Below are 288,358 nucleotides of genomic sequence, written 5' to 3'. Positions count from 1 at the left end.
TCTGCATCAGAGAAGCAGGTGGCTGGTCTCCTCACTTACCTGGCCAGATCACTGCCTTGCTTTGCATCCCGTACTCTGATAAGCCACAACAGCACAGCAGGGGTGATGTGTTTTCTAGCCACTCATTTACAGGGCTTCAGATGGAGAGGGGGGGATATGTATTCACGCTCCTTTCAACCCCTTCCCCCGAAAAGCACAAGCCTAGAACCACACAAATGACAGCCAGTGTTTTTCCACGTTTCCCTTTTCATTCCTTATATCATCTTGAATTGGTTGTCCGAATCTTAAGGGTAATCTTAAGGATAGTCTGCGTATTTACTCCCCCCACAGAACCCAAGCCAGTGCTCTGTGTCGCGAGCACCATCCAGCCTCATGAAATTCGTGGAAACCGGCGAGTGCCTGGCAGGTTCTAATCTGCACAGCATTCTCCCCCTGCCCCTGGCCAACTCTCACTGTGTCTTGCTGAGCCTGGAGCAAGAAATGGAAGCCCCGGAGGGAGGGCTGACTGGGCCTGCATCACAGAGGGTGAGCAACAGAGACGGAACTGGAACTCGGGTTCTACGTTTGCTCAGATTTGTACTGTGCCTGAGATGGTGGGTTTCCGAGACGCAGATGTGGTGAGAAGGAGGAGCTGAGAGAGGGATTGAGCTAAGAAGTTCCTCGAAGACTTAGTGGGCTCTGAAAGTGTCTGAATCATCATGTCAAAATCAAAATAGAGAAAGGAAGACACATGTTCAAAATGACCTGTCTGATCCATCGATTTCTTAATGCCAACGGGAAAGGCGAACTGCTCGGACGTCTTGACTGACTTTCTGAGGATGATAAAAAACGAACATGTCGAAACGGGATGCTCTCATTTGCACATGACACCTGACTCAGGGTAGTTCTTGCATGAATGTCCCACATGAATTAATTAATGTCATAGGAAATCAACAAATTGCCACTTCACTAATCCTGCGAGGAGCATCTGATATATAGAACAAGCACTCTTACTGTAAAGCCATATTAGAGAATTTAATTAAAGTGTTAGTCTCCCATTTCCTGACAGAATGAACTTCCACAAGGGGTGTGATAAAGATTCTGACCAAGCCCTGGCTGGTGTAGCTCAGTGGATTGAGCACGGGCCTGGGAACCACACGATTGAGGTTCGATTCCCAGTCAGGGCACATGCCTGGGTTGCAGGCCAGTTCCCAGCAGGGGACTCATGAGAGGCAACCATACATTGATATTTCTCTCCTTCCCTTCCCCTCTAAAGATAAATAAATAAATAAATAAATAAATAAATAAATCTTTTTAAAAAAAGATTCTTGACCAAATTCCAGCCAGGCTCCTCGAAGCCCTCTTCCAACTGGGCCTCAACCTTGTCCCGTAGAGATGTGAAGGAACACTGACATCGTGGCTAACAGCCCAGGGGCACATCCCTAGGATGGACCTGGACCCCCCTAGAGGGCCTGCCTGAGAAACTCAAGTCCGCCCAAAGAAGGTACTGTTTGTTCCAGCCGGCACCTGAAGTCAGGGCCCGTCTCCGAGCCTCTGTGACAGGGTAGGAGTCTTACTTTGATAAACACCAGGTAACAAACCCAGATGGGTGTCACGTGGTCCCACCTCCCGCTTTGCGTCATCTTCTACTTCCATGACTTACTGCCCCCCCACCCCCTTCCCTCTCTACCCTGCGTTCTCCTTTGCAGACATCCAGCACCTCTTTAAGGTCTAAGCCGATTTCGGTTCAGAACGGACTCTTTTCCTTATGGCAATAGTTATTGCCTAGTAAAACCTGCCCTCCCCTTTTACCTGGCGGCCAGCTTTGTTTACCTTTGACGGAAGGGACGCCTCTGCCGTGCCGCCTGTGTATTTCCAGTGTTCATGCAGTGTTTGCTCATGGCCCCTGCTCGATGGGGATTTGTTAAAGAAATGAATGAACACTTAGCGTGATTTTCCCTGCGGAGCCTTCATTGAGAGCTCAGTCCGCAATGCGTGTTTGCCTCATCCACGGGCTTCGGGGCTCCATACCGGTCCCATGTGGGCACATGCGTACACGACTTCAGAATTCCTTTCTGGCCACTGCATGGGCCGACTTCTGCCCCTGCTGACCAGACCCTTGGACATATCTGGACGGGCCCTAAGAATTCTTTCCTTCCCCAAAGCACGTGCTTCTCTAGCATGTCTGTCCTCCGCCCAGCCTGTCCTCTGAGTGAGTTTGCAGGAGAATGGATTTTACCAGGCATTATAACTCCCTCAAGGTTGTGGGTTCCAAATTTGAAGCTGTACTTGAGGTACTCTCGGTTCAAGTTGCAGTGAGCACCGGCCAAAATGTGACCTCCTAGTTCAAGAATAAAGGCCCCTGGGGTTTCTCAGCTATCAGGTTGCCCTTACAAAAGATTCTGTTGAGTCCAGTGTAAAAGAATCAGAGTCTAAGGGATTTAATTTCTCTTGAAATATCTGATGGTTTCTTGGTGAAGGGACATTTATTTAGCAATAGGTGTGTGGAGTCCCACTCATCACAAAATGTTTGGAAAAGAAATGAAGGTATTTCTCCAATACCACAATCTAGCTCCTCCTTTTCCCTCCTGAACAGAGTCTGAAAACTCACACTAAATATTCCTAGAAACCAACATTATCCCAGATAAGATTTATTCAAGACATAGCAAGGAACCAGAACTTAAGTTCGAATCTCATTACTTAAAAAAAGAAAAGACAAGGGAAAATTAAAATTACACAAATTCGTTAGCTGTGCTGGCATTTAGCCCCCTAAAACATGGGCCTCATTAGACCTTAGAATAAGTGTAATTTCTTTTTAGTAATATTTGTTGAAAAATGTTTTGCCTCTAGCCATACAAGGTCTGTCAGGAAAAAGTCCAGCCAATGTTAATATAAGAAGAATGCTTTGTGTGACATCGACGTAATCTAGCAGCCAAGGAGAGTGGACTGGATTGCATGAATGGTGACAACTTCACTGTGCTAGTCAGGGGGCAGTAGATGACATTGCGTGGCATGTGTACTGTGTGGCTGTGGTATTCGGAAGGATTGAGTGAGTAGAGCAACAAATCTGCATCAAATGTCATGTTAAGCTGAACATTCCTCCGTGGAAACTATTCAGATGATTCAGAAGACTTTCAGGGATGATGCAACGAGTGCAGTGCAAATAAAAGTGTGGTACAAACACTTCAAAGACGATCAGGAATCTGTTGAAAGCAATCCACATTCTGGAAGACCTGCAATGAGCAGAACGGCTGAGAACACTGAATGTGTACAGGTTGTGATCAACAAGGATTGGCAACCCCGGTGACTTTGGTCCCCTACATCCCAGCTTTGGCTCCCTGCAACCTCTGGCTTTTCCCAAAACTAAAGTCACCTTTCAAAGGGAAGAGATTTCAGACTGTGGAAGAGATTCAGGAAAATACAATGGGGTAGACAATGGCAATTGCAGCAAAGGATTTTGCAGAGCTCTTGACGTTCCAGAGGCCCCTGGCCTTTCTGACCAAAGATGGGATCCTTCTGGGTTCAGAGCTAGAATTTGCCTTTACACTTTTACTACCTAGAGCATCGTCAGCATGCGAGGCAGCAGGCCCTCTCCAAGCTCTGCTGTGCCTCCCTGTTCCCAACAATTAAGAAATACAAACTTATTAGATGATTTCTCTACACTTCAGAGGGAGCTAGGAAACACAGAAGAGAGAGAAAGAGTCTCTGCCCACAAGAAGTTTATGAACTGGGATCGGAGACAAGACGCACACAGAGGAGAGCTTTTGTAAGCAAGACAACAATACTACTACTACTATCAATAGCTAGTATTTATCACATATTCACTAGCAGAAGAAACTGTTCTAAGACTTTATGTGTATGATATTACCTTATTCTGAAAACTTACGAGACAGATGCTAGTTTCATCCCCAGTCACACCACAGAAGACTCGAGTAAGGCAGTCTTAAGACCTTGCCCAACACCACACAGCCGGGGAAGGATAAACCTCGATCTACCCAGAGCCTGAATGCCAGAACTCAACCACCCACTGCCTTCAATAATGCACTCCCGTGTAGAAGTTAAAGCACATGCGTGTGCACACAGAATATCCACATGACCAGTCCACACTGAGAGCAGTTTGCCAGATGGCCTGAACAGAGCCTTTCCTTCAATATCTTCCCTGCATTTGCATCTGAATTTGATTCAAACATATGTATTAGGCCCTTGGTGGAGGCACGTGAAGGAGAGGTAAGGCATGATCCCTGTCTACAGCGGGATGAGAGAGACCCAAAGGAACCTGCTCTCAAAGTGAAAGGAAGGAGATTGTCACACGCTGCTGGGGACATGAAGGTTCTCCTACAAGACAGAGGAATGGAGCCGGGCTGCGATTTCACGGAGATGGGAGTTTAGGACAGTGAAATGGCATTGTTTGTGGATGTTTCCCTATCGTAGGAGAGAAACCACCTCCATACCCCAATTTTGTCACTTTCCCCTTGCATCTTATTTTTCTGTACGTCATCCCAGCTGGCTCCTCCACCTGACCCAGACCTCATTCACCGACATGGAAAAGGCTGTGGGGGTCAGGACAAAAGGGCAGAAAGGCCTTCATCCCAAACGGATGCTGGAACAGTTGAGAGAACAGCAGGAGTGTCAGACGTGGGCAAATTCAAGGCCACGGCTTCCACAAAATCAGCATCAGGTTCATAATTATTTCACAGCGTTGACCAGCTTCTCTGTTCGATGCCTCTGCTCCTGCCCCCCGGCCTCCTCTCCCCCTGCACACCCTGCAAGTTGGAACGTTCCCTTTATTCGAGCAGTTCCTGCAATCTCATTCCTTCCAAACAATCCTTTCCCGATGTGAGAACGTCGGCAAACTCCCCTTTGCCTCTCCCTCTCTAACCATAAAGCTTGCAAAACAACCTCCTGTCAGGTCATCCAATTTTTAAAGCCATTCCCCCCCCATCCAAATACATTCTAACATAATATCAGAACAACAGAGAGAGCTTCTAAAGAGATAAAAGCAAAAACTAGCAATCATAATAGATTTTACTAAAAGCCAAATCTAAACAAGCCAGGCGAACCCATCGGAGACATGAAAAGCCAGTGTTTGTATTGTTCTCAAGCCCAACTCCCTCACACGAACCACCGTATTCATGTTTGAGCTCTAAAGCCCTTCCTCTCTCTCCTCCACCCACAAACACACACTCCTCCTGAGACACAGACTCTGCACGCTCAGCGTGCACCTTCACTACTCTTCCAGCTGGTCACGCTTCCGCCACCTCTCTAACTGCGCGACCCTCAATGTTAAATTTTGCTTCCAACACTATGTGTCTCTCTACTCAGCTCTCTTGGCACCCTGTACGTTAAAGGCCCCTTTCCTTCTTTGATGGGGCCCGGGTCAGCTTGTGTAATAAAAGAGGAAGGCTAATAGAAACATCATAAAAGCAGAAGAGGTTATTAAAAATGTTCTTTCACTAAGTAGATACACACCCAAAACACACACAGGGAAGATAAATAAGTGTGTGCCTCTGGAAGAGGAAATGAAACAAATGCGGAGGTTGCAGGACATCAAAGAAAAACTCACTCTCCTGCAGAGGATGGGAGGGCGGTGCACGAAGTCTCCAACAGCAGAAGAAGGCGGGGACTCCTTCAGAATTCCTCTCCAATCGGAATCCTGTACCTCTGGGCACCTGACGCATGACGAGGACATTTGCATTGCAGCAATGGGTGAGTAAACATACCTGGCTTCTTTTAATACACAAAGACCCAATCGGACTCACCTGTATTGAGCTGTGCCAGGAGCTCTGCTAGGCCTGGATGACTGGGGGAAGTACACATACAATGACCAGTGAAGGCACAATCATGTTTTGACTATATTCTGATTCTCTGGTGCCTCCAATCAGAAACCACTTGATAAATAGTGGAGGGTGAGCTCTGAGCAAGTCCATGATCCGGCAGCAAGTTGTGAAGAAGGGATTGTGTCCACCCTCCTCTTAAGAAAGAAAAATGGAGAACGTAAGCACGGACGTTCGTATGGCCCAAACAATGGCAGGCAGAAAGCAAGAAAACGAATGGTCCCAGTTCAGGAAATGTTTGACCACTTTTATCTGAATGACAACCTTTATCTGATAACTGCCATGAAAAGAGATGGAAGCGAGCTTTAGTGAAAATAAGATCATGAAAGCAAAAGTTATGTAAACCCCACTCCGGGTAGTAGTGGGGTAGTAGCAAGGAAAGAAAGTAAGTATTTTATTTACATGTCGGAGCTTAGTTTTCTGTCTTTACTAGAGCAAAAAAATGCTGAAATTAATTATTATTTAATTATTTACAAACTGATTATTATAAATAAGTAGGAAGAAATAGGGAAGGGTTGGTTAAAAAACTCATCATTTGGTAAAGAATTATGTTTGCGTAGGACAAATACAAATGACTATGCTACGTTGCGTTAAGTTCTGGTTCCTAAATGACACTGAAAAAATGCTGAAGAGCTAGGAAGAGGTGCAGGGATTCAAAAAGCATAATTGGCAGCTACGAAATAGACGGGGGGAGGTCAAGAACAGTATAGGAAATGGAGAAGCCAAAGAACTTACATGCACGAGCCATGGACATGAACTAAGGGGGGGACTACTGGAGGAAAGTGGGGTACAAGGCAGAGGGGAGAAGGGGGAAAAATGGGACCACTATAATAGCATAATCAATAAAATACACTAAAAGAAAAGAGACCTAGGCAGTAATAACCATGGACCAGATGACAACAGGCACCAGAAAGGAAAAAGGATCCCAGCCAACGAGCTATGTCATGTCTTTAGGGCTAAGCTTTTGTTTCTCTACCATTTTATTAACTGAACTCTTCACTGATGTATCCACTTAATACACTGTCTTACCATGTCACTGGGGCACAAGAATGTTTCTTGAAATAACTTGGGTTTTTAAGCTGACTGGATTCTAATGAGAGATCTGCCATCTTCTTACCTAATGACCTTGAGAAATGTATGTAACCTCACCATCCCCCATATGCAAAGCAGAGAGAACTAAGACCTTGAAAGTGCCTTTGAAGGTTCCAGCAGGGCACCTGGAGCCATGGGGGAAGAAGGGGACACCCGCACAGCCACCCAAACAAGCTGAATCAACCCTGGAGAACAATGGGATGGCAGATGTCACGTACGTGTACAAACTTGCAGCTCGTAGATAAGTACATGCTTGAGTTCTAACGCACAGCGTGCTGATTATAGTCAACAAGGCTATATTATGAACTTCTAAGTTGCTAAGAGACCGCATCTTAATTGTTCTCATCACACAAAAAAATTACAATCCTATGTCATGATAGAGGCGTTAGCTAATGCCAAGATGGCAGTCAGACTGCAATATACAAATGTATATATCAAATCAACCTGCGCATTTTAAATATATTAAATGTTATAGGTCAATTACATCTCAATAGAATTGAAAATAATTAGTTCGTTTTTCTTTCCATTATCTTTGCATGCTAAACGCTATGTTGTAAGCATGGACCTGATTTCAGCTTGAGAGGAAATTAGGAACATGCCTAATTTGCCCTCAGTAGCAAATGAATCTGCCCATAAAATAGCCACACAGGGGCCCCAGAGCCCCAGAATTTGGTTCACTTACTAAACACTTATAGTATCTTTTCCTTTCCCTTGGTTTGAAGAAATTAGCCAGAGTGACAAATAGGACCTCCATGGAGCCAAAAGCAAACCACACAGTAAACGAAGTAAATAAAATGAAAACAAAACATTAAACCAGCTTCAGAGGGGAAAAGCCTGTGTATGTGGTAATCAAGAGTAGCCAGGTGATGCATGCACAAAAGCATGCACAAGATTTACTCTTGTGAGTGGGCTGCTTAGAAAATGACTTGACTGGATCGTCTAACTGTTAAACTGATGTATCTTTGAGATATTCCCCCCCGACTGTTTGTTGTGATGGAGACGCCACTATAAACTCCAAGTCCCAAAGGCCAACAGTGACTGCTTTCATCCCCAGCTGGCCCCAAACTGCACACCCTGTCCTTTAGGATGAAGTCCTCACCTCTCTGGTTCACCCTGGTCATCCCTCTGGCCTGGGAAGTGTCAGTTCTAATGAGCAGGAGGAGAAGGACTGGGGCTCTTGAGCCTGGAAGAATGGAGGGGCGCCTGCTAAATGCCGTTCACAGCTCCAAACAGCCGTTCAGATTAGTGGCCGGGGCTCCTAAACGCCGGCCCCAAACTGATGTGTGTGCAGACCCCTTTCAAGGTCAGTGATCCATGCAGCTCGAGTGGTAATGGGATCTGACCCTGACTGTCAAAACCTGGACCTGTTAGGCTCCAAACAATGGGTCCTTCTGAAGTCAGCCACTGCAACTTGCTCTTTTCCAGATCAGTGAAGAGAATATCCCATTTCTCTTGGAACTTGGTGACTACTACGCAAAATACTTTGACCGCTATAAGCAAAAGATCACACAAGCCGTGAAAATGATGCTATTACAGATGTAACACCACAGACCTGCCAGCCTCACATTTTGAGAATAAAGTCTTCCTTCCAGTTCAGCAGACTGCAAATTAAACTCACATAAATGACTCGGAAAAAGAGCATAAATGCCTGTATGTACACATGAGAGGGGGAGGGGAGAAGTGCTAATTAATTATGTGTGGAGAGCACATTGACTCGTGATTAGAAGTGCTGAGTCCCACTCTCATGGTGGCTGTGTGACTTTGGTAAGTCAAGTCACGCACGCTTCCCCATGGGCTGGAGAGAATTTTGACCTCAGAGCATCGTCAGAGCTCAAGAAATGGGCTTTCCTCTGCTTTGCTTTCAGTTTCATAATCTACTAGGGCTTTGAATTAAAGAATTCCTAAGGTTTCTTCTCGTTCTAAAATTCTATTATTTTATTTAATTCTTTGCTTTAAATTATTCTGTGATTCAGTATAGTCTGAATAGGTCAAGCCTCACACTTCCTACTTCTCAGCAGAATTGCACTAATATAGTATACCACTGATTAAAATGTATATCAAGTAGTCACTTGAATTAGTATTTCCTAATTTTTCCAAAATGGGTATTGGTTATTTGTGTCATTTTTAATTGGCTGGAGAAGCCACCAGTTTCAACCATCTTAACCCAAGGTATATAAACAGAATAATCCTGTGATAGTCATTTTTAGGAATGAAGATTACATACCCTCTCTTCACACCATTAGTTTATAGTCACATTCCAACATTGGCTGATTCTTCACAATCCCCACTCCCTTTTCCTACATTTCCCAGCCTCCCTTGCAATCGGGCACGGCCATGTGACTTAGTTTTGGCCAATAGGATGGGGGTGAGAGTAATGTATGCCACTCCTAGTTCTGGCCCATGCAATCCTCCCACACATAATTCTCCACTTTCTCATCTGCCTGTTTAATGGAGAAGATTCCAAAGTTTTTAAGGAGGTGCGGCCATGAGATCAAGGTTCCTGTGTCCCCGGGGTCAGCTTTGAGAAGAGCTACCCAGGAAAGCCATCTGACAAGAAACATCCATGTTGGATTATTGTTGCTAGTTATAACCAGAGTAAGTAACCTTTATTAATATTATTATGTCGAAGATTACTTCAATGCAATGGTAACCTCCGAGTATACTTCCAGGCATAGCACCTCAGAGGTCAGAGAGCAAGCTGAAATGTGCCAATCACGTGGTCTGTTGAAATGACTTAAAATACACAGGGAGAAGTGGGACGAAAAGAGAGGCCGTAAATGAAGGTCTGGGGCTGTACTGACTAACCCCGGGCTCCACGAAGTTCATCTGCCCTGCTGCTTTCTCTACTTCATCAGCTTCTCTGCTCTGCGTGGTCACGAGGACCAGTGTTGGGGTTCAGACGACACAGAGGCTCCAGGATGTCATGAACCCTGTCCTGACCCCGCAGTCGGCCCTGAGGTAGCCCTTTGATTCCTGGTCCTCTGGAAGCCAACCAGAGGAAACACCGAGGCCCCAGCCTTGCCACCCCACAACTGGGAGATGAAAGGAGCAAAGGCAACACGAGGGTCCCTCATCATTTCCACCATTCCTCCCAGTCCTCCCAGTCCTGAAGAAGGGGTCCAGAGGACGCACACAGCATGCAGTCCTTTTGCCAATAGCGAACGTCCCACCAGACAAGGAGGCAGCCCCTTCCTGTCATGAACCAGGAGCTCCGATTTACTACCGTGTTAGTGGCATTGTGAAAGCCTCCAGGAATTCTTCTGTCCTCCGTAGCCACTGTCTTCCAGACAAATCAAACTGTAATAAATGGTGCTGGGTACATTGACAGGACAATGGCGATTCCCAAAATATCCCTCTTCCCAATTGTTCTAAATTAGCCTAATTATATTCCTTATTAAGACGGGAGATTTATAATAAATCATCACCTCACTCTGAGAGTATGTTGAGGAACTTAAACTCATATCGTCGGGATGGCCTTCTTTAGGAAAAACTATATTTTTAAAAGATCTCACTTTTGCAAGTTTAACACAACTTCGCGACCGCGTGAACACACTGCAGGCCCTTTGTCACCTGGAAAGCAGCCGATGAGCGTGAGGAGCCAGAAGCTTACGCGTGGTTTGCTCCAGGTAAATCCACCGCTGACCACGGGCATGCTTGAGTTGCAGGTTTGCTTTAGAAGTGTTTGCGGTCTGCTTGTTTCTGTAAAGAAAGCTGAAGAGCACATGCCAGGAAAAGATAGAGTCTGGAAATTTAGAAACGGGATTTCCACACTTCCAAGCAATTAAATCAAAGCTGAAAAGGGATGTTTCAATACCATGCTGTTCTTAGCTGTGTAAAGAATAATAGCTATTCTTTATGCCTCAGAAAGATCCAGATAACCAGGGTGTTTTTTTTGCCTTAAGCAAAAAATGTGTTGGGGTGGTGGTGGAAGGTTGACAGCTGATCCCCAACTACTAGCAAGCAGCCTAGTGTTCTGCTATTTATGACACTGAGGTATCGCTTTCTCTCTCTCTCTCTCACACACACATAGGTCCATCATGCTCACGAATTAGCCCGAGAGGAAAATGTCCGGCCTGCAAAGATACCCACGCTTCTCAGCATCACTTCTTCCTAAGCCTGCCTTCCCTCGTTCCAGGTCACTCACAAACAGCAGGGATGTGGGAAGGGGGCCAGGCACACGGGGACCAGGTCGCTGTCCTGGTGTTTTTTTTTTTGTCCCTGGCTTTCATTGCCTGGGATCCCACCGAGTCAGCATAATTAGGGTAAGCTGAGCTCGTGTGGGCACAAAGAGCCAACTTAGTCCACTCCATGCAAGGCTTTCCGTCTCCTTCTGTGCCCCGGACGTGGACGGCGGGAGAAGCCGGGAGACAAGCACGGGACAGCAAACTTGGGTGCCTTTGCCTTTTGGCCTCTATCAGTTCTTCCCATCAAAAGGCACACGGGGTGAAAGGACAGACCGCTTCCTCCAGAGCAATCAGACGGCAAATGTGACGTTTAGCCCAGCGATGGCTTTGCCTTCCCGTTGGCAGACGTCAATGCGGGGGGAAACACCTGGAGAGCTGGCTGGGTCGGTTTTGAACCAGATGTCGGACATCACGTGGACATGGCCTCTACCACCATCCTGCATTTCTGCCTCCAACTGTTTACCTGATCCTTTCGAGAGACTTTGGCCAAGAGTCCTTGGTCCCCGGTGGAGCGTGGGGAGGTGAGACGCACCGTGATGGCTCCTCCCGACCTGAGCCTGGCACTGGGCTGCCCTGCACAACGGTCTCTGTTCATCCAAAGGGCCCTCTAAAAGCAACAGTGTTCCACTTTCTGGCTGAGCATCAGCCCACCACGAGGAGATCTGCTGTCAGGACGACTCGGCCCCTTCAAAGCCTGCGGTTCCTTCCCCTGAGCGCGGCTTTGTCCCTGTGAACTCCGGGTCACACAAGGGTGGCAGGCACATTCAGGGACGCGCTGGCTGCCCGCCCCTGACGCAGGGAAACCGGGCTGTGCTTTAGAGCCAGAGGAACACAATTGCCTCCTTCTCCATTTTTAAACAGCCTCTTCCCTTGCAAATCTCTGCTAATAAGCACAGCTTATCTTTATTTACCAGGGAGCTCCTTTCTCTTCTGAGAGACTAGGAGGCCTCACAAAGGGAAGCAGAGAGAGAAGCATTTTCTACCAAATGACAAGGAGACGGCACTTTTCTGTCTACAAATACACAGATGCCCTTCTCCTTCACGGAGGCTGACTTGTTATAGATAGCGAACAGCTTTGAAAAAATTCTTAAGAGCACTCAGTGTGGCCCACAGTGGTGGGAGTTCCCATTCAACTGTTCTGGGTTCTGTTCCACCTTCCACCAAATGAGCTACACAGCATAACGCAAAAGAAACTTGAAGGCCAAATGGCCTACCCGGTCTCTGAGCTGAGTCACACTTCACCATTCAAAATCCTGAGATTAAAGGTGACTAATAAGCTGTCCTGTTTTGTTTGTTTTTCTTTGCTTTTCCTTTCCCATAAACCCGCAGTAAAGGCCCTTATTCAGACACTCAGGAGTTCCTTTCTCTGGAGCTCACTTCTTGAATCCATGCTACTTGGATGCTAAAAGTGCTCCTTCCCTGTTGCGGCGGTTCCGACGCAGCGCACCAGCAGCTCGGTCCCACGCTAGGCCACGGAACTTTAGAATACCCGGGAATACGCAAGCCACAGCTGTGCGTAAGTGCATGTCAAAGGATACGGCAAGCAGGGACTCCTAAACGCTAAAGCTGGCTGTCGCATCCTTATAAAGCCCGAGGAAGGTAAGTTCCGGTCCTGCAAAAACCGGCAGACCTAGTAAAGACTGGAACCTCTACGCCCACCCCTGTCCTGGGGCCTCCCAGGAAGCGCCCTCCCGAAGTGGGTGGAGCTACGTGAGGGTAAACGGCCTCCTCTAGGTCAACTCGTTGCAGATTTCCCAGGCAGAAATCTTTCTCTTTTTAGAAAAAATAGGTTATAGTCTGCCTGGACCCCTATGAAAGGCTTCGGAAATCAGAAATGGTCCCAGGACCTACTGGACTGAGGTGCTAGAATGCAAAAAATAGAAAATAAATAAAAATTCCTAATCCCAGGGATGGAGACCGGTGGTGGTGGTTGTGCTGGTGATGATGATGGTGGTGAAGGCGATGTGATGACCCAGCCCTAACTTACTCAGCACTTCCAATGCGCCAGGGAGGTTGCCACATCTTCGTGTGTCAATTCATCTATTCCTCACAGCAACTTATGGGGCAGCTAGTGTTAAAACCCCTATTCAGTGAATGAAAAAACGCAGTAACTCATGTGCTGGGACAGGTTACAGAACGTCAGCAGTGGGGGTCAGATTGGGGGTCAGAGTCTGTTATGTGAGAGGACTTGACACGGGAGGCAACGCTCCACTTTTCCTGCCACACCTCAGGGCTGCTACCGCATCACTGCTAGTATGTACAACTTCTGCTGGCTCAGCCCTCAGTGTCCCATGTGGCATCCGTGGCTATGATGTCCTTGGGGGCGCCAGGCCAATTGCTCTAGCAACCCCAGCTTCCAGAGGCACCAGGGGTGTCCGACCTGCGACCTGTGGGCCGCACGCAGCCCAAGATGGCTGTGAATGTGGCCCAACACAAAACTGTAAATCTACCTAAAACGTGATGAGATTTTTTGTGTGTGATAACATATTGCAGTGTATTTAATGTGTGGCCCAAGACAACACTTCTTCCAGTGTGGCCCAGGGATGCTAAAGGCTGGACACCCCTGCTAGGGCCTCCCCCTGTCCTAACACTGGCTGTGCTGCCTCCACTTCTGGGGTGAGGGTGTTCTCCACTGCCTCTCCAGGCTGCCTCGTTTCACTGCTTTACAAGCCTGCGGTAGGGCGTCTGGCTAAAGGGAAGAATGTTTCTTTGAACTCCGACTGTAAAGAGGTACCATTTTTACTCTCCGCGGGGGTCCTCTCCTTGGGGTCATGAGCAACCAGTGGCTGGGGGTGTGGGAAAGGGTTACCTTCCCTCGATACCTGGACACACTGTTTGGAAGAATACAAGGAAGAACTGAAATAGAGATAGATTCCTTGGTCAAAAATCACCTAAAAGCTTATGTCTGAAAATCACCTAAAGGTCTACCTGAAAAATGTTTTAGCTGCGTTCTCCAGGCACCTCCACGAAGTACACTGAAAGAACAAACCGAGTTCAAATCAACCCCCCACAAAGTGACTGTTACATATGTATGTGCAGTTGGCTTTCCACTCACTTATAAGCCAGAGGACGGGGACTACATCTTCCCTATGTTCCTAGCACTCTGTGTGGCCCACCAGTAGGGGCTCAACAAGCCTTTGTCAGATGAATATTGAAAGTCACCAGAGAGGCCCGTTTGGCCTACATTGGAAGTCAGGTATAAGAGGGTAATGGAGGACAGCGGTCCAGGGATGCCACGGGGTCCCGGCTTTCTGCGGAGCTAGGCCTCTGCCCCAGATGAATACACAGCAACGTGGTTGTTCTAATGGGGTTCTCTGGCTCTTTGACAATGACAAGTGAATTTTGGAAATAACTATTTTAACATCTAGGCCCAAAGCACTAATCTCCTGAGCACAGGGGAGACTGACAACCGTGAAGGGACAGCAGAAACAAGGAACTGTGAGAGGGCCGCTCAGTGAAAACTGGGTGAGGCGGGGAAGACCGGAGACCAGCTTCAGACAAAGCCGTTTCTCGTCCCATGTGTGCTGAGGCTGAGCCTCTCTCCCCTTCATTCGCCTTCGCGGACATTCTTGGCCTGGCAAGGTCCTCAGCTCTAGCATTCCATTTCCTGTGAGCAGGTCTCTCAATTCTTCATCCACGGAGTGGGGACTACTTACGTCTGCCCTACCTGACTCGGGATGCCTGGGGGGGGAATCAAATGACATCACGCATTCTTCCTTCCAACAACCATTTATTGGGTAGTTGCTAAATAACGTCGTCACGTTGCTAGAAAGACTGTGGGAGACACGATGATGAATGAGACTAGCTCTTTCCCTCGGGTACGTGGGCAATGTACCCAGCAAGACAGGGCTATGCCCCGAGATGAAGGTCATTAGTCCAAAGGAGGCCTATGCAGAGCTCGGAGGGAAGATGGATTGTTCCAGAAGGAGTTCTCAAGGAAGCCTCCAGAAAAGAAGCTGCTGCTTTTGACCTGGGTCTCGAGAGTGAAAATGGAAGCAGTTTGGAAACAAAATGACTGTACAAATGTTGCACATAAGTTAGAAACAATAACTGATTTATGAAATGAACTGCATTCTTAACTAATGCCTGCCTCAACTCTTAGGCAGACTTCAAGCAAGGGATAGATGACTCTTATCCAGTGCCTGGGAGGTGCCAGAGACTGTGTGCTTTACATTTGAGGATCCATGTCACACGAGCCGAAACCCTCGGAGGCAAGATTTAGTATTATCCCCCCCGGCCCATATGAGGGGATGGAAACTCCAAGGAGCTGAGCTTCTTGCCCACAGTCACACTGACGATCATAGAGCCAATATTTATATTCAAGCGATCAGAATTCAAATCCTGCTTCACAGACAAAAGAGCAAGAATAATACAGTGATTCCTCAGATAATTCAATCCCTTCAGAACTGCGATCTTGAGAGAAATCAATTTTGTATCCTGATGAATCCCGGCACCGCCTACCCCGGGGAAATTACATTCCAGATTGAGAAGGTGCAGGGATCCTTCCTCACAGGACTCATCTCAAGTGACTCAGGAGTAATTTGCGCCATGGCCGGTAGATGGCAGAAAGGGACAAGGAAAGGCCTGGGAACCACAGCAGGGCACCCAGCCCACTCCCAGTGTGCGAGACAAAAAGCATGTTGCATCCAATACGGTTTGTTTAAAGGAACAAATCCTTTCTCAGAGCAAGCTAGCTCCAAGTAGAAACTGCCGTTGTTTGAAGTTCTCCAGTCCCCAAGTCCTAGTACCAGGAGGAGGACCAGCTCCAGCTGCGTCTGCAAGGTGTTTCCTCTATAAAACTGTCATCAGGCCCCGGCCAGTGCCGACCAAGCCACCCACCCCTCCCCAGCCTCTCTTTCTACTGCAGGAAACCTTGGGCCTGAGCAGATAATGCCTGGAAAGTACTTGGCAAAGTCGGAAGACCTCTACCCCTACTGAGTTAAGACAAAAGCTAGCAATATATTCTTTCAACAAAAGGTGTGTTAAGCACCTATTGTGTACCAGGCTGGGCTCCACCAAAAGCTTACAACCTGCTGTTATCTGCTCCTGGTTTCCCAGCAGCTCGCTGTTGCCAGCTGAGCTAGGAAAGAAGTTAGTTCTGTGGACTCATTTCCTGAGTAGCTCTACGGTGAACATAGAAGAAACCAGCGGTAAATTCTTTGTAAAAAGAATTACCAAAACCCCCCTGTGAGCATCTGATTGTCCTGTTAGATTATAAAAGAACTTTCAAAGTATTAAAGAAAACTCAGAACCAATAAAAGATCATATATTATCAAATTTTATGACATTTAAGTTTTCTGAACTGCAAAAAGCACTTTAAAAACAAAACTAAAAATTGCAAACTATAATGACCAAGGACCAATATTCTTAAATGCAAAGACTCTAAGACCTCTTACAAGTTAACACAATCTGTACATCAATAACTCTTCTAAAACCAGTAAGATGGGCAAGATGAGCAGGCAGTTCTCAGGACTTTGGGCAACCTGGCCACTCGGGTAGCGTACTCACCTGCAGTGCTCTTTCTGTCTGTAATGAAACATGTAAGGGATACACACATAACGATTATCTCTACGTCTGGAAAACTAACAAGTGCCACAAGTACTTTCTGAGCCATAAAATAAAATGGTGTGAGAACAGCCCCTATGCAGTAGTATCCCCAAAGGGTAGTGCACGTGAAATACCACGCCCTCCAGTCACCAGTTTTACTGCACCTCTCCCGTAGCAAAGGTGGAGGCGACAAAGGCTGTAAGGAGAAGGCCACACTTCTGTGGCCAAGTCCCCGTGACCTAAGGAGGGGATCTCTACAAGTAAAACAGACTCGCGTGTATGAGAGTCGGGGTTCTGCAGGCCCTTCTGGAGCAGAATCTACTGGAACAGCAGCCAAGGGAGGAGAGGAGAGGCAGACGGGGACCCAGTGGCAACACGATCTCCCTCCCTAGGCAGTGTCCCAGGTCCAGGCTCCGAGGACTCTCCCTGCAAGAGCTGTGTCCACACGGAAACCGTACATGGTCCTAATTATCCACTTCCCCGGGTTTGTCGGGTGGGCCTCCATCCATTCGTGCCTTGCAGGTCACTGCCGTTCACCTTCTTTACTCCTTTCATGGGAAGCCAATCCAGTGCCAGGCCCAGAGCGAATGTCCCCAAAGCCACCTGTAGATTTGGGGAACAAAACCAATGGACTTGAACAAAAATTCTATAGAGCTCCCTTGAACCAGAAAATTCTAGAGCTCTGCTCCGTGTTTCCTCCACACTAGTTTGTGCTCAAGAAAGACAAAGAAAGGAGGACAGGCCGGCAGCGAGGCTGCCGTGTTGCTAATATGTGTGGAAGGGAACTGAGTGAAGCTAGGAAGGCTGCTGAGACCCGCTGGGGTCCCATAATGGCCGCTGGGGTGGCTTCTGGAAAAGCAGGAGGCGGACCACGAAAAGTTGCTACTGGGTTGCCCATTTTTGATGACTCTTCGGGATTAACTTAATCAGCTATTGCTCCTTATGGGGTATCTTTTCTACCTTTGGTTTAAAGCCAACCAAATCTCACAAAACGTTGGTTTTGTTTTAAATCTTTGCCCTCTTTTTGGGGAGCTGAATCTAAGTAATTAATCTAAGACCCTATCACCTCATATTAGGAGTTGCCCTAAAAGACAGTGGGTAAAAGGTTTGTGCTTGCTGAAAACTCAACTGTAAGAAAATAAAGCACCTGATTAAAAGAGATGCATGGATTTGGTGTTTACCTTCACCAAAGAAAATATATAGGTGGCAAAGAAGTGTCTGAAAAAATGCTCCACATCATACGTCATCAGGACACACAAATTAACAAAACAATGAGGTACCACAACACACTGATTGCGAGTGGCCAAATTCCAGAATGCTGATTCTGCCCGCCCAACGCTGACGAAAATGTGGAGCAACCGAACTCTCATTCATTGCTGGGGGGGTGCAGCCACTTTGGAGGTCAGCCTGACAGTTTCTTGCATAAATAAACCTATTCCACCACGTGACCCAGCAATCACACTCCTTGATATTTACCCAAAGGAGGTAAAACACTTACGTCCACACAAAAACCTGCAGATGGTTGTTTATAGAAACTTGATTCGTAATTGCCAAAACCTGGAAGCAACCAAGATGTCCTTCAGTGGGTGAGGAGATAAACTGGTACATTCACACAATGAAATATTTATTACTCAGCACGCAAAAGAAATGAGCTCTCAAGCCATGAAAAGACATAGAGAAAACTTAAGTGTACAATGCTAAGAGAACAAAGTCAAAGAAGCTGCATAGTCTGTGAGTCCAACTATATGGCGTTCTGGAAAAGGCAAAGCTAGAGAACACTCATAAGATCTGTGGTTCCCAGGCAGGGGGATGAGATACGACACGCCGAGCACAGGATGTTTAGGGCATTGAAACTTCTCTGTGTGATACCCTATTGATGGACCCATGTCATTATACATTTGTCCAAACCCGTAGAATGCACACCACCAACAGTGAATCCTAATGTAAACTAAGGAGACTTCAGGGGGTGATGATGTGTGGCTGTGGGCTCTCTAGTCGTAACAAACGCACTGCTCTTGTGAGCGACTCGCGGAATGGGAGCAGCTGTGCCTGTGTTGGGCTGGGAGGCAGGTGGGAACGCTCCAAACCTTCTGTTTAATTTTGATGTAAACGTAAACTACTCTAAAGAAATAAGTTTTATTTTTTTTAAGTTTATGGTTGGGGAAGTTCCCCCAAGGAGAGAGGGAATGGGAGTCACGCCCACGGCTGGCTTGTTGGACAGTAATGAATACTTTTCCAGTCAGAGCCTGCTGTTCATTTGCAGAAATGTGTGCCCAACTCTCCGAATTTTTCAGAAACACTTCTGTTCAGCTCCACCCAGATGTCTTGCTGATTGTAACTAAAATTAAGCGCAGGATTTGGGGGGTGAGAATGCTATTTCTTTTCATTTTTTAAGGGAGATATTTGAACATTCTTCTCTGCAACCATAAATCTTTCAAACTTCGGTCTTGAGTAAAAAGATAAACTACCATGAAAAAAAAAAGCATCCCAAAGGATTTCCACTTAAATTCAGCAATTCCTGCCCTTACCCTCCATTCCTCTGGGCTTTTCCGACAGGTTTGCACATCTTTTCCGGCCCCGCCCTCAGCCCCAGTCTTTCCCAGCCATCAGTCTGTGCCTTAGCACGCAGTTCTTCCTAAGGGCAGGTCAGGCAGGAAAAGCTTCCATCAGCTCAGCAGGAAACTGATAGACTCCCGTCCCACCTCCTTCCTTGACCACCACTCTCCCCCAGCCCCCAGCATGGAAAATCCAGCCTCATTGTGGGAAGAGATAAGGATGAGGTAGCCGAGAAACACTTCAAGGGAAAGCAGTGGAAAATTTGGGAGTGCTCAGACCAGCCGTTAGCCAGTCATTCCGAAACCTGGCTTGATTGAACTTTTCAGAAGGAAGGAGGGGTCACCGGTGGAGCCAGACACTCCATATTCACGTGGCTTTGCTGAGAAATGTGAGAAGTATGGTCATAAATATCAATCCTTACACAAACTTTGCAAGAAGCTCACCTCGGTTGTGCTCAGCTTACTAACAAGCATTGAGCACCATTTAAGCCAACGCCCAGGGTTACTGCTCAGGCGCTGGCAATGTAACCACGGATTTAAACAAACACAGTTTTTTTTTACCCATGGCAACTAAGAGTCCCCAGCCCACCATTCTGAGAAACATTCTCTCACAGGGGAAATTATCATAAAAATAATTTAGAAAATTCCCCACAATTGAAGGACAAGAGTTTTCCACATGAAGAGCCACAAGGTACTTAGGGCCGTGGAAGGAATTAAACCAACATAAGGCACACCCTGGGGCTAGGAGAAGATCCTAAAAGCTTCTAGAGGTAAAGCAAGTCAGAGTATGTATTTATTTTAAAGGATCAGGAAACAGACTAACCTTGTAAGTCAATGGGATTAAATGCTTCCTAATTCAGGGGTGGAGGGGGGAATAATTCCAATGCAAAATTCTCTACCTAGTGAGAGTATCAAACAGACAGGGAGGTAAAAATAAAGACATGTTTAGACATTCAAGGCCTCAAACTTTTCTTTCCATGCACTCTTTCTCAGGAAATTTCTACATCAAGGAAAGGAAAGACAACAGATCCATGAAAACGGGGCTTTAACTCCAGAGATGATGGGAATCCCCACGATGTTGGTGAAAAACAAATTCAGGCTGACAGCTCAGCGCAGCCCGGGATGGAACAGGTCAGAGGCCTCAAGCACGGCCTCCGGAACTAAGGAAGAGAAGCTCTGGTGTGTTTGAAGGAGCGCTAAGCTGGTCAGAGGGCACTTGTTATTACCAGATCTTGATCTTCGCCCACAGAAGCCAAAATCTAGATTTTTGTGTAACTCTCCAGATGTTGAAACAATAGCTATATATATATATATATATATATATATATATATATATATATATATAGTACTCAAGTCAATCAAAACTCATTTACTGACCAAATGCGGACCATAAATCATGAGATTTAGTCTGGCTCTTTCTGAGCTAGAAAGTAACATAAGGAAAGAAAGCAAAAGGAGAGTACATATTGTGTTGAGTACTGAACATAATGACTTTGAATTAACCCCACAATCCTAAGGAGAAGGTATTATTGCTTCTTTTTCTAATGCACGAGAAAACAGACTTAGATAGCGCGGACCACACTCAAGGTAACTTGCCGGTCAATGGCAAAACCAGGTTCAAAGTCCCTGCACCTGCACGCCACCAGTCCACCTTCTATGTTAGCTGTTCTCAACCCTGGTTGGCACACAGAAATCACCTGGGGGAGATTTTAAAACTCTCCACACCCAGGTCACACCCAGACCACTTAAACCTGAACCTTGGGTGCGGGGTTCCAGGGGTCAGCATTCTTTCAGACCTCGCTGGGTGACTCACAGGGGACCATGACGCAACAGCAGCAACGGTGTCACCTGGGGTCCCACTCCAAACCCCCTCCATCAGAATCTGCATTTAGCAAGATCTCCATGCAACCCGAGTGCCCATTAAGGTGGGGGAGCGTTGATGGAGAAGGAATAAAGGCCTAAACTACGCTTCAGAAGTCTGCCTTCATCTTCAAACTTTTGCATTTATTAACTATCCAAATTTGGGGACTCGGGGAGAGAGGAGTGATAAGGGGAGAAATGGAGAGACAAAAGGAGGAATTTCCAATGCTGCAGAGTAAAGCACACCCTTGGATTTGAACTCTGCACGTCCAGTGATTTTGGTGGGGGGCAGGTTGCCTCATTTCAGTTCATTTGTTTTTGCACCTTTCCCAGATTATTAGAAGATAAAATTATTCTGTCAAAGAAAAAAATATTCATGGTATTAAAACAGGCAGATTTCATCAGGGAACAATTGGGATCGACATTGGGATTTTGCAATAGGTTTTGCATCAAGGTTTTATAGTAGGATTCACAATGCAACAAGGAAAAGTGGGGGTGTTACAGCCAGTAAGAAGGGTGTGCGTGGTAGGAGAAGAGGGGGTAGGGGCTAGTGATCTGTGGATAGAAAATCACAAAGTGGAAACATCAGGGACAAGGGGGATTCTGGCTAAGTCAGCCTAATGAGATGCTAGCTGAAGGCAGACCAGGGTGATCGGGTATCACTGGCCGGGCGGGGGGAGGTGGGGGGGAGTTGGGGCGGATGTTGAGGGTGATCAGCTAGCAAGGGTGGGAGACTTCTGCTCAACCAATCTGACAGAATTCTTGCAAAAGCTGAGTGCTGCAAGGACAGACGTGGCAACCCAGAAGTTGAGGCCTGGTTGGGAAGAGAATTCAGCGTGATTCAGGTTCCGTCGAGCAGAGACTGTCACTTCCCAACTTCAGACTGTGTCTTGAGAAGAAGGAAGCAGAGAAATGACCACCAGTTAAGACTCAACTATAAGTGTGGACTTAACTTCCGACAAACAGCTGGCATGCACTAACGTTCACTGCTCTCTTTGGGCCAAACAACTGTCTGGGAGGCAAGTAAAAAGAGAAAGGAACAGTGGCCTGTCCAGGGTGGGCGCTGTGGCCCCTCAACCCTTCAATCTCCCTACGTCTCCCATGTTGTCACGGAGTAAAGCAAGTCTGCAGACAAATGCAGTTCAGCGTGCTCTCAGACACAGGCCCCTCCGCAGGCCTTATCACCTGCTCCCTCCGCCCGCCAGCTCCCTCTCGTCCTCATCCTCCTAGCTACGCCTGGCTCCGGGAGGCACCGGCATGGTGAGTTTTATAGCTCTTTAATTCTGCCTTATTATCCTCTGTTCTTCCAACCAAGGTCTTTGCTGCTTTCATTGTGTCGCCAGGTTTCCCTTTGATGGCTAAATGAATACTAAGGAGAAGCCCCGTCAGCTGTTTCTCCCAGTTGAATATTCCTCCACGGGAGCTGTGCACTCACTGGAGAGCCCTTCCTGGGATCCACTTTAGAGAAGTCTGAGTGTCTTACGCAAGACCTGCTGCTCCAGAACTGGGTAAGTCGAGGCTGGCGGGGGGGTGGGAGTGGGGGGGAATAGGAAAGGAAATTGCACCCAAATCTGACTGCTTAGCCATCTGGATGTGAAACCAAGGGTCCTTGTGACTTTGATTAAATTTAGCTTTAAAACTTTGCTCTAGATATTATCTCTCTGTTTCCCTCCATGCCCCCTCAGAGACCAGCCTTTCCATCAGATAACCGCCACCCTGAGGCAGCTGGAGTCAGTAGCCCAGCCCTGAGTCACGGTCACGAGGTCGGACCTCTGCCGGCAAAAGGTAACCTCTTGACCTAAGTTATGTTTCAGTTCCTGCACCCTAATGGGGAGTGACCCCTGGCTACTTCCCCATGAGCTCAGGACAGAGGTACACGGGGAACAGACCTCAGAGCTGTGCGCAAGACCAAGAAAAATGGTTTCTTACCCTCATCTTGCCTCCAACCAGTTAGCTTCCATCATGAACCCAAACCTCTGACCCACAGTGGTTCGTCCTACATAATCTATAACCTACATGCTATCCGGGAGACCAGGCTTTTGAGTCTTAGCTTCCCATTTCCTGGGTGGCACCATTTATGATGAAATAGTCTTACTCCATTGCAATGCTTGGTGTGTAGCGTTTGGCTCTGCCAACACTGGGGGGCGCCCTCTTCCAGTTTGATCGCAGACGCCACCAGAACTGCAGGGGGAGGGTTCAGCGCCTTTGTCACGTGGGCTGAATGAGTCTGTCTTTCCAACTTGCCGGTGTTTCATATGTGATCATTCTTCTAGGGGCCAGTCCCTGTCATTGGAGGAACATGCGAGAGGTTCTGCTGACCCCCAATACTTTCTTTCATAGCCTGATCATTCCCTAAAATCTCACTTTTTTAGAAGTAGTTCTTTTAGGGGGGTTTCCCCACTGGATTTGAACCAAGCGAATGAGCACAGACAGCTTTGGGAGGGTTCACGTATGAAAGCAATGACGAGTGTCCGTTTGGACTGGGGACTCTGTCGACAGACAGAGCAGGGTGAAGAAGGAGCTCCCTGGTCCTGAGGTGGGAGTCGATGAACAGCTGGGTGGGCGGAAGCAAGGCGCACGGGTCGACTCGGCCTGGAAGCCGCCAAGCTGCGGTTCTAAGGAGGAATAGTAGCCACTCCGATCCCCCAAGAGCATTTCTCATCGTGTCCTTTCCTCCTGGAGCAGCTCGAGTTCAGCAGACACTGGTCAGGGAGCCGAAGGTCTGGCCGGAGTGCAAAGAGAAAGNTTCCCCACTGGATTTGAACCAAGCGAATGAGCACAGACAGCTTTGGGAGGGTTCACGTATGAAAGCAATGACGAGTGTCCGTTTGGACTGGGGACTCTGTCGACAGACAGAGCAGGGTGAAGAAGGAGCTCCCTGGTCCTGAGGTGGGAGTCGATGAACAGCTGGGTGGGCAGAAGCAAGGCGCACGGGTCGACTCGGCCTGGAAGCCGCCAAGCTGCGGTTCTAAGAAGAAATAGTAGCCACTCCGATCCCCCAAGAGCATTTCTCATCGTGTCCTTTCCTCCTGGAGCAGCTCAAATTCAGCAGATTCTGGTCAGGGAGCCGAAGGTCTGGCCGGAGTGCAAAGAGAAAGAAATAAAACTAAAAACCAAGTGTTAGCCAGTCACCAAAATTAAATACCTCTAGCCACCACTGAATACAAACATAGAGATCCTGCCTTTAAACCTACAATTTAAGATAGATGGTGCTCCGACCAGTTGAGCTTTAGCCAGGGCAGGGACAACATATTCACACACAGCAATACAAACTGTATGTGTGTGCATATATACATATATATATGTATACATATATATACACACATACGCACATGCACACATATATATTTCTCCCCAATGTGTCTCTCTATACCTTAGACTATAAATATATACGCATACATACAATGTTCAACATATAGAAGGAAGTTGAATTAATAACCCCTTCCTCATTACTGACCTGACAAAGCCTGAATCCCCTGTGCCAGGCAAACTGCCTGTCCCCCATGGTCCCCTCTTAGATTTCTCTAGCAGCCTCAACTCAGCCCAAATCTCTCCTATTCTTTGTTTCACTGTGATTCTCCTCTATCTCGTCCGTTTCCTCCTCCTTATACGCCCCCTGAGCGCATGTTGACCACCCAGGGTCTATTTTTCAAGTCTCTTATCTTGTCCCTTGTAATTTTCTTTCTCTTCAGGGGGAGGGTGGTGGTGAGTTGGGTTGGGTTTTTTTTCTTTGAGATTTTTTTCTTCCACTTGGTCTTCCGAAGTATTCATTTGAATCTCGTGTTCATCCCTTCCTTCAAATTGTGTACTGAGTATTTTAGTTGACAAAGAGTTTTTCATGCGAAAGTCTTTCATTTATTTTTTTTAATCAACCATGGATTCCCTTAAGTAGGCAGCAAATATCTCCCGGGCTTCTCTGCTTGACTGTTCTGTTTGACCTTCGCCTGTTTGTCTGCGTGTGCCCTCACACATGTTATCCTCCATTCTGTTCTCTTTGGAGCCTCTCCCGGTTGTTGGAATTCCCATGGGGCCTGAGGCCTTACTTGCTCTGAGCTGCCTGCCTGTCCCGCAGCAGCTTGGGTCAGGACTGACAGCCACGCTTGGAGTCGGGAATGATGGGGCAGTGGGATCAAGTCACCTGGCCATCGGGCCCAAATACCCTAGAAATCTCTGGGAACTGAGCCTTGAAACCACAGCCCTCTGTATTTTCAGAATCCCAGGCAGGGTCAATCATCTGGACTTGAATCTGGGGTGTTCTTCACCATCTGAGCGACCTTGAACATGTCCTTGAGAACACAGGGCTCCCTTCCTCATGTGTACGATGGGAACGGCCACCTGCCCGACTCGCCTTCCAGGTGGTGATGTGAGCATGGAGTACAGCAGTCACTCCCAACTGCAGACGCGGAGATGTCTTCGTGGGCACTGGCATTCCTGATCCTGGCTCTTTTTCCTTCTTTAACTAAAGTAGTAGGGATGGAAGAGGAAATCACTTGAAAACAGTTACACAATATGTCCGGCTTCTAGATCCTTACAAAAAAGCAATCAGCACACAGTTTTTCAGAAAAGTACTCATTTATCTGTTCATCACACTGGACAGGGCGCAGGCAGGAGAAACGCGGCTGCCAACACACACTGGTGCCTGCTCCTTCCCTGCGTACACCCTGGGAGGGAGGGTGGGGAGGGGGGAGCAATTCGGGGATCCTAGGAAAGGCAGCTCGCCAGTTCCCACCGACTTGACCTTGGGAAAGCTATTTTATCTCTCTGAACTTACTCTCTGATCTCTAAAGTGGGCCAATAATGTACTAGCTTTGTAACGGGGGTTTAGGGAAGATAAAGTGGGATAATAACACATCCTACACAAAATCAGTGACAGGTGTAATAAATACTCAATAAATGGGATTAAAATGTATATGTATTTCCCTTTTCCGACTACGTATACTTCATCCATTTGATTTTTACAGAGGGACTGGTCTTTTCTCCGGTTTCTCATTTTCACCCCCAAGCCCGTTACTTGCAGTCTAAGGCGGGAATCCTTCCTTTCTGGAATTATAAAATGACAACCCTTCATCAGAGGTCACAATTAATGAGTGTTTCCTCTGTCAAGAACGAAAATAAAGTAAAATGAACATTCCCATCAGCTGAACCAGGGCCCCAGAGAGACTCTCATCTGTCACCATGTCATCGTGGGACTCACTGACAAGCAGGGACACCGAGTGCCTGGTGCAACACTGTGTCTAATTACGGAATCTTGAATTCACTATCTTCTTTTTGGCAGGGAAGGCCCCCAGCAGAGGTTCATGTGGACAAATAAAGCTTCTGCATCTTAGCACTTGGCTTCACGGCCAAGAAAGCTTGCCCAACACCTGCCCGGCGCTAAGCACCAAGCATTAAAGGACTCAGAAGAAATTAAAAGGGGGGATCCCTGACCTTCAAGAGCTTGTGGTCTGCACCATCACACTCCTTTTACACCCCTGCCTTAAAATATATACATATTCATACAACTTCTATTTTGCAGACACCTTATTTTAAAAACTTGAAATTAGCTTTTCAAACTTCATCTCCAACTTCCTCCTCTTCATTTCAGAGTTTAGGGGACTCTGCGGTCTGGAGAGTTTGTGTGACTTGCTCGTGCAAAAATTCTATTTTTTAAGGGACTAGAATAACTAAAAGGTGGTTTCCAAGTACAGACCTAACGAAATTCTAAAAATGTCCTATTAGCTTCCTTTAAGTGTCTCAAGCATGCTGAATGGGAAATGTGACCCAGTTTTTGGTCACATCTTTTTCTTCCTTTTCACCAACACACAGATATGGCAGGTGTGGGGGGGGGGGCTTCGGCGGGAGGCCGTGGACTGGCTTACCTGGAGAAAGAAGCCTTCAAGAGAGCAGGCTGAGGGGGACAGCCAGCACAGTGCGGGGGAATGTGCGGACCCTTGGGGTGCCAGCCAGCTGCCCAGAGCGGTCCCTGAAAGAGCGTGGGTGGGAGGACAAGCCCCTTGATGGGGGATCAATTTGAGGAAATTTGGGGGCTGAGAAATTAGGAAAAGGTGATATTCTTGCAGCAAATCATCCAAGGCCTTCAACAGGTTTTATTTCATTGAATCCAACTGCCCATCCTCAGGACTCTCCACAGCGCCCCGCCCTGGGGCTATGATGAAGTACATCGTATGGAAGTACATCATATGGTCAAAGCAATGAATGGTTCTTGCAGTTGGTCAGATGTGGGTTCTCATGCCCGTTTCCACACTAATTGGTTCTGTTCTTTGGATAGATCACTGAACTACCCCCGACCCCCACACCAAGGTTTCCTTGTCTGTTAAGTCAGGATCCCAGTTCCTCCTTGGGGAATGGGAAGTCGCTGTTCAGGAGTAAAGGAGACAACCAGGGAATGGCATGCCGCTTCTGGGACAGGTGTTCCAGGTGACCCTCCATCTGGTGACCTCCTCTGAAAGAGGTTCAGCTCTGAGCTTCTTAATAGAAGTGTGTGGAGAAGCCAGGGAAACCTCTCCGTCCTCTGACATCGGGAGCAAAAACTACCACCTGCATATTCACATTGCAGGGAGTGGGGAGCCATGAAATTATTCCATTTCGGGCCACAGAGGGAACGTTTAAAATCACTTACATTAGCAAAAAGGGAGGCCAAATAGTACTGCAAGGTCTTGCCATTTTTGTGTAGAAGAAGGAAAAAGTACAACTGAGTAATCTATTTTTTCCCATTAATTTAAATGACACATGAAAGGTCCATTCTGACATTCAAAAGTGAAAAATAATTTTTTTGCTCTATATTTCCTGGTGTATTTCCAGTGAGGATGTAAAATCTTGGAAATAACATTTTGGTTTTCCCAAGTGTTCACCTCCTTCAAAGCAGATGAGTCAGAGAATCACAACCTGCATAAATCCGTCATTGCCGGGGTCTGGGGATCTCAGAACAGCACTCTGCTGAATCCTGAGATAAGTCTTTATGCCAGAAATCCTATTATGTAGAAGTACAGCAAAAATAACAATCGGAGATGACATCAGGAAGATGAGCACAGCGCGTGGTTCTTCCTCGCGATCAGAAGAAGCTAACATCCGCTCGTCCCTGGCTGAAGCGACAACACCGGAGCCTGGGAAACGGCTGGTTGGCTCCAGCATCCCTAATCTTCTGTCCTCCGGGGAAAAGTCTCTACTCCACGGCTTCAGAAAGCGCATTGGCAAGGGCACGCAAACGCCTCCAGGAGATGGCAGGGACGTATCATTCAGGGAGTTGAGAATAGATAAGGACGTGTTTGCACACTTGTGGATAAGTAGATACTGCTCGGATGTATCGAACCCCTCTGCCAACAGGCCCTTTCTCAGGTCTTCGCCTCTGGCTTGTTTCGAGACAGGACACAGAGCATTGGTCAGGGGTGGGGGAAGGGTGCCGTTCGGTAGAAGAAATTGGCAAGAGTGCAAGACAGATAAAAATGAAGAGATGCGGCGAGGCGAGAGGAAGCATCTGTAGCACCTGGCAGGAGTCCTCTCAGGCTCTTTGCCTGAAGTAGCTCCCCCTTGACCCTTCTCCATGGCGGGCCACAGTCTGGTTTTTCCTGCTGTTGCAGATTTCTCCAAAAAACAAGTAGGAGGGGTAGAAAACATGGCCATTTGCTTTTAAGACTAACACGATGTCCTCTCAAATCACACATGAGTATTCTACTCCCACCGTTCACACCTAGTCGTGGGTTTTAAGTAAACTGCGCCTGATACGTTCCAGGGAAACCGGTCAGGGTCTTCCTGAGTCATGCAAACCTGGTCACAGGTCTCAGGCAACACCCTCAGCTATGGGCCTCGGGCTGAGCAGGCGGCATGCCTTTTCTTTCTAGGAGACAGTACAGGTATTTGGAATGTTCAGTGAAAGGAGTATTTTATAAAAACATTTACTTTATGGTGGTAAGAACACTCTTCCTCCTTATCAAATGTTTGCAAGTATAGTATGTATTGTTAACTATAGATACAGTGTTTCACAGCAGATTTCTAGAATTCACTGTTCTCGCTTACCTAAAATTGGACACCCTTGGATTAGCAACGCTCCGATTTCCCTCACTCCAGGCCTTGGCTCCCATCATTCCTCTCTTTGACTCTATGAATGTAACTATTTCATGGTTGCTCATCTAAATAGAATCCTGTGTGATGGATTCTAGTCATGATGGTGACTCCAGTCATAGATGGTGTATTTCACTGAGCGAAATGTCCTCATCCATGTGACTTGGAATATGGGTGTTCCGGTCGGTAGAATCCAGTGAGATTCATTTGATAGTGAAGCCCTCTGAACGCAGGTAGATCTCTGAGCCGGCAGGTGCTCCCAAGTCTTGCAGAGCGAAAGGTTCCAATGTTAAGCCTCGGTTTCCACAGCATATGGAGAAAAAGTTTCAGATGTCTTTGTCTTGTTTTTGTTCATTTTAACCTTCTCAAAAAGGGAAAATTTAGATGCTTTTGTGACCCCTGTCTCTTCCCTTCAATTCGGTTTTTATGGACATGTCAGTTCTAATATGTCACTCCTAAGAGATATAAACAATAGCTCTTTGGTGACCAAATTAATGAAGTGGACACCTTATTAACAGCAAGAATAAGATAAAAGAGTTCACGGGGATTTCAATTACAGATATTATTTTTTAGGATTATTTATTTATTTTTAGAGGGGAAGGGAGGGAGAAAGAGAGGGAGAGAAACGTCAACGTGTGGTTGCCTCTTACACACCCCCTACTGGGGAACTGGCCTGGGAATCGAATGTGCACTGCCTGAGAATCGAATCGGTGACCATTTGCTTCACAGGCCAGCACTCAATCCACTGAGCAACACCAGCCAGGGCTGACTACAAATATTATTGCATTACACTTAATTATACATAGAACCAAGATAAAATTTATAGCTATACATCTCTTCCATATATTTCAAGGCATTTCCTTGCAAAATATACACTATAGCACAATGGCTATTCATAGATTATTGAATCAAATCTCAGCAAATTCCCAACTCTACTTCATCAGAAGGTTAGCACATAAAAGAAGCCTGAAATAAGTTATATTAGCTTACACTTGAAAATCTGTTTTGGAGATCGGAGATACTAACTTTAGTCGTATTTGTAGCTCTTGAGCTGAGTTTTTCCTTTGTACAAATACTACCTTTATGGCATAGATCATTCTGTGCAAATATATTTTAGTGGTGAATGAAAATTAAGTGATATCAATGAAATATGTCATTCTTCCTCTTTAATCAATAAAATGCTCAGATATTATAAAAGTATTAAGTAACTGTTCTGTTATCTTCTTTCTCTGTCAGTCAGTCATTTTAGAAAACTGGCATTTTTATGAAAACAGTATTACTTTATTCAGAAATGGGTGGCCATTGTGGGGATAGAAGAGCAGGCTGATAGGCCCCCCATTAGGACTGGTCGTTATCTGGGTACAGATCATCTCTGCTCCGCTATGGAATTATGCTAATGAGCTAGGGCTTCTCAGTCAGATACAATCCCATTTGATAACAGCCACCAAGTATTGAAGGCTTACCTGGAAGTACGCAATAGTATCATTATACATCATTTCCTTAAATACTAACACTAAACCTACATACACACTGTTATACACATTTTAAGATGCGAAAACTGCCCTGGCTGATGTGGCTCAGTGGACTGAGTGCTGGCTTGCAAACCAAAGGGTCTCTGGTTCAATTCCCAGTCAGAGAACATGCCTGGGTTGCAGCCTGGTCCCCAGTAGGGGGCGCATGAACGGCAACCACACATTGATGTATCCCTCTGTCTCTTTCTCTGTCTCTTCCTCTGTCTCTAAAAATAAATAAATAAAATCATTTTTTTAAAAAATGAGAAAACTGAATCCTGGTGACCCTCAGTAACTTGGCCAATTAGTCGGTGACAGAGCCAGAATGTGCACCTCAGCAGCAGAGGGTCTTGCTGCAGCAGCGGACACGGCCAAGGCCAGGCCAGCCTTCAGGACGCACGGCTTCCTTCACTGTCACTCTCTCACCCGTGCGCAGTCGAGTGTTCTGGGAGGGGCACTCTGTGTGCTGATGGCAGCGCCGAGGGCAGTAGCCTGTGGGTTTGTGCATTCTCGTCTTTAAACAGTTTAGGAATTTTAATTTACGACACTTGTTTGTGGAACTAACCCACATAAACAAAAGGTCTTCTGGGTCCTCAACAACTTTTAAGAGTGTGCAAAGCAGTTCTGATGCCAGAGTCTGAGAAACAAAGCCTGTTACTGTACCCCCTTCCCCAGAAAACTTCAGATTTCAACTAGCCCAGTAAAAAAAAAAAAAAAGATTATCAAACAAAGGAAGTCTTATTTAAAAAAAAAAAAACAAGCACAAAAAACCCCCAAACAAAACCACAAGAGTTTTTCTGGTATTTTATGGGGTGGGAGTTTTTTCACTCTAAGACTGAAGAGAAATGGTGGTTTGGTTCCCGGATATAGTTCCAGTGCAGATCTTCCTTGAGTCCTGGAGACCTCGGCAGGAGTTACCCTCATGAGGGTAACTGCCACCTGGGGCGTCTCCTTGATGTCAAATAGCCAATTCCCCTCCTCCATGGGACCTACTACAACACTGATCCCTCCGAGTCTGGTTAGGGATCCGGAGTCAGATTGCCCAGCTTCGAATTCTGGCTTACCCACCATGAAACCCTACGTAAGTTATACTCACCCGGTCTGAGCCTATTTCCTGATCTACAACATACTATTTTAATAATATATGTTCTAAGTTTACTGGGAGGACTAAATGAGATCATGCTTTTTGAAAGTAAAGGAAAGAAAAATCATTTAAAGTACTTAGCATTTAGCAAACAAACATTTCAGTGATCATCACCATTCTTGGGGGTTATTTCATAGCTTTGCAGACCCCTCAGTGTGATGTTCCCCCCTAAACTCCGCTCAGGCTTCAGTGAACTGTTGGTTCTTTCTATGACCAGGGATGAATTCTTTCTCTTCTACCACATTTGTAGCAACCAGGTGCCTTCAAATAATCAGGAAAAATTTCAAGACACAACTCAGCTGTTTGCTTGGCCCTTTCAAAGACCGCCTGTCAAGACGGTGACTGTGGAGAAGACAAAGGACCTTGTACCGAGGCCATCTCTGCGGAGAGCCGTGGGAGTGTCCTGAGCAGCAGAGTCCAGCCCCCTCTGAGCCTGGTTTCCCCCTGCTCTAGAGAAGGGAAGGGGTTTCTCTACAAAGTTGTGGAAGTTCATTGTAACCGTGTCCTTCCGTGATGAAATATTTTCAGATGTGAGAATTATTCCCACCCTGAAAAAAGCAATAGAATATCCAATGTATTCACAGCATGATTCTATGATACTATATTTAAATACAATTGAGTAAATTTTGCAAATAAGAATTACAAGTAAAATATCACCAAAATGTATTGTTCTTTATAATTTTCCAGATTAAAATATATATATATACTATATATATCAACCGATGTTTATATGTACATGGTATTTTATTCCTTTTCTTGAGAAGTTTTAATTTGTCATAGGAATAAAATCTAATCTAGACTGATTTCCTGAAAGGATTAGTCCACATTTATTTTAATGCCTTTTAAATCTTTGGGTTCATAAAATCTTAACATCTCTCAATTGGAATCAAATCTCAATTTCCTGGAAATCCTGGCTAATGTCAACAATCCCTTGAGTCCATAAAGAGTAGCTGATAACTGGTGGAAATTTGAAGCAGATTAATTTTTAGTGATCCTGGCTTCCCCATGCAGAAAACCATATATTTTCAGCTTTGTTTATCACACACTTTAATGAGGAAACAAAAACAAAATTCTCAGTCGGTCATCAAATATTTATTGAGCACTTTCTGTTTTATGATGCTATGATATTAATAGGCTGATTTATTCAACTCGCCTAGTCCCTTGAGTCTAAATGGTGTGAATTACTTCTTTGTGTTTTCCTGCAGACCACATTATTTACAGAAATTGCATTTATACTCATTCATTCATAAATACTCTTCAGCACATTTCTACTCCAGCTTCCTCTCAAGCTGTCCAAACATGTAAGGGTGAATTGCATATATTCACGTATGTAGTATTTGGTATAGATAGTATTATTAAATATAAAATATAGTGTGTATATTATATACTCATATATAAACATATATAGTCATATATATGTATATATATACACACACACAATTACCTACCAGTTGTACCATAAGCTTAAAATCAGCAAGTACTGTATTGTCTTACATTTCATGTATCACTTGCTTCCTTCCATCTGTAATACAATAATGTTCTGTACATTGACAGAGGAATAACCATCACTGACTTATTGCAGCTATTTTGGACAGGAGAGGACCAATGCCAAAGAACTGAGCCCAATCTATAACACTTGCTACAAATAAACACTTAACCATTGTCACCATCAGCAGCAGCAGCAGCGTCGTCACCCCCTGAGTACAGTGAACTGAGAACTCCCTGGATGGACCCCTCCACGGTGACATGCGGGTCTGTTTCATCCATCCGTGTTCCTCTGTTCAGGGAGGAAGAACGGGGAGAGGATCACGCAGAAGGAAACAGCCCCGTAGGCCTTTTCTCCATGGTTTACAGAAATGTCCTCTAAAGCTCTTCCTTTGAAAATCCGTAAAAGCCTGGGAGGTGAGGAGAAAGTAAAAAACATATAAAACTTCAGAAGAGAATTTTCAAATCAGAATCAGGTCATTTGGTCAAGAGACTCCTAAAGGGAGGTCAGTGGGAGGCAGGGCAAGGAAGAGCATGGAAGGAAACTTGGAAAGATGTGCTCTGAATGCGGATCAGTGGCTGCCTGAGAGTGAGTGAACGGACGTGGTCAGCCACACAGGTCACCTTCCCGTGTCTGAACGCCAGTGTCGACCGACTTATTCAAAGTGAGAGTTCTGTGGTACAATTGCAACCCCGTACCTTCTGAAATCTCATTTTATACCTCTAAACTGTCTTAGATGGACTCAAATAATTTTAAACAGAAACTGAGTCTAAAATCAGCTCTTCTGGGTGAGTTTGCCACGAGAGGTCTCAACACTTGGAAAAACATTGCAGATGTGCCCCGGCGTATTTTCTTAACGTCCCACCCTGTCTTAATGTTTGCCGCATCCTATGAAACTGAACCCTAGAAATCAAAATCTCTACCACAGACACTACAGCCTCATGTCAATTGTAGAGAAAGTGTGCATGCACGTGTGTGTGTGCAGAGATTGGTGCAGAAGATGAACTATTTGGAGTCTCTTCAACTTGGTGTCTACCTGACTTTGAGTTTGGACTGCTCTCTGTCTGCCTCCGGTGTCATGGAATGGAAAACACCCTTCCCGAGGCAGCAGCTCCGTGTGAGGGGAAGCGGACCACTGATGTCCAGGGATGGATCCCGATAGTCATTCAAAGAGAGGTCCCAGGGGAGGGATTGGGACTATTTTTGTTTCCTGAAAGTAAGCAAGCTGATCATTTACATTCAGAAAGATGGGTTTTTCTGAGGACAGCATAGGAGAGAAATGTTTCTGTAGAAACCACTCGCTGTGTTCCTTCAGTTCATGCAGACCCAACTCCTATGCCCTCTGAGGAAGCGTGCAAGGAGTGGGCTGTGGACAGGTGTGTTTGGGCCTCAGCATCTGTCTCGAGGCTTTGAGGGGTCAAGGCGGGGCACTCACTGGGGAGAAGCAGCTCATGCTGGTGCCCAGGTGGAAGAGAACGAAGGAACTCCTTGCTGGTGCACAGTAGGTTCTCAATCAATACTTGCTAAATAAACTACGTACGTATCTGCCGACACTTTGGTTGTTAAGGCTCTTTTTATTTTTTATTTATTGATATTTTTTTTAGAGAAAGAGAAAGGAAGGAAGAGAAAGAGAGAGAGAGAGATCGATTTCCTGTCATTGGTTGATTCTTGCGTGTGCCCTGACCGGGGATCAAATCTGCAACCTGAGTACATCGGGACAGGCTCTAACCAACTGAGCTACCTGGCCAAGGCGTACGTTCTTTTCTTTTTTCTTTTGTAAGAATTTAACGTGTTTAAATCTATGCACACACACACACACACACACACACACAAAGGAAATGAGAAAATTTTATACCACTCTACATTTCCCCTTTTTTGTTAGTATAGATGTAGGTATTTTTATATGGTTGTAACTGTGTACGTGCTAATTACAACTCAAACGTTGTCTCGTGGAGGAGTTTCTCCTCCAACAATGTTCTTCCAGGAACAACATTCCCCTCCACACCCCGTGCAGTCATGGCTGCCTCTCTCCCCTCCAGGGGGCTCGTCTCCCTCCCACGGCTCACGGCTCTCAGAAGGCTTCTCAATGAAAACCACATCTCCGAGAATGAAAATGGCTTATTTCAGTTGCCATGGGGCTTCCTGGCTGAGAGTTTTTCTTGGGTGCGTTTAGCCAAAATGATTTTATAGCCCTTCCTCCTCCTTTGAAGCCAAGCAAATGTGATCACTCTCTCTCCTCAATCCCCCTCCTGCCCCCCAAATACACACTCACACACCTTTGTCAACTAAGACAACATCCAACTGATTGTCACTGGGAATAGCCCCTCAAGTCTCCATCTTTCCCTCAGAAGCATTCTCACCCCACTTTGCCATCAGTGACATAAAAACTAAGCTTCTCGTCTTTTTGGCTCTGACTCCTTTCTAGTCTTTATTTTTTTATTCAATGTGGTCTTAAGTCCAAAATGGTCCACATTACATTTGTTTGAAAAAAGAAAGGAAACAGTAACATTTCCATTTTAGATTCATTTAAGTTCTTCATTAATTATTCCCCTCCCGAGTGACTCTATCAGATCCTGTCCCAAATCCTACCCTACAGCTATCAACTGCCCCGAAGGCCCAGCAGTGTTCATGTGGTGCAAACAACCTGAGGTGACTCCAAATTTGCCTGTTTAAAAAGGACAGAAGTCACCATGTAATTACCAACCGGGGCAAGAGAGAAACCGTGTAAGCGTGGCTCGTCCGAAGAAGACAGACAACCACAGCTTCCTAAATTGCAATTAGCTAGCTGACTAACAACGCAAATGTCCCATAATGACAAACAGGGTCAAACATGCTGTCTCCTATTGTTCTTCGCTCTCAGTGTTCTTACCCCCTTCCTTCTCTTCTCTCTGACCTGTCAGTGTGGGTCTCTGAAGACAAATGTAATGGCGTTGTCAGGGGAGGGAACAGGGGGGCAGCGGTGATTATCACAAGATAATGAGATGAAGTCATTGACAACACACCACATAAACACAAGGGTTTACAACAATACACACAGGTTCTCTGGAAAGTGTATAAAACAGTATTATAAATTAAGCACGCTTTTTTTCTTTGTGCCTTACATGCAAACCATTTCAAGATGCATTGTCTTTACCTCGTACAAGCAATGTCTTAAAACCGCCCTGTCCTTACTTAGCTATTTGTCAGCGAGTTAATAAGAAATAAACACTTCAAATACTCAGGAGCCTTTTATTTCAAAGAACCTGAAAGATGGAAGGGTCTGCAGAGTACATCTAGTTTATCTGTCCTCAACTTGCTTTTCCTGGACCCACAACCAGAGATTCTGCGGGGCAGGAGCCTGAGAATGCGTTCACGGAGAAAGCCCATAGTGGTTTTGATATCCAGCTAACGTGGACAAATCTAGTCCAAACATCTTATTTCTTACATGAGAAACAGAGAAATTCAACAGATTATTGGGACATTTAAATCTCTTTTGAAACTAAATAGATGTTTTTATTATTCAGCACGCACTGATCACGGGCTCTGCTCCGTGTTAGGCAACGAGGACAGACGAGACGGGAACTTTGCCTTCCATCGCCTTACCTAGTCAAAACGGTGATCGCCCTCTGAGAATTAAACGAGTTAACACATGTTAACAGCATTGGCGAACTATGAATGTTATAGAGACATAACGTGTAATTAGGACGTTATGGATCCTGGCATTCTACGCAAAATAAATCCCCTTACACTGGTTTTTCTTTTCCGGAAACTGTGGGAAGTGTCTTAACATGTGAGGGAGTGACCTGAGGATGCCACACCACCAGCTGGGGAAGACTGAGAAATAACTGGTGTATACTGGCCGAACTAACCACGTGAAACCTCTGCTGTCCTTCCTCAGCCAACCATTGTCTATATGCTTGCTCCTTAAGGTACAGGGGGGCAAATGGAGAGACTGCTACTACCCCAGACTGCCCTGCCCCACCCGCAGAAGGCGGAAGGTAACAACCACCTTTGTGTGTTGATACTCCAAACGTGCATTTCCTGCCCAACGACAAGGCAGCGCCCTGGGTGAGGGCATTGATTGCCCATTTCCACAAACCCCGCCTTCTGCCGGTGACCCAGGCTCCGCAGTGGAAAATGCGCTGCCCTGGGTATTGAAGTGCACAGCGCCGACTTCCTTTTCCATTCCCATGCCAGTGTGGGCCATTTACTCTATGACAGAGTGCTCTGCAAGATTAGGAAGGGTGCTCATTTTCCACTTTCTACACACACAGCCGACTCAGGGGCTTGCTGACGCCTCAGGCAGTTCTATTCTAGTTGGCTTCTTGGTCTTTTCTTCCATTTGGCATGGTGTCTCAACTCTGCAGGAAACTAACTTTTGAGTCTTTTTAATTTACATTTTGATTGCCTCGTTCCCCGTTTGGGGCAGAATTTTAATAAATGCTTAAAAAGCAGCTCCACAGTTACGAGTGATTTCTCATTTCTAAGAATGAACATTGACCAGTTGGTCAATGTTATATGAGTAGACCCTTGACTGGCTTGGGGAAAATGCATTTTATTTTTAAGAACAAATGAGCCCTGGCTGGTGTAGCTCAGTGGATTGAGCACGGGCCTGTGAACCAAAGGGTCTCAGTTCGATTCCCAGTCAGGGCACATGCCTGGGTTGCAGGCCAGTTTCCAGCAGGGGATGCATGAGAGGCAACCACACATTGATATTTCTCTCCTTCTCTCCTTCCCTTCCCCTCTAAAGATAAATAAATAAAAATCTTTTCAAAAAAGAACAAATGATAGAAGGAAAATGGCCAGTGTCGGCTGAGCTATAATGCCCAATAATGAAGCATTAGGGATACCACGGTTGGAGTGTATCACTCATGTTTTGAGAACAGCACAGCATCCTAAAGGATGAGGATCATCCTCTTCAAGGAATTATCATTCTGTCCTAATTTCTGGGAAAATTCCTGAGATTGATGGACCATAAATCCCACTTAAAATTGCTTCTGAGGTGGTTGTTTATGCGAAAGAACCTAGATACAAACGCACACATGAGGCCCCGCTGAGGTCCCCTGCTCCTACAGTTGACCTTACTCCTTCCTTTATTCCCGTCTGTATCCAGGATGAATTCAACATAAACGAAAGGAGCCCAGGCTAGAGCGTGGTGGAAACTTCAGTCTCACGACAAGGAATCCTTTTCACAGCATTTCAGTCATGCACTTCCTCTTGGAGACTGGCTGTGGAGAGAGGCGATCTTCCTCCGGGACGATGCCTCCGTTCCACCAGCCTCTCAGGGTGAAAGTCTTATCTCAGATTCACTCTCCAACACCATGCACCACGCATCCGGGGCCATCTTTCAAGCCCTTTTCCTGTTTATTGCCTTAAAACTGGGAGACCGCTCACGGAACAAAGGCAGTTCCCCCGGGCCAAGCAGTGTGCGGCACGCTAATAAATATTCAAACCGGTGTCTTTCAAATGTTATTGTGAATCACCTTCCCCTCCTTCCTTCCCATGGTTCAGTCATCTTGCTGGCTCTGAATTTTCGCCCTTTGTCTCAGGCCTCAGCTGCCTTCGGTTAGCTGCCTATGACTGCAATTGTTTTGTCTCCTTATCCGCTCCGCCGTGTCTCATTTTCCTGAAGTATCTGGCACCCACTTTTCCACAACATTGTCCCTTTGTTCCAGGAAAAAAAAATGATGTGGGGAGGCAGCAGAGTCACAGTTCCAAAGGCCACAGGGTGACATCCTCTCTCACCCGATCTGTATTCATCTCTGGGTTTTAATTGCATTTTTCCCCATTTCTCAAGCACCGAACACCCCCGCTTTCTCCCTGACAGGAAGGAGCATTTTATTTCTCCTTCAAAATGCTTTCCTACTGATCTCTATTCTTCAGAAGCTCCAGAGGCCCCTTATTACCTGTTGGTTTTTCTCCTGTTGGTTGATCTGTTGGCCTTGCTGGAGTTTATTACCTTTTCAACCTCCCCCCCTTCCCAAACTTAGGCCAGAACTTACAACCTGCTGTCTTTTCTCATCTTCACTATCATTATCTTCAGACCGAGTCTTCCCAAAATGGATTTTTTTTTTTTACACCAACCCCGTGCTCTTTAAAGAAACAAAGAGAATTATGTGATGGTTTCCACCGTCGGAGCGTCTGTGACTGTTTGAGCAAGAGCTTCAAATCCAAAGCTAAACCTTGACTTAACACACAAACTCAATTGACGAGAGGAGTACCACCAATCGGCCGAGGACACAATCACAGGGTTATTGGCAGGTATCTTCTTATCTCCCTGGTGCACTGACAAAACTCAATTCATTAAAATAATAAAAAAAGATCTCGGTCCCTCATGTGAGCGGCATGTGATTTTCCATGAACGTTCGGCTCAGAAGGCATCGTGCCTATTATACATTCCATTTATAAATCAAACGTCCCCCGTCCTGCGGCTGCACGCTGACATGTCAGCGAGGTGTGGGTCAGCCGCACACTCTTCCACGTGAACAGTAGATTAAGGCAAAGAGACAGGATAGCGGCTCTTTTTTCCCCCCCTTTTCCACCAGTAATAGGCAGCTTGAATGTTCAAATTGGGCTGAGACTCCAAAACCAAAGTCCCATGAACCATAGAAGCAAAGAGACTTGAGATAAAAGACAGGATCTGTCTGTTCTTTAGGAGCCTTTACCTATCTTTCTCTCCCCTTCATCACGTTCGTTGCAAAGGAAAGTAGGTGCATGTGTGCGCATGAAAGAATATACCTAGGAAAGGACGGGGTAAAATCTCACCCAAGAAAGACGTTGGTTTCTGAAGCCTGTGAAGGTGGTTTGGGGCCCGGGCGTCTGGGGCTCTGTGCAGGCAAGTGCAAACAGTAAGAAGACTCGCAGGACGCCGATGGGAGGCCCCCAGGGGGCCCTGCTGAGTAGCTCCTCCATGAAGGCAGCGCATTCTGAGTCAGCCCGGCCCCGTTTCAAAGTCCCCTTGCGGTTCCTCACTGCGTGGGGGGCTGGTTCCATGCATAACCTCCCATCTGTGTCAAACCCGAGTGATTCACCGTGACTGGGGGGAGGCGATTTTGTTGAGACTACGTCCTGCTGGACCAGGTATGTCAGAGCGTCCCAATCTTTGCTCCCCGGGTCCTCACTCCCATCACTGGGACCTGTATTATCTTTTGTCAATAGTAACAGAAAACAAAACTGGAGGGGAGGCAAAGACGAAGAAATCTATTTGTGACTTGTATTTCCTTTGGACTTTTTTACCTACTGTACTAGGTAAGAACCAGAAGGAACTGAGGTGAGGGGGTCTAAAAAATGAATTTTTATCCTTTGTCTACAAAATATTGTGAGGTTCTGAAATTGCATTATCTTTGGAAAAGGGCCACATATTATGGATATCAATCCCACTAATGAGGGAAAGTCAAAGAGGGAAATGAAATATTGAAAAGTGGTGGTAACATAATGTATTACCTATTTTTTTCAAATGTCATGTTTTAAGATTTGTAGGTCCCCCTGCTCCTCATACTTTGAGGAATATGGAATAAATAATTCAGCAAAACCTCCTTTAAAAAGAAAAATAATAAAGATGCTTACAATAGATACTACTGGTTACTTTCCTTGAATGAAATGTTATAGAAACCAGCAGGCGGCATGCTCAGCTACCAGGGTGTATCACTAAGATTTCCATCCCAAAGACCATAAAGTAATGGTCTGAGATTCAGGCAGCTTTTAAGATAAATGGGTTGTGTCAGAAATGTTTTACTAAAGGGTTTAAGAGTCATAATGGCAAGTTTTTTAAACAGTCTCTGACATTAGAATCAGCATTTAGTGTAACGTTCAAACATATATAGATTATAGACAGATTGGGCCAAATTTCAAAGGATGGAGTCCAGATCCATGAATCGGGGAAAAACATACTCAGATCATTGGAAACCATTGGAGTAGTGACCTGTCCAATGTGTGGCCTTTAAATAATGAATAGTGTGCAATTGCTTGAACACCGAGTTGGCATTCCATGTGAGTTTTCCCGGTGATAGGAATGGAACTCTGTCGTCTGTCTGGTTCCCCGTATGGCACGTGTGCCCAGACGTGGCGGAAGTGAGAAAGCGCAAGTAAGTTGTCCTCCAGCTGTAGGTCCACTCCCCTGGGAGCGGCAAGATCACGCTGCCTGGACCAACACACACACGAGCCCAGGGAGCACACCTGGTCCTTCACGGCCCTCTCGATCGCACGTAACTCTTAGTACAGGCAGTGCTTCCTGCTGTTTCCATTCAGTACAGAAACTGAGCGGAGGGTACTTTCCTAGATGGCGCATCATGTGCATCTATGGAGTGTTTTTGTTATAGTCTGATATTGTTTTCAGGAGAGTTTCTAATGTTTTCATGAATGGGGCATAGATGACATGTTTTCAAAGTAGTCATTCATCCGATTTTTGCTAAGTCAGCTTCTGCCTTAGCTGAGGACATGACAGCGTGCATAAAACAAACAGTGATAGTTGAAACAGGACAAAAGCCAATCGATTAATACTTGAAGTAGTTAATCTGCCTAGAAGCAATATTTAGACAAATAGAATACAGGCCCCATAGTCACTCGCAACGCATTGCTTCACCTAGTTCAGAAGCCTTTGTCCCTAGACCATCACCTGCATGTTCATTACCAGTATGGAATGTAACATTAATACTGTTTTTTACTTTAAAAAGTTGTGTGTGCTCTTTACCCAGCTCTTTTCTTTGTCCAGTAACTTAAGTCCCTCTTTTTCTTTTTAAGGCCTCATTTGTCAATCTATCACACACACTGAGGTTCAGAGCTTTATCAGAAAAACCACAATTAGTTTATACTGTGATTTAATCTGATCATGAAACATTTAGGTAAATACATATGCCCAGAATCATACAAAAGTATACGTGTAAGATGCCTGAGAGAGCTCCTGTCCTAAACCTTTCCATTGACAAGTGGGAACCAACGTACAAGAGGTGAGACTCTCAGGTAACCCAGCGTGGGTGAGAATCCCGTCTCCTGCTCCAGGGCGCTTCACAGTAAATCCTATCACCCAGATGGACGAATCAGAGGGTTCAGATTAATTATGAAATGAGAGATACTGCCTCTTGACTAAGAAATCTGACCCGCCAGCTTACAACCAACCTCAGATGTGAGGTCGATGGGCAAACTTGATGAAGGAGGACCCTTGGGACGGGCTAAAGGCCCAGCCAGGCATGATTGCCAACGTGCAGAGAAGCGGAAAGAATAGTAACTACAAATGCCAACTGTTAAGAAGACATTTAGAGAGAGAAAGTTTTTCGTGATTACATATTTGGGTAAGATGATATCTGAAGGAAAATATAAAAATTCACTTTCAGTAACAACACAAATCTCTCTTGGTTCAGTGTGACTAATCACCGAACAACAGCCATCGATCTAGGATGTGCTTTATGCCCTATCAGCTGTATTGTGTCTCCTGCTAGAAAATGATTTCAGAAGTTTTGAAAATGTCAGCTAAGTCTTACAAACTACAGTATAGTTTGCTAAGGATGGATAATTATGTGAACAACTTTTGCATTGCCATGGACTTATTTCAAATGTATATGTTATATTTATCTAAGTTGTATAGGCATAGCCTAAAATTTCAAATAGCTCAAAACCTTATTTTAAAAAAAAAGAGAGTCCTCTGGCCTTAGAACTGTTATTCAGAGACGACCTCTCTCAATTCTTTTAGCTGTTTAATATATGCATATGCTAACACGATCTTTCAAAAGCATGCTTACTTGTACACCATGAATTTTCAAAATTAGGTGTTAACTATTGCCCTCTCACTGCAAAAAGTAAGGATTTAGCTTTTATTCAACACTGCTGCACCCAGCACCATCATACATATGGTCATATGTATTTTTTAAACTATTTATTTATTTTTAGACAGAGGGGAACGGTGGGAGAAAGAGATGGAGAGAAATATCAATGTGTGGTTGCGTCTTGCACACCCCCAACCAGCCACCCCGGCCCGCAAACCAAGCATGTGCCCTGACTGGGACTCAAACCAGCGACCCCTTGGTTGGCAGGCTGGCACTCAACCCACTGAGCCACACAAGCCAGGGCTTATTGTCATATATTAATACATACACTTTCCCTCTCCATTCCTCTAATATAGTTTTATCTTAACGTAAGTAGTTCATATTCAGTGTTTAGATTATTATTACCATGTTTATGCCAATCATAGATGAGCTACTTCATTAAGTAATTATTTTTTCTCATATTTTAACATCTCTTCAATCTGGGTGTGCTTTTCGATTGTGGTTGGCCAGACAGCTGTTTCAATATTGTTGTCATTGTATGTGCATAACTTTGGTTAAAGCTATTGAGTATGTCACCACTTCAGTTGAATTCATACATGATAAGCACCATACATGCTGAGTGTGACTTCCATACAAAACATCTCCAGAAAGACTACACTGTGAATTGGCATAAAAACAAATCGTTGTCATGCATATAGAAAGACAAACAAACCTCGAGTAAATATTTGTCATTGGAGGAATGACAGCAATTCACTCTTTTCTTGCAAAGCACAACCAAATGCTTGTTGTGAGATCTAAGAGAAAAGACCCTGGAGTAGGGAAACTGTGTTGTGTTGGATAATGAGATTATGGAAAGGATTCCTTACTACAGCAATGCAACGGAAGACCAGAAAATGTGCAAAATCCCTCACTAAAAAGCAGAGAGTCTCAGAGCAACAGGGACTGATGTGACTGACTCACACACACATCACACAGAACTCCCATTAAGTACATGGGTCATCACTTGGTTGCAGAGATGTTTCTTTCTTAGTTGTACATAAAATAATGGCTCATTTGATCATTGATAGCATCTTAAAGTCAACAAAACGTGGATGTGATATGTTACGCTTATATTTACTTTTTACATCCTATGACCCTCCTTCGTGAGCATCCTAGGAAATTTCTTTCTCCCTGGGTCTGTGTCCTAGACACCATGTCATTCCCCTTGATTGATTGCCTTGTTTTGAGCTACTAGTTATATTTTCTAGTTAGTTCTGGTAAAGGGTTCATAACAGTCATATTTTCTGATGCCTCACATGTCAGAAAATATCTTTACTCTGAATGATAGTTTGGCAGGATATAAAATTCCAGGTTGGAAATCATTTACCCTCAGAATTTTTTTTAAAGTTTTAGTTATTTAATTTAATATATTTTGTTGACTATGCTATTACAGTTGTCCCATTTCCTTCCCCCTTTATTCCCCTCTGCCCTGCACACCCTCTCCCATCTACATGTTCACCCCTTTAGTTCATGTCCATGGGTCACACCTATAAGTTCCTTGGCTTCTATGTTTTCTATACTATTCTTAATCTCCTCCTGTCTATCTTCTACCTACCATTTATGCTACTTACTCTCTGTACCTTTCCCCTCTCTCCCCCTCACACTCCCTTGCTGACAACCCTCCATGTGATCTCCATTTCTGTGATTCTCTTCCTCCTCTATTTGTTTGCTTAGTTTGTTTTTATTTTTGTTTTAGGTGTGATTGTTAATAACTGTGCATTTGCTGTCATTTTGCTGTTCATATATTTTTATCTTTTCTTCCTCAGATAAATCCCTTTAACATTTCATATAATAAGGGCTTGGTGATGATGAACTCCTTTAACTTGTCCTTATCTGAGAAGCACTTTATCTGCCCTTCCATTCTAAATGAAAGCTTTGCTGGATACAGTAATCTTGGATGTAGGTCCTTGCCTTTCATGACTTGGAATACTTCTTTCTAGCCCCTTCTTGCCTGCAAGGTCTCTTCTGAGAAATCAGCAGACAGTCTGATGGGAGCTCCTTTATAAGTAACTGTCTCCTTTTCTCTTTCAGCTTCTCAGATTCTCTCCTCATCTTCAGTCTTGGCTAATGTGATTATGATGTGCCTTGGTGTGTTCCTCCTTGGATCCAACTTCTTTGGGACTCTCTGAGCTTCCTGGATTTTCTGGAAGTCTATTTCCTTTGCCAGATTGGGGAGGTTCTTCTTCATTATTTGTTCAAATAAGTTTTCAATTTGTTGCTCTTCCTCTTCTTCTTCTGGCACCCCTATAATTCGGATGTTGGAACGTTTAAAGATGTCCTGGAAGTTCTTAAGCCTCTTCTCATTTTTTTGAATTCTTGTTTCTTCATTCTTTTCTTGTTGAATGTTTCTTTCTTCCTTCTTGTCCACACCATCTTTTTCCTTCATTTTTAAAATTTTTAAGCTCTGGCTGGTGTAGCTCAGTGGACTGAGTGCGGGCCTGCGAACAACACAATCACAATTCAATTCCCAGTCAGGGCACATGCCTGGGTTGCAGGCCAGTTCCCAGCAGGGGACACACCAGAGGCAACCATACATTGATATTCCTCTCTCTCTCCTTCTTTTCCCCTCTAAAAATAAATAAATAAAATCTAAAATAAAATAAAATAAAATAAAAGTTTTAAATTGTACGTTAATTTTGAGTGGTTTTTTAATAATCTCCAGACATTCTTATTTATAGCATCATGATTTGAGTCCCAGTTTCCTTCCCATCATTATTGGTTCCCTGTACATTTTCCTTTATTTCACTTAGCATAGCCTTCATTTTTTCATCTAATTTGTGACAAAATTCAACCAATTCTGTGAGCATCCTGATCACCAGTGCTTTGAACTGTGCATCTGATAGGTTGGCTATCTCTTTGTCACTTAGTTGTATTTTTTCTGGAGCTTTGATCTGTTCTTTCATGTGGGCCATTTTGTTGTTGTTGTTGTTTTGATGAGCCTGTTACGTAGTGAGGGGCAGAGCCTTAGGTGTTCACCAGGGTGGGGCAACCCACATCACTGCATTGTGATGCTGTTTGTTGGGGAGGGGTCCGAGAGGGAACAGTGGTGCTTGCTCTGCTCTCTGCTGGTTTTCAGTCACTTCTCCCACTTCCCACAAGCAAATTGGGCCTTTCTGGTGCAAATTCCCGGTGAGTGGGCTTGTGTATGTTCTAGGACCCTGTGGGTCTCTCCAATGAACTATCCTGTGAGGCTAGGAGTTTCTCCCACTGCGGCCTTAAGCCTCACAGGTGTTTTCATTCAGAGGTTTGAGGCTTTATTTCCCCGTGCTGGAGCCCTGGGTTGAATGGTCTGTCTCACTCCCCAGTTGTTCCTCCCGGTTTATCTGCATGAGAATGTAGGACCGCCCACTCCACCAGCACCCACCTTGCTGGGTCCACTAGCCTCTGCCTTGTCACAAGTCTTCTCTGCCTGGCTGCCCATCTCCTCCCCTCCTTCTGGTCTGGATGAATGTTTCTTCTTTAACTCCTTGGTGGTTGGACTTTCATACAGTTTGATTTTCTATCAGTTCTGGTTGCTTTTTGTTTTTAAATTGTTGTTATCCTTCTTTTGATTGTTCAAGGAGGCACAGTGTGTCTGTACCTTCATCTTGGCAGGAAGCCCCTACCCTCAGAATTTTTAAGACATTATTCTTATCTAACTTCCTGGGTTGTTACTGCTAACATTCTGACATTCTATGTTAGTGACTTGTCTCAACAGCCCTTTCCCTGGAAGCTTTATGTTTTTTTCTTTATCTCTAGTGTGTTAAAATTCTACTGTGATTTCTCATAGATCTGTCTTTATCCATTATGCTATGCTACTGGTGTGTTCATTTAAGTCATAATGAGGAAATTTTCATAAATTGTTTCTCTGGTGGCAATTTCTATCCCTTGTGTTCATTTTCTGTTTCTGGAACTTTAAATATGGGAATTTCAAGATTGATTCTCTAAATTTTTAAAACCTATTTAGCCTGTTTTTAAATTAATTTAATCCATTTTCTATCTTGTCCAATTGTTCTACTTCATTGACATTTTTTACTATTTCATTTTTTTCCTTCATTTTTAAAATTTTTAAATTGTACTTTAATTTTGAGTGTTTTTTATAATCTCCAGACATTCTTATTTATAGCATCATATTCTTGTTAAACAGATACAATAACTTTTCTTATGTTTCTAAAGGTAGTTTTTTCTCTGCACACAGTTTCTATTTCTTCCATTTTTTTCCTGTTGTTTGGTCTGTTTTCTTATTAGAGGTTTCCCTCAAATACGTAGTAATCTACTCACCCTTTAAAACGGAGAACTGAAAAGCAGATTGGGAGTTGTGAGGGATGGTGTTTCAGGAGTGATGGACATCATTTTAAGGTGATTTCTCTCAGCCACTTCATCAGCGGATCCCTGACTGCCGGTACTTAACACTCCCCAGTCTTGGACTTGTCCGATTTCTCAGAGAAGGGACATCCAAGCTCCTGCCTGGCTTCCGGCACTCTGGGAGCCCAGTGAGGAACTAGTGTGGAGGCTCTCCCCTTTTATTATGATCATTCTGGTCACCCTGTGTTTAGGATATTACCTCCACCCTCAGCTGTGTGGGGGTCTTCCAGTCCAGAGGTCTTCTGGTTCACCTCTCCAGAAAAGAAATCTCCTCTTTTTAAAATTACAGTGTGGAGGAATGATTGCCCACCTTCACAGCACGAGACTACCTGTCTGGGACTTAACCGATTCTGCAACAGCCTACCAATGTCTGTTCTCAGCCCATCTACACCATCGCTGTCAAAGGTACCTGGTGCTGCCTGTTCCAGAGCCCATGGAGGTTTAGAGGTTCAACTAGGTTGCTTCTGTGCTTTCTTCACTGTAAGTTTTCCATGTGCACAGCCTGGTACTTGTCTATGGCCCTTCCAACTCCCAACATTTTGTTCTTACCTCCTCTCACGTGAGTCTCATCCCTGAGGATTTATGCCCATGCAAACCTCTTTGCTTTCATTTTAGTGTGATTTTAGGGGGAAGCTGTAGCACTAGCAAGTGTTTTAGTCATCAGTCAGTTGAAACCCTCCCTCATTAACCTATGATGTGAATGCAATCAATGTCTTGTTTAGAATCACACATATGATGGACATTGAAAGTGTTAGAAACAAGCTTCTATCATAAAAATTTGATCAAACAACATCAGTGACAGAGGAGCGCTGATAAAAATGATGTTTATGTACATTTTGTTCTCTATTTGCTCCAGTCAAAAAAGACATTCTCTAGAGATGCAACAAGGCATTAACTTTAATATCCACTAATAGTTTAAAAAGGTAAATGTTTTTCTCTTGTCCACATCTCCCTAGCTTCATTTAGATTTTTTTCCTAACTAGATATGGGTGGTTTTCTGTCACTACCCAATGAAGAAAGGCCCGGAGAGAAATACAGCCAAGGCTAGGAAACCGAGTCTCAACAATAAATTGGACTGGGGGTCAACTGAGCTGGACCATCTGGATGAGTCGGGCCCCTGGAGTACCTGTGATAACCATCTCTCTCCCGACAACCACGCCGCCCCACGCCTGCTGTGCAGCCGCCACGGGCCTCGAAGGCCATGAGCCCACGGACATCTACAAAGATGTAGCAAGTCGGGCAGGTCCCGTGCCCTCTGTCACGGGGATCAAGTGACTGAGGGCCTATAACCATCAGCACCTGGGATTCTACTGGCCACGGCGGTTGGCACTGTGCTCAGAGATTTGCCTCACGATGAGGAAGGCATTCCGTCTCCTGGGTAATTTTCAAGAAAGCAGAGAGCCCAGCTACTCTGGGCAGCCCCTCTCGGCCTGTGAAGAGAGCCAGCTTTGGGTTGAAGACAACACATCGGACAGCAGAGCAGAGAGACAGGAAAAAGAACACTAGATTCTTGCTAAACAGACCCAGAAGCCTGACTATCTCTGTATTGTCCATTATGTGAGTCAAGGAACACCTTTATTTTTAAAGCAGGATCAGATTGGGTTTTTCTTTACTGACAAATCTTATCACATGGCTATATGATCTAGATTGCCTATCACAATCATATAACCCATTATGAAAAAACGCTCCTGAACTTGTCCACATTTACCCAATTCACTATAAAAGAGTGTTAAAATGGATCTGAGATTAACATTCAAATCTTATTGATAAAATGCATTTATGACATGGGTTTATTTGCTGTTGAATGAACTCCTTATCTTCACCAATGGTCTTTATTAGGTAAAATAACAAATATATCTACATGTCTTTGCCTAGAGACAGCACTCTCTCCTCTCTCACCCTGATTTGTAGTTCTGTGGGCACACTTTTAAAGTTGTCATTTACTAGAACACCAAAGGAATAAAGGAAAGAACAATCATATTCCAGTAGAACATTACTTTAATTCTAAAAATAAATACAGATGAGGATTGCCCCGCCTAAAGTTCAAAAATTACTCAAAAGTCTTTTTGAACTTTACTGTCCTAAAGGCTAACATATTAAATAACACCCGGAGGAAGCAGATAAAATTGTAGCTGTTCTAGTGTCTAAATAATGCGGACATTTGTAGAACAATCAAATCAGATAATTGAGAAAAATTAATACACTTTATAAATGTATTTAATAAGTAATCTTCAGAGCATTGTCAAGTTTTATTTTACTTTGTGCAGTGTAACCATTTTTCAAAACAAAATGAGAAACATAAACATAATAAACATTAAACAGAGCAGTACCGAAGGCACAGTTCTATGTTCTTTTTCCTTTGTCCACCCTCACTGTCTCGGTGATCCTACCCAGGTTCACGGTTTGAAATACCACCCAGACACCAAGTATCACCAGTTTTCAATATTCCAGACCTGACCTCTCTTTAGTCTTGACTTCCATACCAAACTCCCTTCACGACATCTCCCTCTGAATGTCCAACAAACAGACAGTTCAGAGTCAGCATGTCCAAGACTCACCTCTTGGCATTTCCCCTCACAGTCTGCTTTCTCCGATTTTCCCTGACTGAATGGAAGGCAGCTTCCATCTCCCAGTTGCTCAGGACAATACATCAAGTCACCCTTGATGCATCTCTTTTTCTCAACCACAACCAATTGATCAGTAAGGCCTTCCTCCTGGCTCTCCGATCAAAACACTTCCAGAGCGTGACCACATCTCTCTGCCAACTATTCTACTGACATTTGCTCAGTCGCTGTCATCTCTTGCTTGAATTATTGCAATAGCCTGACCAGAGACCCTGCTCCCAGCTTTCCCCCCTCTAAAATATCAATCTTTTTAAATATCGTCAGGTCATGTCACTCTTCTACTCAAAAATCATCAACAGCTTCCTATTCTCACTCAACATAAAAACCAGCACCTTCGTAGTAACCTCCACGAACTGGTTGTCTGTGTTCCCTCTGACTTCCTATGCTCCACTCTTCGCCATGGATCACTCGGCTCCAGCCACACCGGGCATGCCCTCACCTCAGGGACTTCCTCCGCTGATGGCTTCCACTTCCCTTCCGGGTGGCATGACCTCGCAGCTGAACAAAGCCTATGGGGATGCCATTTAAAATTGCAACCCGCTTCTCCATCACCACCTGTCCCAAACCCCTGCCACGCTGCTCTATTTTTCTACTTTTCCTTGGCCGTGACCACTTTCTAACCTTCTCTGCACTTGTCACGTTTACTGTCTCCTCTCCCACCAGGAGATGAGCACCATGCTTTCGGGGCTCTTGGTGTGTTTACCTGTGTATCTCAAACACCTTGATTCGTGCCTGGGACATTGATTTCCTGAATCAAGGAATAGGAAAAGTTGACTGCTCTATATGCCTTATGTGTTGAAGCCAAAAATGGGGTAACTCTAAGACTGAAATTAAACCTGTTTAAGTTTTACAAAGGGCTTTATCATTTGCTTTATTTGTTTTCCACTGGGTGGAAATGTGGGTATTTTTTGAAAATTCACACTGATGCATGTAACACCTATTACTATGGAAAAGCCTTAATAACTAGGCTTCAACAGCTCATACACCTACAGAGAACACGTGTCTACAGGTTTCAGATCTTGCCTATGGCCTCCAGCCCGAGCTCCCTTCTCTCCCTCGTCCCTCCCCGGGCAGTCTAGGCAGACACATTGGCTACATCCTTGTCTGGCTCTCGCTTTGAGAAGGAGTTTATTTCCCCTCTAATCTCTACTCTAACAATTTCAACCCTGCAAAAATCTGGTGAAATGGGATCATGAACAGCATATAACTGTACCTTGTGTTGCCGATCTTTAATGTTTTGCTCTACCTCCTTTCTTTCTTTCTTTTTCATGTATATATTTTGTTTTTTCCTGATACTATATCGCTGATACCATGACATTTCACCCCATAATATTCCATCAAGTATCACTTAAGAATGACATACTCCTATATCATTGCAATAAAAGGATCACACTCAAGAAATTTAACATTACTATATTATTATCCAATAGAGCCCATATTCAAATTTCCTCAGTTTCCCAATAATGTTGTTTATAGTCGTGGCTTTTATATTTAGCTATGCCCATGGCCCATGCATCATATTCTGTTGCCATGCCTCTAAAATGGTGCCTTCTTCCTCTCACCTTCCACCTTTTCCTCCTCCTTTTTCTCTCCTCTTTCTCCTTTTCTGTCTGTCATGTCATGTAAAGTGTCCAGGCCAATTATTTCCTCTAGAGTCAGGTTAATTTTTAAAGCAAAACGTCTACCTTAAAATTAGACTTCTGATGCATGCTTTAACAGCTACAAAAGACACACAGTACAGTGAAGTGGTTACAGGTCTAGTCCACACGGCCAGAGATACCCGGGTTCCAATCCAGCTCTGTCAATTCATATACGGTGAGAAATATTTAATAATTTTTTGCCTCTGCTACCCTATTTGTAAGATGGAGATTGTACTACATTTGTAAGATGATTGTACTACACATCTCACAGGACTGTCATTTATTTATTTTAAGGATTTTATTTATTGATTTGTCCAGGGAGGGGATAGGAAGGAAAAACAGAGGGAGAGAGACATCAGTCAGTTGCTCCTCCTAAGTGTGAACCCAGGGGATGAAACCCGCAACTCAGGCATGCTCCCCGACAGGGAATTGAACCCACGACCTTCAGCTTTGTGGGGTGATGCCCAACCAACTGAGCCACAAGTCAGGGCAGGGCCTACATTAAATAGGTTAATATATGGATTGTGGCTGATGCCCTGTGTTAACTCTATAGTTTTACAACAACCTTGACTAATGTCTGTCTACTGTCTGAGATTGGGGGGAGGGGCCAAGAAACACAGGACAGAAGCTTTGTATTTTCCCTGAGGGCAGAGTAACTACCACGGGCCTGGCTTAGAATTTTAATGAAGCCCCATTATTGGCCTTGGAAGTTCGGAGTGTTCTCACCTCCTCATCTTTTAACAGATGGTATTTATTGGAGATTCAAAACGGAGAGTAAGGGCGGCACCTCCAGGCCCTCCACAGGGAAGGTTCAGAGATGAGCTGCCTTTGTCTGGCACGCCTCTAGAGGGCAGCAGAGGCACTAGCTGCTCTCAGGGCTCCTTTTCAAGGGCGTGAACTCCGCCTGCCCGCCCACCCACTCACCCCACCCCTAGTCCGGTCCACAAACCGTAAACTGGGTAGGCTTTACTCAACAGAATAAATAGGTGTGCAGTTGTTTCTTTGGGAACATGAAGCAAGTAACACAAGTAATACCGACATAACACTATGTTTTGCTAAGAGAGCTCATCTTAAATTTAAGTGTTTTTGAAGACTAAATATATCACAGTAATTGCACACCTCCTCCAAACCATGGTAACATGAAGCTCCCTAGATCTGGTTCCAGCAGTCCATTTCTTAGCCAGCAGCTGAGTGTTGAGAGGGACTTTGTGACATCACTGCTGCTGGAGGCAGCTCCGCACACTTAGAACACCATCTTCTCCAAACAGAAGGGAGGGTGCAAATGCCCTGTGGCCACCTCGCTTCAAGTGTCTGAACATGTATGTGGATTTCTCTGCCTCGTATCAACTTGAAGACCTTCTTGGTGCTTCTAACTTTCCGAAGTCAAGCCTTCCTATAGCTTAGCTACTATGCGGTGTGGCTATAGATGACTCAAAAATTGCAAAGCACTCAGAAGTAGATTAAACTACAAATAAATAATTAGTAGTCACCCGATGAGCTCCTTCTCTACATTTTCTATGGGAGAGACCGAGTAACGGGCAGGAGCATGGAGTGTGAAGCAGGTACCCCGAACCCCCATCCCAGCTTCACAACTACCTGGCTGTGTGATGGTGAACAAGTTATTTCATCTTTCTGTGCCTCGGTTTCCTCTCCTGTAAAATGGAGGTCATACAAGACCTACCCCATAGGGTTAGTAGGAGAATTTAAGAAGTTCATAGATGTACGTTTTTAGAACAGTCCCTTGCATTTGATAAGCACCACAGAAGGGTTCATTTTTATCACCTGGACTCTCCGAATCCTTTGCAGGCACTCCAGCCTCCCCGTCCTTCTCCCCTTCTCGGCAGTCCCGCTGTCATAGCAGAGACTGGGATCCAACAGACCTAGAGAGCATCACCCTCGTTAGGTAGCTGAAAAGAAGTGGAGCATTCTCCCCTTCACCCAAACATATAGACGACAACTGCACAGCTCCTTCACTCCCCGGGCCTCCCCTTGCAAGTGCCCTTGCTCTGCCTAGTCCTTTTCTGTACCTTTGCGGCATCTTCTCTGGACACACAAGGCTCTAGCTGATTTCCCTGGTGCAGGTTGGGCTGGCATCTGTTTCTCTCCTGGTCGTCGGCTCCAGCACGGCCATTCTCAGCCTCTTGAGGTCACTTCACTGGTCACCCACCGCCATGCACACACATTTTCTGTTTTCACCCAGTGGGAAGGGGTACACGAGTGTTAGAGATTTTAAAACCAAAACAGAAAGAGAATCCATTTAGGAAAAAATTGAGTGACCTCCTTTAAAGTTTAAAAAATCTTTCAGAAACCCCACGGTGTTACACCGAAACCAAACCAAGAAGATCATGTTAGTGGCTTGGAAAATAATCTCTGATTGAAAATATAGGAGATTAGGGGGGAATGATGAGTGTACAGAAAACTGGGTTGGCGTTTCACACGGCCATTATCACAACGTTAAAACAGGTCTGTGTGAATACGCCTCGCTGAGAAAGACTTGAGGACCTATTTTTTACACAGGTCTATGAGAAGTGGGCAGTGCCCACCCGTTAGGTGCTTTGGGACGCGTAAAGTCTACAAAGCACACTGACTGTCTAACATTTTAGTTGGTTCTGTGAGCTTACCTTGGGGCCTTGGGTAGCTGAAGCTTAGTTTAACAAAGATTTAAAGGACTGCTCCTCCGACTACTTTCAGCATTTTTGGAAACCCAGTCAAATTAAAATAGTTTGTGCTGTACTTACCAGCTCTGAGATCGTGGGCGAGACTCAGTGGCCTCCACTGTCACATGGAGATCACTGTGCCTACCTGTAGCAGACAATGTAGGTGTTTCTGTCCCACTTTTTTCAGTGAGTACCTGGTACTCTTCATAGATTCCCCCAACCCCTCCACCCCACCCCCACATACCTTGCTCCCCCTGTTTTGTTAACCAATGACTCTGCAGCTGCATGGAAGTCAAACCCCTTCTCCTAGCCTATATATAGCCCCGAGCCACCCTGTGGGATGGGTAGGAGGATTTTGCCTGCGATGCACCACTGGCCTGCTTCTCCCACTCCGTGCTGGTTTCCCCTAGGACCACCTCAGAGATAAACCCTTTGTGTTTGAATCTCAGTTCAGCATTTGGCTTCTGGGGACCTACAACTTCCCATTTAACCACCATAGAATGTTGAAAAAACTGGACGAAGATAATGCAGCCAGAGCACCTAAAACAGTGCCTGGCGTATAGGAAGTGCTATATACGTATCTGCTATCGCTCCTATCTGAGATCTGACCGACAGAGCCAAGGTGAACCGAGAGAAATACACGGGGGCTTCAAACAAACACACACCCACACACAGACAAACCCTGGAGGAGTGTTAAGGGAACTGAATAATCCACATAATTGCTTCCTTTCGCATCGCCCTCTGCACCCGCGGCCTTAGTGACAAGGGAATGAACGCTTCTGGCTGAGTTGCGATACAAAGAGGCTGCTACCATGTGCTCCCATCAGACCCACCGCGGGCATTTGATTCAGTTACTAAGTATGGATACTGGAAGACTTAAATGTTCCCTCTCCCAGGTGATTTATATATGTGTATATATTTCCTATACACATGAAAACTCTTCAGTTTGTCCTTTAACCAGGTGTCATGGAGTAGTTCCAAGGCTTGCTTGAAAGGAAGCAGCAGGAGTCTTAAGAACTTAATTTTAAGAAATTCAAAGAGCAAAAAATACACTTTGTTCTTTGAGTTTCTTAAACCTATATCTCATATCCTTTCATAATAATTTGTCTTTTATGGAGAGAATATACACAAACCACTGAGGAAAAAAGGGGTCTGCGGTGACCTTGGACGACCAAGTCCTCCTGTTTTTAAATTCCATGCACAGAGCATATTATTAAGATTTCTCTGTGGCAGCATTTCCAGCACAGCTCAGAAAGAGAATTTGCCACTTCTTTATCATTCGGTTCAAATATAAGGGCAGAGAAACTTACAGGATTTCTTTTCTTTTCTTTTTTTTTTAAGGTTTTCATTTATCGCCTCCTAGAAAAAAAACTGGTACAGGCAAAATCCCAACATGATAAAACCCAAACGAAAGTAACAGTGGAACCTCTAAGTGAATTATTATGCTCCTAGGTCCTAAAAAAAATTTATTCTTCTCTGGCTCTCTCATCTGACCCCACTTCAGACTAGCTTTTGTCCACTTCACAGCACTTGTGCCATTAATGATCCCCTCCAGGACACACGGAACGTTCTCTCGTCTCCCTGCATACGCTTTAATCCACGTGTGGCCTTTGTGAGACTCCCCCGCGATCTTCCTCCTCCTCCATAAGCCTTTCTTCTCCTAATTTTGTCTGATCCTTTAGTATTTCTCTTTTTTCAGTTTTTATTATATATTTTTAAAATAAAAATGAAAGCCACAATTAGAGATGAAGGGGGAAAAGCCCCGAAACCCAGACACTATTATTTTGTAGGATTTATTGGGTCCTCCCTCCCACCCAATTTTTTTCTTACTGGTTTTTACGTATTATAAATGAGATTTGATGTCCTTCTTTTTCTACCAAATATTTTACGTTAATTATTTCACTCATTGCTATATAATCTTCATAAACTCCTTCCTTAATTCCTTTTGATAATCTCAGCTCTCTCTTTTCAATTTTCTCCTCCTCAGTGTATTCTATATCTCCATGCAAATCCACTCATCTCCCCCAGCAAATCCACACAAAAGCTAAAAACTCTATCCTACATTCTCCTTTTACTTTCAAGTACCCATTTTGTTCTAATAATATGAATACTATTTTTTTTAAAGCAAAATAAAATTCCACTGTCCCACCAAAACATTCATACCAAAAGTCTACTTACTCAGGACGTTAATCTGGCAATTTAGATCAAAGATGTATTCTTCTGAAATGTCTAAAATATATCTTTCCTCTAAATAATTCCCAAGATGTTTCCAGAGTTCCTATAAAGTAATAGGTCCATATAGGCACTTAATTAGTGGTTTTCAAGAAGACTGACCCGAGTAGCGTTTCCCAAACTCTGTTCTGAGTAAGACAAATGCAATACTCGGAGACATTCTATTTCAAAAAAAGGAAGGGAGATTTCCATGACCAAAAATAAAAATAGAATAAAAGTTAGGAAAACCTTCAATTTAAAAAAAAAGGTAAAAGATTTTGCCCTGGCTGGTGTGACTCAGTTGCTTGGAGCATTGTCCGGTAACCGAAAGGTTGCGAGTTCAATTCCGGGTCAGGACACACACCTAGGTTGCAGTTCAGTCCTGAGTTGGGGAGCATGAGCAATGACAAAGCAATGGATGAATTCGAAAAACAACCACAAAGGGGATTCTGTTCATGGTCTGATTATCTGCTTAATTATCTTTGTTACATATAAAACTTCAAAGAAGCTGAAGTTACCTGTGCTTCCTATTGTCAATTTCATTTTTTTTTTTTTACAATTCTCATAGGGTTCGATACTCTACCTTGTGCTATCATTCACTGAACAACTAACTGTTCATTGAGGAGCTACCTTGCTTCAGGCATCTCCTGGAGCAGAACAGACAAATCTCCTTGGCTTCAGGAGGCTTCTTACATCCTAGCACATTTTTATGGCTTGCTAAGTACCTGTCGAGTTTCTTCTAGCACATTCTCACTTCTGGGAGCACCAAATCCGGGTCTAGGGGCTCCTGCTCCACAACTTCGAGCTGTGTACATTTCCCAAAACAGTTCAAAATAATTGTTTGGTTCTTAAATGCACTGTAGTTAAAGATAACATCTTATAAAAAAAGTATTTCTTATCAAGCAGTCACAACTTCTCTTTTTCCAGCTTAAGAAAAGATATTGCATTTACCTTAAATTGTAATGATTTCCCCCAAAGCAAACTTTTAATGTTACTAATCTTTAACTTTTATTAGGGAAAAAAAACAAACCAAAGATATATTTTAAGTGTTGCACTAACTCACAGTTACAATGATGACAGTTGACCTCTTTCAGGTTTTGTAGAAATTCTTCTTCTACTGTTTTCTCTCTCCTGTATCTTTCTTCCTTCTTTTTTTAAAATTTTAAAAAGATTTTATTTATTTATCTTTAGAGAGGAAGGGAAGGAGAGAAGAAGAGAAACATCAATGTATGGTTGCCTCTCGTGAGTCCCCTGCTGAGGACTGGCCTGCAACCCAGGCATGTGCCCTGACTGGGAATCGAACCGTGATCGTGTGGTTCACAGGCCCATGCTCAATCCACTGGGCTACACCAGCCAGGGCCCTCTTTCTTCCTTCTTATAAAAGAAATAAACCACAGGGATACAGTTACATTTTATGTAAAGATTAAACCTACGAAACAGGTGGACTACGGCTTTGCCGCTTTAAATGTCATGCTTCATCTCTTCTTATGGAACGCTTCAGCTTTCACTAAAAGTCAGAGGGGATTTTAGGGGGAGCATAAAGCACCCAAAATCTGGCCCTGGTGAGTCGCTCAAGTCACGAGCCTTTGGTGACAGACTCGAGTTCTATGCCCATCCTTCCTGGCCCAGCTAGTTCATAATGCTGCCTCCATCAAAACAGAAAATTGCTAACAGTTCTCAGTAAAATAGAGATAAGCACAACTTCTATAGTTTGTTACATTTAGTACCTTTTTTTTTTAATGGAGGAAAAGACAGTAAGACTTCTCAGAGATTAAAAAAAAAAGCTTCCAAGTCTAAATGAAAACCAAATATGCCAGTAATGGGGCCTTCTGTTTTTGACCCACCTTGTAATCCAATTTTTTGCATCTAGTCAGAACTACTATCTTTCCTGAATGCTAAGGACAAACCCCGCTTAAGTTTTGTTTCTTAATCTCTCTCTTCTTCCCTCTCAGGACGAGAGAACGCCACTGGTAGTTCAAGAATTGATTGATGGGACTCTCACACAGCTAGTTACGCCCCCTTCTCTGGCTTTCGCAGTGCTCCGACCCACAAAAACAGTCTCCTTTGCTACGATAACTCTGCCTCTAGTGAAAACGCTGCTCTTCGGCCAAGAGACTCACGTCAAGTCTGTAAATCATGTGTTAGGGACGCTCCTGCTGCACTTCAGCTTGAAAGCAGAGGTTTATTTCTGTTCAGGTCCACACCTCGGCTTGCCAGTGAGAGAGCGCCGCTTTCCTTGGCCACCTGGATTCATAAGTGTTGCAAGCCAGCACCTGCGATTCCATGATCCAGAAAGTGACGATACACCCCCCTCGAAACAACAGCAACACTTATCTCTTTCATAACGCTTTTAAACTATTTCCGAATAAGAGTCTGATCTCAAACTCTGCACAGATCCACCACCTGGTATTGGTTGTTCACTCCTGGGTTGCGGTGCAAGACAGGAGCTAGGTCAAACAGTGCCAGTAAAACATACTCTTCATATGGCTCAGAGCCATATCACCTCCTCCATATTACTCCGCATATGGCTCAGCCATAAAATGCGCTGTATTTTTTATGGCTCACATTTCCCCTCCTCCTTTCTCTGGGTGCACGCTAATCCCAGGGCTTGGTCACGGAGAGTTCTCAAATCCACACCCCTTCTCTCCGTCACCACTGTCGGCCGCCCTTGCTCCAACCAGCAACGCCCCTCTTCCGGACGGTCTAATGCATTTGACTCCTTGCTTCCCTATCCCTGCATCCTCCCTCCTGTAATTTACCTTTGTGAAAAGGACCACAATTGTATCACATCTGCCGAATTTCTTCTCTGGCTTCATAGTGCCCACACACGGCACCTAACCCTATGCCCAGAGCCGGTCAGAGCCCTTCTCCATGGGGCCCCTTTCGCTGCCCCAGCCTCCCCCGAGATCCCTTATCCAGGGCCGTAGTGCAGTCAGCAAGGTGCTGCGGTCCAGGGCATGAACTCAGCCACACAGCCTGCTTCCGGTCCTCCTCCCACAATTCTCATGGACGAATGACTTAACTAGAGCGATTCAGTGTATTCATCTACAAAATGTTAGGAGGATAAAGAATATATTTAAAGTGCAGCGGGTACATAGTAAGAGCTAGGGAGATGTTTATTAAATATAAGCAAAAATAATTCTCTGGACTGCCACATCCTCTCCTCCCCTGTGAATTTATACCTTCAGGTTTGTAAGTCCTCTTGGGTGGGGCCTCTTTCCCTTGGTCACTCATTTACCTTTCTTCTGGATGGAGCTAAATTGTCAGGTCCTCTGTGAAGCCTGTCTACGATGCTGTGTTCTTTCCCCTATTAAGATTTCATTGTGTTATCATTTGTGTCAGTTTCCTCTAGCTGCTGTGACAAGTTCCGGAAGCCTGGGTGGCTTAAAACCACAGACACGTGTCATCCCATGCAGCTGGAGGCTAGATGTCTAAAATCGGGATCACGGGGCTGGAACCCGGGTCCGCACGCCTTCCAGAGGCTCTTAGGGGAAAGCCTGTTCCTTGCCTCCTCCGGCTTCCGACGGCCGTCGCATTCCTGTGTTTGTAGCAAACCACTCTGATCTCTGCCTCTGTGATAACACTGCGGCCTCCTCTTCCGGCTGTGTCCCCTCTCTTGTAAGGACACTTGTGATTGAGCTGAGGGCCCAAGCTGATAATCCAGGATCCTCAGGCCACCTCCAGTTCCTCAACTGGACACATCTGCAAGACCCTTGGAAACCATATCAAGTGACATGTACAGGTCCCAGGGATTCACGCTGGGTATCTCTGGATGACATTTTTCAGCTACTGCATAGCTCTTTGCAGGTAGGTTGGTCTGTTCGCCTTTGAACGGCAAGGGTCTGCCTACCTCAGTGGAAGCACATGATGAGTAATCAAAAACTGAAACGCATGTAGCGGTACACCGGCACAGGGTACAGCTCCATTGCCCACGTGCACCCATATTCTATCTTTGCTAAGGCTTGATTTCCCTAGGCCAGAGCTGTCTCTTTGTGCACGGATTTGGGGTGGGAAGGAAATTTCACTCACGACTTGGATCAATTTCTAGGTCAGAGATACTGAGCCAAGGGGACCTTCATCTTTGCACCGCCTCCTCGGAGCTCCAGTGAGGCGACGTGACTGAGAACTCACTCAGTTCCTTCCCGCCGTGGGGCAGAGGCAGTGGAAAAGACAGAGGAGCCCTGGCCGCCAGAAGGTGACTTTCACGGAATGTGAGAATGCCGAGTGGTGAAGTGACAAGCGTGAACTGCAATAAGAGGTCTGTCATCGGTTTGCCCTTGCTGGTTTGCTGCCATTCCTTGACTGTGTATTTTAAACAGTGTTCTTCATAACTTAAGTTCCTCAGTTCATGGCTGTTGCTTAGCTATTTTCCCATCTTGAGTCACTCTGTGCTCAGCACAGGCATTTTTCTGAGAGGAGTCTTGTTCCTTTTCCAGTGTTAAGTCACAGTCACCTTCACTCGCCAGAATAAGTTGCTCGAGCCACCCAGTTACCTGGAAAGACAACCCAGTGGCTATGCCACTGTTTCTCTTAGCTAGTGGAAACCTTTCTCCATGAATGAGGAAAAAAACACACACTTGCAATACAAAAACCAGTAAGTCGATTATTTTGCACAGTTAATCCTGGAAATGGTAAACTGTTGGCTGTTTATAACTGCTTACTTCTATGTCATCTTATCACTTTTGTGCTGGTTAGAGGCCCCAGAAATCAGAGTTAAAAAAAACTACTAGCCCTGAAATTTATCCAAGATTTGCCTGTGTACACATGTATTCTAAAACTTCTAGGATTTGAGAAATTTCTCTCAGTAACACGTAATACCCATCTGTAATCAAACACAAATGTTAGAATCAGTTCAGGTCGTGTGAATGGCCCAAAGCTCCGCTAACCCAGTAGTCGGGCACCTGTCGGAGGCTGGTTTGACTCCCCTAGCCTGTCCCACAGAACCATTTACCTCCTACAATCACCCGGAGCGACGCTTTCCTTCCAGCACTGCTCTGGTCACTGTCTTTCCTACAGGTCATGCTTCTCCCTACCCAAGGGACTTTGCACGCCCTGTTCCCTCTGCGCAGAATGCTTGTCCCTCCTCTTCTTGACTAAATTCTATTCGTCCTTTGCATTTAGTCCAGGCATGGCTCTCCCTGAAAAGCTTCCCCAGACGACGATAGAGTCACCTAAGCCCTGGAGACCACTGGCAGTGTTCATTGCACTTGTCTGATGACGGGATTGAAGTCCGCTTCCCCCACCAGAACGTACAAAGCTTGGCGAGGGCAGCAGTAAGTCAGCTTTTGTTACCACTACATCGCCAGCCCGCATCACTGCTCCTGGAACACAGGAAGCACGTGATGAATATTTAAATGTTAAACGCATGGGGGGGGGCATCTCCTGCTAGCTCTACCTGCTGCTGGATTTATTAGGCAAGTTACTTAACTTTACACGGCCTCTCTTTCCTCAGTGTAAAAAGGCCTTTTCTGGTCCCCCAATTCTAGGATATTTATGATTCCTGTCTTCAGCCTATAAGATTGATTAGACTCCAGCTAGAAAGCCGACACTATCTATTATCTGCTTGCCGTATATCTCCCCACGTGGAGAAACCTTACGCCAAGGAAGACATTGGAACTACCCTTAAACATCTTTGCTTCTTTCCCCAATGCCACTCACTGTCTCCTTCCGGCTTCCTCCGCCTGTCGTTTAAAATACTGCAAATGGCCCCTTCACTGGTTGGCGGTTTTGTGTTCAGTCCTCTCCCCTCCCAGTCTGCCTGCAGAGCTGCCGGTAGAACTCGGTCCCCAACGCCAGCCTGGCGATGGCACCCCTTTGCTTGAACACTTCCAGGGACTCCCACATCATATCTGCGAAGCTGCCCTCCCCCTGTTTCTGCATCACCCCTGTCCCCTCCTGGAGAACTTACACTCCACTGGCCATTCAGGGGGTCCAACTGCACACTGTTCTCTCAAGTCCCTGGTCTTTGCAGTAGTTCTGGCCTGGAAAACTGTTCTCTGCTCCTGTCCTTGCAAAGTCCTGTGCATCCTTTAGGTTCAGTTGAAGGGGGCACCTGCCTTGACTAAACCCCCACTTTTCTGGCTGAGTTTGTCACTCACTGCCTGTGTTCTACAGAACACTTAGTCCAAGCCACTACAATAACGCTAAGTGAGCTGTATTTGTTCCCACAGATACTTGGGGTAAGAACATGGGCCTGAATTTCAGACAAACCTCAAGTGGAAACCCAAGTCCACAATTTACTGTGTACACTTGGAAATTATTCTGCGTATTAGTTACCCAATATTGGAAATGGGAGACATCACACCTAACTCATTGGGCTCTTGTAATTGTGGATTAAATGAGATACTGTGATTAATGCACTTAGTATAATACCTGGCCAATAACGCTCAGTAACTCATGGTAATTGTTATTAGATTGTAAATGTGTTGATTGCAAAGACCCAAATCTATGTCCGTCTTTCTACCCCAGTGTCGGGCACATAATGGATGCTCTCAGTGAAGGTTTCTTAAAATGTGTGAGATAGTATTCCTGATGTATTTCTTTATAGGAAGGATAGAGGCTTATTTATTTTAGGAATTTCATCGAAGCGTCGAAAATTCTCCTGATCTCATGACAGATTCCAAATCACATTTGCCTTCCCTTTTGCTAAACTAGTCTTGAATGTGCACGGGTATCATAGTTTGGGAACAAACTTGAGTTTTAAGCATTAGCATTTTCTGCAAAATTCTCATTCTCTTTTCACACTTTTAGTCTCCACTGTATGCACATCAGTTTCGGCCTTTACATAATCCCTCCTGCACACAGGTCACATCCTTCTTTCTAATGCCAGTGAGGCCAATAGCTGCACGTGCATAGGACCAAGGCTAAGTACTGTCCTGAGTGCTTTAGGTGTTTTAAGTCCTCTAGGTGACTCATAACCTGACTGGTTAAAACCATGGCAAACTCTAGCTTAGGGCGCTGCCCACACCAAGGCACTGCCCCTACCAAGAGCCTAATTCCTGGGAGGCAGGTTTTTGTCGGCTTCCTCTGCACCACCCAGTGTCCGCAGTCTCCGTGAGCTCCGCGGCCCAGTGCACTTCCGCCGCGGTCCACACATTTACCTCCCCCTTGGGGGGCACAGGGGAGACTAAGGTCACACCCAACACGCCCCGAGACCCCCTGGGAGATTCAAAGCCTCACAAGCCTCAGCACATCAAACTTTTCTACGTAATTTCTCTTCCGTGTTCCCCGATGACTCACTCCTTCTAGGGTCTAAGCACGTAGGGCCGAGAAACGTCTCTGCTCCCTGTAAGTTAGCGAGGGCAAGTCACCCTCTGGGACTAGCCAAACGTCCGGGGGTGGCCTCGGATGCTTGTCCCCGTAGGCGACCGCATCCCGCCCACGAGGGGACAGCGTTCTGTCCGCGGAGAGGCCGCGGGGGCGCAGACGTCTCACGCCCTCCTTCCAGGAGCCGCCAGGGCTGCAGCTCTCTGTCGCGGCCACACCGGAAACCGCCCCGATTGATCGCGGGGCGCTCGCCGAGGGTCCCACGCTCGGGGCGGGGCCGCGGGGCCAGTCCTCCTCCCCCCGGGAGCGCGCGAGGACCGGGCGGGGCCGCCGTCCCTTCCGGGGAGCGGTGGCCACCGCCGCGTCTGCCGGGAGGCTTCCCACCCCGCCCCCCGCGGCTCCGGGTGACGCTTCTCCAATAACAGCTCGCGGGGAGCCGCAGCCCGAGCTCCGCCGGCGCCGGGCGCCCCTCGGTGCCAGCCCGCCCGCCCCGCCGCCACCATGAGGGCTGAGGGGGACGGCGGCCTGGAGCGCTTCTGCAGCCCGGGCAAGGGCCGGGGGCTGCGGGCCCTGCGGCCCTTCCAGGTGGGCGACTTGCTCTTCTCCTGCCCGGCCTACGCCTTCGTGCTCACGGTCAACGAGCGGGGCAACCACTGCGAGCACTGCTTCGCCAGGTAGGCGGTGGGCGGGCGGGAGCAGGGGGCGCCGCGCGGCGGCTCCCACCAGGGCGGGAGGAAGTGAGCGCGGCGCGCGGGGTCCTAGCGCCGGCCTCTCGGGCGGTGGCCCCACTCCGGGCCGAGCCACGTGCGGTAGAAAGCTAGGGCCACGTTGGCGCCGCACACCCTTCACCAGTACATTTTCAGAGTTGCTCACGCGGGATGTGCCAAGCTGGGAGGGCAGGGTACTGCCCTCAAACGTGGGCTCGGAGCCAGCCTTGTTCCACGTATGGTCATGCGCTGCCCTCTAGGTGCACTGCCAGCGAGGCCCCAGGTCCGGGCAGCCATAGTCTGTCACCTTTAACTTGTGCTTCTTGCGGTGCGTTCTGTTCCCCACAGCCCAGCCCTGCTGCAGACTTGCCATTTCCTCCGAGGAACTTAATGACACTATACCCGGCCCCTCTTCCTTCTCAATCTCTGCACTTCGTGATTGGGGAGGAGCTAGAGGGGCACTGATCACACCCCTGGGATTCCGAGGGACTGCACTGATGAGATGCATGCAGCCGTGGTTTGAGACTGGGAAGAAGACATGGTCACTGGGAGGGATGAGGCAAAACGTGTGGTTGACAATGGCATTTAATTGTAGCATGTCGTATGTACACATATTCACATACACCAGCACATCGTTATATTCTCAAGCCTTATGATAATTTCAGGCCAGAAAGGCACCTTAGAAATCACCAATACAACACCTTCTCACGCCTGTAAAATACAGGTGAGGAAGCTACTGCCCTGAAAGGAAGTGTGGCTATGTGTAGATTGTCACACCTATACTTAAGGGAATGAAATCTGTTCTCTTCGGTTCTGCCCATTCCCTCCCTGGATGGGTGCTCAGGAAAATTAGCGAGGCAGGAAGTGGTTTAGGAGTTAAATCTGTGCCTGGCCTTCCACTACTCCTTGAGAAATGGGCCCTGTTGTCCTTTCTTTGAACCGCAGTTTCTTTATCTTTTTTAAAGATTTTATTTATTTACTTTTAGGAAATGGGGAAAAGAGGTAGAGAAACATCAATGTGTGAGAGAGAGACACATCTATCAGTTGCCTCTTGTGTGCCCCCAACTAGGGGCCTGGCTGCAACCCAGGCATGTGCCCTGACTGGGAATCGAACAAGCGACCTATCATTGCGCAGTACTCAATCCACACCAGCCAGGGCTCTTCATCTTTGAAGTGGAGATTCTTGGGAGCGATTAAGCAAACCTGAGTTACAGCAGGTCCCCTTCGAGTTCAGGTCTCAAGTCCAGCATTTATTGAAGTACTCAATCTCTGAGACCCGTGCACCTTATTCCACATTAAGACGTAGTAAAAGAAGGGACAAAAGCTAAATAGTATAATAATCTTGGCCCGACTCCCTACCAGAGCTGTCTTCCGCGTGGGGGACCCTGGAAAGAGCTAGACGCAGAATCATGCCGTGGGCAGCTTAAGGGCTGTATGTGATGTATCTCTTTGAATTGGTGAGCCAAGAGCTAAAGGGTCATGGTACCACTTTGCGACGTTTGAGTGAAGTGAGCCCTGGGTTTTCCCAAAGTTAAAAAGGCTGCTGTGACGGGTCCCCTTGATCTTCTGAGCCTTGCTGTGGCTCAGAGTCTGCAGCAGTGTGGGTGTCTGGAGTGGCGGGAGCAAAGCGTGGTCATCCGCCACGGAAGGCGCCTCCCTTGCTTTCATCAGGGATCCTGGTGGCCCACAGTGTGAGAGAAGACTGGGGTGCTAGGCACATAGTAGGTACTCAGCTGGCAGTTACCAGTCCACTACCAGTCCTCGAATGAATTAAAGATCAAATCCCTCTAGGTTCAGAGGGGAGAAGCAGAGCTGAGAGATGCTTTTCTTTATTTGCGAGTCTCCTAACCGCATCTGCTCCCCACCCCCCCAACCTTTAGAACAGTTGTATACATTCAATTGCAAATTTGCACATATGACAAAGCTTGCTTCCCCCACCCCCATTTTCTGAATGACACCTGTCAGTGTCACCTGGGCTGCCACATGCATTAGGGTGGTTCTGGGCACCTCTCCCACCTGCTCTGTTGCCTTAGGAGAACTGTCAACAGCCACAGGTCACGTCCTCTCATTCGACGTCAACTGAAATAACACTCAAGAAATCACGACGCCGATGACATTAGGAATACCTCCATAATCCACTCTATGAGTTCTGTTAAGTCTGATTAGGTCCGAGTGGGTGATTAGCTCCTTCTCGTAGATTTAACACCATTTCCTCTGTCAGCTGTTCCTGTGTGACTGGGGACAAATCAGTCTGTCTGCCTGTCCTAGGGGAGTGTGTGTCATGTCTTCACTGTGCGTGTGAGGGGTCGGAGCAGAAGTCTCAAATATCGGAGCATGCAGGACATGATCCACTCCCCCCCCGAAAACTGCTCCTTATCCTGTCTTGTGCCAGAAGTTCAACGTCAACAATGTCGCTCAGATCAATGAGGCACTAGAGATTTTCCCTGTCGTATTCATTGTACGAGGGTTTAACTTACTTTGAAGGAAAATAAGTGATTTCTTCAGGGATAATTATGTTTCGTGGTTGAAAAAAAAGGGGAAGTTGCTTAGGTTAGCGTGGAGTAGAGTTGTTACGGTCAGGACAATTCAGACAAAGGTGTGTTTCTGAGAGTTTTAAATTTGTATCACATGTCCTCAGATTTGGTAGGTGACACTTGGGAAGATGTGTGTCTTACCTCAGCAGCCGGAAGGCAGCTTCTAAAAATGTGTCTTCGCAGTGGGAGCTCTCCTTATCTGACCTCGAGGATACACTTTGGGTGCGTACACGCTCGGGCACAAACACATGCTCTTGGCCTTAGGCCAGCTTTCTGTGCAGGTTTGATTATGTCATAGTTCAGACTTAGTATTTGACACATTTTAACACCTGACATTGTCTGTCTCAGAAGGAAAAATTCGCTGCAATGGAGTGTTCCATTGGAATATTTGTTCTGTGAGCAGAACTGCCCTCCTGGGGGCAAATGCTCCCCTCTTGATCTTTTATTCTTTGGCTCATGGGGCACTTCAGAGCAAGAATATTGTCTTTTTTTTTTCATTTATTTATTTTTAGAGAGAGGAAGGGAGGGAGAAAGAGAGGGAGAGAAGCATCAATGTGTGGTTGCCTTGTGCGTGCTCCCCACTGAGGACCTCATGGCCTGCAACCCAGACGTGTGCCCTAGATTGGGAATCCAACCAGTGACCCTCTGGTTCGTAGGCTGGTGCTAAGTCCACTGAGCCACACCAGCCAGGGCGAGAATATTATCTGTTTGTCAGTTTGTTTGGAGTGAGGAGGGAAAGTAGGAAGGCCCACTTAGCTTCCTTGGAATAGAGTTGTTGGAGCCCAGCTTCAAGGAGTTTATATTATGTCCCGCTCACTCAGAGTGGCGGCTTTAACTTAAAATGTTTGCATGGTTAACACATTCTGACGGAGACGTCTCATTTCAGCAGTTAGAAAGACGAAAGTTCCCCAGATTGGTTTGGGGGCAGTATTCACCTCCTCTTCCCCACTGTTTGACCAAAAGGCCAGCTGGAGCCATCTCAGTTGCCCCGCCCATCAGAAGGGGCTCCTCCCCAGGGCTGCTGTGGTTCTGCTTGTTCCCCGAACATTTTCTGAGAGCCAGAGAGTCTCAAAGGGGAGAAATGGCTTCCCATGGGCTCAGATTATCTTGCTTTCTGAGTGGAAATTGGACACTGGCTCTGATAGAGGATTCCCCACTTCTTTTCACATGTATTTTTGTAAACATAGCACGATTGAAAAATCAGACCAAAAAAATATAGACGTCAGAATTCTTCTGAAAATTTACTGTTAATGAATACAAAACCCAGCCATCTGTGTGTCAAAGGAGGTATTGTGTTGTCACTTTCAACATTTCGATATTCCAAATTTTTCACTTATTTAGAGACTGCAAAGAAGGGACTTTGGTTTGAATCCTGGCTTCCTCCCTGCCTGGTGGCTTGGTCGGGCTTTTAGCAAATTAGTTACCCTCCCTGAACTCCCAGGTTCCTCCATCTGTACAACCTGCATGTTAACACCCGCCTCCTGAGCTAGCCCTGAGACGGTGGAAGTCAGGTGCTCAGCACAGCCCTCACCCACAGTAAACTGTCATAATTGGCCTGGCGTCTGGCTTGTACTGGTTGGGTGAGCTCCGCTGGCTAAATGTGAACTAGTGTGATAAAATATTGTAAGGCCGGGGACTTCGTTAGGGTGGTGGGGTTGGGGCGGGGGGACACTGGGGAGGTAACAACAGGAATGGCTGGCCAGTGGAGTCTTTGGTCAGGTGACACATCAACCCAGGGCCAAAAGCAGCAGGTCTCCTCCTTGGGTCACCCCCAGAAAAATGATGGGTGTCCAGGGTCGGTTTTCAGTATTTTTCAAAACCTAATAGGAATGATGTAACAAACCTATACAGGTAAAACTTTTTTTTTAAAGAGCCTTTTCTAGCTTCAAAGTGCTTAGGCACTTGAACACTCTTTTACTGTGACATTAAACAAATATTTGAAAAGAGACACGGAGGAAAACAGAATTTTCTCCATAGCAAAGATACCAAGGCTCCTCTCTGCTGTCTCCGCTAAGACTTCAGAGTGCTGAGCTCTGTTCCACGGGTGGATTTCACATGCAGGAAACATCGCTTCTGTTACAGCTTACAGGGGGGCTCAGCGGCCACGCTGCCCATTTGGAAACCAGTTGAGATGAAAGAGACAGGGCAACAGTGGGGTATCTTGATGTGAAATGCAAACCCTGGCGAGTTAAAACCACCATCTCACACCTTTCCCTACGCAAAGCAATGGCACATAACCCTCACAATCAAAAAAATCCGAAGATCCTTGTACAATGACATCCCTTTACATCGCGTTGCTCTTTGCAGCCGATAAAGTACCTCCGGACCCATTCTGATTCTGATTCTCTCCAGAATGGCTGGGAGAGAGAGGGCCTGATGTCGTTTTATAGGGGAAGAAACAGTGTGGGCACGCGGAGTTGTGTTGCGGAACCTCACTGGTCTTGTCTCCTTAGGCGTCTTCTAAGGAGCCTTCCAATGCTTTTTCTAAGAGCGTTAGTGGGTGGAGCCCTGTCTTCCCACCTGGAGTGTGAGCTGCCTCCTCCCTCTGCCCACTTTGCCTGAATCTCCTGTGCATTTCATTTCACACCAGGTCACCAGGACTTAATTCGCCTGCAGTTTCTCCTGGAATGAAATGCAGTTGTTATCACTTCCTTTCTTTTGCTTCCTCCTCCCTCAATAGGTGGTTCAACAAACGAATGCATTATTTTTTAAAAGTTTAGCAAATGAATTGATTCAGCGGTCTTGGACCTACGAGACGTCTTATATCTGATGCTGTTTTGAGTTGAGAGATGTGTTCATTCCAATGCTTTGAAATTTGCCTAAGAGCTACAGAGATTCTTTTGCCTGTGCTGAGTATTGCATGATAAAATGCAGCAAGAACACTGGGCCGTGGACCTTCTGTGTCTGTCATCCTAGTTTGCAGACCCACATGCTGAGTTTGTTTCTGCGCTCGTTGGCAGGGCAGCATCGGAGTGGGGTTCTTTGCTTTTTCTCGAACATAGGCATTTCCCCAAAACCTTGCTCTGTGCAAACTTAATCAGTGAGCTTAGGAAATAGAATTTATGACACAGCTATTCTAGGAGTTCCCTGGCTGGTGTTTTTGTGGGAAGAGCAGTTTGCACACTATCTCTTGGGAGGTTCTTTAAAGATGCTAAGACATGTCTTAAATTTCTTTGGAAAGGTCTGGAGTTCAGGGCTATAGTTTGGCAGCGACGGGGTTTCAGGAGAGGTCAGAGTTGGGGAGAACCTGGGGCAGCAAAGTTGTCTGCTTTAGAACTTCAAACAGAATAGCAAAGGCAATTTCTACTTACTTCGGTGTTTCAGGCTTATCTCTTTTGCCTTGGGTTAATAATCTCCCCTTTCTTTTCCTTGGCAATATGAAGAAACTATGAAATCATCACAGTTTCATGCCACTTTATTTCTGCTTCCCAAGAAGGCAATCAGTAATGATAAATATTTATATTCCTGGAGTCATTAATAACTGAAGTCACTTCCCCCACCGTGCACGTGCATGCGCGCGCGCACACACAGACACACAGACACACACAGACACACACACACCCCTCTTTTGTGGACCTCAGGTGTAGGGTGAGTGAAGTGTTCATATTTTTTTAGTCAAGGCATGCTTTTACCTGGTCTGTGCAAGGCCAATTTGATTGAAGAGAATTGCTCCTGTTGCTGATTCCTTATTGCTACTCCCTGTCTCTCTCACAGACAGCCCCTTGCTGGGCTTGCCTGCATGTCTCCTAATGTGAGTGCATGTCTCAGTCATCACCAGGGAACGGAGCAGGCCTGGACCAGGGTACCTTGTTTGTACTTGGTTGATTCAGGCTTTGAGCCTTCCTCTGGTCAGCCTGGCGGCTCCGTGGCTTTCTGTAGTAGTTCCTAGAACGGAAGCCACTCTGCCCCTGGCCCCTTACCCCTGGAGAGTGGCCTGTTCTGGGACCAAGGGTCCCTGTCCCCTCTCAAGGGCCTTGCGTTATCAGTCTGTGTACATCACCATCCCCTCCCCCCCCCACATTCCCAACCACCCTCTCATCTTTGGACTTCTTGCAAATCTGTGGTAGTTTAGGGTGCAGTCCTCCAGCAGGGAATTGACTGAAATTCTCTTTTCAGGGGTCAGACCCACAACCTTGGCCTCACTAGCACATTCACTCAGACCAGTCACAAAGCCCCTCACCTCACTTTGTGTAACTTCTGGAGACTCTGCTCCTCCCACCCTCAGTGGCCGCCTTTTCAATGGCAGAGGCGTCCCCACTGACACAGTAGGATGGAAGGGAATCGGGTCTTGTCAAGACTTCTCTGAAGGACAGAAATATGCAACTTAGCAGGAAAATAATGCCCCGAAGTCCTGAGAGCTCAGGAAACTGCTTATCTTTCTAGTTCATGCGTTTGCTGAGAAATCCAGCCATGCCTCTTGGATTCTTCTTCAACCAGAAATTTAAAAATAGCATGGAACTCCCTCATGTGTGCCAGTTTATTAACGCAACCTCTGGTGACTCTTATACAGGAAGTGGAAGGTTTAAGGGATTAGGTGGCAATATTGATGGATATTATTAAGATGGATTAGGTTAGCTTTTACCGGAAGGAGTGGATCTGAGAACGCATTATCATTGGTACGGTTTCTAGTCCCTAGAAACTGAAACTCTCCATGATAGCTGAGACACTAGTGTGTGTCCACATGTGCACTAGGGTGTACAGGAAGGTCAGTGCCCACGGGACCCATCTAGAAGAAAGAAGGACCATTCACCCAAGAAGCCAATTTCACACCAGAAGGAAGGAGGTGGCGAGAAACTGTGGCTGACCAACAAGATGTAGTTTTTCGTCTTAGCCCAATAAAAATCTCAAGGACTTGAGGTCCTGGCTCTTGCGAGGAGCTGTACTGCAATCTGTGACAAAGTGAAAAGACCTTGAACTTTTCACTTCCATCTGTGAGTACCAGAAGGTACTCTTCAGAGATGTGGGTCCTGGGCTCATATTCTGTTGGTTTTCCCTCACCGTGGCAATGTTTGTGCAGGAAACACATGCCCTGTACCGTGTGCAGAATCCCTTCTCTGCCAGTCACACACAAATACGTACTAGAGTTGTAACCGTACAACCAGCTCAACCGTAGAACTGTCCCAGGGGTCCCCAACCTCCGGGCCACCGACCAGTACTGGTCTGGGCCTGTTAGGAACCTGGCTGGGCGGCAGGGGACCTTGAATGTAATGCGCTTGAATCATCCTGAAAACATCCCCCGACCCCTGGTCCATAGAAAAATTGTCTTCCACAAAACCTGTCTGTGGTGCCCCCAAAATTGGGTACTCCTGTTGTATTCTGCTTGAGGAGACACTTAATTTCTTTGCAGATACAACAGGGCATTCGGTGAACGCTTGCACAAGAGGAGGGAACTTTGACCTCTCGCTGGACCCGGCTGGAACCAAAGTCTAGCCCCCGCCCCCGGGACCAAAAGTCTGGGACAGAAGCAGGACTTGAGCACTGGAACGCTGCTGGGGGGATGCCCCTCTACCATAAATAGCCAAGTTCCAAGGTCCTCCAGAGAAAGCTTGCCCTGCCGGCACTTCTGCAAACCTGTCCCCCACCCCTAAAAACCCCTAAGTCTAGTCCAGCGGGCAAGACGGGTCTGCGGCTCCATTATGTCACCCATCTGCTCTGTTGGCACCTTCTCGGCCGACACACCTTTCCATGCTCCGAACCCTGACATTACAACCTTTGCCCTTTCGGAGTGCCGGGCACACAAACTTTGCTTCATTGACAGAGTGCCGATTGCTGTTCACAGTGGTGGCCTCAGATGTTCCCCAAACCTCACAATAAGACATTTACTTACGAGCCAATGGTCAGCTTCCTGAGAGTAGAAATTTGGGGTGTGTGTGTGTGTGTGTGTGTGTGTTTGGATGTATGCAGCCAGTGTTGATATGTACGGAGCCCTTGCAGGGTTCTAAATCCCTGGGAGACAGCTGTGCAGAGAGGACACAAATCCGGACACTTCAGAGCTAATATCCCGGTAGGTTTTCTTCCCCTTTATTTGACTCGCAGCGCCTTGAACTTGGTATGGTTTCGGCAGGTGGCGTCTTGAAGGCAGTAAGGGTTGGGCTTGAGCATTTTATTTTGTGGAAGCCCGGTAGTCCATGCATGTCATAAAGAAAATTCTGTCGACCAGAATGTTTCCCCACACACCCTAGTTCACGACTTGCAAAGAAAGGGAGAACTCTGAGTGGTGAATATTTAGGTCTCCTGAACCCACAAGAGCCCTGCATTGTAGTGAAAGACCAGCAGTTTAAGGTAGACATTTTTTAGGGGTTAATGAAATGTACTCTCCACGTATACCTGAGAAAATATTTCTAAATGTCACTCTTAAAGACCTTAAGGGTTTTTTTACCTTAGAAACTTTAATGCTCACAAGCGCATAGGGATTTAGAAACGCTCTACTTGTTTCATTCACTGTTTTATTGATCTGGGCACATGTTCAGCCCTGCCAAGACACCTAGCTGCTAAATCTTTTCTCGGTACAGGAAGAGGAGGAAGAAGTCCGGCCCCCCCTTCTCTTCCTGTGGACCTCCAGAGACGGCCTTGACAGAGAACTGTGGGGTCAGGGCTGCCCGACGGGGGCCCCCAGGACTGGGCAGTGATGTTTTTACTTGCTCTGCAGGATTGATTTTACTCCATCAGTCCTGAGTGGCACGCAGACACACGTGCACGCACACATGCATCTCGCCAAGTCCCTGCTTTATCCCTTTTTGCCCAGATGGCTCTCAGGTGCTGAGAAGCCCGTCCTGATCTCTGCAGGCTGTTTCGACTCCCTTCGCCTTCACTCCCGTAGCTCCTTGTACACCCAGCCTTCCTCACTCTTGCTCCCTGAGTACAGGAACCACTCTTACCTCATCTTTGTAGCCCGGGCACTTAGCCCTGGTCCTGGCATTCTCTGACCTGAGTAAATATGGATTCATTGAATAGTCTCATTGGTGTAACTTATTTTACTAGTGACTCTCTGGGCAGGCTTCGCCATCTACCTACATAGACAACTCTGTTCATTCTTGAAATCGAATCCTCCTGACTACTTGCAGAACCCTTCCCTGATTCCTGTTTTCTGCAGGACAGAATCTTGACTGCTCAAGTCCTCCCTACTCAGTGCCCTTCCCAGCCCTCCCTGCCATTTACTTAGACCCCCAACATCACCTGGGTGCAAACACTGTCTTGCAGTGTCCCACAGAGCTCTTTGCCGTTCTTCATTCCTCTTGTCCACCTTAACCTACACGGCTTTCCTCTGCATTATTCCCTTCCTCAGCCCCCTCCCAGGGAAGGCCTGATACCCCACGTCTGCGCATCCTCAAGAGACATCCAGCTCAACTTACGTCTCTATCACGAAGCTTCTCCTCAAGTAGTTCAGCCCACACATCACTTTACTCAGCTACTACTTTCTCTCTGCAGGAGTTCACTGCAGAAAGCAGTTACTTTCTGTACACATCTGCAGCCGTTGACTATTTTATTTGTGTTTATTGGACACAGTGCTGTCCCAGGCACTGTGTTCTAGCCTGGGGGTCCAGAGAGGACCGGGACGACACTCTCTGAAAGTGCCCTCTGTCTGTGTCTTGAACGAGCCAGCTCAGTCCTAGAGCGGCGTCCTTCTCTCGGTTCAGTGTCTTCTGGAAGCGGAATCATCTTGCCTGATGTTTATGTTGATCACTGTCACAAAGGTAGGGCTTATTTCCTCAAAAAGCCTGATTTTGATAAAAATATCGTTCCTCCCGAGACTGACACAATACTTCACACACAGAAAACAATGCTCTTGGAACAGAAACTGCTTGGCTAAGGTAGATAGACCTACTTCTTCCCTGCCTCGTGTGCAAGTATAAAACGCAGTCTTTATTCAGAAATGCAAATGAAATCATTGGGATTGAAAGACAAACGTCTGCTTTTTCACAACGGGTTGGCTGCCAGAACACAGGTGTCGTGAAACCCTGCAGCTCAAAGCCAAAATGGGAAAAGAGAGACTCACATCAACATCGTCGTTATTGGACATGTAGATTCTGCCAAGCCTCCCATGCTGGCCATCTGATGTACCTGTGCAGTGGGATCAACAAAAGAACCATCGGGAAGTTCGAGGAGGCTGCTGAGGTGGGGGAGGGCTCCGGCACATGTGCCTGGGGCTCGGATAAGCTGGAAGCTGAATGTGAGTGTGGTGTCACCATTGATACCTCCCTGTGGACATTTGAGACCAGCAAGTATTATGTGACCATCATTGATGCCCCAGGACACAGAGACTTTAGCAAAAAACACAATGACAGGCACATGTCAAGATGACTGTGCTGTCCTGATTGTTGCTGCTGGTGCTGGTGAATTCAGAGCAGGCGTCTCCAAGAATGGGTAGACCCACGTGCATGCCCTTCTGGCTGACACACTGGGTGTGAAACAGCCGATTGTTGGTGCTATGGATTCCACCGAGCCGCCCTACAGCCTGAAGAGATACGAGGAAAATGTTAATGAAGTCAGCACCTACAGTAAGAAAAGCGTCTCCAACCCTGACACAGTGGCATTTGTGCCAATTTCTGGTTGAAATGGCAACGACATGCTGGACCTGAGTGCTAACGTGTCTTGGTTCAAGGGATGGAAAGTCACTCGGGAAGACGGCAATGCCAGTGGAGCCACGCTGCTTGAAGCTCTGGATTGCATCCTGCCACCAATTCCTGCCCCCGGCAAGCTCCTGCGTCTGAGGATGTCTACAAAATTGATGGTGTGAGTGCTGTCCCTGTGGGCCCAGTGGAGACTGGTATCGTCAGACCAGGCGTGGTGGTCGCCTTCGCTCCAGTCAACATTACAACTGGAGTCAAGTCTGTTGAAATGCACCACACAGCTTTGAGTGAAGCTCTTCCCGTGGGTGACATGGGCTTCAATGTCAAGAACGTGTCTGTCAAAGGTGTTCGTCGTGGCAGTGTGGCTGGGGACAGCAAACACGCCCCACCAATGGAAGCAGCTGGCCTCACAGCTCAGGTGGTTATCCCGAACCATCCAGGCCACGTCAGTGCGGGACATGCACCTGTGCCAGGTTGTCACACGCTCACGTTGCTGCAGATTTGCTGAGATGAAGCCGAGGATTGATTGTTGTTCTGGGGAAAAGCTGGGAGGTGGCCCCGAGGGTCTGAAACCTGCGATGCCACTGTCGTCGGTGTGGTTCCTGGCCTCAGAAAGCCCAGAAGGCTGAACGGACTATAGCCCCAGTGCCTGACACCCAAATCTTAATCGGTGGTGGAAGAACGGACTCTGAACTGTTTGTCTCGATTGCCCATTTAATAGTAAAACACTGGTTAATGATTACAGGAGGAAAGGAGAGAGTTTTGTGGACCATTTCAGGTTTTTCTGGATGTGGTAGTTTTAAAGTTATTAGTTGTTAAAATCAGTGCTGTTTAATGAAAACAGCTTGACCAAAAATCTGTCACCGAATTTTGAGACTGTTATTTAGGACAGATTGCCTGTTTCTTGGGCAAAGAGTTAATACTCATGTTTGGCTGCAGAATGACCATATTCTAGGACTCACACTTCACATTAGGTTATAGAAGGTATTTTTACCTATTTTTCCTGCTTTGTGGTCAGAGTCTTGAAGCCAGGAGTATTATTAGGGGCATTTTAAGTTTTTAAATAGTTAAATTTACATGACTTTGGTTTTGTCCTTTTCCTTGTGACTTAATCACCAGGGTGTTAGAGAAGTTAGGGCAATGGTGGTCACAGGGGAACCTAATATTATCGGTATTTGTTTCAAAGTACAGGTGACAATGTTTCCATGTGTGGCACCTTTAGAAGTAGTGGTGGGTGGCACTTACTGCCTGTTCCTTTATGAGAAAACTGGGTTTAGGAGAAAGGCATTCACTCTTTCTCTCCTTTCGACGTTCCAATCAGGAGGCATCAGAGAAGTAGAAAATAAAGTAGCAAGGAAGTGTCCTTCTGATTTCGCACAAAAATTAAGGAGGAAAGTGTTTCCAGAGGCAAATGTTAAATTTTAAAGAGCACACGCCCAATCTTCGGTCAGGCTTGAGACGTCCGGGTTTCACCGGGCCCACAAGACGGCGTGTGGAGGCAGGTGTCTCCGGTGGCTGAAGGCGTAATTCAGCGGTCACTGGAGGCCATCCGTGTTTCTCCTCTGCTTTTGAGCTTCGTGGATTTTCTCTGTAAGGCGAAGGTGAACTCCACGTCAACCAGAGCCTGTGTTAAAAACAAATCCTGAATCAGTGTCGTCATTCTTTTTCCGTTTCTGACCTTGACTCAACTCGTGAGGTGTGGAGTCATACATATGATATTTTTCATGTGGATGGAGAATTAATTGACAAATACAATTGCATCCATTTAGGGTATACAGTGCGGTGGTTTTATATTCATATGCGTGGTGGGACGATGACTGAGATCAAGGTAATTAACGCAGCACCACGCAGAGTTAACTTTTCCGTGTGTATGGGGAGAAAGCTTAAGATCTAACCCCAGCATCTTTCAAATACACAACACTTTGTTATGAACTATAGTCACCATGCTGTACGTTAAAACCTCAGGATTTATAACTAAAAATGTGTACCTTTGACCTACATCCCTCCCGCCCCCCCGCCCCCACCCCCTGGTTTTATCATTTTGCAGCAAGGCCAACCATTCATTGCCCGGACCACCAAGGCCAGCTTTCTCCTTGTAAATCTCGCTTCTATTCCAATAGTTGGAGAAACCTATTATTTGCTCCCTGGCTGCCCTAAATATTTCCTGCCTCCCCTAGAGGCCCCAGGACGCTAACGTTTAACAAGCCTGAGAACAAAGGCAGGTGGGAAGGGGAGGGTTCAGCCAGGCTCTGGGAAGAGTCCCCCCCTGCCCACGGGTCCCGGTTCACTGCTACATTGTGGATTAAAGTGATACGGGGCATCTTTCACGGTCACACAAAAACCCAGAGCCTTCGTATTATCCTTGTCCCCTGACTAGGGTTATAATAGGGTTCCATCACAATTCCTCCAATTTCTGTTTCCCTCAAATAAAAATTTGCTGGCGTAACCACTCTCTCTGGGTGGGAGGCTAACTTTGTTTCTGATTGTCTTATTTCAACCCACGGCGAAGTGATATTGCGCCGCTGGACTTTTTTCCCTTTTCTCTCTGCCGCCTGGCCAGGGCTCTGCTCGGCGGCGCGCACACTTGCCACTTCTTCTGTCGGCCGTTAGTTAAAAGTAATTGTTATTGCGAACCCCCTCCGCGCCGGAATCATTTTCTTTCATGGTGAAACCCACCAAGCATTCGCTTCAGTAGCAGAAAGTGGGGAGCTCACAGGATCAAACCCTTTTTATCTAGACCAACTGCACCCCCTGTCCCCCCGGCAACGCAGCAACTAGCAGGAGTTGTTAATTACATCTCTGACTTGTTGATGTTCGTGGCTTCCGAATTTTAAAAGCAAGAAAATTAATCACGGCGTGTGTCTCCGCCCGTAAGAAATGACAGGCGCGTGTCTTCTAAGTTCTGTTCCCGTCAGTAATAATCAAATCCTTGCATGTTCCCGGAGCATTTCTTTCTTCCCTTTGTGAATGGAGCCATTTCTTAAGTTCAAAGAGCCCTTCCGGTCACAGCAGGGTAAATGTTTGCCCATAAAACAAAGGCTTTGGAAACATAAATCCTCTAAATATGAGTCTGGGGGAGGACACGCTGAAGATATTTCCTTAGCTGACCTCACTTTAAAAAAGAAAAAAAAGCGAAGGCTCATTAAAAGTCTAGTCCCAGTCAATGTCAACTTGTATTTTCTCATTTAATTTTCGTAACAGACCTGTGAGGCAGAGACTCCGCCTTTACAGTGGAGGGAACAGGTTCAGAAAGGATTAGCAGTTTTCCCAAGACCACATGGAGCCCCAAGCACCTGAAGGGAAAAAGGATTTGCCAAGGGAGGTGGGATTCAGCTTGAATTGTGAAGTGGGTACCCGAGGGAGGTGGACAGAAGGCCAAGGCTGTCTTTTCAAAATTCCTTTCTGGCTTCTACAATACGATCTTGCCGTGGTTCAAAAACATGGGGTCTGCCACTCTGTTCTCCTGAACAGCCACCGCCAAGGTAGCCAAACAGCATAATACTCCACCCGATGTCTGTCATTCATTGCCGAGACAGGTGACATTGTAAAAACAAAAAAAAATCTGCATTGCAGGGAAGGGTGCTTCCACATGTCAAGAAATTCTGCCCTCGAAAAGCACTCCGGCCCTGGGGATGACGATGGGCCCAGGCACTCTGAAAGCACATTGGAATCTCGTGGGGAGCTTTCTAAAGATCCCCACACAGACCAGTCAGATGGGAACGGCGGGGCCCCACCCCAGCCCTGAAGGGTGAGGGCTGCCAAGGTTGAGACATCCTGAGAGGTTACTAGAGACTCACCCTTCACTGTCTTTGAGTTCCGTTCCTTTGGGGTTGTTTCACATTTCAGTTCATTCCTGCCAGTGACCTTTATGGATCTTTCCTTTGAGGAGAATTTTATTTTCTTTGTTCTGCCGTCTTTCCCCAGACCTAGACAATTCTGATCAAGTTACAGGGCAAATGAAAGATTTACGGCTGTGTCTTCTGTAGGAACAGAGTTTATGCCAAATGCCTTGTATACACCTCCAGTGAAAGCGGATACCCGGTGTGAAGTTTCTCTCCGGCTGAACTCTTCAGTGAGCAATAGTCAAACACAGGGTCTCTTTCTCTCTCCTCCTTTCTCGCCCCGGCCCATGCACACGCAATGCAGGTACCAGCTCAGCAAATTTTAGTTTGAGTCTCAACCTAAAAGCAGACTTACGCAAAGTTGACATCTTTCCCTGACTGTGAAAAGGGCCAAAGCACACGTCGGGATAGTTTCAACAGCAATCCTCCCCCACCCCCCTTGACCTGGAATCTCACATACCAGAGCCGATCAGAGTAAACCCTTTTGCTGTCCACAATCAGTAACTGGTTACTTTTTCTCCTTCTGTACTCGGGAGGCAGCTCTGGCTCCTGGGGATATAAGAACGTTCACAGATAACCAGGTAGCTGACTCCAGAAGCAAACATACAGTGAGGTCAGCCTGACGGCGTCAGTGCTCCATCGCCCGGTTCTCGGGGGCCGTGATCTGGTGTGGACTCGCCCAGTGGCTGTCTGAGGAGCACTTAGATGCACCCACACATACGGAGTGACAAGCAGGGACCTTCTTTGCACGAACTACAGAATCAGTCCGTATTTTATTCCAACCCATGCCAAGTGAAATCCCTTCCCGTGTCACAGGTGAGGGACCCTCTTTGTGGAAGTGTTCCCTCCCCAAATCTCATTTTGAAAAGTGATTCTGGATCCTTCCCTTTGCATCTTCAAAGTAACATGAGTGGGATACCATTGGAGCTGGGGCGTAATGCAGACCAGAGTAAAGGATGCCTTTACTTACGCTTTGTTGCTGCTGCTGGTTCATCCAAACACATAGATTGATTTTGCTTTGTGTAGTATGTGCTCCTGGATAATTGTCTGACTTCTCAAGGAAAGATATTTGTGCATGATGAAGACACAAAATGCACCTAGATGGGTGAATTCAGATTCTGCTACTTACTCGTGAATGACCGCATTGGGGTGGGTGTTTCTTCAACTTTGGGATCCTCATTATCTTCGTTTGAACAATAGGAATCTTCTTCATGGAGCTGATGGAATTATTAAGATGGCTCAGCTATTTTCAGACTTTTTGGTCTTAGATCCCTCTCTGTACTCTTAAAATTTGAGTGTGCCAAAGAGCTTTTGCTCACATGGGTTACATTTATCATATAACCCATATTTGAAATGGAACTGTAAAAATTATGCCCTTCATTTAGGCAACAACCATTACTGTTGACATTTTTTTAGAACTATTTTCCAAAACAAAAGAATTAGTGAATAATGGTATTGTTTTACAGTTTTGCAAATCTCTTTAATGTCTGGATTTCCATGAGACAGCTGGATTCGCAAATATGTTTCTGAATGCAGTCTGGGGCATTACGTAATTTGATCTGAAGTATATGGAGACAGTCCGCCCTCAGTGAGATACGTAATTGGAAAGGGAGGGGTATTTTAATAGCCTTATCAGTTAATTGTGGATATTCCTTGATTCAGCACTAAAACTCTGTAAGTGATATTATCTTAAAGGTTCGTTGTCATGTGCAACCTGAAGCCGTGTCTGTGACCTGCATGTACTCCGCCACATTAAAATCCCCTGGTCTGTCAAAGGTTTAATCTCCAAAATATACAAAGAACTCACTCAACTCCACTCAAAGAAGACGAGCAACCCAATTAAAAAAGGGGCAAAGGATTTGAACAGACATTTCTCCAAGGAGGACGTACAGAGGATCCAGAGACACATGAAAAGATGCTCGATATTGCTAGCTGTCAGAGAGATGCAAATTAAAACCACAGTGAGATACCACTTTACACCAGTCAGAATGGCTATCATAAACAAAGAAACAAACAACAAGTGCTGGAGAGGTTGTGGGGAAAGGGGTACCCTAGTTCACTGTTGGTGGGATTGCAGACTGGTACAACCACTATGGAAAACAGTATGGAACTTTCTAAGAAAACTAAAAATAAACGTGCCTTTTCACCCAGCAATTCCACTATTAGGAGCATATCCTAAGAACCCGGAAACACCAATCCAAAAGAACCTATGCACCCCGATGTTCATAGCAGCACAATTCACGATAGCCAAGAGTTGGAAGCAACCTAGATGCCCATCAGTAAATGACTGGATCAAAAAGCTATGGTACATTTACACAATGGAATTCTATGCTGCAGAAAGGAAGAAGGCGCTCCTACCTTTTGCAACATCATGGATGGAACTGGAGAACATTATGTTGAGCGAAATAAGCCAGGCGGTGAAAGACAAATACCATATGATCTCACCTTTAACAGGAATCTAAACAACAAAACAAACAAGCAAGCAAAATATGACCAATGACACTCAAATACGGAACAGGCTGACAGGGTCCAGAGAGGAGAGGGGAGAGAATCATAGGGGGAAAAGGGAAGGGACTCACATGAATAAGTATAAAGGACACATGGACAATAATTAAGGTGGGGGGCGGAAATGGGAGGGAAGTGGGGAGCACTGGGAGGACAGGGAAAGGAATATAAAACAGAAAACTGTACTTGAATAAGAATTAAATAAAAATAAATAAATAAAATAAAATCTTTCAAAGAAAAAATCCTCTGGTCTGTCTGCTACTTTGAATGACTGTTTTGGCCCAGACACTGGACATTTGGAAAATATTGGTTCAAGAAAGTAGACGGCCCTTCTAAAAGCTGAGTCACTTCGTACAACCAGATGAAAACAATCACGGCTGTAATCTGCTCAGATCAGAGACCGCCAAGCTCAGGATGGCAGACACGCGTCTTCCAAAATTCTAGTTTTTGCTGGAACGCCCCGTTTTTACCATCGGCAACAAATACTGCCCATCGTCTTCCTCAAAGTGATAGGCTCACTTCATTCATTTAAATCACACATCTTCCAGATACTCAAGGTTGAGTAATCACAGTTGGCCTAAAGTTGCTCTGTCGAGTAAAAATGCAAGAAAAAGCGGCGATTCAGTTGGCGACTCCAGGGACCCTAAAGGCTGTTCCCTGAGGCAGCCATCATGCGTGCATCCCGCTCCTTCCCTCATGGCAAGTCGTGAAGATAATACAGGGAACAGCCCGAGATGTGATACAATTCATATTGTTACAGCTTCCTCCGGGGACATCCTGAGGGAAGCTGGCTTCCCCCCTTTGCCCCGAGAGCGTGGAAGTGGGGACCACAGTGACCCCTGGGGCAGCAGTTCGGTGCCACTGGTTCAATTTGTACTGAGACCCAGGTCAAAACCATAGTATTATTTCGAAAATGGTTTTGACCTCCCCAGCTCCCTGAAAGGGTGTTCAGGTCCCCAGTGGTCTGCCGACCACAACTGGAGGAGCGTTGGGACCCATAGTGGACATGACATCACACATTGCCAACACCTCAAAGTTAGCCTTTTTCTCCGTGGTGTGTGGCTGTGGACATGGTGACTGGCCGTGCTGAGAAGCCTGGCCTTTGGGAGAGTCATGATTTCGGTGGCGTCCCGTGGAACCCCTCCCTAGGTCGCCGGGGCCCGAGTGCTTTCCCCTCCCTGGGGTGGTTGGTACCTGGAAGCTGCAAACAAGGCCCTGTTTCATGTTGACGTCACTGCCGGCCCCTGTAAAACCTGAGTAATCCTTGATTTTCTGTGTGGAGTAGAGTTGATAAAGATATTTTTGTGATAATTTCCCAATCTTTTCTTTCAGGGCGTTTTCAGAGGCTTTTCTGCGGCTCTGGGTTCATGAGCCCTTGAAATTTGACAGAATTTTCCGTTGTTTTTCGGGGGTGAGGAGAAGGTGGGTTGGTGGGAAGAGTGACTAGCTTCGGTCAAACTTGCAGAGATTCTGGGACCCCATCCTGGCATAAACAAACACGAACAAATGACCTCAGCCATTTTTACGGGGTGGCATCGACCCACCCCTTATCCATTTGCAAACACACTTTTTTTTTTGGAAAGAACTTTGAAATCTTCCCCCCTGGCTTTGCCCATCTGTACTCTCCCTCCCCTCGGCGTTTTGTCAGGGCCCTCATCACCAAGCCCTTGCTTACACGTCACTTTGGGGTTGTTTTTGAGGGCACCTCTGTCCTTTTTTCCTAGTTAGGGCAAGGGAGCAAGGACCATGCGTCTCATTGGTTTTATATTCCCAGAAGCAAAGTCAGAGTGTGAAGCACTTGAGTTAGCGCTTTGGAGGTATTTCAGGCCAGAAAACGCACATGCTCTGCATCCGTGGGTGGGTTCCTTCGTGAACTATTGAGATGTGCAAACCTGGAACGTTTATTTATGCCTCAGCTGCAAGATGTGCTTTCCTCCCACTCGTTCTTCGGGCAGCTCCTTGGAATCCAAGTGCTGTCAAGAAAACGGCGAGGCAGCCAGTTCCGTTCCAACAGTAGCATTTTTGGCACGCGTTCTGGATTCCGTGGGAGTTGTGTGGGGACTGCCACTGGCTGACAAGGACCAGAGGAGGCTTCTGCAGTGTGATTCTGTGCACACGCTAAAACACCAGCTCCTCCAGGGGCTGCTGGAGGGGGAGACAAGGTGACTCCGCTCAGCGCCGCTCCCCTGGCCATGGCAGAAGGCCCGCATGGTGTCGGCAGAGCCACGGGTCAGCAAGCTGCCTTCAGGGCCGTGCCTGAGAATTCCACAGGACAAGCCACAGACAGTGGTCTGATTGAAACAATGTGGTCATTCCCCACCTCCAAACAATCTTTTAAGAGTTCTGTTGTGTGTGGTTTCATTCAGCAGCTTCACAGTGTTTTAAAAAGCTGTGGCTTAGCTACCACCACCGACACACGCACGCATGGTGGTCAGAAAGCTACACTATGCCTGTCCTCTGTGGGAAGCGAATGAGATGACGGGGTGCGGGGAGTGTCGCCCTAATTAGGAGGAGGCAGAAGAATCGCTCAGAAGCACATTGAGAAAGTGGGCGTATGGACCAGTCACATCCAATCACGTTTTGTTCAAGGGCACGTCTCCACTGCTGGGTCGCATTAGTCTCAAACTTAGCTTTCTGGACGTTTGAATTACTGACATGCTCAATTTTATCTCCTGTTTTACTGGTGTCTCTGAATAATGAAGCTGCCACTCACGTTGCAGTTTCTGACTTAACCCCGTCCTCTGTCTTTATCAAGTGAGGCCTCCGAAGTGGTTTTATGTCTGTCCCTCGTCAGCAGGTGAGGACATCAGGACCTTTGGGACTTTGACTTGCCCCAGACGACTGAGTAATAGTGCAGGTGATCTTGACAGCTGTGTGTCCCAAGCCAGGCGCACGAGTTCAAGGGCACGCCGCTCTCTGTTTTGGAGGGTGCCCTTCACGCTGTTAGGGCCGGGGAATGGCGGAGTGTGTGCTGTCGGACCAGCTCACTCCTCCTCAAGGGCTGAACCTGGTCAAAACCTCCTTTGGGAAAATGCCACTCGCCAGTGGGGGAGGAAGGTGAGAGGGATCCTGGCTCTGCTTCCCGACCAGGTAGCTTCGATTGTCGCGCGATAAAAATGTGCAGCTTCACGTGTCTGTGCCTCTCGCCACTACAGTGCCCTTTCTGTTTTTAAGGAAAGAAGGATTGTCCAAATGTGGAAGATGCAAGCAGGCATTTTACTGCGATGTGGAGTGTCAGGTAGGTGCCGGGCCAACTGGCAGGGAGGGCCCTGTCTCCTGTGACAATCGAGACCCTAGCGTCCTTCTCTTCCTTGTCACGGCTTCCCCCGTGTCCTCCTGCAGCCAGAGCCGGAAAGCTCTGCTGAGGTGGAGGAGATGGCTGGACACCCCTGGGTGCTGGCCCAGGACCAGGGCCCACACACGCTTAGGACCGAAAAAAGGAGCAGGAGGCGAAGTGGGGAAGACCCAGGGAGAGCCGCGGTGGGCACGGGCAGGTGTGTTTCCAAGGTCAACAGTCCATCTGCAAGGTCACCAGCAACTGATGGAATGTGCAGAAAGGACAGATGAGCAGCGTTAAAAATGCTGTCTTTAATTTTTTTTTAAATTTTTACCCCGTAGGTCTGTCTTTTTATAAATCCCTCCAGCAGGCCACACGTCACCCTTGGGCTGTTTGAGCCCCGCCTGATTCCAGCTAGACTTGGGTGAGCCCTGGCACTGCCTTTGACCAGCCAGAGGGTGGCTGCTCCAAACTTGGACTTGGAGCTGGGGCTGAGCAGGTTCAGGAGGCTGGCTGCGGGCAGAGCACGGGCTATCTGGTTCGGTGGATGAGTCTCAGGGGTTCCTGTGCCACGGGGATGGGAAGCTTAAGGAGGAGCTTGGAGGAAGTCAGACTCGTTGAGGGACTAGCAGTGGTGTCTTCCGAACTTCCCGGCTACATACTGCTTCCCCAATATTCATAGTACTGCACAGAAAAAGCATCCCAAGTTCTGACGACCTGAATTTGGGGAGACCATGACCTTAGACCTCTGCATACTCTCTCTGGTCTATTTTTTTTATAAAGGGAAATGTATTAATACACCTTGGGAAATGCTGGTGCTGTTATACAGTGTCTCCCACTGACAGGGAGTGACTTGGAGTCATTCCCTTCCCACCCCCCACCCATCTACTCGGATTACCCACTATTTTATCTGATTCCTTCTTCTCTCCCCGTGCAGTTGGCCCCCGAATGTCGCCAAAGAGCATCGTGTGGCAATGGGAGAGGTTGCTAAGCCCTTATGTCATCTGACTGTGGCCCTTGCCAGAATGCAGCACACGCTGTGCTATTGGCAAGGGAGTGTCTCCCTGGGCCCGGAAGGCCACACGCACAGCCTGCCTCCCGGGGTGTCCCGAGGCAGGCTTCCGGAGGTGGTCGGCGAGGGGCGGGGGCGGCAGTGAGAATGGAAATGGGCTTGTCGTTGAGTTTTCGGGGAGCGCACCTTTTCTGAGGAGGGGCGATCAGGCCTGGCCCCCACCCAGCGTGGCTGGGATGCCCTGTGGTTGGACAGCTGCAGCGTGGAGACTCCACGCTGTGATTCCAGGCCTGACAAGTTGGCAGTTTCTATATTTAAGTGAAACGGGTCCTTACGTTCTGGTTCTTTAGAGAAGCAAGGTAGTAAATCGCGTACAGGTCGGATGATATAACACAGACGAGCAGGAGGGCGTGGGCCCTGTTCTGCAATTCACTAACTCCGTGAACTTGCCAACGCCAAGGACGTCCCTCCATCTCAGTTCCTTCCAATGTAAACCAGGACAGCAGTGCCCATCATAACGAATTGTAAGGACCCAGTGATATGATAGATGTGAAAGTTCTGTATACACTCACCGTGTGCAGGTGTGAGGGCTTTTGGAAAATAATGTTGCAATAATTCAGGCGGGACCAAAGCTGAGGTTTAATGCAGTGGATAAAGTGTACGGCATACTTTAGAGGGAAGGGGGCTTTTTTTTTTTTTTTTTTTAGCGAAGAGAAGGAATGGATTGTAAGACCTTGAGAACACTGATGGCATGCACTGTATTGCTGCTGCTTATCGCAATACAAAAGGAGTCTTCACTTCTGGAAGCTCTGCATTAATAGGGAACCTCAGGATGCGAGAGGTGCCGAGCTCCCTCTGGGTGCCTTGAGTGTGCTGCTAAGCTCTCTTCCTCACTGAATTTAATAATGCCTCACTCGATGGCATTATTCTAGTGAATCAGTATGGTCCATGCTGGGGGTTTTGAGGTGGCCACGTGCTTTCCCCCGTCTGGGAGTCAGGACCTGGTCTCCAAGATTTGCAGGCTCAGAACCTCACGTAAGAGCACACGGCGAGGGGCGCCCTCTCTTGGGACCAAACACTCCAACCTGTGTGCCTGTTTACTACTCAACAACAGCCGGATGATAATCTGCACATTCTCCTCCTGTAGTCAGATTGTACCGGGGATTAAACCATAGTGCGATTGCTTGGTGAGCAAGGGACCCCCTGGACGGAGGATACGGTATGGTGACTCTAAGTCCCATTCAAAGGCCTTGGGCCAGGACAGCTTACTGTGCTCAGCCTCACGATGTGTGGAGTCTCCCGGGCCCCTAGCCCAGTCCCTGGGCCAGGACACCCTCCGCCCTGGAGAGTGCGTCTACACTTCCGTTTTCCTGTGCTCCCGTTAGGTGTCTAGTGCCCAAAGGACCCTCTTAGATGACAGGTGATAACGCAGCTCCCGAAGCCCCTTCTTTCTAGGGGTGCTAGGCTGGACTTGACCTGTAGGTTTCATTTTGGCTTCGTCTGCTTCCTGTGGTTGAAGGAGGAGGCTGGTGGTCTCTAACGGTCTCCACTCTGTAGTGCGGAGGAACTGAGTACACGTAGGGCGGTGTAGTGTGAGGAGACTGGAGTGGTCCTAAGGATTAAATAACAGGAAGTGCCTGGAAATGAAGGGCATGAAAGGGCTTTGCTTCTTTGCTTGTAGGTACAGCCCTTAGGGAGGAATCTGAGACGTTTGCTACAGATAAAGAAACCAGCCTCAGGATTCTGCCTGAAGGAATGCTTGGGTGGGGCCCACGCAGAGGCTGTGCCGCAGGACAAAGGTGCAGCTGCGGGAAACCAGAGCAGAGGTGACGGTGAGGAAGGTGCTTGAGGGATTCTCCGCCTAAGAAAGCCTCACCCTGGTCCCTACTCACTTCCCGGGGCCTTCTTCACTGGGAGGCCCCACCCACCGGCAGTCCTCTGGGGCTCAGTACCTCCCAGCAGAGGCTGGGACAGGAATGAAGATTCTCCGGTCCAGCCTGTCCGTAGATAAGAAAACTGTGTCCACCGTGGCTGGGGGACCTGCCTGAGGCCACACAGTGGCAGCATGAGGACCAGCCTTGCACTGCCCGAGGAGCCTGTCACCCCTTTCCAACACTGTGTGGGGACCCTCAGCGCCCCCTCAGAGGAGAAGCTCGTGGGAGTGGGTCAAAGAGAGAGAAGTGGCCTTTAATGGAGCAGACCCTTCCAGTGTTTGCTTTGCCAGAATTCTCCCTGAGAGTGCCAGCCACACATTCCTCCCAGGGCAGGAAGGCCTCCTTCCAGGGAATGCGGGATCTTAGGAGATCCCGGGCATGATGTTCCTTCTCCCCAGACCCTTCTTGTGAACATCAGTGCTTTAGGACCTTGCTGTATTTGATACGGTGTGGCTGTGTCCTGTCCCATTTACTTCCTCCTCTTCATTCACTTCACTCAGTGTGAAGGAAAGGTTTTAATTGGTGATGCATAAAAGGGTAATGGGGGGTATGAATGAAACAGAAATCCCTTTGTAGCTTGTTTTGTGATCTGTGTGTGCTTTAATGAACTGTATTTATTTTTATGGGTATGCCTAGGAAGCTAAGTGTGTTATTAACTCACTTAGACTTCATTAAATGGTACCATGACATATTTAGGAGAATAGTTTTAGAAAGCCAATAGTGTTAGAGGAATCACTGGGGAGTAGAACTTTCTAGTGTGTTATTTCTTAACATTAACAAATGGAAAAAACTGTTTTATTAATGGAGGTGATGGAGGTATGGGTGCTTTTGAAAGGAGGAGGCAGGGGCATGCCATGGCTGGGATTAAAGAGAGAAAAAAAAGCACAAGTGAGGCACATGTGGCTAAAGATGTGAGAACGCCCTTGACGTTTATCACCCAGAAAAAAAAAACGGAAGTGCAGATGATGTCTCAGAAGTGGTGACATGACCCTGCCATGGGCATGGGTGACGAGTGAATGGGGCCAGCATCACAGGCTCCATCTTGGTTCAATTCACTTTGGTCTCGCAAACACAAGAAGCATCTTAAACGGTGCTACTCATTTTCAAATAATGTTTGGAAGCATTTTTGCGTGTCTTAGAGTAGGAAAAAAATGTATGAATGACTGAGCGCACCCCATCACTCTCATGGGGAACATGAGCCAAAGCATGTGTCCTTGTGAGGAGGGTTCCGCATCATCGGTCGGCGTGGGAGCCGGTCGGTGCGCACCTGCTTCTGTTTGCGCTCCACCTCTTGAAGGCAGTGGCACTGGGAAGCCGAAATCGTATGGCATTTTCTCACTCGTCCACGTGTTAGGGAAGCCCATAGACCTGTATGTATACCTGGGGGCTGTGCCTGATTTGAAGGCACCATGAGAACCAGAGAGATAATCCAATGCTGCTGGAATTAGAGAAGGGGACTTGGCAGTAAAAACCCAGTGGCCTGAGCCAGAAAGACATTGTGTCCTTTGCTCTGCAGGCAGCTGAGTGACATAACAATCACTCTTTTCTTCCAGGGTTGGAAGTTTGGTGCCCCACGTGACAATTTTGTAACTCTTTATGCATCTTTACGCTTTTTTTGTCCATGCACAGAAAGGAACGTCATACAGAGCCGTTAATTCATTGGCTGAAAATGAATTAGAAGTTTCAAGGTACAAGAAGAATCCATATCTTACTTTCACATAAAGTTACTTGTTTAAGTTTATTGCACAAATAATCGGTGCTTGTTATAAAAGATTCAGACAGTATGGACTGCAAAAACAGAAAGAGCACTCATAATGTAACCTTTCCAGAGAAAGTCGTGAGTAAAGCTTCCATGTACATCTCTCGGAATTTTTCCTGGGCGCTTCTTTGTGTATTGTTTTTTTGGAAAATTGGATCCTAGCTTACATAAAATTTTATAAAGAGTGCAATCAGGGTAGGAGGAATAGCTTGAAGTTTGAAGAAAAATAGGATAAAAAGTTTCAGAAAAACGGACAAATGTTTTAAAAAGCATAAAGGGTTACAAAATCACTCTGTGTATAAAGAAAGTGCTAATATGATATGTATATTTAAAAAGGCTAGTCTACTTTTTCCTATTTTGTCCACTCTGATTGTTTATCGTATCTTATGTGTAAAACTAGGGCACATCACCTCTGTCGGGTTCTCTAAGCTAATGTGGGCCATCAGTATCCAATGGAGGGTGAAAACTCACCACTATTCTCGTAAGTTCCCTTGAGGAGACTTACACGTGATGCTGCACTTCCTGCAAGTTACCCAGCTCTCTGATTTAATGGCTGTGTGGGATTGTATCCCATTGTGGGCGCTCTTGCTTCTACCTCGTGCTCTCTTAAAGGCATCAACTACACAAAGGCAAAGATCCCATCTCCCATCCCTGCCTCTAGGGTCAGTGGCACAGATTATTGAATGAATGAATGAATGAGTGAATGAATGAACGAATGCATGAACAAACGAACGAACAGACTTGTCACCGAGCAGTTACCACCATCCCCCAAGGGGGCCCCATGTGTGCCAGGCACTGTCCTAAGTGCTCCTTGTGCACGAGCGGATTTGATCCTCACAGGTCCCTTTACGATGACCCAAAGGCCTGATTGTCCTCTGAAGGTCCCGTATTTCTTGGTAGTCTTCAAGCTTTGAATCTGATTATCACTGTTGGAAGGTGTAAGATCGCAGGCTCAGAACTCTGGTCCTGCTAAGTAGCTTAGGGATCATGTTATTTACAGGCATGGACTTGGACGCAAGGGAACTGAGAGGCCTGTGTTGTGGGCGTACGAATGCAGGTTTCCCGACCCTGGACCAGTGTCCTTCCTGCCTGACAGCACTTGGCCTCCCCTCCCAGAGCAGCTGGGGTCCCCTCCGTTAGAGTACGTTCATTTCAGTAAATGTCAACATGGTGTGTTATTTATAGCAATGCTAATTTTGTATGAAGCATATTGATATATAATGAATAAATCACATTGAGAAACATTAAGATTAAACTTCTTTTTCCCGGGGGGCTCATTGTTGTTTAACACCAGAGACCTCACCTATAGTTCAGGAAATCAACATCTTTTTTTAAAGATTTTATTATTTTTAGAGAGAGGGGAAGGAGGGAGAGAGGGACACAAACCTCAAGGTGTGGTTGCCTCTCATACAGCCCCTACTGGGGACCTGGCCTGCAACCCAGGCATGGGTCCTCACTGGGAATTGAACCAGCAACCCTTTGGTTCACAGGTACTCGCTCACTCCACTGAGCCTCACCAGCCAGGGCAGAAAAACAGCATCTTCAAGGCCCTGCAAAGAAGGCCTTTGCTTGGAGATCCCGGGGTCATAGTGGGCACTTGTTCACAGGTGTTAATTACCCATCTGTCCCCAACTGGTGTGTTCCCCATATTCCTCGGTATCCTGAGGCTGGAAGCCTTCTCTCTCTCTCTCTGCTTTGCATCTGAGGAGGGAGCTGGTTTGCCTGCAGGGAGCTGGGCCTGCCTGTTCCTACCTCATCATTGTGCTCCTATTTTAGGCTTTCACTAGAAACAGACCCTCTTCTGCCTTGCGCTTGTCTTGTTGTTTCTTTCTCTGCCTGCCTTTAGGTGTATTTGGCACGGCATTATTTAACTCTGCAGAGCATGTTGGCACAGAACTTGAGCCGAGGGTCTGTGTCACGTACGGCATTAAATCATTGACTGACATTGTGTCCTTCCTTCATGGGAGGGGGGTGGAGGGGAGGGGTGGGGAGACATCCTCATTCATTCAGCGTCTTTATTTCGTGCCTGGGAAGTGTCAGGCACTGTTCTAGGTCCCAGGGTTACAGGCATGAACGAAAGAGACAAAGTTCCTTTACTTCAGTGGGGGGAAGAATACTAAGGCAGAAACTAATACATATGTGGTCTCTCAGGTGGTGAGGGGTTCTAAGGGGAAACTTAAAGTGCTGTTTTGGGCCGGGTGTTCGTGGCAGGTGTCTTGAACAGGTGCCCTTGGAGCAGAGACATGGAGTGAGGGAGCGGGGTGCAGGTGTCTAGGAGAAGAAGGTTTCAGCTGGGACATGCAGCACGTGTGAGAAGTCTTGAGGCAGGACCACGCTTGGTTTGCTCCAGGGACTACGAGGAGAGTGGGGCCCGCGTGGTCAGGAGCCGGTAGGAGTTGGGGCGGCAGGGGGGTGGTGATTCCCTTCACATGTGGCCTCCCAGGTCCTCTCCGACTTTGCCTTTTGCTCTGAGATGAGACACCATGAGAAGGCTCTGCACTCAGAGCTGGCAAGAGCGAAGTTTCCGTGAGCAGGCAGAGGGCGCTGGCTGTGCCGTTGGCCACCCTCAGTGGGGGTGCGGGGTTGAAGGCCAGGTTAGTCGTTGCAGGGAGGGGTGGGGGTTCAACAGGGTGTTGAATGCAGGGTGTGAGGGAGACCCAGGGAGGACTCTAGGTGCCTGGCCCGGCATCTGAAAGAACGGACTCGCCATTTTCTGGGGAGGAAAGCCTGAGGGAAGAACGGACGGTGTCCACCTCCACTAGGAGGAGGAGCACCTGAAGACTGCCGTCTGCACACAAACATGCTCTGATGTTTCCCGAATAAAAAACGGCCCCTCCACCCTGCGCCCCGCAAAGCCCCCATGTCTCCTCGTTTCCACGTCTCCCTCCCTCTCTCTCTCTGAGTCCACTGCCAGCAGCCTGTCCCCCCTCACTCTGCCACACCTGGTTTTTGTCAGAGTTGGCGATGACCTCCACAGTGTCAGTTCTCAGTCACCCCACACGGACCCTGTCACCGGTGCCGCTCTGGTCACGTCCTCCCTGCTCCTCACGTTCTCCCATGGTGTCCACAGCATCTTGTGTCCTTGACATCCCCTGGTCTTCCGGACCCCCTGGCCTCTCCACCCTTCTGCCCTGAGTGTGTACCTTCCACCCTCAACCAGGATATAGAAGCTTCAAGACATGGGAGAGAAAGGAAAACCATTTTCCCGTCTTACCAAGTGAGTTTTTAGGCAGTCTGTAGGCCCAAATATTCCTTGTAGGTGTCCCCGACAGGCTCCCCAAGGGCCCTTCACGAGGCCCTCCCTTATGTTTTGGTTCTGTCCCTATCAGAGGGGACAAGTCGCTGGGCACGTCAAGCCCGCCCATGTGCCCCGACGTGAGACCAGAGCCAGAACAGAGGGCCGCATCCATGGCTCGGACCCAGAGCCCTCGCCTGGGCTCTTCCACAGCGTCCACAGGCGACAGAGAGACGGGCGTGTTGTCCAGAATGACGAGAGGCTGCAGGAAGACATGAGACCCTCGTGAAAAAACAGGGAGCGCATTTTCTCATCCTGGCGACCTTGGCCAGGCCTGAGTCCATGTTGTGCAAGCCTGTCTACCTTAAAGGATGTTTATTTTATCTCCAGCCGTTGTGAGCACCGTCCTGTTTTCCAAAAGGAAACACATTTCACTTGACCTCAGCTGGGGGGACTCGTTGCATCCTCTCTTCTCAAACTCCATTCCAGTGTGTGTGTGTGTGTGTGTGTGTGTGTGTGTGTGTGTGTGTTCAGTCATTTTTTTAACCTTCCCAGAGAGAAGACTGGCCTATGCACAAGCTGGAATGCTCTCCCATGGTTGTTTTTGGGGAAAACTGGAACCCCTCCGAGACTGTAAGGCTCACGGCAAGGATCCTGGCCAAACAGGTGAGGGCACAGGATGCCGTTCCAGCGCATATTATTTTGTGTGTGTGTGTTTCCTTCAAAGTCAGAGGGATGAGTAACTGGCTTGTGGTGATCATTTCTTGCTGAACCTTCTTGGACGCCATTCCCCGTCACATCTGTGTGGACAGGGCTGGGAACAGAGCCCCAGGTGCAAGCTGGTTTGTCACTTGCCCTCTGCAGTAGGATGTCGCTTACCCCAGGCCTAGGAGTGGGGCCACAGCTATTAAACCATCCACTTTTTTTATGAGATAGGATTATGTGGAAAAATACTGCTTTTTCGAGGCATGAACCCCGGATTAAAAACAATGAGTGCATCTTAGGGAACCAGAGGGGCCTGTGAAGCACTGGGTTTTCCCTCTCTCCCTCCTGACTCAGAGAGGGCCCCCGGCGTCCCCACCCTGTACAGGGTTCCACCCTTCCTGTCTCCTTACCTGCCCCGTGCCCCGCCTAGGCAGGTGAGGGGTGGGACGGAGCACCAGGGGAGCATAGGCAAAGGAGAAGAGAAAGGAACTGGCAAGGAGAAGCTGAGGGAACACAGTGTTTGACAACGGTTTCCTCCGAAGATGCTGCTAGGCCCGGGCATTTCTCCTTATTCGCTCAGTCCTTACTGATTACATGTTAGTGAGACACCTGATCTCCAGAGGACTGAGCTAAAAGGAGGGGACAGAACCACCCGGGACCTGTCCTTGTGACGCAGTGACATAGGCCACAGGGGGCTTAGAAGGTGTTTTTGTGCATGGAGCTGTTTGCTAATAAGCCGTTGGTGGCAGTGCCTATGTACTGTAAATATTTTTAAAACGTTATCTTTAGAGAGAGGGGAAGGGAGGGAGAAAGGGAGAGAAGCATCAGTGTGCGAGAAATACATTGACCAGATGCCTCTTGCTCACCCTCAACGGGGGGCCCGGCCTGCAACCCAGGCTTGTGCCTTGCCTGGGAATTGAACCAGTGACCTTTCAGCTCACAGGCCAGTGCTCAATCCACTGAGCCACACCAGCCAGAGCTAAATCTTTTAAAGCTGAAATTTCATCCACCTCTTCTCTATGCACCCCACCCCCCCTTTTATAACTTTTTTTAAAATCTAAGCCAAATGTGGTCTTAATGACTAGCACATACCTGACCCCAGACTAAGTTGGGATCCTGGGCTGCGTAAACAGAAGTAGGTCATTTCCGAGCTCTGAGCTCACCGTTCCGTTATGTCCAGCTGGGGTCAGGTGCTTGTTGAAAGGCCACTGTGCCTGCTTGGGGGAACCGGAGGCACTCAGGGCGCCTGCAGCACGAGGTGGAGTAATCAGACTTGTTTTCCCTGGAGGAGGTTACCTTTGGGATCCTAACAATTGTCTTCAGATACACGCAGAGTTCTCGGTCAGAAGGGAAGGGTAGGGGGAACTGGCGTGACTGGAGGAGGTGTCCGGGTAAATAAGCCATCAGATTAGATCCGTGAGCACCCAGGGAAGATTGGCTGGCCAAGCTGCTCGCTGCCCCCACCCCCCACCCCCCCACCACGTGATGTTATTTATAGTGTTGCGGTTAAGAATTCAGAAGAAGCTGGTGTACTTTCCTGAATGAAAAGCTTTCCCAGGCAAAATGAACAACTAATCTTACAGAAACATACCCCGTGAATGGAAGATTTTTGCTCCCAAAAGGAACTATGGAAACGTCCCTGTGCCAGGAGGCTCCTCAGAATGCTACGATGAGTTTATACCCGCTTCATTCAACTTTTATTATAATTACTGCGACTACTAATAGTCTATTAAATGAAAAGTTACCTGGCCACATTTTCATCTCTCTGGGACGTGATGATTAAAAAAACAGACCATTTGTATTCCAGTAGCTTGCAAAGGATTAGGGGAGACAGGCCACCCAACTACCAGGGGGAAGCTTAACATGTTAACTAGAGAGGTGAGGGCGCCCTGCTAGACAACCTGTATCCCCAAATTGAATAGCCAGATGACAAAGACGTGCCTCGGGCCAGCTCTTGAGCTCTGCTTTTGAACTCTTGTCAACACCAAGTTTATTCATGTCCTCAAAGCCTGGCGGGTTTACTATTGTTAGCTCCTCTCGGGATGTCTAGAACAAAGGCGGCAACACATTTAAAGCGAATCTGGGCTCACAGACACAACCCAAAGTGTTCTCTTTGAAACTCAGAATCGGAGATCATTTTAGCTTATGCTTAAAGAAAGTGTAAAATGGATGGGGGGTTTGATTTTGTTCCTTTTCAGAAGCAGAAATAATCAATAGGACGGTTCATCTGTAGGCTCGGTCCTTTTCAAGTCGGGGCCCTAAAAAGTTGTTTTCTAGCCACGGTTCTTTCCCATAACAAGCATTTCTGAGCCTACTGTGTGCATAGCATTATCCGGGTGTTGGGAACCCAGCAGATGCTTTAACAAGCTTTTCAAAGGGGTCTTTGGGGTTTGGGCCTTGGGCAAACACTCCCAGAGCCCCGGCGGTGGGTTCTTGCAGGGCTTTCTCCACTCCACGGAGAACTGTTGCTTTTCCTTCATGTCGATGTGAAAGTGAAGGCGCATTTTGCCCTGGTCGCTAAAATCTGTACCTGTGTGATTTCTTCCCCGATTACTAGAAGAGCCACCCAGAGAGGACACCTTCAGAGAAACTGTTAGCCGTGAAGGAGTTTGAATCCCGTAAGTTTCTGTGACCGGCTGAGGAGTCGTTTTATCTCCACCTTTAACGCGGATGAGGCAGGAATGGATATGAGAGGGGACCGTTTGTCTTTGTGCTGCTGGTGGTTTTATAATCAATCGCTTTTATTTGGACTTACGTGCTCGTTTGAAAAAGGACTAACTTTTTCATCTGAGTTGACGGAATCCCTAGGAAGTAATTCAGGGGAAGTAGGAGCTCTCGGAACGAACGATTGCACCCCGAGCTCTCTCCTGTGTGCCCTCCTGGCGTGCAGAGTATTTTTGGATCTTTGCTGAATTGCAGCCCTGCAAACAGCTGATGTCCTTATGAAAGACTTTAAACCAGGAGCTCTCCATCTTCTTGAGCATGACACAGATTTGCAGGGCCAGCATGGGGGTGGTGGCGGGGGGGCTTGAGTGGGGCTTGAGAGGCAGGGGGCTGAAGCTCCTTCTCCGTCGTCACCACGCATCTCCAACCTCATTGCTAATTTCTTGTCCCGGGTGACTTCCGGTTGTCAGAGGAAGAGAAGAAAGAAGCGGCACGCTTCTCTTCCCCTCGGGTTCATCAATTAGACCAGGTGATGGGCAAGAATATTTTTGGGGGAGTCCACATATTTTTTCCTCTCCCCCTGCCATTTATAGTGAGAGAAGGGTATTGCCAGAAATGCAGAGTTTTCTCCCTGGTGAACAGTGGTTTGTCTCTCCGCAGATCTGGATAAACTAGACAATGAGAAGAAGGATTTGATTCAGAGTGACATTTCTGCTCTCCATCGATTTTACTCCAAGCACCTTGAGTTCCCCGACAACAAGAGCCTGGTGACACTCTTCGCACAGGTAAGGACACAGCCTCGGGTGACATCGGGTGTAGCTTTTCCCCTGCCCGAGTGCCTGTTCCCAACGCACACTCAGTGAAGGGGAGCAGAAACAGAGGGATGGCCTCTGTGAAGAGGAGATTCTGGGCCTGCTGGACCCTGTCTCGCATGGCCTTGCTAGGTGACCTTGAGCATATCAGGATGGGCTGTCGAGTTGATTCGGGGAGCTCAGGAAGTTGACCCTCCCTCTGCCTCTTGTCACGGGAAGAGTTGGTGGGAACAGACGTGTGGCCAGCGCCCCAGCACCCTGGCACACAGTAGGCTCTTTGAAAAGACCACTTGCGGGCCCTATGTGAATCTTTACTTTTCTTCTCTTAAACCTTCCACTCTGAAAGCAGGGTTTTCTATTCCGGCCAGCACTGTCCTGATAAAGCAGAGGCCAACACAGATGTCCTCAAGGCAGAGGCCCCCTCTGATAGACCTGGGAAGCACCCCAGTGGGCCTGGGCCCCAGGAGCCTTGTCAGAAATCTCCGGAGAAGCCTACGTTTACCAAAACCGAATTTAATACAGAATTAGAGAAGTTTGTAGACGAGAGCAACTTCTAAGCCATCGAAGAACTGAAAAGCAGCCAGGCAAAGGCTGCTTCATTTAGAACAGGTACGACCAGGTTCCTCTAGAACAGAGAAGCAAATGCAGCCGGTACCCACAGCTTCCTGAGAGACATGAGGGTGGCCCTTCCCGGCACACCTGCTACGTGGGATTTCTCTCCCTAATACACTTGGGTTTTCGCCGGCAAGCTGCGCATGTCTCTGAAGGTGACCTTCCCAGAGAGAGAAGCACTGGAATATACTGCTCCAGGGTGACTCCTCGTCTCTAGATACGTGAAAGAGCTTGGGTAGAAACCCACACATGGTTCTTAGACAAGAATAAGCGTCGCCCGTGCACCCCTTAACCCACTGATTACATTTCCAGGAATGCGTCCCAAGGAAGCAATACGAGACTGTGGGCTCAGGGGGGCCTGCCATTTTTTCCTGTTTTCTTTAAGACCAAAAAAAAAAAGAAGAAGAAAAGAAAAAGGAAATATTATAAATGGCCACTGGTAGGGGTCTGGTGAATGAATTATGGCCTAGACTGTAAGTTATATTTTAAAGAACGTATGAAGACATGGAAAATTATCGATGCTATAACATTAAGTGTAAAAGCAAGATAAAAATGTGTACGGTCTGAGAATAGGCGTATGTGAGAAAGTATTAAGTGGAAGTTCACAGTTGGTCATCTCCCGAGTTGTGGAAAATCTATGCTTTTTTCGCTGGGTGATTTACTAGATTTCCTACAATGTGCATGTGTGGCTTAAGAAAACACTAAAAAGATGAAAAAGCACCCACCATTCTCCCTCTTTAAAAATTTTGCACCGGAAAGCAGAAGGGAGTCCTCAAGCCCCGGGAGTACGATTGTTAATAGTGTGAGGGCTTCCTTGGCAAACAGGTGTGTTTCCGTTGTGTGACTGTCCGTGAGAAAACAAAGCTGTTACTCAGTCATACAGTGCAAAATGGGTTCAAATTATGATTGTGAAAGTAGTAATAATGAAAACCTTCCTGTTTTTTAATATTATCCTGATTTACAACACACTGATACTTTTCCAAGCATCCTTAAACAGTGGATTTGGGGGCCAATGGGAAGTTGAGGTATTGACTTCCCTTACATTTTTTTTAAATACAAGAGGTGAAATAAATAAAAGTATCTCCTCCTTACTTCTAGTTGTGGGAAAAAAGAGAACTTTTCCCCCAAGACAGCAGTGCATGCCGACGGGACTTCTCAGTGGTGACATAATAGGTATGGGGCCATGTTTTCATAACCAAAACTCGAGGCGCTTGATCCCATAAGCTGAAGAATATTCGTGGTGAAAATGACCCAGAGTCTCTGACTTTTGAACTGACTCAGAAAAATCTAGGAGGCAGATATAAATATATGTGCATACACACACACAACCATAGGTAATTAATTCCTTTATAGACCTCATATTCATCCAATTGTAATATCCATCCTGAGATTGTGTGTACGCACAAACACACACATATATCTTTTTCATATGTAAATTTGGAAAGGGGCATTCAGTAACCCCCAAAGAAAAGTGTAAAGCAAAAATAACAGGTGCTGTCCCAGCCCCACACCACGCTCCGGCCCCACCTCTCAGCCCCCAGCTGCATGGCCGCTGTCCCAGCCTCTGAGCCCGCCGTTCCTCTCCAGGTCCTACCTGGTGGCCCAGCCACAGCTGGTAGTGGAAGGTGCTGCACTCCGTCCACAGCACGGAGTTGCGTTCTACTCATGGGGAACACGGGCATGGTCGGCGGGAAGTGTATTTTTGGTGTGCAGCCTACGTCTGGTCTGCATGCTGATTATGAAAATAGCTTCGGCAAGGCATTTACGCCTGATTTGACTTGAAAAAGGGACTATGGCCCATGCATCTTTCTTAACACCCCAGTTCACGTTTCTCCTCCTGGGATATTTCAGAAGGCAGGGAAAGCTGACGGGAAAATCACTGAGCAATTTGGCTTAAACACCATCACCGCCTCCAAGGAAGGAGCGGTGAGGACTGTGCTTCTGGGAGCCTTCGCTCAGGAAGAAGCACGCTCTGGCACGGCGAGCGGGGGAGGGCAGAGGGAGCAAAGCGCCCCGTGGTCAGAGAGCCTTCGAGCCCGAGGGCATTTGGAGGCCTGGACTGGTCCCGTGGAGCTCCACGCGGAGGAGGAGACTGAGAGGCAAAGGAACAAATTTCCCAGCCCTCCAAGTTATCTGTTGCTGGGTCAGTTTTGAAAACTGCCGCTCCATTGTCTCATTCATTGTGCAAACATTTACTGTCGTCTTGTGGGTACCAGACTCCACCGAGGCGTAGCCTCCCTGTCCGAGGCTGCATACATCAGTAGATCATTCAGTACTTACTTAGGTGTTCCATGCACTGTATGTAGTTCATGCTCCAGGACACTTCGTTGAATGAATGAAAATCCTAATGAAACTCTTTACCTAATGTTGATTGATGGCCATTGCTTAACGGTAGTTGGTTAATGTCCCGATGACAGAATAGGTGAGGATATTGAAGTTGGCACAAAAAACAATGGCCTGCCAAGTCACCTACATAGAAATGCCCCGTACCTTTACTCTTTTCATGTTGAAAATGGTAAGTACTGATTGTAAATATGTTGAATTGTAAACACTAAATCAAAGCCATCATAGCCTTTACTTCTCTGTGTATCAAGATCCCCAAGCCTTTGACAATTTTTAAGGTAAAATTACCACATTAGCCTTCATGGATCAGAACGATTTTCTGAGAAACTGGGTATAGTGTAAAGAAACACATGTGTTTCCCACAACTTCGTGGTCAGAGTGTCTAGTTGGAATTCTGACTCCTTGTTTTCCCCACTTGTTACATATGTGGCTTTGAACGAGTTACTGAATCACTCACTGACCTCCCTGAGCCTCAGTTTCCACATCCGTGAAATGGGTTTTGCCAGAGTAGCACTGCGGATGTAAGAGGGGGTAAATATGCAACACCCAGCACAGGGCCTGGCCCAGAGTAAGTTCCAAGGGTGCCAGTTCTCAAAAGCCCATTCATTGGCCTGAGATATACCAGTGTGGTGTCTCCCATGGTGGGGAGCCCAGTTCCCCCCTCTCCCCGGGTGAAATCCTTCCATAGGTGCTCCTCCCATACAGCCTTGCTAGTGGCTTGGGAGGGGTAGGGCTCTCCGCTTTAGGTGCTGGCTTTGGGCAAGTCGCTGCTCCTCCCCGACCTCAGTCTCACTGTCTGAAAAGTAAAGAGTCTGAGGCCCCTTCCAGCTCTGAAACTTTACATACAAATGAGAGCACCCCCACACTGTCTCCCGACAGACTGGGGGTTTCTTGAGGGCGCAGATTTGGGCATGTTCAGCCTTTGTGCGTCGTGCCCAGCCCATAAAAGTTCTTGATGAGCTCGTGGGAAAAAAGTATTTATGGAATAACATAAAATCGGGGGTGTATATTCCTGCTAAGCACTACGGAAGATTTCCAGAATGGTGAGGGCTGCCCTTGATTTTTTTCAGTGTAACGTCTTGTTTCAAGGGTGGGCAAGGGGCCTGTGGTAGGTTGGGCTGGCCTTGAAGGAAGGCCTCAGCTCCTTAGTGCCGGGCCTCTCCACCTCTCCAGGGGTGGACAGTTACATCGGCCGTATTAAGGGCTTTCCTGTTTACCACTTCCCCGGAGGAGATGGGTACCGCACTAAGTGGCTTCTTTTTTGACAGGAGCAAATTGAGGACCCAGGACTCAGAGAGAGGCTCAAGATCACACTGCAGATCTGGGGCACGATGGGATTGGGCTCCGGGAATACTAACACCGTTCAGATGTGCAGACTTCAGTCCTTGGTCCATAGTGGTCAGCCGTTGGGGGAATGGCGGGGAGAACCAGGTATAGGTAGGTAGGATGCCAGGCTAAGGAGGCTTCTCCTGCCAGTCCCGCTTTTATTTGCTTATACAAGAGCCTGATGGGTAAGTTTTGTTTGAACAAAGGATACTTGGCCCAAAGAAAAGTTTTAAAGTCACGGAACCAGAACTTCTTCCTCGTTCATTTGTTCAAGGTCAGAAATGAACAAAATGAAATCGATCCAGACAAAATTACACTCGTTTTTCCTCTCCCCTTCTCACCATAGGTCAACTGCAATGGCTTCACCATTGAAGATGAAGAACTTTCTCATTTGGGATCAGCAATATTTCCTGAGTAGGCTGAGTTTGACTTCTCTCCTTTTTACTTACTTCACACTCATTTGATTTTTTTAAAGAAACTAACCTAACTGCCTGTGTCAAACATGAAACTGTAAGTGAATTAAGAGCCCTTTTTAATTCTGCCAGATGTCAGAATGCTTCCCCTACATTTAAAGATTCAAAGGTAGTTGTTAAGAGAACAGTTACTTGTTAAGTCCTGCTAGGTCGACAGCTGTTATTAAAGAATATTTTAGAGTGTGCCCTGCTGAGAAATGTGCTTTTTTGCATACCCCTAGTTATGGAAATCTCTGGGTTTCTTGCACGCAAAATGAAACATTAATTGCCAGCCAACAATTGGCCACAGGCTTCCGTGAAGAACACAAGAGCTTTTTTCTGCGTCTGTCCCGTGTGGACGTACCCGTGTAGATGCGTCGCAGCCTGGAGAGACAGCGCAGGAGGCAGTTTCAGAGCCCCGTGGTTTTCCTTACTTCGGGAACACCGAAGTAACTCAAGAGAGGCTAGCCAGTTGACAAATGGAGATCTTTACAGCTCTGACTTGAGTGGCTCTCCGAGAATGGCTCTGCCATTGGTTTTTGGATGCAGTGAGTACTTTCAAAATGCCTCCGTGCCCCGAAGTCAAGCCCTGGCTTCTCAGATGGAGCGAAGGAGCCTTCCTGCATCCTCTGTCTGAACTCATCCACGCGGGACATGAGCTCTGCCTAAAGCGACATTGCTTAATATTTATTTATTACAGGGGCCTCGGGCTTTGGGTTAAGCAGTTGCAGGACACCTGACACCCCTACGTGTGCACGGGTGACATGTGGGCTCCTGGGGTGTCTGGCTGGTGTCACCCAGCTCTGTGCTTCGCACAGGTCCGAAGGACAAAGAATCCGCACAAGTCCGCATCTCCTGAGCAGCTGTCCCGGGCTTCCCCGAAGCCCAGAAACAAAACGTTTACTCCCACAGTAACAAACAGTGTCGCGGGCGATTTTCTGAAGTCCAACGGGGAGGAAAGCGTGTTTTGGGAAGAAGCTTTTTTGGACTTCTGCCCTTGGGGAAAGGAAGGAGGAAAAGAGAAAGGCCATGAGACCCTCTTCAGGGGGCTGGTGTTGACACCGTCAGACCCCAAATGAACTTGAATGGCTCTTCTTCCAGCTTCTTGAATAAGACTAGAAGCAGGTGCGGAGCGGTACTGTCTGGGGTTTCAGCGTTTCCAGTGATTGCCAAGAAAGTGATGAGAGCAAGAGCAAGAGTTGTTTTAGGTTCTTTAGTGCACACCCCCCCCCTTCATTAAAAAGATGTCGAGCAGTCTGTCTTAAACAGGAACACTTGATGCTTCTTCTGCAGGATGGTCCTAGGAGTCTGCTCTGCCGTCACTAATGACTTTGGGTGCACTTGTCGGTCAGATTTCCTGGGCCCCCATTCCCCGTGGAGCACTTGCCAGCGAGCAGGACGGGCTGTAATGTGTGGTGCGGGTGCCCTGCCCCAAGGCCAAGACAGGGAGGTTGCTGCATGCTGTCCCAGGTTCAAGGCGAGCCACAGACTTCACTCAGCCCTTTAAGTGGAGGAGAGCTGCCCCCCACCGCCCCCGTCCTCGGCAGGTCTCACAACCCTTGTGCCTTTTTCAAGTTTTGGGGCAAACAGGAGAGGGGTGTTGGTGGCTGAGGGTGCAGGCAAGTGACAGTGGCCACCAGAGCAGTGGTACGTGTGGACGTGAGTGCCCACATGAGCCCCAGTTTCCAGGCCGATTTAATTGGGGGAAAAAATCCCTTTGGACTGAAATCAGTTCGGCATTGTGATTTCAAAGGCAGCATTTTCAGAGATGAAGCATTTTCCCCCTGTAGTTTAGAAATTTCTGTTCTCAGAACTTTGACCTTGATATAATCAGAAAGCTCAAAGCCCCTCGCACAGGCGAGTCTCTCGGTCCCCGCCGTCCCTGAAAAGCAGACAGCGAGCAGCAGGTGCAGCCCTGTCCCAATTTTCCAGATGAGCAAATTGAGGTGCCGAGACGCCAGTGGGTTCCTCCAGGGCTCTCGGGGGGATCACAAGCCCTCACTTAGGCAGCTGGCACCTCCCCCAGGGGCAGTTTCTCCACATCTGAAGAAAACAGGTTAGGAATCATCCACTAACATAAAAAGCGGCTTGGAGATGACCACCCGTTCGCCCTGCACACGGTACAGTGGGTAGCGGTTCCTGTGGGTGTCGGATTGTGAGTCCTCCGCCGAACGGGGAGGAATTTCTGAGGGATTGGTTGTTGCCGGTTTTGTTGTGGGGTGTTTTTTGTTTTTCGGCTTAGGTATCATTATTTTGAATGGCACATTTCACTTTTCAGTATTGTGACCATTGAAGATGATGATGCATCTGGAAAAACCCTGTAGAACACGACGGCCAACTAGCAGGGGGGGTTTGCTCATGTCCTGCAACGGGGCTGTGAGTTAGCGAGTGAGCAGCCCGGGATTTGCCTGGACTGTGTCACTGAGTAAATGGGGGTTTCTCTTCTGCTTGACAGCGTCGCACTGATGAACCACAGCTGTTGTCCCAATGTCATTGTGACTTACAAGGGGACCCTGGCAGAGGTCAGAGCCGTGCAGGCGATCGGCCCAGGAGCGGAGGTGAGTGCGCGGCCCGGGTGGACGGGGCCGTGTGCTTCAGGCGGCTGTTTTCAGAGGCAGGACGGGCTGGGGGGTGGCCCGGCAGTCGCGCCCTGTCCCATCCTCTGGCCTCCCTGGGCCACTGTTCACATCTGTGACGCACGACTGGGTGTCCCACACGTTTGGCTTCCATTTGGTGCTCACCACTTCCATCCCAGAAAAAAACAGGACAGAATGAACTGGAGCGAAACTCCTCGCAGAGATTTACAGAGAGAAAGGGATGGGCCAACACAGCCAGGGCAAAATTTTAGATTGCCAAGCGATGGAGTTTGAGCTTTTTTTTTTTTAATTAGTGAATTTTGGCCTGTTTTTCTCCTGCCTCCCCCAAAGGTCAAAAGCGCTGTAACTGAAAAGCAAAAAAGCAGCCCAGCAGTTGCTGCCGCGTTGCAGCCGCAAAGGCTGTGTCAGCACTTCGAGTCCTCGAGCGTCCACGCCTGGACTTGGGAGAGTTTGCTTTTTAGGGACGTAGTTCGGGTGGCCGTTGCAGACACCCTGCCAGGGCCAGGGGAGGCCACCTGTGGCCAGGAGGCCTCAGGAGCTCCCCTCCCAACACAGGGATGCGGAGAGAACCGTGTGCCCGGTCACTGCTCAGAGCCCCCTTGTCCCTTCCCACGCTGTGACTCTGTGACCGCCTGGCAGATCGCTTAGGTAGGCTCTGTGTTCTTATATACATAGTACAAAATAAAATGAATGCATTCTTGGAGATAGTAGTAACACACTTTCGGTTATTACATTGCAGTTTAGTAATCTTTAATAATACCATGCTGGGGTGTGTGTCTGGGATTTCAATGTGAAAGGCAGTGGGTCAGAGCGCTCAGTGAGGGAGGCCTCGGCCCCTCGGAGGCTGTCAGCTGACCCTCTGCTGAACCGAGATTTCCTCCTGTTTGCTAAACTTAGCACAACAAGGGGATTGTGCTCGGGCTGGAGCGTCTTGGTTTCCGAATGTCTGGTGGAGACCACCCAAGGTGCCTTTTGGGTGAGAGCAAACGTGTGCATTGTTAAGTGACCGGGCCCCAATGCTCCCTAGGCTGACTGGAGACCAGAGCCCTGTGTGTCACCCAGACTGGCTCTCTGAGCCTGCAGCAGGGACACTGGGTGGCCTTTGTCGCCATCTTCTGGGCTTATCTGTTTGTTGCATGATGTGACCATAGTCATTTCACAGAAGGGAGGCAAGAGGTTCCTGCCACACACCTGGCAGGGCTTGCTCCTGTGGGTGTGCCCTGGTGTGCCCTCCGTGTGTCCTCATGCACTCTCACAAATCTGAAGTGCAGCAGCCTCCTTTGGGGGAAGGCGCTGCTTTGGGAGAGATTCACCCTTCAGTGAGGAAGAAACCCACTGCCCAGGGCATCGAGGAGCTGTGAGGCCTCTGCTCCTGCCCTATGGGCTGGAGAGAGCTCGGAGGCCCCTGCAGGTGCCCCCGCCGGCCTGCCTGCCATGCCTGAGGTTCCTGGCACGCTGACGGCTTTGTGACATCCATCCGTGCAGTCAGACAGTGGCCTGATGGTGTGGGACGCCCAGCGAAGCCGTCCCAGTGAGTGGATAATGGACAGTTGAATGTCGGGCTCGTCCTTGGGCTCCAAGCCTCAGTTGCAGACCTGGGTAGAAAACGCGGAGGAGCCAGGGTGGGAGACCCCGAGGAGCCCACGGGGAGACTTTTCCTAGTTCTCTGGCCCAGCTGGGTGAGGTGGCAGTGCGCCCGCGTCCTCGGCGTCCTCAGAGCCGTGCCCTCCTCTGCCACTGGCCCCAGCCTGCCCAGCCGAGCTTCTTGCTGCACTGCCAGCAGGCGAAGGAGAAAGGGACGCGTGTCAGTAATGCGTCTGAGCCGTCCCGCTCGCTCGTTCGCTCGCTCCTGCAATAGGTGCAGGCAGGCAGAGCCAGCCCTGGGGCCAGTGCCCGGATGAGCAGGGCCTCTGCCCAGGGTTCTCTGCTTCTGTCCGGGAGACGCATCCCAGCTTGCTCTCTTTGGGGAGGGAGAGGGCGGGATTGCTTCCAGTGTTCCAGTTTCCTGTGTCAGGGACTCCCTGATTCTGTGGGAGGTGGGGCGAGGAGCCCTTTGTCCCTGCCACAAGGAGGAGGACAGCACTAGGGGGTCGCTGCGTGCCAGCGTGCTCGTCCTGCACTGTGGCGTCCTCTGTGTCTGTCCCTGCAAGGGCACGGCCCGCAGGTGTGTGCAGAGCCGCAGGAAGGGGAAGGAGGCAGCTGACCTGGAGCAGACGGCAACACCCACTGTTTGGGCCCCCCAGGTTTTTACCAGCTACATCGACCTCCTGTATCCCACGGAAGATAGAAATGACCGGCTAAGAGATTCTTATTTCTTCACCTGCGAGTGCCAGGAGTGCACCACCAAGGACAAGGTAGGCTCCCCGAGCACGCTTACGGCAAAGGTGCTGGCCATCCGCTGTGTCTCAGGGCCTCTCTGCCCAACCGCCATCCCTGTGTGACTCCGGATGTCTCCGCCCCCCCCCCCCCACCGTTTTTGACAGTGGGTGGGCAACACCTCTGCCTGGCAGAATGTACCATTTGAGAGGCTTCTTCGTCCTCCGCGTGGGTTCCCGGAGAGGTAACGCCATGCGTTTGTGCACCCTCCCCTCAGGATAAGGCCAAGGTGAAAATCCGGAAGCTTGAGGATCCCCCAAAGGCAGACGCCGTCCGGGACATGGTCAGATACGCCCGCAACGTCATCGAGGAGTTCCGGAGGGCCAAGCACTACAAATATATCCTTTGCTGCTGGTGGGGTGTTTTCTGCCACGCGGTGCTGGGAAGTCACCCAGAGGGAGCCGGAGGGTGGGCTTCGGCTGCTGGGTGTCGGAGAAATCGGGTCTCCTGGTAGGTAAATGAGGGAAGCTGTACTGCCCACCCATGACTTGGAGTCGACCGCGTCAGCTTGTGATGTTGGTGCCTTTCTCCTTGTTTGGCCACTGGTCAAGAGCGTAATGTGGTGGAAGAGTTGTATCATCTAAAACTACGGAGGACAGTTCCTTGAAGGCGCTCATTTTGCAGGGGGGTCTTTTACTTTGGGGACGGTGTCGAGGGCTTTGCTTATATTGTCTTACCTGACTCTTACAAGGACAGGCCCCAGGTCATTGCCCCACAGTAGATGGAAACGGAGTCTTGGATACCAGATAATTTGCCTGAAGGACACAGCTCCCCATGGCAGATCCAGAGACCCACGTCTCCGGCCACCGCTGTCCACATTCCTACCAACTGTGCTGAGGCATCTTGTCGGGTGTCGAAAAGGCAGTAGGTTTATGCCAAGGGAAGAACTGAAACCAGTAGAGGAAACTGGAGGAAGGCACATTTACTTCTCAGTGTGAGAAAGAACTTACCCACGGTGGGGACGTCACCCTTAACAATGCTTCAGCTCGCCTTAGGTGAGGGTTGAAATGTACCGTGTTTCTCATCAACATTGTTTACAGCTGAACTGAGGGGCTGCGGCCTGTGGCTAAAATTGTTTTGTTGTGTTTACTGACCAGTTGAGGTCTTCAGATGTCCCTCTTTGCTTCTTGGAGAAAAAATGTGATTCCTTTTTCTTTTGGCTGACCTTCTGTAATTTACTTTTCCAGAGGGTGAGGGTCTGGGTGGAGTGGACAAAATAACTCCTTGAACCCAGCCTGCCTGGGGAAGTTTCCTAGCCCCGTGGGCTGGCCGGTCATTTCCTTGACTCCAGGGCACCCCCTAGCGAGCTGCTGGAGATTTGCGAGCTCAGCCAGGAGAAGATGAGCTCCGTGTTTGAGGACAGTAACGTGTACATGTTGCACATGATGTACCAGGCCATGGGCGTCTGCTTGTACATGCAGGACTGGGAAGGAGCCCTGCGCTACGGACAGAAGATCATCAAGCCCTACAGGTGATTGCCATGGCCCCTCTGATCGTCCTAGCCCCCAATGACCCCTGGTGATTTGGAATGTGCACCTAGGCAGTTTTGTCTTCTCCCTGTCCTGTGCTGGAAGGTGCCTCGACCAGCTTTCTCTTCTCGGCACCCGCGTCCGGAGGTGCAGGTGCAGGGCGCTGTTCCAGGGAGCCCTGCCTCCTCCCTCCGCCATCCAGAAGAGACACCCAGCGTGGAAGGGTGAGGTGGTGCAGGGGTAGCCGGGGCCGGATCCGTCCGGGGACCTGCTCAGCTGCTGTACCCGCTGTGGTTAATTCAGACCGGCACGAAAAAGCTGCCCGTTGGTTTCTTTTCCATCATTATTCGCACTGTCCCCTTGTGATTTTCTGAACTGCAGCCCAGTCTGCAAATGAGGGAACTCTGGGGCCGCTGGGTCGGCTGGCTGTGGTTATTCCGTACCCCACCCAGGTCCCACTGAAACAAGCTACAGTACAGCCGTGGCGACTGGCAGCCTTGGGGAGGTTTCCTGCTGAGGGGGTTGTTAACCCTGACAGTGCGTTACAGGTGGAGGTCGTGGCGTGGCCCTCTGGTTCTGCGTAGGCACCTCGGGGTGGGGATGGCCTATCAGATTGCTGGGGTGCTAGCCAAGCACACCCACACTGTGCCTGGACAGGGCCTCCTCCAGACCGAGGGGGTCAGAATCTTGGCATCGGACCTGAAACCCCTGTGTTCCAGAAGCACCCCAGGTGTTTCTCAGGAATTTGAGAAGCCCTCTGTTTATGTTCTAAGACGAGGGACTGTTAAAGTTATGTCTGCTTCGGATGTCCACCGCCAAGTTGGCCCTGTGCTTACCCCACACTGCCCTGATTGGCCAGAAGGGGGAGCTCAAGGGGGAGCAGCTTTTAAAATTTGCTCTTAGAAACAGAATTTGCTGCCTGGGGGATCATCTCAAAGCCTGTCCTTCTTCCCGAGGTGGGTAAGAAGGTCCTGCAGTCTCCTGCACACCTCTGTGAGATCTGGAGGGAGGAAGAGAGGGAGGGAAGATGAGCCAGCCTGTAAATAAACACCTCTTACACACACACACACACCCCTCAATGCACACACGCTGGCCCATGAGCCACCTCCTGGTCTCTGTCCCCAGGGAAAGGTCCCCTTCCCAGGCCAGCCACATCCGTTTCTCAGTGGTCAGTTAAAACCAGACATCCAGTACCCACTGTATGTGTGATAAAGCTCGCCGCTGAACAATACAGAAAGAATGTCTAGAAGGAACAGAAGGCATTCTCCCGACTCTGGGGAGCTGATACTCTTGCTAAACTACCTGGTATCGTAGAGTGTGATGGAAAGCTGGGGTCTTGAAACGTATTAGTGTGTGCATATTTTTAAGTAACTGTCTTTTTAAAATGAGGGGAGAGGCCCAGCGTCCTCGTGGTAGGGAATTTACCCCCAAAGACAGTCTCCCAGTCCTCTGCTTTGGGGGCACCTAAAACAAAAATCTGGGACTGGGATCAAATCCTGTGTTTTTGAGTAGGATTTCCCCTGCCATGTTTATGGAGCTTTTTCAGAAACACTCTGTGCGTAAAATGGGGTGCATCTATGGTGCTTAAACAGGACCGACCCACCCCCACTCTCTACCCAGACCCGCCAGGGTTGGGAGAAGCCTGGTTGCCATGGAGACTGTGGGTTCCTGCCCCAGCCCGGCCTGTGGGCTGCCCCGAAGCCACTGACCAGGCTGCCCGCTGTCTTTTCTCTCCTCCCAGTAAGCATTATCCACTGTACTCCCTCAACGTGGCCTCCATGTGGCTGAAGCTGGGAAGACTGTACATGGGCCTGGAGAACAGAGTGGCCGGGGAGAAAGCCCTGCAGAAGGTATGTCTGTGATGTGGGGAACACAGGCTTTCAGTGCCTGGGTGGCCTCCTTGCCATCGTTTTTTCTTCCCACAGGAGGCTCCAAGGCCTGCTTTTTGACCCCCTCTGTCCATACAAGTGGAAGGGGGTGGGTCGGCAGGTGGGGGTGGCATCATCGAGCCTGTGCCAAGTTGGGGTCCAAGCCCATCTATAAGGAGAGGGGTGTGCAGGTTTCGAGGGGCCGGCTGACTGCAGGCTCAGCCCACAGCCCGGGGACCCCACTGATGGGCCCTGGTGAAGCTGTGCTTATGGACAGAGGCCACCGGGGGCGCCGGGAGCCCATGGTGAGGCCATCTGCCATCTGTCTGCCCTTTAGGCTCACAGAGCCATGATGCCCTGTGGTGGGCGAGTCAAGGCAGTAAGACATGGAGCGTTTCTAAAGTGAACGTAATCATTGGCATCGCTGTTTGTTGAGTACCAATTACATGCCAGGACCCCAGCGTGTGGTTTTTAGTTCTTACCAAAATGAGATAGATTTTCCTGGTGAGGAAATCGAGAGGCACATAGGTGAAGTAATTGGCCTTGGGTACATAGTAGGCTCTTTTTTTTTTAAGATTTTATTTATTTATATATCTTTAGAGGGGAAGGAGAAAGGGAGAGAAACATCAATGTATGGTTCCCTTTTGTGCATCCCCTGCTGGTAGTTAGCCTGCAAGGAACCGGCCTGCAACCCAGGCATGTGCCCTGACTGGGAATCGAACCTCGATTGTCTGGTTCGCAGGCCCGCGCTCAATCCACTGAGCTACGCCAGCCAGGGCCATTTTCCATTTTTAAACCAGGGAGTTTGTCTTCCACAATAACAGAGTCATTGCCTTAGTGACTTGGGGGAGAAATTAACCAGTTAAGTCTCAACTGAAAAGTGCTGGGAGGTAATGAAACACAAGATCAAAGACGGGTAGAGAGCCCCGGCCCGTGTGGTTCAGTTTGTTGGAGCGTTGTCCAGTACACCAAAAGGTTGGGGGTTCAATTCCCAGTCAGGGCACATACCTAGGTTGCAGATTTGATGCCCCTTTGGGGCAGGTATGAGAGGCAGCCGATCGACGTCTCTTCCTCACATGGATGTTTTCTCTCTCTCCCTCTCTCTCTTTCTCTCTCGCTTCCCTCTCTCTCTAAAATCAATAAGCACATTAAGAGAAAAGAAAAAGAAGGGTAGAGTAGATCTGAGCAAGGACCGTGAGTCCGGAAATGAAGGCAGAAGGTGAAGGAAGGTGTTTAACAGGTGATTCCTGAAAAACAACCCAACAGGCGATTTCTGAAGACCCCCACTCACTGTTCCTTGGCCTGTCTCCTCTTGCTTTGGGATCTGGGAAGAGAATGGTACAATAGAAAGGAACGCTGTCCTAGCCACAGCCATCAGAAATTCCCCCTTGGGGAAAACACGAGCAATTTCTGTTTTTCTATCCGTGAGTAATATGGTTGAATACAAAGGAGCAAAATAAATTCTTATGGGTGACATTGGATATATACTTGCTATATGCTGTGCACTGTTCTAAACATTTTATGTGCATTAACAATTCTGAGAGGTTGGCATCATTCCTATTTTACCGATGAGGACATTGGAGCACAGAGTGGTGAAGTCAGTTGCTAAGGGCACACAGCTAGGACATGATGGAGCTACTGGGGTCGCTCTCACTTTATAGCCCCTCACTATAAAGAATTCTTATTAAATATGTTCTCTCAGTAGCATCCTCAAGTGCATCCTGCACCTCGATTTTTTAGCTTCATTTCTTTTAAGAGTAGGTATGACGAGGAAAGCGTGCACTTTTTAAAAGGGGGAAACAATGTAGTTGTTTCTCATAGGTTAGTAATGGAACCCTCAAGTCAAAACAGGTTTGATGGGAAGTTCACAGGCGACTTCCCTGTTCCAGGCTTGACTGTGTACTTGCTCGAGCACAGCCAGGTAATTCTGTCCCTGAAGTCAGTTTTTACTGAAATCTCTAGAAGAGAGGGGCAGAAGTCTCATGCAATCAATTTCTCCGTATCATCTCTTCAGCTCTTACAGAATGTTTCACTCAGCGGTAGAAACTGGGTGACTCTCTGTTTCCTAAATAATCTTACCCTCTTTTCTCTCTCCTTTGAAGCCAGACACCGGAGGAGAGCACAGGTTCTGAAAGCCAGGTTGCACCCTGGGCGTTCACGCAGGGAAGCCCACCTTGCACGCCCAGCAGCCCTGGTAGAGGTGTGTGGGCCCTGGCTTCTGAAGGCTCTGAACCCTTGCCATGTCTCGCTCTCTCCTAGGCCATGGCGATCATGGAAGTGGCCCACGGCAAAGATCACCCGTACGTCTCTGAGATCCAACAGGAAATCGAACGCCGCTGAGCCCGTGCCGACGTGGCGCTTTCACGTGCGTGTGCAGAAGCCCTCCAGGATTTGAGGATTTCAAATCCCGAGCATCACTCCGGCATTTCTGCAAACCCGTTACGGTGAGAACACCATCTGCACTTAAGCCTTACACAGCTCCCTCGGCATTGGTTTTAATCTTTAGCCTTAAGATCACATTCATTTTTGAATGCTTTTTTCCCTAGGAGAGAATGGCATGGTGTCATGTATTATACTTTGGACAGGTTGAGTTTGAAAAAAATGTTACTGTTTTTCCCTTCATGCCTATTATTATGATGTTCTGAACAAACCTGAATGATGACAGAGAATAAAAAAGGTAATAGTGGTCGAAGTTTGTGTTTCCTTCTGTCTGTGGGGAGGACTTCGAACGGGCTTCGGTGGGAGCCCCACTGCGAAGTGGAGGACATGTCACCTGTCCTGCGTCCGTCAGTGAGCCCAGCGCTCCCCCGGAAGGGGGTCAGGGGGCCTCTTTAGGCGGAATTTGCTTTTGGAATACGATGCCTGTGGAGGAAGAAAGAAGATGTGAGATGGAAAAAAACGCGCCCGTGAAAAAGGTGACGGGAGGAAGAAATACAAATGGGTGGTTACAAAATAGTCACCGGGAGGTAAGGCTCCTCCCTTGACTGCTGGGTTGTCCTTCCTTCCTCATGGCTACACACCCACACTCCTCTCACACACAGTCCGCAGCACACAGCTGGCCCTGGCAGGCAGGATACCTCCTCTCGTCCAGTCAAGTGTGATAAAACATTCATTGAGCACCTACTATGCAAAACAGTCCATAACGCTCCCAGTGCAGCCTAGGAAATATAGTCGATAATATCGCAGTGACTACGTGCGGTGCCAGGTCTATGTCTAACCACTATGCTGTGTACCTGAAACTCATACATAATGTGGAATGTCAACTGTAATTGAAAAAAAATAAAATATGTTCAAGAGTGGTGGGCGGGAGTTTACATGTTGGGGAGAACAAGCAAGTGCCCTGGGTGCCCCGAACACCGGCAGGAGTATGTGTCCCTATTGGTTCTTCCGACTGTTGCCTGGTGTCCCTTCAATGCACGTGGGTGCTTCACCCATGCCTCGCCTCCTTGGCCATTTCCTCATCTGTCTGCAGGCAGACTTTCCATCTCTCCTTCTGTTGACTGGCCTTTGCGGTCCTCTCCTTGTCTGGAAACTCTGCAGGCCAAGCTTGATAAGGAGAAAAGGCAATGCCCTTCCCAACTCAGTGTTGTTGAGCAAACACCGGTCTCTCCCCACGCTGCGGAGAGCAGGAATCCAGCTTCCCCCCAGCCCGGCAGGGAGTGCCCTGGGGACTGACTGTTTGTTAGCTGCAGAGACGCGGGGCCCAGGACCAGGCGGGCTCCAGGCACAGGGATGTTTCTCGTAATCCGGAGAGAGGAACTTCCCCATTAGGTAATAATCAAAGCCTGAAGGAGTTCATAGCCAAGCTCTTTTCTGCATGATACGCAAACAGCTTGAAGGGCCATAAATCTGCTATGTTATCTTTGCTTCTTCATCTCCACACACCCGTACACGTCTCACACCAGTTCACCGAGCACAGTTGAACCCGGCAAGGAGGATGCCTTCTCTCATCCAGTCAAGTGTGGTAAGACCTTTACTGAACACCTACTATGCGAAACAATCTGTATAGCTCTCTGAGGGCAGAGAGAGGAGCAAGGCAGGGACCTGGCTCTCGGGACCTTTGTGCGTTATGAAGCTAATTTACTCAGTAGCCTTGAATACACTTAGCCTACCACCTATCTGCATTTTATGAAAGCTGAAAAGTTTTTCAATAAATTTAAAACCACACAAACATAGCAGTAAAAAGTGAGCTAGTCCCTCTCCCCCAGAGGAAGCCGCTGTAACTGTTTGCACACGTGGTCCCGGTTTTTTCCATAGCTAAATAAATAGATTTAGGAAAGCAAAGGCGGCATGGTGCCAACATAGTCTGTGACCATCCCAGCCTTCGCAGATTTGCTTCCTTCTCTTTGGCGGCAGAACATCGCCCTCAGTGCTGCCGCGGACTCCGCTGTTCTCGTTACGCACCTGCGGCTTTCCCAGCTTGCTCGTACTCTAAAGTAAGCCTCCCTGGGTGACCCTAGACACGTAACTTCGCTGGCGTGTGGCAGCATTTGGGGGGATGTAGATTCCCAGAAGTGGGCTTCCAGGATCAAATAGTGGACACATTTTTTAATATGAATAAATATGGCCACCTTTCCTTTTTTAAAAGTGGCATCAGGAACCAGTAGGATGTAATACTATCTGTAGTATTTGTTTTCCTCTGCCCTCGTAACAGTACTATTAAAATTTTTTTTTTGCTTGTGTGAAATATTCATTTGTTAATGAGGCTGGGCACTTTGTTTTATATGCATTTATTAATGAGACTGGGTACTTTTTTCATATACCCAGGAATTGTGTTTCTTCTCTGAGTTGTTATCCGTAGCAGTTTTTGCTACTTTGCAATTCATGCCTTTCATAACAATTTCTAAGAGCTCAATGTATATTGGGATATTAGCTCTTGGTCCTGTATGGAAAACAACTCAGAGAAGTTAATGGACAACTCGACCGGGTTGTCCATTAACTTTATTTTTCATGATACTTCCTGTCCCCAAGCAGACTGATTTCATCTTAAAATGAAGAAAATAAATAAAACCATTTTTATAGAAGTCCTTGATCTATCTGGAGTTGTTTTATTTAAGAGAAATAGATCTGGTTGTATCTTTAAAAAACTTTAATTTTCACAATTCCTAGCCCCGTATGCCAGCATCATTTATTAAATGATTTATTCCCCCTGTCTGAAATGTCCCCATTTTCATTCACGTAAGGCATGAGTCTATTTCTGCACTGTTTCTTTCATTGATTTTCCAGGAAATACTCCTTTAATTATTGTTGCATTGCAAAACTTTTAGTATCCATGAGCGCGCATCTGCTGTGTTCTTTTGAATTTTTCTGATCATTTTGCCATGGTTAACCCTCCAAAGTACCTGAGAGTCATTTGGCCAAGTCCTCTCCTTGACCCCTCCTTACCTCCACACCCCCCTGACCACAAAAATACCGTTGTGGTATCTATGAGAATTGCCTGGAGTCAGGGCTACACGGAGAGCTGACCTCTTCACAGTGACGAGTCTTTCTATCCAAGAATGTGGTTTTTCAACTGGCCTACATTTTGTCTGGAAAGGGCTTAGTTATGTTTACACTGGTCCCACACATTCACCCTAACTCATAGGTTGCATGTGTCCACAGCTGCTACGAACGAGGTTTCCTTCCATTGTTCCTGGCTGGTTAAGTCTGATGAGTTCTCCCCATTTCTTTTTATTAAAGAAGATAAAATGTAAAATCACGGAACAGGCATGTTTGACCCGGTTTTTGTCATTTTACTGCATATTTACTTGCATTTTTTTAATATTCATCTTTTGTTTTCTTACAAGTTTCTTTCCCAGCTCCATTTGGAGTTCAAAAACATCTACTAATGTTTGTTAGTGTTTTCTCTTTCAATTGAATAAAGCCACTTTTTCTCTGTATCAACCAAAGAAAACAAAATGAGTCTATTTACTCAGTCCCTGAAAGATAAAAACAAATTAGTATATGTACCTCTTCTCTTGCCACAGGACTGGACGTCTCTCCATTTTCATTGGCATTTTAGCTCATCATCTTTTTAAAATACTATGTGGCTTTTCTTTCAAGAGCTGTAACTGTTCTGTTGTCAGAGTGAACACACACCCAGGATTATTTGTATGTTTAGGGAGACACTCGCCACTTCCTGGCACCAGGCGTATGGTGTTCTCACTTTCACGACGGGAACACGCTGGGCCCTGCAGTAGGTGAAGGACTCCTGGTCCGGTGACAAGGTTGGAAAGAGGCTACTTGCAGGCGCAGTGCTACTGCCCTGTCACCCAGCCAAGATAGAGTGTCCACCGTCCTCACCAGGGGCTCAGCGTGTATGTCGCTGGCCATCGATGGGCTGGGAAAAACAAGGGCTGGGGCAGCCACGTCTAGCGCTACAGATGAGTTGGGCTGTGGATGAACGTTGAAAGGCAAAAACTAAAATCTGGGGCTTCTCTAGTAGCCTGGTGCCTGGCTTTTTCCAGGTCCACAGTGTGGCATCTGAGTGAATGACAGTTGGGGGAAGGGACCTGGTGCTTCTTGAGGGTCTTCACCGTGACCGTGAGAAGTGCCCATTTCTGGGGCATCTTCCCTCCATCTGCCTGGCATGCACCCCATTGAGATACAGTTCGAACAATGGCAACTTTGCAAAGTCCAACTAAGTATTTAGTATGATCAAGTTAGAATAAAAAGTGGGTAGAGATAAATGGGCTTTAAAAAACCAAAACGCAGATGTTCCCAGGCACTTGTGCCTAGGAAAATAATCCTAAAAGTGATTCATTGCAATACTTTCAACCAATAACAAACATACATAGTACAGAAGACAGAACATTCAACTTTTTTTTTTTCTGGGAAAAAAAAAGGTTTATTGCATATGTTAAATCAATAGACATCTTTTATAAAAAAAGGTTAGATTAGAGATCTCACCTTTGTAAAGGCACATATGAAACATTTCACAGCCGTATCATGGCAGTGAGAACAGATACGCAACTTCGTAACAGTATCTAAATAAGACGTTATAAAAACAGAAAGGAAACAGTGCAAAAAATACTGTCAAAAGTCAGCTTTACACACCTCGTAACTGTGTACAAAACTGCCAAGCACAAGCTTATTAACTGATATAAAAAAAAGCATATAGAATAGCATGCATAGTTTTATTTAAGGCTTTTAATATTATTAAATTTAGAGGGAGCCTATAACAAAGTCGAGTTGGCATGAATATCGGTAAACACTTCCCAACTTAGGGAATGTCTTACAAACTCCTCGCTCCCTCTCTCCCCTTACAAGTTGGTAGTAAAGAGAGGAGACCTCCATCTGCAAGGTAGCAACTCAGGAGCCCAAGCCCCAACCTGGAATGCATTTCTCACCGCAACAGCCTGGCAGGTGGTTCGACTTCCAGGTCAGCCCACAGCAATAGCCAGCAGGCTCTGGCTGACACAGCCCGAAATCTCAGCTCTGCTGGGAGTCAGGAGGTTCCTGTGGGCCAATCCGAGAACATCACGAACAAACTGGTTTCTAAACTGGGAGCTTGTCTCTGTATCGTTTAGAAATGAAAGCTGATAATGTCAATTGTATTTGAATGATGATGCCGCAATTTGCAACGTCTTATAAAACACAGAGAAGGAAAGCATCAAGATACTGAATTAAGTAGCATAGTAGTCGTCCAGTGAAATAAACTAGTTATTTGATGTAGCACAGATTATACGTAAGGTTACATATTTAATAGTCATCTGCATATGTAAAACTTTCTTTTCCCATTTCTGACTCCTCAAGCAAGTTAGTGGACCGTTAAAGGGACAAAGGACACACCCAGGGAGTCATCTCTGATGAAGAGGAACCTTAGTTCAGAAAGGGTAAGGTTACTAGATATTTAAGGTCCCGAAGACCAGCAAGAAAGCTCCGTGGAAGGCAACTGTGGTAACATTTTACAGTGTTCAAGTTGAACACAAAAGGCCTCTGAATTACAGCTTTCAGTCCCAGGGTGAAGGTGATTTATCAGGTGACACTGCAGTGGAGGGGGTCGGAGGCCCCTGGGAAACACCTAGGACTCCGGGCACCCCCGCTGACCCCCCACTGATGCTAAACGGGAAGCAGGATTCCTGAGATTTTTAGCAAGACAGTTCCACCGCAGGGCACACCAAGCCCAGACCCAATCCTTTGAGCTCTCTCCCTGAAACTTTCTGTGAGAAGGTATTTATTTGCCTTTCCCGGGAGCGGGAGATGGGGAAGGAGGGACGGGCAAGCTACAAACAGAGTGGATCGACAACTCACCCTGCCCCCGCCTCGCCAGATGACAGAATTGACCATAACACAAATTGTCAAAGGTCTGGGGAGCCCAGGAACAAATTAACCAGATTACAGACGCCACTCTGCCCAGTGCGGCCGCTGGGAATCCATGCATGTTCACCTTGGGATAAACAGCAGGTGCTGCCATCCTCAGTCATCGTTGGAAGAAGGGCGGTCCATCAAAGCCACCCTTGCTTCCCTCTCCACTGGTACTGAGCAAGGGGCTGTCACCGAGGGAACGCGTGGGTGGGTCGGGGCAGTGTCCAGGCTCTTTCTATTCTGCTTAGTCCCATTTGCCAGATCTTATCTTACTCCTCAAAACTAAACAGCTTTTAGAAATTAAAACCGTATTTCCTGATTACGCAGTTTGGAGAGGTTCAAGAGTTTAATACAGATTCCTAATCTGGTCACAGATTAAACTGTTGTGTAGGGACTGCCCTCACAAGATAGGGAGGGAGAAGAAAGTGGGCTGATGAGAGCCGGTCGTTGTGCAAGTGGAGAACAATCAGAGGTCGGTGGGTGGGCACAGCCCCTGGCGAATGAGGTGTCTCGGGATGAAGAGGGGGACCGCACAGCACAGTCCCGCCGCGCCCCCTAGCGAGACAGGCAACAACTGCAACTGCTGTCCTGACGCGCTCCCCGAGCTGGGACCCTGATTTCAAACATGACTTGCCATAAGGGAAAATGCTCTGCAGGCCTCTGGGACAGCAGGAAAGAAGAACCAAGGCACAGGGGGGCCGTGATTCCGACCGGGAGTCACGGAGGTCGATGCGCAGAACCCGCCGCTGAAACCGCTGCAGAGAAAGGAAGGGCCACCAGCAAACCCAGGCGGCCACCAGACGCCACGGCATCATCGCGCTCTGCACCACAGTGAGAACATGGGTTAAAGTGCGAGCGAGGGTGAAACAGCCCCCCACACGGCAGTGCGGTCTCTCGAGAGGTCCATTGCCCAGCCTCTGGCCTCACAGCAAGGGGGGTAGGAGCGTGAGTGACATTCTAGGGTCCAGGAACTTGTTTGTGAATCCATGAATGTTTTCATAGCAACCTCAGGGTTGATCTAAAACCCTCCCTCCTCCTCTCCCCAGTCATAAGTCCTCCCTGGACAAGCTTATGGAACTTTCTGGAAAGAAGGGTCCGGACGGCCCAAGTGTGGCGGAAGAAACAGAGACTTTCCATGTGGACACTTGTCATGTTCAGGGTGTACATCAACTCCGGCCCTCCTGTCTTACAATGACATGGCCTTGGATTTCCTGTTAAGATCGGAGGGCCGGTCAAAGCTCTGAACAGCAGGAACGGATGCTATTCCTCCCCTTGACGGCCCCAAACCACAGAAAACCATCGGTCCTACAAAATCAACTGACACCAGACACTCAATGCCAAGTTCACGGACACCTGAGCAGAGAACCTTTTAGTCTGGCCTTGAGGAACAGATGCAGATGCATTAAGCTAGAAAAGATAAGCAAAGTAATCTTATCTGGATAAGGACGCTCACCCGCCCAAGTGCATGGGCTGAATTTCCCTGGATAAACCTCAGTTTCTCCCAGGCGTGTTGCTGCGACTGGCAACAGATGCACCACTAAGGTCTTTTGCCCCCGAAAGTCTTAGAAACTGAGGCAACGACCAGAACCATCCTGCTTTATCGCTCAGAGTTCAAGGGAAGTGTCAAACACAACTCAGCATCTTAGAGACGTCCACCCTACAGGGCCAACTGGTTTGTCACCTACGAAGGAAGCTGTGGGCCGCTGGGCAGTGTGTGCAGTGTCCGCGGAAAACCCACATTTCTGCCTTTGGAAGTTGTGCTAGATGGGCTGTTATTTGGCGCACCAAAAGAAATCACTGCGTAAGAGCACAAGCGGCGTCTGCTGAAAACCAGAGGCAACAACCGAACACAGCAGCAGAAGACTCTGTGGTGAGACAAGAAAGAGAAAGCTGAATTCCCACAAAGGGCCATGGAAGAGCCCACCAGGGGTTCCTTACTGGGGTTTCTGGGAATTTCTGACACCAGGAGCCCAACTATCCCTGACACGGAGGCGGAATGGAGGGCAGAGGACCACTGACATGGGTCTGGCCCAGTCCCCCCTTGCATCTAAGCTCCCTGGCACATGCCCGAGAAGGCCCCTGCCCCTGCCCCCCACCCCGAGTGACTGACATATCTCCCACAAAAACAAAAAACAGTAAGTATGCCCGCTTTCCCCATGAAACATGCACGAGGAGTTGGAGAGAGATTGGAAAGCACCTTCTTCTCTCTTATAGGACACCCTCGGGGTCCACACATCACGTCCCCTAAACACCGGGCTGAGGTCAGCTAACACAGACGGCACAACCAGAAGGGACGGCAGCTGGACACCCCACAGTACTGTGCCTGGTGGCCAGCCCCACCTGGCAGACTGAACAGGGTGCTAACGCCTCTGCAGAGTGACCTCCAGGCCCACCAACGGCCTGCGCCCGATGAGGCAGGCCTCACTGCAGCCAGGCAGCCCGCACACAGAGCGCCACGCGGGCTTCCGTGTCCCTGAGCTCTCGTCTGAAGAAATGACATGCCACGGCGTGCTGGGATCTGCGCTACCTCGGGGGAAGAAACACGCTCTATGTATGAGGTCGCTCCATGTGGGTTTTCTGTTATTGTAAGTAAAATAGGGTCCAACTCCTGCAAATTTCATGTGGGTCAGCTCTAGGAAGCCGGAAAAGATAAGAAAAGCAGGCAGCGGGATGAAGGTGCTGCCCAACTGCACCCACTGGACTTGATGACCGAACTGCAGAAGCTGAGAGCAGACAGGATAAAGGTGCAGGGGCGCTGGGCGGGCCAGTAGTTGAGGCCCACGGCACAGCCCACAGAGCTGCTCCGTCCAGGCTGCCCGAGGCAGGGGCCGAGATGGCCAAGGACAGGCACCCAGGCAAACAGCAGCATTGATTACAGTTAAAACACTCGTTTCTCTTCTCAATCTAGGACCACGAAGCTTCTAGAAGTGAAATCCTCTGTATTCAGGCTTTCCCCAAAAGCCTATCACCCCGTCTTCCATGCGGAGAAGCGTCCACTGTCCCTGATCTTCCCGTTCCCCTCCAACCAAGGACAGGAGTTCAATCCTCTTTGCCCTCCTGTGACAAATCCGTGTTTGATGTCCCTCTCTATTGCAGACAGATCGCCCTCTACGCCCGTGTGGGCAGAGAGGCAGTGCCCACGGAAACGCTGCCAGACATTCTTACCGAGAGGTGGTACCTCCTTAGAGCCCAGGAAACCACCAAGCTCCAGGCTCGGCTTGGCTCGGCTCTGGGATAAAGACGTCGTCACACCTCGTCCCGCGATCCAGTGACCATATTCAACAAGGCCAAACACGGGGTCGATGCACCCCAATGACAGCGGATGAAAGAAAGATGTCTCAACCAGACAGCTTCCACACCAAAAGCCTGAAAATGTTTGAAGTCTTTGTGGTGGGGTATTTCCCCTCCGCCTCCATTTTTAATTCTCTCCTGTCACACTCAAACTGCAGCGACAGAGTCCAACTTCAGACTTGGTCCATCATCAGGAACTCACTCCAAACGCGCTAACTAGATAACTGATTTAATACACTGTGCTTCAAGGTTTATTCCTTGGCTGGCTTCCCAGATATAAAGCATCTCTGGGCAATGATTATGCAGATGCCACTGAACGAAGTTTAAATGGCACTGCTCGGGGAACAGGAGAGAGGCTGGCACGCGCTGGAGATGGGAAACGGAGGCAAAATGTGCTGAAGGAACCAAGGCCTTTGTTTTTCAAAGCGAAAGATGCGGAATAACTTCCCAGTGGTTTTTTTTTTTCCCCTTTTGGGTTTCCATATAAACTTTGGCTGGGAGGTTGGACATTAAACCTGGTTCTTTCCTGCATACCGTGCATTCAGGAACACTCCTGCAGCACCAGGTGGTAACACTGGGTGGGATGAGGGGGGGCCCACGAGCGATGAGCTCAGAGACAGCAGATCATCAACACGTCGTCCTGGGGAGACGCATCCACGGTGCCCACGGTGGGGCCCACGAGAGGAAGGCGGAAGGCTGGTGCCGTTCATCAGACACTAAAGCGGTGATCTGTGGACCGCCCGTTCGGCCACCCCTCGCCGCCGACTACCCCGAGGACCGAAGTCTCTGAGGAGGGGAAACAAACACCTCTTTGCTCATCGACCCAAGTTCTGAGCGTCTCAGAGGGCGGGCTGTTAGCTCTATTCCACTGAAAGTACACGTCTCGCTAAAGGTTTTCTTTTTCAGAATATGCACCAAAATGCCAGAATCTACAGAGCTCGGCTGGAGTTATTACACTCCTTGACTGATTCTTTAGGCCTTGGAGTATAAGAGAGATACTTACACTCTGCCCTCTGACACCAGATCCTCTGAGTCTAAACAAGAGAAAGATCATCAGACCATCCGGCGAGATGGGACCCTGAGTTGATTCACAGGCCAAAGCCGTTCACGGGGAACTGAGTCTACACCCATCTGTCGGTCTCTGGTGACCGGAAGCCACAAAGGCACACTCTTCTCTTCTTTCTGGTTGATTTGATGCCATTCTTTCTTTGTATGTTTGCCTTTTCAGCTCAGAAGACGACAAAAAGGAAAAGGAAAGCAGGCAACAGTGGAATGAATAAGGCATGGCGCAACACCACGGAGATGAATTGTGACAACAACACCACAATTTAAAAGTTGTGTTCAAGGAAAACTAGAGAAGAGGGGACAATCCCCCCAAATTCAGCAAGACGGAAAATGCCAGGAACACCTGTGTCCTAACCTAAGACATTCTGAAGGGCAGTGACCAATGAGGGCCCAGGAAGGGGCAAAGGGAGAACTGAACGTCACAGAAGTTGGCCTTAACAGCACAGATGACCAGAGTGGGCTGTATGGAGAGACGGAGACCCCCACGGGACTTTGTGCGAGATGAACACCACCATGTTTCATCACGTGGGCCAAGGTTTCGACTCCAGGACCAGAGTGGGCTTAGTTCTGCTCCCACAGACCAAGGCCTGGAGATGGTACCAGCACAGTGGGGTCCCCCTCGGGGTGGCTGCTAGCCAGGGCCCCTGCTGAGTGTCAAGCAGCCCCCATAGACCACCTTTCTCAACTGTTTCCTTTATAACCCATCCCCAACTTGGTAACTGATGGACCGACAGAACACCCCCAGCACCTTGACCTTCAGGCCCCTGCCCAAGACAACGCATCATAAACCAATAGAGTATCCAGGGCCTTCCTGTCTCCCCTCTCTTCTCACTCTGGTCCATCATCTTCTTTCAGTCAGGCAAGAGGCCCAGCTGCACAGATGGCCTCACCTGGGGCCTCAAAGGCCACCAGCCTGGCACCCACTGAGCAAATGAGGAGAGGCCGCAAATGCAGAGGGTGCAGCCCCCGGCAAGGAAACACGGGCTCCAGGGCCCCGATTACGGGGTGGTCGTTAGAGACACAAACGGAGCTCTGAGTTCAGCCAGGGCAACAGCACTGCTGCACAGTAGGGCAGGATTGCCTCCAGCTGCTGCACCTTTCGCTTGTGGTTGGAGGTGGGGGCCAGGCAAAGACTCCTGAGGGTGAAGACAGAAAGGAAGAAGGGAGGGATGTGCCCACCAAGGATCATCAGCCCCCAATACCAGGGAATGGTATTGCTTTTCCTTCAGAAAAGGGCCTTGGCCCTGATCTTTATATTTTAGGAAGAAATCGTTTTCTTGCCACCTTCGATTCGGACAGGAGAAGTTAAGCTGAATCACAGGGCTGGTCCCCCGTCTGGCTGCGACTTCACCAGAGATGCGTTCCCCTGGGGCTCCGTCCCCCAAACGGTCCACCAGGCCACCTTCCCTACCAACGTGTTACAATGCAGATCAGTCAAACTGTGGTTCACATGAAAAGTACTGCATTACAATGATTCCAAAAAAGTTATTCCAAAGGGGAAAAATAAATTATCTCATATAACATAATACATGGTGTTTACGAATAATCTCGGCTCCGGTCCTCAGGGAGCCTGTGTCCTGTCCGCCCCAGCCATCCGTGCCCGGCAGGGGATGCAGACACCGTCTGGAGGTGCCTCCCCCGCTGCAAGACGGCTCCGGGTCCCTCTTCCAGGAGCTGGGTCTGGGGCTTAAATGAGTCTGGAGTTTTGGAGGAACTGAATGAGGACTTGGTAGACAAACTTGTACTGAGCGATGGTCTGGATCATGAACATCCTTTGCTCCCTGAGGAGCCTCAGCATCATGGGCACTTCCACCTTCTGCAAAAAAAAGAGAAGAAGCACAAGGTCCTGAGAGCTTCCCACGGGTCGTTCCTCGTTCCTTCATCCGAGAAGCACCCGCTCACTGTCCCCATGCAGGGACAGGAGACAGCCAAGGACTCGGCCCCCTCTGAGTCGCCCCCCGTCGAAGACTTTATACCAGCAGCTGGAGGACCCGGGTGGCATGTACCCTGGATGTTCTATTTGAAATACAGGCCAGTGTGGAAGGGGAATCACAGAGGCTAGAAGTAAACCTGGACTGGTCCTCTCAACTCTCTCACGGCCCAACAACAGGACCTGTGACGTCCCCTGGCCTCAGCTTCTTCCCCTGTGAATAAAGACCATGGTGCTTTCCTCCAACAGCAGTGTGGCCCTGCCCAAGTCAGTGACGTTTCCGGAGCAAGGACGTGGGGTGTAAATAGTACCCGCCTCCCAGGACCCCGTAAAGAAGTCCATGTGCAGCTCTCAGCACCGTGTCTGGCACACAGCGAGTTCTCACCGAAGGGCGCTCCTTACTGTTGTATCCACGTTACTGGAGCAAGAACAAGCACCTGCCACCCCTCGCTCTGCCGCTCCGTGGGTGTGGGGGGTGGACACGTCCCTTCATCTACCTGTGCCTCGGTTTCTCTGTGCTGTGCAAGGCACCGAATAAGACCCTTCTCACAGAGTTAACAGTGAAGGCTTCCTGAGCTATACAGTTCTTATACTAGTCCTGGCACACGGTGAACACTAAATACCGGTTAGCTGTTGTTACTGTAATATTTTCATTTTTGTCATCGTCATCACTACCCCTCCCCCCACTCCTCCCCCCCAACCCCCTCCCCCACCCCCACTCCTGTCTCCATCATCACCACCACCACCACCACCACCATCACAAGCCTGCAAGACTCAGCCCCAAGCACAGATGAGATTTTCTGATGAGGTTTGGAGACAAGACAAAGAAGGTTCTCCTGGTCCTCGAGGGAAGGGTCCCAGCTGCCTTGGAGACTGACGCCCACTGGTGTCCACTGTTCCTAACCCAAGGAATCCTGAGGCAGGGGATGCTTGCCCAGTCTTGCCGAGAGGCCATTTTCTCCTCCCTCCTCCATGAAGGGGGGACAATGATCCGGAAAAGCAGCCAGACCAAGGCATTCTGCTGCCTGGCTAGGGGGAACCTGGTCCCTTGTAAGTAGCTAATCTGGGACACATAGCTAAATCCAGGGAGCCGAGAGAGGATATTGCAAACCATCATATACTGCTGCTTTCTGAAGAAAATGTAGGGGCATTGAAGTGGTACAGATAACATTCAGCGACCAACAGCAACGGGCCACAACATGAAAACTGCGTGGATAACGGAGCAAAACATAAAGTGGGTTAATGCAGAAGCCATGGAACGAAGGCAGGAAAGTTCGATAACTTGTCAAAATCTTTGCTGAAAAAACACACGAACACACTCAACACGTTCTGCTCCTTTCCCAAAATAAGGCTTGAAGCTTACTCGCCAGGCCTGGAGCAGGATGAAGTACAGAACTTTTCTCTCCGTCACCATCTACCCACAGCGGTTATGGGAAATGGGCCGGGCAAGGCCGGCTATATTTGTGCTGGGGAAGGGAAGCGAAACATATGAGTCATCCAGCTATCTTTGAATATCAATGGGAACAGAAGTCCTTTTTGGACTGACCACGTTGCGACAAAGAATGTTCTGGCGTGCAACTGGGCATTGAGGAAGTCTGCTATGTTTGTACACACCAGGGAGATGAGGCCCCCTGAGCCCTGGTCAAGCCTGTGCAAGGCCCCAGGGGCCGGCCCCTCTCTCCGGGCTAGGCTGGCTCTGATGCGGGCTGTTTATGTTCTACTGGGCCAGTGACAACTGGTGATCAGTGAGCCTTCACGTCACTGCATCAGAGACACCCGGCCTTTGTTGGGTCTCCAAAAAGCCCAAGAGAACCATCTTTCAGGTCAGACAAGAGAGAGAAAACAGCTTCTCCAGGTGAAAATGAGGGAGGGAAGAGGAGAGGGGGCATGCACAGGGAATGAAGAAAAAAAGAATTTGAGGAAGAAAGTGAGACGAGAGGGGAGGCAGTGACACGTAAGGGGGGAGGGGACAACAAGGCCCTTCATCCTCCCCTGGAGCCCACGGAACCCCCAGGGGAGCCCACGGTATGCTTGAGTTACGGGTCTCCTGTTCTACCTCATCTCATCCCGACTCCCAGCGCGGCGTGCATCGGGGACTAAGTGACAAGCTATTCACTCTGCTAGAGACTTACGCAGACTTCTAAGGGCCATGGGGAAGCAAACAAGCAAGAACTCCGATGGGAAACAGCAGGGTGAAAACTCGAAGAAGATGATGGAACCTCCCTTACATCGTCTCGACTGTTAGTTTTTGTTTTTGTTTTTTTTTTTCAATGACAGGCCACATCATACCAAACTCCCATCCTATGTTTCGGCCGCACAAACCTTTATCCGTACAGACTAAAAGTTTCCAGAGTTAACTCTTTATAAGCAGGGAGTTTAAAAACCCTTTGAGCACGTCTAAATGTAGCATTTATTGTTTTCCTGGAAACTATAATATAACAGATTTTGAGGAGTCATAATTAATCCAATTTCTGAACTGCTGATGCTATTGAGTAAGTGCGCAGCTTATCACATAAATCCCTTCACAGAATATGCGTTGTAACACTCCCTAAAAACTACCAAACCACTTCAAAAGTTTCCCTGGATTCGCTAAGCTGTGTAATTTAGAAAATGAACAAGAACCAAATGACACTTGGGTTTGGAGGTGAAGTGGAGACTGGCAGGAACCGGGGGCCGGGGTAGAGGGTCTCCTTTCTCACGGAGGCATTGCTGCCTCAGAGCCACGTGGCAATGTGGACGAGTCCCTAGACAGTTTCTGGGCCTCAGTTTCCCCACCTGCAGAGCAGGGTAATAGACATGTGGCCAGTTCCTCCACACAGCTGCTGTGAGGACCCCAACTAAGAAAAACAAGGGCAGATGTTCTCTGGCCTTGACTTCTGAGTGTTTCATCCTGATGAACTCTGAAGCCCCTCAGAGTAACTCCCTGATCTACAGCAATAAGGGGGATCCACGGCCGTGCAGCCAGCCCAGCCATGGCCCCTGCTCCAGGGAGAAGAGCTGGGTGTGACCTTGGCAAAGACACGCAGACGGTGGACCCGCTCAGCGCATCCATACCGCAGCCGGCCTAGACAAGAGCCAACAATAACCCCCTCTCAAGAAACCCCCTCTCAAGAATGAAAGCCAGTTTTACACTCCACACGTTTCACATAGGATCCAGGCCAAAACACATCTCAGACTCGCCAGACGCATCTAAACTACACCTGACCCGCCAGGGAAAATTACCCACAATAAAACCAGACTGTCTACAAAACATGGTCGACTTCCGGAAGGACGTGTTGACTAAGATGGGACTTTCTCAACAGCTCCTATCTCATGCTCCGATCTCCTCTGCTGTGTGCTGTGGGTGTCTGCAGGGCGCAGGGAGAGACAACAGATAAGGAGGCAGGGAGGGTCACCGTCCCGGCAGGGACCACGGGTCTGGACGGCCCTGGTCAGCACAGAGGAAATCAGGCCCTGGACAATAAGGGCACGGGCGAAGGGGTGGCTGTGGGCAGATGTGTCTGTCCCCCAGGTGGCATGTTCAGGAAGCCTCGAGTGACTCACTTCATTATGCTCCAGGCAGTAGATCATCAGCTCGGAGAGGATGACCACGCCGGTCCTTCCCACCCCGGCACTGCAGTGGACGACGATGGGGGGGTGCTGGTTCTTGGTGCCTTCCAGCATGCTGTTGGTGTGACGGCGGACCGACTGGATCTCCTCCAAGTAGGCTGCAAGACGGAATGCAAACCTGGTCACCAAAGTCCTGCGTGGCTTTGCATACAAGTGAAGGGGGTGGGGGGTGCGGAAACTGATGGTGACTCTTTTTTTTTTAAAGTAACAATAATTTACAGTTCTTACAAGACACTAATTATTTGGCTGGTACTCACTGTACAAGCCCCGGAGCCAGAAAGGACCAGCTGGGAGTCAATTAGTCCATGGGAGAATTTGTCCTTTAAATTAAATAGTCCTTTTTTAAAAATTAAATTCTGTTTTCCCCTCTGCAAATCCCAAAATCCCCCAAGCAGATGAGCCTCGACATTACTTACAGCAATTCCTGCTATCAGCAGACTGGGATCAGGGGACCGCTAGGGCCTTTTGCATTGCCCGCCTGTCAGAGCCAATTTCTGGTGGGAAGAGCATCCATCTGCCCCTCTCCCTTCTCCTCCCTGAAGGAGTGAATGTCAACCGAGGCTTGACTTCATTTCCAGATTTTAAAGTAAGACTTGACGGAACCTGCCTCTGGGCCTGGATTCCAAGGGTTCAATGAGTAGCTCACAATAAGCCACCCACAGCCCCATTTCTGGAGGTGACGTGTTGGGACCGGGGGTCTCGCCACCTCCCCTGTCCCATCCGACAGCCGCTGAGCTCAGCAGGGCTGCGCAGGGCTCTGCTCATCACCCCACGGGGGGCACAAGTCAAAAGTCACGGCAACCATGGCCTTCGTGATCATCAAAAATAATAAATAAAGAAGGGGTAGACCAGTAGTTCTCCAACAGGCCGAAAACTGGAAAAAGTCCCTCAGTAACTGAGAGTTTGCAGTAGCTGGCTCGGGGATTTGGAGGTTCTCCGCCCTCAGGAAAATCCCATCCGAACGCAGCAGGGTGCGGGGGACGAGGGGAGACGCCCACGGGGGTGAGAGAAGGAGGGGCCTGCAAACCAGTCTCGTCCCCTGAAAAGCACCTGTTTCCATACGGTGAATAAAAACTGGTGCTTTCCTTTATAAGCTGATCGAATTACAAAGTAATCTGAGGTTCATTTACCAAAATAAGCAACGATCGCTACCAGGGCCACCGGCAAGCACGGAAAATGAGACAGGACAGAACAAGGGGGACAACAGCCTGGGCTGACCAGACGGAGGGGTGGCCGCTGGGTGCTGCCGCGAGCTGCGCACGGAAGGAAGTCTCCAACCCATTTTTCTGCAGCGGGCAAACGGCACTGGGTGCTGCCATCTGACAAAAGGCAACGCTGCCCAAAAGAGACCGGGGTTTTCTTATGCTAAATTTATTGTTTAAGATCTTTATTTATTATTTATTTATCTTTAGAGGGGAAGGGAAGGAGAAAGGGAGAGACACGTCAATGTATGGTTGCCTCTCGTGCGTCCCCTGCTGGGGACTGGCCTGCAAACCCAGGCATGTGCCCTGACTGGGAATGGAACCGGGATCCTTTGGTTTGCAGGCCTGCGCTCAATGCACTGAGCTGCGCCAGCCAGGGCTCTTATGCTAAATTTAAAAAGTCAAAGAAATACTGATCAGTGAGGCAGGTGCCTCATCGAATGCAGTGTCAGAAAGCAGGGAGGAGATGGGATTAAGTGGGCACTTCCTCTAGCCATTGCATTAATAAAGCTGTCACTCAATCAAGACTTCTGGGGGCTGGAAAGAGTTTGGCCTTAGTGCAGACACGCAATCTGAGCTAAAGCCTGGAGGGCCAACGTTTCTAAGACCCCACTCAGCACCCATGTCCTGAGTTTCTCAGGAATGGAAATGAGCAAATTTGTATTATTTAAAAATATTTTCTCAGTAATTCAGATGGGCTTTCCTGCCATTGGTTCGGATTTAAAGGATCTGGCTTTAACTTTAACCACCTTATATATAGGCTTAATCTTTTATCAGCGTTGTTAGTTAATCATCACTCTGATCTACTTTTACTGTTTCCACAGTCTGCATCTAGGAGAAAATCCTAATCAATCAATTAGTAAAAACTCGCCAGAAGGAAATAAAAAGAATGTTATGGTGAGGAAAGAAAGCTCTGCGGAGGTCATTGACCTGCTTCTTAGGATCTGAGCTGCAGGTGACGGTTCGACCTCAGGCAGATCGCTAAACCCTTCTAGTTCACGCTCTAGACCCTGTGGTTCCAATCACCTTTCTCTTCTCTCCTTACAGCCTCCACTTCCTGTGGTACCATCATTACTTGAATGAGAAATGAAAGACCCTTATCAACACAATAAGTCTGCATCCAAGTCTTTCTCGTAGAGTTTATGAAGGGTGCTTAAAAACCTGTCTCCTCTCTGTCTTCCCCACCTCCCTCCCGCCTCCCATTCTGAAGGAATAACAGAGCAAACTCAGGGTGTGGGCCTGATCCAGTGTCCAGAGGACGGTCGCCTTGCACTGGCCACAGGTATCCCACCAGCTGGGGAGGCAACCACACAGCAGGTACGGCATTAAACCGGCAGAGAGCCCTAGGGCCTCCTTCCTGGGGGTCAGGAAGGAGTGAGCTTTCCCCTCAAGGGCAAGACATTTAGGCAAGGAAGAAAGGGGAAACTCTGCAGCCATCATCAAAAAGCAGGTGCCCTGTGAGCGCCAGTCCGAGCTCCAAGAGGTCACCAGTCCGATTGCCGGGAGGGGCACATGCCTGGGTCGGAGGCCAGGTTCCCAGCTGGGGGCGTGTGAGAGGCAATCCCCATTGACGTTTCTCTAGCACATCAATGTTTCTCTCCCTCTTTCTCCCTCCTTTACTCTCTCTCTAAAAAATAAATGAAACCTTAAAAAAAAAGGCAGACGACAGTACTGCTGTCACCCCTGGACGGTAATCGCTGGCCTGCCTGTCTCACAAGACCGCGAGCATCTTTAACACAAAGATGGCTGCATCTCTGCGTCCTGACAGTCCAAGCCGCACTGGCCACGTGGTGGGCACACACCCAGCTGTGGCCTTTCAAATACAGTACTGTGTGTAATCTGGGTGCGAGTGTGCTTCTAAGGTAAAGCGTAGCCTGAAAAGGTATGTAAATGAATGACTCTAAAAATTACAGCTTCAAGCCTGCAAGTGGATTTCAATAATTCCTAGGATCTTAATCACAGGTCCCGATTGAAATTTACTGCTATCGGGAAATACAGGGCTTGTGAGAGCAAAAAAATAAATGTCCTAATTTTATTGTCTTGTGGGGTTTTTTAAAAATTGTGGTAAAATATATACAACATAAAATTTATCATGTAAATCATTTCTATGCATACAATTCAGTGGCATTGAGCATTTTCACAACCTTGTCCAAACATCACCACCATCTGTTCTATAGAGAGCTTTCTTACTGTTCCAAACAAACCGTGGACCAGTCAAATAATAACTCCTGTTCCCTTACTCCCTAACCCCAGGTAACCTCTATTATACCTTCTACTTCTACGAAGCTATGCATTCTGGGTACCTCATATAAATGGCGTCATACAGTATTTGTCGTTTCGAGTCTGGTTTGTTTTGCTTAGCACAATGTTTTCAAGGTTTAGACAGGGAGCAGGCATCAGAAGAATTATTAATGAGAAGCTAAAGTGGCAAATCAAGGAAGAATCATTAGTTTGCCACAATTCTGGCTTATTTGCATCACAAGTAGAGAGAATATGGAAAGTGACATGACTCATCTTCTCTGTTCCGCATATACTAGGTGAAGGGTCACATACATCAATGTGACGGCATTTTCGCCCCTTAAGGAAAAGCATCCTCTTTCCATTTCACCTCCGACAGATACGACCACTTGGTTCAGGCAGTAAAACCATGACTGGGAAGGGAAAACTTACACAAAAATCCTTGGACATCCTCTGGGCAGCCGTGGTCTGGCCAGTCAGTGTATTGCAAATGCCACACGGTCCTTTCCTGCCCAGACAAAAGGTGCTTCACCTTTAAGCCTGTGGTTGCATAGCAACCAGAATCTGTTCGGAACTTTGTGGTGACCTTGAACTTGCCATAGGTGGCTGAGCTGTGCTTGGAACCCAGTTTGGGCCAGTATCGGTGGCTCTTGGTTCGTCCGCCCTCCTGAATCACACACAAAAGCAAAATTGGAAATAAGTCAGGGGAAGAAAGCTCTTCTCCTCTTAATCTTAAAATCTGAGGACAGAGAAAAACGTAAATAGCTTCTAAGTCACTAACTCAGTAGCACCGTGCAGTGTCTATCAGAGAGTAGGTCCTATAAAGCTGAGCTAAGACCCATAAGACGACGTACAATGGCACTTACATCGATGGAGAATGTAAGAGATTCACAACTGAGCTGTGGTTGAATGTTACAGACACGAGCTAATGCAAAGTCTGGAGGCGGAAACCAGCGCGGGGTGTCGAAGAGACAGAGGGGTCTGCTGAGTAGCTGCAGTTTGGCAGGCATGGGGGAGGGTGGTCGAGAGGAGGCCAGACAGGCGTCTTGGTCCAGGGCAGGGGGTTTGTATGTCATGCCCCAGACAGTGGGAAGCCATCCGAAGGTGATGGAGCGACCGTAGGCAGCGGAGTGACGGACTCCAGCAGTCGTTCTAAGTCACGTTCTGCATTTCTGATGTCCAGCCCCGGGCTCTGCTCTCTCTATGAGATGCACTGATGACGGACACAGCCTCTACCCCCTAGTGTGTGCCCCACCTTTTCCCCAGCCTGACCCATTTGTTTCAGTTCAATCGACCCCTGAACGAGAGAACAGTGGGGCATTCCACCTTGCTCTCTCCATTCCCCGGGCAATATTTTCTGAGAATGTGCCTTCTCAACCATTTATTTTTAAACTTTCTGTACAGTTCTGAAATCATTGGAGGGGATGACGGACGAGATGGGGGCTCAGAAGGGGACCTAGGGCAGGGAGTGGGTACAGACAGCGGAGAGACGCTGCGTGGTGGGAGTGAGCAGCCAGCGCGGGGAGACTTGCTCCTTACACACGCCCTGATGCCCCGTCCACCTACAGAACAGCACATCTCTGGGTAACCCAGAGAAGCTCCCCCTCATTTATTTGACTGTAGCGAAGTCTTCTTACGTTCGAAGCCGCCTGCCTCTTTTATTACTCTGAGGCCTTGAATTTATGTTGCTGCTGAGCATCTAAACTCAGTTACAAGTTTTGGACGCTGCCTCACAAGATCCCTGGACGTCGTGTTGGTGAGGCTGGCTTCTTCTGTCACTCAGGCTTCAGCTCAAATTCCATCCCCTCAGCAGGGGCTGCCCGTCTAAAGAAGCCCCCAGTCACTCTCTCCCCCGTTACCTGTTTGCTTTTTCTCCGGGGCACTTGCCACTGTCTGAACTTAGTTGACTTGCTCAGTTCTTACCCTTCCCACCGCTCCCTCTAGGATGTGAGCTCTCTGGGGACAGTGATTGTGCCCCCCTTACTAGGCACCGTGGCCCTCGGGTTAGCACGGATGGTGCACTGCGTTAAGTTGAATGCCATCCTCCCAACTATATCTCATGCAATTCCAAAAGATACAACTGTCCTAGGGATTTTAGGAGAATTAACTCTGTGGGAAGGTCAAATCGAAGGTCAGAGAAGGACAAGTGGCTTTAAAGAGGTGAAGTTCCTTTAACCACCAGCTTGGGGCCATTCTGCAAAGTAACTGCATGGAACAGTCAATGAAGGACGTGCCTGGCCCCCCCCCCCCCCCCCCCGCATTCTCTCTGTTCCTTACCTTTTAAAAATTAGCAAAGGGTGTGTAGCACTATATATGGTAAAAACCACATGAAACCAGTCCCTTAAATGACTTCAAAACATAGGTTAAAATTTAATGAAAAGAAGGAAAGGAAGTGGTCAAGAATTTTCTTTAAGCTTGAAATGTGACAAGAAAAGAAACAAACAAACAAAAAAGTCTCCCTCCACAGACAGCAAGCTCCTGGGGCCCATTTCCATACTGTCATGTAGAGTTCTCTATTTATGACAGTGGAACTGTTTGACTTGGCAAAGGAAGAAGAAAAATCTTTTTCTCTCCCTAGAGAATAAAGACCTCCACAGGAACAACCACTTCTGGTCTCTTTCCCGCCGATAAGCAGGAGGGCAGGCCAGCGGGCCATGCCTGGGCTGGGAATCGGTGCCTACTGACCCGGAGCAGCCCAGGTCCGCGAATTCCAAAAGGAAAGACCATGGCTTTGTTCAGCACACAAGGGTGAGCAGGTTCTTTGTGTGTGCGTTTGACTTTAAGTTCATGGCCAGGCAGGGAAAGGAGTTTAAAAGCTGGTGAAAATGGGATGCAATACATCGTCTTTGGAAAGCAAAACTAATTCCTGTGGACGTCAGAAGAGAAAACACGTGCACGCCAAAGAGAAAAGGATTTGCAGAGCCCCCCGTGCTGCCGGAAGAGGTCTGGAACAGCCCCTCTCTGGCCAGCGCCACCCTCCCCTGCCCCGCCAGGAACAGACAGCTGTCCCCTTACCTCTTCTGCGGTGACCATGGCGATCACGTTGGCTCCCTGCTCCCACACCATCTGCCAGAAGTCATGGCACGTGTGCGGCAGGGGCCCCTGCGTGGCTATGTAGTGCCATTCTGCCCCACCAACCACCACCTGCAAACCAAGGACAGCATTGGTGAAGCGACCCCAAGTCTAGGACCTGCTGACCCAGGGCAGGCCACATGGGTCAGTGCCATTACCAAACACCCTGAGGCCATGCGGGCCGCAGGCAAATGCTGTTAACATCCATTTTTGTCTGCAACCCACAGTAATGTACGAACCAGTGCATTTCAAACACACACACACACACATACACACAAGGAACGTATGTGTGTATAACCCAACAGAATTTGTTTCCGGAACAACAGCTGTGCTTACTATGTGAAATGCACTTTGATAATTTCCATTCTTTCCTCGACTCTAGTCTATTTAAAAACCAAGCTGGTCCTGACTCCTGAATGACTGTATGCCCCATACCACACTGTGACCCACAGTTGGAGACTCAGTGCTCTGTGGCACCCTGTCAAACAACGGAGAAGGCCGCCGTGGACGGAGAGCCTTCGGGAGCGAGGTCCTTCTGCGGCTCACTCGGTGAGCGGCGTGTTGTAAACCTCGGCGGTGCCCGGCCCTCCGCTGTGCCACCCACGGTACAGGCGTCACAGAGGCACTTAAGTCGACAGCACACGCTCTTCCGTCATTAACTCCCCCTTGTGCCGTCGTCCCACAGCGTCCAACCGAACTTTGGAGCCATGAGACGGTTTCGGAAAATAAAATCACTACCCTGTGCGGCTCAGAGTGATCTCGGGAGAAGAATTCTGCATCTACACATTTCAGCAGCAGCAGAAAAGTCATGAATGAGAAGCTGCGTCCAGAGGGGCTGAAGGCCACAGTGTCTGGCTGAACGGGTGGTCCTTTGGCAAGGACTCTTTCTGTGTCCCTTTCCGTGCCTGGGCCTTGGTGTCACAAAGCCAGGCCTCTCACATGCCTGTCACGGCAGATTTCTAGAGAGTTCTAGGAGCAATGAAGGGATCGTTGTTTGAAACTTTTCCCCTCCCTTACTTTATGAAACTCGAGACTAACTCGATTCAAACAACAACAATGTCAGTTACTGTCTGATTACACAAGGCATGTTTAGGTCAAAGCTGGCAAGCGAAATCTGTTTTCCAAGTACTGGTGGGAGGCAACATCCATATAGTTGCTGGCTGGCTAGGAGCTGGGTTATCAGTGGAGCTGGGATTGTCAACATCAGCCTTCCTGGCACCCAACATATAGGAGCCATAAATACTTCCAGAGGATGCTGCTGCCCGGGGCCTTCCAGCAAGTTCCAAGTATTGACAGGAGGGCATTAAAAACGGCATTAAAAAAGCAACAACCCATGCTACTAGGTGGATTTCACAGATGTGATTTCACCTCTGGAGCAGATAAATCTCTGTTCTGTGTTAACGGCCGCTGGGAACCCAGGGAGAAAACACTGGCAAGATAGACGACGCTAGTCCAAAAACATGGACAAGTTCTTGCAGGCTCCATGGGTCTATTAAACGCACCCATGTCTAACCCGGATGCACGGATGAAATGTAGGCCCCGGAGAACACCGGGAAGGGACAGCTCCTGTTAAGGACACCCAGTGGGCCCAGCTGATGCCGACTGACAGCTTTTTCCAGACAGCAGATGGAAAATGGGAGAGGAGACTTGGCCAAAAGAACAACACAGTATAATATCGCCATGCGAGCTTTCCATAGGCATTCTATCAAGAAGCAGCTGTGTGAGTTGCCTCTTTGTTTGGCTGCATTACTCTGGCCATTGTCTCGTGATCGAAACGAAGCCCATGTGTTACGCTGTGGTCAGTCTACTTAAGGGTTTCCTGGGTGCGTTTTGTATTGTTTTTGTTCTCACTCAAAAATAAGAGTGAAATGTGCAATCTGACCCACGATGTTTCTCTTTCATATTTCCTTTGGACAGTACTTCCAGATACTTAAAAAAATATATATATGGTTATCTATGCTCTGTGTGCAAACGCAGTATGCCCCACCTGAGTACGCTCGTCATATTTTGTATCAAAACTTTAATAACGGATCCATGGGCCAGACATCTGGCTGCACGGTGGAGGATTTGGCTACAGTTGCAAAGTCCAATGAAGAAAGGCAGTAACTCCTGGCAAAGCCAGAAACAGGTTTCTGAGGTTATTCACCAGAGCAGACTAATCAGGAGGACCTGACACTGTTTAAAAACATCCTGGAACAACTGCTTTAACATTTGCTCATGAATACATTCGTCTTCTCCAGAGGGCAGAGCAAAGGGTGACGTGCCAAACAAGTGTGTGCTGTCATTAGAGACACCGACGAAGGGGAGCTATTTGGAGGCATTTAACTCTACGGACACAAGTATCCACAACTCTGAATTCTATTGGGGGTCAAACAGAGCTAATTTTAAAAATCTATGAAGTACTGAGATAAAAAGGTCTGAAGTCATTGGAATATGAACAAAAGGGAAAGACACTAACATACTGAATGATGCGGCTAATCTCGCAAGACTCGCTATTGAGCGCACCTTCGGGGTTCATGTTTAAATTAGTCCACTCTTCTAAATACGAGGCGATTTGGGGTCTTCAGGTGTCAAAGGCCTCACCTGTAGCACTACCTGGGGCAATGGGTAAGTTGCGCTGCCCTTGCACAGCCCCAAAACTTCCATGCAGTAAGACAATGCCCGTGACTTCCAAAGTCTCCCCCATCTGCTAATGACAAACTGAAAACTCAAGGTTTTTATATGCTGTGGGGGGAGAGTTATAACCTGAGAGAGAGAAAAATTAAACCCTCTGTACCAAGCAAGCTTCGGAAGGAGCTGACCTGAAGTTTTCCCCGTGGCCTCTAGGCTTCCTTCCTTCTGCAAACACAGGCATGCCCTTTCAGTTGACTAAGAAAAGCCCAGACGTCCAAAAACATTCCCTCGGGGTCTGGGGACAAGCCAAGGTGCACAGGGCAGCCAGTCGGACATTTTCTCCCCCTGCATTTTTACCTCTAACCCAGCCATCTTTTTTAAACCTTCCCAGCAGGCTCCCTGCCTCACCTTGATGTGGGAGGCATTAATGTAGCCCGTGTTATTTTCTTTGGTCGGTATCAGCTCTACTCGATTCTCCTCATAGGGGACGACTTCGCGGATCCGGCTGCGCTCCGCATTTTCGGGCAGAGCCGCTGTGCTGAAAACGCCGTTCGCCTTTTTCTTTGGGATTTGCTCATATTCCGTGAACACCATGCCCTCTTCGAGCTTCTTCTTCAGGGTTCTGAACTGCAACAGAAAGGAATCTTCAGCTCACTGAACTATTTTAACCAAACCCCCCAACAAAACAACCAGATTTCTTTAAACATTGATAGTGATGGCGTTAATAAGTAGTTTCAAGATGGCCAACGGAAGCTGAATGATTTGGTCTCATCATTAACCACGTTGCTAGTTCCCATAACCAATCTCCTTTGCACTTATACCTCCAAGAGGACAAATCTTGGCAAGACCAGGCAAGAGCTGAGATTCACAACGGCTATTTTTGTTATTAACACCTCTGTTTAAAGTCTTAATGTAAGGACATTTTTTTGGTCTTAATTATCCAAACATCCTTTTCTTCACATACACAGCTCCTTTTACTGGGCTGAATTTTAACATGTTACTGGTGCACAGTCCTGCCGTTCTGAGGACTAAAATAAAAGGACCTCTCTTTTTTTCTTTTGGCCAAACTACTACTTATAATAATAGGTATTCATTGGATTAAATAATTCTCCTGAAGTCCCTTCTGCTTTAAAAACATCCTAATACTTCACATATACTGACAGGAATCTAAAACCCTCACGGTATTAGCACCCTACACCTGTTTTTTAACAGCAATTTCAGGAACCAAAGGAACCCTTTTCTCTACTCTAAAATACTAGCATGCAATTTAAGCAGCATATTAAGAGAATTCTATAAATGCTTGGGTAAAACACTCACTTTCTAAATAATAGTGATCTTTCATAAAAATCATCGACATGGAGAGTCACGGCAATTGTTTAACTTTCTCCCTTCGCAAAAAGGGGAAGAGGCCGGAAGACGCTGAGTGACTTGACCTAGGCCCCATGGTCAAGGGGCTGGTCTCTCCAGGCAGCCATCACTGTGCCAACTTCACAAAGAAACGTGAGATGCTCGGAACAGACCCACTTATTACAACACAGCTAGACTACGTCTCGCTAACCTCAAATAGAAGAATTAATTCATCAAATAAACCCTCGTGCTGGCATGTTTGGGCAAGGAGAGGGCTTTGGAATCCTCAGAGCACAGGGAGTGGGTCACATGCCTGACAAGCCCGGTGCTTACCCTCTCGTCCATGGGAATCCGGGTACTGTCAGCTCGACTGTCTTCCCGCCCCGAGACCCGGGCAACGGAGAGCCCGTTCAACGCTGCCAACATCAGCGGCCTCTTCTGCGCCTCCAGGCCTGCCATCTTCTGCTTCTCTAGATTCTTGTGGCAAGAAAAGGCATGTTCTCATTGTTTATAATACCAGTCCAGTTCTGGAATGCGTTTTAATCTCCCCAAATCTGTGACTCCCCAGCCAAGGAATGCAGACAACTCACCATTAGCAGGGCAAATCCGAACGCAGCCTACCCATCCATTCCCACTGTGCCGAGAAAGCCCGTTCCTACAGAGCTCTCGTTTTAAAATAGATGAATCCGTGAACAAACAATGAGCAAACAGGAGCAAGGACTCCATACAAATGCATCCTGCAACGGGGCTCACCCACAGCAATGAAAAAAACAAACAAACAAAAAAAACCCTAGTGTATAAGCAAGGTACTAAATACACCCTGCGACAGAGGCTCACAAAAAAATAATAAATCAAAAAAATAAATAAATAACAAACCCACAAAAAACACACACTGTGTGATGCATTGTTTAGAGATCTGAATACACAAATTGTAAAAAAAACAAAACACCCACACACAAAACACCAAAACCTGCTCAAGTTTCCATTCGGAGGGGCTAACTGGAAGGATGTTAATCCTGTACTGAACCTCCAATCCTTGAAATGTCACCCCCAGGAGGAGAGCTGATGTGACTTAGCTCCCACCAAAGCCTGGGGCCAGCTAGGACAACGCCCCAGGCAGTCCCTTCCTGAAGGACGGAGTGGACGCCCTGGCTCCCGATGACTGTGGTGGGACCCCACTGACGAGACCCAGCTGTGAGAACACGGAGTTGGGGGCTGAGCAGACCACGTAGGGAAAGGTTGGAGGTGGACACCTGGCCCTCGGTGGCTTTCGCATGGCTCTTGGTCCTCACCTGCACTGCGCTCTGAGGCTGGCCCGGTCCGGGCCCTGGTGCCAGGCCCCCTGCTGTGCTGCCTCGTGTCCTCTCAGGTGGGCGAGGCACAAAACACCTCCTTTTACTCACTTCAGGCAACCCACATAGGGCATGTCCCCAAAACCATTTTGTCGTACAATCGGAAGAACGGAGGGACTTCATAAAGCGCGGGGATATTTGGAGCCAGATGGAAGTGAAACCAGTTTGCAGAGCCCCCCTTGGCTGCCGCACATGAAGGGGTCCTCTTATCCCTGGTTTCTTTTCGAGTCTTTTGGTGGATTTGCTTAGTCCATCGTTTGCAAATTTACTCCCCGGAAAGAGGCATCTTGATGGGACCATGATGCTGGCAGATGGCACAGCGTGAGAGGGTTATTCTGACAATGGCGAGGGGATGGCGCCTCACCCATTTCCTGGGTTCTGCCTGCACCCAGAACAGCCCAGCATCGAGAGCGACACAGCCACCCGTACTCGGAATGGGCATTTGTGAGTGGCATTGACCTTGAGATACAGTGCCTCCTCTGGATACAGAAAGCGAGTGATCCATGCTTCCCTTCTCCCACCCCCTCTCTCCTGTCTCTCTAGAATCAATAAACATATCCTCGGGTGAGAATTTTAAAAAAAATTAGTGACCCTACAAAAAAATTGGTTTTTCCAGCCCAGGAAGACTTAGAAAAATCTGAATTTACATGTTTGGGTTTTTTTGTTTGTTTGCTTACATGTTTGTTTTTGTGAGAGAGAATCCCCCCCTCCCCCCACCAATGATCTCTTCAGCCGAGAATCGGTTTCCCAACTCTGCGAAGTTTTGAGAGCAGTAATTTTGGGGAAATGGGCCTCCAATAGTCCCACCTGCAGCGCAGGTGCCTCTCACGGCCCCTAAGGCAACAAGTCAGGAACGCGCCCGGCGGGAAAGGAGAGCCCGGGGATAAACTCTCTCTCTCAGCTCCTTCTCACGTACCCGATCAGCTTGTTACCAGAGATAAAAAAGGAAAAAGAAAATAAAGATCTGATTTGGCCTTTTCTCTCCCTGGCAGCACATTTCAGGCCGGGGGCTAAAGGTGGTCAGGCAGCAGCAGAAGCCAGAAAGAGCCGAGACCCAGATGGCAGGCCCCGGCCATCCGTTCAACAGACGGGCAGCTCCTCCTGAGCTGCGGAGAGCTGGCCGCCAGGCGAGTTCTCACCACCCTGGCCCCTCCAGTTCCCCTCAGGCTGAAGTTTCTCACCGTTCTCCTACCCTGAGAGGCCCAGCCTTCTTTTCTTATCTGTTTCTAACAAGCCAGGCCAAAGCTGCCGGTTGGTGGGGAGGGTGGAGGAGCATCGGGCATGTGGAGAGGAGGCTGGGGTGAGCTTCTTCCTCAAAAACCAGATGGAGAACCACACAGCACTGTGCCCGTCACGCCTGGCACACTGGCTTGCTGAGGAACCTCCCGACCCTGCTCGGAGGTCCAGACACCAGCCCCGGGGGCAGCCCCGGGGCTCCCAAGTGTGTAGGATTTGGGCGAAATTTCGAGGGAGAGAGTGCAGTAGGGATGGGGCAACAACGCTCCTGAACTACAAGTTAAAGGTGAAGTCAGCTATTCACTATCACCCATCTGGACAGGACAGGACAGCACTCGGGACGTGCAGGGGAAGCCCCTTGCTGCCTGGTGATTATGCATGAAGCTCTATGTAGCGAATCCACGCCATGAGACTGGCTAGTCTTCTGTTTAGTATGGGTAGCAAGAGAAGCGGAGGGACCTGATTAAAATGAGCCCATAGAACCATCAATAAACATCGAGCTGGCGAAGTTGCTGAGCTCTGTTAAAGGAGGGCCTCCAGAGCCAGCCAGTGCCGAAAACCCCCTTCTACCATAAATTACACAGCCTCCCGCAAGGCACCCAGCTCAAATTCCAACCTCCAGCCAGGAGGTTGGGTCACCAGAGGCACGAGCGCATCAGTCAAAATGTTCCCTCCAGGTTTGCAAGCAGTGGAAAAAGTTACACCTGCCCCAAATGCTTAGCCCCAGCCCACGGATGGCCAGAACTGTGAGGCCGAGAGTTCTTAAGGTGTGACTAAAATAACAGAGTTGTTCCGAATTAGACCCTGAACCTCAGAACTTGGCTTCCTTAAAACACTGGCCTCTGACTGTTCTTTGCAGGTTGATTCCCACTGGAGACTTGGGGAGACTAATGAAGTCTAAGAAATGGCATTCAGAGCAAATTTTAAGTCACAACAGTTCCGGAGTTCCTAAGCTATGCCAGGGCCCCTGACGGGATGTGTGTGGTGCTTGCACAGGGGAAGTCAATCTGGGTTTGATTCGTTGTCATGAAATGATTTTTTGTTTTTAAAGGAGTGAAAATTTCCAGGACCAGCAGTAATGGCGTTCTGGAGTCTTTTCTAAAGTAGCAGCGACCACGTAGCAATTTTCTCTCCTGTAGGGAGAACCTGCTCTGCCGTTCCACGGGTGCACCTGGCACTGCACACTCGCCCTGTGCTGGCACCACGTGGGCCTGCCGGGTGGTGCGTTTCTGACGAAGGGTTTCTTAGGTCTAACAGTAGGCCTGTTCCAACGTGTGTGCATGGGTGTACATATGTACATATGTGTACATGTGAATCCACATACGTGAATCTGAATTCTTGACAGACTAAGGTTAACGGGAGTTGAAGCTCAATGGTAAACTTCCAAGTTCATGGTAATGTTCTTGGCTTTGTGTTTCACATCTATGGAACAAAGACCCGAAAACCAAGCTGGACACACCATGCTCCAGTCAACATTGGTGAGCCACCCTGACATACAGATCAACACAGAAAGCTCCTAAGAGATGTTGCTCTTTTAATATCTAACTGGGAGAAAATGCTTTCTTCTGGGAAAACCCTCCAAAATGACAACAGGTGTAGGAAGGTGAGCTCCTCACAGCTCACACGATAAGTCTTGATCCTGAGCAAACAGCAAAAAGCTGGCCTAGACCCCAATCCCAGTGCCACCGACCTGTAACATCCCAGCTCCGAAACTGCTCTTTGTACCAAGAATGGGAGAGCTATTTGAAGGGACAAAAACAAGGTTTTGTGGAATAAAATAGCACCTGTTTAATTGCGGTGAGTCTCTGAACCCCTAACGCTTTCTCCGAATGAGCCTCACCCCTTCTTCGGTGTCGAAGGTGAGTGCACTTTCCTGATAAACTATTCCAGGGACAAGGGCCCGAGGGGCTTGTGTAACCGCCCCCCCAGCATGCCCTGGGCAGGGACGACACTTACCCTGATCATCATCTCTCTTTCTATAATGCTGTCCTCCAGGGAAAACATCTCCGACACGGGCCTCTCCTTCACGGGCTCCTTTTTGACCCGCTCCTTTACACTTGTCAGGTCAGGTTCTGAGATGGATGGACCGAGGGAGGCCCCGTTGACGGCCAGCTGGTCGGCTCGGGAGATACCAACAGCCTTGGCTGGCCCGTGCCTGAGCACCCTGGCTCTGGCGACGGCAGGAGGAAGGCTAACCTGGTCTTGCCTCAGCGCCCCGTTGCTGACGCTCTTCCTCGGGCCCGGGTACTCGGGAGGGGGTTTGTTGGGGATGCGGGCTAAGGCCGCCTGCAGCTGGGCGCTGTACTCCATGTTCTCCCGGAGCCCTGGGATCCGGGCCACCGATTCCGCCGCCTCCTCCTCCTCCTCGCTCTCACTGCTGTGGATCAGCATCGTGGCATCCGAGAACGTCTTCTTGTGGTGGTACTGGGGCAGCGGGGGGACCTCGTGGCCCCCGGGCACCTCCTTGGGGGGCCCCTGCTCCCGCAGGGTGTTGCGGCGAGCCATGGGGATGTTGAGGGACTTGAGCGTCATGGCTTCCATGCCTCGCACCATGCTGCTCATGACCTCCAGGCTATGGCGCTTGTTCACCGTGCCGTGGTGCTTGGTGGACGTGAGGGGCTCGCTCACCTCCTGCAGCGACTGGTGCACCACCGGAGCGCTGTCCTCTTGGAAGGTCTTCACTGACAACTGCACTTTGCGGGTCACCAGGTCGGGGCTGCTGCCGCTGACATACTTGTGGCGGTGACTGGCCAGGTCCGGGGTGCTGGTGGCGGGGCGGGGCCGTGGGTAGGGGGGAGGCGGTCTGAAGAGATAGTTTTTGAGCACGTGGGCCGTGTTGTGGCTATGGGACCCCTGGAGCTGCATGTTGGCCAGCTCCGGGGTGCTCACCGTGTGGGAGATGGCAATCGCCCCCGGCTTGCTGGGCACCGAGCTATTCTTTGGGTTTATCTGGTCAGACGGACCGACAAGTTTGTTACTATAGGCCCCCTGCGGCCCGTAAGGGACAGTGTAGGGGTGCCTCTCCCGCATCTCGGGCTGGCTGTACACCAGGTCCTCCGGCTGGTTGTAGGCATGGGTGTTGATGATGTTGAGATTTCGCAGGGACTGGCTCTGGCTGTCTGCGTGCATGAGTCCCCTCTTCATCTGGCGCATGACCGTGTCGTAGTCCGGGGTCGGCCGGTACGACGGCACGATGATTGCGCTGTGCCGGTGGCTGGGGATGTAGTCGGCACGCATGATGTCGCTGCCGGGGATACTGAGGTTGGAAGAGACGGGAGACGCCTGGATGAAGCTCTGGGAGCAGTTCAGGGAGTTGACGCTGTGCACGCTACACACGCTGCCATTGGCCAGGGTGCCGTTTAAGTAATTCAAGTCCAGGCTGTTGTGAGAGTTGCAGTAGAAGGCATCTTCGTTCCCGTGGAAAATGCTGTCTACGAGAGGCCAGACAAAGGCACATGAACCTCCACTTCATCGTGCTTCAATTAAATTCATCCTTACACTCACGGGGGGGGGGTGACTTTTAATCTAAAGAAGTCAGAAAAAGTGCTAAGCCATGGGCTCCACCCACACATTCCCCAGAAACCTGAACATTTTCCGGATGAGATGGCAACCGACAGAAGGGAACATTTCAAAGCATACCAAAAAGGAAAAGGGAATCTAAACAAAGAAAGCACTGAATATTTGGACTAGGTACCCCCTTGGTAAATTCTTGATTGTGCCCCGAGGTGTGAAGTCAGGCAGCCTGCGTGGCCTCCACGCTGGGAGACCTCTTCTCCTTCCTGCTCAGGGCCCCGCAACAGGACAGGCTCCTTGGACTGGGCGGCCAAGAGCTTTCACAGGGCAATAGACTCGACGTTACTGTGTGCTTGGGGCCGATCTATAGTGCAGAAGGTCCCTCTACCAGAGGGACTGCTAAGTGATCATAAAGACACGAGACAGATGATAGAGCCAGAAGGTCAGCAAGCATGGCTAACCCCTTCTCATCAGCAACCAGTGGAGGGCAAAATAAAAATCAGGAGTTCTTTTAGCCGCTGCCTAAAATTCAGGGAGGCCAAGCCACGTCAAAATTAATCGTAGTTTACAGAGGTGCCTAAAGAGATAACAACAACAACAACAATAACAAAACAGATTCATAAAGTCAGGCCTGTGTGAGGTGCCCAGTGTTCCTTCAACACACACACATACACCCCTCAACCTCCTACCAAAACACTTTTCGGTGAGCAAACTCCATGCATTTCTCACTTTGCAGATTTAATCCTAAGCAAAGCAGAGGGAGAGACGAAGGCAGAAAAGATGGCAAACAGAAGAGGTGACTGTAAACCCTCCTGAGGAGGAGGGGTGCGGTCACGGACCAGAGGAGATGAGTGGTCCAGCGACCCCAGGGGACCACAGAGCCAAAGGCTGCCCTGACCCGCCTCTGCAGTTTGCTGGGGGCCGGTGCCCTCCCGCAGAGGCAGGCGAACTCCGCTAGTCTGCTCATGAACGGCAGGGTCGCGTTAAATGCAGTAGCCTCGGTTATCTTAGTTTTCATGCTCACACGGACAGAGCAGAGAGATTCAACGCAGCAGCATACGATAACACAGAAAGACACTTCCCACTGGACACGGTCCATGTTCTACATTTAACACGCTTCCCTGTCTGAGGTGTGGGTGGTGTCCCAATCGAGAGCCCTGGCTGGCGGCGGAGACGCCGGTCGGTCTGCACATACAAACTCCCCCCATGCCCTCTCTGTATCTCAACTCTGTACGCGTAGACTGGAAATAGTAGCAGCACCTACCCCACAAGTTTATTCTGAGGGTTAAAAGAGGTGATACCTTGCAAGTGCGAAGGAAGTGCCGAAGGAGAGGGATTTCTCTATAAATGTTACTTATCACTAGAATAATTATTGTTTTGGAATGGTTTTTGCACACAGTTTGCACAGGAGTTTAAAAACAGGAACGTCACACATTTTCTTTGCAAGTGCTGGGGGAAAGGGGCTGGTGGGAGAGATGGGGGCAATAGCTAATGTGAAGGGTGGACATCGTTTGTGTATTTTTTCAGTTATCCCGGGGGCCTGTGTCCCCTGTCACCACGAAAACAACGCTGACTGTTACTGGCAGTGAGGGTGAAAGGTACTCTGGGGGTGGGGGGGCGTTGATGACACCTCTCTTCTCTAAGCCCACTTACGAGAGGGAGGAGGAAAGAACCTTGCTTGTGGCCTCTTCCCAACCCCCTTGGCAGCCAATTCTCGGGACATTTTTCTCTCAGGGATAAACGATATTCTACGCTTCTCACACACTGAAGCTGCTGCCTGGGGCCATCCAGACAATGAGAAGATTAAAAATGAAAGTGTCGCTGTCATCTAAAAAAAAAATACAACAAAGTCCTCGTTCCTGCTCTCCCGTAATCAACCGTTCGTCCTAAGGAGGGAAAATGGCAAGCCAGAGTTACCTTGCGAAGTGTGTGTTTCCGAGTAGTGTTCGCCACACTGGACGTGCATGGGCGGCAGGATGTATGGCTGCTGCCGGGGCTGAAACAGAGAGCACAGCACAGGGGGGTGTCACAGCACTGACGGCCATCTGCTGCCCTGGACGTCCATCGGAGCACAGGACCATCTCCGGCACTCGCCCACGTCTGCGGGGGCGGCGCACCAGGCCCCTCTGCCGCCCGCCCTGGACCCAATACTCCTCTCCTCATCCGTACCCAGCCCTCTGCACCTCACCACCAAGTCAGGGCTGCAGAAACAAGACAGGAGAAATAAGGAGGCTGGCTCAAGGTGAGCCAAAGATCATAGGACAAAGAGCCTATGATCAACGTGAACACACCTATTTATAATCCATTTTCCGATACACTGGCAAAGCTCCCGCTGCCTTGTTTGTAGAACGAAAATGCACACATTAGTAGGATACATGAACAATGGCTAGGATGCGCTGGATTGCTCGGAGACACGTTAGTGCGACCCAAGAACCCCACCATCTCCAAGAAACACATTGCTTTTTCTCTCTAAGTACACGAGACAACGCTAACCTAAAACGGACAATGCCATTGTTGTTCCCTCAATTTTGTTTTTCAATTACAATTCACACGGGATGTTATTTTGTATTAGTTTCAGGTGCACAGCACAATGCTTAGACGATCACGTCGGGGAGCACTTTGTAAAGTATACGACTGTCTACCCAGTGCCTTTTGAAAAGGAGTAACAGGACACACATGTTATGAAGTTGCACGTTAGAGTAATGAGAATAAGGGGGCACCCTGCCGCATTCGGTTCAAAACCGGCTCCCTCCTGGAGCCCCGGGCACGTGCACACCCTCACAGCTGTACCTAGGACCCCAGTTCACAGCACCCCATCACCCTCCAACAGGGCGGCAGTCTTAGGCTGGGTCCCACTTGCAAATTTACATGCCTCCAGTTCACAAGAGCACATATTGGCCCTCCCATCGCAGACTCAGAGGTGGAAAGGTCCTGCCTGCTGAGAATCCAGGTCAACTGACTGCCCCTCCCGTGAAGAGTCTTTTCCACAAGGCTGTCAACAATGGCCATTTAGTCTCAGTCTACTTCCTGCTGCGGGGGAAGGCAGAACTTGTGAAGAACAAAATGATGCTTAGGTAACTTCCATATTCGGTGAGCCGACAAAGGAGATGTGATTAGTCGCTGATGTGACCCCCAGCTACTCATTTAACCTCAGTAGGTCTCAGCTTCCTGTCAATCAAACCAAGTCTCGCCCCTCCCCTTCTTCAAACATGGTCCATTATATTTACATATTGGGGTTCAAGGTGAGACTTTGTTTGCAGAAAGAGTGTTGATGCTAAAAAATTTTGAACTTTAAAGTTGTAAACTACCAAGCAGAATGACCTCTTACATTTCCACTTGATTATTTTAAAATTAGCCTTATAGATATTCATTGAAATGTGGCTGCTTTAGCCCTGGCTGGCGTAGCTCAGTGGATTGAGCGCGGGCCTGCGAACCAGATGATCGCGGTTCGATTCCCGGTCGGGGCACATGCCTGGGTTGCAGGCCAGTTCCTTGCAGGCTAACTACCAGCAGGGGACGCACAAAAGGCAGCCATATATTGATGTTTCTCTCCCTTTCTCCTTCCCCTCTAAAAATAAATAAATAAAATCTAAAAATGTGGCTGCTTTAGGAGAAAAACTGAGATGGCACCAGAAAACAGGCCAAAGCCAGCAGGGGTCACACTTTCTCAGCATCTCTCAAAAGAGGATGAGCACTCCCCAAAGTTCTGGGTAAATAACTTATCGGCTACGAATAATGCTTCAGCATCAAAGAGGGGGAGAAAAAGGCAAGGGATGCAAAAATGTTAAAAATCTGGGAAGAAGAAATAAAGAATTGAAATGAATGTAAGAAAGTTCAGGGTAGCAAAGAAAAAGCGTTGTATCAGCTCTCCTAAATATTTCCAAATCTCCTTTGGCAGGTTTTTAGTTGCAATTTAAAAATATTTTTCCAATTCTTAGTACTACATACACCAACTCAATTTTTCCAGGGTAGGACAACCAGTTTGGAGGATTAAAAAAAAATGAGGGGGAGGAATTCATACAAGGGGATGGAGATGCAGGCAATGGTGGCTCACGCTGCCTTCTCTCGCTCTCATTAAAAAAAAACAACAACAAACAAACTCCCAGAAACTGTTTATGAACTGGCATAAGTATACAGGCAAAGTATACAGACAATACTAAGTAATCCCCTGACACCATTTCAGGATTACATTATTTATTTCACCTTTTCCATCTGCTAATATATTATTCTATTTCTTTCCGGACCTGCTAATAGAAAAACCAGTGACATGCCACAAAATAGGCAGCAGAAGGGCAGGGGAGAGGGCAATCGGGCCTCCTGGGCACCAGCAAGGAAACCAAAGGAAAAGATGTTATCTGGTTTGAGTCTTAATCCTAGGAGCCCCTGGTGAAGTGGTCCAATCCTGAGGAGCAGAGGAAAGAAAGAAGCCAGGACTCTGGCTTCCTGTAGACTGTCTTCCTCCAAATCCGAGAGGAAAGCCTCTCCATCTTCTCCAGATAATTAGAATGAGATTAGATCACAAGACAGGCGGAAAACACTTTGTTCCTTGGACGGATAGGAAAACTTACCTCACTAATAAAAACATGTGGAGTCTAAAGAAGGGAAAATAAAAATCGTATTCACAAAGGAGAAGAATAAAGACACCAGTGCTATAAAGAAAGCTCCCTGGTCCTCCAGGAGAAGGGTTCCAAGCGACCCCTGGATCCCTGAAGCAAGCACACTTGGCAGACAGTGTGTGTCAAGAATGCCAAGATGCATGGCATTCACACGGATGCTCAGGAATTAGTGTGTGATGATATAAGTCTAAAATTCTAGGAGGTCGTGTCTATGCATTTCCTATACAAAAAAAAAATTCCTCAAAACTCTCCTTTGAAAAGACAAGTTAAACATATATAATTCTTGTATACCCTATATACATTATCTATAGAAATTTTCTATTGTGTTTATCTTTGAACTCCAAGGAACTATTTATTTAGAATAATCAACAGGTAGCATGTTTAACTATGTACAAAAAAACCATAACCTAAAATACAGAATTACGAATTAAAACAAGTAGAGAACTTTAAAGAAAATCAATTCTTCGATACCTTTCTATTATATTACCCTTAAGGAATCCTCAGAATAAAACACAGCCTAAGACAAAACACGTGTATTGAAATTAGAGTTGTGTTTCTTTATTCCCATGATGAGGAGAGCAGTTTAAATTGAAAAAACAAAAGCTAATGTTAGGTAGAAAAGTGGATGCATTCAGATCTTGTTGCCCGTAAAAGCACATTTTAATCTTCCCCATTGAGTACCTGACCTGAGAACATCAGCTAGGCTCATTCAATTTCAGCCCATCTAAAAAGCACTTTCTGATAGGTTAACTAAGCTCTATCCGTGGCAGTGAACACAAAAGAATCTGTGGAGCTTTTATCTGATGGCATGTCCACACATTTCAACCAGAAAGAGTTTATTGAAACAACAGATGAAAACAAGTTGATAGAAACAGGAGGTTACAGGTTGCAGGGCCTCATTGCCCTGGAATAAGACTTCCTCCCGGGGGTGAACCTCGCCCCGAGCCACGCCGAGAGAAGCAATGGGCGGGATGGGCACAGTGGGACGGCACCGATGCACGTCGCACCTATTTGGCAGACTGATGCCCTTGTGTGTTCTCGCCAGATCTCACCTGGTCACGATGCCCTAGTCCCCTCTCCTCTCAAATCAGCAACGAAAGGACACTCCATCCCAACAGACGGACTACTTGATTACTGACGATCGTATACATACCAGGGAATTTCGGCTCCAGGTGGGCTGGCGTCTGATGGGGGGTGGAGAATTGGACTGTCTACATAAAAAGTTGAAAAATAACAATGGTTATTATTTACTAGATAGAAGACAGACAAGATGGTAAGCTTAACAGTGAACCATAAACATTATTTCTGTGTGAGTAAAGCTAAGAACAGTTCCGATTTCTCCTTTTATTCTTTTCTTTATTTTTAAAAGGTTTGGAACATATGGTACTTTTACAAAAAGTTTTTCAAAGTGATATTAGAAGAATGAAGCTTATTTCTAAAGAAAGATTGTAAAAGAAACAAACTTTGTAAAGAAAGACAAACTTTCTACCATTATTACATGGATTTTTAAAAATTATACTTTTGTACTTTTGTATATATGTAAAAATCTTTCATAATAAAAAAAGAACAAAAAGATTTTTAAGATACTGCCAAAACGAAAAATTTAAAAAATTCAAAATAAATTAAATATTTTCAGGTACAAAGGTATTTTAAAATAAGATAATACATATTGCAAATAGCCATCGAATCAAATCTTTTCCAGATTGAGACTCAACATGATTTTTTGAAAAATATAGAGTTAGAAATGAGTGGGGATTAAGGATATCATCAAATTCTCAAGAACTGAAATCAAAGGTGCCTTTGAGAAATAAGTCCCCCAAATCCAAACATGCATAGTGGGCCACCAAGCTAAAATTCTTCAATTTAAAGCATTCTCCTTATTTTGATATTTCATCTTTCTTACTTTTTTGGTGATAAAAATATCTTTTTTTAGCAAAATGTTGAAAACTATAATATAGTGATATTGGATTTTTTTAAGTGGCCAAATGCAATATTATTAAACTTATTGTTAAAAACACCCTTCCCTGTCATCTCTACATTTTTTCTCCCCAAGTGAAGAAACATGAGAGTCATGCCCTGGAACTATTTCAGCAGGTGACAAGTAGTAACTCAGAGAGAGAAGGAAAAAAATCAATGATGGTCTCGCGGAAGCCAGAGAGCAGAGCCCTCTGGAGAAGGAAGCCATCAAGAGGACACTGGTTTCATCAAACTCCAGAGGCTGTCCAGGCCTCAGAGGAGCCTGTGCTGAGACTCCGAAACTATCTGCAGAATTTACTGTGTGCGTGGGGCGTGTGTGTGCTTTCAAGAGTCCCGGTTTTTTTTCGGGTAGGAAAAGTCAGAAGCCTCCCATACCTGGCTGGCTATTGTAAACGTAGAAAGGAAAAATATCGTTTCCTGAGTTTTCGGTCTAATATGTGATGCTTGCCGATATTTAAAGAAAACACCACAAAAAAATAAATAATCTGTACATTTTATAGTTAACGCTCTTGCTGAGAAATGGTCAACCCAAAATTTTATGACAATAACCTTCACTTCTTCACATACTTTTTAATTCACCTTAAAGAAGCTGACTATAGAACTCTTGTTAATGCCAAAGACACCCCCAGACGTGAAAGGCAACTGCAAAGAGAAAGAACTCCAGGACACGGACAAACAAAGGTGTGGTGATTGAAGGGAAGGGGGCAGGTGGAGGCGGGGATAGGGAGACAAATGGGAAGAAAAAAGAACAACTGCAAAGAAATGCCCTGGAGGGAATCCGTCCAAAAGAAAGCTGCATGTGCGTGCGTGCGTGAGTGCGTGTCCATGAGGTAGTTCTTGCTACTTAATTTGCCACTCCCAGTTGGGGCTCTTCTGAGGGACACCTGCAAACTCTGCTGGCAGATCTAACACTACTGAATGCGCTTCCAGGCCCTGACAGCGGCCAATTGCAGGGACTGCTGTGAAAGAGCTTCCATCACGAAGAGAAAAAAGTCTGCCGGCACCCGATGATGCACTTTCTAAAATGTGCTCTTCGGCAGAACTGCATTAGGACCACACGCGCGCACTCTTGGATGTGTCCATTGGGAGAGCGGAAAGGCAGTCCTTCTCTTGCATTTACATCCCCGAAGTTCTTTGAAACAAAATTAAACACTCTGGGCACCCCAACGGCCGATGCACTCTGCCGAGGAACACCTTTTGAAGGCAGTCAAGGTAAAGGCAATGATAGTGTGAGCCCCAGCACGCCGTATCCAAGGTCAGGTCACATTTAAGTTCCCTCATCTGACTCCCTTTATCATCCTGATTTCCAAATTAAATTTAAAACACACACACACGGACTTCTGACATCTATTAGTGTCTTCCAAGGCGTCCTCTAATTACCCTGGCCTCTCATTTACAGGGAGATGACATGACCCACAAGCACACGCAGGGTTGCCCAACTGTGTAAGCGAAATGGTGCTGAGGATGACAGGAGCTTCTTCCCTTTCAAGCTGGCTCGTCACCGTGTCACACACTTCTGAACATCCTCCACATCTGACACGAAGGGGCACCCTGGCAAATTGGGAACGGCTCAGTTCCTCCAAACTCATCGCAGAGGTTGGAAAGGCACTAATAGTAATAGTGGGCCAAGCCATCCAGGCAGTCAGGCGTCGCAGTCAATTTGTGAATTATCTCCTCTCTCGGCATAGGCACTAACTACTCCACACAGGCTCCGTCATTAAAGTGCTCTCACTCCCGCTCGGCTTTCACTTATTCCTTCAGCTTCCACAAGGAGCACGGGAAAAGAGCGAACGGAAAACGTGATCAACAACATCCCCTGAGCACATGAATCTAATCTGACCAAACCATCCCTCGACAGGACAGATGAAACATTTACTTACTCAGTGCAGATTTTGTTCTGTTTGTAAAACTTGTGCCGTGTGGCAAACAACCGAGAAATATACTTGGCATTTTCAATATCGTCCTGGGAAAAGAAGAGACAGAGAAAAAAATGAACATTTCTTTGATTATACGTGCATTGGACAAGGATTCTTCTAAATGGGGGTAACAGTCCCTTCCTCCCTTCCTGTCTATCACCAAATAACACCCTGAGCCACAAACCAATGTGCTGAAACGGAGCAGCAGGCAGGTAAATGAGGCCCCTCAAAGGATGACAAGACCAGATTGTCTGCTAAAGAATCCTTTACGCCCACGGCATTGGGGTTACGTTGATGCACTGGTGTGTTTTCCCATAATTCCAAACCGAGTGCTTTACAAATGAACGAATGAGTGAATGACTCCAGGGAGAGCATAGAATGAATGAACTCCAAGCATCATTAAAGGAGCAGCAGAGAGATGCATGAATAGCCTGGGCTCTCAAGGAGGCCCTCAACAGAAGGACAATGGCTCCACTGACTTTAGATGCCGTTTGGGCTACGAGGAGGAAGAAAATCCAGGTCAGCCAGCAAAAGCAAATGCCACGTGATAGCCTCAGGGGTCACGTGACGAGGGCTGCAACTAGGGTGTTGAGGAATGTGGCCAGCCAGGCAATGCGACCCGTCACAAATAAGGCAGGTGGAGGAACTCAGATCCAAGAATCAATACTCAGTAGGCGTGTTGAACATGAAATCATTACCACCACCCTGAATAAGTCATCACAGCACTGGGCAAGTACTGGAAGTTTCAGTGCAACAGAACTTTCTCCCAAGGTGTGGAGAGCAAGGAAAGGATAGTAGGAGCTGAGAAGTTCAAGAGCAAGCTGCCTGCTGGAACCTGCCTTTGTCCATGTGGCTTACCGTGTGAAAGAGCACAGTCTCTTCTTTGTTGATGAGCTCCACCAGGATGGTTGACTTGTTATGAGTGATATTCCCCAAATCATTCCACCTGGTCAAAAGAAGAAAGGCGACAAGTTTGCCCCCAAACGGTCCGTGCATTAGCGAATCCACACAGGAGGGTCCCTGGCTACTGCTGAATCTAATTTTATATATGACGATTTTGCTGCATTTTTAAAAGCTGAATGTTCTTTCTCACAGGCTTAAAGGTACAGAAAATGCAATATGCATCTATTTAAATAGCTAAAAATCCTATGTAAACTATACCTAGATACTGTCGTTGGTGAAGTAACGTTTCCTTTATGACTAGTAGGAGGAAAATTCTGCTGCCTTGTTTTACAGGTTTTCAAACTGAGGAAGTATTTCTCGTGATCCCGGCTTTTAATGATGGAGGAACACATCATTTGAGGTTCATATGTTGCCAGAATCGAGGCCGAAGAACCCACATAGAGTCTGTGTTGGAATGCACATCACTGATTACATCACCTCGGAAAGATGCCTAGGAGGTGTTTAATGTGCCTACATTTTTGTGAATTAAACACACACATCCTTCTCCTTCCCCCAGGAGACCTTATCTAAAACGTGACACACAGGAATAAGCACCAGACAAGGGAAGGAAGCTACTGCGGCCCATTCTACTCGGAGCCGATTTCTAACCATCTCTCTCACTACTGCCTACCCTGCACTCTGCACGCCAGCCTCTAATGCCTGCCCAGTGACTTCACCCCATCATGCTTTTACTCATTATACTTCCACCTCTGCCCAGATGATCCCCTTAAGACTCAGCTCAGGAGTCACCTTCTCTACGAAGTCCTCCCTCATCCCCAACCACCCATGTGCTAGCAAGGAACCTGGTGCCCTCCTCTGTCAGTTACGACACTGCATGACAATTGCTTATTTCTGGGACTAGATCTCTAACAAATCCAAACTAGGCTATAGGCCCCATACCCTGGGCAGAGATTCTGCTTTCTTCATTTCTGTATTCCAAGCACTGAGCCATGTACCTGGCACACGGCACGCACTAAATGTTTGCTGGAAGAATGAAACGTAATAATATTGCCTCCCATCTGTACCGAGTACAGTTCTTTGTGGTTCTAAGGCAGAGAAGGAACCTACTTTGGAGATGAGGCAATTCAGGCACAAATGAGTACACGACCTAGCCACGTTCACTCTGCCCATCGGGGATGGAGGACCTCTGTACCTGGGGCTTCCAGGTTTTCCTCCAGTCACCTTTCCGTGACACCAGCACCAACTGCGCTTACGTCCATCTGCCGGGGCTGCACTGGCGACAGGCGCTCAGCACAGCTGTCTGCCCACTGGGACTCCCATCAGATCACATCTACGTGGCCTCATAGCTACATGCTTTTCAGAGAAGGTCTCTAGAGAGAAAAGCCATTTGGTTTCCCCTGGCTGCAGGCCTTCAAGTCGATTGCCCAAACCCTGAATCTACTCCTCACTGCACCGTATGACTTCACCTAGTGGCACGATTAATATGACACCACAGTAGAGGAAAATCCCCACCTTGTAAGGGGTTTCATGATAAGTACTAAAGGAAGAGGTCTGGAAGGAGTTTCTAGGGAAACTGAACAAATCCTGGGAGTGGTTCATGGTCGGCAAACTTTCAAATTGTTACCTTCTTCTACAAGGCACTGATTTAGCTATGGAGACATCACCACCACTATCTTGAAATCAGCCCTGGGCATGTACTGGAAAGCTATCGGTTCAATGGCATATTTATTCTCCTACGCCATGGAGAACTGTGTAGGGCTAAATGCCTGGACAGCTTTAAATGGGCATAAAACTTTACAGTTACAACTCTGTACATATTTCTATATTTTACTGAATTAATTTGTAATGTCTTGTAGGTAAATGACGTTGACAAAATGTGTCCAAAAAGAAAACTTATTCTGTAACCCCAAAGATCTCTCTCCTCACTCACGCCTCAATCATGCCTCTATTCAAAGAGCAAGAGAAAAATCAAGGACAGAAATAACGACAGGGTGGGGACCAAGGGTTGGGTGGGGGGGTGGTCAATTAGCAAGCTTTTGGTGGGAAAAGTTTCTCAACGTGTCGGGCAGCAACTGCCTGCCCAGAGGGTACGTAGCTGGCTGATGTTTACTGCCAAAAGGTGAACTGTGCTTTTTCTCTGAGACCTGTCTTTGATCTCCTGCCCAAACACACAACCCCACCCATCCGACGCACACGCAGTAACACTGTTCTTCCAGAAACAACAGGCCTTAGTTCCCGGTAAATAAAAGCAAGCATGTACATTTTTTTAGACCGTTGACACTGCCTGGCATCCGTGGGCACACACAGAAAGCAAGCCCACTGACATGTCATTGAGGGGACGCTCTGACATGCCTCTCCTGGCAAATGGAAAAGAGGGTTAAAGGGTCAAAACAGTCCAAAGTCCTGTATAACAAAGTGTTTGCTTTTTTAAAACACACTGACAAACGAATCCACATGTGGGAATATAAAGACTTAGTTTGTATCCTCCTGCGGTGAGGCGGAGGGTGCAGGACAAGGGCGAGAGGCCAGTCTGAATGTAATGACTGGGCATGGGTAGCCCAGCAAAGGGAATCAGCGAGAGACAACTGGAGAGCCTGTTTTCAGCCAGGCTTGCAAAAGTTACGTCCCTTAGCCCCTGTTCTTGACAATGTACTTTCTGGCATCAGGTGGGAAGAAGGCTTCCCCCATCTTCCACCCCAAACAGACTTCCAGGAAAAGAGATGAATCTCTCCAAGTCTGCTTAAGTCCCAGAGAGCTGACCTTCGCCGAGTTGACAAAAGCTCAGCTCTGACTCAGCTCATTCGTACAACTTTGATGCTCCGTGGGTTTTTCTAGAGCCCCTCAAAGAGAAAAAAAGAAAAAAGGAGAGAAGGCAAATAAGACTACCTGTGTATTACTGCTTGTCTTCCGATTCTGCTTCTCACGAAAATCCCCATAAAGAAAATGCCCAGGTGCACACCGTTCCCATGGTTGTCCTGTATCAGATCAACAAAAGACAGTCATGAAGGCGCAGATCCCCAGTGAGCGGGCTCACAGCACCGGGCACTTGGGCTGCCGCAACCCCTGGGGACCACGCCCCCTTTCTCACCCCCAGATGGAATGAGTCACCGGCATCTAGACCCCGAAGGGACACACCTCACTGCACGTTGAATGTATTATTTGTATGCATTTCCCTTTTTCTCAATTTGTCACAACACATTTTCTGTTTTACAGAACTTTAGGTTTCGAGATTTTTTTTTAGCACTTCGGATTTTCTTTCCCTTTCCTGATCATCTACGGATATCTCGTTTTACCTTAGTTTTTGTTTCTTAAGTCAAAACTGTGCATGCACATAGCTTCATGACATATGCACATTACCTACGTGCAATTATATACACACATAGTTTGAAGATGTAGCTTTAGAGCTGATTTATAAAGAGTTGACACCAGACCCGGCCCCACAATTTCCTCTTCCTGGCAGGCATCAAGTTCCACGCTTAAAGCCCTACTGTGTGCCTTAGATGAACTGACTAAGCTTGACTTTCTACTTTGGAACCTCATGGTTATCAGTTCTGGGGCATTTTCTTGAATTACCACCTCTTGTTTCCTCTGTTTCCTCCTTTTAAAGCTCCTGTGATTCGGAGGTCGGACATCCTAAGCCGGCCCTCCAATTTTGTCTTCTGTCTCCCACGTGCCATCAGTTTTTTGGTGAGATTTTCTTACGTCTATCTTCTAATCGATTACATTTTCCGTTTCCGAGAGCATACTTTTCATTTCTGAGAGTTTTATTTTCTGAACGTTCCTTTTTAAAAGGAATCTATTCCCTCGAGGAGGGTTCACATACTTCTCTCTGAGGCTCACAGGATGGTGGTATTCTGGGCAGGGGGTCCTTCACCCTGCAGAGTCTCTGTCTTCCAGGCTTTGCTCTCATTGCATTGGCCTCCGTCATTCCTACCAGGGCACCAGGTAGGGTGATGCTCAGTTGCCTGTTCACAATCCAGAGGCAGATGCTAAACGCTGGGTGAGAGCTTTGTGAACATGAGCGGGGCCTGTGCACTGCAGACCTCACTGCCTACGATCTGCCGGGCCGCCAGGTGTTGGGGAGACTCAGGTGTCTAAACTTCAGTTGGGTGCTTCCAATCGCTTGCCCGGGAGAACATAACCTGGCCACCCGTGTTCTCGACAGCAGAATGGGAATGAGGCTCCCCATCCAGTGAATACACTGTCACTTGGCCCCCTGCGTTCGCTGAGGGGACATCCTCTTGTGCAGAGAGCAGAAGGCCATGCACATCTAGGCCCAGGAGGGAAAGACGGGTCTCGGCGTTCCTCAGAATTCCGATCCCGTTTAAAGACACCGAGACAACACGCAGTGCCCCCTCTCAGGGATCTCTTCTCCACCCACCTGCCAAAGNGAGGCTCCCCATCCAGTGAATACACTGTCACTTGGCCCCCTGCGTTCGCTGAGGGGACATCCTCTTGTGCAGAGAGCAGAAGGCCATGCACATCTAGGCCCAGGAGGGAAAGAAGGGTCTCGGCGTTCCTCAGAATTCCGATCCCGTTTAAAGACACCGAGACAACACGCAGTGCCCCCTCTCAGGGATCTCTTCTCCACCCACCTGCCAAAGCTAACGGGGGAATAGGAGCCTCCCAGCAGGGGTGGAGAGAGGTGAGACGCTGCTGGTGACCAGAGCAGCAAGGGTTAGGAGAGAAAGAGCTGGGAAGGGAAGAGGGTGCCTTGTCACCGTGAGAAGTGAAGAGGCGAGTTACATGACCCAAAAAATGTGCACGGAGAAAGAAGAGAGGGGGAGTGGAGATGGAAGAGAAGGGAAAGTTCTGGGGAAAGGCTTCCCCGGGCACTTTGCCAGCAAATCGGGGCCGAATTCTGGTGCTGGTGGGGACTCAGGGAAGAGCCGATCACCAGGGCGGAGCAGGAGAAAAATGTCACGATGGACACCTGAGGCACTGCAGTGGTTCAAACCGAAGGGCTCCACGTCCAGCTCAGCCCGGGGGCCCGGCTCCAGACGGTGTCTGACTCATTCCGCAGCACCTTCCCCAATTCCGTGCACTCTGACCATATGGGTGTGGGGGGGTGAGGAGGGCACACCTATCGGGAAATGGACTGATACCCCTCAACCTTGAGAACTTTTGAGGGGCCACTCAGGGAAAAGCCCCCACTCCATGGAAAGGTGCCTCCCTGGGACAAATCCACCACATCATGGTGTTTTGTACTTCACTGGGTCGGGCAGGACCTGAACCTGCACCACAGCCTGTCCCTGCACCCTTTCCCGTCTGCTCTCCCACCACCTCAGTGCCAACCCACCCCGCATCCTGCAGCTGCCAGGAATCATGTGGTCTGTCGGTGGCCATCTTAGTCATGAACAGATATGCGCAGGGAAAGAAACAAAGAACACAAAGAAGCCCAGCCAATTTACGCCCACGCGCAGTGAGTCAGCAATGCCTGTCTGCCCACTCAGAGTAAGGTATAGGGTCCTCCTCAGACTCTTCCCACTCAAGAACACACCAGAAAGTGCATCAGAACCGAGCACAGTAGATTTCAACACACTGCCCCTACTTCCCACGATTCAGGAGGACGAAAAACAAAACAAGCAAATGCCCACCCACCACCACAAAATCCCCAACTCCCGGAGGGACCGGGGACCGGAAGTCAGTTTCCTAGAAGTGGAAACAAGTTTACTCTATTTCCATGACCCAAAGCATCCTGACGATGCACGGGCTGCTGAAGTGCCCAGTGGGATGCAGATAGGGTCTAAGGCATTATTGCAAGGAAAATGGACCACAACCCCATGAAGGGCAGCCATTAGAGAAGCAAAAGAAAAGGAAACGAATCTGAGAAGGGGCCAGTTCCGCGAGCTGTGGCCACCCGGCTCGATGCCCCTTGATGTGCATGGGCAGCTCCCAGTGAGGCAAGTTGCAAAGGCGAGACGGAGGGAGCAGAACACTTATAAAACAGCCAGCGGAGCCAGTCTGCAGTGAAGTGTCCGCACCGAGATGGCAGCTGGTTCCCAAAATTGCCAAAATGTGCCAGTTGCTTTAGGTGTCTGATAAAAATGCTGTCCTTTGTAAAGCTGGTCCTCAGCAGAGAGAGGAACATGAGTTCAGATTATGGGCTCATCTCTACAAATGCCCATGCACTGTGACCCCCCCCCCAACTACACCCACTTCAGACGGGGGGGGGGGGGCGGGGGTTGGGGCAAAGGAAGTGACATGCTGTAACAGTTTCCTGGGCAGAGTTTCCAGAAAACACCGAAGGGGCTGGAAACCCACAGGACGGGAGGAATGAGGCACGGTGGAGTAAGGAAACATGTCTTTCTCCGTCAGACACGGTCTGTGTCATCTTCAAGAACAGAAGAGGTGGTAAGGACAGGGAAGAGAACTAGGGGTTAAGGTCTTTACTAAGGCACACGTGACCGAGCTACTTGTCCCAGAGATGAGACTGGACGTGTGCCTACCCCTTCCCCGCACCGGATGGGCTGGTGCTTGGTACTCGCTCAGGCCAGTTGCCCACAGAGATATTCTTCTGCTGAAGTCCATGGAAAACTTCAAAATCTCCCAGGGACAACAAAAATGTTTGCTTTACTAGAGTAAACTGGACTTGCCAACTAACCCCCCCGTGGCAGTGAGAAAGCCAAGCCAACCTGGCCTGCTGCTATCCAACCCCAGTTTTCCCAACGCCCTTCTCAGAAGGCTGATGCAAGGACAAGCCAGGGAAGGCTACCTTCACGGGGAAGATTTCCTGCCCAAATCCATCCAATCGCTCCACTTCATTGATGTACATGAGCTCGGCTTCGGCTGGCGGGATTCCACTGAAATCAAAAAGCAGAAAAGGAGGAAATGGTTAAGGGCAAAGCAGGTCAGGGGAAGATCCTGGCCTGTGCGTGGCACATTCCAGAGCTGCAGGTTAGGGGCAGCCCTGGGAAAAGCAATCATCGCCCAGCTGCGAGGGCCCAGTGCCTCACTGAGTAATTCATTAACATACTCCCCAGCAGCCTTACACTCACAGGGAATACTAAGAGGAAGGTGAAGCATTTAATGAAGAGTCACAGCCCTGGAAGGCCTAAATAATTACTCCAGACATCCCTAAGAATAATGCTACCTGCTTTTAAAGAATAGTTTCTCTCCCACCTGGGGGGAAAAATCACAGCTATTAAAAAGAAAGAAAGGAAAAAGGAAAAAAAAACAATACAAGTCGATGAGGATGATATTCTGGGAGCCAAGCGGCTGAGGTGGGAGATGCTAGGACCACTGTGTGGATCTTCTGAGGTTGGGAGGGCAAGGTGTTTATTTGTGTCCCACAGAGCTCTGAGCAGCGCTCGGTGCTTCCTTCAGTTACAGTCACTCGCCCTTGACCCTTGTGATGTTCACCGTCCCACCCAAAGTAGCTCTTTGACGACTTCACTGTGAGCACAAGCAGCCCCAGGCTTCCTGGGATCCAATAACAGATTTTTAGGAAGGTCACAGAGAAAAGTCCCCCGGGCCACCAGTTCCACATGTGTGTGGGCTCTCGAGTATGGAAGGAAAAAAGGAGGCGGGGTGTAGTTGGTAAAGGGAGGAAAAAAAAAAAAAAGAAAGGGGAGGGAGGACCAATAGGACAAATCTACACACACCTCTCAAAGCAGAGCTGACTCACAGGCTGGAAGAAATAAAACTATGTTGACTCAGGCCGAAGACTGGGGGCTAGGGGCCAAAAGCCTCCTGCCTCCGATAGGACGGGGCTTTGGCTTCCTGTGAGGCCCGGAGGCCCTACCCTCCGCCCATCTTACCTGTGGGCTTTGTGCTCTTGGGCGACCTTCTGTGTCAGCTCCTCCAGGACAGCCTCTTCCAGGGCCAAATCCTATCACAGCAGAAAGCAGTTAAAGGCCGTTCACTGGTTTGCTTGCTTCTTCTCCATGCACCCTCATTCCTCCCACCTCCCCGCCCCCCCCATTCACTCCTTCGAGTTGAGGGGTGTGATTTTTAGGACTGGGGGCTTATTTTTACTTTTCTAACAATGCTCTCCACTATAACTTAGACTACTTCGAGGCATTTTGGGGGGGGTTGCCACCCAAATTCTGCAGGGTCCAGGAATAGCTTTTATTCATTCACTTTGTTCTTCCCTATCTGCCTGCCTCTCGGGCTCAACTTTATTAAAAATGCTTTCTGAGTACTGGTGTGTTTTAAACAATCGGGGACAAGGCAGGTGAGTTTCCAAACCATCATCCCTTCAAAAGCTGAGCCTAGGAAGGGACTGTGCCTGCCTTCTCGTCCCCTGCTCCAACACTGACAAACCACGTCAGAGCCACCTGCCTGCTCAATGCCTACATGACGGAGCCTCGGGAGCCAAGGGGGCGGGGATGGCTATCGTGCATCATGGCAGCTCCGTAAGGCAACACCTGGGTAGCTGAGCAGCTGGTGTCTCCACCACCTGGATCCAAGGCCCCTGGGACCAGGGGTGTGGCAGCTCCCATAGGATCAACGCCCACTGCACACATCTCTCCCCAGTGCCCCTTCAGAGAGAGAAGGAGTATCTGCGGGGCTGGTAAAATAAACATTTACCAGCAAAGCTCAGTCAGGGCTGGAAATCTGGAGTATGGAGGAATAAACCCCAGACAGGAGACCAGAGCAACCGGTTCCTGAGACACTGACAGACAGTGATTCTAGAGTGTGTGGTGGCCCCCGGGGAGGCTCACACTACAGGGCCATCTGCCACCACCCTTCCCAGCAGGGAGGAGGCCACAGATGTGCACCGCTGTCCTCCAAGCTCCAGGGGGGAGTCGCAGGGGGTCCTGTGCCATGCATGTGTCCTGGTGAGGCGGCTCTTCCACACGGTCTGCAGGCGATGTTTGAACAGAAAATACCTAAAACGCCTCGTTCCCTCGATTCTATGACACTGTTCATATACAGATCACCTCAAGCTTAACAACTTTTCATCAGTGAAGCGCTACTCTCCAAAAGGCATACCCTGAAACTACAAGCAATATCCCATCTCAAGTTGCAAAAAGAAAAAGGAGTAATTTTTTTTAGAGCTGAAAAATGGGAGTGTAACTATATACAGGGGATTCTTCAGCTCTGCAGATTGGGCATGAGAAATCTCAGAGAAGATGGAGGGAATTACTAGCAGTTCTTACTTTTCACGTGTTAACTGATTAATTTGCGGTTTCCTGTTTGGCCATCCATTGACATGAGTCCAGGCCACGATAGGAAATAAGCTCAACATTTTCAGTTTTATGTTGTGGAATAACAACAAAGATACCACATGGCTTCGATTTAGCTGTGTGTGTTTGTGCATCTAGGCACTGAGCAGCAGCAAGGACACAATACTGATTCTGAAACGCTAATAAAAGGCACGTGGCAATAGAATAAAATAAAATAAAAGGTTAAGTGAAGACCAAAAAGTGCTCCTTTAAACCTCTGCTTCCTCCTGTGAAAGACAAACACGCTCACAGGTACCCCTCGGCTACCACTGTCATTCAGCAGCCTTGCTCTGGACCCGGGGGCCCCCCCGCCCCCACTGGAGGCACCTGCCCCACCATGGGCTGCAAGTGGCCCCGCACCAATGGAAAATGACAGCGTGCATGCCCGTACACAGCCGCACACCTGTGCAGCGCCTTGTGTACTTAACTTTGTTCTTTTCTCTGCTGCAGAAATGCCATTCAACAAATTCAGTTAGGTTTTGAGATCAAACACAGCCATTCATCCCATCTTCCCTCCCCTGGGCCAGAGGAATGCATTCTTCTCTTTGAAAGGTCTTGTGGAGCCAAGCAGGAAGTTTGCAACCTGCCATGGCTCCCTGCTGCCTACTCAACTAGGTCAACACCTGGCCTGGCATTCAGAGCACTTCACTGTGACCCAGCCTTCCCTGCTCCTCTCCTGGGGGCTCCAAGGCTCAGACAAACCCCTCTGCCCAAGACAGACTGCTTTTCCAGCTCCACGCACCCTGGGCTGACCCCTCCTAGGAGAACCACCCTGACCCATGACATCCCCTCATATGAAATGTCACCCCACACTTCAGGACCCCTCTCAGCTACCATTCCCGGGGGCAGGGCCTCCCTACTCAACCTGCTGGGTCCACCTCTTCTACTGACTCTCTCTTAGAGCCCTTACCTAGTCTGCCTGCCTACGTCTTCCTTACGGAGTTATTTTACACTCATCACACACTCTCGGTCCATGTCTCCCTCTCTCTCCTGGCTTCCAGGCACCCAAGGTCATCTGTTCTTCTCCATATCATTTCCGGGACCTGTCATAGGACTTGTATACAACGGAGCTTATATAAACTTTCAATGTACAGTAAGTGATCCATAAATATGTATTAAACTCAACTCAATATGCCCCATGTAAGTTTCATTCTTATCAAAGTGGAGTTTTTAATTATGCAAAGCTGCTTGACAATCGTGTGCACAATCTGCCTACCCTCTGTCTGCTTACATGTCAAGATGCACACACTGTTGTAACCGGGAAAGCGCACTCGTCAGCATCCCTGTCCCTGCACAACGGAGATGCAATAATAATGCTAGAGTGATGACAATGATGACGACGGCAACTATATAAACTCACCGAGAATCTGCCACGCGCCAACTTAAGTACTTTACGGGCATGCTTTCCTTTCATCCTCAATTGAAGTAGGCTTGTTATCCTCATTTGAGGTGAAAAAATGGTTAAATAACTGGCCCAAGTTCATACAGCCAGTAAGGGGCAGAGACAGGATATGGGCACAGAACGTTTGAGCCCTGACCTCAGAACCTCCTGACCACAGGCCACAGCGTGTCCAGGATGAGGGGGGAGGTGTGGAAGGTACATGACAGATGGCAATGGCCTAGGAATACACTCGATGTGGACATGAACGCTGATGGCAGCTTCCACCCAACACCGTGGGCGCTGCCCCAGGGACTGCCTGCCACGCGGGGAACGGTCTGGGTCCGAGCTTTCCAACACAGCAGCCACAAGACACGTGTGCTATTGAGCATTTTAAATGTAGCCAATGCAACTAAGGAACTGAGTTTTACATTTTACTTAAACTTTAGTTGATTTAAAGTTGAATGTAAGTAGCCAAGGATCTCTAAAAGCTACTACCCTGAAAAGAAAAATTTTATATCCAAGAATGCCATCGATATCTGTCTGTCTGTGGTGGGATTTAACAGAGCCTATGCCGTTTAAATGTCTGATTTGCTCAGTGGAAACAGTCTCACTCTGAAAAAAGTATGATACATAAAATAACTCCTTCACTGCCTCATACTTTAACCTGTCAAGGCTTTTCACCACCTACAAACTCATAAATATCACTGAAGCCTGATCTCTGCTTAAAGGCTATGTGCTAAAGATGGTTAATGAGAACCTTGGCTGGGTTGCTCAGTAGGTTAGAGTGTTATCCTGACACACCAAAGTTGCAGGTTCGATCTCCAGTCAGGGCACATACAAGAATTAACCAATGACCGCATAAATAAGTGGAATAACACATCAATGTTTCTCTCTCACCCTCTCTTTCTCTCTCTCTCTTCCACCCTCTTCCTCTCTCTCTTAAATCAATAAATTAAAAAAAAAATTAGCGCTGGCTGGTGTGGCTCAGTGGATTGAGTACAGGCCTACGAATCAAAAAGTCCCCGGTTGGATTCCCAGTCAGGGCACATGCCTGGGTTTCGGGCCAGGTCCCCAGTAGGGGGCACATGAGAAGCAACCACACATTGATGTTTCTCTCCCTCTCTTTCTCCCACCTTTCCCCTCCCTCTAAAAATAAATAAAAAAAATATTTTTAAAAAATTTTAAGAGACCATTAATGAAAGAAGGGTAAAATTGTGAAAAATTATCAACCTAATTCATTGACTCTATTTGAGACCCCCCCCCAAAAAAAGAAGGCATACGGTCTGAAATTCTAAGGTATGAGCTTGATACTTTCCTCCCACCAAGCACCCTAAGAAATATCCGGACTTTTCAGGGGGGCTTTGGAGAAGTTAGATGTGTTAACTGGAGCATGTGGACACTAAATCCTGTGAAGAATTTCTGTGCTACGTAGTAGGGTTTGAATGGAAGTTGATTGAATTGGTAGAATTATAAGGCATAAACGTGAGCAGCCCCAGAACATAAAACTGCTGTCTTCTTAGAGGGAAAAAGCATAAGGCAAGAGCTACACATGCAAAGTCAGACATCTTGCAGCATTTCCCAACCTAGAAGAATAAGGTCAGCTGTCAACCTATTTAAATCTAGCCCATGCACTGATTATGGGTAACAATGGGATCTTCACTTCTCCTAGTCTCTCAAAACCTTTGTCACCAGACACCCGACTTTCTCCCACATCCACAGCCAATCAGCCACCACGTTCTGCTCATTTTACTTCCCAAATATCTCTTGCTTTGCTCTCTCATTTTTATCTTCACTGCTGACACCTAACTCATATCTCTGACCCAGACCACCACAAAAATTCTCGTCTGACCTGCTCCCACAAATGGTCTCAGTGCTCTACTCCGGCAGTGCTCAAAGTGAGGGGGGTGCAGACACCTTCTGGACGGAGCCCATGTGGTCTAACTCCTCAGGTGTTTCAGTTTCATCTGCCACCTTCAGGTCCCCTCCAGCATGCCTCAGTAACTGCCTGGCCAGCTGACTCATACCCAGTGACTCAGGCCACCTTGCCTCTGCTCCCTGTCTCTGCCTGGGTCCTTCCTTGCTCCCTTCCTCTCGGCAATCCTGCCCATCCTGTTACTCACACACTAACCTTTAAACCTTCCCTAATCCCCCAAGGACATGTAACCCTCTCCCCACATAAAACCCTGATGTACTTTAATACACTTGACCTTGTGTTTGGATTTTGCAAACTTCCGACTGACTCAACCATTCTTTGTCTGCCTGAGCACAAGCGCTGTTTCTTGTATAACTCCATCCCCCGGGGGTTAGTTACCCAGGTCAGCGCTTTGGGCCAAACAGTTGATCAAAAAATGTGTGTTGAGCGATTCCAATTTCCAAAATAAGAGCCAGAAATGTCGGCCTGGGCAGAGCTCTCCCCGAACAGGGCTTTTCAGCTGTTTTAATCCTTCCTTGCTAAAACTCTTCTCATTTACCCTGAAGCTACCAAAAAAATAAACAATCAAAAACTCTGTAGGGATTAAAGCCTAGCTCCTTCCCTAACTGAACGCAGGAATGGACATTTCACTTCGTGGCTCCAGTCGACCGCTACTAGCCCAGGCCAAGTGTCAGGACAGCAGTGGACCAGGCCGAGAGGGCCCCAGCTGGAACGCGAAGCTGACGTTCTAGCTGGTGAGCCGCACAGAGGGCCTGAGAGAACCAGGTCAGCTGCTGGGAGCTCTCAAGCACACACAGCAAAGGAGATGATTTACAGGATGTCGTTGGTGGTGGGGGCGCACCAGATAGGTGATCAAGGGAAAAGGAGGTGGCATTTCAATCAAGACCCAAATGACAAGTCATAGGAAAGTCCAAGGCAGAGCGTTCCACACAGAGAGAACCCACGGACAACAGCTCTGGTATCAGGAGGGAAGAGAGCCGCGGCATTGGAGGGTAGTGGTGATGGCATTGGTATTGTCTGGGGAGGGGGCAGGGGGGAGGCGCTGGGGCACAGGCAGAGAAGTGACTTGAAAAGGTGGGAAAAGACATCTTTACTTTTTCAGTGTTTTACAAAATGTATCTGTATTTTATACATTCATGGACTGTCCTCCCCAGGAAATAAGTGTGTGCAAAATACTCCGAGATTTCCAAAGGAAAGAATTCAACACCCAAAGGAGGTAGAACATTAATTAAGAAAGAAGAAAATCACACTTACCATAGGAAACAACACGTACTCTCTGAGGAAGTCTTGACAATCAAACTGATTATAGTCTCCAAAATCAGCTGAAAAGAAGACAAGAGGGAAGGGGTAACCACTTCATTTTTCATATGAGACTAAAGATGGAATAACATCGGGGGGGACTTATCACCACATTTACTCTTCACACGGCACGCCATTTCTGTGCAGTTACGAACTCACCCGGGGCCAAGATGTGTGTGACACGGTTACCATGTTTACTTAGCAATACTGTCCACAGCAGCACGCGAGCACTGCCACACGCTTTTCTAGAAAGAATGGGGAAGTTTGAAAGGGATTCCTAAGCTATTTTTAAAATTTAAACTGAACCTATATTTATCGTCTTGTTAAACACACATCAGCACAGGTCCCAGGAATGCTGGCCAAAGGGACTTTCTAACTCGCGGCTCACTTAGAGAACTGCAGAGCCAAACCCATCTATCTGTATGTCTTCATGCATTTGCCGCTGGAAATTCCCGCTGTAAATCACCCTTGGCAAGCAACCCTACAAATCTGTACACCTCCTACCAAACATCTTCACGGGGTGCCAGAGGCCAAATATTCAGTGTCGTCCCGTTCCCATCTCACCACGCTATGTCCGAGTCTATGCAAAAGGAACACGGTGAGCCCCTATGATACATCTGTACATCTCTTGCTTCGAATTCTCCTTACTCTCAAAAAAAAAAAAGATCAAAGCAGCATGAAAGGTAACTGCTTGTCAAAGAATTAGCATTACATAGAAATTGGTTCAGGCAACTTGAAGGTAATGAGAGAGAAAGAATCCAGGATCCACCCAGAAGGCCAGCAGACGAACATCGCCGAGGGGGCGGAGATGCACAGAACTAACTGCCAACCAGGTGAGGCCTTCAGGAACAGCTTTGCCCATTTGCCACCAGTTACCATATATCACCAACTCGGTCTGTGTTGATGTGTCTTCCTAACTGCCCAGTGAACTCTCGGGGAAAGTCTTTTACAGACATTACAGCCTGAGCAGGCTTCATCAGACTGAAGAGCTAGCTTCAGGGGCCCGATGAGAAGGGAAGTGAGAGTAAGTCCACCAACTTCCTTCAGCTGGAAAGCTCTCACCACGGTCTCCCCTGATCCAGGATGCCCAGCACAAGCCCGACGGCCAAAGAGTAACAGCAGGGAAAGAAAGTGAATAAAATGAACAGAATGAAAGTAACAGCTTTTTGAAGGGAGAAAGATCCAATCTGAAGACGAGGGGCATACTGGGTCTTCTCTCTCCTCTTCCTGTCAAGGGTGTCTTTTTCCATTATTCTCATGATTTTGTGATATAACCAACTGACTGTTCCATCACATTGTTCCGGGCACTGTTCCTTCCTTTTCCGGTCTTTAAGTGCACAGATAGGATGCAGAGTGTCTGCCATCCTTCCACGCACAGGGTAGCAACAGAAGCGAACTGGGAATTAATTATACAGCCAACAAAAATCACGAAACTGCTAACACCCTGGAATGAAAGAGGTCAAGGGAAGGCTTCCTGTGTAAACATCTTAGAACTCAAACGATGCAACTGCAGCTCGGAGTTTGGGATGGGAAGTTCAATTCACAGCTTCTAAAATAACAGCCCACACAGCAAGGACTCAGCAGCTGACAGGTTTGCCTTTGGAAGTGAACTGATTTTAAAGAAAATAATGGCTGAAAGGAAAACACATTTGTCTTGAAGAATTGTATTTTTATCTTGTTTTGAAAAGGACTAAAGACAATCGGGCTATCGCTCAATAAAGATTAATGCAGAAATACATGTATAATTAAGTAACATTATGTTATATAAATTTATGTAAAAAATATGTGTAATCATTTAGAGAAGATGAAACAGTTGCCTGATAAGCCTAAGCAGGATCAGTCAAAAGACAAATTTAGTCAAATGTTTGTTTGTTGCTTCATATTACAACTGTGCGTTTTAAATTTCTCTCTTTAACTGCATAAGAATAAAGGATACTCTGATGTTGAAAGCTATCACGCTTGAAACTGGTGTGAAAGTCACATGGTCACAGCATTAAGCCACAAAATACGACCACATTGGGTAGTGGAACAATTCTGAGAAAATGTCCCACAGACCCTGAAATGTAGCTTTAATTAAAGGCAGGATGAAAGCTGCTATTTTTTTCAAATAAAACAAAGGTCACACAAGCACAAGCAATTTGCAAACAGCTTTGGGAAAGAAAACCCACCATCCTGCCGCAAAACTCACTCCGCACTTCTGATGTCAGCCATCGTGAAATGAAAAGTGAGTTACCGAGGGATCTTTAAACCCATTTCCCTTCTCCCTCTGCAAGGCCGGTGGTGACATGGCGACCCCACAGAACACAGGAATTCACACTCGGGTCTCCCCACCTCTTACCCTGCACAGCGAGGCCGGCCAGCCGGATCACCTGCTCCAGCGTACACCGCAATCGCCCTTCCAGCACATCTTTTTTGACTTGCAGGTAATACTGATACCTGGTTCGTGGGAAGAGAGGAACAAAGAACACATACTTAGAATACATTCCCCCCACATCACTGTCCCTGGAGGTCCAGCCTTGTGTCCGCAGCAGGACACACAGGTGATGTTGATAAAAGCCGGCGCTCTGAAAGCTGGAAAGTGACCTCTGGCCCCGTTTGCTTTCCTTGGATGTGGCAGGTGCCACATCCCGCTGTGGGCTGGAGCGCAGGTGCCACATCCCGCGCTCTGGGCTGGAGCGCATTCTCAGCACAGCACTTCTCCGTGGGCCGGCAGGATGACCTGCAGATAAGGACCAGCCCTTCCTAACCCAGGCCGAGAGTGAAAGTGTTCCTCCACACCCGAGCGCTGGAAGCGACACAGCTGCCGGAATCACTCTCAGCACGGGTTTCCTGGGAAAATTCTGGAAATGCACCTTTTTTTTTTTTGAACTCAAAAGTTTGAAAGGGTCGATCACAAACAGGCCAAATCTCTGGAATTCTGCTCAAGGAGGGGATACAGCTCTTCAAAGCCAGGCTCACCCTGCTTGTCTGTGACTCATAAAAATCACATCGAATGCAGCCCTGAGCCTTCCGACCCCAAGAATGTTCTCCAGCCAGCGAACTGCAGACGGACAGAATGTGTCCACACTCAGCAGCCAACCTCAGACCAGACCACTGTTCTCAGCCGTGGACACAGTATCGTTTCCTTGCTGACACACCGCACTCTCAGACTGACCTAAACACTTAGAAATCTGCTCACCCCGCACCTTTACTTCCTGGGACTGTACTTCCTCTGACCACCCTCTTAACACAACGTCACTTCTATAGGAGTCAGACTCGCCCAACATTCACTCCTGGCAAACGCTAACAACCTTTTAACTTGAACTCTCTTCTTCTTAGGCATGTCGGCTAAGGGAAGTCTAGAGTGACCCAGAGTCCAGGTCCTTTGGAGAGAGGCAATCAGCAATGACCGTGAACCACTGCTGGCTCCGGCGTGACATGGACATCCTCACACTGTGATCTAATGCCTGGTAGAGGCAATCACCAGGCTGGCTGCCCACTCCAGTCTCATCTCTGCTTCTTCTTTCCTCTGAGTCCACTGGACACGGGACAGGCAACCGTGTCTGTCTCTGGTGGGGGAAAAAAAACCCTCCCCTTGAAACAGAAACACCAACACCGGGAGCCAACTAAAAATCCTTTCTAGTCAAACTTAACATATAATAGAAACACAACATTCTCTTCTTCCTGTTCCCATCCTCTCCCTCAACTAAAATATTGGTCATTGTTCTACAGGGCCCACTATTCGATGCACGCTCTTACTTCCAGTCTGCATCGTTTATGAGTAGATGACGTACTGACTACGCACTTCCTGTGTGTCCAGGTCAGCTAGAAGCCAGGGCACATCCTGGAAAGGCCTGAGACAGGCTCTGCCTGCCACAAAGGCTCATCATCTCTTGACCACTGCTGTCCCGTTTCTGTCCCTAGAGCACCATGAAGGGTTCAGTTACTAAGAACCAATGAATAAAAATATTTTAAAAGGTGTTACTGTGGCATTAGCTGCCACAGCTCAAGGCTTTTTTACGTGTCACCTTGGAGATGAAAATGACCAGCTGATACCTTTGCAAATAGAACATCCACTAATTAATCCACGGGACCCAGCGAACCAATAGTTCTAGTGTCCTCACCCTGCTGATCCCAACTTCCCCCTGCAACTATCACGCCTGGGAGGCACGGGCAAGTCCCGCCACAGACCCGTCCCATCCTGGGCAACAGTGAACCCCCACCCACCAGCCAGACACACCGGGCTTGCTCCTGGTCGCTCAGGGTGGGTGTGGGTTTGTACTGGGATGCAAAGCCGAGGCGCTGATGCAGTGCTTCGTCCTGGGAGCCTTCCAGAATTCAAGAATCTGAGCAGCATGCAGGACCTGGTGCTGTGACCTCGTGAGCTCAGGGACAACGCTACATGAATGCACACATGAGGGTGAATCTGGACCACTTAGACACTATGTGTTCTGTTTCTGCCCCAAAGGCACTTTTACAAAATATAATAAAAGTCTATCCTAGATGAAGACTAAATTAGAGAATAGGAGCTGTGATTCTATTTCCAGCATGTTTGGGTTTTGCTTATTTTCGATCAGCAATTCGATTCTGACGGCGGTAAAATGTAAGAGTGAATCCTATTTTGGAAACATGCAATTTCATGGAAGTTTACTCCACCCTGTCACAGCTCTGGGTGGAGGGGAAAAGCAAAAAAAAAAAAAAAAAAAAAAAACCCGATTCTCATGCCAGGAAAGTAAATATTTGCCAACTTTCCAAAGGGATTCTCTTTGAAAACTGAAGTTCACAAGGCAAACTTTTCACATTCAAAGACCTGGAAATCATCTGAATGCTGAGGTCCCACGAAGCGGTCTGAGGTTAGGATTCTGTTCTCCCCCTAAGAAGTGGTGAACACAGTTACGCCTACTGAATCGGGTCAAATGTCTATTTTCCAAGTTCTATGTTTTGTTTTGAATCTGTCGGGAAGATCGGATGTGCATTAAACGCAGGTTTCTGTGGGTGAGAGAAACAGAGGAGCCTCCGGGTAGTTGGTGCCACCGAGCGTCCCAGTGAACCGGTTTCTGGAAGTCTCTCTTGCCTGGAGGGTTTCTATCTAATCGCGAGAAAATAAGTGACTTGTCCGTGTTCCTTCCTCCCTCTGTGAGTTTTGAAAAGAAAGTTTTAAGAAGTGCCATATCCGGTCAAGTCACCAGAGCATGCCATCTGACGGAGGGTGTCCGAGAACCCTTTCAAAATTCCACTCCATAACATTACCCTCAGCACTTGCAGATGAACCGCTAAGAGCTGCAACCTCTCTTTTTAATTCTCATGTGAGGGATTTCTCTAGGCACTTACACTGCCACGGTTTACTTTTAGGTCCGTCCCTACTCCTCGGATGGAGAAATTCCATGAGGTGCGTGTCCTGAAAGGTATGACCTGTGTGACCACAGAACCCCCAACAAGATGCAAGAAACCCAGAGGTCAAATACATGTCACCTTTAAAATATTTCTCCCACCCCTCCCACAAGCGCAATACTCATTCCAAGCCCAGGTCAGCGGAAGCGCCTCAAACAGGGAATGGCCAGCAAAAGACCAAAGACGTTAGGAACTGACTTTGGTCCTGCGTCTACTCAAGGACGCGACATCCTGAGCACAAATCACAGGACCGTGGAGATGGGCGGATGGGAGGCAGTTATTGCTGTCCCAAATACCTGCTGCTGCTCCCCTGGGGGCCTCCCTTCCAAAGGGCCACACGCCTGCCACCTCATTAACTCTGTCTAGCTTTGGGGTCCACGCAAAGGGGGTGGAAGTGACCTGTGCCACCCCTGGGCCAAAGCCCCCTGATCCAGTGGGTGCCTGGTTCCCATCTCCACTCCCCAGCCCCACCCTCAGCCCTGCAGTGTCCAGGCAGGGATGTCAGCCCAGGGAGACTGAGCCCCAGGGACAGAAGGCAGGGCACAGGGCAGACACACAAGGTGGGCAAGGAACAAGCCTTCGTTTTTGAAAACAACAGCAGTCTGGGGGTCCTCTTTCGTCGAAGCATGAGCGGGCCTCACTTATTTCCCAAGGGAAGGATTTCAAAAAGTCCAACTCTTTTGTTTCTAGAAAAGGAAACTGTTGAGGGAGAGTGACGTGCCCAAGGTCACGGTGCTCCCCCAAGGCAGGGACAGACCAGAGCTCCAGCTCCCTCTCACGCCCACTCGCCCATGCTGTCAATGAGGCCGGGATTTGATTCCCAGCCATCACAGGCAAGCCATCAGGTGCCCTGAAGTCTAAACATGAAGACGGGGATAAAAACACCACTACCTGGTGATGTTTATGACCCAATGCTATTAGGGAAGGACTTCAGTAACCAAGCTGCTCTTCCTCCCACGTTAGATGGTCTGGGCCACAGCCCTCGAGGCAAACATTGACCTGAGACGTTCTGTAAAAACCCAGCACGGGACATGTTTCATAAATTGGCCCATGGATTATTCAGAGTTTCTCTCCCAGCGAAAGGCTCTGGGATATTTCCCTTTCCTCCCCCCACGGCAGGGGAAGGGAAAGGAGACTGCGTGAGCTGTGCGTCTACTTGTTTACAACTTCATGAGATGCACAGAAGGATTGGGTCAAATCTAGAAACTGGGGTCTCTGAGCCGAGGCTCCTAGCCAGGAAAGGCCGTGCCCACAAGCAGGTACAAAGTGGGCCCATCAAGTGTATAGATTTCCAAACGCCCCAGGAGAGCTGGGACGGAGAGCCGACGCTTTTTCACAGTTAAAGACAGGCCCACGAAGGCAGAGTGGAAGCTGCAACTTCGAGCCTGCAGTATGGCTGTTATTATCAGACAGCTCCGCTGGCCCTGCCCTCCTCTGGAGTTCAAGGTCAGTCAAACCCACTTACCTCTTCCCATGTGCATGGTCACTAGGGATGTGACAATTTAGAGAGAGGGGGCATACCAGTATCACCCTTAGATTCCTCAGTCTGTGAAGTCTGTCCCTATAAGTCCTGGGGTAAGAGGGGGAGGGAGAGGGAGAGATTGTTTTGTCATTGTCTTTAAGACTTGAAAAGCCCCTTGCTCACTAGAAAACTTCCTCTACCATCAGCAGTATCAGAAGAACCCTGCTAGAATGTACTGGCACCTAGATTCCCTTCCTGCTGCCTCGGCCGGTGCAGAACGGACCAAAGTACTCACATTCCTTCCTGGTTGATGTTATATTGGGGGGTGGAGGGGAAGCAAATGAATATTAAAAAATGAATGTACGTGTTTCTCACCTATAAAAGACAGAAAAGAGGCAACTGAGGACATGCTATCCTAGGCTTCTGGGGCACAGGACAGCAACAGAGCGTAATGTTAACTCTCAGATGGACAGGAGAGAAACAGCACATTCCAGCCATTCCAGAGGGTGTTCACGGCTGTAAATCCAGATAATGGGCAGGGCGGTCCACCCCGTTCTCCCACTGCCAGGACCAGATAAACAGTGTGCTCGCAGGCTCGCAACCAGATAAACCTGACCGCCTGCCTCCCTCCTTCCATCCCTCTATCCTCAACCCCCCCCAGAAGACTTTTAGTTTATGGTTATTTGGGTATAATAAGGTTGCATGGGTACCTGGCCCATGCACAATCTACAAGCTTTTACAGTTAATGAATGTTCAAGTTGACAGTCAATTAAAACCATCATCGAGCAAACTACGAAGCCAACCTGCCTGGAAGTATGCAAAATTGAAATAACCCAACAGGGGAGAAGGAAAAAAAAAGAAAGAAAGAAGAGGCTAGAACTATAACTCGACGAAGATCACCTTAAAAGGGAAAGTTTTTCTCCTGGCCTTTTTCACACACCAGCCAATACATGCACACGTGTGGCAACACAAACATGTGCACACAGGCAAACACACGCAGGCCAGACGGTCTTGGCTAAAGGTCAGTTCCAGAAGTTTTTGACATTCATTGATCCATAGCGTTTTGCCAGAGACACCAACTTTTCACCAAGACTCCTTAAGTTTCAGTGAGTCAGGGGATTGCAATTCTTTCCTAAAAAGGACGATGTTTGTTTAAATGCATGTAAACACACAGGGACCTTAACTACTAGCAAAAACAGGCCAATGATAGCAATGTGTTGCAACAGAGAGAAGCATGCTACAACCTGATCCCTGCCTTCTGCTCTTGAACTCTTGCATTAATTATAACAAATTACAGGGAACCCAAGTACAGTTTATAAGTACGATAAACTCCCTAATAATAGCCTATCATTTAATCAAGGCTTCTCCTTAAAAAAGAAAAGTTCGTTCTCTACCACACACCTCAGAGGGGGAGAGAACGCCCCTGATGTTCCCTCTTTCTGGCCCCTCCTGTGGTACTGGGCATGGATTCCTCTCCAGCAAGCCCGTTGCCAGAACTGAAGAGAACCAGTGGGTCTCACTACTGTGGTCTGTGCTGCCCTGAGCCAGGAAGACATGGCATCCTAAGCAGAAATGCCTCGCCTCCAAAGAAAACACTGCCCTAAAGATGCTGATGTCCAAACAGACTCCAAGTCTGTTTTGCTCTGTCTTAAAAATCTCCAGTGACTTGGAGGGCAGTCTGGCAGCTCCTCAGAAAGTTAAATATGGAGTTACCACATGACTCGGCAATTCCACATCCAGGTATACACCCAAGGGGATTGAGAACACATGTTCACACAGGCGCTTGTACACGAATAGCAACATTATTCATAATAGGAAAAAAAAGGGGGAAATAATCCAAATGTCCATCATCAGCTCACGCACCAAATGTGATCTATCCAGACAATATAGTCAGCCCTAAAAAGGAATGAGGTACTGAGACATGCTATGACATGAACGAAGTCTGAAAACATTATGCTAAGGGAAATGAGGCTGCCACTGGAGGCCACACAGTGTATGACTCCATGTACGTGAAATGTCCAAAACAGGCAGATCCACACAGACAGACAGTGGGTTAGGGGTCGCTGGAGGCTGTGGGGAGAGGGGATGGAGAAGGACTACTGACGTTCTGAAATCACACAGTGGTGATGGTCGCACAACTTTGTAAATATGCTAAAAACCACTGGATTGTATACTTTAAAATGGTGTTACATCAGTATTACCTCAACAAAACCAAATGTCTAAAAGCCCTCACCAAGAAAAAGTTCCAACTCCTGACACAGAATACCACGGGCTTTGGGATCCACTCAAAATTACTTTCTTGCCCTGGCTGGTGTAACTCAGTGGATTGAGCACGGGCCTGTGAAGAAAAGGGTCGCCGGTTCGATTCCCAGTCAGGGCACATGCCTGGGTTGCAGGCCAGGTCCCTAGGAGGGGGTGCACAAGAGGGAACCATACACTGATGTTTCTCTCCCACTCTTTCTCCTTCCTGTCCCCTCTCTCTAAAAATAAATAAAAAAAATATTTTTAAAAACTACTTTTTTAACTCTCGCCTCACCCCACACCATGGGCCGGAGTTGTGTTAAACAGACTATGCTTCCCAGTACCACGCCCATCCCTGCTCTTTCCTGCCTCCTCACTGCGTCTTCTGCCTGATGCTGTCGCCCACCCCCCTCCATTCAGAGGACCACCCACTTATCCGTCAAAGCTCAGCTGAGCTTGTCCACTAGTCAGTCATGGGACCCCTGTCCCAGCCCCACAACATCTCACCCAGGCCTCCTGCACGGTCACCTGTACCTCCCCACCCACCATGACCTCCTCCCAGGCTACGGGCTGGGTCTTACCATTTACCTGGTCAGTACCTGTACGAAGTAAACACTCGATAAATATTTCGGAGTAGATAAAATGCCGACAGAAAAACAAAGAGGGAGACTCATCACCTTCTGGTGAGATAATCAGATGTTACTCTTATGGTATGAAAGAGGCACCTAAGAGGTTCAGAAATGTAACCCACCTCACACCAAGCAGAAGCCTTAAAAATACCCTTAGACAACCAAAAAGCCTTCTTCCAAATCCTAGGATAACCAACCAATACTGAACAACGAAGCTGGAGGAACGATGCTATGTGACTTTAAGACTGACTGTAGTTACAGTAACCAAGGCAGTGTGGTATTGGTGAAAGAATGGGCAAAGAGATCGATGGAACAGAGCAGAACCCAGAGAGAGAGCCTCGTAAATACAGTTAGCTGGTCTTTGTCAAAGGAACAAAGGTAACTCGAGGGAGCAGGGACAGTCTCTTTACCAAATGGCGCTGGGACAAATGTGAATTGCAAATGCAAAACCTGAATCTAGACGGGACCTTGCACCTTTCACAAAAGTTAACTCAAAATGGGTGACCGACCTAAATGCAAAATGCAAAACCATGAAAACCCAGCTAGACAACAGGAGAAAGTCACGATGACCCTGGGTGTGTGATGACTTTCAGACACAACCTCAAAGACACAACCCGTGAAAGAAATAGTTGATAAACTGGACTTCATTTAAAATGAAAAACTTCTGCTTTGCCAAAGGCAACGTCAAGAGAATTAAAAGACAAGCCACAGATGGGGGCGGGGGAATAGTTGCAAAAGACACATCTGATAAAGGGCTCTTTACATACGAAGATCTTTTAAAACTCAACAATAAGAAAACCAATGACTCAGGTCAAAAAATGGGCCAAAGGCCTTAAAAGACACTTCGTTAAAGAAGATAGACAGATGGCAAATGAATACATAAAAAGATGCTCCACATCATACGTCATCAGGGAAATGCAAATGCAAACAGTGAAATACTATATGCGTCCATTAGAAGGGCCGAATTCCAGAGCACGGACCACACCAAATGTTGGCGAGGATGCGGAGCAACCAAAACGCCTTCTCTACTGGTGGGAATGCAAAAGGGTACAGCCACTTGGGAAGACACTTGGGTAGGTTTTTTACCAAACTAAACGTACTCTTGCCATATAGTCCAGTAGTCATGCTCCTTGGTATTGACCCGAAGGAGTTGAAAACACACGTCCACACAAAAACCTGCACACAGATGTTTGTAACAGCTTTACTTATACTTTCTAAAACTTGAAAGCAACCACTGCCTCAGTAAGTGACTGCATAAACCAATTGTGGTACCCAGACAACAGAATGTTATTCCGCATTAGAAAGAAATGAGCTATCAAGCCATGAAGAGGCATGGAGGAACATTAATTGCATATCACTACGTGGAAGAAACTAATCTGAAAAGGCTACATACTGTACGATTCCAACCATATGACATTCTGTAAAGGCAAGACTACAGAGATAGTAAAAGATCAGTGGTAGCCAGGAGCTGGGGTTTGGGGAGGATGAAATAGTCAAAGCACAGAGGATTTTTAAAGCATTGAAAATACCCTGTATGAGCCCTGGCTGGTGTGACTCAGTGGACTGAGTGTAGACCTGCAAACCAAATGGTCGCCAGTTCGATTCCTGGTCAGGGCACATGCCTGGGTTGCAGGCCAGGCCCCCAGTAGGGGGCGCACAAAAGGCAACCACACATTGATATTTCTCTCCTTCTCTTTCCCCTTCCTTTCCCCTCTCTCTAAAAACAAAAAAAAAGAAAGAAAGAAAATCTTTTTAAAAAACTGTGTGATATTATAATGATGGACATATGACATACATTCGTCCAAAGCCACAGAATTCACAACACCAAGAGTGAACCCCAATGTAAACTACAGACTTTGAGTGATTATGATGTGTCAACACAGGTCATCTTGGTGAAATTCTAGTGAGTGATGGGAGAGGTATGTGTGTGGGAGAGAGGACAGAGGGGGAAGGAGGGGGCAGAGGGTATATGGAAGATCTTTTTGTAGCTCTCCCTCGATTTTATTGTAAACCTAAAACTGCCCTTAAAAATGGCCTTAAAAGAAATACCCCTTCAGTGTAGACCATTTGTTTGCGTGTGAATGATGTAAACTGCTTTCTGTGCTGCCAAGCAGGGAAGACATAACCCAGAGGTGAATCACAGCTGAAGATCAACGGTGGCATGAAATGCACCCTCGTGGTGGGCAAGGGGAGCGCAGATCAACGGGCCACGAGGCTCCATGCGGGTTCTCACGGCCAAAGCCACCCCTTTCCTTACCACTGCACAACAGGGAGCCGGTTCCCTCTTAGCCTAGACGTAAATGTGCCTGGACTCATCAGCTCAAACCACGTACCTGCCTGCTCTGAACACCATGTGTGCGACAGCTCCCCTGTGGGAAAGGGGAGCTTCAGTTGCCTCCGGAAGCTGGCCGAGTCAACTGCCTACAGATCCGTCTTCCTGGTGAAGAGCCAGGTTCATCCCTGAGAAAGTTTGCATAACACCCTCCAAAATTCGGTGAGGTGGCAGATGGACGAGCGTTACCTTTATAAGCAATAGGCCTGGCCTGAAGGTGAAAATAGATAAAAATCAACAAGTAGGGGCGAGAGGATCATCCCTGTGGCCGGGCCTGAGTCCTTCCCTGTAGTTCTAATTAAAGGTAGCTCCTACATTCTACCACATGAACCACTGCCCAAAAAAAGCCACTTCTGTCTGAGAATTGAGCAGGAAATACTGACTACGGTCTTAACAAATGTTCGATGAATGAACGATGGCATGAAAGGCATTAATTAATTATATATCCTTGGAGACTATACCAGAAGTTCCCGGCCTATATGTTCCCAGCCTAGATACACGGAGCACTTGACCCCTGCTGGTGACCAGGGAACACAGTGTGGATAGACCCCTGGGTACTGGGTTTCCTCCTTCTTCAGACCAGCTTCCTACCATCGCAGCAGGCAGCACAGAGAAGGGGCCTGCTTCAGCTCTTACACATCGAGTGTGCTAGTCTGCTCAACTCTTACACACCTGCTGGGCTCAAGGAACAGATCCTATATTGGTCAAAAGGCAAGTGACAAGCCAGGCAAAAGGAACACCTCCCAGCTGTGAGGACCTGTGCTCTACAGTAAGTGTTGGAAGGGAATGATCTGTCATTGACTGTGATCTTTTCCTGTTCGCGGTGATGGCTAAGAATCCTTTATCATCTGTCTTCAGTCCGTGCGGTCCCTGGGCCCTGACACCTTGGTACTGCGTGTGAACAGCCGTCTCCATCTTCCCCTCCCGCATCTCTGGCGTGGAAACCGGGACCCCGCCCACGTTTTGTCCCTAAGAGCGAGCCAAATCTAATTTTACACTCTGGCTGCTGGTTTTTACTTACTGACTAATCTAAGTTTTAAATGTTTTTAATCTCTGGGCTTCAGGCTTTGGTGTTTCAACTCTGCAGGTGCCCGCTCACCCCACGCTGCAACCATTTTCTGATAGTTGCAGCTTAAAAATGCCTGAGGACGGAAAGAAGGCCCAAGAGTATGTTTTAAAACACTGCCAGGAAATAAGAAGTACATCAGCGACATGGGATGTTCATCAGAAATAGTAAAAATGGCTGCTATTTGTGCCCTTAAGTCAGAAATACAGGAGCCACTTGAAGGTCCTGCAGAATGATCTTCATTTCCATAGCAGACCTGCCATGAGACAAGTGCCCCTGTCAAAAGATTTTACGTATTTCTAGGGTAGGCCCACCTCCCTCTATCAAGCCCGTATGTACCTTGGGAGCACGGACCACCCCTTTGTGTTCAGTAAGTCAGACCCAGAAGATGGCACCCATCGTGGTAACTATGCACAAAGCATTATGACCATGTACTGACTCAGAAAAACCCAGTGGGTGAAAAAAAAATGCTTTTTTTGGAAGTTCGCCACCCAAAAGTTGGCGTAAAAGAATACTGGACTCAGCAGAAAACAGAAAAATCCCCAGATCACCTACACTAATATTTCATGTTATATTGCGTAAGCTAGTGCCTTTCTCCAGCCACCAAACTGAAATAATTCCGTCCAATCTCTGTGTTCCTACCACACAGAATTTTGTAACTCTAACATGGTATTGATTAGGCAATTTATTTAATTATGCATGCCTATCTTTGCTTAGCTATTTTAAAGGCTTCTTTTGTTCTGTATTTCCCCTCAACCCCTAGCACACCGTAGGTCTTCACCGTACATTACGGTGTAGTACACATCATTACGTTTACATTGCGTCACGGCAGCCATACGTTCTGGCTTTACATACGGCTGGTTAATTACTGACTAGCTGCAAGCAACTTCACAGTTCCCAGGGCACTCTGAAAGAACTAACGAAAACACACCACACGTCCATCAAAAGCTTGGAAGACTCAGATTCCCCACAACGGAAATTCTACTCAACTTTTCTAGATGTTCAGAAACCAGAAGAGTCCATCACCCTCAATAATAACAGGGCTTTCCATTTGCAGAGCTGTTTTCCCAGTGTTTCCATGAGTTACAATCAGTGTCGTTTCCTGTTCACAGCAGCCCTTTAAGAAAGTCACTACAATGTCCCCCTGACCCTCGAGGAAACGGAGGCTCAGAGAGGCCAGGTGAACTCCCACACCTCCTGATTTTGTTCACGGGCTCTTTCATCACCACGCTGCGCCTGCGTGGTAAATTGGCGCTAACTGTGGGACCTGTGAGTCGGAAGCATAAATCTCCAAGGAAAAACTGGAAGGAAGCACTAAACTACAGAAAGCTGTAAACACACTACCACATGAATCCACAGACCTTTTAGCGGATTTTTGCTGCTGGAAATGGATACTTTTCCTCTGCAGAATCTTCAAAAGCAATTGGGGATATCAAGTGTAGACACAATGGACAAGGATAAAATACCAAACCAGCGAACATCTCGCTGCCTAAGAATCTAGCATCTTCTCATGCTGCGATTTCTGCCAAAATTGCACTTCATAGTCTCAGGCATGGAAAATGTCTCTCTACACTTCTTCCTTTCGAATCTCTTCTGGGGCTTCAGGGTGGAAGAACGGATCCCCTTTTGTTGAATGCAATCTTAAGTAATTTTAGATGCCCTTTCTTCTTTTAGAGATGCACTTTCCTAACTGCCCCGGTCTCTACAAGGCAATCCGTTACAACCCTCAGCCCGTAGTATATGATAAAGTATAGAAGGGTCCACTGTGTTCATTGGAGCCAGCATGGTTTCCTAGAGAAGAAAATGACCCAAAGTGACAGCGGAGGACACACAGGTACAAAGAAGCCCACTGTGTAGGTATGGGGACAAGGAAGGCAGACTGTCCAGCAAAGAACTGTCATCCCCACATCAGAGAAAATTCCTCATTACTTCCATTTTGCGGAGAAGGCTGCTATAAACACGTTCTTCCTTTTTATTCTACATGTAAGAATTTAAAAGGATCTCATCAGAAACCAGAGTGGGAAAACATCACAGGCCTCTTTAGGAACCAAGAACCCAGAGGCACAAAACCAAGAGCGGGGACCAGTTCTGGGCATTCTTTGGCTGCACCAGGCAGAAGGCCATGCTCACAGGACACGATTCTACAGAAAGGAGGCGCTAAGTAGGTACTCAAATTTCCCCCTCCACAAGAAGCTCAGTAGGCTTCTCCTAAAAATTATGACTGCAGAAGATATAGGGCCTATATTTTAATATGGCCATGAAACCAGAACGAAATCTACTGGTTTGAAATCAGTAGAAAAGCTCCCAAATTCTATTACTGTGATGATTTCTTAATCACTTAAAAAGTAAACCAACTTAGACCCTATTTACCAATAAAATGTTAGAAATATACTACTAAATATTTTCGATTATTTATTCACCATTCAGTGAAACTTAGTGAGCACCTGCTATGTGCCAGTTGCTCTTGGCACTGGGGATACAGCAATGACATTTTAAAAATCCTAGTCCGTGTTCTCATTCAAAGAATTTAACATTCCAGTGGGGACCCCAAGCAAGAATTGAGCGAGTAAGTTGACTGAGATAAAGTCAGATGGGTGGTATGGAGAATAACAAAGAGGGAGGTGGGCAAGCAAGATCTTTCCACCAAGTGAATCTGAGCAGAGACCTGAAGGACATGAGCAGCGGGCCCTGTGGGTATCTGGGGAAAGAATGTTCTAGTTCAGCAGAGACAGGGGCCTGCAGGAAAGCACGCAATGGGCGTGTTGAAGAAAGTCAAGGAAGGCCGTATAGCAAAGCGTGCACAAGAGGACAAAGGGTCGGGAGTGACGAGGGAAAGGAAATAAGTGGCATAGCTCAGAGTCCTGCCAGGGCAAACGTACGGGCTCTGACTCTCCTGCATAGGACGGCAAACCAGCGGAAGGGGCTGTGCGAAAGCAGCTGTATAAACCGACGTGTGTTTCAAAGAATAATCCTCGTTGCTGTGGAAGCAGGGACGCCAGGCAGGAGAAGGGACTCTGGACTGAACTAGAGAAGCATCAGTGGGCGTGGAAGGAAATCGAGTCTGGGCATGTTTTGCAGGTGGAAAATGGGGTGCGTGAGAAAGACAGAATGCAAGGGTGACTGCAGAATTTTTGTCCTGAGCAACCAAAATATAATTTTCAGATAAAGACTTCTTTTTGGAAAATTGACAGAGTGGATCTTAACAAATAAATTTGAGGGAAATGAAATGAACTATTGGTTAAAAATATATGTATGTAATTATATTATATATCATATATTATGGTACGTAATGATTTAATATATATGTGTTTTATCACACACACACACACACATCTCCAGATTATCTTTCACTAAAACCTACAAGTGCATCAAACTGTTTTTGCCAAATATTTTATCCAATCTTTTTAAAGCCAGGAGGGGCATCTCTGATAAAGTAATGGATTTGCTCTTTTTTCATCATTATGCTTCTTCCTTGTCCCCCCCAATCCTCTGCTTCTGATCTCTGATAAAGCAATACCTTTGCAGGATGAAGTTCATAGGCATTTTTGCCTGTTTTCTATGATCTAAATTTTAACTTCAGACACAGAATGGTCAGGCGGCCCGGGCGGCAAGCACGGAGTGAGCTGAAGAGCCAGCCGTGGGAAGCAGAAAGGAAGCAAAGCCCTCAGCCAGCCTTTGGCAAAATCTCCAAAAAGCCCAAATCATGGGCACTCCCCACCGGGTCCTGTTTATGAAACTGTCACATTTTGGAAAACAACGTCATCGAATTAAAGGACGACAGCTAAAAGCGGGCTTTGCAGCACAGCTTGACCAAGATGCATGCACTGAAAAGAACAGGGAGGAAAACCAAGTTTTCGTGACGAATAGTTCCTAGTTCGAGCATTCTATTTATATTTTCTCGTGCGTACGAAAACTCATCAGGAGCCCCATCATCTTTACACTGGCACTTAAGTCCTGGACAGGTTCCACACAGAACTAAGTCACCATTTTCTCAAGCTAGTCCATTCTATATAACTTTCATCAATTTTTTTAAAGATTGTATTTATTTACTTTCAGAGGAGAGAAGGGGGGGAGAAAGAGAGGGAGAGAAACGACAATGTGTTGTTTCTTCTTTCGCGCGCCCCCTACTGGGGATCTGGCCCAAAACCCAGGCATGTGCCCTGACTGGGAATCGAACTGCAAAACCCTTTGGTTTGCAGTCTGGAGCTCAATCCACTGAGCCGCACCAGCCAGGGCTCATCAATTCTTAAATAAAGGAATGACTGTACTTATACGCAGGCTGGTTTCCTCATAAAAGTCATGATTGTAAGTTTAAGATACGTCTAAAGGAAAAGTGAATCAAAAGCATACACAAAAAAGAATGAACACTGTGGACTCTTCTATACTTTATCATATACGTGGTTATATAAGCATTGGCATCTTCTGATCGTATCATTTTCTTTATGGAGGGGACCTGTGATAACTGTTACATAAAAATAAACCATCAGTCGGGAATTGAAGAACACTGCCTCAGGATTGTTTTAGAGTGTACAGTTTGGTGTCTGATTTTAATCACTGATATAACTAGGGTATCACAGGCTCTTATAATGCCCAACCTGAACTGTGTAAGTACGGAAGAAGACATTCATAACCTATATACTTCAAAAATGTGACCGTGAGGGCTGGGACTCTATTTTATTTGCTGCTGTATCTCCAGTAACTGCAAGATCCCTAACACGCAACAGATCCTGTTGCGAATATTTACTTAACATTTACACCCATGCATGCATGAATGAATGAAAATTCCAGCTGGATGGTATTTTGGCTATTCAAAATACCACCGTGCCCATAATGGCCATCCAAATTAACTAAAATATTAATTATGTAAAATTGCGTTGAGTCATACCACTGAGTCCATAGTAGGGATAAATATGCTGTATTTTATAATAACATGTTTAGAAAATAATAGAGGTAGATCATTCTTTTCCAAATATAGGGTTTTATGATGAGAAGAAGAAGTAAACATGGTTCCTTTATAATGAAAATCTGGGTGCTGTAGGTATGGGACACAGTAGTTTTCCTTCGATATCACCTCATGCAAACTGTAAAGGAGAAATTGCACAGGTTAGTTCCCAAACCCAGACTGCGATTTCAGACCAGGACCCTGCGACCCAATAGCAACAGGAAAATCTTACACTTCCAAAAAACCCTTTCTTCTAAGAAATAAAAAAAAATTGGCAAAAACATTTCATTATATCTACAAGGTAGAAACGTCCAACCCACTGTGGTACAGGGCCACTTATTTAACAGATAAGAACAGATTAAGAACACGACCGAGAAGCGAACTGTCTTCCCCAAGTTCATGCACCGAATTGACAGGGATGCTAAAAGCAGCGCAGAACTGGTGGCCCCCGGTCCGTGTTGATGGCGGGAGCACACTCCATCGTGTCTCTTCTAGCTCACGGCAGGTGGCCAGCGTGTACGGAGTTCTCCCAGAAGTGAGGGCAGGCCACCAACATATAAACCCAGGGCTCTTTCTGCTATGACTTAGCTGTTTCCTATCACATTCTAGAAAAACCTTCAGTGTACATGATGATTTTCCTCTCCTCTAATTTCCCCTGCTTGGAATGTTCTGCTTCCACCACACCTTCCACCTTCACCGTCAGTGAGGTCCTGCTGCCGAAGGGGGTCCCCTTACCCTTCGGGTGTGTGTACTGGGCAGGGAATGGGCTTACTGCCTCTGGGCTGGCTTGTCTTCCCTCCCAACAGTCTTGATTCCCTTCTCAAAAACCAATGTCAGTGGTACTTCCTGCAATGATTAATTATGTGTGTCAACTTGGCCAGGCCATTGTACCCAGATGTTTGCTCAAACATTATTCTAGATGTCTCTGTGATGGTAATTTTTAGATATGATGAATATTTTTATCAGTAGACCTTTAAGTAAAGCAGTCTACCCTCCATAATATGGGGGGGGCCTCATCCAATCCGGTGAAAACCTTAAGTGAAAACACCGACCTCTCTCAGAGAAAAGGGAATTTGCCAGCAGACCACTTTGGGGCTCAAATAGCAACTCCTCCCTCTGTCTCCAGTCTGCTGGCCCACAATGCAGATGCTGGACTTGGCAGCCTCCATAATTGTGTGAGTCAGTTCCTTAAAATCAACCCATTGATTGCAATCGACAGATATACAGATAGATAGATAGACCCTGTTAGTTCTGTTTCTCTGGAAAACCCTAATACACCTTCCCAAAGTTCCCCCTAATCATTGTACCCACAAAGGGTGCTCCCGGTAAGCATCTATTATGTACTACCACCCTGAAGCTCAGACATTTGTAGTGACCATCCACTCTTCCCTAATAGACTAGAAACCCCACTCAGGTCAGGCGTGGCATCTTGTGTGCGTGCTGCATGTTACAATACGCCTTATACTTACGGAATGATGCGTTGAACAAATGCCCAGAGATGAGTCTCAAAGGCAGTGGAGGCTCCCAAGGCAGAAAGGAAACAGGAAGAGGGGGCTACTTCGGGTACAAGCAAAGACCAGAAAGCACGAGGTGGATCTAGAATTCAAATCCAAGTCTGTCTGACTCAAAAGCTTGTGCTCTCCACCACTCGGCTGCATTTCAGTCCAGAGGTAAGAACTGGGGAGCAGGGGCAGAGCAGCCAGAAGGGATTTGAATGGAAAGGGGTGCAGCACAGGGCTCAAAAGTGGGGATTCCGGAGTCACGCTGTGTAAGTCCCAATGGCAGCTCTGTGGCTTATTCTTATGGTGATCTGGGGCAAGTTACTCGACCACTCAGCACCTTAGCATCCCATTCTGTAAAATGACCAAAATAATAGCACTAATGCTAAGAGTTGCTATAAGGACCAAGTGACATAATACTTATAAAGAGCTTAGAATGCCCTGCCACAAATTAAGTACCCAATAAATGTTAGTAGTCATCATTATTGTCACTATCAAGAAAGAGCAATACTCCCTAACTGACTAAGTGCCAGAGTGCTTGCTTTTACGTTTACAGAAGTCTCTGAGGGCCTCCAACATGAATAATGAAGTCAATATAGGGAGCAAAGGAAAGCAAGGTCAAGTATTCTAAGATTTTTCAGCCTTTAAATCTGCTTTTTATTTTTCTGGGAGTAAGAAAAATTTTGGAGCATGGTTAGGTAAAATACACTCAGCAGAAATGAGGACACTCATTAAAGCCATGTGCGAGCATGTCCACAGGACATATACTAGAATGTTCACAGTCCGTGTACCAGACATGTAAACACAGCACAGTTCATAATCACTCCAAAGTGGAAACCACCCCAATGACCTTCAACAGTGCAATGCATACACCATAGTACATTCACGTGCTGGAATGTCATGCAGCAGCGAAGGGTGGGCAGAGGGAAGCCGTGGCTAGAACGTGCTCAGTGGAGGATGCATGGATTGCTCTGGCTGGGGTCTGATCAAGCTGGTTTCTTTCAGGAGAAGTCAGAGTGAATGAATTATAATGTCTGGTTATCATCACAATCTTCAGTGTTTCTTAAATGAAAACCTACGAGGAAAATCTGTATGATGCTTCAATGAGCCTCCTTCACAATATTAGCAAACAGGACTCCAGACAATTAAATACACATACATACTTTATTCCCCAACATCAAAAGCTAGATTGATTCTCTAATTTATTTCCATGCTTTCTAATCTAATTACTTATATACGGAGCCAAAGGTAAATTGGGGTAAAATGTTTCAAATATATGTGTATGTTTCCAGGTAAAATGCAAGTATCACAGGGCCGTGGATAAGACTCTATAATTCAACATTCTTCTCTATTGTATTATAGTTATACTTAACACCATGTTACAAATGAACAAGTAATCATATCAAATCAGAAAGGCAGAATGCCTGCTTTAGGGTGCAACGGTTCAATAATTTGGGATGCCCTTTCGAAAATCAACCAGGTGTAAAGAACACAGCTTCCCTAAATCTGGTGTTTTCCAACTTCCTGTGAATACACTATTTCTGAGCCATAGTTTCCAAAATAAGGGTGGAATATTTTTTTTTGTGAAAAACTGTCAGAACGCTAGCTCTCAGGATCACACACTGGCACTCGTAACGGGAGAACATTAAATCACAGGTGTGTGTGTCCATGAATCTGCAACACACCCCCCTCTCAGTTTGGAGTGCAGGGGTGGCCACAGAAGTGTGTCTCCAAAATTAAGACACCAGCTATCTAGAAATGCACCTTCCTATCTTTATATTTTTCTTAAATATACTGTGCTGCTGTTTAGTAGTTGCAATCAAAGATTCCACAAAGCAGTCTAAAAAAGAATATCTTTTTAAAAAAAGGGGGATGGCCCTGGCGGGTATAGCTCAGTGGATTGAGCTCGGGCCTGCGAACCACATGATCACGGTTCGATTCCCAGTCAGGGCACATGCCTGGGTTGCAGGCCAGTTCCCAGCAGGGGACTCACGAGAGGCAACTGTACATTGATATTTCTCTCCTTCTCTCCTTCCCTTCCCCTCTAAAGATAAATAAATAAAATTTATTTTTTAAAAAAGGGATCATGAAAAGAAACTTGAATCTTTTCACAACTTTCTGTTCATTTGGCTGAAATATTATTATTGTTTCTCAATTTACATTGTTTCATCTTACATTTACCTAAAGGCAGGAGAAATTGACAAATCTGAGAACGGAAAGAGAATTACTGAAATCCATATGTGAAATTCTCAGTTTTAAGAAATGCTCATGTTTTTAAATTAAATCTACAATTTCAAAGCCTGGGGGACTGGAGGAAAGGCCTCACTGAAGATTTTCGGGTCCCAGAGTAAGTAATATATTTCAGTCAGTTGTTATTACTTCTTCATTAAAGGTGCACAGAATGTTAAATTCTTGTGCAATAAACACAGACCCTAAGTTTATATATACGCAAACATATTACATTATGCATAATCTATTATGCATTATTAAATTCTAGCTAAGAGATTGAAATATTGTATTCTGCCCTGGCTGGTGTGACTCAGTGGATTGAATACCGGCCTGCAAAACAAAGGGCTGCTGGTTCGATTCCCAGTCAGGGCACAAGCCTGGGTTTCAGGCCAGGTCTCCAGTAGGGGACGCACCAGCAGCAACCGCACATTGATGTTTCTCTCCCTCTGTTTCTCCTTCCCTCCCCTTCTCTCTAAAAATAAACAAAACAATTTAAATAACTAATTAATTAGATAATTAAGTAATTAACGTATGTGTTGTGAAATCGAAGAAATACAAGCTGACTCAAATCCCTGCAGAACCTTGGGTCCTCGTCTTCATGCCTTCCAGAACCCCCAGGAAGAGGCCCATGCATATTCTACCTGCTTTGCAATTGTTTGATTCCTTCCCCGTTGCTCAAAATCCATCAGAGAATCTGTAACATCTGTCCCCTAACATCCAATGCCAGCTGTAGCAGGAAGAACATCAGGACATAACTGCACTCCATTTAACCAGACTTAACTGCACTCCATTTAACCATACTTAAGAGTAAGAATCACCTGTGGCACTGATTAAAAACAGATTTCGCCTGCAAAGTCAGGAGGGCAAGAAACGGCATTTTTCAAGAAGACCACAGGTTATCCTGACACATGCATTCAGGACCGCACCCAAAGAATCAAGGGGCCCCTAACTTCTTAGTAGTTGCTGGTTTTTCAATAATCACCACTTTCCGAGAGTCCGTCATCTCTTTAAATAATCTTTAACTGGAATCTGTTTAACCTTCCTCAGACTACCCCTTCTTCAAATTACAATCACTGCGAGATTAGCATGAGGTCAGCTTGGTCCCTGCGGCTGCAGCGAACCTGCCCTCAGGCTCCAACCAGCCAGCTGCTCTCTGACCCTCTGGGCGACTGGGGGCCACGTTCGCCTTACCCTGTTTTCTTGAACTCACGGGTAACCTCAGCGCAGCGAAGGGGACCAGCTGGGGCTCTTTGGACTGGGTCTGCCCCTTGGTATGGAACTGGAGGGAGGGCGGGCCGCCTCCTTGGAGAATATGTGTTCATGATCACCATAAATTCGTTTTTGCAACCAATTTTTTTTTTTTGCACTTCAATTGGTTTTCACAACTTTATCTTTGGGAAGTGACGGATAGAATAAAGGGCAAATCTAAAATCTTCTTCAACAATATCAAATCCTCTGACTTTTGAGGGTAATTGTGACTTCTGAAACTGATGAGTCGGCACCAAATTTGTACTAAATAGAGTGTCTACTAAACTAGGGTTTATATATAGTGACCTGAGCTCTGCGAATCACGAAATGTGTACTAAGCCCCTTGGTGGCACTGTAATACCTCCGCTTGGCTAGGCCGAACTATTTCCCAGAATGCTCTTCCACTGGACATGTTCAGTTCATGATGGCCGAGATTGATTCTTCCACCAGGTGACTCACACCCACCTGCACAGCTTCCCAAGGAATGCAGTGATTTCCCCAACACCTTCGAGTATACCTTTTACAGCTAACAAAACAAATGTTATTTGAATACCTACTGTGATAGGTGCTTTCTGAATCCTCACGACAGCCAGGCTAGGATGCTGTCCCGATTGACTATAAGCACAGAAGATGGAGGTTTGGGAGCCTGCAAAGCCTGACCGAGAACAAATACTAACAGCCAGATCTTCCGACTTTGGGGCTGTGCTCCTACTACAGCAGAGTTTAGTTTATGAGCAACATTTTACTACCAGCTATTCATTTCCCTTGAAGATCAGGCTGAAACCTAGTTCTTTGCCAATTCCATCAATCATTCAAAATAGACAACACAGTCGCAGACGTAACTTGCATGGCAAGTTTTCCGTAGGTATCCACTTTTTCAGTTGCTCAATGATCCCAAGGGTCTGGATTACTGACCTTTTCTTCAGTTAGCACCACAAACATCTTCTACTTTCTCCCAAACATACATCCTGGTCAGAAACGTTTGCTTCTAACATTGCATCCTCTCCCGGCTTTTCCATTCAGGCATCCTGTGTCTGACTCGCATTTTAGCTGAACTTGGGCAACATTGGCTGGGCTTTGCTCTGAGAAACAGGCACACATTTTTACGCTGGTGAAACCTCTACTCGCTCTCTCCAGCTGCAGGGGCAAGATTGACAGACTGACCCTGAAAGAGAGTTCGGCCGGAACGTGGTTCAAACACGTCCCCCTCCACGACCACCCCTCCTCTACGTGCACGAACTCCACCAAATGGCAGAGCTGGTTTTCCACAGTCACACCTGGTAACTCGACACTGGCTGACACCTTTCTACTGTGTGTTTCCAATATCTCCATTTCCCACTCTTCTAAAGTGCTCAGTGTCACCTGAAAGCTTGGCACTGTCACCGTGTGCCCAGGGCTGCAGATCACTGATAAAAATGTTAAATAACACCCATCTGGGTCCCAATCTCCACATAATGCTCGCTCTTTAAAGGACCCCGTTCAAAGAAGGGCCTGTTTCCTCTACCCTTTGTTTCTTCTGTCTAAACTGCTTCCTTCCCTTTGACAAAAAGCTCATCCCTTCCAACTTGGCCGCCCATCTCTTTCAGTGTAGCCGGGGGTGGAGGGTGGGAGGGGAGGGTGGTTACAGGCTTTTTGGAAGTTTCAATGAGCGGCCTCCATGGGCTTGCAGGCTTGGTTCACTCAAAACCATTCCAGTACTGGCTTCAGAGCCAGGCTTCTGGCACTGAGCCGCTGTGTGACCATGGGCAAAGTCGCTTTATCTCCCTGGTTCTCAGTTTCTTCGTCTGTACAATAAAAGCAACTGGCCTCCGCAATCTGCAACGCTCCAGGTCTAGACAGAACAGGCTATGATTCTGGTAAAGCGTACTCTGTCTTGATAGAAGACAAACTGTGCTTTCTCCAATAGGCTGTGTTTTTAAAGATTTGGGTGACTCTTTATTACATTATTATTATTATTATATTATTGTTATAACTATGATGATTATTTTGGCCTATGGGATTTTTGGTGCCTTTCTGGTGGATGGCACTTTTTAGGGATGATCAGAAATGATGCAGATATTCAAAGAAAGGAAAAGGAAATCCGAGAAACTTTGTCCACGTCTCCACGTAAAGCAGAGGGCACGGTACAGGGCACTTGGGGAGTGATGTCCATAGAAACAAAGATTTCAAACGAGGGGTGTTAAGGGAAACGACACACGTCCAGCCGAATTGTCTACAGTCGCATGGGGGTGGCTGAAGTGTGACCACAGCTGCAGGTGGATTGGAAAAAATCTAACGGGGCCAGTGACACATGGGGTGAGCCAGCGCAGAGAAGCACGTCAAGTTATATGGAAATGCAAGGGTCAGCGGTCACACCCTAAAGGCCGGCAGGGCCAGGCCGGCATGTGAAGCCGTAAATGCTGCTGACGGTAACACTGTGGGCGGTCGGGGAACTGGGCCAAACAAGACAGCATATGCCTACCTAGGAAGCATCTAAATGCAATTCCTTAAAAAATGGTCCAGGTGAAACCAAACCTACCCAGAGGCCAGAATGGACCCTTGCGGGACCAGTTCATAATCTGTGACTTCACAGGGCCTCGAGTCCCCGGAATCTCTCTGCTGACACTTCAACAGAAACTAAACTCCTCGCTACTCTGGGAAAGTTGCGGGGAGGGGCAGGAAGGACGTAGTCAATGTTTCTCTGACAAAGTAAAACAGGAGCTTTGGTTTATTTAACGGATGAAACCTCCACTTTGGAGTAACAGAACTTTTATTAGGAAAAAAAAACACAATCCTTTCTTAAGACATGAAAAAGAATGCCCACTCTCCAGGGTTGCAGTGAGGTTTGAAAATCACGGCAGAGACTTACTGTAGCAGCCCCCACACAAGTGCTGGCCGCTCCCACGGTCACTGTTTTCCAAATGTGTCAGGGACGAAGCGTGAGCTGTATTCTTCCACAGAGCCTCGGAGACTCATAATATCCCCTCACTGGGGGGAGGTTTCAGTCTTATATTGGGTCAGACAACGGCCCCGCCATCAAACGCAAAAAAAAAAAAAAAAAGGATTCTGTGTGTTGCAGGCAGCGCGGGCCCCTTCAGTGTGGGAATACACCGCACCCTTGTTACTTCCCTCCCCTGTGCCCACCCGCTGCGCCCAACGCAGGCCCCAGCACTGAGATTCCAGGAACAATGTGGAGCAAAGAATTCCAGGACATCTACTCCCTGTGTCTCCTCCTTCCTACAAGGGTGTTTGGTTGCTGCTGTTAATACATTCTTGAAATTAACACGCCATTCCCAATGCCACCCGTTGTAATGCTACCCCTACAAATCCTAAGAATGCCTTATAAGGAAGTGGACGTCTTAAAGACAGGCACAGCGCAGAGCCGGCATGCTTTGACACGACCAGACACCTCTTCCCACAGCTGCTGTCGGTTTTCCCCTCTCCCCACCCCTCAACCGAAGGTAAACACCGCTGTGTGGGGTTTTCCTCGTGTCCTACTCAGCTTCTGAATAAACTGCGCACTCGAAAATCTTAATCGATGCTCTACTACAACCCTGTCTCATTTCACCGGTCAAACACTGAACCAGTTCGGAATCAATGAACGAGTGAATGAACAAATGAATGAACGTATCTTTGAAAATCAAGGAATACTCAAGGGCACGATTAATATCCTGGCTTAAGAAATTAAGTGATTTCCAGAATGGCTCACCAGAAGCACATGATTTTTGCTTTTGAGAAGTTCAGAATAGATCATCAAATACTAGTGAATACGTACTAAGCACATGATTAAAAATGAGATCATTTTAGCACGTAAAGCACAGGGGTTTTCTTTTGGAAGTAAGGCTTCATCTATTTTTTTTAAAAATAAACGTTGCCTTACTAATTAAAACGTACTGAAGTATATCTTGCTTTATAAAGGGAGAAAATCAAAAGTCAGACGCACTAAAGAACCCTAACATTCCAGGAAAGCTCCCTTTGAAACACAAAGGCTGCCTGTGACGTGTATTTCCTTTTGAAATTCAGATTTTTCTCATTTCAGGGCACCTACATGAATCATAATGTCAAGTGACATTACTAAAGAATTCTGACTTATCTTACTAGTTATTTTCTCTCCCCTAAAGGGAAAGAATACCGAAGAAACACCCAGGTTGTATTGAAAAGTTAACTTCATTTTCTTTGTCTACACCTCATTGTTCCAGTGCGAAGCGCTGCCTACATAGCTGACTCCATCCCTGCGTATCTTGCAAACTATTTCTTTTTCCTGGAGGGTGGGGAGGGTGGGGAGGACTGAGGAGACCAGAAGCAGCTCCAGGCATTTGGAAGCCTTGCACAACGAAGCAGGCACGGGGGCGTACTCTTGATTTAATTAAGACAAATATAAACTTTGCAGAGCGCTCCTCTTCATAGTACAGCAGGAGGATATCCTGGTTGAAGATTGAGCCAATAATCAATCAGTTTCCCTTAAGCCAATTAAACTGATTTTGTAACAGCTTCCCAGGCTCAGTAGGATTTTCCAATGAGGCAGGTCCAGGAGCAGAAACGGTGACCAGGGCCAAGCACCTAATTTTGTATTTGCATAGATAAGTGAAAATTTTATTTTTATTCCCCTGCAGGCTTTTTGTATTTACTTTTTCTCTTGGATCGCGCCCATCCGAGTCAACTCTGATCTACCCGATGGAGAGCAACTCACAAGGTTAACAACAACGAGCTGAGGGGGGTGGACGGAGGTGGACGGAGGGAGCTGTCCTGGGCAGGACTGGCTCCATCATTGGCAGAATCCAGTCAAAAAATGAGGATGTAGGGCCTGTTGTCAAAAACTAAGAATTTCAAGAGGGCAACAGCAGAGCATTGAGCCAAGTGTAGGGCAACTAACCGCACAGGTCGTCTGCCCAGGAGGCTGGCCTGGTCCTGGAAGACACTTGCCAGGCTCCCTGGGTTTCAGTAAGCTTTAAGGACAAACTCAAATCTGCAACCAACCAAACACACGGAAATGAAATAACAGCTGCCTAGAGAAACAGCTCTTTCTCTAGGCAGCAGAAAAGGTGCTGAGATCTGCTCATTCTTACTCTCCTTCAGACTCGCAAAATATCTGACAGCCTTAATAAAGGTTGAAACAAGAAACCGTGCGAATGGCCACTAACGTCTTCCCCAACTGTCCCCGCTTTGGGAAAGCAGTGCTTCTCTCCTTCAAGGTCGCCCCGCTGGTGACAGCCGGCCATCTTCCTCTGTCAATCTCACCCTGCGTTGCGTTAACCCCAGAGAATAATGTTTGAGATGAAATCCCAGTATCAACAGCGTCTTAAAATATCTAAAATATCTGGCAGGAGCCACGGCGTTCTCAGTCACCAACAGAGAGAGGACCAGTTCCCATTCACCAGCTGGGGCTGGGCCGGCAGGGAGGGGGGGTCTGCCACTCCCAGCACGTTCTAGGAGCTTCGGGCCCTGCAAGGGTGTCCCTGGTTGCTGGCCCATGGGTACACTTTAAATAGCCATTAAAACGGCATCTCAAAACAATAAACGAGCTCAAAGAACCAGAGGAACAAAATAAATGGTGATGTAAAAGGAAATGGAAACGTAACCATAATTAGAGCTTTTATAAGAGACACTTTAAACACTGGTTGGGCACCGACTTCTTCACCGAGGACAGCATCCGCATTTAGAAGAAAGGAAAGGTGAAGAAAGCTTCAGGAAGGTCATTAAAACTTGGTCCTGAAACCTGGTTTAACAACGAAATAAATCAAAACCCCCTCCTGGCCTTGATGGGGGGCGGAGGGAAGGCTTCCCTTAATCTGGCTTTACCATCAATACGCCATTGACCCAGAAACGTCACTGGCAGGAAAGGGGCTCCTATCACAGTCTAAGGATGTCAGAACTGAACCCCTCTGTCACTCAGCTACCTGTAAAAGACACGTGCACCCTCTTTATGGTTCCTCCACGGCGTGGTTTTCGGTGTGGGATGAGGCCTTCCCTGGGAGTTCCCCCCCAGACAGGAACACCATTGAACTTGGAGAAATGCCCCGACACAATCCCATACAGAGATTAAGTGTGTTTGAAATCTCTCTGGGAATAAGTGTTAGACAGTTTACCTGGCAGAGGAGCGGGGAGCTCCACTTTAGAGACGCGCGGGGATGGACAGAAAACTGGGGGACAGCACCCACTAGGCGGAGGGAGCCTGGGCCGGGTCCCACAGACCCGGAGTTTCGGCCAGATGTTCGACAGTGTGCTAAGGCTGTCCCTGGGGGGGGAGGGGTGACTGCTGGGTACAGCAATGGTTCCCCCGCTTTGCTTCAATACAGAGCGCACCATCCACCTACACACCAGGGCAAAAACCAGTCCTGGAAAAAAAGGCAAGGTTATTTGACCTCATTAGAACAATTAAAAGCTCCTTTGCACTGGGGAAACATACCATTCCACAGTGACTAATGCAAAGGCAAACACGTTTTGGTTAAAAAAAAAATGTCCCATACTGAAATATTTTTCAAACCATGCATGCGGTCAGCAGCGTCAACTTTTGAAGCTTAAATTCCATCTTCAAAAATGATTTTTGCGTTGAAAAGTTCTCTCTTTGGTATTGGGGGAGGGGGGAAGAAAACCAAAATCAAGAGGGACTTCCTCGCTGGAGAAAGACTTGGAAAAACCCCCAGAGCTAAACTAAAAGCAGTCATCTTGGCCAGGAGTCCTGTGGCTTTCCTCTTGCTATTATTAAGTATCCTTCTGTTTGACTAAAAATTTCTCCACCTCTCACAAGCCATCGTTTCTCTTTCCGTGTCCAGAAAAACCCGAAAACCATGTGTTTATAATGAGTGTGTTGCTATGCAAATGATTAAAACACATTACAAAAATCTTCCCTTTGAGTCAGGGGAAGATGAACTGCTGGAGCGAGAGTTCCTTTGCCGAGCAGAAAAGCTGGCTTTTAAAAAGGAATATGAGAAGCGAAGCAAAACGGGGAGAAAAATATAGCAGCTTCATCATTTTACGCAGAGGTTTCAGGAAAATGAACATTTTTAAAGCTCCAAGGTAATGTGTTCTCAACAGCTTTGGAGTGGAGTTCACAGACTTAAGAATCTTTTTCATTCCTAAGGGTTCACAATTCTTCCTCCCTCTGTCCACTACAGTGCCCTTTCACCAGTTTGTCCGCGCTTCTCCAAGAAAGGCAAGAGAATTTTTCCTTTTCTGTGTACTCCTGTGTGTATTCTCCTTTTGATATCTTTTTCCCTGTCCTTCAGTTACCACCTAAAACGAGGGCCTGATTTGTCCATTTCTCCTCCGGCTCAATCATGGCATCTTGGCCGACTTCCCTCACTTACTCAAGAGATTTGTTCTTCAAAAGTCACACCCAGGAGATGAGAGGAGACACGGTATGTCAAGATTAATGTCAAAGACACAGAGCTTCTCAATTTTCTAATTTAAAAAAATCTGGTCTTCATCATTTTAACAAAGTGTCTTGCCTTCTTAGGTTGCAAGCAACAACATTTGCACATTTGTGTTGTGCTCTTCTGTGTAGCCTGCTAATCTGCAAATTTTCAAGGGCGGGATTGCCTGGGGACAAGAAATCACAACACACGCCTTTTAATCTTCCTTTCCCCACTCTGTGCCTTAATATATATGGGTTCACACATACATCAGACAAGCAAATGGACAAAAACCCAGAGTCTTAGTTCTATATTCTCTGTCTGTATTCAGAGAGAAGAGGAGGCTGGTTCTGACGAAGGCTATAGAACCTGTTTTACTGTCCAATAGAAGTGGCCGAACCATTGCAAACATGCGTTGGATAAAAACAAGTTTGGTTGGCTGCAGACAAAGGCTTATTTTTTAAGCGCAGATGGTTGAATGGTTGGTTGCCTCCTCCAACGGGCTGCCCACAATGAAAGACAGATTTCTGTGTCTAATCTATGCAAACATCTTCCTCCGTGGGCATCACAAAGACTAACTGTTTTGTGTCAGACATGGCAGATCCCAGGTGCTCTCGGATGCCAAGGCCCATCTCCCACCTGAGATGCCGGTAACCTGGGTAACAGTGGATGGCTGGAGAATTAGTCACGAACCCTCCTCCTTCCCTGAAACATCCCTTTGAAATTCCGCCACGCAGCCGCTCTGCTTGGAAGTTTCAACATTCAGATGGGACCCCAGATGCTTCTAAAACCTCCCAGGACAGCTCAGATTCCTGCCCCACCCCCCACAAATAGACTCCTAAGACTCAGTAGTATTCTTCACCTTGAATTCAGCTCATCTATTCGTCTCTAACGTCAAACCCAGAAACCTCGGGCACTTAAAAACGTGATTCTGTCCCAATCAAGTCTCCTTTATACTCTATAGTCTGTGTGCCTGCCACCCACAGCAGGTCACACTGCACCACACCTGAGTCACTGCTGGTGACCTTCAACCTTCCCAAGTGTGTGCTATTTATTCCCTTCTTCTGTCCTTTATTTCTCTGCAAATTTGCCTTTCTTTACCTACAAATTTGCCTTTCTTCACCTACAATATGTTTCTCTCTCATTTCTCCCTCTCTCCAGGTGCAGTCTTTGATTTGTTCTGACACCCTCGTTAGTGCAGTCCAGTTTCCAGACCCCTGAGGGCAATAAAAATTCCTGCAATGCCAAATCACATACACACACACACACTCCTTGTGCAAACCCAGCTCCTAACTTTAAACATCCTTTGCCATAAAAAGGTCAGAGCTGAAATCTACATAATTTAGTTCCAATGTTTAAGTCTAAAAATGTCCTCTAAAGTTTTAAATTACTTTGTTAGTTTTTCTGAGCAAATGAAACAGAAAAACTGTTTTAGAGCCTATAATAGAGCCTGTTTTAGAATCCTGGGTTGGAAAACACTCTGTCCCCGCTTATCAAACTTCTTAAACAAGCCAAGCTAACTGAGCAAGAAGACATTCTAAAGGAAATGTGAGGAAGGGGTAAAAAAGAAAGAAATTCTAAAGGAAAAAAGTGCACCTAATCTCCAGCATCCATCACCATCACCACCAAAAATGTTTGCTCTTTCCCTCAAATTTTGAGATGTAAACACTTTTTGCTTTGTTTCAGCTTATGGGTGCATATATTGACAGTCAAATAACGCGGTGTTAATCTTACTTACCTGGAAAATCTAAAATTGCACAGAGCTTTAGAGGTTAACAAATCTATCAATTCCCAAGTGTGAATGAACATCAGAACCACCTGAGGAATATTTTTTATTTTCAACAATACATCCTCCCGATCCCTAGCCATAGATATTCCCACTCAGACTTCTGGTACAGCCTTAGAATCCATATTTATAATAATACTCCAGGTAACTGTGCCACAGCAGGTCCTGGTCTATTGAAAGCAACTGGTCTCCTCCAACACCTTACCCAATATGGCAGTCAAAACACCGCTCTCCTCTCGACGCCACTCGCTTCCAGACTTCGAGACGCTTGCCTTTTTACATGTCTGCCTGTTGCACTTTTACATGGATTTCATTATCGTTATTGAGACTGTGTTCTTAGGTTCAGCCAAGTAACCAAAGTCTCTCAATTCCTTGAACTTCCCTCACTATCAGCCCAAATTTTGTGTCCCAGAGCAGTGACAGAATTCCCTCCCCACAAGTCTTCAAATATCCTCAGGCTGCTACTCCACCCTCACAAGTCTTCACTTTTCTAAAAAAAAAAACAAACCGATTCTGCTAAATTCAGGAAGCACAGTGTCTGAGTGCTTCACCATTCAGTTGCTCTTCTACGACACCAGACCTCACAGAATAATGCTGTCTAAGGCAACAATGCTTCATTTTTTTCCTCACAGACAACTTTTCCTCCATGTGCATTAATTTATAGCCTGCATTTCAGCCTTGTTCCTCATTGCTTTGCATTTAAATGGCCCAAGAGCCACGGATCAGCCATGGATCAGTACTTAGTAACGTAGTGCTGTGTTCCTAGCTGTGTAAGGTACCCAGCAAGAACTCAAAAGCCAGTGGAAATTGCCCGATTTTGAGGTGTAAATAATTTCTTGTACAGAAAAGCCTTAGATAAGTGAAATAACTTGAAAACAGTGAATGACAGTACATAACCAAGTACTTCAAGGAGATGACACCTGAAAGACTGAACACATGTTTTCTGGGTCAGACTGTGAACTATGTCATGGCCTCTGTTTATAAAAATTCCACCTATTTAAACAATAGTTTCTTATTTTTTAAAAAAGATGGAAGCTATTACCTCAAAAGGTATATAAAAATTGCAAGTACCTCCTTATTTCAGAAATTCAAAACCTAAGAAACTAACGACATGTTCAATAATCAAGTTGAACACAGTTCCTTGCCCCCAGCAGGCCACGGGCATGGCCTCCCAAGCACTCTGAATGCCATGACCTGGGGAAAAGGTGAAAATCAGAGAGTTTATGCAGTTCCCTTTATTACTGAAAACAACCATTTGATGAGGAGACACATCGCTCCCTAGCACATTTTAATGAATAACTCTTACCACCCAGTGAGCTGTATTAACAAAATGCATTTGTTTCAATCACAGAATGGCAGACCATCAGAACTGGAGGAAGTTATCCAAATCCCTCTTTACAGACAAGAGGGAAATATTTCAAAGATGGAAGGTGATGCTCTCCAAGGTTAAGCAGCCAATGAGCAGGAAGAGGGGTCCAGTCCATGGGTAGGTCCCCCGTCTACCGCTGGCTTCCGGTACCCTCTCATTTATCCATGGACAATGAAAACTTGTCTTCTGAATGTTGTCCTCAACTCTACTCCCATCTTCAGTTACCATCTTGATCCTCAAATCCAAAGATTGAAGGTCCACTTTGTTTGGGGACATTTTGAGGGAAAGAGTAGACTAAACAGTAAATAGGTGGCCAATTTTTTATTCAAGTCTAGCGCATTGTATCCACAATCTCCAATGAATACTCCCATGCTGCTAGACACGAAATTCCACCCAACTCACTAGCATCTTAAGAAACTGCCAGGCTTGGCTATCTGGCTTCAAACAAAAATTCTAAAGTGGAAAAGTAGCTGGTAAAGAGCCTCCATCTACTGCATCCTCTTCCCCAACATACACACACACACACACACACACACACACACACACACCCTAAATCAACCAGCTCATCTACTCCAGCTGACGCCTCACAATTCACCCACACCCTCGTGCGGAACGCGGAAAAAAAAATGCACCTACCTTGTGGCCTCTTGCTGAAGCCATGACACATTTGGCACATAGAACATGACTCCGAAGAAAAGCAGAGGCTCGTTTGCGAATTTGTCCAGATGTTTCTTCAGAGGTTTCTCCAGCTCCACCCATCGTGCTTGCTGGCTCTTGCTGAGAAACCAAAGGCCAAAGTAGTGCGTCTAGATGAAAGGGCAAAACAACATCAGTTCCTGCTCGCGAGGGGCCTTCCCAAGACCACCCAGGAAAGAAGGCTCCTGCGTCTCACGCCACCTCGGGCTCCCCAGCCCATACACAGGGTTTGGCTTTTACTGTCTAACTCCGGGACAGATTACAAAGAAACCACACGTACAGAATGGCGTGACCTACACCGAGTATGCAGAGGAAGCACCCACATCCATCCTAACTGTGTGTGTGAGGGGTACCAACACACCCCGGCTAGGTACAGGGGCTGGTGCGGGGTGGACACCATGCTGACTTCTCTCCTAAGATCTCAAGGCTGATGTTGCAGCGGCTTCTGAGTGCCTGGGGATCTCACACGGAGCCTTCGGGCAAAGGCAAAAACACCCAGTTCCTGCACCTGCTGTGAAGTGACCCGTCACACAACGAAGACAAAACCTTCTGCCAAAGGAAAGCGTCCGTGGTGTTGAGTATCTCCACCCAGTACCATATTTGCACTGAAGACTGATTCACCCCTTTTGAGCCTTATTGGAGTCCTTAAAAACACATCACCACTTCATTACACATGGCCTGCCGCAAATCTCTCCCCCAGATTAAGCTTTCCGAGTGGAAGGGGCTCATCTTCGCAGCTGCCGCAGGGCCCCCAGTGGTTGTCCTTGGCCGATCATGGTGGGATTTGATAGATGAAAGCGAGCTTTTCACCTTTAGACTCGAAGCCTCACCCAGTCTAGTCCTGCACAACGTGCTAAATGATTAAAACAGGTGCTTTTATGCACCCAATCCTGTCTTCACATTAATTAACGCTCAGATTTCAGGATTAGCACTACAATCGCCACAAAATAGATCACTGCTTTTGAAGCATTCTTTTATATTTCAATTATAGCCTAGCATGCTTTAGAGCACACCTGGAAATCTGCCTTCAAAAGAATGTTTTCATTGCCACGTTTAATTTCCAAAGGCATTCCTGCGCAGACGCTCCCCTCCAGCTGGCTGCCCACTTCACAATTCCCAGGACCAACCATGCCACAACGCTACCAAGACCTGCGGTAAGTTTTCACTCTGACTTGACGAGAAAACCAGATGGGACATTGCCTCCATCAGACCCAAATACTCGACAGGATATTTTCAAATGACACTTTCCGTTGGGAGCAGCGACTTGACCTGCTCTCCTCCACGATGTTCCAAAGGGCAAGTTCACACCAGAAGTCTATGCATTTCTCCAGCAACAAAAACGCAACAGAGCCAAGGTTCTATTTCCATCCGCTCAGACACACTGAGTGAGTTCTGAGTCCTACTGTTCCTTCCCCAGCCTCAGTGAGTCCATGAGCTGTTCTGGTGTGACTGATGGTACCGAGGAAGTAACATATGGCTGAGTCAAAGGAGACAGGCTTTGAAGTCAGTTCACCTCCCAGCTCTTGCACGCACTGCCTCGGTGCCTGCAGCCAAGGTACTGAGCCTCCCCGCGTCTCACAGCTTTCCCATCTGTACAGTGGGGGTGCACGTTCCAAGGGGCGTAAATAAGATGATGCCGAATAACCATGCACGTGGGGGACACGTGCTCAGTAACCACTTTTGTTGCGGCCGAAGCTACTGCTACCATCACCATCGTCAAGAAATAAAAGCTGGCAAGCCTGAAGAATCCTCCTCACCAGCCCTACTGGCATCCCTATGAACCCCAGGATTAGAAAACAGAGGGTATATGGACCTAGCTGAGAAAAGGCAAGCAAAAGTAGAAGCTGGAGAGCTTTTCAACGACGAAAATCTAAAAGGCACAAGAAAAAAAAGGTCAAGAAGCAGGGCCTCCCCAGGGTTTTCTTTACCGCCTCATTACAGGTGTTGGTGGGAAAGGGAACATCCCTCGGAGGCTATCCTAGGGGGGTCTATGGCTCGGGCTGACGCGAATCTCAAAATGAGGTCATCTGGGTACTTGATAAAGTGTCTGGAGAGGGGCCAGAGCAGTTCTGCACCACACGGAGTGCCCGTAAGGAGCACAGTGCCGCAGCAGGGTGTTTTGGATGGCTAGCAGCGAGTCTGCATATAATAAATGAGGTAATATATGCAAACAGGAATGTGCTATGTAATAATTATTTGAGTTGGAAAAGAGCCCTTTCATAAGCATGGGTGGAGAAAGAGAGGGCAACCGTTACAGTGACTTAACAGGCTAACCACGATTTATTACCTTTCGCTAAAAGTAGCCTTGCCCATTGGGGGGTATAATTTTATAGGCCATACTTCATTCAAATTATAACATTCACTCAAATTAGTAACATTCAAATTATAAAGGGCCCACGGGAACATTCTACAGTTGATTTTTCAAAAGAAAATTAAAAATGTTTTTTTTTTCTTACTGCTCCTAGGCTTTCAGGCTAAAATCTCCTTTCGTCATTCCCACCCACCCACCCACCCAACCATCAGGCCAGACGTGACCTTCACCGCCCAAAAAACCTGAGAAAGAACATTCCACAGTGTACACGTGCACACACACAGGTGCGTACACTTAAAAAGGGGGCTGATGAGGTGCAAGAGAAAACGCGGCAAGGTCACAGACTGGAGCCACCGTAGAGACCGCTCAGTAACGAGGCAAACTATTTCCAACGCAAACGTGAAATAGAAACCTAATTCATGGCATAAGATTTTTTTTGTTCTTGTTGCCACACAGCCTTTCCCGGAGGACACAGGATATTTCACGGTGACTCGTTCTGCCTTTACCTAGTAAAATGATTACAGAACTACTCAATGCATGGGGTTTCCAGTGCGGGGTGGAACTGGAGGAGGCAGGTCACCTGGAGGACAGAGTTTCTACCCACTCACAGCCAGAACAACCGAGTTTTAGAAGTGCTGGATTCAGTTACCAAGCAGGAAGCGGAGTCCATTCATGAGACCCCCATCCCCGCGCTGTTCTGGGACGCTGCGCCTGAAGTAACCTTCTCCACTGTCACTCCGCCTCCCTTGTTCTTCACTCTAGCTGTATCCCTCCTCTGGGGTTTTCAAGAGAAGGGGGAAACAGTCTCAAAGTTCTCAGCCTGCTCTAGTCACGTTGATAATGCTGCATATGTTTATTCTGCCACGTGTGCACAGTGCCACCCAGGAAACGGGACCAGAACCTAACAGCTCACTTAGACAAATGTGTGCACCAACCACCCTCCTGTGCGTCAGCCAAGAGGCCATTGATCCCAGCAACCCCGTCTGGGACCCCACCAGGCCTGTCCACAACGGACCTGCCAACTCAAAATCCAGCTGGATTCTGGAAGCTGAGCCTCCCTGAGAAACACCGTCATGTGGTTGAGTAGAGTGTGGTGGAGGATTCCAAATAGCAAGCACCTCCTCCATGGCCAGAAAGACCCCAGCGTGCTGCCTGAGTGAATGCACGTAAGCCTGGTTTGGTGGACTGTTGGGGGCACCTGCCTAAGGCAGATCCATCCCATCCCATGGTATCTCTGGGTCAGCTAGTGATCCCATTTTATTGTTCTAGTTCTCTTTGAAAAAATAGCTCTGGTGCTGGGAATTCTGCAAGGAGTTCATTGCAATGATGAGAAAAGAAAACTGAAGAACCAGCTCCCAGGGAGAGGAACCGCACCTCTGAATCAGTTACTAAAAATGCAGCACCAGGAAGCAACGTGGGGGAACTACACTAAACTGCCATTTTCACAAGTAGTTTCCTCGTCTGCTCAGCTTGGAGTTGTGCATTTTAACAGAGGAAGCGCAGTGTGCTCATGCCCTCCAAATCAGACGGGTTTCTGCAGCGGCCGAGTGGTGCGTGAACCTCAGAGTCAAAAGTAAGATCTCTCTTTTGGTATCACGAAAAGACTTCTTTTATAAATAATCTGGAGCGTGTTGGATTTGTTTGTTCGTTTATTTGTTGAGATCACAGTGTCCTTCCGACACTGATTATTAACAGGAAAAGATTTCTTGTGGGTTCTTTTTTCCAGCTTTGTGACCAATGGCACAGCTTTAATGCCAACTGTGTGTGAGGGTCACAGACGCTGTCTTGGCAATGACAATACTACGGATTAAATCCACGATCTTATCTCAAGCATTCTGAAGAGTTAGTCATCCGGAAGCAAAAGGTCAAAATTCCCTGCATCAAGTTGTGATAGGTGGCCACCATTTCAGCTGCAAAGTCAGAAACTGAGAGTCGGCGTGCTTCCCACACAGGGGCTACTGCAGAAAGCACTGAAGCTTGCACCGAGGCGTGGAAAATACTCCTGAAGATGACCACGGGCCGGCTCTGAAACTGCTCGCCATGCAACCACATTCCAATGGCTTTGGAAAATAAGCCACTGTGCCTTCGCTGGTTAACTGTAGGAAAACAATTTGCACACAGTCCGCCTCTCCTCTGGGTAGCCTGGGATTTCTACAGCTGCCACATGTGTAATTAACCTCCGCACCATCTTTGTTTCCTAGCCAACCTCTTCAAAAAAGGACAGGAAAAGAAACTGCAGATTAACACAGACCCAAGAAGCAAAGCTCACAGCCAAGAAAAATCACTCCGAATAAGCAAAAAAATAAAAAAGAAGACTTACAAGTTAAGACTGGAGAAATAATTTCCCCTACAGCCTCTGTGTCCAGAAGGCAAACACTGACATTGATTTATCTTGCAGAATTGACATGGAGCTAATAAGATTTCATGTGATTATCATTACAGAGACAAAAGCAATACAAATTCACAAGTCTCCCGAGCAGACTGCTTTCAATCGATTTTTGATCAGGGTTGACCAGGTTAGCCCCGGTTAAGCAGACTGTAAGTACAGCCAGCTCCACGGCTGTCTGACAGGGTCAGGAAATTCGGTGTTCTGTCCCCATGATCACACTTCAGCTACCAACTCCCAAAATGAAAGCAAGCCACAGAAATACCCTTGACCGAAGTTAGCTGTTCCTCGATGACAGGAAATGCATGTGAAGATGCTGTATCTTTAAAGCCCTAGCCACTGTGAAAACAGCAAAATACGGGGCATCTCTGCTATGGCTGGTAGGTCTGAACGAATCAACTTTTAGGAAACACAAACATATAAATCTTTGAAAGAAAAAGGGCATAAGTTGGAGGGTAATCACCCACTCTATGAAATGATTATGGATTTCTTTTCTTTAGGTTCTATTTAAAAAACCGGCAATCTTAGTCTAGCTTCAGAGAGGCCCGGGAGTTACTGAAATCACACGGCCAAGAATGCTGCACTTTCAAACAGAACAGTTCTCTGTCCTGAATAGACTTGACCTATGAAGAGCATCTCAGGTACTTTTGTTACATTATTGATCCCTTCCCCATTTATAATTTTTTAATTAAAAGGAGAGTCAAGATTATCCTTCAAGGAAGTAATCCTAGCATATTTTTACATTTTCTTAAAATCCTTTGTATTATTTATTACCACTAGCATGGCTTCCTGCCTAAGAAGAGCCATGTTGAGTAGAAATATAATGAAAGCCACACATTTAAGAAGTTAATGTTGATAAATGCTATTTAAAATGGTACATTTGAAACATGATGCTTTCACAATGTAACGAACATAAAAATGATTAGTGAGACATTTAAGCTCTTTTTCCATACCAGGTCTTCAAAATCTGCTCTGTATTTTGCACTTCCTGCCCATCCCAGTTCAAACTATCACATTTCAGGTGCTCAATAGCCCCCTGTGGCCAGGGGTTATCCCATTGGACAACACAGTCTTAAACGAGTAATAACCATGCAAGTAACTGAAAGATTTGTTCGATGTGCCATCACAGCGAGTAACCATGAAAGCCATCTAAAAACGGAGCATGCAGACTTGGAGGAAGGAAGAGCAGAGGCCCCACACCGCGGGGGCCCCACACTGCGGGGGCCCCCGCGGCGGAGGCGGGGGTCCAGAGAGCGAGTGTGGTGCCCGGCGGGGGAGGACACTGAAGTACATGGACAATTACTTTGTGTAAACACTACCTCATCTAATCGCCCAACAACTCCGGAGGTTGCTGCTATTACCATCTCCATTTACAGGTAAGAAAACGGAAGCACCAGGTAGTTAGTTAGTAAGTAACCATCCAGGATCACCCCAGCTAAGAGAAAGTAGAGCCAGAATTCAACCTCAGAGAGTTTGACCCCCAGCTCACAATCCGAGAGGCCAAACTCCGCTGCTTCTCCGTGTATTTACTTTCAAAATATGAGAATCAGTCATGAGGCCACTGAGTGTTAACTATTTCTCTCTTAACGTCAGTCCGTGATTTTTCAAACCGGGTGTGGGGACCCAAGGAGATGGAGCTTTTGGGAGCCATCCCCTCTGCAAACATTTTCTACAGTAATGTTCCCCCGAAGATTTCATCTGGGGAAAAGATAGGGGTGAAGTCCACTGATCCAACTATGTTGTAACTATAGCATCAGAATTCTAGTTTTCTGAGCCTCTGTTTCTTTTTTTTTTTTTTAAGATTTTATTTATCTTTAGAGGGGAAGGGGAGAGGGAGAGAAACATCAATGTATGGTTGCCTTTCGTGCATCCCCTGCTGGGAGTTGGCCTGCAAGGAACCGGCCTGCAACCCAGGCATGTGCTCTGACTGGGAATGGAACCGTGATCCTCTGGTTCGCAGGCCCGTGCTCAATCCACTGAGCTACACCAGCCAGGGCTCTGAGCCTCTGTTTCTTAAACCTCTTCCTTTAATAAGGTTCCTGGCCAGAAATCCATACCTATTTTTTCTTCTGAACGTATAACAATGAAGAAGAACTGTTTCCCTAAGAAGTTCGTTCTCTTTCCTCTTGCCAAGATTATTGTTATGTCTACCCGACTGGCCTTTCTGTGCTTCCCGTCCCCCGATCCTCATCCCTTTTCTGCTATTCGGTTCTTTTCCTGAACCGAAAGGTGATCACATCAGGCTCCACCTTAAAAATCCTTCAACGGCTTCCCATCTCACAGTAGTGTTTCATTCCCCAAACAATTCGAAGAGTATTTAATAAAACACTAAAATAACTGAGAACCACTGAGTCAACATATTTTTTAAAAAATCTACAGGACTTCCAAGGGTGTTCCCCAAAGCATTTACCACGGCCCCTTTTCCGTCCCTACACATTCCAGGGAGTTAGAACAGTGGGGTCTGCCTGCCTGCATTTGAACCAGCCCAGAGAAGGCAAGCAGCTCACTCTGTCTTGGGGTCCCACGTCCCTAACAGGGGTAGCAAGAGAAGCCCCCCAACAGACTGGTTATGAGAGTCAAGTGAGTGGATATGCAGAAAGTGCTCAGCATAATAGGTAATACATTGAAAGGTGGCAATCCCTTTAATTATTTGGGGGACACGTTTTGGAAACAATACCCTCAGGATCTAGCTAAAATTCCCTATCCAGACACATTAAAATCCTCAGAGGCAGACTCCCGCCAGCCCTTCCGCACTCCTACCCTCTCCACCAAGACCACCTCCCCAACACACATGAACACATCAGTGCAAACTGAACTTGGCCCCTCCCTGAAAGTCCCACAAGCTTTCCTGTTCCTGTACCTCGGCATGGGCTGTTCCCTCTCGTGCCTGTTTGTCCTGCTCTCTAAACCCTAGGGTTTCTCAGAGCAGGGACCCTATGAGATTCAGCTTCCCTGGGCTTGACGGTATTGCTGGCCCTAGGAACCGGGCCTGGACCTGCTGGATGCCATTTGAAACGGCAACACATCAGTGCATTCAAAACCAGATTCGACCCCCCAAAAGCTGACCATATAGATACACATGTCATTATACTTTGTCAAAACGCAAGGGATATACAACACCAAGAATGAACCCTAATGGAAACCATGGCCTTCAGGGGATAATGCTGTACTGATGTGGGTTCATTAACTGTAACAAATGTTCTCCTGTGGCCTGGAATGTTGACAGCAGAGAAGTGGACAGGGGTGGACGGGGCAGGGCGTACACGGAACGCTGCTCTCCACTCAATTTGTTGTAAACCTAAAGCTGCTTTAAAAAATTATCTGATAAAGTTAAGTGGTAAAACACCAATTGGAGTTAATGTAGATAAAAAATGAAATCAAAATTAATTTCCCTTTCCTAACATAAAGCTAGTGTAAAGTTTTTAGGATGCACCTAAACCACAGGACACTTCTAAGGGCCAAGCCAAAAGTCCACCATAACCTGGTTTCCGAGCCTCCTTCTTCGAGACTAAATAAACATTCTGTTATAGTTTGGACGGATCTCCACTTTCTCTGCGAAAGCGCCAGCAGCCCTACTCAGAAACCGCCCCCAGTACACAGCACGGGGCACGGACCGGACCCGGTGTTCGCCCCCAGCTACTTGGGCTTCTGGGTGGAGGACGCATCTCCCCTCGAGGTGTGGATGCAGAAAAAGCAGAGCAAAGCATATTACATGGCTCCACCTCACCCTGCAGCTCAGAAGGAGCCATGGGACTGTCTCACAAAACCCCACACCTTCGATGTCACCTGTCACAGAACAAAAGCACACAATTAGGAAAGAAAGTGATTTGCTCTCCGGTGGATGCACCCGCTGGGGGCCCGTCAAAATAAAGCCAGCATTAAATGCAAACCACGCCCTGGCATTAGAAGATCAGTCACACTGCCACACACACTTGACAGCAGAATGTGGACTTCACCGCTTTATCCTCTGTGACAACACAGTGGTGGGGTAATCCGGGGTTGACCTTTGCCCTCTCGCTGCCGAAACAATGGTCTGCTAGGAGCCGTTATTACCGCACACCTCTGCCGACACGCCTCCCCTGGCACCTGACACTGCAGCTCTCTACCTGCTGCTCTGCAGAGGTGGCCCTTCGGTCCCCAGAACAGGCCTGCTTTTTCACACGCATGGATCTGCAAGAATCCAGTTCCTCGTGCCCAGTCCCGGTTCAAAGACCGAAGGCTCCGTCCGTCTGTCACCGAGACCTCCCATCCTCAGCCGGGGCTGCACGACTCTCTAAGGACCGCACGGCTGCCCCTGCCCTGCATCTCCATGTGGCCCCCGTTCAATCCTAACTGTCTGTTTAAACGCTGGGCTCCCTGACTTGTCTGCGCCTGTCCTCATGATAAAACTGGGCCTTATTTAGCTTCATTTCACCAAGCCCTAAAACAGTGCCTGACACACTGCAGTTGCTCAAGATTTGCTTCAGTGAAAAAGACTCAGATTGGAACAAGTCCGTGTTATCAGAGACAGCACCATGCGTTTTCCACACTGTATCTCTTTCATACTTGCAGCAGCCCTATAAGGTAAGTGAACCTTGCTTGCCTTAGGAGTAAGTAAGGTCACCTAACTAAAAGCAACCGGAGTATAACTGGAACTCCAATCCAAGACTCAGAAGCCTGCACTTAACTACGTGCTATTTGTCTCCCCAAGCATGTGAAGAATCCTCAGTTACTCTATTGTGATTTAGTGGGAATACTCAACAGTAAAACCATTGCATATATTTTTAAAGGATCTAGAACTAAAATTTTCCCAAGAATGTTGACCAATCTCCGGCTCGACCGATCTACAGTATTAAGGTTCTTCCTTCATACCCTTGCACATACCTACGTGTCAATATGCGTAGCCAAGTGAGTTAGTAATAATCAAAAAAGAGCCAGCCACCAACCCTCGAGGGCAGCACATGGGCCCTAACGGAGCTACGCAGAGCTGCTGGGCAGGGCAGGGTCCCACACGGGAGAACCAACCTCAGCGGAAGACCTGAGCTCCGGAACCAGAGTACAAACACGGCAACCATCAGGAGACAGAAGCACTCAAGTGCAGCAGAGGATAAAAGTCGGTCGGCAGAAGACACCAAGGGGGAAGGAAGACCTTCCCCCCCAATTCCTGTGTGCGCATGGACGCAAGGATCACGGGGATATCAAACACCCCAATCATCACTTCCATCAGGCACCACCCGCCTGTTCTCCATCACCCTGAGGTCTTAGGCAATGATGTCCCAGGGCCTAGGGCAATGACAAAGCTTCATCTGTCCTTAATAAGGCTTGAATCTCAGGAGACTAGTCATTTCAGCACTGGCAACCATCCAACCACGCCACCGTACCCACCGGCCAGTGACACAAGTCTCTCAAGACACCAATGCTTGTATGGATTACTCACCCCGACTCTTCTCGGAAACGGCTGTAAGACTGAAAAAAAACAGGGCTTGCTTGCTAGAAAGGACACGCCACCCTAAGTAAGAGTCTCTTCTAAACCGTGATGGCACATCTGTCTTTCTGGCCAATGCTGCGTTTGCATGAAGCCCGAAGAAGTCTCACAGACGGTGCAAAGAAAGCAAGGGCCAGGAGGAATCTTAGAAGGAACACAACCCCCATTTGCCAAGTCCCCACAAAAAGCCTCACTGCTCACACTCACTCTAAGTGTTCCTTCTCTTCTTCTTCCCTTAGAAGAGGAAACGATAGAAACAAACAGGCAGAAATAACAACAGCCGCATCCACCCCCCAGATGGGAGTTCTGTCCCTGAATGGCTCCGCCCCAGCTCTCCAGTCGATTCTTTTAAAGACAGAGAATGACTTTGGAGAGGAGAGTTTCTCGTTTTCAATTTCCCCAACACCTCCTCAGCCTCGGAAACAAAGGGAGGCCACCACCCTGGGAAAGCCCTAGGGAGTGTTTTGCTCATCTCCCCTAAAGGCTGTAGGATCAAGCTTGTGCTAGAGCGTAACAGGATTCTTCTAAACACAGGCAGAGGCTCAAGAGCGTGGTAAGTGCCACAAGACAGGTGGCGGGTCCCCGGGGTGAGTTCGCAACCACACACACACACACCACACACACACTTACCTCCCGCAGCTCCAGCCGCTGGGCCACGGCCTCCAGGCACTCCTGCCCCGTGCTCTCCACCGACAGCGTGCACTCGATGACATTGCTGTCCAACAGGCGGATCCGGGTGACGAAGCAGTTCTTGCTCAGGACATTGTAGCGCCGTGTCCGGCGGAGCTTCAGGCCGAAAGGCATGGCTCGGTGGCCCGGGGAGGCTGCCCTCCTATCTTGGCGTTCACGCCCCTGAGGTGGCCTGAGCAGCTTCAGGACCAGGCGAGGGCTCTACCAGCCACGCTCCCTCCGACACGGGAAAGGGCGTCCATGCCCGGCGTGGCCCTCTGCAGGGTCGCTGCACACAGAAAAGAAGCAAGGTCATTCGCCGAAGGGAAGCTACGGGACACACCCCTGCTTCCCCACCAGGATGAACGTCCAGATTCCAGAACCTGCAAGGCACTGGGGAGAGCCCGCGCGCTTTGTCTCAGCTGGCAAGGGTGATCGGGTAAAATCCACTTTATAGCTGAAGAAACAAGAGATTCAGAGAGAGTAGAAGAACTCGTCCAAGGATGCAGCCCACACGGCGAAGAATCCAAACCCGTCTACCCAACTTCAACGTGCGTGCTCCCTCCACTCTGCAATCCTGTCTGATCAAGGAAGCAATCAGAGTGGAATCTGGCCAGGTTTTTTTTTTTTTTTTGACTTCTAACCATGTATTATCTCATATCAACCTCCTGAATAACCCTACGCTGTAGCTTTTGTGATTTCTGTGTTCTAGCGGAAAGACGTGAGGTTCGTTGATTTCAATGATCCGCCGATCAAAGCCTTACCCTGCTCCTCCTGACTCTGTACCCCTGCCCCTTCCCTTTCACTAGCATGGTCTGCCTCTGTTTTGACTTTCATCTTTTAGTACTTACTTTCTTGTTGGCTCCATTGACTTAGAATAAATAACAGACTATGGAGGAAATACACATTTAATACAGTCAGCAACTTCCTACTTTTTCCCCCTTACTTCTCACCGGAGGAAATGCTTTTCATGGATTTGAGAGCAAAACATCCATGTGAAAGAGAAGCATGGATTGGTTGCCTCCCGTACATGCCCTGACCGACCCTGCAACCTAGGTGTGTGCCCTGACCAGGCACGGAACCCGCAACCTTTTGGTGTTCGGGTCGACGCTCCCCCAGACCACCTGGCCAGGGCAACCTTTTAAAAACACTTTTAAACATATAACTCATGTAATGTGCTTAACATGATACTTCATTGTCCTTTTTCTACCAAATAGTCAGACAGCTAGCGGGATGTGGGGAACCACCCTACCTTTATTTTGTTCTGTTACGAAATGCTTGATGTAAAAGCCTTGACTCCAAATCACAGACGATTTAGCTTACTAATAACGAGATTTCCTGACTCCCTGGTGCCCCTCCAAATGCCAGGGAGGGCAGTATTGCCATGGAGAACACAACCACAGCTGACCACAACCAAGGGGCCCCACCATTCCACCCAGCGCCTGCAATGCTCGCAGGGGGAGGCTCCTATCTTCCAAAAAAAACGCCAGGCAGCCTCTAGACCGCTCGCCTTCCTGCTGTCCATCAAGCTCGGAGGACCGCCTCCCGCGTTGAGGCGATTGCTCTGTTAACTGGACTCCCTACGTCGGGCAGGTTCACCTGCTCCTCAAAGCCTTCATCCACAGAGCTACCTCCGAGCCCCCCACGCCCCCCGCCATGTGAGTGGACAAATACGGGTAACGACCTGCAGAAATTCTTGAATAAATAAATAAAGTGGCTTCAGTATTCAGCAACCACTCCGTGTCAGTACCCCGGGCCTCATGCAAGTTGTCAGGGCACAGCCCTACAACACAGCAAAACACACTCCCCACACTCCTTCGGCTGGTCTTTGATGCCTGCTCTCAGCACATTCCTTAGCGTGACAGGTATATGTTTTATGATGGCTTAAAATACTCCTGCCGGTAGAGACTTTGGCTTGGTAAAATAGATGAACATTTCCAAATCGCTTTATGTTGGCAGAGTATTGTGTTTACCTCCAAGGTAAGCCAACCTGATGATCTCGTGATAGCTACGGAAAAGAATATGGAGGGACCTGCCCCCCCAAAAGACAGAAAGGGAGCCAAAATTCAAATACAGGGCCCTGAAGAGTTTACCACTCACACATTTCCACAACTTGTTGAAACACAGAGCACAAAACCCCAAGATTCAATTTCTGTATTAGCTAGGGAGCCTCAATCAGAAGGAAATATTTGCTCTGTGGGCACAAGCCACATCGCTAATCCTGGGCCAGGCACTTTGATAGTTGGGTGTGTCCCATCTTAAACACCGACGAAAGAATGCAGCTGGCTTGGTGCACATCCATCCCAGCCACTATTAAAAACAACCCCGGCTACCTGTTCTGTCGGACTCCATCCACCGTGCCCAGTTACTTCGTGAAAAATCAAAGCTAAGCTGCAGAACAATGTGTATAGGTGATCACAGTTTTTATACTAGACAGACAAAAAAAGAAAACGCACAAATGAGAAAGAATGCGTAAAGTTCACCAAAATGATGAACTGTTATCTCAGGGCCACACAGCGATGATATTAACCAGAACCCTCACTTTGTATTTTACAGGCTTCTCAATGGTTCTAACACTTTACAACTGCCTTACATTATTTTTGCAAATAAAGATTAAAGTGCCTTAGCTACTGAAAGTGGTGTATCAGGTACAACATCTGACGACTAGGCAAGATAGCTCCTACAAAATGCCTGACTCTCTAGTTCTGAAAACTGTCTTAAATCTTCATTTGCTAGAAACTTCCTTGGGAAGGTAGCAACAAAAAAGTCATATCAAAACTGGTCTGGTCCTTCTAAAGGTTACGGTGATGAAAAGGTGATGAAAAATTGAAAAGGTGCCCTGGCTGGTGTAGCTCAGTGGATTGAGCGTGGGCCTACGGACCAATCGCAGTTCGATTCCCAGTCAGGGCACATGCCTGGGTTGCAGGCCAGTTCCTAGCAGGGGACTCACAAGAGGCAATCTATATCAATATACAATATCAATGTATATTGATATTTCTCTCCTTCTCTCCTTCCCTTCCTCTCTAAAGATAAATAAATAAAATCTTTTTTAAAAATTGAAAAGGTATCAGGAACTACTATAAAGGACACATGGACAAAACCAAGGGGGAGGGTGGAAGCGGAGGGGGCAGGTGGGTTTGGGGGAGTGGTGGAGGGAAAATGCAGACAATTATAATTGAACAACAATAAAGTAATTTTTAAATAAATATGCATTTATTATACTTATTACACACCAAAAAATTTTGAAAAGGTGGGATTAGAAGGCAGCCGTTCTAGAGTAAAAGAGATTTAAGCGTTAGAAAAACAAAATGCAATGTGTGACCCTTGATCAAATCTAGGTTTGAAAAAAAATAGCTATAAAAGACCTGGGCAATTAGAGAAACTGGAAATAGAAATTAGGAACTAGAGATGACTGTGTTATGGTTCATTTTCTTCCGTGTTTGGTGGTGGAATTCGGGTCATGTAAGACAGTGGCTTTAGGAGATGCCAAAGGGTACACTTCCGGGTGAAAACATCATGATGCCTGTAACTTACTAACCACGTGGCTAGGAAACAACACACACAAGTCCGCACACAAACTCAGAGGCGAAACAAGTATGAGAAAGTGCTGACCGTGGACGAATCTCCGCGGTGGGCATCCAGTTATCTGTGGCACTATCCTTTCAGCTTTTCTGTACGCCTCAAAACCTTCACAATCAAAAGGTTTTTTTAAAAAACACGCAATCCTCCATGCAGATCCTGAAGAGGCAGCAACCATGCCTCCTCCCTACAGCTCCATTTGAATGGTACGGCCTCTAACAATGGACTCCGCTGGTCCTGCCCATCCGAGACCATGTGTTTCAGGGCACCAAACGGACTCACCATAGAAGCAGCAGGACAGGTGGACCCCAAACTCCTCCTGAGCAAGAAGCACATTTCCTCCATCTTCAACACACGCACACACACACACACACACACACCCCACTTCCCTAAACAGAAAGCTCATGGCATCTACACCCAGAACCTGTGTGGCCACAGAGCTGCGCCTCTGGAGAGAACTTCCAGGCACTCATTTAAGACATTCCTTGCCTTCAGGAAGGGCTACCCATGAATTATCTCAGGCAAACGATCTGTTTGACACTCACCTGTAACAAGAGGGTTAGAGAAGATGATCTTAACATGTGAAGAATCTGGGATTTACCTGCCATGTGTAAGCCCCTGGAGAATCCATGACATGCATCACTCACCCACCTTTGAACTATCCAGAGAGGGTCACAGTTCTGCCTGAGGCATAACCCAGCTCCCCGCTGTATTTTAAGCCCAATCCTCTGCCGTGTTGTTGAAAGGCAGAGAGGGCCAGGATCACAACATCCCACCACACGGCGGAATCGACGTGGAGTCTGCTAGCAAGTTCTCTGTGAAAAGCCTGGCGCATGCGGTTTGCTCAGGCCTCATCATATTCACCACGTGCACATTATAAAACATGAAACTACACACCACACTCTCCTAGAAAGGGCCCATGTTCATGGTACTTCCGATGGTACTTGTCCTGACGAAACTGGCTTTTCAAAAGAGATAACTGAGACGGTCATCATTCTGTTCACTGCGACGTGTCCGTGTTTGTTTTGTTTAAACGGAAAGCTCCTTTAAGAATAAAAAGGCAACTCCAAAGGCAGGATTTCATTTATCTCCTCTTCAAGAATACATCTAGTGAAGAGTACGAGCTGCAGTTGTTGCTGATACCCACTCAGGAAGTTAAAATAAGGCTTTTTGGGTTACTATGGGTTGTAAAACTAACAGCACTGACTCACGATTTTGTTCAGGCAGTAATTTCTTCTAATTTCAAAATATAATCTATCAACCCTCTTTTTCGGAGGTGCATCTTACAAAAGCAGCATCAGATCCGGGAGTCAGATGCTAGCCCCTCAGAGAGGCAAGTCATTGGGAATAAGAAACAGAAGCCAAAAAAAAAACAAAACAAAACCCATCCAAGCGCCACAAACACGGAGCGCTCTCTGGCTCCAAGCTCTTTCTCTCTGGAAGCAAAGGGAAGCAGAGCTAAAGACCGAGCTGGAGACAGACACGTCACAGAAGGAGGCTAAGCTGAGTACCTCTAAGGACCAGCAAGGAAAAGAACAGGGGCAAACCTGGAGACAAAGCACTGGTGTTAACCGGAGAGGCCCGGGCGGCATACTTACTCATCAAGACTCTCTCAGCCTCAGTTTATGCATCTGCAAAGACCGCACCTGCCCAGCTGTTGGTGAGCAGTAAATGAGAAAACGTTTTGGGGGGCACTCAGGAGGTGTGGGCACAGTCCCTTCCTCTTTTCCTTCGCTTCAAGCCAGTAGCTAAGCAGGTATGAAAATAAGGCATGGAGCACCTTACCAACCACTGGGGGAGGAGTCTTTTTAAAAGAAAAGAAAAGGGCAAAACAAAGAATACAGAGCTTAGCACGGAGCTCTGAGAGGCTCCGACCCTTCCCANTCTCTCAGCCTCAGTTTATGCATCTGCAAAGACCGCACCTGCCCAGCTGTTGGTGAGCAGTAAATGAGAAAACGTTTTGGGGGGCACTCAGGAGGTGTGGGCACAGTCCCTTCCTCTTTTCCTTCGCTTCAAGCCAGTAGCTAAGCAGGTATGAAAAGAAGGCATGGAGCACCTTACCAACCACTGGGGGAGGAGTCTTTTTAAAAGAAAAGAAAAGGGCAAAACAAAGAATACAGAGCTTAGCACAGAGCTCTGAGAGGCTCCGACCCTTCCTGGGGAAAAAGTGACCAAGAGTAGAAATGAACCTGTCGTCTCCCAGCACTGCCACCCAGGGCAGAAGGAGTCGATCACTGGAGGGATAGTCCTACGGAGCCCACCCAGAGTGGGCAAGACTAGCCTCCTTCCTATCTCAGTTAGTAACGTGTGTATAGTGCCTGGTGTTAGCAATGGTTCATTTTTGCATCGCGGGAAATTGGTTTCGAGTGGCCTTTGGTCTTACTCCCTATGTGGCTGTGCCCCTAAAAAGCTGATGGCACACCTGTCTCCCTCACCCGGGAGAAACTCCCACCTGTGTCTTAGCTCCCTACTGGGAATCCTGGAGGGAGAGGTCTGTGTCCGATTCAGTGTGTGGCCTCCTATAAACCAAACGTGGAGCTTTACACATGGCAGGAAGCTAAATAAATATTTGTCACTGCGATGAAAGAATGAATCCTGAAAGAGTGGAGTTTTTGCTGCCCAGCTAGGGCAGGGCCTCCTGGGGACCTCAGTGACACTTGAGGAATTTGGAGCCTTAGCTAGGTCTGACTTTGGGTGGCTTAAGACAGGCTTAAACCGCGTAGAGAAAAAATGAAAGGTTATTCAGCCCACGGTGCTCCGTAGGGGGACTAAAAACTGAACCCAGATTTCTAAAATTCCAACCCCCCAAGTGTCCCTTTTCTAGACCTTCAGGTGCCTGACGCTGGGGGTGGTCTCAGAAGCTCAAGAAAGGAGACACCCCATGGGAGTTCTTTGCAAAAACTACAATGGAACTGAGGCGATAAACAGAATTCTTGTGTGCCTGTGACTGCCCCAAACTATTTGTCGGGATATTTGCTCTGTAAGCACCACATCTGCCTTTTCTCCTCTACAGTACCGTGACAGAGACGCAGAGAAAGCTGAGTCACTTCTAAACCCCACTCCTAACTAGTCAGTCAGCTCCCCAGATGTCTACCATGGAAGTCGCCTCTGTCACTCTCAGCTGTGGATTACCTCTCGGCGTCTTTTACTCCCGTTTCTTTCCCTAACGTTCTCCATGGAAAACCTGCTAAGCTGCAAACACAAAGCAAAGATGGTTTTCTCATGGCGGAGAAAAAGTCACTTAGCTGACGTAATAAATCTTTGAGTACAATGGATGACAAGTCGAGGGATCTTTCACGGTGTCAACCAAATACAGTCTAATCCTCTTTATTGAGTTACTGGTGGAATCTTTAAGGACTTGAAAGAGAAATTAAAATCCAAATCTTAACCACGGCCATCACACATTCTTTTTATTTGCCAAGCTATGTTATGGACACTCGCCTTTTCTTCCCCCAAGATCTCAGATCACTAATAGAAACTAACTGCTGCTCAGTTGCATTGGACATTGACCAACAGACTCTGGAATTTTTCCAGCATCCCGTATTTTTACAGCTCCCAAGCACACCTCACAGAACTATGCAACCCTCATCTGGGTGTGAGAGAGGAAAAGCTGATGCAACTAGTCCATCCTGTGTATAAATGCGTGTGCGGTGCAGCTTGGGTTTGAAAAATACTGTGTCACTTTCCAAAGGAGAACGTTGAAACGGAACGGGGGGTGGAAGAAAGTGGTCGGGAAAATGGCTTCTCTGATTTCCCCATGAGAGAAGGGCAGAAAAGAAGTCAGTGTGGTTTGGTGAGAATTAGACCATTCATTTCTTCCATACATGTGACTGCAGTAGAACGCCCAAATGATATCCATACATCAAATTATTTTTAGCCAAATAAAATCACCATGGAAGGTGTAAAACGCAAACCCCCAACTTTCAGCTGCTAAGCAACTGCCACAACAAAAGCAGAATGGTCACATTTTTTAATCCCTTCCTTTCTCGCCTCCTAACTCACCCTCAAACACTCAGCAGTGAGGTGGAGAGAAATTTGTCCGAAAGCACATTTTCCGACTTTCCTGGGTGCTAGCCATGTACAAGACTTTTTGAGGCTCCGTTACGCTACATCTGAAGTTAGAGGAAAGATTCCCATCGGGGTGCAAGCTCACCTTCCAGGAGCCGTGACCACACAACCACTTCATCTCGGGGACAGATCACTGGAAACCGGGAAGCGGAGCCAAAACACCCCAGAGCAGGCAAAGAGCGCCAGGTTCTCAGTTCCAACACCACCACTTCGCTCAGGAAACAACACCAGCCTCCCAGGGGGTGTACCCCCAGTTCACACACAGTTCTGGGCCTTCCCCCGGGGCCCTCAGCAGATTTCAAGGAGATGAGGAAAGGCACGATGACGGGGGAGGAAAGCACCAAGGAGGGAGGGGACAGGCAAGCTCTAAAAACAAGCACTCCTCAGCATGGGAGACCATGTCAAAAACCGCCCTGTAGTATACAGGAGCAAGTAAGTACTATCCAGCATACTCTGGTTGAAAAGGCAGAAAAATCTACTTTTCAACAGCTTTTCCCATCCAAGGCTGTTAAAAATAATAACAATAACAAAAGAAAATGGTCCTTGAGAGGAGAAGCTCCCATTACCTGCAATCACTTTTACTGACAAGCAGCGGTCCCCTAACTTCAGCTCCTGCCCTAAGGGTGAGAAGCAAGCCAGCTCCATGGAGTATGGAGGCTGAGGTTTTCAACTGAGCAGGGGGGAGGGGCTGCAGAAGCAGACTCTGGGAAGACAAGGCGTTTAACAGCCCCCCCCCCCCCCCCCCCCCCCCCCCCCCCCCCACCCCGGGANAAGCCCCCCCCCCCCCCCCCCCGCCACCCGCACCCCTCGGCCAGGTAATTGTTTAAAAAACACCTCTCCCCATCCCCAGCTTTGAGGATAACTGCCTTCTCTAAAAGAGACAGTATCTTCCCACAAGAAGAACCTTAAAACATGCAAGTTTCATTTTTGACTTTACTGAAACTTCTAAGGCATTCAAAATCCATCTTGAATATGTATGGATAAAATAATAGGTTGTCTGGGATTTTTCTGAACAATAACGGGGTGGGGGATGGGACAGGGTACAGATGAAGGAATACTGGCCACGTTGACATCCGTTGCTGGTGGGAGACAGGTATGTTAGGGGTCATGACTATACTTCCTTTCTCTACAGTTTTGTACATGCTTGATATTTTCCATACTAAAAGCTGGGTTTTTTAATAAAGTGTTTCTTCAGTGGCAATTTGTCAAGTAACCTGGTAAAAGATATAACAGTGCCCACATTGTATGTTACAGAAAAAGGGGGTCAGAATTCTCCCTCCGACTGAACCCTCCTCTCCTGCCCTTCCAAAACAAAACTTATGTTTAAAACTAGATCAAACTGACAGTTCAGAGCTCATTTCATGTTTAAGAGGTGGCAGGAAAACATCTTTCTGCAAGTAAAGTGATGATCTGGATACAGTGCAAAGGCCAATCAATCAGGCATAAGATAAGGGAGTCTTCCTTGTCCCACTGGCATCTTCCCCCGAGTCAGAAGACCTGACTCCCGCCTGCTTCTCAAACGAGCCCTCTCTGTCTAGTCATGCCAGGAATGCTTGTCCTAAAACTCCACCCTTCTTTGAGACCTTAGAATCTGCAACTCTCCGATTCCACGGTGACTGGGCCCGGGATCATCAGGGCTAACCACCGCCGGGAACCAGGATGGAAGATTCCTGCAATTGCCAGACACTAAAAAGGCGACGATGAGCGCCGGGATTTACCCAGCAGAGCGTTTTCTCCAACAGCCCTATTGCCCTGAGGCTGTTCCTAATGCCCCCATTTTATAGATGAGGGCACAGAGGCTGCGGAGGTTAAGAATGTGTCCCAAATCACGCAGACACTAAGGACATTATCTGACCCCATGGTCCTACTCAGGGAACTATGATAACTGTATCCAGATAGGGGCTGAGACTACAACCTGGTGACATAAAAGTAACCATGACCAGAGCAAGCAAGCGTGTTCTATGAGGAAGACTGTGAAACGCCAGGGCAGGGACAGAGGGCGGAGGGGGCGGTCTACCTTTGCTCACCCACATCAGCCTTCATTCCGATACCGCAGAAATTGACCCCTGGGGCTGGTGACCAATTTTCAGCCCCAGGCTGTTCTTTCTACGTGGAGGGCCTGGCCGGGAAGCAGAGTCCTGACCCAGCCACAAGCAGTGCCCCCTTCTCCCCTCACCAGCCCCCCACCACTGCCCTTACCTGGACGCTTCCTTCCAGAGCACCCACTGTGCTACACTGTGAGACAATCCCAGCACGCCGCACACAAGCTCCTCCAAAACCAATTTCAGAAACACAACCCCCAGAGCAGCCAAAGAGGTTTTCCAGCCTGGTCATATGACTCACTCATCAAAACAGAAGCAACTCTCGGAGAGTAAACACACCTTGAACTTGCTTCGCCCTCCCCTTCGATGTGCACCCCGAGGGGCTCTGCATGAGAGCCCCTTGCAAGCGACCTCCTGGAGCCAAGTTTCCACACCTCCCTTTCCCCTGTTTCCTTCCTGCCTGAGCCCAACTTCCCTCAACTTCCCTCCCAGGTCCAGGACTTTCAGAGGAGAGGACTCATCTGTGTCACTTCCTAGCCAAACACAAGCAGCAGCCAAACATCTCTGCCAAGTCCTTGCAACTGAGGGTCTGCGTGTCTAGCACCCTCTTCCCTGGCCTCTTGAGCCCCACCAGCCAGCCTCACTCAGATGGGGAGTCATTTCCAGACAGAAGCCACTTACACACAAGCTGTAGGACCAGGGCTCAGCGGCCACCTCCCTTTCCGCATGTAGAGCATGGGGTATTAACAGCACCCATCACTCGAGCTGCTGGGAGGGTTCCAGCAGTTAGGAATAGCCACAGGCTGGCACAGTGCTGGTGCACGCAAGCACCGTTCATGTGTTTGTTCTCACTGCCTTTGTTATCGGTGTTATTTCACCCAACAGGGCAGGAAATCCAAGGAAAGAGAGCGAGTGCCTGCGAAGTAGCACAAGAGTAAAATTAAAACGGCTTTCCAACAGGCCAAGAGTGACAAAATGGTCAAAGCTAAGGCTGGTCCTCACGAGGAAGCAACATGTGAATGCCAGCGCGAGTCCCACTGACTGGCAACCGGGACAGGTTGCCCCGTGGGTTTCAGATTGGCGCCCACTCCAGGGAGCCCGCAGGCAACCACAAGGGCTCTGAAGCGTTAGAGGCAATTGCTTCTCCGGAACCCAGACGGTGACTCAGAGGGGAGAAAGCAGGAACACAGGTAGGAACTAGTGTCAGCTGTGAGAGTTGTGCAATCCCAGCTGATGGGACCGAATGATAATTACTAATGGGAGAAAACAAGGTCTCTAAACAGAGGTGGTCACGAGGTATCACATGTGGATACCTCCATATAAACAGACTGCAAACATACGTGTGCACATGGACAGCAAAGCCATCATGAATGTTCTTTCTTCCCTCCTCCCCCTACCTAGTAGACACACACACGGCACCTAAGGGGGTGTTTAGTAGACACATGCACAGCACCAGGGGTCAATTTGGGCTAAGTAGCTCTCTGACCTTACGAAGAAATGGCATTACCTGTCCACCTCTAGTGCGGTAATCTACTGTGGTAAAAGCTATCTGTTAGGATAGGACCGTTCCATCACCCTGGGTGACCTCCAGCTGAAAATCTGCCCAGCTGCCTGCCTGAGGCAGAGCAAGGGGGGACCTCTGGGGACAAGGTACTATGTGTAAGGGGATGGCTCCCCCCGTGTGGGGGACGCCTGCAGCCCTGCAGGGTGTGAGCACAGCAGGAACAGGAGGGCAATCCAGCGTGTCCGTCCCCAAACTGGACTCTTAGCTCCCACGAGCTGAAAAGCTTAGACATGAACAATATCTGACAAATTCATCTCGAATAAATACAGCAAATATCACACAGAGTGAACCTAATGCAAAGAGGCCCCCTCCTCCGCTCTCTGGATTTAGACCCAAGACTCAAGATGTCAAGGATTTCAAACTTCTCTGGAGAAACAATCACCACGGACTGAAATCTTGGTGCATAAGAAAAAAAAAGATCCCTGGGAAAAGAATGCACATCTGTACCCCCACTGGACTGTAAGAGGGTGGGAACCAACCAAGTTTGAGACAGCTTTTGTAACCGCAGTCCCTCTGCGAAGTCAGTAACACGTGCTGTGACTCCGCAATTCCACTTTGGGGAAACTCACTGGAAACAAAAACAGGGAATCTGAAGGGTTGTGTATAAGGATCCACAAACACTCTGAGAATCCATAGTGGAGGAATGGCCAAAGAAATCTTGTCATGGGGTATTATTTAGGGTATTATGTCATTATTAAACATCAGTTCAATCTGGATCTACTGACTCAGAGCAGCGCCCGTGGTGCCCTGTTCGCAGGAAAAGCTGCGGAGTAACGCAGGGCAAACAAAAGTCAAACCAGTCACCAACCATGTCTGCGTCGGTGCGTCCACCGGCGTGGAGAAAGGTACGGAAGGCGTCCGTCCTCAGAGGGAGGAGAGAAGGAGCAGAAACCTCCAGCCCGCCCCTGTACAACCTCTGGGGCAATAAGGTTGCATTGGACCAAAAAAAAAAAAAGTATTTTAAACCACTTACTTTCTGCCTTTCCTTAATCCTCTACATAAGAAAAGTTGGAGTAAGTCTCTCCTGAGGAGTAGTATTATATCAGTTGTCACTTATCATTTCAGCTATAATACCATCCGAGTGATTTACATGCATTATCTCACGTAATCCTCGCAATCCCAATTTACAGCCAATTGAGACTGAATAATCCGGCCAAAGTCCCAAAGTCAGGAGGTGGCAGGGGCTGGCTCCAGAGCCCAGTCCTTCACCCAGTGTGCAGTGTGCAGTAAACAGCACCCTTTCTCTCAACAGGGAGGTCCCACGGCCACGACCTCAGAAGCGGCAGCTCTAAGGAGACAGCCTTGGAGGAACAGAGCAGGTTGCCTTCCATCAAGAGGTAACTATGGAGATGACTTGGCCCCAACATCACATGACTATACTTCCTTATGTTTACGTATCACTTCCTCAAAAACGATTATTCACCAGCACAGACTACTGATTGCGGGAAATCCCTGATAACAAGTGAGGACGCCTCTCCGCCCACCAAGTCCTGGGAAATGCGAGGCAAGGCACCAACAAAGAGCCGCGGCCATGCTGGCTGGGCCGCTGGGAAGAGGTCAACCCAGACGGAGGCAAAGGCAAGAAAGCAGGAGCGGACGAAGATGCACACCCACCACCTGGAGACAGTTCCAGGGTCCAGAACATTCTAGAAAAAATAAGGAAGATGGCAAAGGTACGTGGCTCAAGAGGAAACAAAGAGCCTCAAGTGGGGAGAGGTTGGGGCTGAAGATCATGCCCAAGATCATTTTGTTTTCCATAAATGGAGTATTTGAAACAGAAGCAATGGGATCTCCAAACAAATATGGCATGAGACAAGAATAAAAATTAAAATGTTCTGGCATCTTACAGTTACATTTTTTTAAATGTTCCATTTAAGCCAATACTGGGGCCCTGTTCATCAGTTGTTAAGCATACTGACCGCTACAGGAAGTCCAATCGGTCAATGAAGATTCTGATATAGCAAACTAAATAGGCAAACTATATAGCAAACTAAATAGAAAAAAATGAGGATTTCATCCTACTATCTGCGCCTGAATGCCCTCAAAAGAGTGCACTAATTTGGGGGAAAAATGTAATGGCACTTAGTCACTTCTCTACAAAGTTGAGAATTTTTAGATGGTGGTTAATCACATCAAAGACAAAAATGACTCAAGGTGACCATATCTTGGTGGCTCATTTCAGTAACAGTCTACACTGTGTTGAAATGTCTTCTTGTGAAATATGCTTAAATCTCTCCTGCTAATCGTTCCTATTTCTCCTTAAAGTCTTTCACCTTGAAAAGGACGACTGGGTCCCATCCTCTCTAAATTACCCCTTCGCATTTTTAACACTTGTTAGGACACTGCCTCAGATTCTCCAACAGAAATATTTCTACTTGTCTTACCTTCTCTTTTTAGGTACGTGTTCGTGGCCCTTTCATTTTCTCTGTGGTTCCCAATGAACTCTAACCTCTCTTTGTGTCCTTTTGGTTGCAAAACGAAAATGAGACAAGTTGTCTTTACAACCTAACTCATTAAGATGGGCTTATTATTCAACAGAAAACACAAAGCACATGGGCTGGACTTCCCCATCGAATCTTCACTTGAAGGGAAAACTCTCACTAGAGGAAGATGTCAAAAGAAAAATCTAAGCCCACTCTCATGTTTATCAGATAATAAAGAAAGACCAGGTCAAAGGGAACATAGAAATGGTTCTGGAATATCTAGGTTGCATTCCTTGCTCTGTTTGGGGACTTGAATCCAGCCAATAATTAGAAATTTGGAGTCAGAGGCTGGGAGATTGCTTTCCTTTGTCACAAAATAAAGAGGTTTTTGCCCTTTTCCCAATTGAGAAATCACTTCCAATTGAGGAGGGGAACAAGACACAAAAGCTAAAAGCTCCTGGCCTGGTGAAACGAGAGAAACTCAGGAACCCCACGTCAAAAAATAGAAACACACTCCTGGCTGGTGTAGCTCAGTGGATTGAGCGCGGGCCTGAGAAACAGAGGATCGAGGTTCGATTCCCAGTCAGGGCACATGCCTGGGTTGCAGGCCAGTTCCCAGCAGAGGATGCACGAGAGGCAACCATACACTGATATTCTCTCCCTCTCTCCTTCCCTTCTCCTCTAAAGATAAATATATAAAATTTAAAAAATTAAAAATATATATAAACACAGACGGAAAAGCCTGGGAGCACAAGCCAATTCAGAGGTGAGCCTCTGGGCATTTCACTTGAGAGGCACAAGGTACCAGGTCATCTGCTCTGTTTTGTGAGGTGGGAAGGTGGCTTTGTTTTGCCAAGTGTGGAGGCCGTGAGTAGGGAAGAGCCCAAAAGTAGGGGAAGGAATCGTTTCAAAGTCTTTCAGAAGTGTTACCCGTCCCAGTCCTCATGGAACAGGAAGTCGGAGGGCTTCAGGGGAAAGGGAAGGGGGGGGGAATTACCCGACAAGACTGGATCATGTGGAAAGTTATACAGGAGGTGTGTGGGAAGAATGAGTCAGATGTTTAAAGGAAACCCAGCCAATGAAAAGGTGAACACTAAGCAGGTACTGGTGCAGCTAATTAAACTGGAAGGATGGGGCCTAGGAAGACAGTATTAACGAGCTGAGGTCCTTATCTCCCACCATGGACACCATCCTAGCCAACACTGTGAAGCGCTTACTATGTTTCATCATTTTTATTCTGTGCCCTTATAAGCGGGCCTTATGTTCCTCCCAGGAGTCAGGAGGCGGCCATAACCCAAAGGGCACCATGAAGCCAACAGAGTAAGAAATACCAGATTAACAGGTGAGGTGATGAAATGGGGATGTGTTCATCACCTGGAGGGGGGAGTCATTTCACAACATACTGGGTCGGCCAAACAATCTGTTTAGTGTTTTTTTTCTGTAAAATAAAAGACACATTTTTCATGTCACCAATAGCTTTATTGACTGGGCTATTTTGAGTATGTTGGCTTTCTCCTACTACTGGCTTCTCGTGGGTCGAGGCCAGAGGTGCTGGGAAACATCCTCCAGTGCATAAGGTAGCCTCACAGCAAAGAATTCTTTGGCCAAGAGTCAACAGTACCAAGAAACGATGAATACCACTTTTGACACGTTTGATCAGTCACAGCACACTCTCCATACAATGCACAAATCTTTCTTTGTGTTTCCGTTGCGTTTTTACCTTTCTTGAAATAATAAAGCATACTAGGCCGAAAATGTTGCATAGCTTCTTCCATCGTCCATAGTAAAATGGCTACACAAACATTTACCACTTTAGATAGGTTTTTTTGCAGTGCACGCTGATAGGACAGCTGTCACAATACAATCTAACAAAATTGTTTCACATGAAGTTAAAGACAACTAAGCATTACTAGATCCATCATATAGAAAAGATTAAACGAACTTTTGGCCAACTATATATATATACGTATATATATATATATACGTATATATATATACGTATATATATATACTTGATATATATATCAAGTCAATATGATGGACACTTTAAATATCTTACAATGATATATGTCAGTTAAACCTCAATAAAGCTACAATTTAAAAGAATTTGTTAAAGACTAATAAATCCCAGAAAAAACTGTATGCTTTTATATTTCAATGGGTGAGTCCAGCAGGGGACACAGACTCTACTGCACCCTCTCCTCCTGAGCCAGTCCCAGTACGGAAACCAGTACAAGTCAGTTATGCCTGTAGGCCAAGGCATACTCATCCCAAAGTCGCTGATTCGTGGCAGTTCCCACGTGACTAGAGAACGAAGAGCAGAGATACAGAACGGAAAGGGATGTGAAGGAAGGATGAGACAGGGAAAACTTCCTAACGTCTCAAAAACCAGCCAGACTAGAATTGCAGAAGATAAATCAAAGACGGTTAAACTCAATACAAAGAGCAGGGGTGGCGGGAGGCATGAGGCTTCATCGATCTACACTTTGAGAAAGCATTTTGTCCCGAGATGAAAGAGTGGTGTGCTGGGTGGAAGGGGCTGTCTCCCGTGCGCCGGGGGGAAAACAGGCATGTGCTTCATCAGTGTGACCCCATAAAAGATTGGATCTGGGAGAGGACGAGGGGAAGGCAATTCAGATGGCTCTCCAGGCCAGCCAAAACGTACCTCCAATGACCCAGCACAGAAATGAGAATCGATGTGGAGCAGAGCTGGGGCCTGAAGCCCATGGCCTCAAACACTGTACCCATGCCACCCAAAGACCTTGGCCTTGTAATGCAACACTGGTGAATGGCACCAGGGGAGAAAGCCAAGGTTCTCTCTCTGTCACACCACACTGCACATCAGCCGACCTTTTAAACAACAGAGCATCTCCAATCAAACTTGAACTTTGTACTGACCACAGACAATTTTCCTCCTACTTAGGAGCCAAGAAAAGAAAACAAGCCCTGAGTAGTGTGGCTCAGTGGACTGGGCATCGTCCCGTAAAGTTAAGGGTCACCCGGTCAATTTCTGGTCAGGGCACGTGCCTGGGTTGCAGGTTTGGTCCCCAGTGGGGGTGCATACAAGTGGCAATACATAGATGTTACTCTCTCACACTGATGTTTCTCTCCCTCCTTTTCTCCCTCGCTTTCTCTCTCTCTAAAAATAAATATATAAATTTTTTAGAAGAGTAAACAAGAGTCACATTTGTTGTCCCTGTTAACTTAAAATCCTATTTCAGAAAAACAGCTTAACAGACATTTTTAAAAGGAAGTCATTATTACAAATAATTAGCAAGGCCGTACGAGGGGCAGGGCACTATGCTAGAAAGCAAGGATAAAACTACTGAAGTGCGCCTACCCTAAACACCTTCCTTAACTCCCTCTGAAATACCTGTCAGTACTGGTGTGCAAGAAAACAGAAATCACACCCTGGCTGGCGTGGCCCAGTGGATTGAGTGCCAGGCTAGGGAGAAGAGTCGCTGGTTTGATTTCCAATCAGAGCACATGTGTGGGTTTCGGGCCAGGTCCCCAGTAGGGGGCGAGCAAGAGGCAACCACACATTGATGTTTCTCTCCCTCTCTTTCCCCTTCCCTTCCCCTTTCTAAAATAAATACATAAATACATAAAGTTTTAAAAGAAATCACTATATAGCCTCTGAGCAGGGAAATATTGTAGCTAAGCCCATAAAAATTACCAATCAATGCACTGGCGTAAATCTTATCTTTTTTCTTAATGACATCTGCCCTTCTTTAAAAATATCAACTACCAGAGCATTAAGGAATACCGTCAGCATCCACTCATCAATTCATTGCCATGGAGCCGCCTCCAAGCGTCAGGCACTGCAGATACAAAGTTGAGTACAGAACGGTTCTGGTCTTCAGGAAGCTCAGCCTCTAGGGAGGGTGAATTCTTAAGGCTCAAGGAGGGCAAATGGCCTTCCCAGGAGACAGGTTTGGCAGCTGTGTTTAAGGGGATTTTTGCAAAAGGGACCCCATGCAATATCATCGCTTTTTCCTCCTTACAAATTCCCCCGGAACGAAGACATCAGAACAGGCTCCCAACCTCTACCACACTGGGATGCATTTCATCAAAACAAGCTTGTTCCCACCTGACTCCCAAACTGACTTCACACACACTCCCACTAAGACATTCAGAGACATCAGAATTTCCCCCAGTCCATGGGGAGGCTGAGGAGGCTCCGAAAGATTAAACAAGGGATGAGGAAGGCCCATGAAGATCTGGTCCTTGCCTAACGAGGAGGAGGAAGAGGATGGTGATAACAGCAATGGCGATTAATAACTGCAGCTTCAATGTACTGAGTATTTACTGCATGTCAAGCATTGTCCTAAGCAGTCCGAATTCATTCTGTCACTTAATGCTTCTGAGACAGGCATGGTGTGTATCCCCCTTTTACAGATGAGGAAACTGAGGACTGACGAGGCTGAGACTTTGCTAGGAAGTGCCAAAGCCAAGCCCAAATGCTCACCCAGTGCCCTGTGCCCTCCCTCACCCGCCTTTTCCCCACATGCACCAATCACCTGGCCCGGGCAGGAAACCGCCACGTCATTTCTGCTCTCCAAGCCTGTGGGTGCTATTGTCCCGAGAGGCCCTGCTTTGCTTTCTGATCTGGTCTGTCAGAACCCATCTGGTATCACCTACCCAGCAAACTTTTATAGACTGCTCCTCTCCAAGGTCTGCCATCCCTTCTCTGGTTTTGCTTAGCCCTGGGCACGGACGTTCTCTTCCACAGCCCTTATTCCAATGTGCCATCAAGTCACGAGCTAGGTGTTCAAGGTCACAGCCATTTCCCAATCAACTGCGGAGCTCCAGAGCTGAACGAAGTGCTTGTGCACAGCGGGCATAAACCCAGCTGTGCTGGTGGGTCGAACAAATGCACAAGGAAAGAGAACTGGCGCTAAGGGCTCATTCCAGGGCGGCCCCCAGAGCCAGAGATACCGGTTCCAGCCCTAAGCCCATTTCCCACCACCTTGCTCAGTTTAACTCATCTTTCCTGTAAACTAAGTGCCTACTCTATAAAATGAACACTAACAGTGGCGTCGAGCTCAAGGCTGTTCTGAGGATTTAGACTGGGCAGCGCAGCTCAGTAAATGGCACGTGGTATGTGCTCAATAAATGTTAGCTGTCATAGGAAAGCACAGGTCAAAAAGCAACCCTCTAATAATAGGTCTACCCAGCATCTCTCTCGCCTCCAATCTCAAGGTTCCAAGCAAATACAAAGTCACACCTATAATGTGGCCAGAGGGACCCTTCCACAACCAATCCAGGCCCTTCCAGGGCTAAATATTGAAAGATCATTTCCGTATTTCTATGAAGCTTTGAGGGGAAAACATGTTTCACACGTAACCTTGAATTTAACCTTTTTTGCCAAGACAAGCATTTCCCTGAGAAGTGAGGCTCTAGCCCGGAATGAAATAGTTGCTACTGCAGCAATTACCTTTGACAGAACCCTGTTAGCAACAGTATTGTGTTGACCACTAGACCACGTTAAAATCACAGTCCTTATGTGATACACTCGTCCAAACATCCTTGGCTAGAAATCAGACAACAGAAGCGTTTCCCATTTTACATACTCATATATAAATAAAAGTAACATGAAAGATGTCAGAATTTATATAATCTGCTTATGATGGCACGGACCCCATATTCAGTGAACAATTTGTTTTTAAAATTATATATTTTTAAAAGTAGGTGTCAAGCCTCCATAGATTTCATTGCAATGATCGATCAGGGCTAGGAAAGGCCTGGAAGGATTCTAAACGGCAGCCTCACTTCACGTGTTCCCAGGATGCCGCAGTGCGCCTCGGTTCCTGGCTAGGAGCTCCGCAGGGGCTGCAGACCGCCAGGGCTGCTGGAGGCTCCCGACTTTTCTCCCCTTGTCTCGAAAGAGTGCACCCGCCCACCCCTCCAGGCTGCCAATGAAAACCTTGAAACCCAGAAAACTGGTTTTGGGAAGACACTCTAGGATGGGTGGGGGACACAAGGGTTTCCCCCAGGAAACGCAGCCTGCTCCAGAAAACGCCCACCTTTTCCTTCCACGCTTCACTTTTCTTTTATATCCATCCCTTGTCCAAAAAAAAAACAAACAGTTTATTTATTTATTACACTAGGTCTCATTCTAAAAACCCAGAGTAGTAAGCAAGAAACTTCCTTTTGTAGACAACGTTTCTACTCAGAGGCACTGTGGGACCGGTGAGGACGATAGAAGCTGATGCGCTGGCCCACGCTACACCTACTTCATGTACTAGAGCTTCGCCCACAAGGCCACCTGTGTGGGAAGAATGACTGTCCTAGGAGGACCCTGCACATGGCGTGTTCTTGTAGGCAAGTGTGGGAGAGGAGTGGGGGGCTTCTAAAGTGGCGGCACTTGGCCTCCATGAATTCAACCAAATAAATGGCTGGGTCTCCACCCCATCCCCAGTGTCCTCCTCTTCCTCTTCTTCTGCCCTCCTCCCTTCCTTACCTCCCATGCTACACCTGCGGTCTCGTCCACCCCCCTGCCTGGGCCGGCCTCCCTCAAGGTCAGAGAGGCTGGAGGCTCCTGTCCCTGTACAAACGCATGTTTTACGGCGATGCTTGTCTTCACCTGCCAACCTCACCAAATGAAACCACTGTGTTCCACGGGCTAACTCTAAGACGCCGAGCTGCTCATTTTCTCCTAAAAAGGGGGAAAGAGAAGATCTTAGCAGCTAGTCACACAGAGGAGGGTCTTCCACAAACCAGGCAGAGAGAGCCAAAGACAACAAAATACTTGGGGGTCTAAAGGACGTGCAGCCACACGGCATTTCTAAGGCCAACAGTCACTACGACAGCCCTGGACGGAAGGGAGAGAATGAGGGAGGAAGGTCCTGCTCCTCGGAGTAAAATCAGCTGTGCTGACCATGTGTTATCTTCCCCACAAATGAACTTAACGCAGAGAGATGCCGTGAGACCTGGAATTCCTCTCGTCCGACTCATGGCACTAAACAGCTTTCGGAGATCACGACTCACTAGGGATCCAGCAGCAACCGCCTGAAAACGGGACGATAACTAAGAACTGAAATTGATTCGATACCTTCTGAAAAGCAATTAAATACAGTTGACCCTTGAACCGCACAAGTTGGGACTGCATGGGTCGACCTATACTCAGATTTCTTTTCAACGAATTCGTACAGTACTGTAGTATTTTCTTTCCCTTGTGATTTTCCTGATAACATTGTCTTTTCTCTACCTTACCTTCATTGTCAGAATACAGTATACATACAGATTACAATGGACTGTGTGTAAGGTTTCTGGTCAACTAATAGCAGTTAAGTTTTGGGAGAGTCAAAAGTTAAATGCAAATTTTTGACGGGTGGGAGCTGGGACCCCTAACCACCGCATTGTTCAAGGTCAACTGTTACATTAGGGTGAAGAATAAGAATTAAATGGTCAGAAAGTCTGCAGTAACTCAAAGGAGTCCAAATAAGAAATAATATGGCATTAATCCACTCCAGAAGAAAAATGTATTTGGACAAGACTAAAGTTACCAAATGAAGATGGGGCACGGCTCTTTGAAATACTTATGCTGAGCTATTTTAACATATTTTTCACACCCACAGATAAACAACACTTCATGTTTCTTTTCTAAACATAAAAATAAAACCCTCCTGGCATTCTTGGGTCTGAGCTTATCATGTACTCAGTAATTTTCCATTTCACTTTTGTGCTCACAGATTTAGACCTGAACTTCAGTTTCAACGAAAATATTTATGCTCTGCAGTATGCACTGCTTCTGCACAACCAGACGCCAGCACACAGACAAGAAAGGTATCCAAGAGGAAATGTGGAATAATAGCGTGCAAAGTGTTCTAGAGCAGAAGGTCAGACTACAGAACACACTTTAGAACTGTAACAGGATAGGGCTGGGAGAGAGAGGCTGAGCCCCGCCCCGCCCAGGCAGCCCGCAAGGAGCTCTGCTTCCGGTGCACGCTGACCCAGGCTCGGCCGACCCCAGGGCCCTGGAACCCTCGGGGAAACCTGCCCCCCACCCCAAACTTCAAAGCCATTGGCAAGTCATTGGTTTTCTGGTTCTTTTTTTTTTTACAGAAACACCTTTATTTTCAAATGAAACATCACGATAAAAGCAGAGCTGAGTTGTCTGTCCCCTAGGACACACCCAAACCCAAGTCCTGGGAGCCATGGGAACTTGCCCAGGGAACTTGGTTTGAAAGGCATGTTAGGAGAGAGGGGAAGAATGATTCAAAATCCTCAAAAAATATTCATCTGTAACAACATAAACTTCCATCATTCAGCTTTGATTTGATCTATTATTATATGACACTCTTTTGGCAAATCATAAAAATATTATAGGAAAATATACCAATTTTCATGATTAAGCTACAGGAGAAAAGGAAGAGAATTCAATCATTCAATCAATCAAACTCAGTCTAAAATTAAGAAAACAAAATTATAAAAGTGCCAGGGAAAAATACATTATAAATGGGAAGGTATGGAAGTCTTTTCTAAATACGATCAGATTTTATTACACAATTTAAAACGCCTGTATGGTGAAAGGCCATGTAAAATAGATTTGGAGACAACCCCCGCTGAGAAAAAAAACTTGCAACACATGTAACAGACAAAATAGTCGGTATAAAAAAAATTGAATAATAAGAAACTAAAAAAAAAAAAAACAGACAATTTATAGCTGAAAGACACAGGCTGAAGAAGCACATAGAGATATTCAACCTGCCCTGGCCAGTGTGGCTCATCTGCTTGGGGCACCATCCTGTAAACCTGAAGATCACAGTTTCAATCCCCAGTCTGTGCACAGGCCTGAGGGGCAGGTTCGGTCCCCAGTTGTCCTGGCGTGATGTTTCTCTCTCCCTCCCTTCCCCTCTTTCTAAAGGTCAGTAAGCATGTCCTTGGGTGAGGATAAAAAAAAGAAAGCACACTCAACCTCACTATTGGTGAAATGTAAATTATATATGCATAAAAGGCCATTTTTTCCTTTCTCAGGTAGGAAAAAGAGACTAATCATTCCCTTCAGTGCTGATGAAGATATCAAGGTGTTATTTATTGGAAAATACTCAGGTAAGGCATGTTAAAAGGGAAACTGGACATATCAGTAAAAACTCGGGCATGTAGGGTCTTTAATTCCACTTTCAGGAATCTATCCTACAAGCTTTGGCATGTATCTATGTAAAAAGATGCCCCCCCCCACATTATTTACAACCGGGAGAAGCGCACACCACTGGGCTGTTGTACTGTATGGGACACAGTGCGAACATTTAAAAGAAGTACACTCCGTATAAACTCACACGCAGGGTGCGAATCACAGCGCTGAGTGGCCAAAGCAGGTGCAGCATTACCATAGTGTGATTTAGTGTCTCATTTGTTTTCTAAAATTTTCTTTACATTTCGCATTACGTGCGTATGTGCCCAGGAACAGTACCAGAAGGACATACTCAAACCGTCTGCGGTTGGCAGGGTGAAGAGGGGAATATAAAACTATGTTGGCCTGTTGTTCCCGATGAAATTAAACACACACAGAAAAGGACAAAAGAATTGATGGAGCAATTACCTGCGGAAGGTAGGGTCCTGGGCGATTCTTACCTGTTGCTGTATATAATTTTCTATATTTCTTACATTATACCATTTTTGGTATTTTTTACATTTTCTACAATGACCATTTTTATTTTTCTACTCTGAAAAATATTAAGGTTTATGCTTAACATGTTATTATAAAGTGTATGAGAGGGCTTTTAAAAACTAGAGAAAGTAGCATTTATTGAATGTACTTGTTTCTGTCCCAAGAACTAAGGCAAAAATCACAGGGCGAGGCCACGAGGGAGGCCACCCCCAACGGACTGACCCTCCTGACACGGCTGGAAAACATGATCCAGGTCAATGGTAATGGAGGCACGTGGTAAGCGTTCAGGGTCAACCTGTGGTCCCAGGACAACAGACGCCATAATCATTGTAGGCTTCATGGAAGAAGGCAACCCTGAGCTGAATCTTACAGAATTCAGAGGGGCGTAGAGAAAAAGAGAGGACGTGAATCCAAAAGTTCTTCAAAATGCCTTATTATTCATCCTTTCTCTATCTGACAGACAGCTCTCAGTGGTGAGAACTGCAACTGAAACATCTAACTTCCAAAGAGAGACTGAACTATACCTACACGATAACGAAATATAGATCAAAATAAATTTAAGTATGCATACATTATATATTGAAATACATGTAACATTTCCAAATTACCTGAATATTTTCAAATTCTCTACTTCCCACGCCCAAGAGAAAGATTCCAACGCCAACAGTCTACAAAGTCCCCCAGTACATTGCTGGGAGTATAACTTCTGTGGCAAGCCATCAGGCAACATCGATCAAAATTCCAAATACACAAACCTTGGACCCAGCAATTCCACTCCTGGAAATTTATTCTAACACTCCTGCTTGTGTGATAGAATTCTTTGTAATTGCAAAATCTGGATACAACCTAAAAGCTCCATCCTGGAAGACAGGGTAAATAATGGTACACCCACAAAAGGAAAGATGACTTAGGAAGCCTTCTGTACAAATATAAGAAATGGCTTTCCAACACTGATACAGAACAGAGGTGTGTGGACTAGCTCGGTGGAACGGGGGGGTGGGTATAGACAGACATCTGTAAGCATACAAAATAGCTCTGGAAAACTATATAGAACACTAACAAGTGACCTCTAAGAGGGGACCTGAGACTAGGGAACGAGGGTAGAATGAAGACTTTTTACTGCATCATCTTGTGTACTTTCAAATTTTTGCTTATGTTCATCTTGTACCTAATCAAACAAAAATAAATATACCTTAAAGTTTAAATCTAATACATTTTCCCTCCATTCTCAAAAGAACTCTGAAAGCCTGTGAAAGTTCAAGTAACCAACTTTTTTCTAATGGTAAATCCGTCACACTCTCTGTAGAGTTGTTCAGTTATTTCCAATTTAAGTCTGTATAAACTCTCTCAAAAAGGCCTAGGAGACTCCTAAAAAGAAAACAGTTTTGTGTGGTGTCTATGAATGCAGAAACACTCTTCACCCCACATGAAACTCGGCTCCCAAAGCCACTACACTTCCCACAGAAACTCTTGCTCCTGGCGACCCATCTGTACCGGCCACCTGAAGAGGCCAAGGGCAGACAGCAGGGTCTACCTGCGACTGTTTCCAGCAGCAATGCCTGGGTGACATCTTCTCATTCTAGGCCACGAGTCACAACTCCCGTGGGCGGCATTTGTGCTTTATACTTAACTCAAAGACCTCAGTGAGAATGCACCCAAGAACACCAGGTCTGCACAGAACACGCTCCCAAATATACCAACATACATCCACGTTGTTGATATACTTGCAGCAATTAAGAAAGCTACCTGAAAAATCATCTTAGCACCTGGGACAAGAGATGGACGTGGGCTCCAGATTCCAGGTGAGAAGGGGCCACAGATCTACCCAGTCCCCTTCCCAGGCAAATTCGCACTCCCCTTAGGCAACCCCAAGTCAATTCAAACTTTGTTTAAACACCCCGATTTGCCAAGTCCTTCCATATGACATGGTGTCCCCTCTCCTGGGCACTCTCTATTTGACAGGCTTCTTATAATCAGTGCCACCCCTTTGGCAACAGAAGAAAGCCACCAATACCCTCCTCTGTGGACTCAGGAAATGACAACTCTGTTTTTGGTTCCAAATACGAGAGAGATGTCAACAGCTCTTGAGAAGAACATCATCCTAAAGTGTCAGAAGCGCCGAGGAGCAGAAAGAAGTGGTCAGGAATCGGATTATCACAGGTCTCACCAGATTCCAATATACAGGTCTGGGTCAGAGTAGGTTTGCCGTTTATTCCTGTATTATTAGTTGTTAATTTCCATATGAACAGCTGTAAACCTACTTTTATATTATATATAAGGAACCACCCTTGTATTAGATATAAGGACCCAGGGCTACCACAGAAGGGGATGGAGGTATAGTTTGTTACAACCTGTCTAAGGTCTTCATAATAAAGTATGAGATAAACCTGAAGCCAGCAGAAACACGCCTGTAACTGCAATATCAGTGGGGCCCATGGGGCCTCAGGTCCCCGTATCATTAATATGAAGGCAACACAGATCCATTCACTCAGGATTGCTGTGAGCATTAAAGATGCAAAAACTCCTGGCACTTGGTACTTATTTATTACTGTTAGAAATGATGTAAAACACCATCATGAAAGATTCCCATGCACAACAGTGAAGATAAAAATGTATTCCAATTTGGTAGGCTGTGCAGTTTTTAGTAACTTCCAAGTTCAAGGAATAATGCGACAAATAGTGATGGAACTGGACAAAAATGCTAGATTTGTCCTTTTGTGTTTGAATAATATTATCATGTGCGTATCATATTACCACCTCATAAGCTATAAGGGACCTGGCTGAGCACAGAACACTTAATCAATGAAACCGTAACAAGAATTCTAAGAGCAAGTAGTTGTAAACTCTTTAAGAAGTGACCCTATGCCTGTCTTAACCCTGTTGAGTTTCTACCTAACACTGTGCTGGAATGTAAGAGGGGCTTAATAAACACTTATGGAGCAAATGAGTTGGGACCACCGGGTATATTTATGGAGAAAAATGAACTTAAACACATTTCTCATGCCACACACAGATCCAATTCTAAGAGCTATTATTTTTGAAAAATTGTTATTGCGGCAGCTAGACACAGAGACTGGGTTTAATCCAGTCCAGTTCCCTACTAGCTGGGCAAAGGATGTGCACTTCGGAAGCCTGTTTTTCCCAGGTGCAAAATGAGCCTCATCTTCCAATAATGAGGCTCATGGCGAGGTAAAGGTTAAAAAAGAAAAATTTATGCAAATAATGCCCTAAAAAACATTTGTAATATTAGTTAAAATTTTTTATTTATTTTATTTTTAAGGGTTTTATTTATTTAATTTTAGAAAGGGGAAGAGAGGGAGAAAGACAAGGAGAGAAACATCAATGTGTAGTTGCCTCTCCAGTGCCCTCCACTGGGGACCTGGCCTGCAACCCAGGCATGTGCCCTGACTGGGAATCGAACCAGTGACCCTTTGGTTTGCAGGCCAGAGCTCAATACACTGAGCCACACCAGCCAGGACAAATTTTTTTTATTATTATTTTAAAGCTAAGGAAAAATGATAGGCATTTTAATTTAAGCTTTGGAGAAAATATAGTGGCTGAATGTCAAGTGAATTAGAAGAATTATGGAAAACAAAGGTAGAGTTACTTGATTACATAAAAAAGTTCCTCAATAACAGACAGCTCAATAACACTGAAAATAATAACAGAAACACATGTGAAAAGCAGTGGTGAGACTCAGTTCAACGTCCAGCCTGCTGCGTAGATGCCGTCCTGCTACTGGACGTTAAAACCTTCTGTATGAATACCCACTTCCTATCCATTAGGTGCATGGGAGGTAAGCAGACCTCTCTCAAAGTTTTTAAAGGTTGTAGAAAAATTAAATCAGTTGCTCGAATTTGTAATAAAAAAACTACTAGTATAGATTATTGATGTTATATATTAGCAGCCTAACCCCACCAAAGTAGACAAGCTACGTCAAAAGAAAATTCCAACCAAAGCAACAAAACCCAATTAATTTAGGGAATCTTGTGTTTCAAGCTCAAGTTATGAAAAATCATAATATTAGTTTCTATTTGGAGAAACATACCATTCGAAGTAACATTTAAATACAATTTTGTTTAAAAATAAACAATAAAAAATTAGCAATAAAATGGCAAGACAAGTGTTTACCATGACAGACATTCGAAGCCCTACTTTCCAAAGACTAACCCATTAAGTCTTCAGAATAATCTCTAATAATATATACGCTGACCCGGCACGTGGAGAGGGTCGGGGCTGGGGTGGGGAAAGGCGTGGAGAGACGTTCCAGTCACGGCACTTTGACACAGCTCAGTAATCAGGAGGGCTGAGCCTTAGTCAAACACAGCCACACACTCAGCATCAGCTGCCCTTCTTCCGCTCTTATCTACAGTGTGCAGGTGTATATTTGCAGGACAAGATAAACTTTAGAAACAGAGTTTACAAAACAGAGCGATCAAAACCAGATCTCACTTCCAATCTCGGCGCGGGACTGTTACATCCCCACGGGCTCTCCAGGGGCTCATGCTTTCTCGGAACAAAAACACAGCACTTCCACTCTGCGGTGTCATGAGCCTCCTAATGTCACGCTGGTCTCTGAACAAGCTGCTGGGGCCGTTGGAGAAAATCATGTGACATATTTAGCTGCAGGAATCATGTGACATATTTAGCACCAACTAACATCAGCAACAATGAGTTGTTTTTATTTTATCTGCCTATAAAATATTTCTACCTGTTAAGCAGCAAACATACCTGACTTCACATACTTCAGTAAGGTTTGCTTTATGTCTTTAAGGGTTTTTTTTAATGTATTAATTTGAGAGAGAGAGAGAGAAACAGCAATTTGTTGTTCCATTTATTTATGCATTCATGGGTTGACCCTTATTTGTGGCCTGAACAGAGATCAAACTGGCAGTCTTGGCCTATTGAGACGACGCTCTAACCAACTGAGCTACTTGGCCAGGGCTGATGCCTTACGTCTTTTTACTTATTTATGTTATCTCACAGGTGAGTCTTCGAGCTTCCCTGGTAAGGAAAGCCTAGAGCAACTAACTGGTGGTTCCCAGGACTCAAACCATTTTGTACACAGAGCTTCCTTGTTACAAGAAGTGCAAGAAACAGAAAACTCAGGTCCTTTCTCCAAACTGCAGAATCAGGAATGGTTCATTACAACATCATCAGTGATGTCACCATTTCCCGATTCTTCCACACTAGTTATAAAAATGTGGGAAAGTCCATTTGAGACTCATGAAAGCTCTTTCAACTTCCATCACGGAACATAAGGCAGCTGCCACAGCCTCCCCCGAGTCTCCCCTCTGAGAAGACCTTCACCCTGCAGAGTCAGAATACAGGTGAGGATTGGGACCTCCATTCACTGCTACCGAGTCAGACAGAGAACCTTCTTGTTGTGGTTGCATCCGAGCACCTAGCCCAGCCCCTGGGTCATTGCCCCAAACATATCATTATTGAGGACCAGCTCTTATCAGGTGCTTCTTCTACATTATTCCTCCCTAGTCCTTAGAGCAAATTCTTGCAAGTCTGGCTTCTTCCCACTGCACCAAAACTGCCTCCTGCTCTCGGTCACCTTCCCATAGCTGCCACATCCAACTTTCAGCCAACAAACAAATGACGGGCACCACAGAAACAGGGCCTTCGGGGCCAGCAAGCCCGTAGCTGACCTGCCAGCCCCATCTCTGAATGCCAAGGGCAGCCTACCCATCAGCCACTTTCAGCAAATTACACATTTCCAAGGTACCACTCTGCCAGGCCCTGGGGAGACTATGGCATGACCTTGGCCACAGCTAAACTCAATCAAGGATGGATCAAGAGGTGAACAAAACTTAGCATACCCCGGGATGAAGGACTAGGCCCCAAATTCTGGGGACTCCTTCTGCAGGAGGTAAGGTATATGCTGACTCTGAAAAAGCCACCTAAGAGCAAGGAAACGGGCTGGGTGTTCACAGCATTACAAAGGTAAGAAGAATGAGACGTTTATGCGGTCGACTCAAGTGGCCCGTTTCTTTAACACAACAGGGGGTGACACCTGCACTAAGGTACAAAATACAGGAACAGGGACGGGTCTGAGAAGAAACCAAATGAATTCCGTTTGCGGCATTCCGAGTTTAAGATATTTGCGGCCGATCGCACGGAAAATCCAGTAGGCAGCTGGAATGTGCGGGCCCTGAAGAGAGAGGGGTCTGAGTTATAGGTGAACACCCCTGAGAAAACTGTCGGGCTGAGGGGGGGGGCAGAGGGTCAAATGTCAGAACACACCTACACTCAGCAGGTGATGGGCAGAGAAGCACCCTCAAAGGGCAGTGAACGGGAACACCCAGGGTAAGGGCAACAACATCAGCGGGGCCCATGAAGGTAACGCTTCAAGGAGGCGGCCATAGTCAATGTCAAATTCCCAAGGAAAGTCAAGTAAGATAAAGACAGAAACATGCACTGTAGCTGTTAAGAAATGCTTGGCCCCTTTCCAAAGGCAGTGTCTGCGAGGTGAGGATACCAGCCACATGCAGGAGCCCAAGCCCGAATGGGAGAGGCAGCCAGCCCTCAGAACTTCCTCAAAAACCTTAGCTACAGAGGAAGGGACTCAGTCTTCTTTTTTAAATTACATTTTATGGGTTATGCTATAACAGTTGTCCTGATTTTTCCACCACTGCCCCCCTCCACCCAGCACCCACCATTCCCTCGGGCAATCCCCACATCGTTGTTCCTGTCCGTGGGTATAAACTCTTTGGCTACTCCATTTCCTATACCATATTTTACACCCCCAGGGCTATTCTGCAACTACCTATTGGTACTTCTTAATCCCCTCACCTCTTCACCCCCTTCCCCACAAGCCCCTCCCATCTGACAACTATCAAAATGCTCTTCATATCTGTGATTCTGTCTCTGTTCTGGCTTGGTTTGTTTTTTAGATTCACTTGTTGATAGATATGTATTTTTTGCCATTTTATTGTTCATAGTTTTGACCTTTTTCTTAAGTAAGTCCCTTCCATATTTTATATAACAATGGTTTGGTGATGATGAACTCCTTTAGTTTTTTCTAGTCTGGGAAGCTCTTTAGCTGCCCTTCAATTCTAAATTATAGCTTTGCTGGGTAGAGCAATCTTGGCTGTAGGTCCCGGCTTTTCATGACTTTGAGTATTTCTTACCAATCCCTTCCAGCCTGAAAAGTTTCTTTTGAGATATCAGCTGACAGTCTTATGGGAACTCCCCTGTAGGCAACTAATTTCTTTTTTCTTGCTGATTTTGAGATTTTCTCTTTATCTTTAGTCTTTGGCATTTAAATTATGATGTGTCTTGGGATAGGCCTCTTTGCATCCATCTTGTTTAGGATCCTCTGTGCTTCCTGGACTTGCATGTCTATTTCCTTCACCAAATTAGGGAAGTTTTCCTTTATTATTTTTTCAAACAGATTTCCAAATTCTTGCTCTTGCTCTTCTCCTTCTAGCACCCCTGTGATGGGAATGTTGGACCTCTGAAGTTGTCCCAGAGGCTGCTTACACTATTGTTGTTGGTTTTTTTTCCAATTCTTTCTTCTTCTTATTCTGATTGGTTGTTTTTTGCTTCCCTATGTTCCAAATCATTGATTTGATTCTCAGCTTCATCCACTCTACTATCATCTCCCTATAAACTGTTCTTTATTGTAACAAGTGCATCCTTTGTTTCTGACTGGATCTTTTTTACGCTCTTGAGATCCTCGCTAAGTTCCTTGAGCATCCCTATAAGCAATGTTTTGAACTCTGCATCTGATTGCTTATATCCATTTTGTTTAGCTCTTTCTCTGGAATTTTGACCTGAAAAATTCTTTCATTTGGGCCACGTTTCTTTGTCTCCTTACTTTGATAGGCTCCTGTGTTTATTTCTATACATTAGGTAGAGCTGCTTTGACTCCGTGTCTTAGAAGTGTGGCCAAATGTACTAGATGTCTTGTAGGGTCCAGTGGCACAGCCTCCTCTCTCACCCAAGCTGGGTACTCAAAGTGTGCCCTTCCTGAGGGCTGACTACACCCTCCTCTTGTAGTTGAGCCCTGGTTGCTGTTGACAGATCAATGGAAGGGATTTACCCACACTGGTCAGCTGCAATGATTGGCTGTGACCACTGACCACCAACCTCCGCCTTCCATAGAGGATCCGCTATGCAGGGGCAGCGTGGTGGTACTCCAGTGTGGTATATAGCTGTCCACTGGGTGCACTGGCCCTGAGGTTTCCCAGGTAGTGGAGGCCAAGTTTAGCCCCTGCCTGTGTTCTGCCCAGGACCACCCTGCCTGAGCTACAAAGCAATCTGAGATGGCTTGTGTTACCATGCGAAGCCTAGCTGTGAGTCTAGGCTGGTGGCTGCTGCCAGCACCTAGCTAGGGGTTCACAGAGGCTGGGTGTAGCTTGTTTGATAGGATTTAGAAAGTTGTAAGGCATGAACCAAGATCAGCCATTCCTATGGAAAAGCAGCTTGGGTGGGCCCATAAGTTTTGTGGGGCAGAGTCTCTGGGGATCGCCAAGGTGGGTCAAATAGTGTTGGCCAGGTTGATGGAGTCTCAGATAGGGCACCAGCTTGCCAGCTGTGTTGGAGGAGGGTTTACAAAAGGGACAATGGCCTCTGGTCACCTTGATGCCACACACTTCAGACCTCCTTTATATACCACTGGTGCCTTTCAAGCTGCTACCCTGGTGCTGGAGCTCAGAGGGAGTGAGTCTGAGTAGGTGGGGCTACCTTTGGCTGGGGAGTCTGGTGTGGGGCTGGGACTCTTTGCTCCTGAGATAGCCCTTCCGAATTTTTATCCATCACACAGAGGTGAGGGACCAGCCCATTCCACGTCCGCACCCCTCCTACCAGTCTGGATGGATGTGGTTTCTTTAATTCTGTAGCTGTCAAGCTTCCATTCAACTCTATTTCTCATGGTTCTGAGTGACGGTTGTTCTACATTTCAGCTGTAATTTTGATGTGCTTGTGCAAGGAGGCAAACCATGTCTGCCTATGGCACCATTGTGACCAGAAGTCCTTTCTTTTTTTCTTTTTTAACTTAAGAGTTTGTAATAAGCAAGAAATACTCCAGCCCAGATTCAATTGTCAGTCCAGAACAGACTTACAATGACCTCTCGGGTAAATCCCAGCCAGAGAGACACGGGCTCTGCAGCCAGCCGCCCTCAGCTTAGACAACAGACAGACTCTAGGAAGAAAGGAAACTGAGAACAACTGCTGAGCTAGATTACCAAGGACGGAAACTTGGAGCCTGATAGCGAGTGTGAAATCATTAACACCATTAGGGACACACTTCTCAGGACAGGCTAAAACTGATTTTCAGCCAAGCTTTTTAAAACAAAAAAATATAAAGGCTATTTCTAATGTTTATAGAATGTTCTTAAGTAGGCAAAAGCACCAAAAGCGTCATAACTAATGGTGACCCTGAAGCTGCATCCCAGTTCACAAGCAGGGTGACCCCAGCTCATTAGCAGGGAACAAGAGGACTGAGTCCTGTGAGACAGCCCCCAGGCCACTGGCATTGCACGCAGCTCGGAGCTGCCCCTCTGAGGAGAGGGAGACCTCAAATCTTTCTTGGCTTCCTTTGTTTGATTTTATTTCTTATCTTTCTCCAGTCCAGTTGACTGTACCCCATAAATAAAAAAATTTCACTGTTACACGCTGCACAGCAGACTTTTTAGAAGACTCTTCTGCTAACAAGAGTGCTATTTTTCCCACATATTTTGCACAGTGGAAAAGACCGTTTTCTATTGGTTGGTCTCTCACGACACGGCCACGATAGAGTTAAATGAAAATTTGGGAGCAATCATTCTCCTAGTCCCTAAAAGACTGCAAACTATTCATGGACACCACCTGCTTTCTTTGCAAGGAATGAGTCATAAAACTTCTGTGCTATGTAAATTTTATTTGCAGAAGAAAAAAAAACCCTTCCCAGTCTCAAATGTTTACAAGTGTGGAAGGTATATGGTCTTAGTCAGAGGTAAGGAATGGTTAACCATTATTCATTCTGAGCAGTAGGTCTCATCAAAGCTTAGGTGTTATGTCTGGCTGTGCTGTAGGAGTTAACCATTAATCTACCAGCTAAAAAATGCCCAGACGATCCCCTCCCAGCCCTTCAGGTCTGCAAACCAGACAGTGAAGAGGCAGGAATGCCTCCTGTTTCTCAGGCTGCAGACGTGGCAACCCCACATGACGCTCTATCAGAAAAGCACATCTTTCAAGTCAAGGCCCCAACACAGGTACCTTTTCTCAAATAATCCCAAGTGCCCCAGGGCTCACCCTAGCATACTAAATCCTAGGATGAAATTGTCAACGGGTGTGCCTAACACCTTTTAACCCTGAAACTACTAATGAGCTGTCACACAGAGTTCAATTGACTCTTCTCCAGGATTTGAGGAGTTTTAGACTTCACTCTTATTTTCGACAGACTGATTCAACCAACTTTCTTTTGTTCTAGTCAGTACCATCTAACAGTAGAGCAACCGAGTAGAGGGAAATGGTCCTTTATTTCCTTTTCTTATACAGTTTACCAGTCCTTTCTGAACACGCTAAGCTCTGCCACTAAGAGACGGTTCAGCGTCCCAAAAAAAGCTCAGTCACTCCAACCGCCCCTTTTCACCCCCCTTGCCCATCACAACCCCACCTCAAAACGCTTAATCGTATTCCACAGAGTAGCATTCTCAGGATGAAAAGTGACCCCTAACAACGGACCAATAGCTGGAGATCCTCTTAATTTGTTTGTACTTTTACCGGGTAGGTCTAAACACGCACCAGGACGCCGACGGTACTCGCCTATGTTCTCCAAGAGTTAAAGCCACAAGCAAGGGTCCTTAGTTTTAGTTGCTGATTCTTTCATGGCTCCTTCATGGGCTTCTGTGCAGGAGAGAACACAACCACCTTGAGAAGATTCTCCTATGGTACACCAAGGCAATGATAGGGAATACACTTTTACAACTCTTGAAGGCTCCCAGATTTAAAAGCTACTAGATAGTAAAAGGCAAAACAACGGCCTTAAGAAGCACATGAAAAAATGTTCAACATCACTAGTCGTGGAAGAAATGAAAACCAAAACCACAATGAGATACCACCGCATAGCCATTAGGATAGCCAGTCTCCAAAACAAACAAACAAACAAACAAACAAACAAAAAAACAGAAAATAGTCCTAGCTCGTGTGGCTCAATGGATTAAGTGCTGGCCTGAAAATCAAAGGGCTGCCAGTTCGATTCCCAGTCAGGACACAAGCCTGGGTTGCGGGCCAGGTCCCCAGTAGGGGGCACATGAAAGGCAATCACACAATGATGTTTCTCTTCCTCTCTTTCTCCTTCCCTTCCCCCCTCTCTAATAAATGTCTTAAAAACAAACAAACAAACAAAACCCCACCAGAAACTGAAAAAGAAAAACAGAAAATAGCCCTGGCCCTGGCCACGTGGCCCAGTTGTTTGGAGAGTTGTCCAGTACACCAAAAGGCTGCAAGTTCACTATCCAGTCAGGGCACATGCCTAGACTGCAATACCAGGTCAGGGTGCATATGGGAGACAACCAATTGATGTTTCTCTCTCACATGGATGTTTCTCTGTGTGTCTCTCTCTCCCACCCCCTTCCTCTGTCTCTAAAGTCAAACATATCCTCGGGTGAGGACTAAAAAAATAAAACCAGAAAATAAGTGTTGGCGAGAATGTAGAGAATGTGGGGCTCTTGTACACTGTTGATGGGAATGTAAATGGCACAGCTGCTATAGAGAAAACAGTATTGGAGGTTCCCAAAACAATGAAAGATAGAACTACCACATGATTCAGCAATTCCAATTCCGGTTATATTTCCAAAAGAATTGGAAGCAGGATCTCAAAGAGATTTTTTGCACACCATGTTCATATCGGCACTAGTCACATTAGCCAAGAGGTAAATGCCACCCAAGTGTCCACTGACCGATGAATGGATAAACAAAACGTGCTCTGTGCGTGCAATGGAACATGATTCAGCCCTAAAAAGGAAGGAAACTCTGATGCTGCTACAACACAGATGAACATTGAGGACATCACGCTAAGTGAAATAAACCAGTCACAAAAAGACAAACACTGTGGGATGCCAGTTATGTGAGGTATCTAAAATAGTCAAATCCATGGAAACAGGACAGTGGTTACCAGAGGGTGGTAGAGGATGAACTGTTGTGTCGCGGGACTAGAGTTTCAAGTTTGCAAGATGAAAACTTTCCAGAGATCTGGTGCACAATCAATGTGAGCAGATTGGACACTACCGAGCTGTATGCTGAAAAATGGCTACAATGGTTAAGTTTTATTTGTTTTTTACCATCTGGATGTTCCCAGGCTACAAATTCCACAGCAGCAAGGGCTTTCAACAGAGAGTCCCAGGGAGCAAAATCAGTCGTCTGTTTATCCCTCAAACGGGATCAAACTCCCCCTGTTACAGGGCAATGAACTTAGTGCTTGAACAGACTCTCAAGCCCTCTGCAAAGATGCCACAATTTTAAGACATGCTGCACATATGAGCCCCGTTGCTGCCTAAGACTGGCTCTGGGCCACTCACCCACCATCCCACCACCAGACCATTTGAGATGAGATTCTTCAAAATTTCAAAATGGGCTTAGAACAGTTGTGTGTGGATGGAGAGCTATGAACCAGCAGTTTTCCAACTGAAAAGCTACCCAGAAATTTGCTAGAGTACAGATCCCAAGGCTCTACCACGACAGAGGGTGACCCCCCATGTCTGGGGTCCCTTGCAGGCGCCTCACTTTAATGAGCTCCGCAGTTGGCGGGCGGTGGGGGGGTAGGAACACTCAGATAGTGAAGCACCAAAATCACCGCCATCATCAGATCCAGCCTTCACCCTACCCCCCAGCTCAAACCAGTCACTGCCCTGTGCTACGCCATGCACAGCACCACACAATCAAGACTCCAAAAGAGATGAGTTGTGTGGGCCCTCAGGACCCTCATGTACAAAGTCTCTGGGTGCCCCTAGGACCAGAGCAGGTACTTGAGGCATTGGTGTAAGACACACACTACCATATTTTGCCCTGTGCAGTGTGCTCCCATGTATACTGCGCACCCACATTTTGGGCCAAAACTTTCAGGAAATAAATCTTTCATTTTAATTTTTAACTCATCTATATTTAGAAACAAAACCAGTTATTGTATTCCAGGGTATTGTTTTATATGCAGATGTTGTTATTGCTTTCTAGAGTTATACTTTTAACACATAAGAATAAATAGAAGAATTAAAAACATTTATAGGCATGCAATTAGCACTACCCATGTATAATGTTCATCCTTATTTTTGCCTCAAAAATTTGGGCAAAAAAGTACACATTACACATGCAAAAACACAGTAAGCAGAAACCCTCAGCCCTATTCAGTCTCCTAGAACTACCTTCTCACAAGTCAGCAGCAAGCAGACATCCATCCCCTTCCAGTAGCCGAGGCGAAGACCCAGTAGATCTAACTGCAAGAGAAGAAACTGTCCCTGACTGGTGTAGCTCAGTGGATTGAGTGCTCGCCTACAAACCAAAGAGTCACCAGTTCGACTCCCAGTCAGGCCACATGCCTGGGTTGCAGGCCAGATCCCCAATTGGGGGCACACAAGAGGCAACCATACATTGATGTTTCTTTCCCTCTCTTTCTCCCTCCCCTCTCCTCTCTCTAAAAAAAGTAAATAAATAAAATCTTTAAAAAAATTTTTTAAAGACAAGAAATCTTTCTTCGTAATATGTCTTCTAACTTAATAAAATGGGAGCGCAGCCCAGGAAATGGCACCTGTGCAATGCCTTGGGACCAGTCGACAAACTCCAGACAGATCCTTCATTAGGCACAAAAAGCCTGGCCTCAGGGAGTGAAAGACAATGACGCATTGACCCGGTATTGGAATTTTTAAAAACGCAGTTCAGCGTATCCATCGCATTGTTAATCCCACAAAATGGATTGGACTTCCTTCTCTCAAGAACCTGTTACTCTATCACTGCCCTTGGAAATGAAATATTTGGCAAAACACAGCTTTCCGGGCCCAACAACAACTGGGCTGATATTCTCACTTAGGCCTTTGCCCATAGCTGATCAAGAGATGTGCATCCAACTTGTCGAAGAAGCTCCGAGCGTCTGGACACAGTCCTTCCGAGCCCCTCTTTCCCAACCATAAAAGCGGGAAGGGCCCCTCCACCGCAGCCCGGAGGGGGCCGACTCACCCCGCCCACTCCACCCCCACCCCCGGGGTTCTCAGGCAAACTCTCCCCGTATTGGCACATGCCTAGCAGACCAGCCCGGTCACAAAATAAGAAGTGATTTGCCTCTCCAGTGTCCTCGCCCTTCCCCACCCACCTCTAACAGGTGAAGCCACAGTCCTAATTCCTGTGTGATGTTTTCCGTCTGGTCTGGTTGTTTTGCCTGCTCACCGTGGAAGAAGATGAGCTATGTATACAAATTGAAAAGTGATTCACGGTGCTTCAGACTACCCTTTGCAAGGGCGGCAGTGACCAACGAAAGGACACATGCTGTTCCCCCGCAGGACAAGTTTGAAAGAGTCATCACTGAAAAATGTCCGCAAGGCAGGTATTACGCTGGCTGAAACCTAGCGTCCCTGTAAAACGAATGATTTATTAAGATATGTCGACTTTCCTGTGGGGTGTCATTCTTGCCAGATTAGCACCGGAGCAAAACAAACGGGAAATGTGGTTTCATAAAGTGTGTTTGAAGTCCTTCATCACCGAGCGCTTACCCAGGCCGGGCATGTGGCTTGTGAGGACTGCGTATTTATTTCCTTTGGGGACAGAAAGGCAGTCTAGGCTTGAAAACGTGGGACTCGCTTTGAGCCCAGAAAAAAACACAGTGAGACAGCAGGTACTAAGCACTCCATCTCGGAAAATTCTAATCTTCCCAGATAGAAAGCTCACACACCTTCCTTTTTCACATGAGGTTCTGGGAGTGAATCTCCCCAGAATGTGCCACCCTAGCACGCAGATTATTTTGAGCTGAACGCAATTAAACAGGACTAAGTGAAGAAGAGGTTTTTTCTTTTGTTTTGCCTCCCCTTTACCTGCCTAAAGAGATTCAGATAGAAAAACCTGTTTGGGATCGGAACCTTAGCATCTGTGAATTAGGTATGACAGTCAGGGAGAGAATGCAAGCAAAAATCTGTCCCTGGATTCTTTTTTGGGTCCCGTTGTTCCCGGTGCCCCCACGAGAACTGACTTACCAACTGTTTGCTGTTCTTCTTCAACCTGTGAACTGCTGACCTTCCTCCTTGGTCCAAAATGACAAATACCTCACTTCGCTTCACTGTCTTTGGAACTGTCACGCTTATGTGAATTCCCTGTGGGCACATATTAACATTTTGACTTTCTCCTGGTAATCTGCTGCATGTCATTTGGATTATTTGACCAGCCAGAAGAACTGAAGGGGGAAGGGAAACGTTCCCCCAGCTCAGACATTTGCCATCGTGTCCCAGCTGCGAAGCAACTCCCATGCCCATCCCTCCCACGCCCTAAGCACCAGGCAGGCAGGACTCCCGGACTTCCTGACCGTGCCCTGCACTTAGAGGCATCCACTCTCCGCCTCTCCCAGGTCGCCTTCCTCCTCTCTCCCTGAGCACATTCTTTCCCCTCTTCCTCCTTCCTGGAGGCCCTGGACATCCCTCCAGACCCAGCTATTCCTTCCTCCGCTAAGGCCGCCTTGCGCCATCCAGCCAACGCCATCAGTACTGTCTCTGAGCCTTCGCAACGGAGCGCGGCTGCCTCCACTGCTGTGAAAGTGGGGGACTCGCGGTTCTCCCCAAAAGCAAACTTCACGTCTGCATGACAAAGTGCGCGCTATGTCCTCCTCTCTGAACTCATTATTGCACCAAAACTTGAGCAACCGAAATAGACAGGGAGGATCCCTTCCATCAAGGTTAAGACAGTTAAAAAACAAAAATCAATCCACACATAGACTCTTAAGGAGATGCCTGAGATGTGCCCCCCATGAATTAAATATGCCCTTAGTGACATAATTGAAAGTGGACGTTTCCTTACTGCCCACACCACAATTACCGTATTTTCCCGTGTATAATGCGCACCCACATTTTAGTGCCAGTTTCCATGTATAACTCGCATTATACATGGGAATTAGTTTCTGCCCACGTATAATGCGCATCCTCATTTCCCCCTCAAAAGCGTGGGCAAAATGTGTGCATTATACGTGGCAAAATACAGTAGGAGCCCGTAATAACTCCTCTACTTCAAGAGGAGCAATAGAAAGGCCAGCTTTTAAAGCTGGAAGGGAGGGAGGAAGAGAGGAACCGAGGGAGGGAGGGAGGAAGAGAGGGAAAAAGGAAGGGGACGCATGAGATGCTACTGCGAAGTCAACTCGCCAAATCTCCTGAGAATAACAGAGCTGAAAGAGCTAGAGAAAGGATTATCAGTTAACCCCCCACCTCCCAAAACCCCATCTCACCAGTATCCATCCAGGAGCCACAAAAGCACGTTTGTGAAAACACTCCAGCAACGTGAAATACATCTCTCTTCTGAGATAAAATAAAAAGGGGGAAAAAATGAAGGCAAGAGGAGGAGGGAAGGAAAGAGAAAGGACTCAACATATGTACAGCTTATAATAAAGTCCTCTTCAAAAAGCAGGGCCTTAAAATACAAAGAATGTAAAAGAAGAACAAAACAGGGACTTAAAATACAAACAACTTGCAATAAAACCCTCGAAAACAGGGACCATGCTTTGGTGTGTTTTCATCACCCCGACTACTACCTCCACGTCACCTCGCCCACAGCGGACAGTGTTTGTCAAAGGGCTGACCTGGGTCCTGAAAACCCAGCACCCATGGGCTTCTTTTCCGAAGGATGAAATGACTGTCTTGGAGGAAATAAAGAAGCACCACATCATGTGACAATGTCAGAGAGATTTCTACCCAGTGAAAATTTGATTCCAGCCCATCAAAGCCACTAGTCTCTATTTACCAACAGTAATAAGAGACCCCCTAGGTAGATTCAGGACAACCTTCTTTAGAACTTCATGAATTATCTTCCAGAACAACAATCCTTTATTTCACTTCTTCGTTCATTAAGGTCATTAAGTGATTGAATGCTGTATTAAATGAACTTCCAGATATAAGCTTCTTTGCCTAGAATATGGTTATTCTCCATCATCCCCTGTGGTAGATGATGAATTTCACAAAGAATGAAAAACAGTAGATAATGAGCAAGTAGTTTATTTACACAGAGAGGATGAATCTTCAAAAATGAACTTCTAATGGGTTCTGTTGAGCTGAGGACTCGAGCGAAACCATCCAAACCACCTGAAATCCCACTGGACAGCTGTGTCAGCTGGGCCCGACTGCAAGAGAATAAGGAACGGTGGAGTTGTCTGTTCTAAATACAATAGCTATTTTTTTAAGATTGTATTTATTTGTTTTTAGACAGAGGGAAGGGAGGGAGAAAGAGAGGGAGAGAAACATCAGTGTGTAGTTCCTTCTTGTGCACCCCCTACTGGGGACCTGGCCCACAACCCAGGTATGTGCCCTGACTGGGAACTGAACCAGCGACCCCCTGGTTCACAGGCTGGCACTCAATCCACTGAGCCCAGCAGGGACAGGAGAGCAGGCGACACGCCACTGGAAGGCCCCTGCAGCCCCCGTGTTTACTGCTCTGCACGCCTCATATACTTTCCTCCATCACTGTGAGTCGTTGAGTTTATTGGAATCAGTCTTGTGATTAAGAGCCTTGTAAATAAACACAAACCATTTCACCAGTTCACTCAAATGTTTGACTGCCTGACCTCCTGTGTGGAGGTCACACAGGGAGCTGATGAAAAGAATGCCATAAGCATTCTTTTCTACCCACCTGGCCTACATGGCTGTTTACCCCAGGCTAGTTAGTGTCTCTCTGAAGAGGCTGAATGCCTTCCTTTTATAACACCAGAGGGGAAGAAAAGATTCCCGGTGGCTGCCCTGTCCACACTCCACTTCACAGAAGGAACCGCAGGGGCAGAGAGTCACCCGCTTTCCAAAGCTGAGACGAGAATTTATCTTAGGAAGGGGCAATAAAGAAAAATAAAGCAGAGGAGAAACAATACAAAGAAAAATAAACTGGTAATAAAGCAGCTAGATGCTTTTTTTAAAAAAACAACTTTTTGTTAAAAAGGCATAAACCAGTACAAGGTCCAGGGTACTGGACCTTTATTCATGGCATGTTAAAAGCATGAATAAAAACACCTCTCACGTGAATGCATACACAGATATGCTGTTTTCATAACGAATGTGACAATCCCTTAGTGACAAATAGGACTTCTTAGCCACCTACTCCAGCACACATACAGAAAAGAAATTTCTGAAAAATACCATCAACACAACTGAGGGAGCAGGCCCCTGCCTTGTGAGAAAAGTGTGCGTACACATAAGAGTGACCGCTGTGCAGATGCACAGACACAAGGAAGACCAAGGAGAGCTCAGTGGGGACCCCCTCGCAGGAGGCAAAGAAGCCATTCGGACAGCGCGGGCCACACGGGTCCACCGGCAATCCCTGCGCCTTGTCCAAGGCACCTACAACCATGTCTGGAGGGTCTTGCTTTGCTTTCATTTAATTTGCAAAAAATACATAAATCAGAAGATTCTTAGGTCGTTTCCCCCCCATATTTCCTATCAGTAATATAGCCTCTTAACGATTCAAAAGTAGCTTTAACAGAAAACCGAATGGCCAGTTTGGGTGTTGGTACAACCACTGCTAAGGCAAACTGTTGATTAAACAAGTATCTCTCTTTCCGAAAACACAACTTGCAAAATGACCAACCAAGAGCTAGCTAATTCAACAGACTCAAACAACTATGTTCAGAAAAGGAACGAGCAGAATACAAATATCCAGACCAGTGGAGTGAAACCAAAGAATGTATGTCCAATGCATGTTTACATTAGGTTCTGAAACAAACTCAACACTTGGCTTAACCAGCATTAAAAAAAAATAGCTCACATTCCTTGAGTCTAAACCAAATGGCATTAAATGGGAGAGGTTGCCTAGAAGTGCAGTTGGCAGACTCTGGCTATTTTAAATAAAGGACGTGAATAACTGAAGACCACCAAAAAAACCAGCAAGAAAACCACGCACAACTTCACATTCAATATGTAATAAAATTGCAGATGCTATCAATTACACTTAAAATGCTCGACGGGTAACAGAGAGGAAAAATGAGGCAGCCACTAGGCCTATTAAGAAGCAGAGAGACTCAGGACCCCCAATCTGGGTAGCTCAGTTGGTTGGAGCAGTGTCCCCAAACATGAAGGTTGCGAATTCCATTCCCGGTCAGGGCACAGACGAGAACCAACCAATAAAAGCACAAATAAAGGGAATGACAAACCGTTGCTCTCTCTCTCTCTCTTCATTTCCCTTCATCTCTCTCTAAAATCAATAAAAACAATTTTTAAGGAAGAAATTTCCTTTAAAAAAAGCAGAGAAAAACCAATACAAGATTTTTTTCTAAATTGCAAAGGTGATCAAGAGTTGACTATAAAGATGATCCTGCCATTTTTACTGGGCAGGGCCCGAGATAGGCATGATCCGTCTTTCTAAAGGCAATGTGACGTTGGACCTTGCTCTCATAGGAGTTCATCGCTGCCCACCTCCTCCCCCAGCTTCCCATTTTCCTCACACATCCCTCATGGGTGGCCTTTCCTAACGAAGAATGAACCCAGGGGAACTACTTTAACTGGCTCCACGGATGTTTCTGGGAAGGACCCCAGGGGAATGGGAGCCCAGGTGTCCAGCAGCATCTCCCAGGGGCCCTGGCCACAGCTACAACGCCTGGAGCCTTGCCTCCTGCTGCAGAGCTCAGAATGTAAGCTCCAACTTCAGCACCCCTCCCTGGGAAAATCGATTCTTGGTTTTGGGCTAATTGGTTTTCTACTTTATGGAACCCGTCCTTGATAAAGTTGGCCTAGAAGTAAAAACAGTATGCATGTTTCAAAGCTGTAAAGGGGAAAGAAGGGTACTTTACAGCAACAGAAACAAACTCTATGTGTCTGGGTGTGTAATGAAGAGAAAAGACTTTTGGTTTTACTTAGAATGGAAAGTAAGCAACATCAGGTGTGCTTTTAAAAATATGAGCGGACTCGAGATAAAACAGGATGCAAAAACGAACAGCACATGTACTGTGAAGTTTATTTTTTCAGACGACACTCCCATCTGGCAACGGCTACACTTCAGCTCCGGCTCTCTGGCTGGAGATCGCTGACCCACCCCCCAATCTCCTCTCACCACCCTTCCTTATCACGTACTGCTTTCTAGGCTGGGGGCTTCCAGCTTCCAATCTGAAATGCCCCCAAGCATCTCCGATGATTTCAAAATAAGTGACGAAATTCTCAAAAGCCCAATGTAATAAGGGTATGCTATACAGAAATCTGCCGTGGAGGGTGTCAGGAAACCTAAAACCCTGGAGATGATGTTGCAACGCCCATGGGGATACAAATCACAGCTCAGGAGAAGCTGAAGAGGCACGTGCACAACCTACAGCAACCTGCCAACACTTTCACGGCCTGCACAGCAACAGAAAGACCGACCGGTAAACGTCTGGGGAGAGATTTGGAAGTCAGGTCTGCACCGTCACACAGGGGAGTGTTCCACAGAGGGCAATGGATATGTATCCTTTGCCACAGTACAGAGAAACCTCTGCTAAATTCCACTCATGCTCTTACCCCAGTGATTGCCAGCCTTGGACAGGGCAACATCTAACGCTGTCTCAAATGACCTCAATGGCCAGGGTGAAGCTCTGAAAATATATCCAAACACAATCAGCCTTCATTTCAATGAATGCAGTAACAAATACATTGCCTACATTACAGCCCCATTTTTCACAAGGAAGAACCAGGGAGGGGTGTGCCACAGAATCTTTCACATAACATGAACTACCACTGCAAAAAATAAAGTTTTTTTTTAATTTAATATTTAAACGCGCTACTTGAATTTTTTCCTGGACAAAAATAATCAGACCATAAGTAATTTCTCCTGAGAAGAGGAACAGCACAGAGATTTCCTTCTTTCCCTGACCACAGATTCAACCGCAGAGTCAGAAAACAAAATCTTGTAGAGCTATTGAATTTTCAAAGGGGTGGAGAGCCAGGAACCTGAAAATCACATTCAACTGGACCAACGAACTCATGATGAAAACAAGGAAACTGAGTCACGAGTGGCTAAGCACCTTGCCCAAACCCAAAATAGCTAATTAGCGGCAGGAGGAGGACTCAAGTTTCTGAAATTCCACAGAAGCGCCCTTTCCACCAGGCCACATGGGTGATAATGGGGGATGGTTGGAGAGTTTGCAAAAATTCGAAACGGACTTGGCCCATTACACATCTGCCCGGAGTGGTTTCATCTTACACGGCCTCGGGGACTCTCATGTAACCAGCTGGAGTCACTTCATAATGGCGGGGCTTTTTTAATGGGTAGTTGCTTTTTTAGACGTGTGTGTGATCAAAGCGATTAAAATCGAGCTGGAGTTACAGTGTACACATACCAAATGCCATTCGAAGAAGTCACTCTCTGGTTTCCTAGGGCAAAGAGTAATACATGGGAAAATATCCTTTTAATCACCAAGCATGTACTATGGGTGACTACCTTTAGAATCTGCTTGGTAAGGACTCCAGATCCCCAGGCACTGAAAGAAAAAATACATACATAAAGAGCTAGCATTCGTAGAGAAGGCATTCTTTGAACACCACTCCCAAACACAAAATACATCAGTGAAAGGGATAAGTTACACTCCGGTATGGACTGGCCCAGACATAGCAAAAGGTCATGGGCAACACATTTGAAAATCCAGGGACTTTTCAGAGTGTTCTTTCTTTTTCCTTTAAGCCTGTGGCGTGGGTGGGAAAATGACAGGTGATAGAAAAGGTAGAAAACAAGAAAAGAAAGAAAGTCATGAAGTAGGAAACAGAGCAAGCAAGTGACACACTCGGGGAACGGCCAAAGGTGCATTGCCCTGGAGGAGCAGGAGAGTGTCTGCCTCCAGGGGGCGGGGAAGTCCGAGGGGCAGAATCAGACCAGATGCTTCAGAACTACCAGAGACGTCCATCTGGGTGCAGACCATCACTTCTGTCCACATATCGGGTCTGGTCTTTTGCTCCGCCTCTTAGGAACTCGATCTGATGAGTTCAACCAGGAGTGACGGGCACCAGCTGAGCGATTATACCAAGAAGCCTAATTGTCAAGGGGACTGAGCTCATTCCCAACGCAAATGGCTGAGTGTCTGCGCAAATCAGGCTAGCACTAAAAAATTCTGAATAAAGGGAATTAAGTCACCCCACCTGTTGGCATAAAGCAAGGAGAGCCGGCTGCATGCGTTGGCACTTTGGTTGCCTATTCAGGGTGTTTTTAAACATGAATTGCATGTTTAACTCTCTTTTTTTTTTAGTATTGCTTTCATTAACCAAAAAATCCTATCAGTATAACAATAGTTCCTTCTAGCAGGTCCACCCAAAATTCCAAATAGTCACGTAGTTAAAAAATAGACTGGATTTCATGGCCGTACCTGCTGAGAACACCTCACTGAACACAATCCATCCAGCAGGAAAACCGGAAAGGCAGCTGGGGAAAGGAATTAGTCCATGCTTCCAGTGTGTCAGCCACCTGCATTCTGGCGATTTTTTAAACATTTTCGCTGCATAGCTTTTTGGCCCCCCCCCCAAAAAAAATAAAATCTGTAACCAACATTTCAAAATCAACAAAGCGCACATACAGATAAATAGTTACAGCCCTGGCTAGTGTGGCTCAGTGGATTGAGCACCGGCCTGTGAACCAAAGGGTCACTGGTTCGATTCCCAGTCAGGGCACATGCCTGGGTTGCGGGCCAGGTCCCCAGCAGGGGGCGCTTTAGAGGCAACCACACATTGATGTTTCTCTCCCTCTGTCTCCTTCCCTTCCCCTCTCTCTAAAAATAAATAAATAAACTCTTTTAAAAAAAAGGTGAATAGTTACAATCCTGGAAATGCTAACACTGACGGCACATCTCCCTAACACTCACTTGATCTGGAACAGGGCCACTCACGGAAGACCTCGCTGCCAAGTCAGTCAGTCAACAACATCCTACCGATAAATATTGAATAGTAATCTATAAAACAAAACAATGACTAAGTATTAGCCTTGTAAACTAGAAAATCTGGCAGCACGTAAATTGGAGAATCTTTGGAAGGGTGGTTTTGCCAATAAAGAACACAAACATGTGTACATTATTGTCTGTGATGCAGTCATCCTTCTGTTGGAAATTCAACCCAAAGAAATAATCGAACAGAGACGGACGTTACTTGTATAAAGAGATGAATGGCGCTTTCCTAGAATAACCAGAGAGCCCTCAAAATAACACAAATAATCCATAAATAGAAATTGCTAGTTTTTAACTTACTAATTCAGTGTATTTATTCTATTTCCATTAAATTTATACATACATTACGACTATGTAGAAACGGAAACGTACGTCTGAAACGTGTGGAAAAAAGCAAAGCAAAAAGTATTCTCTCGATGCATTATTCTGTTTGAATGTATTCTGTCTTTGGGACGTGGTCACAGTTATACAGTTAATACCAGGTTTAGAGAGAATATAAGGAACATAAAGACACAATGACTATGTTAGGTGGTAGGATAATTGGTGAGCAGATTCCTGAGATACTTTAGGAACCAAAGTACGGTTGTTTTTAAAAACGGGCTTCAGTGTGATACCCACAGGTTCAGAAGTCGAGAATGACGAGCCCGAATCTCTGTGTTCTGGGTAAGTGACCACAGGCAAGGTATGCGTTTGTGGGACCAAGGTCTTCATGGAAGCGAGGAAGGAGAGAAGACACTGGGTCACTTACAAGATGGCTACCCCCAAATGCACTTGTACTTGACAGCTGAGCACACCAGCAAAACAGAGGTGTCCCCGGTGACCTATGGCAAGGAGACCTGAGGGAAACTGACAGGTTTCTGCCACAGCCCCCCTTATAAACAGCCTCGAACGACTCATGGACACCAATGAACATGTCCTGTGATCACTATTATCACAGATGACGGGTTGTAAGAACCACCAATCTGTCCTATATGTAAACAGCTATTGGTGACATTTAAAATCCAACGTTAGTGAAACAGACAGATGGATCCAGGTACGTTAGAACAGTCTAGTACTCACAACTGTAACTATTTGCCTGACAACGACCCATCAGGTTAAGCTGTGCCCTAGTCCACAGGGGCAGCTGTAACCAAATACCACAGACTGGGAAATTGATCAAACAACAGAAATTTATTGCTTATGCTTCTGGTGGCTGGAAGTCTAAGACCAAGGTTCCAACACAGGCAAGGACCCCTTTCTGGGTGGCAGACCTCGAGTGGTACCCTGGCACGGAAGAGGGCTGTAGGGAGCTCCGTGGGGACAGGGCCTCTTTTATAAAGGCACTAATCCCACCCACGAGGGCACTGCCCTTGTGATCTAATCACCTCCCCGAGGACACACACATACCTCCTAATACAATCACCTTTGGCGGTTAGATTTTCAACATCTAAATTTGGGGCAGAGCACATCAGACCACCACGGATGCCGTAAGTGCTCCCACTGGCGGGCCAACACACGACACCAGCAGGAAAACGGAAAAGAAATGAGACAGCCCAGGGGAGTGGACAGGTAACGCTGCGTGACCTGGGGCAACCCACGTGGGACCATCCACCCCAGACCCCAAAGGTGCAGACCCTTTGCCATAACTCTCCCAAAATACAAAATTCAGATAAGCAAAACATACCACCAGCACTTCTGTCTTTGAAACGATGAGCCGTCTCAGGAAATACCTACAATGAGCAGGATAGCCTTCGAGAAGAGTTCTGTAGTCACGGTCCTTTTATAAATTCAACCGAGATGTGTCACGATTCAATACAAACAAGCGTCATATTTTAATGCACGGCCCTCAAAAAGTTCCTGTCCTGTACTTAGTTGGTTTCTTCTATGTGAACATAAAGCATCCTCATTCTCACTCGCTCTGAGCCTCAAAATCCAGTTTCCCCAAAATGTACCCGTTACAAGAGTTCATCATTTCATCCTCCAAAAGGAATCTGCTACAAATCCTAAGAAGACTTGTACGAAATGAAGTTAAATTGAAATAAGAAATCATTTCAGGAACAAAAATCCAAAAACTTTCACGGGAAATCTATCCAAGTTCATAATTCTTCAATACTCATAGGAGCCTTGATATTCGCACTATGAACACACTTCTTAACATTTTGCAATCGGCAACTACTACTGTTCTAACAAACTCTGGTTCACGCCCGGACGTCTGGTTCACGCACCAACTTGCCCGTCACACTTGGACTTGCTTCCTTCCCACAGAGCTGTAAGGTCTCTTACAAGCTTCACCAGGCTGTGCCTTAAAGCACAGAGTGGATGTCTCAGTTCCGAGGATTTTTTGACATTGCTCCACTAAGGGAGGTGGGAGGCGTCTGCACTCCATTGGCAGTTGCAAAATCCAATGTCACTTCCCAAGGCCAGTCCCACTTCCCTTCCCAACACACACACACACACGCGCACACACACACACACACACACACACAGACTCTTCTTGCCCGCAAGCCTGAAGATTTCTCTTCTCTCCCCTGCAGGTATTTCTGCCTGTGCTGCAAGGTCGCAAAGCCTCACGGGAAACAGAACCCAGAGAACTGTGGGTCTGTCTAGATGCACTATTTCTAAGCAGAAGCCACAGACAAGTGTGGTTCCAGGCAACATGACCCTTTGTAACGTAAACCAGAGGAGAGGATACAGTTGGTAAGAAAAAGTTTTAGTTTACAGTTTGAGGGGGAAAAGGGTAGGGAAGACTGGGTCTTAAGTTTCAGTTGGTATTGTCTGCTAGGTAAACCATACGGCAATCGGTGAATCTGAAAACCACGGAATTAAAGCCATCCGAAGTTAGGCAAGAGGGCAGTACCTGAATAGGCTCAGCCACTGACCCCAGGCCATAGTAATAATCCCTCTGATTTGTTTCACATAAAAGTTCTAAAACCTCAAATCAAGTCTACCTTTTGTTTTTACTTTCTTCGCTGCTTTGTTCTAAAGTCAGGATAAATAGGTATTTAGGAAACAGCATACTGAGAAAAACATGCGGCCAAGAAAGCAAAGAGAGGATTGAAATGGGTCATTTTACAAGGACTTTTAGAATCCAGAAGAAAAGTACAGGTGGCCGTGGTTTTACTCACTAATAGATGAAAAGCAACATAATTCGTTCTGGGAATTTTTCTTTTAAAACACCATCATTAATAACGACAGAAACTAAGCTGTAAACAATGACTAAAATAATAAAATGAACATTGCAAACCCCAGCACCAGTAAGATACGAGGAAGGCTGTGTACTTCACTGTGGATGATGGTACCATAGACTGATGGTCTTTGGGGAGCGCAATCTGGCCCCGTGTAACGAGATCTCCACAAGCAAGTCATGCCCTTTGACCCAGAAAGCCAGCTTTGGAAACCGTATCCCCAGAAATACTCTCCAAATACATACAGGTAATTTGTTCCCCAACATTCAGAGCAACGCTATTTGTAAGTGCTAAAATTAGAAACAATGCAAATACTAAGCCACAAGGGAATATCGAAGTCAATGACAGCAGAAAAGATGGGATTATGCCAACCCTTGATTCCCTTCCTGCCACAGACCCCATCCCTGTCCCCGGGGGTTGTCTGGGAATCCTAGGGGGCGAGTGTAGGTCCCCGATGCAGTGATTTTTTTGGCTTGGCTGGGGGTCTACTTTGGCCAATGAAAGGTGGGCAGATGGCATATTTGCCACCTCTGTGAGGCAGCTTTCAATCAGACAGCACGCTTCTCACTACATCCTTGCCCTCAGCCGTCAGAACATCAAGGCCCAGGCATTCGCTGTCCTCTCGCCTGGGTTTCCAAACAGGAAGACCTGTGGAGCCGAATGGAGTCCAGTGAGCCGCTGAGAGCTACGGCCCAGCCACAGAACTCACCGAACACAGGCAAAGAATAAATGCTCATCGACGTGAGCTACTAAGATGGTGAAACCTTTTTTGTTACCAAAGCAAAAACTAATACAACAGTCCTCAAAATACAGCAAGTTAGAGAGTAGCTGATCCAAGAAAAGATATTGTGGAAAAGTAGAATTAATAGGCAGATACCAGTGGCATCTATATAAAATGAGGCAAGCAAAATTAATTACCTTAGAATGCTGTAATAGTTTATAATTATTTCTTTTTGTCGGTGAAGTATTTACTCACACACATCGTTAATTCCCACTTAAATGCTACTTTTGGACAATTGTATGTTTCAATAATTCTATCCACATCACGGTCATAACTGAAGTGATTCCATTCATCACACTTTTTCTGCTCTAAACGATGCAAAGATTAGAAAACATGCCAAAAAGTTAATCTAGTGCAAGTCAGTATTCGGCCTTTGAATGTATGAATTCAGGACTCATCAATTCTTTTGGCAGATAAGGGAAGGAACTGTAAAAAAGAAAAGCCACAGTTATTTGCTGGGATAACTGACTTTCTTGTCATCAGAGCAAGTCCTAACAGAACACCAGCTATCTGAAAAGAAAGATGTATTACTTTTGCATTTATCTTTCTGACCTACGCTTAAAATTCTATCACGTTTGTATGATTTAAGAACCATACAAGGACAACGAGAGCTGGCTCTGAAGCGGGCTCAGCGTCTCTAACATCAATTTCTGGTAAACATCTCCCTGTTTTAGGCAAACGTGGATTAGCACATGGAGTATATCAGGCATCATTTCATCATGCTTTCTTTTCTGATATATAATGTTTTTTTTCATTAAACTTATTCAAAGTAACATCGGTCAATATATCGTCCAACTTTCAAGTGTACAATTCTGCAATACATCATCGGGGTAATTGCAATTTCATCATTTTTAATAGCTTGCAATCCTTGTTAGGAGCATCAGCTATTGTATGATACTCCCTAATTCGAAGTTGGTATCTGCCGGTGCTGAGGATTCGAAGAATGCACACCCTTCAGACGCTGCATGAACAAAGGTCTACTACTGCTCTGCTCCAGGTACTGCTTTCTCTCTCCCCTCTGAGGGGCAGAATGGTTACCAGCACAGGCTCAGAATCCACGCCCAGATGGGACTCTCAGCTCCAGCGCTGACTAGCATCTGCACGCCAAAGGTGTTACAGAGTAAACCAGTATTTGCAAGTTGCAGGCTCTCCTGCCTGCCTCAGCCTTTCTAAGCCCTCATTTTCTCATCTATAAAATAAGCCTACAAGAGTGCTTACTTCTCAGAGTTGCTGTAAGGATCAAAAAGATAATCCACTTAAAGTGCTTGACAAAGTACAGCACATGGTAAGTAGTGATACACGCCAGCTAACATCAGTCTCTCTCGGCAGGTCATCTGAGATGTCATCACGGAGCTTGCTTCTTACCGTCCCCAATTAACAATTTCCAATTTTTCTTTAGCCCTGTTCCCCACCCCGCCCCGGGTCCTACGAGGCATTCAGAGACTGGAGCTCCCAGGAACCGTTTGATAACCATTTATTACAGTGCTGTCCAAAAAATATATGTAATGTGGGTCGCAAATGCAAGCCACACTGGAAATATTCATTTTCCCAGGACTCACATTTAAAAACCAAAAGAGAACAGCAAAGAAATTAATTTTAAGAAATAAATTTAATGTAACTTACTATATCCAAAATATTATTTCAGCACGTCATCAACTTTAAAAATCACAATGAGTTATTGTACATTCTTTTTTTTTCTCCTAAGTCTGCAAAGTCTGGGGTGTATTTGACACATGTCTCCACCCAAACCTGTCACATTGCAAATGCCAGATGGTCACGTGGCCAGTAGGTACCTGATTAGCTTAGTCTCCTAACGATTATGACCACAGAAACACAACCCCACCTTCAAAAACATCAAAATGCATTTATTTAAAAAAAACTGATAAGGCTGGATGAGAGGAAAGATAAAAGAAAAAGAACAGATGCTCCTAGTCTGGGTGGACTTCTGGGCCGAATGTCATGGGCCTAATGAACTTGTGCTGTGAGCTCTGAGAAAACGGACTCCAATCCCACTTCCTCCATTTACTACCTGCGAGACTTGAGCCAATAACCCCTTCAACGTTTATATTCCTCAAGGACAGAACTATAGATAAAAATAACTCGTCTTTCCTAAGATTGCTCCGAATATAAAGGTTGTAGAGGAAAAGAGATTTCCAGACAGGAAGCTCTGCTTCGTAAAAGGTCAGAGACAGGAGTGGAGAAAACTGATGAAGGAAATACGGAGCAAATGAGCTTGGGAAAATAAAGAGGCTGGAGAAAAAAAAAACTGTTCATGTTGCAGTCACGATGCCTTTGTTAAATGCCCAGTTACACAAAACCACCTAAACAGTGGCAGCTATTAATAAAATAATTGCAGTGGTGTTTCTAAGCCCTCGGTGACTTATACCTCCCTGGCCTGCTGCTTTCTTCTTGGCTGTATTGTAAGTGAGGGCGGAGGAGAGCCGACTGCCAGGATTTGGAGAACCAAGATTTTTCAGTCACGTATATATTAACCACGGCCCTTGGCCTCAATAAGACGAGCTGGTGAATATACCTGAGTCTTCCTTTGAAGGATCAAGGCCCCACGGTGCCTCCCATTCAATCTGAATGTTAGTCTTGGCTGCATTATAAGTACATGAAGTTAGACTAAGTGTTTACTGTCCCCCAAAGTTTCTCTGAAAATCAGTTTTGTGAACAAATTCCAGATATTTTAAACTTGCTCTTGTTCTGTGCTGCCCCTCCCAAACGTCCAATTATTTTTCTTTTTTGAAGTTAGTCTGGTATGCTCATGAAGACGTTAAATGTTTAAAGTCTCTATTACAGAGACCTTCTAAACCAAGCTTTTTTCTAGAAAGTATTCTACATGATATTAATGTCTCTTGAGATTATACGTGTTCCATAAAATAAAATTAAAAAAAAAAAAACAGATCCCACCTAAAATGAATTCCGCTTGGACATGTTTTGTTTTTCTACAAGATTCCCCGAAGTCTTTAACATGCTCACATACACCGATCTCAGAGACTGCCTTGCTCGGTCCTTATGACCATTTTATCAGCTTACAAATGAGGGAAATACTAATTTAAATCGAGGATCGAAAAATAAGGAGACAGCGCTAGTTACCCCACGGAAACAGTCCTTCCTTGCTGTGGGTGTCTGGCCTGGTGCGCCATGCACTAACCATCCCTAACATCCACTGTGGAGACACACACAGTCATTCCCCTACTGGAATCCTCCAAACAAAGTCAAGTTATTGTAAAGGAAGGGAGGGAGAGAGAAAGAAGGGAGGAGAAAGGACTGACGTACCGCAAAGGACGGAGGGGGGATGGTTCTTAAAACGACTAGGTGTAACGGTCACTTCACATTCACCGGGGAAGCTAAACTACCTGAACTTACTCGGAAGGATGAAGGGACATCAAATACACACTCGCACCTGACCCGGCACTTGGGAAATAAGCTTCATTTTGAAAAACAAAACAAAACAAAACAAAACAGCTGCTCGGCAGAAACACAACACAAACCATCCTTTCCAGCCTTTATTTTTAGATGCCTCTTAAGTAAACAATAATTTTCTAAAGAATATAATTAAGTCCGGTAGGTGTCGTTTCATTATTTTAAAGGTTGCATTCTTTTCACACCAGTCACACTTTTTCCCCTCCATAAACCTCCTAATTATATGATATTCCATAACAAAACCTTTACCGTGGAGTAAAAGAATTTGTATGATTTTTAAAAAATGTACAGATTTTTAAACAGCACAACCACCCAAAATGTGAGTGAGTAATAACCCACAGGTTTCAACAGAGGGACTCTGACAGCCCCATTTTTCAAAAGACAGTTTGGAGACTTGTGTATGTCAAAAAAAAAAAAAAAACCCACGTGCCTTCATCATCTAAAGTACATTTTACAAAACGCATAATGGAAAAGAATATACTTAATATAGATCATCGGATTTCACGGGCAGAAGCGAATGCTAATTGCCTACTGGAGTCTTTAATGAACCCTAATTGCCGGCTTGAGCTGTCTCCGCTGACCCTGGGGACAGACCGGTATACCCTTCAGAACCCTAATACAGCATAATCCTCTTTCATTACAGTGCTCACAGCCCTGTCGTGGGACACGTCTGCCGCAAAAATACACTCTGCTGCCTCTCGTCTGAAGGGACACGCTGCTCCTCCATCCGAGAGCAGGCAGGGTCGACCGTAAGAGTCGCCCTTATGACAGTAGCACCAGTTCACAGCCCAGGTCTCCGTGCAAGCCGAGACCCACACACAGCCGGGGACACCACCGCAGAGACCATCCACACACTCCATGGTGATGGGGGTGGGGGAGGGGGCTGAAAAACAAAACGCACCCCAGACCCCAACCATCACCACCACCACCACGAGGTCGATGGGAAAAGTAGGGGAAATCCTTTCTAAACCAAACCGTGGGTTTGAACTAGGAAATCCACGTGTCAACCCACTCGACGCACACTCTGCATACATTTCAGATACTGAGCCCAAGAGAGATTCCCTACAGTGTGCTTTGAAGTGCTTCTAGGCACACCTTTACAAATACTACTTGCACTAAAAGCATGAATCTGACATCCACTGCTTGACAAGTCCTCACTTATTGAATTGAATATCTACTGGGCAGCGTGTGCCAGGAACCCAAAGGTAAAGAAAACACAACACATGCCCTCAAAGACTTAGGGAGGCAGATGAACAAACAACAATAACACAATGTGGAGTATATCACAGCAGAGACGGTAGACTTCCACACAAAGGCAGATCAGGTGACAATGAGCTCTCCCTCACAATAAAAGGGAACGTCAGACAAAACATCTAAGAAGACGTAAAAGTCATACCAGACGTTAAAGAACAGAAGAGGAGATTATTATGTGAGCAGATGTGAAAAGGGATTCAAGGGAGAAGGAACAGTAACAGTATGAGTCAAAACCACAGGTTTCAACCGTGAGAAATGTTTGGAGAAGCGCAGCAGAGAGCCGAGAGAGGCCAGCCCGGGCTAGAAGTCAGGGTGGGTGGGAACAAGAGCCACGCAGGCAGAGCCCTGAGCACCCTGCTGTCTGCATCCAACAGCGGGCAATGTGGTGTGTTTCTAAAATTCAATATTTTTGAGCTGGTGTGGCTCAGCTGGTTGGAGTGTCATCCCATAACCAAAAGGTCGCAGGTTCCATCCCCAGTCCAGGCATCTACAGGAGGCAGCTGATCAATGCTTCTCTCTGGCATTGACGTTTCTCTCTCTCCCTTCCTTTCTCTTTAAAAGCAATGGGAAAATGTCCTCGGGTAAGGATTAAAGAAATTAAAACAAAATATTTTTTCGACCTATGAGATACCTCTGGGAGAAGACAGTAAACATGCACGGCCCCAGCACCCAGCTTAGGAAATGAAATACCACATCTCCGTCCTCACCTCCTCCACACCCCACACTCCCTGTATCTGGTGTTTATCCTCCTGACATCTCCTTATACCTTTGACTACAGACATATGTATCTCTAAACAATGTAAAGTGGCGAGAAAGATGCCAAGCAGGAGAATGAAAATATCAGCCCGTTTCAATCAAGAGCCCGTAGTGTAGGGGTGGTCTGGTCTCCACACTGGCAGACATGGGACAAGAGACAGCAGTGAGCCCTGGCTGGTGTGGCTCAGTGGATTGAGCTCGGGCTGGGAACCAAAGGGTCACCAGTTTGATTCCCAGTCAGGGCACATGCCTGGGTTGCAGGCCGGATCCCCAGTAGCAGGCACGTGGTCACACATTGATAGCTGTCTTCACGGAAGGACTGTCATAAGAAGAGGCACCCTTAGCCTCAGAGGGCATTCCCAGGGCAAGGAGGAGACAGACCTGAATGAACAGTTCCAGGTGACCAGCAGCAGAGAAGGGACAATCTGCAGGGCTCTGGGAGAGACGGGGACAGGAGTGGGGCAGGTGGCAGCTTCTGGGTGGCTGAGAGGCTCATGAGGGGCATGAGCCACGTTAACCAGGTCACGGAGCACAGAGGGAAAAATGCCGAGAGCAAGCGGCAGAAGGGCCTGACCAGGGAGCGAGGTCAGGCAAGGCATCCAGAGAAGTGGCACTTACAGTGGGCTTCCAGGGACACTCCGATGGGCACTGCTGAGTGCTGGGATCCCCAGGCAAGGCAGGAGCATCAAATTAGGAGGGAAATTACTGGGCCTGTTCAGGAAATAGCTGCAGGTTGGCAGATCCCTGGAGAATAAAGGGACATCAATCTGAAGAAATCAGAGGACCGCCTGGGGATTATTTGGAGAGAACTTCACTTATCAAGCTGAAGTTCCTAAAAAGTACACATGTAATTCATACCAAATTTACTTTTGTGGCCAGGAAATCTGACTTAATCCCTCTTACTGGAGAATTAAAGAAGTGGAGAAAGCGCATCTTGTGATTTGTTGATAACATCATTGATATCGGTGCTGCTTATCAGTTCTAGATGGGGCAGGGCAGACCGGCACGTCTCCTGGGGCTCAGCATCCTGGAGGGCCTCTCTCCCTCATTCACAAACTGGTAACTCGGAGGTTGAATGCCGAGTATCTCAGCATTTTCCTCTTTAATAGACGGTGTACAATAACGCAGAGATGGGACATGAAACATAGGAGTGGGCACCCTGGGCAGGAATTCATGGAACAAAGGAGAGGGGAATTGAACACCTCTAAGTGTTAAGTGGGTAGAGGGGTGTGAGGAGAAAGGGAAGCAGATGAGGATGGGAAGGTGGGGGTGGGGGGATAAGAAAACCTTATCATACAAGTAATCAGAAGCAAAAGGAGCATTTAAATAATATAAACGACAGATTTGTGTTTTTGTTTAAACTTCTAGAAAAAGTAGATGAAGAAGGTATGAACACACAGCCTTTAAACTCTTGAACCATCCCAAGAGGCAGTGAGGATGGAGGGCCCGGAGTAAACTAAAGGCGTTTTAGAGACAAAAACTCAAAGGATGGAAGGGTTTGTCACCGGCGTTGGAGCGTAGGGGCTGTGGGTGCAAAGGAAGAGCGACAAGAAGAGAAGCCCACGGTCCTGGCTTCAGCAGATGGTTCAACAGAGGGCGGTGTCAGCGACCAGTGCAGAAGCAGCAGAACCTGTGGCAAGAAACGAGTGAATCCCACTGGAGACAGGTAGAGTTTGGCATGTGACTCGGACACCCAAAGGGATGGAAGTAGCGGCCAAACCAAACTATCCGGAACCAAGCAGAGGGCTCTGGTCTGGAGATGACAGCCAAGCAGTTCTACTAAAATGGAAACATCTAATTCAGGCCCTCCGAGGCGGGCCAGGGTAGGGATAAGTGGCCATTACGTGACTCCAGCCTCTGCAGAGCTCTGAAAACCCAGGAACAGAATGAGTCAAACCCATGCAGTGAAAAACTTAAGTGACTACCACGCCAAGCCTGAGGACAGGGGTGGAAGGACCAAAACAAGAATCCTGAGCTTCAGGATTCTCAAAGAACCGTTGGTCAAGGACCCGCGGCATTAACATCAGCATCACCGAGTTCCAATCGCAGCCCCACCCCGGCACGACTGCATCGGAAGCAGGGCCGGGCGCTGGGGAAGGGCATCCTGGGTGGTAACCAGCCCTCCAGGTGCCCGTTAGATCAGCGGCCCTTGAGCTCTGTGGCCGTATCTAATGCCCCAATTCCTTGAGGGGCATGGGTGTGAAAGAAAGAAAGAACTCCCAGAAGATGAATTTCCAAAGGCTTTAGGAAATGAAGTAAACAGTTTAGTGAAAGATACGTCTTATGCAAAAGTAAGCATTAGGAACTTCGGCTAAATTTTAACAATGAGTGATTCTTCCCCGGGAGCTAAAAACGAGGGAAGCAAATCAGATGAAGTCAGTGAGTGGTACACCCAGGAAAGCTTTCTACTTCGGGGATGCAATTAGCTCGCTACTAAAAGTCTCAAACATCCCAAGTGTGAGGAGGAGGTTGTTAGGGCACCAGTCAACCCCCCCCCCCCCTCTCATTTTCTCCCGTCCCCTCCCTGCTGACCAACATCAAGTTTATGGGGTGGCCACCTAGAGTTACAGGATATGCACTAGACCTCTGGGTCAAGCTAATTATAAGCCTAATTTCGTCCCCGACAGAACCAAGCTAAATCTGCCACGTATCAAACTTGACACACAAGATCGATCTAAGAATGGCCACCATATGTTTTTTCTGATAGCAAGGACCGTGAAGCACGTCAAACAAAAGCATGAAGGGAGAGCAAGACAAAACCAAGCCAAGGACTATAGAGCCAACAGGAAAAAGGGGAAAGGAAATTAAAACAATGTTAATGCGCCATTTATAATCCAACTTAGACGCACAAGCACCCTCACGCTGCAAAAAGGTACCTCTAGTCGCCATTAGCTTTTATCTTCAGCGACTGTAATTCTTATCCCCAAGTCTTGCATCATATCCTCTCATTCAGAATTATAAATAAGTCGGAGATTATTTATTTTCATAATCGGCACGCATGCAGTGTATGGCAGAGGCAGGGCTGGTCCGGGCAACGTGGGTTTGGGTTTCCTCTCCCTTCCTATTGCAAAGCTCCAAGGCAGATCTGCGTGTTCCTAGGCTTTCGTTCACTGACCTCCTGGCCTGCATGCAAACTACCCGCAGGGTAACCAGTTCTGGGCCACAGACGATCCACTCTGCTTCAGGAACGCCTACCACACACCTGCCCCACTGACGTTTTCTGACTTGTTCTTTCTTCTAACATTCCCTCCTCCTGGGAGGATGCTATGAAGATCAAGGAGTCGATGTTTGTCGAGTCGTTTAGGCTTCGCAGATGAAAGGCAACTTTAAAGCTCACGGACCAAGGCTGGCATTCCAGCCGAGGTGCTGAAGCCGACTCCACAGTTGGGCTTCAAAGAGGGAAATCGGGTTGCAAAGTCATTCGTTGGTGGAGCTTGTGCCTTCTTGCCAAGGGCGGGCAGATTCGTTCGAACATTCTTCAACTGGATTTCAACATCAGAAATACCGGGGCCCCTTGCTATAGTAAGTAGCACACAGGGGGAAAGGCACCTTCTCTCAGCCCTAATCTCAGTGACTTTGCCTCCTCAAGCTTCCCTTCTGCCAAGTCTCACAACTGTCACCCCCCGGCTACAGGAGGGGCCACATGGCAGCTGCCAGCCAACACGTTTGCTCTGAGCCAATAGACCAAAAAAAAAAAAAAAAAAAGGTCAAAGACAAAGCTTTATGTGTATGTTGGCACACATGTGAATTCAGGCTGCTGGGGGGGGGGGGGAATGACACAAAGAGCACATTCATGGCCACATAGAACTCCTCGAACATATAAATAGCCATCCTTGACCCAACACCTACCTACTCGGGGTGAGGCACTGGGTTAGGAGGGGTACGTGGAGCGTGACGCCGCATTCTCCACCAGGACGCTGCCGAGTCAGAAACCGAAGGCCCCACCATGGAGATGAAAAGAGATTGAGGCTGAATTTGAGATTCTAAAGGGTGGCAAAGTCCATCCGACGTCACACAGTGAGAAGATGGCCCAGCTGGAATCCCCCCCTAGCTCTGGTTTGAATTTCTACCCCTGGCTCCCTGCTCCCGCACACGGAGAGCCAAGAAAGCCACGAAACTGGCCACACACACCCTTGGGACACTCACTACACCCTCCATGGGGCTCAGAAAGGGGAAGGGTAAATCAAGTCATGAGGGGGAACCACAGTCTTACTTTAGACACTAACCTTAACCTCCTTCTTACCAAAACTTGTTTGTTTTCCCTTGCTTCTTTTTTAATCGGCTCCAGGAGCAATAATATAATTGGCTGATTAAGTATTTCACTGTATCTCTTCCCCCACCCCCCGCCTTATCTCTTACAAAGTGCATAGCACTGTTTTGAGGCTTAGTGTGCGATCAAAAAATGGCCCTGGCTGGTGCGGCTCAGTGGACTGAGTGCTGGCCTGTGAACCAAAGGGTCACCGGTTCGATTCCCAGTCAGGGCACATGCCTGAGTTACAGGCCAGTTCCCCAGTAGGGGGCGTGCAAGAGGCAACCACACATTGACATTCCTCTCCATCTCCTTCTCCCTCCCTTCCCCCTCTCTAAAAATTAACTTAAAAATAAAAAAAGATACACAGCACTTGGTAACTATGCAAAGAAATTCAAACGCAGGATAGAACGTGAAAAAGGATGAAAATAGGAAACGCAGGTGGGCTACAATGTGCAATGAAAAGGCTTATGTTTGCTTTCCATTTTATGAGCAAAAAACCACGTAAGTCTTTCATAAGGCTGGCAAGTGCTGGGGGAAAAATCGTCATAGCTCTTGACCCCTGGCCCATCCATGCAGGGCAAGTAAGAGCTCTCCGAAAAAAATCTGATTGTTCTCTGAATTCTTTCCTTTCGTCCACATTAAAATAGCCTTAACTGTTCTTTCCCTTAGCAGCTGGCCATGCGACACAGGACGCACAAACCCAAATAATGAAGTGTTTCTAGTAACTACATGTGTAAGCCAATGACAGAAGCCTGGAAGGTACCTGCCAGTAGCAAGAAAGCTTTTCTCCAGCCATTTCCCTCACACAGGTCCTAGACCTTCAGGCAAACTCCCATCAAGGGGCCGTTCTTGAGATAGGAGGAGGTGTTTGTGGAGGGGCTTGGATAAACACCCGAGACTGTAGGAAGTCAGTGTGCTCTTCCCACTCCCTTCTACTGGCCTGAGGTCACTGAAAGCTGGCCCTCTGCCACCTGGGCCAGGACTCAGCCACTGTGAATAATACTGCAACGCCACTCCTGCTCAGGGGAAAGGCACCCTTGAAAGGCAAACCACGCAGAGAATGCTACTGCACCAGAAGGAGCTTTTCTCGGGAGGATCGGCTGAATCCTGGACCATCAGGCTACACAAGAACCAGACACAAGAGACTCCGTTTTTATAAAGTTTCAGGGCGCGGAAATGGGGTCCTTACTACTGTGCAGCAGCAATAGCGACTTTTCAAAGCAGCTCATATTCTCACAAATACAGAGACAGGTGCAAAAACTCAGCCTGCTCAGCACGGTCAGTCATCCATTCAGATTGGGGGAAAAAGGGCCATGTTGTTGAGCTCCAGGCATCAAGGCTATCGTTACTGTGGCACAAACTTTCCATGCCATCAGTGAAAGATAGGTAACTTTCATACAGGAGTCTGTGGTGTGGCATTATTATGGATAACCTATGGCCGTCAGGCTGCCCTGGCAAAGGGGATCAGCTCCATCTAATGAAACCCCACAAGGGCCAGTTAGTGCCAATTACCATGGAAATGGTCTCACAACTGCTGTTGATAGCACAGCAGAAAGAGCATCACCTCTGAGGTGTGCCCCAAAGGAGAGCCTGTGCTCTTCTGGCAGAGTCTTGGTTCCTGTCCTGGGTAACATGCTTCCACTTTAATTTCTGATACATTTTTTCTTTAAAGGCTCTCCCTGCAACACTGCCCATGAATCCCACTCGAACCTCCAGACAGGTTCGTCCTTTTGATACGTGGTTTTTGGGTGATTCTCACTTTGCACAAGCTCTTTCCGCTACCTGTGTCCCCCAGGTGAGTTGGGTGCACACTTCACCCCCTCACCTCCAGGACCAAGCTTTCTCTTGCACTTCTCACAGCAGTGCAATTCCCTGTTGGATTCTCAAGAATTTGTCCTTTCTCCACAAGGCTGCAGTGAGATCGATTATAGCATCACTTATCCCTTGTTCCTAGTCTAAAGAAGAAGTTTAATGCAGGGTTTGTTGAATGAATGAGTGAACTAACACACTTTAAATTAGCACATTGGTGGAAACCCTGGAACCACATATGCAGCCTGCAGTCCAGAGATTCCTCACAAGCCAGTTCCTGAAGATCGCACAATGTCCTTAAATTGTGGGTGGGTGTGACAGGAACAGAAGAGAAAGGGAAATGGAGGTAGCATCAGAGTACCTCTCTGCTCCTTCAAAAAGGTGGGAGCCCCCCTGACAAGAATTCAACATCCAAAGTCAGGGGTCATGCGAGGAAGAAAGGGGAGGGAGTTTACTAACACCATACTCAGAAGTTGTTCATACATCCAAGATAGAAAGTTTGAGGTGGAGACCTACTCTGAAATTGTGTGGCCACAAGTTTTGAGCCAGCCTGAGCACCCAAGTAGGGGCCAAGAAGCCCAGAAGCTTGGTGGCACGTCTGGGGCCTAGTAGGAAGGCATACAAACTCCTCTCCCCTCCAAGATCTTGTCCCTCTGCGGGACAGAAGAGGGTGGGGAGCCGAGTTCCTATCCCGCTAGAGAGGCGGCACTGTCCTCGTCTTTCCTCCTCCTGTCCCCAGCCCCAGAAGATCCCCAGATGCCTTTCAGAGGCCCTCTCTCAAGCCCAGAAAGCAGAAGGGAATGAGGAGGAGGGGGCGAGGGTGTGGGTTTAACCACCAGCAATGTAGACAGCTCTCACCTTTCCACCTAACTCCCCTGACCAGCTGTGCGCCTCACAGAGGGCGGCTCCCACCGCCCCGGCAAACTCCTGCGGCCCGGACACCTCGCGCCCCGGCTGCCCTGGCCGAGTCCCGAGCCGCCGCCGATCCCAAGTTGGCTTTGCCAGCCTTTGCCCAAGTCATCCGCCGGGCGCCCGGGACACCCAGACGGTCCCCAACTTACCGCCCGACTCCTCTGCCTCAGACGGCGCTTACCTGCTTACATGGCCCGGTTGGAGCCCTGCAGTCCCGCGCGGAAAAGCTGTCCCTCAGCCGCGGCGGTGGAGCCCCAATTCCCCAAGGAATTGATTCCAGTGGCTGGCGGAGGAGGGGCGAAGGGAACCAGCCGGAGGAGGCGAAAGGGGAGGGAGGGTTCCGCCGCGATCCGGAGTAGGCGCAGGGGTGCACGGAGCAGGAGATAAAGAAGAGCCACCTAAACCCAGGGCTGTCCCGCCCGAGGCAGGATGAGACCAGGAGGCCAGGGAGGATGGCTGAAGAGGGAGAAGGACCGCCAGCGGTCACTGAGCGTCTGCCGCTCCCCGAGGACCTTAGCCCGGAGGTAGGCAGCTGAGCAGGCAGGAGCACAGCAGCCCGCCCCCTGCCTGCGCCTGCAGCACCCACTCGGGGAGGAAAAGTTGGGAAGAACTTTTAAGGGCCAGGAGAGCCGGAGCGGCAGGAAACGCGAGCAGCCGGGAGAGGAGGGAGGAAGGGGCCGTGCGAGTGGGAGGGGACGGAGCAGGCGCCGGCGGCCGCGGTTCCCCCACCCCCGGGCCCGGCTCTGCTGCACTGGGGGCCGGGAGGCGGAGAGAGCTCCGGGCGCGCGTCCGAGGGCGGGAGGAATGCGGCCGAGAGCGCGCGCGGGGAGCGCGGAAACGTGGATCCAGAGCTCGGGAGCTGGAGGCGTGCGGTCCCGGGGGACGTCACAGCGCTGGAATCCGAGGAATGCCAGGCTGCAAGAGCTCCTTCTGCAGGCCCCGGAGGAGTCGCGCACTTTAACGTGGCAGGTTTGGACAAACGTTTGAGAAGGTGGGGGCTGGGGAAGGAGGACAGGATTAAACTCCCGGGAGTAAGAATTGCTGGAGTGGCGAAGGAAAAGAGACCAAAGCCACCCCAAACTCACGCCGCTCCAGGCGGGGGCGGAAAGTGGGAAGACGGACAAATCCCACCCGGACCTCCGGAAACATCAGAGCCCGGGCCGTGGCAGTGGTTTGCCCACTCCGCCCCGGAGAAAGCACAGTCCGTCCTACACTGGGGAACTCTCCAAGCAGGACGCCCCCATGCAGATACTGCAGAGGGGAAATAGTCCAGGAGATAATAAGGTGGCTTCTCCGAGAGCCAATCTCAGAGCTCTGTTTCTAAGACATCCGGAACCTCAAGGCACCGGTCCTGGTCTTAATTCACCCACCCCACCCCACCCCACACACGTCCCCTCTCCGGGCTGCGTGCTGGGAGTCGGAATAGGTCGTTTTCCCGGTTCTTTCCAAGCCACAAACTCGCCCCACCCCGCCTGGGCAGGCACTGGGAGGAAACTTCCTTAGCACTTTCGGAGGTGGAGTTAGTGAGCCGCAGCCGGTTTGATGGAAAAAGCGCGGAGCCATGAGGGGGACCCAGGGTGTTAGGCCTTGCCCTGCTGTTTTCCGATTGCATGACTGAGGAGTGTACCAGCCTGAAAGCCTTGGCTTGGGCAGCTGTAGAAGGAAGGAGTTTGCCTGCATTTCTGCCCTCCTTGGCAAAATTAAGAACATGCCTTAGGAACCTGCTGTCTCACCAGGACTCAAGCCCAGTCTGTTCAGCCTTTCTTAGGTGGAAAGGGGTATTTGAAGTCATCCTCGCAGAGGATACTGTTCCCAATTACTTCACTGTCCCACAACTCATAGCAAAATTCTGGGCCTCTTGGAAAAGGGGACAGGAAACCAAAGAGCAGCCCCTATTGTACCCATGAGATGCACATTGGTGGTGACTGACTTCACTGAACATTGGATAATCTCCAAAAGCATCTGAAGTAGAGGAGACTCCAAAGGGATAGAGGGGCAGGTTCAAGGGAAGGAAGAGCAGTTTCTCAAACTTCCAAGGACATAGCTGGATAGCTGCAGTGTGTTCTTACTGGATTTCCAAGAAAACTAGGGAGCGCCTGTCTGGGGCCCAGGAATTATGGAAAGCACTTTGTGCTCTGGTGTCATGCCCATTTCCTGGGTCAGGGAAGTGAGGCATGTAGAAATTGCAGATCTCACGGAGGGTCACAGAGCAGTACAATCGGATAAGGAGGCCTGGGCTGGCCCCCTCCCTGCACAAAACAAAACAAAACCAAAAGGCTACTTCTCTCTTCAACATTTGGACAAGACAGGATTAAGATTAAAGATACAGAAATCCCTGCAGTCTCTGCAGGGAAACCCCCAGCTCCTGCTCTTTCCCTGAGATAGGAGGGAGCCTTTAGGGGTCTTGGAGGACAGGAGTGGCATTTGTCTATTGTCATTCTAAAGTCACTGTGATAGCAAACTCTCAGCACTGCCGCCAAGACAAGCATGGTGTAGAAGAATGAGCAAAGGACTTGCCTGGAGACAGGACTGCGGTTCTGCCTCTGACCAGCTCTGTGACCCTGAGCAAGCCACGTCGGCTTAGGCCTGAGTTTATTTTTTCACTGGAGTGTGACATGGAGGTCCCAGTGGGGTTGAATTAGTTCACCTCTGAGGTCTTGCCCAGGCCTGAACATGGAAGAATGCAAACCAGGCAGTTGGTATGTCTAGGGCGGAAGCTGAGTGGTAAAGCCGGGGTGTCTTAGGGAAGGGCTGTTTTCACACTGCCTCCAGAACACAAGGGAATGTGGGCAATGTTGCTGCGCGTTCGATGGAAAACAAACAAACAAACCTGGAAGACATAGCACGAACCCCATAGACTCATTTTTAATTTAAACATTTTTACTTCTAAAACTTTTTTCTTCAGCATTATTTTTTTAAAAGCCCATAGAGTCCGTCTGACCAGCCACATTTCTCCTCCTTTAGAATAGATCAGGAAAGTGCACGCAAGGACATTACTGACGTAGGAAGTTCAGCTTGAAATGAGAAAACCCTTTCAGGCTCACCTTTCCTACTCTGGGTAAACACTGAGAAGCTGCTCACAGGCTCCTTTCACAAAGGAAAAACATCGCTGCCTAAGTCTGCATCACATTCGAGTCTCCTCAATGTGCCTGGGAGCCAACACCGGCTTGGCTGATGGGACAGGTCCCACGTACATTGCTACGCATTTACTTTAAAGTGTAATTTTAAGAACTTGGTAAAAATATCCCCCGAAAACTCTCATTTCTTATAAGCCTCCATGATTCCTCCTACCTCAGTATATGCCTTCCGTTAACTTATTAATTGTATACCTTCGAAACATTGGAATCGGCGAGAGGAATACAAAACAATCAAAGTAAACTGGAAAGTTAGTAGGCTGTCTTAGGAAAACCGATGATCTCTAGGATCAAGTTTATATATTTATATATATAACACGTATATTATGTATGCAAGTATATGAAATTTCACAGAGTTATTATTATTTTGTTTTCCTCCTGGATCTAGTTCTAATTCCTAAAAGGATATTGGGCAGATCACAGTAATAGAGGGAAAGAAATGTGTATTTTGGGAGCTTCTTCAAAATACACGTTATCTCTACACCCCCTGCTCCCATAGCTTATTCAGCTTATTCCCTGGGTCTCAGGTAGAGACTTGGATGGGTGTATGTGTGTCTGTGTATTTATACTGAGACAGTACTGAGATATAATTCATGTTCAGTTAAAAATACAAATCTTCCCTGGCTGGTGTAGCTCAGTGGATTGAGTGCAGGCCTGCGGACCACACAACCACGGTTCGATTCCCAGTCAGGGCACATGCCTGGGTTGCAGGCCAGTTCCCAGCAGGGGATGCGCGAGAGGCAACCACACATTGATATGTCTCTCCCTCTCTCCTCCCCTTCCCCTCTAAAAATAAATAAATAAATACATCTTAAAAAAAAATACAAATCTTAAATGTGCAACTTGATGCCTTTTTCACGTGGATACATCTACCTCCCAGATCAAGATATAAATAATGTCCACCACCACAGAAAGTTCCCTGGTGTGATTTCTCAAGAAGTATCACCTCTCCAGGGTGGCTTCTACCGCCCAAGAGTGCTTTTGCGGGTCCTCAGACTTCATGTACCTGGCATCACACCGTGTGTGTACACGTCACAATTTGCTTATTCATCATCCCATCGATCTAGTGGGTGGGTACACTTTGACAGCACTCCCCAAGTAATTCTGCTGTGCCTGGTCCCTCCAATTCGGAACTGCTGACTTCTAGCCAAACGCTGATAAAATAAGCCTAGATTATTAATACTTACAAAAATTACTGAGTGACAGAAAAGGGAATTGAAGAGGGCTTTAATGGTAATATGCAGAGCTTCTTACCAATAGAAACAAAGTAAGGGATTGGCTGGAATGTGACATTCTTGTCACACAGTGAGTTTTTAACAGCTGTGTGATTCTGCAGAACAGTCATGTACAGCCACACACACAGCACACAGTGTTACTCGTGCGGCCAAAATAGTCTGCGTCTGAGTGGCGCCCCCAGAGTCGTGCCGGTTGGTGTCCCTGCTACTAGGAGTTCTCCCTTTAGAGAGAACCATGGTGTCTGCTTGGGAAGGATCCTTTCCGCCCTTCTTCCTCCCGGCTGCATTTTGGAGGACGCTCGGTTTGGGGAAGCCCCGCCGTTCCCTAGGGTGACTAGTCCAGGAAGTCTCCCCACTCTCAACTATTGGTGAAATGCTAGGAGCCTGTTGTGGAGAAATAGATAAGGTGAAAGTGCAAAGGGCGTATTCAGACATCACAGCAGGGAACTTTCTGTGATGGTCAGTCTCTAGTCTCTTGGAGGCCAGCCATACCTGCATCCCTCTCTGTCCCATCCTGTCTCCCTTTCATCATCTTTCTCATGTCTCCCCTCTCATGCCCAAAGCCCCCTCATCTCGGGCCACCAAGCCTTCTGGTCATTTGAACTCTCCGGGTCATTTCTCTTCCTTTTGTTCTATCTCTCAGGAAAAGGCCCCCTGCCTTCCGAAGGGACTACTTCCTCACCTGAGCCAAAGGACACAGGGCCCCCCATAGCTGTACCTGCCAACCGAGGCTCCAACTGAATGGTTCCCTCATTACTTCCTTCAGGAAAGAATGTCAAAGGGTTTTGGGTTGTATGTTTTTCAAGCTGGGAGGAGAAGGAGGAATCTGTTCTCCTGGGACACTGTGCCAGCTCCTCTGGCAACCGTGCGTGACCACGTGGCGACGAGTCAGGTGCACGAGCCATCTGGCTCCAGGCAGGTCACAGTTTCTTCCAAGGAAAACGGGCAATGTTAAAAATTCCACACCGCAGCAATATATGTTGGTCAAGAAACTCCATCAAGGGTAATTCACACTCACTATTGGTACTTTCAGGAAGATGTTAAGACATAAAACCTAGGCACTATGAAGTATCTTGCCGTTTTCAATGTATTCATGATCATTCTCTACTAATTTTACCTTAGGTAGCACACACCCTTTGAATCATGTTGACAAGATAGGAGTTTCCCAATCACATTCACCAGGCTCAGCTTGTTGACTCTCGCCCCCTCCCGCAGCGCTAACCCTGCTTTCGTGCTTTTTCTTTTTCTTTTTTTTTTTGCCTGGACGGGAACAAACACATGCAACTGTCACGATGTCCTCTACCCACCCCTTACTGCTGAAAACCACCTGTTACCCAGAAAAGCAGGCTTCTACTGCTGAAATCTGCCTTGGAGGGCTTCTTCATTTTGATTTAAACACTTTGAAACTTCGTAATGGGATAGAGTCATTACAAAAGACCGCTGTGCACAGCCATTCATATATGGCTGTTAAACTCAGAAACATGACGTAATGTTGAAGGCAGCAGATCTTTCTGATAAACAGGACCGGTCATCTTCACGAAAATCTCTTTGACTTGCCAAGAACAAGATCCCACTTCAAACTTCAAACCAAAAAGGAATGTATTGGCAGGATGCCAGGACAGGACATGGAATCCACGAGAAAGACGGCCAGGACCAGAGAACCAGGAGGGCACTCCGCTGTCTTCCCTCTGGCTGGGGGTACCGTCCTCCATTGGTGCGCATAGCAAGGTTCAATAGCCATGTGACCCTGGACTGAGAACTGAAGTTCTCACACCTGGATTTCCTCACCTGTAGAAGGGGGAATGATGAACATATCTACCTCACGGGGTCATAATAATGATGAGTCAGTGCGGGACACTCTGAGCTCCCAACGTGGCCCTTTAATATTGTCGTCAACCTCACTGTGTCTCTGCAGACTGGGCTTCTGTCCTTCAGCAAGGGCTGGATCTCAGGTCCAGATTTTGCCAAGAGAAAGACTGTGGCTTGAGTTGTCTGTCTAGGGTCTTGGAGAAGCACAGGCCTCTGTGGCTGAGCCTCGCTCTTTGGGTGGGAGATCAGGTGTCCGAGAGTGGCCCAGAGGGACATCTGAAACCACACCCATAAGAGAGGGGAGACATTTTTTTTTACAAAGAGAAGTCTCGGGGATCCCTCCATTTGCTCTGTAACTGTCTTCGCCATCTATGCGAAGGTGGTTTCTCCTAAGAGGAGGACAAGGTGACCTGTGGAGGCAAGTGGCATAGGGAGGAGGGAAGGGAACCAATATCCAGAGAGACCTTGCACAGCACCAGGGACACGGCTGGGTCTTGCATGTGCATAATCGGCAGTAATCCTTGTGACAGTGTTCAACGTGATGGCTTGAATTGGGTCCCTCCAAAATTCATATGCTGAAGTGCTAATACGGATACGCTTGGAGGTCAGCCGTTTCGGGAGAGAATTCAGGCTGAGCGAGGCTGAGTCCCCCCTCAGTCCAGGGGAGGTATCCAAGAAGCAGCCGGGTCTTAGGGGAGACTTTCATTTAGCGCTGAAGTCACCCTGTCTGGGAGAGTCAGGTCGTTTCTGTTCAGCACATTAAACTCAAAAGGTCAGAGATACTGTAATTTCTAAGAATAGTTATGAATCTGTTATCCAGGAACGGAGCTACACTTTCTTCATCGTGTTGATGTCCCCACCTGGGCCAGCCCCAAGGAGGGTACCGAGCTCCAGAATTCACCGCTGCGGCCAGGGAGCCACTGACTTCTGCATGGAGCTGCGTCAGGGCAGGTGAATGGCAGCTGTAATCACCCCTGTCCAGTCTCCGCAATGGCTGCCTGTCAGCGTTTTTGTGGCATGAGAGTGGGGACAGGTGCCAGGTTGCTAAGAATAGCTGGGGCAGGGAGATTCTGGGTGAATCTAAAATCAGGGTTCATAGGAGATAAAGACAGTCAGGGTAGGCACACTGTTATAGAGAGTCAAGTCAGCCAGGACGTTTCTGAGTGAACACTCAGTAGGTCTTCCTCTTCTTCATAGGCAGGACTGGGCAAAAGTAGCTGTGAATACAAGAAACAAGAGTTTACTTTGGTATTTTATTTATTTATTTATTTATTTATTTATTTATTATTTTCCTTTTAGAGAGAGGGGAAGGGAGGGAGCAAGAGAGGGAGAGAAACACCAAGATGTGAGAGATACATCGGTAGGTTGCCTCTCACACAGCCCCATCAGAGGCCCTGGTCCGCAACCCAAGCGTGTGCCCTGACTGGGGATCGAACCAGCGACCTTTCGGTTTGCAGACCAGTGCTCAATCCACTGAGCCACACCAGCAAGGGCTACTTTTGTATTATTTATTAATTATTGTATTTTTACTGTATTATTTGTCTTATTGATATTATTTTGTATCTATACTTACTGTTTATCTTTTAGGTGGGTAATGATGGCTGCTAATTTAACCTACTGTTGCCCACCTGTGTACATTCTTCCATCCTTTTTCAGCAACCTCAGAAGAAAGACTTTTGGAGATAGGGGGTCAATCTTTACCCATCATAATGATAATGCTCAGAATGAATGAGCCGGTCTAGGCATGTGCCTCGTTCTGACCTGTGTTTGCTAGTAACTGCAGATGCGTTAAACCTTTAAAACTGGCCCTGACTGGTGTGGTTCAGTGGATTGAGCACCAGCCTGAGAACCAAAGGGTCACTGGTTTGATTCCCAGTCAGGGCACATGCCTGGGTTGCGGGCCAGCTCCCCTGTAGAGGGTGTATGAGAGGCAACCACACACGGATGTTTCTCTCCCTCTCTTTCTTCCTCCTTTTCCCATCTCTAAAAATAAATAAATAAATAAATAAAATCTTTTAAAGGAAACCCTGAAACCTTTAAAACTGTGTCTGAAATGATATCCAGCCTGCGAAAACTGGCTTGCAGTCTCACGGGCCTCTGACTCCGGTCCCAGCCGTCCTCGACACCAAATGTAAATAAAGCATCGGGTGACAGTCCATTAGTTTGTGTATCCCTGATCTCCTTAGTTCTGGGCTTCTTTTTAACGTCAGTGAAACAGCTAGATGAAGTTGTGGACTAATACTAATGCAAGTGGAGCTACCAAATTTATGGAGGTAAAAACTGCACAGCCTGTACCGACCAGTGTGGCTCGGCAGGTGGAGCAGTGTCCCATAAACCAAAAGGTTCGATTCCCCATAAGGGCACATACCTAGGTTACAGGTTTGGTCCCAGATGGGGCATGTGCAAGAGGCAACTATCAATGCTTCTCTCTCACACTCCCTTTCCTTCTCCCTCCTCTCCCCTCTCTCTAAAATCAATACGTGTGTCCTCGGGCGAGGATTAAAAAAAAATTATACAACCCTCCAAATGGATTACTAATTCAGAGATGACTGGAAATTAACAGCAAGAACAGGCTGCATTTCATTCCGATATGGGCAGCTGTAGCCGGAATAGACCTCTGAGAGGTATGGGATATGAGAGGAATCTTCTGCTGTGATTAGTCCCAAGGAACAACCTTTGCCAGTGGAGGGACGGATTAGGTCCTGTTTGGGGTGCCTTTCTGAAGCGCGCGGACACCTCACCCAGCAGTGGTGCGGTAGGTTGCCTCGGGTGTGGACCTGGCTGTGAGAGAGAGTCCAAAGCACTGAATCAACACCTCCCCTAAGACTGGCTACTTCCTGGATGCCTCCCCTGGACTGAGGGTGACTCAGAGGGTGACTGGCTCTGGGACTTCAAACATTTCCGAGCAATTGCCGGGGACCTGGACAAGGGCGATTAGAGGACTGGTTTGGAATGACCGCTGAGGACCCAAAGGGTCTTTCTGTGGCCAGCAGGGACAAGCGGATGGCCTAGGAAGCTCAGTTTCAAGGTGTCTTCTGCTACAGCTAGGAGGCAGAGCTATCTTCTGACATGCTGCCTCTCGGAGGCTGGAAAACGTTTGCTAATGTAACAAGGTGCGTGCTGGGCTTCCCTCCGTAATCGGCACCTCCCATTTCCTGGGACAGGCAAGGACAGAGATTTCAAAGGGTGAAAGAGAAACTGAATGTCGAGAAACACCCAAGGACCCAAATGACCTAGCCTCTGGCTCTCTTATCTTTCTGACCTAACCTGCCACTGTCTTCCCTGGGTCACTCTGCCCTTGTCCTACCGACGTCCCGCCATTCCTCGGACTTGCTGAGTACTCTCTCACCTCGGGCCCTTCACACTGTGTCTCTGCCCGGGACCCCACTTCCTGGCTTGTTCACTCACTGCGTTCCTTGCAGAGACCTTTCCCAAGGGTCCCGGACCTTTTGACACCCCATTCTCTTTGCCTTGACCCTGCTCTGGTTTCCGTGGTAGCACTGATACTCCCTCACCTTATAGGATCTATTTATGTTCATTTGTTTGTTGCCTTTCTCTCCCCATACGACCCCATCCCCTGAAGCTCAACCCAGCAGCCCTTTCGTCTGTTTGGTTCACCACTATGTTGTGCTGCCAGGTGCACAGAAGATCATCAACACATATTATCGTATGTTTGAATACATAAAATGTCGTATTTCTATGTGTGCATATGGGGTTATTTTCCTGTGCTCAGAATGTTGCATGTATTGTGTTAGTTCATCTTCGTAACAACCCTCGGAGGTAGGGCTGACAGTCTCCATTGACAGATGAAGAAACTGAGGAATAAAGAAATGAAGTCACTTGTCTGTTTTGGTTGGTATTTTTAGATGTGGTTTCTGTGTTTGGGGGGTTTGACGTTTGTTTAAAGGACCTTAGTCACACTGAGTGGGACACATGTAGACTTATCTCCACTCTTAACACACTGTCTTCCTCAGTTCCTGAACTGAGCCTCTTTCTACTTATTGTACCATTTCCCCACCTTAGGCCCTATATCTCCCTTAATTGTCCTCCTTCAGACGGGCACCTGACACACTAGATCTATGGCAGTGAATAACAGTTACTGCTTTATACTCCTCCTAGATCGCCTGGGCTGGCCTCCTGTCTTTGCCATTGAGTGGCTGTGTGACCTCGGGAAACTCGTGGTCAGTATTGCTTGATGGATTGGCCCCCTCCAATTTCTTTTCACTCTTGTGGCACTTCCCTGATTCCCCAGGTTGCTTTTCTTCTTCTTATTTATCCTATCCTTTGCTGATGCCTCCTGGGGGGCTCTCCTCCATCTAATCTTGCACCTGATAGATTTACTAGGTGCTTTCTTTACTTTAAGTTCCATTGGGCTCTTTATTTATCTTTTACATGAAGTCGTCCTCTGTGAGCGAGCACTGCTAATTCCAAGAAACCAACTCTAAAGTCAAAACGCTGCCAATGCCATTTCTGAGAGCCTTTGAACACTGATCAATCCCGTCCTGATGAAATATCTTAGATGTGATCATTGATCATGTGTTTATGTTAAAAATAAAGAGTTCTCCTCTATTTAAAATTAAGTATTGAGATATTTGTAGTGGAAATGCTGCATCTGGGTTTAGCTTCCCAATAAGACAGCAGGGAGGAGATGAACAGGTAAATGGATAACACAAGATTGGCAATCAGTTTGTGATTGTTGAAGCTGAGTGGTGGGAAAGTGGGAGTTCAGTCTCCTGTTCTAGTTAATTTAGTATCAGTATTGAGTAGTACTAGTAAAAGCCTAAGAGTAAACAGTGTAAACAAATACAATTCAAAAATGAATGTCTCATTGTCAACAATATACAAGTATATAATTAAAAGGTGTTTTGTCTGTTTTCACATCCCATTTCATTCTGAACATTCCCTGGACATGAGCAGTTTAATTTTATACTGATGGAGACAAAAGTTTTATGTATTTTATATATATATATATATATATATATATATATATATATACACACACATATATATATATTAAACACACACACAAACACCCACAGGAGCACCCACATACATGATTATGTAGGTAGTATTATCGTATATATAGTGTGATTATATATATACACAAACACACACATTTATATGCAGACACACATTATTTAGGGGCAAGAAAATGCTGAGGTTAACCGTTACCCAATACAACATGCTGACTGTCAGTCATTCCTATATTTTGGGTAGGACATACACAGATATTTTTTTAATCCGAAAGTACATACACCAAAATGTTTCCAATATAGGGGAGAAATGACATTTTTATTTGCACCAAATTTGGTATTAAAACCTATCAGAGTATGTTCAAAGGTATTTTGTGAAGAAAACACAATATACAAATTCCAAACATTAGAGATATGTTCTCTTGGGATGAAGTAGAAGGCATCTTCCCTAAAAACAAGGAACCACCAATATAACCAAAGGCTTCGTTGACTGTAATACCACTGATGATTCTGATATTTTAATGTTATGAAATGTATACATCGCTGTGCACATGCAAACACATGCACAAAGCCCTTGGCCCACGAGCTGAATTTGAGTCAGGTGACCTGACTGTGAAGGTCAGCTCTGTATAAGGCACCGAATTACTAGTCAGTCCTAGTAATTCTGTTTTCTCAACCATTTGTTCCAGCTAGAATTATTCCATTCAAATAGTTGATAAGTGCACCACAGTGGACTCGTTGAGGAAGAGAAGAAAGTTCAGCAAGCAAAAACTAACCAAGTTAGGAAACCAAGCATCATAGCTGCACAGAGCTCATTCAACAGGAGAGAGCGAAAGACTCGGGGTGGGCATTGATCTGATGGCCTCCATTCTGACAAAAAGCAGGAAGATGGATGCGTAGGACCCCTTTGTAGGCCAGGAACCACCTACTCCCACCCATCTGCCAAGGCAGCCCCATATGTTCTAGAAAATCATCACAAATTTGTATGAGATTTTTTCCACTTAAGGAGAGCATTTTTCTTCCCAGCTTTTCTACAAACCTCTTATAAACACTGTCATGGTGGCACTGGGGTAAAATTAGGTATTAATAGTTATTAATTGTTATTAATTTTAGTTATTAATAGAGTGCACACAGAGGTATATGGACTCGTGTTGTTCTTTTGTCATGTACATAG

At 47.2% G+C, this 288,358-nt stretch overlaps 2 protein-coding genes across 3 annotated transcripts; one reads left to right on the top strand and one right to left on the bottom strand.

Moving 5' to 3' along the window:
• The first annotated feature begins 63,879 nt into the window (after nt 1–63,879).
• SMYD2 (SET and MYND domain containing 2) lies at nt 63,880–113,055 on the top strand. The gene is made up of 12 exons (XM_037035056.1): nt 63,880–64,442; nt 85,101–85,164; nt 93,699–93,809; nt 96,406–96,466; nt 97,173–97,297; nt 101,952–102,019; nt 104,513–104,615; nt 106,898–107,008; nt 107,248–107,368; nt 108,327–108,501; nt 110,241–110,349; nt 112,627–113,055. The coding sequence occupies exons 1-12, from the start codon at nt 64,270–64,272 to the stop codon at nt 112,705–112,707; spliced, it is 1,302 nt and encodes a 433-aa protein (XP_036890951.1). The 5' UTR covers nt 63,880–64,269; the 3' UTR covers nt 112,708–113,055.
• Nucleotides 113,056–117,165: 4,110 nt separating this feature from the next.
• On the bottom strand, nt 117,166–276,836 carry PTPN14 (protein tyrosine phosphatase non-receptor type 14). Of its 2 annotated transcripts, none has more exons than XM_037034869.1 (19): nt 276,215–276,836; nt 213,308–213,635; nt 202,457–202,626; nt 170,655–170,752; nt 168,272–168,339; nt 162,294–162,364; nt 161,249–161,336; nt 157,420–157,508; nt 154,489–154,576; nt 153,595–153,677; nt 150,891–150,948; nt 147,039–147,117; nt 143,565–145,039; nt 139,354–139,497; nt 138,082–138,300; nt 135,004–135,132; nt 132,421–132,655; nt 128,483–128,646; nt 117,166–124,825 (listed from the first exon to the last, which is right to left on the bottom strand). In XM_037034869.1, exons 2-19 carry the CDS (start codon nt 213,479–213,481, stop codon nt 124,697–124,699), a joined length of 3,561 nt encoding a protein of 1,186 aa, XP_036890764.1. In that variant the 5' UTR covers nt 213,482–213,635; nt 276,215–276,836; the 3' UTR covers nt 117,166–124,696. The 2 variants fall into 2 exon arrangements, with proteins under 2 accessions (XP_036890764.1, XP_036890765.1); XM_037034870.1 differs by lacking the exon at nt 276,215–276,836 and adding an exon at nt 223,193–223,358.
• Nucleotides 276,837–288,358: the final 11,522 nt, after the last annotated feature.

Source organism: Sturnira hondurensis, unplaced genomic scaffold (assembly GCF_014824575.4).
Source record: "Sturnira hondurensis isolate 20B ecotype Veracruz unplaced genomic scaffold, ASM1482457v3 Scaffold0022215, whole genome shotgun sequence".
Classification (NCBI taxonomy): Eukaryota; Metazoa; Chordata; class Mammalia; order Chiroptera; family Phyllostomidae; genus Sturnira; species Sturnira hondurensis.
The sequence above is the reverse complement of the archived record's forward strand: the minus strand, read 5'-3'. Positions and strand labels throughout refer to the sequence as shown.

Coding starts and splice junctions, on each gene's coding strand:
- PTPN14 (XM_037034869.1), bottom strand. CDS start 213,481: ATGCCTTTCGGCCTGAAGCTCCGCCGGACACGGCGCTACAATGTCCTG. Junction 202,627..213,307: donor AGCGGCTGGAGCTGCGGGAG/GTAAGTGTGTGT, acceptor CCTTTCATCTAG/ACGCACTACTTTGGCCTTTG. Junction 162,365..168,271: donor AGTACGTGTTGTTTCCTATG/GTAAGTGTGATT, acceptor CTGCTGTGATAG/GATTTGGCCCTGGAAGAGGC.
- SMYD2 (XM_037035056.1), top strand. CDS start 64,270: ATGAGGGCTGAGGGGGACGGCGGCCTGGAGCGCTTCTGCAGCCCGGGC. Junction 107,009..107,247: donor AGTGCACCACCAAGGACAAG/GTAGGCTCCCCG, acceptor CCCTCCCCTCAG/GATAAGGCCAAGGTGAAAAT. Junction 110,350..112,626: donor GGGAGAAAGCCCTGCAGAAG/GTATGTCTGTGA, acceptor GCTCTCTCCTAG/GCCATGGCGATCATGGAAGT.